The sequence below is a fragment of the Eleutherodactylus coqui genome, chromosome 12 (genome assembly GCF_035609145.1).
Source record: "Eleutherodactylus coqui strain aEleCoq1 chromosome 12, aEleCoq1.hap1, whole genome shotgun sequence".
NCBI classification, from domain to species: Eukaryota; Metazoa; Chordata; class Amphibia; order Anura; family Eleutherodactylidae; genus Eleutherodactylus; species Eleutherodactylus coqui.
Window position 1 is genome coordinate 88150247 of NC_089848.1, and position 265580 is coordinate 88415826.

The 265580-nt window shown below is 44.8% G+C and overlaps 1 protein-coding gene across 1 annotated transcript; it reads right to left on the reverse strand.

The window, feature by feature from the left end:
* Positions 1-14505: 14505 nt before the first annotated feature.
* Positions 14506-223265, reverse strand: PPP1R9A (protein phosphatase 1 regulatory subunit 9A). Its single transcript, XM_066584810.1, has 17 exons — positions 223045-223265; positions 218179-219706; positions 122397-122529; positions 109286-109406; positions 98013-98117; positions 88851-88986; positions 70000-70152; positions 63914-63967; positions 60662-60891; positions 59474-59570; positions 59197-59368; positions 33814-33852; positions 28222-28379; positions 23269-23388; positions 21502-21525; positions 18219-18401; positions 14506-17288 (listed from the first exon to the last, which is right to left on the reverse strand). The coding sequence occupies exons 2-17, from the start codon at positions 219556-219558 to the stop codon at positions 17082-17084; spliced, it is 3312 nt and encodes a 1103-aa protein (XP_066440907.1). The 5' UTR covers positions 219559-219706; positions 223045-223265; the 3' UTR covers positions 14506-17081.
* Between the last annotated feature and the right edge of the window lie 42315 nt (positions 223266-265580).

A 265580-nucleotide genomic window follows, 5' to 3' on the forward strand; every position in this document is an offset into this window, starting at 1 on the left:
CCTTGTGTCATACAAACATGAAATTTGCCTCAACCATTCTTTACATCTTAATAGAAAAAGTAAAGGAGTTGCAGCTTCAATATTCAATTCTAAGCGTGAAAAACTGTGAAAATACACGATACATGACATAGTTCTTTTCTCAGAAACCATAATAAAGCCTAGGTAAATGATTTGTATACTGAGAAGAATCTACTTCACCTCTATGTGTATATACTGAGGAGAATCTAATGCTCCTCTGTGTTTATATACTGAGGAGAATCTAACTGACCTCTGTATGCATACACTGAGGAGAATCTACCTCATCTCTATGTGCATATATTGAAAGGCTGTAAAGTACATAAGGAAGCGACAGGGATGGATCATGCCTTTAAGGTTAAGAAGGGGCTGCGATCTCCAGTCTGGGGGTACGTTTGAATAAAAAGGAGCATTACCTTTAAGGGTAAAAAGTGAGGAGAGAGGAAGGGGTGGCACATTCTACAGAGGGACATCGGTACATGCAGTCTGAGGAGAATCTAACACTCCTCTATGTGTCATATATTTCACTCCTCGGTTCCTCTGAAGTAATCACGACTTCATAAAATTTCCCATGCGAACAACACGTAAAAACCTGTACCACATTAACTCAGGCAAAGCCGGGTATTTCAGCTAGTGTTTCATATGTTTACTGGACATTACCTTTAAGACACCTTGAAAACTGAAGAACAAAAGATTCAGCTTGTTATATTCCAGAAGTGATCTCTCAGTTCTATGAATACACATTGCAGCCTAGAAGTGTCTGCAGTGCTGGATATTGTGCACAGCTCTGCTTGGTTTCCAGGAGACATTCGTGACAATGAATCCAGTCTGGAGATTATTTGCTGCACTTGCTTGTGTCTTAGACCCATGTTTCCTATATAAGAAGCGCCGAGTTGGAGATTGTCAGACACAGTTCTCTGAGGTGAAATAAACCCAAGTTCAATACCAAAAAAAACACAAACATGGAGGAAAATACAAAGTCCCATTGTAGAGCAGGACGTTTAAGAATTGTCTCATTACATTATATAGAATCAGATAATAGCGCTGTTCTTAGTGCTGTCAGCAGACTATGGAGATCGCTGAGGGTGTCCTGATGACTCGCACACATTGTTACAATCCCTCAGAATACAAGTTGAAAGAGAGAAGCCCGACATCCTTTACAACACTGGGAAGTGCGAGGCAATAGAAGTATATCATCACGTTGCCCCCCCCCCCCCCCCCTCTCTTACATGCATGTATGGATTTCTGGCACTTATTAAAGCGACTTTTTGGGCCTGGAGAAACAAAGATGGCTAAACCACTTTTCTGACTACTGGATGCACATTGTGCATTAGTATACATCGGTAGTCAAAGACTATCTGCTGCTCTGACTGGCCAGCACTGCTCATGTGATCAACACTAGTTGATCAAAGCAGGTGTAGTATCTTAATGCACAATGTGCAGCAGACAGTCAGAGAAGCTGGTGGGGCCATCTTCATTTCTCTAGGTCCGGAGGGTAGCTTTAATTTTGTCTTCAGTTGATGCTCAGGTGTCCTCGAGTTTGTAAGAAACCCTCCCCATCACTTTGGGCTTAAGCAATAAGGTCCATTCGGCTCCTGCAGTCTGCTAAGATGTTGGATTTCGATATTGTCATTTCTGACCCGGCTTGTATATTTGATTTTGTCTACTTATCTGCTGCCTGCCCACAGCTCTACTGATTATTGTTAATGACCAAACTCTGTCTGGCTCGACCCGTGTACCAACTATGATGCCTGCCTGCTACCTTAATACTACATCCTGCAGCCCGCTTCTCATCTGCCAGCCACTGCTAATAGAGACTAGGGATAGCAATCTAAGGATTCCCTGTGGGAATGGTAGTATTCCCCTGTGGGTATTAAGGGTGAAGAGCCCTCTAGACTCTGCTTCCTGGTTTGTCTATTTTATCTTTCACTTCTTTATCTGCACTTCCTCCTGGGTAAAGGCCCTTTTAGACACAACGATTTTCGCTCAAAAATCGCTCAAAGCCATCTTTTAAGCGCTAATCGTTGTGTCTAACTGCATTGACTTTGTGCAGTTTTTGTTAAGCCGTCGCGCATCGTTGTCTTTTAGCATGCTGAAAGATCAGCGATCAGTTATCAGGAATTCACAGCGGGATACAGCTGATACTATTGTTTCAGCTGTATCCCGCTCCCAGAAGACAGGGGGGGTATGAAGAACACAGCTGTCAAGCTGTGTTCTGCATACCCCGCTCGGAGCGCTTGGCTGTATAACAGCCGGGTGCTCTGAGCAGAGAACAGCTGGATGCAGAAGACAAGCGGGGCCACTTGTCTTCTGCATCCCCCACTCGGAGCGCTAGTTGATCGCTCAACATTTGAGTGATCACCTGGTGCTGTAAAAAAGCACACAACGATAACGCTCAAAAATCGCTCAAAGGATTTTTTGAGCGATATTCATTGTGTCTAAACCAGCCTTTAGACTGGTGACATTTAGTGGAGAGTTTACATTATCACTCTGCATCTCATCTGGCATTTCATTTTCCTCTGTGAATGCACTGGAGAAAAAACTGTGCATAAGATTTGCTTTCTCCTCATCGCCCTCTACAATTTCTCCTACATTATTTATTAAAGGGCCAACATTTTCAGTATTAATCTTTTTACTATTTATATAGTTGAAGAGCAGCTTAGGGTTAGTTTTACTCTCTTTGGAAATACGTTTTTCATCTTTGCTGCTTTTATCCGTTCTTTACATAATTTATTTTTTGTGTTTCTTCGCTGCCTTCTTGTTTTAGTAAATCACAGAGAAAAAGAACTCTAAAAACTAATCTTTATTTATTTGTATCAATTAAAATATTAATTTATTACTGGCGGAAAAATTCATACATAAAATGAGGACCAGTGAATGCACCTCAGACTTATAGATATTCATCCGATATCAGTGCACACAATCCAATATATGCTCTCCTTATATAGAATAGCAAGGGGGGTGTATAAATATATACACACGCACGCACTAAAAAACGCTGCCGTGTAGTCTGAAGATTTCAAGAGCTACACAGCAACATGGATGTGTTGTTTGCGCACAGAAACATACAGATACCCCTCTTTATTTGTCCAATTTATCCCATTAAGAGGACAGAGAGGTATATAGCAGCTGTATCTCTGTTTTAATAAACAAGAGACACATTTACATGGAATATATGCATATCGCTATATGTGTCTTTTAACTGTCAAGTGGGATTAGTTTTATTAATCATTCCACAATCATTGATCGTTATCAACGACCCTTTCCATATATAATTGAGTGGGGACCTTAGCGAAATGCATATCTAGGGTCCTATAGATGGAACCATATCAACGATCAGACATTTGTTGGATATGGTATCTGTTGCCCAGTGTATCTAATGCGTTATCCAACACAGGCGCTATTCCCAGAATATCAGCAAATAATCCCTCTCGGAAATACTGCTTGTGGATCTCTTGTTCCCACAGAAACACCAAATACAGTGATATCTTGGGTTAAGAGTGCCTCCACTTACAAGCTTTTTGACTTGAGAGCAGGCGCTCTCTCCCGAATTTTTGCTTTGACTTAAGAGCAAAAACTTGGGTTAAGAGCCTTGCTCTCAATGGGGCCGCCGCTGCTGCTGGTGGCCCCATTGAAAGCAATGGCCTGCCGGCATCACCTGCAGTGATTTTCGGAGAAGGGCTTTAAATATAAGCCCTTCCCTGAAAATCATCCCTAGCTGTAGTAAAAAATATATACTCACCTGTCCGCCGCTGCCGGAGCTCAGGTGTGTCTAGCCGCCGCGTGTTCTCCCTGCATTTTTAATCTCCGCCTGCTGAAAAGTTCCAGAGCAGTCCAGGGGGAACAAGCGTTGGCTAGATGCGCCTGAGCCCCAGCAGACAGGTGAGTATATATTTTATTTTTTTTTTTTTACTGCAGCTAGGGATGATTTCAGGGAAGGGCTTATATTTAAAGCCTTTCCCTGAAAATCACTACAGGAACGCCGGCGTACTATTGCTTTAAATGGGGTAGTGCCATCGCTATTGAAATCAGTGGGAGAGCTTCATGATCTGGAACGGATTAATGGCTTTTCCATTCATTTCAATGGGGAAACTGGTTTTGAGATGAGTGTTTTGGGTTAAGAGCTCCATCACGGAACGAATTAAATGCAACCTAAGGCACTGTATCTTTGTTGAGCCACATTGGTTTTCTCCTATTCCTAACCCTTTTATTCCTGTAAGGTATGAACCTCTCACAGTACGTTAATAGGATGTTTTTAAACATTTTCCATTTATTGTTTGCACTCTTATTTTTGAGGATATTGTCTGAGTCAACAAAGTTAAGGGCATCACTAAGCTGATCGAACTTGGCCTTTCTAAAATTTAGTACTTTTGTAGCTCCCCTATACACTCTCTCTATTGAAAGACAAGTCGACATGTACTATATTATGGTCACTATTTCCTAAGTGCCCCCCAACCTACACCCTCTTATTCTGTCAGGCCTACTCGTATAATGTCCAAAATGGCCTTCGCCCTAGTTGGGTCCTGTACAAGTTGAGTAAGGCAATAATCTTTAGTAATTAACATAAAGTTGTTACCTCTATGAGATCCACAGGATTTGGCTTCCCAGTTTATATCCAGATAGTTAAAGTCCCCCATAATAATGACCTCACTGTGATTTCCTGCTTCATTTATTTGCCTCAGTAATAGATTTTCAGTGGCTTCTGTTATATTTGGTGATCTATAGAAAACCAATATGAGGATTTTATTGTTATTTTTCCCTCCATGTATTTCCACCCATAGAGACTCCACGAGTTTAACTCCCTCCCATATATCTTCCCACAATGGGTCTCTGTGAATGATGTAGGCACAGATAGTACTGCCTCCCTCCTTCTCTCTCTTTATAAATTATGTAGGCACAGGTAATACTGCTTCCATAAATGATATACGCAGATAATACTGCCTCCATGCCTCGCTATAAACGATATAGGCACAGACAGTACTGTCTTCCTGTCTCTATAAATGATATAGGCACAGATAATACTGCCTCGCAATCTCTCTCTATAAATGATATAGGCACAGATGATACTGCCTCCCCCTCTCTGTCTATAAATGATGTAGACACAGATAATACTACCTCCCCCTCTCTGTTTATAAATGATGCAGGCACAGATAGTACTGCCTCTATGTCTCGCTCTATAAATGATATAGGCACAGATAGTACTACCTCCCTATCTCACTCTCTATAAATGAGGTAGGGACATATAGTACCGCCTCTCTCTCTATAAAAGATGTACGCAAAGATAATAATGCCTACATACGTCTCTCTCTATAATTAATGTAGTCACAGATAGTACTGCTTCCCTCTCTTAGTAAATAATGTACAAACAGATAGTACTGCCACCCTGTCTCTCTCTATAAATTATCTAGGTATAGACAATATTGCCTACATATCCCTCTCTAAATGATGTAGGCATAGATAGTACTGCCTCCCTGTCTCTGTAAATGATGTACATTCAGATAGTACTGCCTATCTCTCAACGATATAGCTAGCACTGACTTGCTGTCTCTCCCAGTACATGATGTAGACACATATAGTAGTAAGCACAGTTAGTTTTGCCTGTCTGTGGAGAGTTGTTTACCCCACTGGTACTAGCATTGGTGACAAAAACTGTATTTCTAACATCATGGGAGATCATTTTAAAACAAAGTGATGTTTTCTGTGCACTGTATGAACACGGCCTACGGGGTTAAAGTTTAACAAGGAGCAATTTAAAACTAAACCACTAATGTTGCTTCTTCGTTCTGTGACTACTTCAGAAGATGTAAGGCATAAGAAGATCCGAAAGCACACATGTCAATTACTATAGCACATGTTGTTATACAGTAGAGCATACATAGATTTTGCCATTTAGGGCATGAATAAAAAACAATTATTATTTTTTTCGGTATTTTTTATTATTGTATTTGTTTTCTAACAATAATTATATCCATTGACAAGAGGTTCGTTTACATTGACAAATGGCATTGTATCACAGGCTTTGGAAGGCCTAAGCCACACGGGCAACGTTTCTTAATGGTAATATGAGAAACCACTTTAGTAAGAAAATATAACTTATTGGTTATGGTACATGGTAATTGTAGAAGGTGGTGTTGATAGCGCATACTTGTAATTTTTTTTTTTGGGGGGGGGGGGGCGATTATTTAGAAGATTGGAATTGGTCTCATAGTCTACAGATGCCCTGTTAGTGAGTTCTGAGATAACAGAAAGGGTCCATCGTTTGGCCATTCCATCAATTACCCAGAATAGAGGAGGGCTATAAAGTGCAATTCTTTTCTCCAGAGGACCGAGCCTGTTCGTGGATTACATAGAAAGCCCACTGATTTTAATAAGTACTGTGTAATACTTCACTTGCCCTGTGGGGGCACTATAGGGAAATGCAACACTTGCTGTCAGATACCCCCAGAGGTTACAGCTGATCGCTTGAGCTCTCAGCAGCAATAGACCCTTTGATTAGTTTATTGTTGGGGAAGTCTTGTAATAAAACTGGGATCATCCAAAGCGGACAACACCTTGGATGTATTTGTACCCAGAATTCTTTTTGGTTTTCATATCGCACCATTAAATATCACCTGTGTAGCCTAGGCCAAAGAGTAGTCAGAGTACAGCAGATGAATGGTCATTGAAGGTTACCAAAAATGAGAACAAATCAAAGGATGAGTCTGGATAATGCACAAAAACACCAATAAAACAGCAGCGTAACTAGGCACAAATAAAAGAACACTAATCTGGACATGGACGGATTCATGTCATGCAAAATAATCGATAACCAGAAGCACCAGAACACTTCCACGTAGAACTGAAATTAAATATTTAATTTAAAAAAAAAAAAAAAAATACAAATAAATCTAAAAAGAGCATTTTTTTTTACTGATTACAACACTTGAATTTAGTATGGCAAATTTGTGAACATATCTGGGAGCGGCAACTTAATGCTTCACGGTTCAATGATCCCACTGCTATCAGAGTTATAGAAACAGCTGAGCATGGTTGCTCTATTCACTGCTTATATGGGTAGTGTGACCCCCATACTCCATACAGGTGCAGGTCCTATTGGTGGGACCTACATCTATCATATCCTGTGGATATGTCAGAAGTGTCTGCTGGGAATACTTTTTAACAACTTCACATGGAACCAAAGTTACAAAGTCTTTTGTAGGACATAATATAGATAATGGATGGTTGTTTAATTAAAGGGGTAGTATGAGACTAGAAAAAGGGGGTCTGTTTTCTTCTTTCCTGACCAGAAACAGTGGCACTTTGTTCATGTGCTGTGTCCTCCTAATCTCATACAACCCCATTAAATTAAGCGGGGGAGGGACTTAACAGAATAATGAGGAATGTGTTGCTCAATGAACAGTTAATACAACTCACTATTAATGACTTCAGCTCCCGTTTTTATGAGATTAACTTGATTTTTTTAGAACAATCCAGTATTAACAATCGCCTCCTTGCATTGAATAATTATTATTTGTTTGCCAGTGTAGGACTGCAGTTCTTAAGGCCCACTAGAAGGAATGCATTTCAGGGTTGACTCTGTAAACATATACAGGGTGGTCCAAAGGTATGGAGACACGTGAATAAATGGAAAACGGTGGTTCGGAATGCCATTCTATGTGTGGGATGTTGCTAAGGGGAAGGGACACATTTGTGAGGGGCAGTGTCCAACATGGGGGCTATTTTGCAAACTGCCATCTTGGAATCCAAGTCAATATTTTGAAATGGGAAGAGGTGCATGTGACATAAGTATCTGAATGATGATTTGATGAGGAACCCAAATTTGTGCTTAAATGTCATGTACCTTTTTTCCGGCAAAAGTTATTAGCAATTTTTTGGTGACATGGAACACAACATCATTCCACTAGGGAGTATTCTTGATGTGCTCCCGTTGTTTCAAAATATCAAGGCTATGCTTTTCTCACATTCACGATGCACTGGAAGCAACAGCTCAGCAGAAATGCTTGCACAGGTTCCAGGATCTGCTGTTGCATGTGCACCACACTCTGAATTTCCTTGTGTAAACCCTGGACTTGACATCACTGAACAGGTAAAGGTCCAAGGGGGTGAGATCCGTGAGTGTGGGGGCCACTCCATCGGGCCACAATGCCCGGTCCACCTCCCTGGAAACTGCTGATCCAAAAACTCACAGCCATCACGTCCATAATGTGGGGGGGACACAGTCTTGCTGGAAGAACATCAGGAACGTGCCATCTTCGTTGCAGTGACAGGAACACCTTGTCATGGAACGATTGCAGATACTTGACAGCAGTAAGGTTACCGTCGATGGAGAATGGGCCATCTGTTTTTGCACCCGGCACCACACCATGACTTTCTTTGCACCAACCATCTTGGAGGGATCTATCCAGTGTGGGTTTGCATTGGAGAAGTAGGGAAGGCTTTGTTTGTTCACACTCCGATTTACAAAGAAGCTTGCTTCATCACTAAACAACTCCATCTCTGTGAAATATAGTTTCTCTTGTAATTGATGTGACACCAATTCCGCCAATTCGACACAGCGACTGGGATCGTCCTGCCTGAGATGATGCGGCAACTAGATCTTGTACTGGTGCCATTTGTGCATAGCCAGTATCTGCCTGATGGTGGTTTCACTCACCCCACTCTTCTGTGACAGATGCTGGGTGCTACAATGTGGGTCTTGCCAAAGGATGTCAGAACAGCCATTGTTGTTGCTTCATCCACTTTTTGGCACGTCCAACACAAAACCTGTTTGGTGAAATTTGGCAAGCAATTTGCCAACTATGCTATGATGAAAAGGTGATCTGTTAAGGTGCCGACCAGTGAAATCTGCTTTAATGACTTGGGTAATGCGCTCCCCGGAGATCAGCACAACCCCTGTCCTCTTCTTACATATTAATCTTGCAACCATGTTTGCAACAAAGAGAAAATTGCCAATAATGTTGGAATGAATTAAGGTACATGACATTAAGGCCTTTTTCACACAAACGTTGTGATTTTCCACCACCCGCATCATGGCCGAAAATGACATGAATGAGAAAAAAAAACGCAGCCCAGTCACAGCTAAAGATCACATTTCGCCCATTTACACAGCTGGGTGCAGCATATATACACCACAGCCTGGAATTCCTTCGGCCAGGAGAAATGCTCAGCATGGCTTCTATTATTTAAATACAGTTAGCTGACATGGTTTAGCAGCGCTCGCTGCTGCTAAACTTCCTCCCCCTCACTTTTCCGACGGCTCTCATAGGCTCCCACAGGAGCCTATGGGAACTGCCAGTGTATTCCGGCCAAAAGATAGGGCAAGACTAGAGATGAGCGAGCACCAAAATGTTCAGGTCCTCGTTATTCGAGTCGAGCTTTTCATAAAATTCGAGAGCTCTATTCGAGTAATAAACCCCATTGACTTCAATGGGAAACTTGAGCATTTTTGTATTGGACACGCCGGTTGCCCAGCTTTTTTTTTTCTTCCTGTGTTCGTTCTCTCTCTCTCTTTCTCTCTATCTCCTAAGCCAGCTACAAACTACTGTTGACGTGCGCAGCGTCGCAGAGGGGAGGGGTCAAATCTGACACGTTAGCGGCGGGTAGGAGCTAAAACTGGGGTGGGGTCGATCACAGAGTGATACTCGCTCGAGTAGCGAGCACCATTGAGTACGCTAATACTCGAACGAACATCAAGGTCGGCAGAGTATGTTCGCTCAACTCTAGGCAAAACGTTTCTTTGCCCATCGCGTCAAAATTTGGCCGCCGCATTCAGCAGCATATGTGCTATCTTTTCTGGCCGGCCGATTTTACGTAGATAAATAGCCGCGATAAAACGCTTGTGTGAATAAGGCCTTAAGCACAGATTTGGATTCCTCATCAAATTCTCTACTAGATACATATGTCACATTCCCTTCCCATTTGAAAGTATCAACTTGGTTCCTAGTTGGTGACTTTCAAAGCGGCCACCGTGTTGAACACCACTTCTCACAGATTTCCTCCCTTCCTCTTAGAAACATGACACACACAAGATGACGTTCCCAACCCCCATTTTCCATTTATTCGGATGTCTCCATACCTTTGGACCGCCCTGCAGTATGATATATTGTTTACTTGCATAGTAAACAATACTCTCGCCAATGCACATGTAGGTCATCAGGATCAGCTAGATAACCTCCCTCTACAAAGTGATAAGCTTTGCTGTCATCTTTCCCTTGATTTGATTGGTTACATTTGTTACCACCCACTTCATAAATCATCTCCTCCTTCCACTGTGATATTTGTGTTCTGACTAGTCATAAAGTGGTCAATTTCAAGCCGTTCTAAGGCAAAAGGGTCAACAAAACCCAAATTGAACATAACTTACAGTAAAAGTGTTATCTATGGACATCACCTTTAAAGAGGAACTATAGCTGTACTTCCCCAATGAGATCTACAAAGTGCAGAAGAAGTCGTCTAGACAAACAATCTAGAATATTTTTATAAATCAGGGATTGAAAACTCTTGTTTGCATTGGAAATTATACTTGCAGTAGTGCCAAGCTGATAGAAGTCTCTCTCTGAGGACTTATTCACATGGGCAAGAATCTTGCGCAAGTTTTGTGCGTGGCGAGACACACAACTCACATGGAGTATGAACTCTATTCTTTTGAATGGATTTATTCACATGAGTGATGCTGCGAGGATAAAAATCGCAGCATGTTCTATCTTTGGGCATTCTCTCGCCCATTGTTCTTAATGGGACCTTAAACAACATGGCCCGATATCACGCTCACTCATGTAAATGTAGCCTACAGGTCACATGTAGCTTTCAAGCCAATCAGACAAAACACAGAGTGGGACGCCTCCGTAGTAGGAAATATTTTGGGGGAGAGTTTCTATGGCCAGGCTAAGCAGAAGTGTCTCTAAAAAGTTTTGAGAAACTCAACCTAATAAGCAGGATTAGTAAATCTGCTCTAAGAGTTAGACAATTTACACTTAGATGTGACGGTGTAATAATGTGCCACATTTATTACAGCAGCTAATGCTAAATAATAAATTTGGCGCATCTTTAGACACTTTTGGCAAACTTTATACCAACTATTGTTTGGCTAAGGGTACTTTTACACTGGAGGACTGTTGAGCGCAGAAGCGACTATCCTGTATCTCTCCTGATCTTTCACACAGGAGGGACAGCCATTCAGTGAATGATAGTGGAGTACAGCAGAAATCTTTCAGCCGCCCCCCTCCAATCACTGTGAGGATAGGCATGGGACAACTATCGCTTAAAATGGCCTTTTAGCGATTTTTCAGCCCATAGCATGCCCGTGTAAAAGTAACTTTAGCTTGTGCCAAAGGTTTGGTGCCCATTGTTATATTTTAACCAAACTGTTTTCTACTAAGAATGCCCCACTTTTGGTAGGCTCTGCCCTTTGTCAAGCAGACTGGGTTACTATTTTTGGAGCATTTTCTTCATAAACATGTCTAAAACTTGATGCGACCTTGTGCGCCAGAAATATGACCAGGTCTAGGTGCAATCACATTAGTAAATCTGCCTTTTACACAAGCACATCTCCTTCAATAATTTAATATTCTTTTTATGTCTGATCATTTATTAGGGGGTCCCATTATGTCAACTAATCTGTATTAACATGGAGCCATTTGGCAGTTTTGTCTGAAACTTCCTATTGTAACCATTCTTACGCAGTGCAATAGGTATACAACCTGTGGTCTAGGAGCCATAAGTGTTCTACAGGACTGGTTCTCTGGGAGATCAGCCTTTGGGACCCTGCTGATCATTATGAGAGTGCCAAGTCCTTTGCATTATGTATACAGATCTGTTACAGTGGTTCCTTCACTGTGCTGATCGGCGGTGGTACCAGAAGTTGGACCAATGAGATAGTGAAGGCATATTTTGTAATGTATTCTGCCTCCTATGCACTGTAGGTCACAGAATAATGCTACACAATGCTGGTCCAAGAGAATAGCTCATTGACACTAGTGGTTCCAAATAAGTTTGTATAGCACTAGTAATCCGTCTAGGGTTATAACTTCACAAAACTACCATCTTGTGTCGACCAATAGTAGTCATATCCGTGGCTTCACAGTAATAAGTAAACATCGGGATTTAAAGAAAAAATGACCTTATCCTTGGGTTTACATCTTATATTACAACCATAGCAATGAATATAAACAACTTAAACCAGACAAAAAAACTTTTGAGATGAGAAGATCCAATTATCAAAAACATTCACAAGTTTGTACAATCATCAAAAAATGCCAGTTTTCACACAGATGGGCAACATATCATATGACACAACAGGAATCACTACAAAAAAAATACTATAAACAGTAATAATGGTGATTATAACGGTTCAGCCAGATAACAATCAAGCAGTAATTGGGGTATGTAACTGGAGAAAACATATGGCAGTAGAATTGGGGGCACACTGGCTCAGAGCTGAGGACGGGGTAAATACATTTCAGTAAGATAAGGGTGTATGAGGCCCAAGTGAGATAGTTGAATTTATTGCCCCACGTATGGATTGGTGACCACTGGTGTTGGCCTCCATTCTTCTCTCTCCGTTTTCACCTCTACCTGTTTTTCTAAAGCTTCCGATGAGTTTCTACGAATAGTACATATCCTCCCAAACTTCACAGCCTTCACAGCCCCGCTTATGTAATAACCATATTTTGGGTGGCTCCACTAAACGGCTCAGAATAACAACTAGTGACCACATATATAGGCAGAGTAGTCACCAATACAGGAAGTTACTGACATATAGGCAAAAGGTGGCCATAAGGACATGCTGAGGGAAGTAGGGGAAAAGTCGCACCCGCAGGGTACAAAGTAAATTAAATTACAGAATAGGAGTAGAATTAGCCTTTAAGAGAAAAAAGTGGATGACTGTAAAGGAGTGAGGGACACCGTTGGCACAATGAGGCACTGTTTTGATGTTTTTAATTTTAGCACTATGGAGCGGTATACTACACTGATGTTGAAGTTATAATAAGCCATTGCAAGGCAGCCCCCTCACTCCCTTTAACATCCGTCTCCACTTTTCAGTCATCCGTGCCTGTTTTTAACTAAAAGGGAGATTTGCACTGTGACTATATGCCTGCATGCTATATATGCCGCCAGTGGTATTAACACTTTCTCGGTAGATATAGATTATTATGTTTGGTTGCAACTAAATAAGAGAAGGACATACACACGTGGCAATATACTTTCCAGTTTACCTGTATATACATCGGTAGTTTCAGAATACCGGAAAATGAGATTGTCGACAGACACTGGCAGATACTGAGAAATGAGGCAATATGAAGATACTCATACAATGACACGTTAAGGGGGTCTGTCAGTGAATACAGCGGAGGCTGGTATTTAGTTTAAAGCAACCCTCCTGTCTTGAACAAACAAACATAGCCGCGCTGCTTCTCAGACTCAGGCCTCCTTCCCACAAGCGATGCTCGCAGGTCGCATCACATTAAAAGATTGCGGCAACGCTGTATTGCCGCGATCTAATTTCAAAAGGAATTAGCGTTTTCTCGTCTGCATCTCGCGATTGGAGTCTGCAGCGAAGTAGGCAAAGTGGCTTTATTGAGCTTAAAAAGCTAAATAGAGCCAGCTGTCTTCTTCGACGAGTGCCGGCCCCAGGTAAACTCCCTCCTCCCTTTTTTTTCAGCTCCCATAGGAAACTATGGGAGCTCCCAAGCAATTTTCTTCAAAAGATGCTGGCAATTTTAGCGATTTTTCAGCCGTGATTTTTTTTCTCTTGGCTAAAAATTGCCCATGTAAAGGAATGCATTGGAATCCAATGCTTTGCATGATCGCGATTTTACGGTGACATTTTCGCACGGCTAATGACCGTGTGAAAGAGGCATTATGATGCATATTAATGCACAGCGTGCATCATTAGTCTAAAGGGTACTTTACATTAATTTACTTTAGCAAAGCTACAAACCAAGGGACTAATCGGCCAATGTATACAGGAGCCGCCCAATGGAGGCAGGCTCCTTCTCTATTCAATTACACGGTTATCGCCCTCTGTAAGAAAAGGAGAGATAGTCGGGCGGCGGTCCGTGGGATGCCCAACAGTTGTCCTGTGTAGAGGGAATTTAAAGGGGTTGTTCGAGTTAAAGAAACCCCTATCACCATGTCCCACATGCTTTAAAATAACACACTTCCCGACTCTGGTCTCTTCTGTCTTTGCTTACAGGCTGCTGTGATGCGCCGTAAACCTGCTGCAGCAGCCAATGACAGCACTCAACCACAAACCTGCTGCAGCAGCCAATGACAGCACTCAACCATAAACCTGCTGCAGCAGCCAATGACAGCACTCAACCATAAACCTGCTGCAGCAGCCAATGACAGCACTCAACCATAAACCTGCTGCAGCAGACAATGACAGCGCTCAGCAAGAATCGCTGAGTGCTGTCATGTAGGATCTTAGATTACTGACGCATACTAATACACAGTGAGCATCAGGTAGTCAGAGAAGCGGTTCGTCCATCTTTGTTTGTCCCAGACCAGTGGGTTGCCCTGATAGGAACAAACCGAACCCCTAAACCTGGCCACAGCTATTTTCACAGATTCTACAATTTGAACCCTGTAAGTGCAGGCAGGACCCACATTCTCAAGGAGTAAAAAGGCTATGTTGGATTTTTTTTAACCGTTTACTCTTCCCTAATTAAAAAAAACACGAAAACTTGAATTGGGAATTTAAATGGCGCTGACAGTCCACCTTCAGGGTTGTTAGTTATTTATAATTTTTTTCATTTTATTTATCTTTTGATTGCTTTGGCATTATCTGACAGCCTTTTTAACAGCCTAGTGAGCAGCTATCTTGCTGATGCTAGGATATTGAGTTTCTTTTTGGGAAAAGATCGTACTAGAAGCCCTTAAAGGAGAGCGTCAGCTTTTTCAGATGGAAGTTAGTCCACTTATTATTTAAGGAATGGGTTCTAATTGATACCATCTTTCCTGACCATGGGGAAGGATACCCATATATATCTGGTACATACCATAATCTGGGCATTACCCTAACACTTTATGAGGGTATTTAGGTCCCTGAAGATTATACCTCTATTGAAACGCGTTGGACCGTTAGTGTTAGCAGCCAATTTGGGACCTTTCAGCCCAAAATATAGTGGGCATGAATAGTAGATTTAATTGGCGCAAAGATTGCAGTAAACATTAGTGCCTGCGTCTTCTAGTCCAACACATTGTTGGCTGGAACCTGCAGACCCTACTAGCGCACCAAAATGTGTTTCGGTTATCAAACTGCAATATAAGTTATCCATTTCCTCTTTTCTCTTAGGCATATCGGCTTTATTGCTGAATTATGCATAGGGACCAGTATCCATAACACTGGCCCTTTTCTGGTTGTTTTTTGTGTTTGTTTGTCCATGGATGGGTGTTTTTTTTTACTATTTCCATTTTTTTAAGTAGCTTGTAATAAAATTCATTGTTTTAGGCGTCTAGTCAGTGAAATTGCTAATTTAATAATAGGCTGCTTCTGCCTCGGTGACAGAGAATTCAAATGTGCGCTAACTTTTCAAACAACATATGCTAATATGATAACTAATGCGACAGCTAGCAAAACTGCAAATTACTTTTTTTTTTTTTTTTTACCGAAATGGTTTTGCTATCTAGATTTTTTTTGTGCTGACAAATTCCTCTAAAGTGCTAGCCACTGAGATTCCCTCTAGTAACAGAGATAATGAGATTGAGAAGAGAAAGTGATGGAGGGTGAGGACTTATGCTGCCCACAAAAGTCAATAGAGAGCAGAGGGAAGGGTAAAGGAGCTGCTGGAGTGAGAGAGCCTGCTGTTGGAGCTAATTGGTGAGATATTTACTGTTCTACAGCTACGGAAATCACATTTCCACTGCTCAGTACTGCTCTAGTGTTTTTCCCGATGCATTTATTTACGTATGTTCGTTACAGAAAGCAGAACCTGCAGCTTTTTCTGCGCACAGTGTTTAGAAGTCTTAACAGCAGACTCCTCCCACCAGTTCAGAGACAACTGAAAACTGGATATACAGCCTGCAGAGGGTAAAACTAGTGTTTTCACATGCAGCATACAAGTCATATAATGGCCACAAATAGTGTTATATCTCATGTACACACAGAGCAACGTATTTTGAAAAGTTGGCCGAAAATTTAGATACGCTTTAAATAACCATCCTCCAGCAGTTATCACATGCGTGTGGCCAGTCTAAAGGGCTTTTCCGTGTCATGGAATGATGAACGCTTCTCAGTGTGACAACAACTGACCATGAGGGGTTGGGGCAGCTCATCATTTGAGAACATTTCCCACAGCAAGTGAAATCCCCCTTACTGTAGGTCGCTGGCACATGAGCGTATTACCGGTGCAGATTATGGATGAGTGTCCTGCCCAACCTGAACTCACAGTATCATAGAACCCTCTGATGCTGCAAGTTCAGGTAAGTAGACCTACAGTTGGTTTGGACACTCATCCGTAATACGCTCATGTGAAGGCGGTCTTAAAGTGTACGTTTCTTTTTAATCTAAATAGGTACAGTATTCGGTGCGGATTCATTTCTTACTACGTCTTTATAGTCGGACTTCTGTTTTTCTCAAATCAGCACAGGATTTTGGTCCTAAAAATGATGGTAATCGATGGAAAGCCACAAAATATACACCTGCGCTGTATACAAGGCCCTAAGAATATACAGGTTATCATCTAGGTAGCGGTACTTCTCTATCAGTGCTTACTGAGGCAATGACACAAAGTATATGAATTTGCTCCTTGCTGTAGCCATGAAAAGGAAATGGAAGGTCTTCGATGGCGGCAAAAGCGACATGACTTGGGTGTAATACTTCTAGGGCTCCATGAGTTGCGGTTGTGGAAGCTTTGACTGACGATGACTTTGCTGACTTCAAGTTGACCTATTTTTGGCAAACAAAACTGATATAATGCAACAAAGTAAAAGAGAAGATGTTCGGTGTTGTCCGCCTGCTCCACACCAGCATTGTAATTCGTCTGTTCAGTGCTTGGAGGCTTGGATACAGTAAAAATTGGTACTCTTGTCATAGAAATGTCCTATTCACACTCACAGTACAGGAGTTATGGCTCATAGGGGGTATGGGCAGCATTTTCTGATGCGTTCTCTTGTCTAACCCTTTGCAATTGCTGGTCCTGCTCCTTCTTACGGAGCCTTTCTTTTTGCTTCCCCATCTTTTCATTGGCTTTTCGGACTTTTTCGATCGTCACTTTCATGTCCTTGATTTTTTTTTTAATGAGTGATCTGTCCTGGGAATTTACCCCAAGGGCCTAAAGCAAAGCAAGGGAGACATGTTGGTTACTTGAAAGATGAACAGGGATGTATAGCATGCAACCTGGGGGATGAATGCGGCTCATAATAATGTGCTATTGGAGGGGCAATGTGTGGCTGGAGTTGTAGTTGAGGTATCTTAAAGGGGTTGTACTAAGATTATACGTTATCCACAAATCGGCAGGATAAGAGATATATTGCTGATCAGTAGTAGGAGTCTACCCGTTGAGACCCCTGTCGATCTTGAGAATGGGGGTCTCGTGTTCCCTGTCCCCCTTACTGCACCCCGTATTGAAGAGTCGACTGAATGGAGCGCTGATCATGTAAGTGTACTAGTGCTCCATTCACTTTCAATAGGATTGCAGAGATACCAAAGTGGAACCTATCTGGGTATTTAGGTCAGCCCCATTGAAATGAATGGCGTATGCTTGGCCGGCATTCCCTTCATGCTGATGGGGCGTAAGTGCATGGAGAGAAGTAACCACCCTAGTGACGGCAGAAGGGGACACAGGATGAGGGGGCACTATACAATCGGCATTCTCTCTATGGTGCTTTTGGAAGTCATGTGCTCTCTTTAAGACACCGCTCTCTTAGACCCTGAACCAAGCATACCACAATTGTGTCAGGTTCAACAGAGTGATTTTTCTTAACAGGATATTCCCAGTGGATAAACCATGAATATTTCAGGTGGAATTTCCATTTCTGGGACTCCAATAGATTAAGAAAATGGGGATCCTAGAGATGGACCCAAGAATCCAACCTCATCAGCATATTTAGTGTCTCTGATGGAAATCAAGTCCTGCTTTAGGTTTTAATGGGACTCTTAAGAAAGGTGCAATCTCACAATGTGACCCGGGACCAAAACCAGTTGTGCAAGGCCATGATAGAGTTTATATGTATAGGTCATATCAATGCAGTTCTCTGCTTACCTTAAGCCTAGTGCTGTCCAGCTGCAGAAGCTGCTCACCATTGATATTGTGGGCCGTGAATTCAGAGACACAGTGTTCTAAGTTAAGAGTCATTAACCAGTTGGTCACCTGCTGAGTCGTCCATTCTAATGGAGTACGGCTGTGCCATTGACTATGTTTGGGAGACTGACCTTCATCTAGAATCTGCAAGAAATTATTGAAGAAATGTCGGTCTTCTGGCTGGTCTAGAGGTCTACCTGCTGGACTGATGTTGTTTAATACATTACATACAATGTAGGCAAGAGGAGACATGAATGACAGTGGTCAATTATATGGTTAAAGGAGTAATGTAAGGAAGGACATATAGTAGAGGAGCATCACAAGGCATGGATAAGACAAATGTACAAGGTACAAGCAGGGGGTGGAACATCTCAGGATTACAAATGCCAGTCAATAGGTCATATGATGGGTCGGTACATCCTGATGGTGGCGCACGGTGGTTTAGTAGTATGAACGATAAAGAAGTGAGGGGTAGCACAATGGAAAATTGAACCAATGATGAAGCTCTGCATCAGAGTAGAAAGGATCATGGAGCACTGAAGGATGATAAAGCCATGAAGTAGCATGAAATGGGTCATGGCAAGATCGTAACAATAAGAGGTGCAGAGGTTGAATTCATATTTGGTTTCTGAGGGACCCAAATAGTCTCTCTGCCAAAAGCAAGGACCACAATACTGTGGCAGTTGAGGGGCACAGCTACAGGTTTGCATCAGGACCCAGTCGCTTCAAATGATGCCATTGGTTAATGGTGCCGACAAGAGGTGAATAATGAATGATCAAGCAGAAAAGAACTAAAGGGCCACACCTGTGAATGTTTTCATTCATTCATAATATAGCTATCCCCCCAACCATATATAAGTGAGCTAGTGCTACTTTGGTTAGTTATTCCTATCTATCCGAACCTCCTGGCCTCTTTTTCCTCAGATGGTCATGTGATCTCAGCTCTGACCAGCTCAGATCTGCTTGGGGTTATAGGTTCACTTTCTATTCAGTTTCTCGGTTTGTATGATGTTGTTACTTGGATCTACCACAGAAGCAGCCTAGAGGGGAACACATGAGGGTGCGGTGATACCAATTAAGTGTAGTTTTGTTTGTTCTTTATATTTCTTCAATATTTGAAGCTTTATGTAAGCAGAAAAAAAACTTTGTTTATTTTTTTTCTGTAAAAACACTCAGATGCATAGTCAGTAGAGATGAGCGAGCATACTCACTAAGGGCAATTACTCGATCGAGCATAGTCCTTAGCGAGTACCTGCTCGCTCGGAAGAAAAGATTCGGCTGCCGGCAGCGGGCAGGGAGCGGCGGGGGGAAGCGGGGAGGAACGGAGGGGAGATCTCTCCCTCTCCCTCCCGCTCTCCCCCGCTCACTGCCGCAACTCACCTCTCACCCGCGCCAGCAGCCGAACCTTTCCTTCTGAGAGGGCAGGTACTCGCTAAGGACAATGCTCGATCGAGTAATTGTCCTCAGCGAGTATGCTCGCTGATCTCTAGTAGTCAGCAATGACTGTGACATTTGGGGGTTGAGCGGCGTAGGGGAGCGATTAGATGAGCAAGTGCTCATCTTCTCTGTCCTTTGGTGGGAAAAAAGACCCCCTCCATGTGACAATCAGGGCCCCTTCACATGAACGTATGTGCAAAAAGGCTTGAAAAAGTGCAATGCGTTAGTGCCTTCAATGATGAGCTTTTGCACGTGTATTGGCGCATATTAATATACAGGGCCATTTCACCTGGATGTGCGACCCCCCCCTCCCGCTGTGATTTAAAAGGCTATATAGCCTAATAAGGTTCAGAGGTGTTCTTTTTCACTGAATTGCGCAGGATATTGCACATTTTGTGTGTGTATTGACTTCCATAGACTTTTATGCGGACTGATGCACAAAAATAAAGCATGCTGCATTTTTCTTTTTCTGTCTGCGGAATGCACACGCAAAAATCTGAACAAGCCCATTGAAATCAATGGGTTCTATTCTCTCAGTACTGCTTGTGCAAATACATTTGTGTGAAGGAGCCATCAAAGAGTTCAAATATGCTCTTCAATTGATAAAGGGGCTATAATATGTTACTCTTACCCATAGAATCAGAGAATGTTTTCTGCTGCTGACTCATCCCCTGCTACTCTGCACACAGACTGCCATGACAGCTGTAAATTCAATATTCCTGACCCACTTCAAATGGCTGTAGCTCCAGTTCTACTGGTACTACAGTAAAGCGTGGCATTAAAATGAGGCCAAAATCGTGTCAGCAGAGCTGATACAACTGGAGCTACAGCCATTGGAAGCCAAAAGAGCTTTGTTCATCCAAATCTGTACTGTACGTTTCTTTTTGAAAAAACACAGCTCAGGGTAATCAGTAGGGAGGTTAAGATGGAGCAATGGAGACTAAACAGAAGGATGGTGCTGTCAGTGGTAGTAGATGAGATGAAAGTCTCCAATGAATGACAGGCAACATGGGAAACCATAATGGGCTTGAAATAGAACTGATAAAGGAGCAGCGAGCAGAAATGTAATGGATGGAAGTAGTGAAAATTCTGTAGTAAAGCAACAATGGATGACTAAAGAGTAAAGTAAACTTTCCTGAGGGGCTGTAGAATGCATGTGGTATAACTTGAGAAAGAATGCACAATGTATTTTAGTGGAAAATCAGGTAGGCCAGAGGTCTTCAACCTGTAACTCTCCGGCTATTGCAAATCCACAGCTAGTTGCAGTCAGAGCATGCTGGGAGTTGTGGTTTCTCAATAGCAGTAAGGGTATAGGTTTAAGACTACTAATGCAGGTATAGCAGCAGTTCAAGAATGCAGAGTTGAACAGTCCAATTAACCCCTTCAGTGGCAGGTTTATTACTACCATGTCGTGCCTCACAGGGCAGGTTTTTTAAATGAGTCAACAATGCAATTAAAACCTGATTTTGGATGACAGCTCCGTGCTCTGCACATTTCAGCACTAGAGCTGTCCACGGAAATCTTCTGGGGTTTAACTGCATGGTCAGTGCAGCAAGCCTAGGACATTTTCTGGGCGTGCCACTAAATGGGTTAATGGAGAACAATTAGTGAATTATCTCGATAGAATAGGTGAAGGAGTAGTGAAGAATAGGGGAATGGGTGGTTGAGCAATATAAGAGATAAATGGAACATGCAAGCAAAGAAGAATAGATGATGGATACCAGGACAACACAATCAAGTAGTATACTTGGAAGAAAAGTGATAAGATCTAGAGAAACTATGGAAGAGTCAAACAGGAAGCACTTACCTCATCATCTATCATATCCAGGCTCTATATAAGTTATATCAGAGAAATGGGGTAAAAACACAAGACAAAGAGAAATATGAAAGATCATAGAAGACACAAAGAAACGTGATTTCTAGTCATTATATTAGATGGATTATACCCAAAACCCGAAGGAAAAGCAAATTTATCCTGCAATTACACATTACGATTAGTAGGTGAAGCTCTAGTAATAATAATAATCTTTATTTATATAGCGCCAACCTATTCCGCTGTGCTTACAAGACAGGGAGAACAGTAACAAAACTGGATACATGTAGTAATTAGTTGATGGAGACAGTAGAAGTGAGAGGCCTGCTCCAACGAGCTTACATACTACAAATAATGGGGGGATATAGAAGGTAAAGCTCTACCTCTGAAAGCAGCAGAAAAGCAGGTTTTGCTACAGGAATGTACTGGAAAATTCATATAACCTGCAGCTTCCCTCCACTTCTGACTACTGGATGGCCTAAATCATTACAGTCTGTGATCTGGATCTACCCACTGTTGTAAATAGAGTCTGTAGTAAGTGGAACGGAGGGGAGATCTCTTTCCCCCTTGCTCACTCCAGCAACTCACCGCTCACCAGCACCGGCACCCGAATCTTTTCTTCCGAGCGGGCAGGTACTCGCTAAGGACAATACTTGCTCGAGTAATTGTCCTTAGCGAGTATGCTCGCTCATCTCTAGTGCCTTTACACAAAGTGATTGCTTACTTTTTCAATGTTGCAACCCGACCCGCAGGGGGCGCATACCTGCCTGCAAAGTTACTGGCTAGTCGCTGAAAGACAAATGATTGGATGTTTACACCAGATGAGAATTCACCCCTTCATGGCAAACATACGGCCATATATGTCCTATCTGCATGTACCCCGTGCAGTTAGCATGTATATAGCCCATCCACTACATATGTTGCCTATGGAGTGGTCTCGAGAGCTGAACCCACCCCATACACGGCGGGTATCACTTGTCTCTCATAGCCAACACCCACCAGCAATAGCCTCGAGCAGAGAGGGCTCTGATCACGGCTGTTAACCTTTTAAATGCCGCTGTCAGTACTGAAAGCGGCATTTAAATGCCCTGATCAGATTTAGATATCCTGAAAGACCTCGCCACAATACGATCGCGGGGGTGTCATCTGGGTATCATGGCAGCCAGAGGAACTTCTGAAAGTCCCCCAGGCTGCCATGATCATTCACCTATTAAAGATGTGCCTGTTTAAAGCCACCCTAAATGTTGTGGTGTGCCAGCACTGCTCAATGAATGTATTGTGAACTCCATTAACTCTTTGCAATCCAATTTTAGATTCAGGGTTTCCTAGGGGTTTTTCTCTTTCTGCCAGTATACAATGGCACCATCTGCTGGCTAGAGCCAGTACTGCGGTATGGGACATGCTGGAGAGGCCCCCTAACAACAGAGCGGACAGTAATATACAGTAAGAATACCCTGCCGGACGTCTTCCGACATCGAAACTGCACAGCCTTCAATCAGAATGTCTTTAGACGTCAGACAGTGGATTGGAAAGGGTTAAAGAGGTTTTCCGGGAATTTTTATGGATTCCCCATGGTTAAAACTGGCCATCAATGTGTGATCAGTAGGGGTCTGTCTTTCAGGACACCCACGAATAGCAGAACGAACAGGTCATGGCGCTTACCATTGATCAGTGGGACCTCCATCACCTAAACACTGATGGAATATTCCCAATACTATGATAATAAAATATTCTGTACTACAGACCCATCATAGTAATTACCTCATCTGAGGATAGAGCTAAGGAGTGGGATCTCTCTGGAAACTTTGGTTCAACCACAAGACCGCTCAAGTCTGCTGAACTGGTGCTGCTGGGACTGAAGTCATCACTCAGCGTCACATGCTGTAATCACAAGACAAATATATGAGTTTCTATGAAATCTTCTCAAAGGTTATATAAGCCCAGGAACAACAACAAAAACTCCCAGAAATGCCCACCTTGGGTATATTTGCATTTCCAGGTCCTCATTAAGGCTGCAAGACCTGGACCTTTTGTGTTTCTAATAACCCACAGACCCCTTGGTCATCTAAGCTGGGTATGGTAGAACTGTGAAGGGTCTGGGTTTTGCAGCCATAATATGGACCCTAACATGCCGCCACATGACAGGAACTGGAAACAGTTTAGAAACTCTTATAGGGAGGTACAAAACTTTTTTAAAAAGTTGTATTTCAGAGTGACAACCAACATGGCCACCACCACTACTCCCACAGGAGTTACCAAGCTTTTCCAGACTCTGTTGTAAAGCAGGGACTTCTTCCATATTATTTGTATTGGAGCTAGCCATGACTTTAGAATACTTTTGGAAACTGTAATGGCAACCATATTGGCCTTTTCCCTTAGCTTTCCCAGAATCAGAGATAATAGAAACTGTTTTATAGAATGACTAAAAAAATAGTTCCAAATCTTGTATTTTCCTGGGCTATTTACCTGGGAGACTCCAGACAAATTCCCATAATTCATAAATTGGAGCTACTAGTGTCCTATAGCATACAAGGGCCACAAATGCTTTCACTCAGATAGCTTAAATTCAAGTCTGTTTTTTTCAAAAAACATTACCATTCATTTCAATGGTCTGGCTGTGTCTGGTATTGTAGCTTAGTCATATTCAAGTCAATGGGAATAAGCTGCACAGTAAACAAGAAAACAACTGCACCAAACAGACTTCCTGCTCTGCAGCTATTGGCTGAAGCTGCACCATACAGACCTCCTGCTCTGCAGCTATTGGCTGAAGCTGCACCATACAGACTTCCTGCTCTGCAGCTATTGGCTGAAGCTGCACCATACAGACTTCCTGCTCTGCAGCTGTTGGCTGAAGCTGCACCATACAGACTTCCTGCTCTGCAGCTATTGGCTAAAGCTGCACCATACAGACTTCCTGCCCTTCAGCTATTGGCTAAAGCTGCACCATACAGACTTCCTGCTCTGCCTGTCCTCTGCATGCATTCTCCACATAATACTGATAGCTTCCGGCACATTCCCAGATAATTCTCTTTGCCTTCATGCCCAGATGCAGAAAGAAGCTAAAATGTAGCAGAGAGCTCTCAGTATTAGGGTCTTTTTGCTCGGCTATGTGTTTCTGTCTTGAGGATTCCATCTCAAATGCCAAAAATGACATTCCGAGGGAACTCTGCACAGAACCGTAAACTGTCATGTATCTCTATACGACATCATTTTGTTTGCTTCTGGCATCTTAAGAGGGTAGAAAGGTGCAGTTGACCAGACTTTTTATGCTCCTAAAATACTGGAAACAGACAGAAACCCTGTGAAATGGAGACCAAATGTCATATGAGACAGAACTCCAAGATAGATACCCACGGCAGAGTGAAAAATGCTGTGTGAAAAGACCCTCGTGTGTAGAATGGATGAAGGGGGCGGGCAGAACAGGAAGTCTGTGAGAAGAAGCTTCAGCCAATAACTGCAGAGCAGGAAGTGATGTTACAGCAGAGGCGGGGGTTTTGACAACTTATTCTGTACTGCCCAATAATATGCAGTCACTTTGTTTTTCCCTGTAGTCTACAGAGCCCTTCGGAAACTTATATTTGGGGGGACAAAGTGAGAGAATTAAAGACCCTGGTAAGTTACATGACTCTAGTAACTGTCTTTTGAATTGAAGTATATTGCATACTTCCCAACAGGCGAATCTCCAATTGTGGGAAATTATTAAGCTCTGCCTGAGGATGCTAACAAAGCACCCGGAACTGCCCAGTTTGGGCATATTGGCATAACAAGCTCCACCCCTTTATAGATCAAGTTCAGAGACAATCGGGACTATCGGATATTGTGATAATGTTTGATAGGTGTTAATAGCAGTTTTAAAAGAGATTGGAAGAAAATATGAATTTACTGTACATTCAAGTAGGCTGAGATATGATTAATTCAGTTTACAGGTCCAATGACTGAGGCTGCACTACTGTGCTATGATGGTGATATATCACATTGCGATACCTGTCAGGTCAAGGGTCATGGTCCCAAATAAACGTACACAAGGCTCCATGACAACACTGCACCTCACATAGGAGAAAGGAAGAGGTTGTTCGAATCTCTCAGTAGTGCAGCCTCAGACTTTGGGCCTGTAACTTCAAATGTTCATATCTCAACCTAGACAGAAGATAGTAAAAAACAGTTTTCAGCTCTTTATTGCACATCAAAGGCTCTTAATATTTGCTTTTGTTACAGCATATCTCCTATTACTAGGGTTGTGCTATTGTTATGGATGCTTATTGATTATCACTATATGGGCCTTAAATACAGCATAGGTCATTATTATTCTGATCTATCACAGCATGCTGTACTGATACTGTATTCATTTCTAACTGTGACATAAGCATCTAGTCCTGTGATTATGGCTCTGAGATCCAGTAACTACAATGAACCAGGATGTTACATAATTACAGCCATAATTTCATGGTAACTGATAAGCCAAGCGCCTTCTTCATTGGTGTATATCTCAAGGGGATTTAGGATGAATGGCTTTATCATATACAGCATATCAATCAAGCACATCATAGAAGTCTCACTGATAGGGAACAGCCTCCTCTGCACTGAAATCAGTGAGTTACTGTATAAGTGAGACCACGTATACGTTTTTGGAACCCCCATTCATTTTAATGTGAGGGCCTGGGAGTAGAGATGAGCGAATGTTCTCTTTTCGGGTGTTTTTGCACTCGATCACCGCCTTTTCCGAATAACTGACTACTCGGACGAAAAGATTCGGGGGGCGCCGGGGGTGAGCGGGGGGTTGCAGAGGGGAGTGGTGAGAGAGAGAGCTCCCCCATGTTCCCTCCCACTCCACCACGCCGCCCCCCCGGATCTTTTTGTCCGAGTAGTCAGCTACTCGGAAAAAGCGGTGATCGAGTGCAAAAACACCCGAAACGAGTACGTTCGCTCATCTCTACCTGGGAGCTCCTGATTTTGATACATTGTATAATTTAAGTCTCTGTCTATGGAGATCTGTATCAGAAAAGAATAAACTATAAAAATATATTATGTAATGAATCACAACAGACTGGAATCTAGTTATATAAGTCGCTAAAGTAAGAATGAATATAGGAAGCCGAAATACTATACCAAGCGACACGTATTGCGAGCTACAGACGGCCAGAACGAGAAGCACTGCGAGAGAAACAGCAGACAGATGGGATGAGTTAGACATGGGATGAGTGCGAGACGGGAAGAAGGGGGGTTAGTACATACAGGAGAGGAAATATGTGATCAGAGCATGAGAAATGCCAACTATTCTCTTACTGATTGTCATATAGAGAAAATGTATATCCGGACTGCGCTGCTCATAGCTTCTATCTACACTGTGATGCACAGCTGATATCAGCTTTTCAAGTAAGGTTACATTGGGGCAACTTTTGCACTAGCCCAGAAGAATGAGCAATGCTGCCACAGGAGCGAGACAACCCAGCAGCGCCATTCTTAGTGACAGTCGCAGGTAGATAAGCTGAACACATAGAGAAGGGTGACAACCACACAGCATTACATGGCAAGAATCACAACACCGAAACACCTGGTCAAGAGCTGCAGAAGAAGCCGTCTCTATGATATACCGGTAGCACATACAGACTTTGTAAATCTGAAAGTGTAAGGCTGGGTTCTCACACGCCGGAATCCCAGCGGAAATCTCACGGTTTGGCCGCAGCGAAAAAACGCAAGATTTCCGCTGGGAAAGAGCTGCTTCAAACCCCGCGGCACGTAGCCGGGGGTTTTGAAGCGGTCTGGCCGCTCACTTTTCTACTGCGGCCAGCGCTCCCATAGAGAAGAGCGTGGCCGCAGCGGAATAGAAAAAAAGATGGACATGCTGCGGCCTGCGAATCCGTGCCGCAGCACCGGCTTCTGCCGGCTTTGCTGCGATGGATTAACCTCCCGTGTAGATGAGATTTCTGAAAAATCTCGTCCACATGGCTGGCTAATTCCGGGATTAGCGGTCGCAGGCGGATTTGCTGCGGCAAAATTCCAGACGGAATTTCCGCAGCAAATACGTCCTGTGTGAACCCAGCCTAAAAGAGGCCTCTCCCTTTTTTTATATTTACTTTTACCTAAATACGGTATAGGTTGTTGAAGAACCTGAAATAACAAACGCAAACTGATTGTCATAGTGTGTCAATTTCCTCTGCTAATTACTTTGCACTGATATTTACAAAAATGGCCACTAGAGGTCTCCACTGAAGCAGAAAAGGACACGAATCCTGGCTTTGGGCGTTCATTACCGAATCCTTTTCACAAATTTCTTTTACAGTCATGACAACCCTCTAATTTAAGGATGATTTATCATCAGAGATAACTCCCTTAAGATTGGAGCTGCCATGGTGGTCAGCTGAGAGCGGTGGGTCTGGCTCCTTTACCAAGAGGAGCCGCAGTCAGCCAGACACTTACCCGGAAGTGGCCTTGGCAGGGGAAATATATTATTACAAGGTGACCATTCAGATGAATGGCTGTCCGCGTTATAGAAGGACAGCTCAAGTTTACCAGGGTGGGGGGGCTGCCTCTGTGATGTCCATAGATCCTAGTAGGGGGATATGGACAGGGCTTATCCTTATGAGACAATGCCTTTAATGTGTTGACTGTTACAATGAAGTAAATATGGTCATGTTGTGATGGGACAGAATGGTATACATGGTCAAGCACACTAAACAATACAACAATGTACAAGACAAGAGTCCAGAGTCCCACCTTCCTCTCAATGCTGTCCTCTCCATCAGTAGAGCTAATGCTGTCTCCTAACCTTGCTCTGGAGGGTTTATGTCTTTTGCTCTTTACTATGAGATGTGCTCGAGTTTTCAGTACTTTGGAGTCCAGCCTTTCTGTTTCTGGGATAGCTTCATTAAAGCCTGCAATACAAAGATTTCAAAGTAACAGTAAAACTACAAAAAAGTATCTATCTATCTCATATCTATCTATCTATCTATCTCATATCTATCTATCTATCTATCTATCTATCTAATATTAATCAATCTATCTATCTCCTACCTATTTATCTCATATCTTTCTACCTATCTATCTCATATCTATCTCTCTAATATCAATCACTCAATCTATTTATCTCATATCTATCTATCTATCTATCTAATATCAATCAATCAATCAATCTAATATCTATCTCTCATATCTATCTATCTCATATCTATCTCTCTTCTACCTATCTCCTATCTATCTATCTATCTATCTATCTATCTATCTATCTATCTATCTATCTATCTATCTATCTATCTATCTATCTATCTATCTCATATCTATCTATCTATCTCATATCTATCTATCTATCTATCTATCTCATATCTACCTATCTCCTATCTATCTATCTATCTATCTATCTATCTATCTATCTATCTATCTATCTATCTATCTATCTAATATTAATCAATCTATCTATCTATCTATCTCATATCTAGCTCATATGTATCTATCTCATAACAACACTATCTCATATCTATCTATCTATCTCAAATGTATGCGCTATATAAATGAGTAAAATAAATATATCTGTCTGTATATCTGTTCATCCATCAAATCTATCTACAGAATCTGTCATATCTGGCATTACATTTGCATATGTCACCTATGGACTATAATGTAAAGAAAACCCTGTAACTTGTGCAGATTTTTCTTTAGAGGATTGACAAGTGAGGTAGACTTTTCTATTCTTGCCTCTTAAACAAAGATAAACTGATATAAAAAAGATCAAACAAAATCAACGGTAAACTTTTTGGACCACATTTAGTCCATTGAAATCAACGTATAAGCAGAGGATTATATAAGCCTGAAGCCCTTTTCTTGATATTGGAGCGTAAGCTGTACACAATGGAGATGTGATCATCGCCTCACTTGTCATTTTGTGAAAGAAAACAAATATGTAAAAACCCTCGCCCGGGTCACCAGGCGGAGATATTCTAATGAGAAGCACTTACTTGTGGGAGGGGTCTGATGGCATTTACAGACCGCCCAGTGATGATGCCAGAGGTGGTTGTTAAATTATTAAACTGGTCCTTCATTGTGATGAAAAGGCAAACAAACAAAAATGTAGCATGCAACGCGTTTCGGGTGTTACAACCCCCTTTGTCAAGCAGAACGTACCTGGTCAGGGGAAGCATATTTATAATAAGCGCCAGCGCGACAAGGACTCCAAAATGTGTGCAGAATTTCGGGCAACCGACGCTACGTGTCACAGCCCACCTCTTGGAATTCTTGTCGCGCTGATGCTTATTATAAATATGCTTCCCCTGACCAGGTACATTCTGCTTGACAAAGGGGGTTGTAACACCCGAAACGCGTTGCATGCTACCTTTTAGTTTGCTTGTCTGCTTCTTTATCACAATGAATGACCTGTTTATTAATTTAAGCACCACTTCTGGCATCGTCACTGGGGGGTCTGTAAATGCCATCAGACCCCCTCTGCCAAGTAAGTGCTCCTCATTTGAATATCTCCACCTGGTGACCCGAGCACTGGATTTTTTTTATACATTGGTTTTCTTTCACTTCTACTTCATTGAGCCCTCTTGTGGTGCTCGGTTACCTCTAGACGCTCTCCCTCATGTGGATCCCAAGGTCTCCGAGCGTGTACCCCAGGCCTATGGGGATTTCAGCCGTGACGGCTATTACCTATCTAGGTCCAGCAATTCACACCAGGCGAGTCCCCTCCTTTTTGCTTTATATTCCTAATTCACTTGTTTGTGACTTAAGGCCCATTTACCCGGAGCACTGACTCTCAAAAATCGCTAAAAAGCGATCGTTTGAGCGGTAATCGTTGCGTCTAAACGCGCAGCCATTGTGTGCTTTTCGTGCACTGCTAGCTGATCGTTAGATTCAGGCCAACCTAAAAATCGTTGTGCGGTCTTATCAGGACTGCACACTGATTTCTCCTCGGGTAGTGCTGATAGCATTGTTTCCCGTTGGAGAACAAAGGAACTGAAAGTAAATAAGAGCCCTCTGGCTATTAACTGCTTTCAGCTAAAGCTTCAATTGCACGCTAATAAGCTATTAAGTAGCTGTCGTTTGAGCAATCTTTGAGCGATCGACGCTCCGTGTAAATGGGTCTTTACACTAGACCAAAGCGCTGTCCTATTTATATTTTGCTTTTTCTTAGGCCTCCTGCACACTGGCCACGATTGATGGCTCGATATCGCTCTCAGAATCCTTTTGAAAAGTCCTGGATGCGAGGCGTTTTCGCAGGGAAACAGCCCCACATCCCAGCAGGGCTGAAGGAATCCCCTGCCGCAGCTGTCACAGAAGCGGCAGAGGATCGCGATCATCTCACATTGATTTCAATGGGACCGGTGCTGCTGCCGCCGGCCCCATTGGAGTCAATGGACGAGATCGCAAAAAGAATTGGCATGCTACGATTTTGTTTTCACGCTGCATTGCAAGCGTTAAAACATCGCACATGTGAATGGAGCCACTGGAAGCCATTGGCTTCATAGTTTTGCGACTTCTCTCAGCCTTGCGGCGCTGGGAAATCGTGCGATAAAGGCACCCTTACTTGTCATTTTACTTCTTAGTTACTCCCCTAATTAAAAGGCATTGAGGAATATTTTGGCAATTTTTTAAGCTTACTATTAGGATTTGTTCACACGTGGCATAATTTGATACAGACCTGCTCCAAAATCTGCAGTATATTATGCTCTTCAGATTTAGGTGAGCATCCACACCAAGATCCGCACTATATGCTTTGGATTTTGTTGCGGATCCACAGCATCCGTGGCAAAATCAGCATCAATGGTGCAGATGGATTTTGACAATGTTTTTGCTGCAGAATTTGCTGCATATTTTGGTGCAGATTTTCCACTCTAGGGTTCACACAGGATTGAAATCCCGCGGATTCCAATCTTGCGCAATGAACGCACAGAAATACTGCAAGATTTCCGCGGGAGAAGTGCAGCTTCACAACCCGCAGCCTTTTGCTGCGGGTTTCGGAGCGGCTTCACCGCCTTCATTCTTTTGGGGTCATCTCTCCTCATAGAGAGAAGAGAGGCCGCCACGGACACAGGGAAAGAATTGACATATCGCGTCTTTGAATTCCGCTCGGCATGTTAATTTCAGTGTGGCTTGGCTGCAGTGTGTGGACGACATTTTTGAAAATCTTGTTTACTTTGCTTATCCATGAATAAAAAGTCACAGGCGGAATTTCCGTGCAAAAAGTCTGTACAGAAATTCCGCCCCATGCGAACTTAGCCTAGTACATCTGTACCGATTCCACTACGTGTGAACAAACCCCTAATTATCTGTGTTAAATATGAAAGTATGAAATCATTTAATAAAGATATCCCTGGTAGTTTGGGCAGCTACCTTTTAAGAACTCTAGTAGCATCCTGCCTGATTGCCTAGTGGGCTGAGGGAAGTCAGACATGGGTACAGCTAAGCCATTTGGTGACATGTCTGAAACTCAGGTGGAGAAAAACTGCTGTTGGCAAGGGTAAGAGAAGAGTTTTGAAAGCCGCTTTGCTTCCAAATGAAAAAAAAACACAAAAAGTGACTTTAAAGCTTTACAAAAGCAGTAAAACAAAGTATGTATAAGTCCAGTGTATATATATATATATATATATATATATATATATATATCCTATCTAGAGTAATTGGACATTTTTTTTTAGCAAGAGTCAAAAGTAGTATTTATTTACATTTGCTAATACTTAGTGGGGCTCCTTTGGCCCCTAATGACATCAGACACTCTCTGTGGCATTCTTTCGACTAAGGCCTGATACACTCTAGCTGATATTTCCCTTCACTCATCCTGCAAACATCTGTCAGATTCTCTCATGGAAAACTGATGCTGTTCATATTTCCTGACCTGACGTTCCAGTTTATCCCAAAGAAGTTCAGTAGGGTTCAGGTTGGGACTCTGTGCAGCCAATCCTATAATGGAATATCTGCATCCTCAGACCAACATAACACAGCGCTGGATTTGTGACGAGGCACGTTGTCTTGTTGGAAGTATGGTCAACTATTCCCAGAGTATTGCCACATTGTCGGGAGCACATTATTGTCAGTAATATCAAGGTACACCCCTGTGTTCACGGTTCATGTCACTACAACCAATGGACCGAGACCATGCCACGTAAAACAAGCCCAGAACATAACAGAACCTCCGTTCTACTTAACTGTTGGCATAACGCACTCAGGTAAAAGGCGCCCCCAGGCATTGCCCACACCCAGGTACCTCCATCTGATTTGAAGATAGAGTAGTGTGATTTGTCACTCCACAGAATGTTCTTCCATTGCTCAACTGTCCAATGACGATGTGCCTTGCACCTTTGTAGACGGGGCAATGCATCTTCTGTGAGAAGACTCGCTAGACATTAGCAGGATGAATGGAGGGGAACACCAGCTGAACTGTATCAGACATTAGCAGAAAGTATACCATGCAGAGTATCTACTGTGATTAGGGCCAAAGGAGCCCCACTAAGTATTATCATATGTAGAGACTACTTCTGATTTTTGCTCAGGTGTCCAATTACTTTTGGTAGGATAGTGCCATGTAAGATGCTGTTAAAAGCAAAATAAAGGTGCATTTACACACACAGATATCTTTCAAAAAACTGAAAGATCAGCGATCGTTTTGGATAAAAGTACTAATAGGCACTGATTGCTATTAGTACTTATCAGCTTCATTAGCATGCAAATGAGCTTCTGGGAGCTGTTACAGAGCTCAGCAGGAGGTCTGCGCTCTGTGATTAGCTGTATTGTTCAGCCTCAGGCTTCCCTTGGAGAATTCAGCACCATGGACAGCAGACACAGCCTGCAGTCCTGCTAATCAGCTGTTCTGCCAGCAAGGGTGAGAACAGCTATAACAATTAGTGATGAGCGAGCATACTCGCTAAGGGCAATTGCTCGAGCCCCCCCCCCCCGCTCACTGCCACAACTCACCTGTTACTCACTCACGCCGGCAGACGAACCTTTTCTCTCGAGCGGGCAGGTACTCGCTAAGGGCAATGCTCGCTCGAGCAATTGCCCTTAGCGAGTATGCTCGCTCATCTCTAATAACAATGTTATCAGCTGTTATCAGATTTCCACTGGCAGAGCACAGCGTGCGATCCTGCTTATCCAAGGTTCTGCAGAATGACGGGTTTTAAAGCAGAAGTGAAAAACGTTGTTTGGCAGAAAACTCACAGATGGGCACATTTAGACGCAAAGATTATCGCCCCAAAGATGAGCGAATTTTGAGCGATAATCGTTGTGTCTAAATGGGGCTTTGCGCTTTAAGCCTCATGTCTCTTCAGGAACATTTTACATAAAGAGATAATAGTCACAGTATAATTTATAATAACTCACCAAACACATCATCGTGGTCTGCACTTTTGGCTGCGCCTTCTGAAATTGTGTACAGAGTTAGTAGTTAATGGTGTTAGCAAAGGCAACACTGTTAAAAGATCGGAACGATATGCAAGTGTTCTCTAAAGCCGCTGACAGACGACATCATAGTAAAACCAACAGAACTAGACATTGTTTACATCACTTAACATTAAAGGAAGACTCTAGGTAAGGCCCTCTGCACACGGGCGGAAATTCCGCGGCGGGATTTCCCGCTGAATTTCCGCCCGTGCCCGCTGCTGTAGGACTGCATGCATGCACGCAATCCTATACACACAGCCGCGATTTGTCCGCTTAAAAACACACACGGAACACAAATCGCGGCATGTTCTATTTATGTGCGGGTTTCGCAGAGGTCCACACAGAAATGTCAGTAGAGACCCTCAGTCTCCGCTCTGCGCATCCGCCGGTTGGGTGGCAGCCGGCACCTCACAGAGAAAAGGAGACGCCGGGAGCGTGTGAGCCGCAGGTCTGTGCAGGGGCGACGGTCCGCATCCCGCTGCGAGAATTCTGATACATTGTGATATGTTCAGTGCAGTGTCCAAGGGGATGGAGCAGGACACTTTGGTGGGGTTTGAGTCATGCTCCGCCCCCTGAGAACCTACACTAGAATTAACACAGCACATCTGTTTTTGGTGCATCCCTTTAACCTAATTAGCTATATATATTTATACAAATGTTTTGACTTAAAACCAGTGACAGCAAGATCAATGAAGTACGATTATCATTCCTGACTCCACAATACAAGTACAAATACACAATGACAACTATGGATTGTAACAGGTCAGCGCCACGGTTGGTATTGTTTCTGGTATTTTAGATGACTTGAAGGGGGCTAAACTGCAATAACAGACACAGCCTGGTAGACAAGAGCGTCGTTATTTCACATTCTGCACAACGCCTTTAGAAGATTGTGATTGACTTTTACCAAAAAATCTAGTAAAGTAATTTAAAGGGTGAGAACATTTTATAGTTCATTCATGTAAACTGACCTAAAAACTCAGGTAACGGTAAATACACTACATTACTTATCCTGTACTGATCCTGAGTTACATCCTGTATTATACTCCAGAGCTGCACTCACTATTCTGCTGGTGGAGTCACTGTGTACATACATTACTTATCCTGTACTGATCCTGAGTTACATCTTGTATTATACTCCAGAGCTGCACTCACTATTCTGCTGGTGGAGTCACTGTATACATTACATTACTTATCCTGTACTGATTCTGAGTTACATCATGTATTATACCCCAGAGCCGCACTCACTATTCAGCTGGCGGAGTCAGTGTGTACATACATTACATTACTTATCCTGTACTGATCCTGAGTTACAGCCTGTATTACACTCCAGAGCTGCACTCACTATTCTGCTGGTGGAGTCACTGTGTGCATACATTACATTACTTATCCAGTAATGATCCTGGGTTACATCCTGTATTACACTCCAGAGCTGCACTCACTATTCTGCTGGTGAAGTCACTGTGTACATACATTACATTACTTCTCCTGTACTGATCCTGAGTTACAGCCTGTATTATACTCTAGAGCTGCACTCCCTATTCTGCTGGTGGAGTCACAGTGTACATACGTTACATTACTTATCCTGTACGGATCTTGAGTTACAGTCTGTATTATACTCTAGAGCTGCACTCACTATTCTGCTGGTGGAGTCACTGTGTACATACGTTACATTACCTATCCTGTACTGATCCTGAGTTACATCCTGCATTATACTCCAGAGCTGCACTCACTATACTGCTGGTGGAGTCACTGTGTACATACGTTACATTACCTATCCTGTACTGATCCTGAGTTACATCCTGTATTATATTCCAGAGCTGCACTCACTATTCTGCTGCTGGAGTCACTGTGTACATACATTACATTACTTATCCTGTACTGATCCTGAGTTACATCCTGTATTATATTCCAGAGCTGCACTCGCTATTCTGCTGGTGGAGTCACTGTATACATACATTACATTACTTATCGTGTACTGATCCTGAGTTACATCCTGTGTTATACTGCAGAGCTGTACTCACTATTCTGCTGGTGGAGTCACTGTGTACATACATTACATTACTTATCGTGTACTGATCCTGAGTTACATCCTGTGTTATACTGCAGAGCTGTACTCACTATTCTGCTGGTGGAGTCACTGTGTACTTACATTACATTACTTATCCTGTACTGATCCTGAGTTACATACGTAATTTTTCTTTGAGCTCAGTGCAATGCCAATTTAGCCATGACCTAAGTAATCTGATGCTGACTGATTGCTATGGACTTGCTGCCTGACAACCCCATGGAAACTACTGTGGCTGTTCAGCAGTGTCTCCCAAGCAACCAGATTGTCAGACATGAAAGCTGGATATCTGCTGTGAGGGCAGCAGAGAGGCATTTCTATGCCATCCCTCATTTCTGGCTGTGGCAGTAATCAAAGATTGTCTATGAAAAACAGTTGTAGGTGGAGGAGCGCATTATACACCAAAGTCTTTGTGCAAAAAAGTCTACGCTGATCATCAGAAGGATATAGAATCCATGGAGGACGCGGTCTTGTAAGTTTATTAATGATGTTTTGTGACTGTTTTTTCGGACTCTCCTCACCACTTTCAAAAAATGATAAGTTTTATTATTTAAAAGTTGTTTTTTTTTTTCCACCAACATCGCCATCTAAGGCCGGCTGTCCACGGGCGTTGTGAAGTCCCGCGGCAGATCTCCACTGCGGGAGCCGCCGCCGAATCTCCGCCTGTGAGCCCTATCTGACAGATAGGCTGGCCGCGGAGAATCGGGGCAATGGGCAGCATGCTGCCAATTGCCCGCCGCGAGCAGAGAATCGCAATGATTTTCCGCTCGTGGACAGGGGCCGGGGCTTTCCATAGCAGTGCTATGGAAAACGTCGGCCGGCGTGATTCGCCGGCCGTGGATAGGGGGCCTCAGGGTTTGTTTTTTGCAGGATGAGTTGCATTTTTCAATAGTACTATTTATTGTACTAAAAAACTTTTAAAACTTTCTAAATGGAGTAAAATGGGAAAAATATGCAATTTTGCAATTTTTGCAAGCCAATTTTGCCTGCACACTGAACCAAAAATAACATGAAAACTCCTTAACAACAGAGAACATACAGTGCATTGAGTTTGTACAGAGAGGGATCAGGAGTACAGATGAGCGAGCGTACTCGGAAAAGCACTACTCGCTCGAGTAATTTGCTTTATCCGAGTATCGCTGTGCTCGTCCCTGAAGATTCGGGTGCCGCTGCGGCTGACAGGTGAGTCGCAGCGGGGAGCAGGGGAGAGCGGGCGGGAGAGAGGGAGAGAAAGATCTCCCCTCCGTTCCTCCCCGCTCTCCCCTGCAGCTCCCCGCTCCGTGCCGCCACCCGAATCTTCAGGGACGAGCACAGCGATACTCGGATAAAGCAAATTACTCGAGCGAGTAGTGCTTTTCCGAGTACGCTCGCTCATCTCTAATCAGGAGCTGATCCTACCCTATACGATGTTGGTACAGGCTGTTTCTTACAGCTCACACTCACCAGAAACAGGTGATTAATGTTAATGCTGATTGTGGCTGTTAAGGCTGGTTTAGACACAACTATAATTGCTCGAAAAATCTTTTGAGCAATAATAGTTGTGTTCTAAGCACAAGGTGATCGCTCAAACGTTGAGCGATCACCTCGAGCTCCGAGGATGCAGAAGTGTCCCTGCTTGTCTTCTGCATCCAGCTGTTCCCCGTTCGCAGTGCCCGGCTGTTATACAGCTGAGCGCTCCGACCAGGGTATGGAAAACATAGCTGGACAGTTGTGTTCTTCATAACCCGCCTGTCTTCAGGGAGCGGGATACAGCTGAAACAATAGTATCAGCTGTATCCCGCTGTGAATTCCTGATAACTGATCGCTGATCTTTCAGCATGCTGAAAGATCAGCGACGGCTTAACGAAAACTGCACATTGTCAGTGCAGTGAGACACAATGATTATCGCTGAATAGACGGCTTTGGGTGATTTTTGAGTGAAAATCGTTGTGTCTAAAAGGGCCTTTAACCCTTTAAATGCTGCTGTCAGTTCTGACAACGACATTTAAATTCCCCAATCACTTTAGTGGCGTGCCAACAGGTCCTTCCCTCCCAGAATGAGGTCACAGGGTGCTGCTCAGTTTTCAGCCCATGGCCTTTTTTTAATATGAATACGGAAAAGGATTTTAAAAAAAACTTTTAGTACTCTTTTTAAAATAAAAAAATATACTTCTCACCTAGTTTTACTTTTTATTTTAGCCCTGATAGGGGGACTTTCAATTGTTTGATCACTTATACCATATACTGCAATACTTCCATATTGCAATATATGGTATTTCTTCCGGCATTCCTTTAGGATGGACCACAGGCCCATCCTAATAGGCATGAGGGCCATGAAGGCCTTTGCTGCCATGACAACCGAATGGCACCTCGTGAAGTTATTGCATAAGTTGAAGGGGCGGGGGCACTGTTCGGGACCCCTGAACTCAGATCACAGCATTTAAATGCACTGTAAGGATTAACAGGAGCATTTAAAAGACTAACAATTGTTAAAGACAGCGGGTAGCTGCACTGTATGAAGTGGGATCGGCTTCCGATCCTGCTCCGTACAAACCGCAACACCGGAGGGTCTGCATCTCCACCCAAAAGCATCAAATGGTTAAAGAATATATCTTTGGCAATACATTGCATTACTTATTTTGTACTGACCCTGATTTACATTTTACAAATGTCTTAAGACCTTCTCATTGAGGCTGAGCTCTTTGTTTTTCACAGCATTGTATGTATGACAGGACGTTTGTGGGATATGTGATCATCGCATATGAAATCGATCCAAAGTAGTGTTCAAGTGTGTGAAAGCATTTTTTGAGTGAAGTAAAGTTGGTTAAGTGGCAAATATTTACAGGATGCAGAAAATAGATCAAAATTCCATCTTTTCTGGTGTTTGGCAGTAATATATCCCCACGTTTCCAATTTAACCATTTCGCTACTTGGGTAATTTTTCCACTTTTGACATACACAAAAAAAACCTTAATTACAAAATAAGAAAAATCACAGAAGAGAAGACCACAGAACACTTTACATTCAGACGCGTCTTCATGCAATTTTGCATCAAAACAAACATTTTTAGAAAAATGCATGAAAATCTAGGTTCCTGGGGAAAAGACTCAAGCAGAGCCTGAGGTATACAACACCTAAAAATAAAAGTTCAGATGTGTGGATTTCAGACACGCTTCTTATGTATATGTTTATATGCATATATCTTGTCATAATAATGGACACTGACGTGAGCACAAATCTCCACAAACCAGATACCGGTACTGATAAGCTGAAGCTTAGGGCTATTTTACACTGAACGGTTACAAAAAAAATGTTTTTTATTTTTTCTGGACACATTTTTTGTTTCTTATAGAGTTTTGGGTGCCGATTCCAAATCTGTGTTAAGATTTTTAATTTCAGAAACAGATGAACAGTAGAGATGAGCGAACGTACTCGTTTAGGGCGATTTCGCAATCGAGCACCGCTTTTTTCGAGTAACTGACTACTTAGGCGAAAAGATTTGGGGGGGCGGCGTGGTGGAGCGGGGGGTAGCAGTGGGGAACAGGGGGAGCTCTCTCTCTCTCCCCCCACTCCCCACCACAACCCCGATGCCCCCCGAATCTTTTCGCCCGAGTAGTCAGTTACTCAAAAAAAAGCGACGCTCGATTGCGAAATCGCCCTAAACGAGTACGTTCGCTCATCTCTAATTAACAGACAATAACCGTAACAGTAGAAGAAAGATGTGTAGATAAAATTGCAGTTGAAACAGGATTCTTTGTGACTCACTGTAAAATCCTTTTGTCATCTGTTCATTGGGGGACACAGTGAACACCTCGGGTATAGCTCCTGCCACTAGGAGGCAGGGACTAAGTAAAAGAAGAGTTAACTCCTCCTACCTGCTATACCCCACCTACAGCCACTAAGCTAAATCAGTTTGTACGCAAGCAGTAAGAGGATCATTGCGATGCCCTCTATTTTGGCCTTATTGAGGAGCCGTGGGATTAGAGGAGTTAGCGGGAAGACGTACAGGAAGGATAACCGATTCCACGATATCGCTAGGGCGTCCATAGCAATGGCTTGAGGATCATGAATCCGTGACAAAAACATCAGGAGCTGACGGTTGAGTCGGGATACCATCATATCCATATCTGGCAAGCCTCATTTGATGCAAATGTCCGTGAAGACTTCCTCGTGTAGCGCCCACTCTCCCTACTGAGAAAGTTCGACATTCAATTTTCCACACCTGAGATGTGGAGGGCCAAGATGGCTGGAACATGTACCTCTGCCCAGCATAGAATTCTGGCTGCCTCCCTCATCATTGTTGTGCTTCTTATGCCGCCCTGGTGGTTTATGTACACAACACTTGTCACATTGTTCGTTTGACTATGGATCAGACGACCGGACAGAATTTAATACTAATGAGTTAGGGATAGGTAGATTGCTCTCATTTCCAATATGATGATATGGAAGGAGGATTCTGAACTGGCCCATGTTTTTTTTTTTTTACTGTGAAGCTGCTGAGGACACCCCCTAGCCTAAGAGACTGGTGTCCAGGTTATGACTTTACTCCGAAATGAGAGAAAGGGCATTCCCTAGGAGAGGCTGGGTGACATCAGCCACCAAAGTAAGGATCGATGGATCAAATGCCGATCCAGGGACTCATGCAATCTGTTCCAACTGAATGGGATGGCACACTGTAGAGGGCGAGTGTGGAACTGCATGTACGGGACCACCTCAAAAACGCAGCTACCATGAGTCCCTGTCCCCACATGCTTTGGTGGATAGAGAGAGTGAGTGATCGACTTCAGGAAGTGGACTCATTGCTGTAAAAGTGCAAGTTTGTCCTTTGGAAGTTGTACCTTAACCTGCACCACGTCGAAGAATAGGCTGAGGAAGATGAGCTGATGTGATGGGACAACGTTGGACAATTGATAATCCACCAGAAATTAACAATAGTATCCAGTGCTATTGTTAGGCTTTCCACGTGGCGCTGAGGGATGGTGCCTTGATCAGTGTATCATCTAGAAAGGGGATCGCCCGAGAATGATGAAACGTCACAACAATCAACAGGACCTTCATGAATACTTGACAAGCTGTCACTAGGCTGAATGGCAAGGTGACAAATTGGAAATAGTTTGAATGGATTGCAAAGCGAAAAATCCGCTGGTGTGACTGGCAAATCGGAATGTGTCCTTAATGTCTATTGCTGATAGGCATTCGCCTTGATCCATTGAAGCAAATACAGAGACTCGATTAGAAAATGGTGTACCTTGACCAAGTGATTCAGGAGTTTCAGATTGAGAATGAGGCAAACCAATGCCTTGGTGCAATTGTTTCACCCATTTGGATCAGGCCCTGCTAACCCAGGATAAAGCAAAGAGAGGGCGAAGGGCTGATCTGGATGCCTCAAAGGATGATTTAGTGAAGCCGTTTATCATGCTGTTCCTTAGAAGATGATTTATCTGCCAGGGGCGAGGTAGCGCATTTGGAAAGGCGAGACATGGGAGGATCTAACAATGAAGAAGAAAACACATTTTTTATCGATTCTTTAGGGGATGTATACATAACATCAAAGCGTTTAGCAGTGAGGAAACATTTATCTGGAATGCATTATTCCTTGGACCTCAAAATCCGTGTGAGTGGGGAATGGAGAAGGAGTCTGCAGTGGCAGAGAAATCCTGATTTTTAACATGGAGTGACTCTCTAACCACCTTTATGAGAATGTCTACCATGGCGGAAAATGTGGATGACCATTCTTCATCTAAGGAAGAGTTAGATTCCAAGATTTTGCCCTTGAAGTGGGAGGTGTACCTGGAGGTGATCACAAAATGGGGCTCCATGAATAAAGGTGAGGCAGAGGAAGGAGGGAAAGAAGTATGATCATCCGACCAGGGAGACCGCTGTTATTTCTTGGTCCTGCCGCGTGACCGGTCCAGTAGGGACGATTTCTCAGCATCAGACAATTCAGCTGGGTTTAGGCGGGATGTCCTGCCCAGCATCTCCACAATGGTCCTGGAGGCTTTATAAGGTCCATAATCACCACAGGGAGTGAGTGTGCCCATTTGGATTCAGGACTCTGTAGGGGCATAGTGGTGGATATCCCCAGTACAGGTTCGCTGGCTGGTCTGGGAGGCAGGCAGTTTGCTCAAAGAGGCTACTGCTAACTGCATGGGAATTTGCTGCGACAATGGGAGCATACGAAGTGTCACAATGGCTGCACTTTGTTTACTGGATTTCTCCCTAGAACCCAACACTGTAGTTGTATGCGCAAAAAAGGAAAATGCCTTATTGCAACATGTGCATACAGTAGTGGAAACCAGCTGAGTAGCTACAAGTGGGCTAGGGTTAGTCAGAAGCTGCCCAGCGTAGGTCTTACCCAGGTCCAGGAGGTTCCACTAGCTATGTAACTGAGGAGCCTCAGAGAAAATAACGCCAAAGACGTAGGAGAGATGCGCGAAAGTGGAGGTGGACCTGTAAGTAACAAAATTTTCACCCCTGGAATAAGGGTCGTGGTAATAGCATGGCAACCAATATCTTATCAGCGGCAATTTGTATTCCCTGTGCAAATACAAAGGGACCCACCTCCCCGGAAACAAAGAGCAAGCAACTGAACAAGGGCAGGCACTGGATGTGGAACTGCTCACCGCACCACAAGATACTTCATGGCGTGGCTGGCACCAACTGGAAGAGAACACAACAGGCCGTGAGAGAAGAAATGACTGAAATGTGGTGCGATGTGTCCCAGAGGAGGCAATACATTCAAAAGGAAGGCAGTCCCCCTTGGAAGGGCAGCAGCATGTAGCCTATCACTCTGCTCAGAAAGCGAGAGGGTCAGTCCACACAGTGTGGCAGTGGAAGCGGTGTTGGCAATGAGGAAGGGAACACGAGATGAAGGGAAATGGAGGCCATGGAGAAGAGAACCGCTTGGCCATTACACTTATTTTTCCTGTAGGGATGATCATGGTAGTAGCCACAAGCCATGGCACTGTCCCTCATCATTTCTCACTACCCTTTGGTGGGAGAAAGGAGCCTAGAGGAGCCCTTTGGTTGAGCAAGAGGGTCTTCATCAGCAGGTCACAGGAAAGGAACTCCAGGAGCTGGAAGATCTGCAGTAGGAAGGTCTACTTCCTATGGACACTATGCAAAAACTGATTTATCTTAGTGGCAGCAGGAGGGGTATAGCTGTTAAGAGGAGGTAACTCTTTTGTTTAGCATCTATCACCTAGTGGGAGGAGCTATACACAAGGTCTTTGCTGTGAACACAGCTGAGAAATAGGTTTGAAAAATGTTAAACAGTAAAGCCTGAATAGAGTAACATACAGTTATAAGCATGACAAAAGATCAGCAGGTGGCAGAACTTCAATAAGTGACATGAAAATATAGAACATTAGATGCAATGTTTGCATAAGTCACTTATTTCTTTTATGTAAACCATTGTTCTCCCTTGGAATATTTCAGCAATAATCAGCCAGCATTGCAGGCATTCACTTTACTCCATACCATTTTTCAATTGCACGTATGTCTTGGCTAAATCTTTAACCATGCTTATTTGATAAGTCACTGCATCTCTCACGGAAAGTAATCAAGATGCAAGTTAGAGATGAGCGAGCATACTCGCTAAGGACAATTACTTGAGCGAGCATTGTCCTTAGCGAGTACCTGCCCGCTCGGAAAAAAAGATTCGGGTGCCAGCGGGGGGCGGGGAGCAGCGGGGGAGAGCAGGGGGGAACGGAGGGAAGATCTCACTCCTGCAACTCACCACTCACTCCTGCCGGCACCCGAATCTTTTCTTCCGAGCGGGCAGGTACTCACTAAGGACAATGCTCAATCAAGTAATTGTCCTTAGCGAGTATGCTCGCTCATCTCTAATGCAAGTGCATGAAATGTACTTTAAGGATATGTTTCATCCCAAATCGTTGTCTGATTTCAACATGTCAGTCACAATCTGTTCAAAGTCATTTAATCTAGTTTTCCCCAGAAATCTGTCTGTCACATTCTTGAATATCATCCAGGCAGATTTTTCTTTGCTTGTTAAGCATTCATTGAATTTATTGTCACGTTTAATTTCTCCGATCTGTGTATAAAAAAAAAACACACTCTCTTATCTTTGCTTCTGAGAGACGGGTAAATTTAGTCTTGAGATGGGTAAATTCTCTGCCATTTTTATTCGTTACCTTGACAAACTGTTTTATAAGGCCTAATTTAACCCTTTCCAATCCAATTTGTATCCTGGTTTTCCTAGGGGGCTTACTCTTTTTCTGCCGTTATACAATGGCGCTATCTGCTGGCTAAAGCCAGTACTGCATGAGGTCACCCATTGGATAGGCTCTGACAGCAGAGAGGCTGGCAATATACAGTAAGAAAACCCTGACAGATGTCTTCCAACATCGGAGCTGTACAGCCTTAAATCATAATGTCTTCAGACGTCAGACAGTGGATTGGAGAGGGTTAATACGTAATGGAGAAAGCAGAATGTCTTCAGATGACACAAGACTTCCCCATTGAACATTTTTGCTCCTAACTCTCCAAATTCTGGCTGGCCAGTCCTTCCTTATGTAGTGAAATTGCCTTAACAGCTATCCCACTCACATAGAAAACAGGAATACTTTGTGAACCCTGTCTGCCTTCCCAATATGACAGCAATGACCTTCAAGTCTCTAGAAGTCTTCCACTTAAGTTCAGAGTATGTAACAGAGTAAAGTATTTGCTGCAGCATTCCATTGGACTCATGAGCAAGAATGGCATAACCAATTGGAATAGAACGCAGCACATTGCCGTTATGAAGTAAAACTGTTCTCAAACTACTTTTTGGCTCTCCACTCTTAGGACATCATAAGAGTGACCCAGAGCTGACATCAAACCACTTATGTCATTACAGAAATGCAGTCCTAAGCTCTTGCTAACGACCTGCAGGTTGCAAGTTCAATCCCTGCATGGGCCAGGTAGGCAGCTCAAGCCTTCTATCCTTCTGAGGTCGTATAGAGATAAAGCAGTCTGGTTTGTTTCGGCATGTGAACGGTGCCATATTGCTTCACTAGGAAAATATGGGCATAAATTATCTAACAGTAAGAAATATGGATTCGCTTTTCCCCCATTGATTTCAATAGGGTTTTAAAAGAACAGAAAGGCTTCTGTTGGCTTCCATTCTGTCAGGTTGGTTTTTTAGGAAGGAAAAATAGCGTAGTCTGCAGTGTTCTTTTTCTGGAAAAAAAGCGGAAACCTGACGGAATGGAAAAGCTTCTATTTGTTCTCCATTATTTTGAAACCCAATTGAAATCAAGGGGGAAAATAATTGATGTTTTTTGACGTTTTATATCAGTTTTTTCTCCTCCAAAAACAGAGCAGAGTGACGGAAAGCCTGAACTTAGCTCTAACGCAGGTATGAAAGAAGCCTAACTTTGTTTCATCTAGATTTTTGACTATTCAAAGTCGCAACCTCTGGCTGATATAACCGCTTTACACAATCGAGGGGTTCTTTCTAGAGTCAAATTCAGATAGTGTTCACAAATTTCTTCACAACATTATCGCAGACGTTCCCACAATTGTGCGGCACTTGTAGGTGGCTTTGCTTTCACTCTTCTGTCCAGTGCATCCCTAGCAAGCTAAGTCATTGTTTTACTGTAATATGAGCCCCTGACCAACTAGGGGTACACCAGAGGGTATTACATGGTGTATCAAAATGCTGTTGTAGCCCTTTTTGTGCAAGGTCAGTCACCCTGTGCCAGTTGTCAACTCTGAATTCAGCAAAAGAGCTCAAGGTCTTACGCTTCCTCCTCCATATTTGACAATTGGTGTCACATTCTCAGGAACCATCCTTTTAACTTACGTGATATAGCAAAGATGTCAAATTTTGATTCATCAGTCCATTATACTTTTTCCCACTCTTTAGTGGTCCACTGGAGGTGCTGCTTGGCCCAGGCAAGTCTTTTTTTAAATTTTGCAATCTTAGCAGTGGCTTTCTTACTGATACTCTACCTGTTGAACCTGAAGTCTTCTATTTGCAGCTGAAATGGAAACATTATTTTTTAGCGCATTAAGCTGCGCTTGTAGATTTTGTGCTGAGGTGTCGATCATGCGAACTGTTAACTTTTAGAGATGAGCGAACGCGTTCGTCCGAGCTTGCTATTCGTGCGAATATTAGGGTGTTCGGGATGTTCGTTATTCGTAACGAACACCATGCGGTGTTCTGGTAAATTAAACTTTCTTCCCTGAGACGTTAGCGCTTTTTTTTGGCCAATATAAAGACAGGGAAGGCATTACAACTTCCCCCTGCAACGTTTAAGCCCTATACCACCCCCCTGCTGTGAGTGGCTGGGGAGATAAGGTGTCCGCCTGATATGAAAGTCTGCCCCTCCCGCTGCTCGCTATGGATGCATTCTATATGCGCTCAATGGGGCCAGCGGCAGCAGCGCTGACCCCATTGAGAACATATAGAAGACAAATCCTTCTTCTCTGGCACAGCTGTAACAGCTGTAGCAGAGAAGAACGATGTTTGCCCATTGAATTCAATGGAACCGGCAATACAGCCGACTCCACTGAATGCAATGGGCTGCCGGCGATCGCAGGATGAATGGTCGGAAAGGGGTTAAATATATAACCCCTTTCCTGCAATTCATCCAGAAATGTGTTACACTAAAAATATATACCGGCGTATAAGGCGACCGGGCGTATAAGACGACCCCCCAACTGTCACCTTATACGCCGGTAATACAGTGGAGAAAAGAATAAAAAGCATTACTTACGTTTTTAGATGATCTGCGGCGCTCCTGCAGGCTGTCGCTCCCTCCTAATCCACGGCAGAGTATTCCTTTCTCCACGAAAGACTTTAAATCCCTGCCTCCAGAAAGACACGTGCCTTCAGCCAATCACAGCCAATGACAATGATGTCATTGAATGGCTGTGATTGGCTGTGTTTCTGGAGGCGGGGATTTCAAGGCTTGAAATCCCCGCCTCCAGAAACACAGCCAATCACAGCCATTCAATGACATCATTGTCATTGGCTGTGATTGGCTGAAGGCACATGTGCTTCTGGAGGCAGGGATTTAAAGTCTTTCGTGGAGAAAGCTTGTCTGCCGTGGACCAGGAGGGAGTGACAGCCTGCAGGAGCGCCGCAGATCATCTAAAAACGTAAGTAATGCTTTTTATTCTTTGCTCCACTGTATTACCGGCGTATAAGGTGACAGTTGGGGGGTCGTCTTATACGCCCCGTCGCCTTATACGCCGGTATATATTTTTAGTGTAACACATTTCTGGATGAATTGCAGGAAAGGGGTTATATATTTAACCCCTTTCCGACCATTCATCCTGCGATCGCCGGCAGCCCATTGCATTCAGTGGAGTCGGCTGTATTGCCGGTTCCATTGAATTCAATGGGCAAACATCGTTCTTCTCTGCTACAGCTGTTACAGCTGTGCCAGAGGAGGACGATCTTTATGCTGACAGTGGGGGGGGGGGGGGGGGGGCACTCTTGCCGCTATTGTGGCTTAATAGTGGGACCTGTGAACTTGAGATGCAGCCCACCATGTAGCCCCTCGCCTGCCCTATCCGTCACTGTGTCATTCCCATCACTTTCCTGAATTGCCCAGATTTTCACACATGAAAACCTTAGCGAGCATCGGCGAAATACAAAAATGTTCCGGTCGCCCATTGACTTCAATGGGGTTCGTTGTTCGAAACGAACCCTCGAGCATCACGGGAAGTTCGTTACGAATAACGAACACCCGAACATTTTGGTGTTCGCTCATCTCTATTAACTTTCAAAAACTTGTCATCTGGTCTTGTAGTGCCCCTTGGTCTGCCAGACCTTTTGCTGTCAGTGTGTTCTCCAGTTTCCAGGTGCCTTTTGATGATATAGGAAACTGTACTGTTGGCCACCTTGACTTTCTTGGCAATTTCTCTGTAGAACAGACCTACACATTTAAGGGCTATAATTATCTGTCTGCTTTGATTAAGTGCCTTTTTCATGCCATTATAATAGCAATGTGCTCTGTCCCGAAGAGCAAAAGTATACAAATCCTATCCTGTGTTCCAACACTGGTTATATAGAATCAGAGGGTTTGAAAGTAATGTGCAAAAATCGAGACACCTGTAGGAATAGTTTGCATCCAATTTCAAACCATAATTTGTTTTCTGTGCTGCAGAGCAGCTGTCTTCGATGTGTTCTCTGAAAAACCATAAATTCCGACTATAGTTATATTTCAGGTTAAAACTTCACAATATTTTTATCTGTGAATGTCAATAAATAACTGGAAAAATTGGGGTGTCCTAAAAAGTTTGACTGATAGTGTACCTGGCCCCCATTCCTTTGCCGTCATCCCTGGAAGTCCGCAAGTGTGACTCTTTACTTCAGTCAGTCACACACACTGGGGGAGATTTATGAAGCTGTCAAAAAGGAAAACCATCATCACAGTTATCATTTTTGACAATTTCATAAGTCTGGCTGACGTTTCTTTATGGCAGTGCGCACTGACTGAAGAAAAGAGTCACGCTCAAATTCCAGGGTAACAGCGAAAGAACGGGGAGCCAGGTAAGTATACGAAATACACTTTATGATTAGAGATGAGCGAGTATACTCGGTAAAGGCAATTGCTCGAGCGAGCATTGCCTTTATCGAGTACCTGACCGCTCGAGATGAAACGTTCGGGTGCCGGCAGCGGGCGGGGAGCTGCGGGGGAGAGCGGGGCGGAACGGAGGAGAGATCTCTCCCTCCCTCTCTCCCCCCCGCTCCCTCCTGCTGACTGCCGCTACTCACCACTCCCCCGCGCCGGCACCCGAACGTTTCATCTCGAGCGGGCAGGTACTCGATAAAGGCAATGCTCGCTCAAGCAATTGCCTTTACCGAGTATACTCGCTCATCTCTATTTATGATGCATATTGGACGTGACAGCTTTCTTTTAAAGATGCTTTAAGCTCTAACCCTTACATTATAGTCGCAGCAGTGTCCAAAGTTATGAAATATAACAAACGTCCTTGACGTAGTGAATGAGTTTAAAGAAACCCTTATGTTATGCCTAGTGCAGGGTCTGAGGGGCAGACAATGAAACCCAGATTCTCTCTTTGGTGCTCTTTGAAGCCCTGTGACATGCACCAACCCCCCAGAGCCTGCACAAGGCATGAACCAGTTTTGCTTTGAATGTTCCTTTAAATAGAAGATACGAGGATAGCTTCCGGCCAAACACCAGACAAGACAAATATGCTATCACATTTTTTGCTTATAATGCTTTGCTCTGAGCATTTTTTAAAATTTCTCATTACATTAGTTTGCAAATGTGGACTAAGACATTGCCAAACTTACCTGTCATTCTTTAGGATACTGGAAGGCATCTGCATTCACTGTGCATTTCATTAGCCATTCACAATAAAACAGTGCAAGTAACTAGAGTTGTGGGAGACAGTTGGCTGGTAACCAGTCAAAGACTGTTCTTGTAATCGCACCATTTTATTGGTGACAGTTCTCTTCTGCTTAGAGCTTATATGAGGTAAGAAAATGGGTCTGCTTCTTGTCAAAGGGCTGTGTCTAGTATTGCATTGACTGGAATGAGGCACATATAATGCATTTGGAAAGTCTTCAGACCCTTTCACTTTTTTTTTACATTTTGTTAAGTTGTGGCCTTGTGTAAATGAAAAAAAGGAGTAACATTTTCCTCATCATTCTGCACTCAATGACCATAATGACTAAGTGAAAACACAATGTTAGAAATCTTCGTAAATTTTTTTTTTAATTGAAGAATTAACCCTTTGCAATTCAATTTTGGATTCGGGGTTTCCTAGGGGGCTTTCTCTTTCTGCCATTATACAATGGCGCCATCTGTTGGCTAGAGCCAGTACTGCCGTATGGGACATGCTTGAGAGGCCCCCAACAACAGAGCAGCCAGTAATCTACAGTAATAATATCCTGCTGGACGTCTTCCGACATCGGAGCTGTACAGCCTTCAATCGGAATGTCTTTAGACGTCAGACAGTGGATTGGAAAGGGTTAACATTTTACATTGACATAAGTATTCACACCCTGTACTTAGTACTTAGTTGAAGCACCTTTGGCATAATTACAGCTTTCGGTCTTCTTGGGTCTGCGGCCGCAAGGTTTGAACACCTGGATTTGGGGATTTCCTGCCAGCCTTCTAAAGCTCTGTCAAGTTGGATGGGGGCCATCTGTGGACAGCCATTTGTAGGTCTCTCCAGAGATGTTCTATTAGGTTCAAATCAGAGCTCTGGCTGGGCGACTCAAGGACATCCACTAGAGTTGTCCATCTGTCACTCCTGTGTTTTCTCGTCTGTGTGCTTAGGGTCATTGTCTTGTTGGAAGGTGAACCTTTTGCCCAGTCTGAGGTCCCTTGTGCTCTAGATCAGGTTTACATTAAAAATATCTCTGGACTTTGCTCCATTCAGCTTTCCATCAACCCTGTCCCAGCCGTTGAAAAACACCCCCAAGGCATGATGCTGTCGCTACCATGCTGCACTGTGGGGATGGTATCGGGCAGGTGATGAGCAGTTCCTGGTTTCCTCCAGACATAACGCTTAGAATTGAGGTAAAAAAGTCCAATCTTGGTTTCATCAAACCAGAAAATCTTGTTTCTTACAGTCTGACAGTCCTTTAGGTGCTTTTTGGCAAACTCCAGGCGGGCATTCATGTGTCTCTTACTAAAAAAAACGTCTTTTTTGGCCACTTTGCCATAAAGCTCAGATTGGCGGAGTCTGCAGTGATGGTTGACCTACGGGATGTTTCTCTCATCTGCACACAGGATCTTTGAAGTTTAACCAGTGATCACTGGGTTCTTGGTCACCTTTCTTACCAAGGCCCCTCTGCCCTGATTATTTAGTTTGGTGGGTCGGCAGCTCTAGGAAGAGTCTTGGTTGTTCTAAACATCTTCCATCTAAGAGTTATGGAGGCCGCTGGGCTCTTGGGAACTTTCAGTGTAGCAGAATTTTTTATAGCCTTCTCCAGATCCGTGCCTCCACACAATCCTGTCTCTGAGCTCGACAGGCCGTTCTTTTAACATGATGTCCAATCAACTGAATTTACCACAGGTGACTCCAATCAGGGTGTAGGAACATCTCATAAATAATCAAGAGAAATTGGAGGCCCCCAGAACTAGATTTCAAGTGTCATACTAAAGGGTCTGACTACTTATGTCAATGTCCGTTTTTCATTTTTAAAAAATGTACAAACATTTCTAACATTCTGTCATTATGGGGTATGGAATGATGGGGAAAAACCTGAACTATTTTTTAATTTACACAACACCACAACATATCAAAATGTCAAAAAAAGTAAAGGGGGCTGAACACTTTCCAAACGCTCTCTCTGTATTATAGTGTGATATATAACGCACAGCCCATATACAAAGGGAATGCTGTTTTGGGCTGTGCGTTATATCTTCCAATTTCTAATCCCATACAGCCCCTTTAAGTACAGACTAGGAATAGCTTGTGACCAACATAACATAACATAACATAACAAGTCGACTCTCCAACATTGAAGACTTATGTCCCATTTAGACGGGACGACAGTTGTCTACATGACTGCACAAGCGCTGACGTCACAGTTAAGGTCGTTCGCTCTCTGCAAAGTCTTTAGACAAGCAGAGTTCACCGCTGTATCGCGGTCTTCTTGCTCAGCGCGGAGCATTTATATTGAGCAAAGAATTTGTTTAAGAATCATCCATTATTTTTATGGGATCGCTCCAAAAACAGATGGCACTTACAGGAATTTCCTACTGGGACCACCTGTGATTTTTTTCACGCGCGTGAAAAATGGATGTAAATCTGATGTAAAATTGTGTCCTTTTATCACAAAAAGACATCATACACGCATGAAAATTGCAGGTAAAATAGTCAGTTTTTCACTGACCTACGTTGCACTGTGTGAATACACCCTTAAAGGGATATAGCCTGTGCAAAAGCAGAACAGTAGACTTGAAAATCACCAATACGAGGACCCGCCAAGTTGAATATGTGTAAGTAGCAGGATGTATCTATTATATAGTTTTCTGAAAAAATTTTCATTCTAAGTTGAAATTGATTTATTTAAACCCCTGATATCTCTGGCCTTCTGAGTTCAGTGGGCGGTCCCTGTGTGACTATGCATACACACAGTTGTGAATCATTAAGCAAAACTGCCCACTGGACTTCTAATAACAGACTTAGCAGAAATTTAAAGGGATTCTGTCACCAGGTTCATTAAGTTTGCCTCAGAGCTGATTCCCCTGTCATGGAGGCGGGCCGTGACATCTTTTCCCCTCCCACATCATGCAGATTGACAGCGCACTCCCCCTTTGTGTATAGGGAGAGAGCAATCTGCATGCTACGGGCAGGGAAAGGCTCCAAGTCAAAGTTGATGACAGAATCTCTTACACTAAATTCTATTGGAGTATTAAGGGCATGCTCTCTGACCTATGTAAATGTCACTGTGCAGGAGGGTTGGAGGTGAGCTGTGACTTATCACCTGTCAATGACGGATCCTATAATAGCGGTATTACTTTTCATTAAACTCTTGCCTGTGAGGAAAATACGATTACTGCTGAGCAGTGATCTCTACAGAACTAGAAGCGTCAGCCTATTAGGAGTGTCAGAAGAGTGCATTTTGACTTGCTATTCCACAAAACTGATTTGGCTTAGCGCTAGATCCAGGGAAGCACTGGGACCTCCTGGTCTTCACCCTTTCACCCCACCAATTGGGATCGGGTCGACACTGCAGGGAACCCTAGACCATTACCCCCAAAAGTAGTCTCCATTACATGGCAGCTGATGCAAAGTGGTCAGAGTTACTGTTACACAGTATCAGAGGAGCAAACAAAAGATGTGGTGGTAGAACAGAGCTGAGGTCAGGACAGGGGACAAGTGGAATTCTTTCGAAACGATGAATTGGGCCAAAGGTCGGGGCAGGCAGCAGACAGAGTAAGCATGATGAATAAACAAGCCAAGGTCAGGAGTGGAGAAGATGGGAAAGCTTAATGGAGCAGAGACAGATCAAAAACCAGGAAAGCAATCCGGGCAAATAACACCTTCACACACTAGAGGGACTAGCTGCTCAGGTACCCTCCAGTGGGAGAGGGGGCCTAAAATAGAGTAAAATTTGTCAAGATTGACCGAGCATGAGAAAGCTGGCCCATAAGGGGGCAAACCGTGCGTCACACAATCTTTGGCCAACAGTGAGAGATAGCCTGTGACAGAGGGGGATGCAATGCAGAAATGGGTTGATAACATGACATCCCAAACTAAAGAAATGCAGCAGACTGTCCTGGATGATTAGGACCAATTTCATCCATGAATCAAGTCCACAGAAATAAGCAATGTGGATTTCAGCATTCCTATGTGCAAACTTTATGTCAAACACACAGGGCAAAGTTTCAGTCCAGCAATTCAGCCTTTTTCAAGCCCATGAAGATGTTGCCCTTGGTTGAATTTGAATCCAGGACCCTAGTGCTGCAAGGCAACTGTGCTAGCCAATGACCCTTCATGCTGCACCTGCTTCAAAAAGGCTCAATCACTGTCCAAAAATGTTTCCTTGTGTATGTCTGAACTGAAATAAATGTTGCACCTTGGAATGCTGACATCCACGTTGCTTATTTCTGGAGGGGAAAGCAATGTCTGCCACCAGAGGAGGTGAGAGAAGTTGGCTCCAGCAGTCCCGATGTATGCATAACAATGAGACTCAGCGGTCAGTGTGAAAACTGCAGGATTTAAAGAAAAATATATAGATAGTGATCTGGAAAATTAGATAAAACACCAAAAACGTGTAAAATGTATGTGTAACATAAAGTCATTTAAACAAGAAGGTATTTTCTGACAACTTGCACACTAGCATTTATTTTTTGGATTTTGGGTAGGTTGGTGCAATATATAAATTCTTGCAAAAGTCTACATACCCTTTAAATAAAGAGAAAGTTTGCCTTCAATCCTTCCAATCCATCAACAGTTGGATTCTAGTGAATCTTGCATTTGGCCAACAGAATGGCTGCTTCCATTGTATGCAGGTAAAGTGAAAATGTGCTGAGTGACCGAATGACATTCTTTCAGATACTGTATCAATTGTAATAAAAGGTGAAACTGATAAAACTAAAATGTAAAAAAAAAAAAAAAAAAAAGTTGCGAAATGGCTCAAAAAAAATATGTCCATGATCTCAATGACTTAGCCCCGATGAATGAAAATGAATTCACTCATTCCTCTTTCATCTTCATTGTGGAATGGGCATGACTACTTGATTCAAAATGGAATCAAAGAGCCTTATCAACATATATATTTTTTAATATCTTTATTGCAAAAGTGAACGCCCCTCTGACTGACCACCTTAAGACATGATTTCAAAATATGGCAAACGAAACACGGAACAGGGTTTATGGCGTAACGGTCAAACATTTTTGTACATTTGGTATGACATCACAGTTTTTGTGGTTAAACAGGAAATGTAAAATTAAATTTTTTTTTTATTTTTTTTTACCACTTCCCACAGAAATATGAAAATCAAGGTATCCTAAGTGTCATTGGGATGGGAACTTTAGTTTTCTTGAATTTTGAGCTTAAGTCATTAAATCTCACTTTCAAGCAATAACAGAAATATTATTATTATTTTTTTTAACATAATAGGTTGAAACTGGTAAACCTTTTCTCATTTTTAGGTGAATGTGGCATGCCCGTCCCCCAAATGGGCCCATTTATTGCATATAACACCGGCTGTAGGGGAAATAAGAAGTCTTAATTCAGTACAACCTCCTGGCACTTTAGAAGCACTCTACTAAAGTCATTTTACTATATGCTATGTCATACAAGGCCGATGAATATTCATCGGCTCTGGCGCTATAAACTCCAGATTTGTATGATACATATGTGATAATTACAATAGTTAAAATGCTATGTTAGCTGGTGTCAGCTTCTTCAGTTTGCTTGAGTTGGTAAGGAACCTGAGGGTGCTGGGGTGTAGGCCTTAGCTGCTGCTTGGTGCTTCAGAGTGTGCTGAGATTTCCTGCTGTGAGTGAGATAGAAAGAGCTGCTTCATTCGGTGTTTGGACACAGAGTTGTTCATTTGACAATGAGTAAATTACTAGTAAAATTAAAAAAAAATTACAAGGGAAACTGTCACCAGATATGAACACCATAAACTAAGTTATGATGCTCATATTGCAGGTTCTCTGCAGTCTGGAGAGGTATTTCCTATACTTACCCGGCTCTCCGATTTAGCACAGTCACCCCCAAGAGTCAGCATGGACCATGCAGGTAGACCGCTGATGCGTGCACACTTCCATAGCAATCAATGGGAGTGTGTACTGCGCACACAACATGCAGCCAGTGTTTTGATTGCATGGCTCGCGATGACTTTCAAGGTTGATAGGGCTGGATAGGAGAGTCGGGTAAATATAAGAAATACCTCCCAGGACACCAGGGAACCTGTCGTATGACCACCATAACTTAGTTTATGGTGCTTGTACCTGGTTAGCTGTCACAGCACTGCTGCTCTCCTTCTCTAGCTCACAGTTGGTGACACCGAGGGACACTGGGGCACTGTGCACCACCTGCTGTTGTAAGTGGGACATTACATCTTGCGAATTGTTTTTCTCTATTGAGGAAAGCCAGTAAAGCGCTATCATGTCTCTATTAAGCACCCTATACCGATTTATCCTGTCGGGTTAACACGTTATGCCCCTCAAGTTAATGCAAGCCCCATCTGTAAGACACAGATCTACTGTTTTTTTTATAGAATGCAAAGAAATTTTTCCCTTATACAACTCGGTTAGGGCAGGACAAATCAACGGTGACATCAACTAAAGAACACAGCAAAAGACAAAAATTCTGTTCTCCATTTCCAATTTTTTGTAACCAAGTGCGGGACCAATTCTTATTTATTCTCTTAAAGGGGCCAAAGACAGCCGTGTATACCACTGATCACCTTCCAGATCCCAACAGATCAGCAGTTTGACTTCTCTGAAATCTACTGGAAGCACTTGTTGGCTGCTTCCTTACATGGCCAGATTTTAAAAGGGAAATCCAACTAAACTGGATCTTCTTCTTCTATCTCACAGAGACATCAGTAGACTAATGGAGTCCATGAGGTGGACCTTTACAGATTATAAGTTTGTAGACTTCCATACCTTCATAATCACTGGTAGTCAATGCCAACCCCAAACCAAAGAACAATCAGAATCTAGTTCACAGACATCAATGAAATTCTTCAACATCTATTATAGATCAGAAGAATATTTTGGCTCTACGTTCCCATTAAGGAAGTCAGGACTGCAACAGTATCCCAATGTACCCCCCAGGAGAAAACGCTAGGACGATGTACATTGGATGGGTTTATCATGGTAAAGGGCTTTAACTGAAAACTCTAGATATCTGTCCTAGAAGTACAGGGCGATCATAATTAAACTAGAGGTGGTCAGAGGTCTCTAGTAAAAAAAATACTATGGGGCAAAACCCTATAAAAGTTGGTGTGTATACTCAGTGGGGTATGGGGTTTAGATTTAAAATAGAAAAAAAATAGTTCCAAATGTTGCCACCAGGGTAATATATGGTGCTATTGAGGTGTAAGATATAAGGGTACTTTTACATGGGACAACTGTTAGGCAGAAACAGTCGTCCCAGTGACTAACGCTTCTGTGCTTTCACACAGGAGTGATAGTCATTCAGTAAATGGAGGCGGAGCGCGCCAAAGTTCACATAAGGCCGTCTACCTCCATTACCAATGAACAGGCAGTAGTTCAAAAATTAGTTTTGTTTCAGTGAGTTGAAATCAAATGCATACCAGCTAATGAGTGATTTCTCGCTCAGTACCCTGGCGGCTCACACTTTTTCATGGGATGACTATCGCTGGAAAGATCTTGTTTGATATATTTTTCGGCCAAAAGTTTGTCCGTGTAAAAGTATCCTAAGAGTACATTACAACTAATGGCTGAGAACCATCTACTGTGGTTTAGGACCAGATTATGTTTTCTGTATGATGGCTTAGTGATTTGTTATGTTGGTAAAACCTATAGATATAGATCATTGTCAATGTGCACTCCTTGTACATGTTCCTATAGAATTGTGGAATTAGTAGGGACGTCCAGGGTCATCGGGTCCAACCCCCTGCTCAGTACAGGATTCACTAAATCATCCCAGACAGATATCTGTCCAACCTCTGTTTGAACACTTCCATTGAAGGAGAACTCACCACCTCCCGTGGTAACCTGTTCCACTCATTGATCCCCCTCACTGTCAGAAGGTTTTTTCTAATATCTAATTTGTGTCTCCTCCCTTTCAGTTTCATCCCATTGCTTCTAATCTTTCCTTGTACAAATAAGAATAGGGCTGATCCCTCTGCACAGGGACAACCCTTCAGATATTTGTAGTCCGCTATTAAGTCTCCTCTCTGCCTTCTTTTTTGCAAGCTAAACATTCCCAGATCCTTTAACCATTCCTCATAGGACTTGATTTGCAGACCGCTTACCATCCTTGTAGCTCTTCTCTGAACTTGCTCCAGTTTGTCTATGTCTTTTTTAAAGTGGAGTGCTCAGAACTGGACACAGTATTCCAGATGAGGTCTGACTAAGGAAGAGTAGAGGGGGATAATGACCTTACGTGATCTAGACTCTATGCTTCTCTTAATACATCCCAGATTTGTGCTTGCCTCTTTTGCTGCTGCATCACATTGTTGACTCATGTTCAGTCATGTTGACTGTGAGCTATTACTATACCCAAGTCTTTTTCACATGTGCTGCTGTTTAGCCAGATTCGTCCCATTCTGTATGTACATTTTTCATTTTCCTTGCCCTAGATCTTTTTGAATACTCTCTCTCTCTCTCGTTAGCTACCTCTCTCTCTCTCTCTCTCTCTCTCTCGTTAGCTATCCCTCCTAGCTTTATGTCTTTGGCAGATTTGATCAGTTTCCCCTCAATTGCCTTCTCCAGATCATTTATAAAAATGTTAGACAACACTGGGCCTAAGACAGAGCCTTATAGTACCCCACAGGTGTACTCCTTGTACATGTTCCTATAGATATCCATGTGCTCCTTTCATATTTGTGATGAATTTGTTACAACCTCACTGATAATAAAGTTAAATCAGCAAGGCACCTTTAAGCAATGTGAGAGTCATAGCACTGCAGCCGTACTGCACCCATCTGAATAAATGATTGACATGACCCTTTCACCAGCTGCATTATATATGCCATACCATTCATGTACTGCAGCACATCTTCTCCTGGTGGCAACGTTTGGTACTATTTTTTTCTTACTTTGAGAAAACCCCATACCCCACTGAGTACACACAACAACTCTTATTGGGTTCTGCCCCATGTTTTTTTTTCGCTAAAGACTTCTGAACAGCTTAAGTTTAATTATGATCATGCTGTATACGGTCATCCTTACTCTTACCATTCCTAAAATGAGATTTCCCTACATAAACTGAATAGATGGTGTCCACCAGGAAACTTCTGGAGATGAAGGAAAACTCCACATTATATTCTAGGGGGTCACTCTATGGGTCAATGCACACATGCATGACATGTGCGGAACGTAGGAACTTCTGCCATGTCCTACTGTCAGGTCAGAGATGATAACTATGGTCACCAACTGGTCATACTACTGTGCACCGATATCTAAAACACTCCATAGCCTTCCGATTTTAATGCCAACCACATGTCTATGGCATCTGAGAAAAGTCATTTTCTATAATAATGGGCAAAGCTGAACTTTTGACATTTTTTTTTTATCCTTGCGTTTAATTGTCTCATTAGGGGTAATTATAAGCATTATCTGTCCAATATTCTATTTGCTTTCCTTAAGCATGATCTACCATCTTATTTCGCAACCTTATATGAATCATGTATTGCTTCAATCAATTCTGACTCCTTAGGTTTTCAAAAATGTCAAAATGAATCACACTTAGGTGGTCCAACCCTGAATCGCTCGTTGATATTTTCGGTTTATTGGATGTACAATCGAAGACAGAACACAAAACATATCTATATATATATATATATGTATATATTATTACCCTTCCCCCACTTCCGTTCCGTTGTTTTGTATGTTTTTTTAGTTTGCTTTTGTAATAAACGTTTAGACAACTCGATCTCGACAAAGAAAACATATAGAGAGAGATGGAGCCGGTGTAGAACCATACAAAGAAGCATCCAGCAATGACACTGATACATTGTAACACTGCATTCTGATTTCAGAGAAATGTTACGAGCGGCTGGCTGTAGCACAGTGCTCATTACATGCATTATGCATATTGCCAGGAGGGTCATTTTGTTTAGTTTTTTTGTTAGTTTTTTTTTAGTTTTTTTGTTTCTCAACTCAAGATTTTCAATGTTTCAACAAACCTTCCTTCAAGCCATCCAAGCTCGGCTCTTGCTTTTCACCCAAATCCTCGGCCGAAACCCCGCTTGAGTCATCGCCGAGACATGTCCTACTTTCAAAAATGTTGTTGTTATTGTTCACTTGGCTGCCGTTTTGCTTGAGAAGCCGAAACACCTCCGCTTCCAGGTCCCTGATCTAGAATGACAGGAGAGGAAGTGAGTGAAATGTATTGGAAAAACGTTCTTCGGAGTAACCCTCCCTTACTAACAAACCTGTCGGGGCATCAGTCATGTTACTCACACGTGACTGTAAGTTTTGAACTTCTGCAAGATGAACTTTTTCCATGTCTTCGATTTTCTTCTTCTCGACTTCTTGGCGTTTCATGAAGTCAACCTCCCTGGAATATAGAAAAAACAAAAAATGCTTCATTTCACTGAATGAAAACCATTAACCAGAATGTATCTGATATCACAGCCGCTAGACATGTGTAATTTGGCTCAACAGTCATAAGTGTAACTAGTATAGTTTTAGGTATCCTGTAATGATCTTAAAGGGGTTTTCCAGGGATAGGTCATCGATGATTTATTGGTTGGGGTCCGCCATTCGGGAACCCACTGTCACTGCTGATACACACAGGCGTGCGGAGTGGAAGCTGCTGTTCTGAGCCCTGTGTAGTGGCTAATGTAGCTCATTAAAATCAATGACAGCTGTACTTGCAGTTACAAGCGCCGTCCACTACACAGGGGTCGGAGCAGCAGCTGAGGATAGGACATCAATAGTACAGTATTTCTCTGGAAGATCCCTTAAAAGATACAAAATGTTTACACTCTATTCACATCCAAAGCAGCTTCCCAAACTCTGGTGGTACTGCAGCTACTTGCAATCAGTCAAATTATCGATAAAGGTCCTGTACAAAGCCTGGTGTCCATGCTCCATCTCTCAATGCATAACGCATCATGGCACAGCACCGGCTATACACACAATTATGTATTAAGAGTAGAGATGAGCAACCACGCTCGGATAAAGCAATTACTCGAGCGAGCATCGCTCTTCTTGAGTAACTGCTTACTGGTCCGAGCAGGCTCGGGGGTGAGTGGGGGGGAAGAGAGAGATCTTTATCCGAGAGTGCTCGCTCATCTCTAATTAAGAGGCTACAAAAATGTTGCAGCTTGCAGTCAATATGAGGAGTATAAAGTATCATGTACCTTACAGGATCTTCACTTTTGTAACTAGTTTTTTTAATACTCCAATTCATCTAATTTAAGCAAAAATAATGCAACTTTGCAAACCGGCTTAATTTTTTTCTCTTTCAACTGCCCCACTCACCTTCTTGCGAATACTGAACTCTACTGGCCAGTTTATGCAACTGCATGAACACTACAAAAATGATTTTAGTGAATGACCGCCGAACGTGTCTACTTAGACATCTCCACAGCATCAGGAGATTGTCGAGGAAGTTATATGGAAGAGGACTCTCACAAATCTTACTTTTGTTGGAAATCCTTGATTAACTTCTTGGCCTTATTGTACTTCTTCTCCAGGGCCTGGTACTGACTCTGAGTCTCCTTCAGGTGCTCGTTGACAGTATGACACAAGGTCTGAGCCTCGATCCAATAACTTTCCAGCTTCATCATCCTATCTTTGTTCTCCTCGATGTTTTGCTGCAGTTGAGTCTTCTCCAGTTCCCACCTCACTTTCTCATTTTCTGCAGATTTCAGCTGGATGGAGAGCAGAGAAAAATCATTATATTAAAGGTCTTCTGGCCTTAAGCATTATTAATCTACCCCCAGGGACACTCATGGATCACTAGAACAGGGAGTTCGTATGGAGCGGCAGACAAGCATATGTATTACTGCTCCATTCGTAATCTAGAGCACTGATGGAAACAGCTGAGAACAGCGCGTTTCAGGCCTGAATACCTTTAATAAGTATAGTTAAATTGTCCTCTCCTATCTGGGAGGGCCCAATAGTGTTACCCATCTGAGTTTCCTGGCTCACAGTATTACACATGCTACAGGACTCCCCCGGTTAAAATAGGAGAAGATTTACCCCTTTCCAATCCACTGTCTGACGTCTGAAGACATTCTATTTGAAGGCTGTACAGCTCTGATGTCAGAAGATGTCCGGCAGGGTATTCTTACTGTATATTACTGGCCGCTCTGTTGTCAGGGGGACCTCTCCAGCATGTCCGATACCACATTATTGGCTCTAGCCAGCAGATGGCACCATTGTATAATGGCAGAAAGAGAAAGTCCCCTAGGAAACCCTGAATCCAAAATTGGATTGCAAAGGGTTAATAGCGGGAGTAGATGAGTTTCTAAGTCAATGGACTACACCTATGGCTGCCATTAGTGGGTGTCACGTTAGGAAATCCTCTAGTATGGCACTCAATAATCCACACATTCTTAAGGACGCAGACCTTTTTTTTTTGCGATTTCTGTTTTCTCCTCCCAACTTTCAAAAATTCTTAACGCTTTTATTTGAAGATGGACGTAGCTGCATGAGGGCTTGTACTCTGCAGGACAAGTTGTATCTTTCAATGCTACTTTTTAATATACTATATAATGTACTGAAAACATTTCGAAGTGGAGTGAAATAGAAAAAAAAACAACACAATTTCCCCATCTTTGGGGGGTATTGTTTTTATGGTGTACAAACTGAAACAAAAATGACATCATATCTTCATTGTGTGGGTCAGTCCGATAAATAAATAAATCTTGTTATTTGTATAGCACCAACTTATTACGCAGCGCTTTCAGGTAATTTTTATTTTTTACGATCATGAAAATACCCAATTTTTTTTTTTTTTTTTTATGTATTACTTTTAAAAAACAAATCTCTTTAAAAATAAAACAACAACAAAAAAAATATAAATATATATACACATTCTATCGCAATGTTCTGACCACCATTACTGTTTTACTTTTGGTGCTGTGTGAAGCCTTTTTTTTTTTTTTTTTTTTACAGGACACCATTTTGGAGTATAAACGACTTTATCACTTTTTCTTAACTACAGGGTGACCAAAAATGCGCAGTTCTGGCGTTGTGTATTAATTTTTTTTCACCATTTGGGACACATAATGCGTTATTTTGATAGATCGGAATTTTATGGACGCGGTGATACCAAATGTTTTTGGAGTTTTTTTTATTTTTATTTTAAATATGGGAAAGGGTATTTTTTAACTTTTACTATTCTTCCTAATATTAAAAAAACTTTTTTTCACAGATTTTTTTTTTTTTTTAGTCCCCTAAGAGCTTTTAACCACTAGCAATATTTTTCTCTGCGATGCGAGAGCGATGATTACGAAACCAATGATTTTCAATGGTTTCATACTCATTTGCAATTTTTCACTTTAAAAATCATTTAAAAATCCCCGCCTCCTGAAAGGGCTGCGCTGATTGGCAGAGAGCTCAGCCAATCACAGGCAGCGCCCAGCCAATCACAGGCAGCTTCCCTGAAAATCATTGCTGCGGGGGTTGCCTGCAACCCACTGCTTTCAATGGAGCCACAGCAGCGCCGACCCCATTGAAAGAAATGGGATAGCATCCTGGACTTCTGCCACAGCTGTGCTTTCTTTGCGCCGCGAGGTGTGTGTTTTCACTCGCTCTCGCAGCGCAAGGAAAAAAAACGCTAGTAGGTAGGCACCCTAAGGGAACGTGAACTTTTAATTGTTTGATCTCCCATACAGTAGAATGCAATGCCATCGTATTGTAATATCCTGCATTCCAACGGGCAGCCTATCACGAAATGCTACGGGCACAACAGAATGCTCTAGGCTGCCACGACCATGGCACCTCGCGATCTTATCACAAAGGGGGCATTCGGGATCCCCAAACACCGATCGGGGGATTTAAATGCTACTGCTAGAATTAACTGTGGCATGTAAAAAAATAACAACCACGACCAGCAAGTTATCTCAGATTTTTTTATACTCCCCTTTCTTCACCAGGTGGACTCTTATGAATGTCAGGCTCCCGGCGCTATCAATGTGTCAAGCGGGCAGTCCCTACTGCTTACTATCAATCAAGTCCGGACCTAAGGAAAGCCCATGTGGGTGGTGGGAGATGCATTGAGCGGCTCACTAAGTAGTTTGTCCATTCTAAAAGCTCCGTTCAATGCATTGAGCGGCATCTTTCAGCGCTCACACCAGGGGATCCACGGTGAAGGGTAAGTATAACACTTTCAACCCCGGACTCAGCAGGTCACCTACTTTCAGCCCATGAGCTTAGCTTATAGAACTAAATGTAGTTGACAGAGTCTCTTTAAAAGGGGTTGTCCCAACTGGACACCTCCTTCTCTAAGGCACGGCCATGTCTGGACATCCCCTTTAGCTTCCCAATGCAGTCATGTCCGCATATCATCTTGAAAGACAACATCATGAATGCGATCTAAAAATTCCAAATGGAAGTATCTTAAGGACTTCTATTTGATTGATTTTATAATTTTAGATGTTGACAGATTCTTCAAGCCCACTCTGAAGAATAAATTACCAGTCCTAATTTAGCCTGCAACTGGTGTCTGCGGCGACTGGATGTGCTGTCTGCTTTCAGAGCCTTAAATAACCAGTAGCCATCAACATGTCAGTTCTGGCCGCTTATTCCTGCGGCTCCGAACCATTAAAATGTTCTCACAATTTACCCTTTTTTTTTCGCAGCTGACTGTATGTCATCAAACAAACAAGCCCCTGCCTCCGTGGTGCCGGCGCCGACAAGAAGGAGAATGAATAATTGCAGCCTTACCTTTGTTTTCAGCTTCTGAATTTCAGCTTCGGTGACTGCATGCTTAATCTGCAGCTGCAAGGAAATAAAGGGAGAAGAAGGAGTCAGAATGGGATCATCAAAGGGCGGCAGCGTGCGGGATACGGCTGGACTGTGGAGGCGAAACGCTGCAGTGCAGTACGTTGTAAATTAAAATGTCTCGCTGCAAGAAAAAAAAAACCCCTATCCTCTGTCAGTCTTCAGTTGTGGATCAGACAGCCGCCTTGTAACAGTAATCTCCAGCGTCAAGCATAAAAATATTGAGTGGCGTCCAACCTGCCGCCATGAGATAAAACCATCAACATAAACATCTCCGATGCAACAGTCTGCAGCAGCCGGCGTGAGTCATCCCATGATTACATAACAGCGGGCTCGCCGCTCCGCTCCGTCCCTGCCGCTGCCACAGAGCTACTTACAGTGCTAGGAATAGAGCAGAATGATAATCCGGAGGGGTACAATCACCGCTCTTATTATGCACAATGGGAGTTGGAGTAAACTAATGCTAGAGCTCAGATCCATTATGAAACATACCTGGAACAATGATGACTAAAGGGGCCCAGTGCGTCGCTTACCTACAAATGTCTACCGTGTAGGAGGATAGAGACTTGCGTAAAGTGCGAAAAACATCAAATTTACAGTACTGTGCAAAAGTTTAGGCAGACACGGAAAAAGTTTAGCAAAGGGAAGTCACACCAAATATAGATCTAGATTTCCCTTTGGTCTCTTTCAAACGGGCGACAGTGATATTGCTGCTACTAGAGATGAGCGAGCGTGCTCGTTTAGAGAAATTACTCGATCGAGCATCGCTTTTTTCGAGTAACTGCCTAATTGGGCGAAATGATTCGGGGGGGCGCCGGGGGTGAGCGGGGGTTGTGGTGGGGAGTGTGTGTGTGTGGGGGGGGGGGGGGGGGAGCTCCACCCTGTTCCCCCCTGCTATCCCCCGCTCCACCACGCCCCCCCCCCCCCCGGCGCCCCCCGAATCTTTTCGCCCGAGTAGTCAGTTACTTGAAAAAAGCGATGCCCGATCGAGTAATAATCCTAAACGAACACGTTCGCTCATCTCTAGCCGCTACACAATCGCGGTGATATCGCAGCTTTGTTCCCGCGATCTTATAGCGGCAGCGATGCGTTTTCTTGTGAAAAATTGCGCATCGCTGCTGCCAGCGATAAACTCATGAGAAGGTTAAGCCCTACCCCAAAAATAAGCCCTAGCTGCATTCCAAAAAAAAAAAGGAATGCTGCTTACCTAGCAGGCTCAGTCCAGGTCCTCCCGCTGCTCACCGGAGCTTTACTGCACATCCTGCAGTCCTCATTCGCCCACAGAACATCATTTCCTGGTTGCAGGATTCAGAAATCATGCCTCCAGGTAGCGATGGCTCTAAATGGTTCATCCGGTGCTGTTCAGGAGATCAATCCAGCGCTCAATGAACCAATGAGATGGCTGTGATGGCAGCCGAAGAACCAATCGCAGCCATCGCTTTGTGGAGACAAGATTTATTAATTGGCCAATCAATGCTGCGGCTCAGCCAATTCATAAATCCCACCTCCACAACACGCTGACTGTTGATTGGTTCAGACCACTAGTGCTGCGTTGTTTGGCTGAGCTGCAGCCGAAGAACCAATCACAGCCATCGTATTGTTTCATCGATTGTTGCATTGATTGGCTGAGTAGCGCTGGATGATCCATTCAGAGCCATCGTTTCCTGGAGGCGGGATTTATGAATCCCACAACCAGGAAATGATCTTCTGTGGGCGACCGAGGACTGCAGGATGTGTGATGGAGCTCTGGAGAGCAGCGGGAGGACCGGATCCAGAAGGCTAGGCAAGTATTCCTTTTTTTTTTCTTATGGAGTGCAGCTAAAAAAAAGGCTATTTAGTGCGTTGTGACGTGACAAAAACGAAGGCCCGATAGGGAAACATGGGCTATAAAAAAAAAATAAAAAAACGCAAATTGGGGCATTTTTTTGCTCGCAAGATAGCTTCCGACAAAACATCACTAATATGAGGAAACTCATTGGAAAGCCTGGGCCTCACATCCGTGTCTCTTCTCGTGGTATCGCATCGCGGCAAAATCACACGATTTTGTTGCCCATGTGAAAGCGGCCTTTTGCTCATTCATTTTACACTTTGTTAATTGACAACAATAAACTATATAGGCCGCCTGCACACGAGCGGAAATTCCGCAGCTGGAAGCCTGCATAGGATTGCGTTAACAAACGCAATCCTATGCAGACGACCGCGATTTGGCCGCGCGATATTTCACAGCATGTTCTATTTCTGTGCGGGGCTCTGCGAGCCCCGCAAAGAAACGTCGCTCACCCGCCACCGGCTCCGGTGTGCGCATGCATTGGATTCCAATGCATCAGATCACATAGCCGTATTCCCACGACGTAAAGGCGCTCGGCCGGCCAATATAGCAGAGGGTGTTTTTACGTCGGGCCCAAAAGATAGTCCCTGGAACTATCTTTTGGTCCGGAATACGTTGGCCGCTGCATGGGCTCCTATGGGAGCCAATGACAGCGGACAGAGAAGGCAATGACTACTAAACTCCCTCCCTCTGCTCTCCTCCCCTCCGGCTGATTGCAATGACAAGGGGCGGGATGGGGGTGGAGCTAAACACTTCCCCGTCCCGCCTCCTCCCATTGCTAGCTGTGGACAAGGGGCGGGATGGGGCGGAGCATATTGTACTTTATATAAGTGGTAGACCGATAGAAATTACATCTATTTATTTTTTAAAAAGCACGAAAATTGAGAAAAATTAAAACACAAATTGTCGGATATTCCTATTTTGAACAGCGGTAGGTCATAACTGTACATATATACTACACAAATATGTTATCAGAAATCTATCTGCATTTGTTTTTCTTTATTTTGAGCACTTTAGGAGACCATTTGTATAATTAGTATCAACGATTAATTAATTGATGTAATAACCAACTGATTAACTTTATTAATAACTTTAATTTATTTCTAGTAAATGAAAAAATATTAACCCTATAGTATACAGTCACCGACACTATCTAAATCCCACCTACAAAAAATATACGTACAGTATTACTGCAGCAGACTTTCCCGGCCAGCGCTACAACTGGCTGTAACTACGATTGCATCATCGGAACCTGAACCAATCGTGTCCTGAGGACTGCCCCCAAACCAGAGGCTGTGAGTAACAGCTTGTTCCGGGTGCTTCAGCAACTCCGGGGCATGCAAGCAGAATCTAAATTTCTGTTGCTGCTGCACAGAGCCCAGCAAGCAGCGAAGGAAATTTACCTTCGGGAGTCGTGAAGTAGTTAAAAGTGTCATCTTGTGTTTTAAATTGAAATTGAAATCTCTAAATTGAATTTAGAGAAACCCCTCGTTACATCAGTTGTGTTGAGCTATTTAAATTGTTCTTGTTTGATTGTTATTTTGCAAACAGCTGAAAGTTTGTAAAATTGGAAAGTAGACCTAATTTACAAAGGGGGGGGGGGGTGTGTGTGTGAATAAATTTGATTACAACTGTGGCTTCCAGCATTGGTCTCCACTACAAGTGTGGCTATCAGTCCTAGCTGTGATGCTTGGGGTGATCAGGCAGACAACGCAGTTGTGCTTGTCCATTCTCTAAGGTTTTATTCACATGTCATGGTTTCTGTTACGATTGGAAGCCACGAAGCAGTGCCGGATCTCTTGCACGACAGACGCCAACAGTGCCCAATGGACTCCATTGAATTTTAATGACGTTCATTAAGTTCTGCTGTGGTGTCCGACATTTTTAATTGAAAGGACAATGATGCCTGTTCCATTCTTCATGTCAACTATGATGGAATTTGCGAGAGCCTCCTGATGGTACCTCCGACACAGATGTGAAAAGAGCCTATGGCACCTACCGTAGGCGAACCCCTGTAAAAAGTGCTGTACTATGGTTTGGATATGTGTATTGCTTAGCAAGGCATCTTTAACCCTTTCCAGTCCACTGTCTGACATCTAAAGACATTCTGATTGGAGGCTGTAAAGCTCCGATGTCGGAAGACGTCCGGCAGGGTATTCTTACTGTATATTACTGGCCGCTCTGTTGTCGGGAGCCTCTCCAGCATGTACTATACCACAATACTGGCTCTAGCCAGCAGGTGGTGGCATTGTATAATGGCAGAAAGAGAAAACCCTCTATGAAACCCTGAATCCAAAATTGGATTGCAAAGGGTTAAGAAGGCTGAAATCGGTTTGCTCTCCCGATTGAAAATATGACCGGTCTGGTTATTGCTGTGTTCTAGGGATAAGGGTTCCAATGGGGTCGGTTTAGGATGTCCCCTGACCGAAGGGTGTTATGAGCCTGCATTGGGCTCCCATTACTCATAAACACTTTTTTTTTTTTGCAAAAGATTGGAAATCAAGAGGGCAAACCAGAGGCGAGGCTACAATGTACATGGACAGTGGATACATTAGTCAGCAACACGTTACAGCTGCATCAAGAAAAGGTCGTTGAACGTTAACTAACTGCGGCGCAGACCCAAGAGTCCCTAAATAAGATGTCTTTGTTGACTTGCTCTGGCTCTTCAGAACTATTCTTATTCCTCTGCTCTTCTGTCTCATTTTTTAAACAAGAAAACACAGCAATTTCTATGTGTGCTCTGCCTGAAAGAGCCGATAATTACAGTATTTATATGTACTCTTCAATTTAACAATACTTGTTAACCGCGCGGAAACGCTTTCACGGATAATCTAACAATATCTGAGAATTTTATTTGGATGGTTTTTTAGGATTGTGTATTCCTCTATGTACGATATCTTAATGGGAACGACATTGGTTCAGTGTTTCGCTGCTGTGAAGGTGGCATTTTTGCATTAGGGCTGGCTTAAAGGGGCAGACCCTTCCTGCAGGACTTATTAGGACAAAGGGGGGGGATGTCTCTGAATCAGGACCTACCATTGCAAAGACTCAATTGCTCAACTTTTTTCAACAACCTCCTGCAGCAGTAATAATATGTTTGTCTCATGTCTTCCATTGGCCTAATGGTAAACTGCTGGCCAAAACCTGCAGTTTCCATCTCCGATATTTCCCCTAATAATATATAGAGAACTAATTGGGGTAATCACTGCTAGACAACTCTAAAAAACTGAACATACCTGATTCATCCTCCCCCTATGTAACTCAGGATTAGTACAGGATAAGTAATGTAAAGTATGCACACAGTGACTCCACCAGCAGAATAGTGAGTGCAGCTCTGGAGTATAATACAGCATGTAACTCAGGATCATTACTGGATAAGTAATGTATGCACACAGTGACTCCACCAGCAGAATAGTGAGTGCAGCTCTGGAGTATAATACAGGATGTAACTCAGGATCAGTACAGGATAAGTAATGTAATGAATGTACACAGTGACTCCACCAGCAGAATAGGGAGTGCAGCTCTGGAGTATAATACAGGATGTAACTCAGGATCAGTACAGGATAAGTAATGTAATGTATGTACACAGTGACTCCACCAGCAGAATAGTGAGTGCAGCTCTGGAGTATATTACAGGATGTAACTCAGGATCAGTACAGGATAAGTAATGTAATGCATGTACACAGTGACTCAAGCAGCAGAATAGTGAGTACAGCTCTGGAGTATAATACAGGATGTAACTCAGGATCAGTACAGGATAAGTAATGTAATGCATGTACACAGTGACTCCAGCAGCAGAATAGTGAGTACAGCTCTGGAGTATAATACAGGATGTAACTCAGGTTCAGTATGGGATATGTAATGTATGTACACAGTGACTCCACCAGCAGAATAGTAAGTGCAGCTCTGGGGTATAATACAGGATGTAACTCAGGATTAGTACAGGACAAGTAATGTAATGTATGTACACAGTCACTCAACCAGCAGAATATTGAGTGCAGCTCTGGAGTATAATACAGGATAAGTAATATAATGTATATGTAGAAACTTAATCAGCCTTTTATATACACTATCTATATAAATACTGTAAAATGTTGGGTAGCTGTCTTGGGTAACTTAGATGAGACAAGAAGCTTTGATATCCATTACCAGCTATCAATAAGACAACATATGCGTATACGACATACACTGTTTGCGTTACCTCTTTAAATTTATGAGCTAGTTTTGTTGCGTCCAGGTCTGAAGAAAACACCTCATCACCTTCTGGAAGATCAAAGACTTCAATGGCCATTTCCCTTCCCGGAATGACTGGGCCCACATCTTCATCCTCCTCATCGGTGGCATATTCTCCTGTCTAAGAAAAAACATAGCATTATATGAATATGAGCTTTCCCAAGAAAGGATCACAAAACTGGGAAAGAACATACTGGGGCAGCTTAGCTAATGCTGTCCAACAGTTAGATGGTGTAAACTTAAACCAAGCAGCCAGAAAATGCCCCAAATTAATTCGAGTGGCTCATGCTGGATAAGAAATTGCCTACATCTTTAGAAACTTCGGTTTAACTTTATAATATCCATTGGCTGACTTCTTTAAAACGAAAATTTTTGCCAAAATTAAAGGGGTTGTCCCGAGGCAGCAAGTGGGTCTATACACTTCTGTATGGCCATATTAATGCACTTTGTAATGTACATTGTGCATTAATTATGAGCCATACAGAAGTTATAAAAAGTTTTATACTTACCTGCTCCGTTGCTGGCGTCCTCGTCTCCATGGTGCCGACTAATTTTCGCCCTCCGATGGCCAAATTAGCCGCGCTTGCGCAGTCCGGGTCTTCTCCTCTTCTCTATGGGGCTCCGTGTAGCTCCGTGTAGCTCCGCCCCGTCACGTGCCGATTCCAGCCAATCAGGAGGCTGGAATCGGCAATGGACCGCACAGAAGCCCTGCGGTCCATGGAGACAGAGGATCCCGGCGGCCATCTTCAGCAGGTGAGTATGAAGACGCCGGACCGCCGGGATTCAGGTAAGCGCTGTGGGGGTTGTTTTTTTAACCCCTGCATCGGGGTTGTCTCGCGCCGAACGGGGGGGGGGGGGTTTAAAAAAAAAAAAAACCCGTTTCGGCGCGGGACAACCCCTTTAAGGGTTGGTTCACATCTGCGTCGGAGGGTCTGGTGGAGGTTGCGGCATAGATATGTCCCAAAATCTTGCACAAAATAGTGCAGCATGATGTGATATTTCATCCAATAAAATACTGGAGGGCATGATAGAAGCCGGGCATAATCCATCATAGTCAATGCTGTCTGTTCGATGCTGTTCAGTTTCCTCATAGGATAGATCCATTCCGTTCTCCTGCTCCCATCAACAGGAAAATGGAAACCTGTGGCGCAGATGTAACAGAGCCTTAGGTGCATGCTTTCACATTTAATGCACATTTCTTTTCAGCTAAGTTGCACCAATTTTGGTAAGTCACACCTTCTCAAGTGAGACGTAGAAATTTTTTAAAGGTCCTTGACAATGTTGCTCCTTAGGTCCTTGACAATGTTGCTCCAATGTTGCTATTACCGGGTATTATTGTACCTTGTCACCACCGGAAGCTAGGTATTTGACAGGGCTTGCATGGAGGAATGCCCCTGTCACACCCCTAGCTCCATATTGGTGGAATTATTGAAGGTCCTAGCAGCATGTGTATAGATATTTTTTTGCCTGCCCTGGAGGGTTTGGGTTAGTTTTCGTGTTAGGCTTACAATGAAACTAACCCTACCTGTAACCCTCCATCTCAGGCAATCCAGGCTGCTAGAAGCTTGCTGGCTGTTTCACCTAATCTACCCTGCACCCTGTAATCCCCCGCCGTTAAGCTCTTCTGAGGCCCGCGGCACTCCATTCCTTCCAATGCCGACAGCGGCACCCACTGCAGCCGTGCATACCCTGGAAGCGGCTTCCCCACCGGCGCCCCAGAAGGCAGGTGGCCCCCCGATTTTTGTTTTACAGTACAACAGGGTCGGCAGCAGGGAGCCCACAGTGGAGGGCAACAGTGACTGACAGCCGCCACCCACAGAGGGAACTTACACAGAGGCTGGGGAGGACAGTCACGCGGCTGCCGAAACTACAGATAGGAGGAGGATAGCGACGGGGCACGCATTGCAGCTGCCCATACCCTCAGCTTAAAATGGCTTCCCCGCCGGCGACCAAGAAGGCAGGTGTCCCCCCCAAATCTGTGTTTTACCGCAGAGCCCGGTCGCCAGCAGGGAGCCGACAGCACCAGGGGACAGTGACTAACAGCCGCAGTCCGTCGAGGGAACTTACATAGAGGCCGGGGAGGGCAGTCACACGACAACGGCCGGGAACACAGAGGAAGCATACCTCCATCACATGGCATGGTGCTGGCCGACACAGGCCCTTTAATAATTACACCAATCGGGATCTAGGGGCATGACAGGAGCGTTCCTCCATGCAAGCCCTGTCAACCCCCTAGCTTCCGGAGGTGACAAGGTACAATAGTACCCTATTACGGTCAATTAGCAGTTGACTGACAGCTGTCCCGTGTAAAAGCGGAATGCGATAGGTTACTGATCAGGAAATCACTCATTAATTTCTCGTCACTTTGTTTCAGCTCACTGCAATAGAGTGACTAATGAGCAACTTTTTGCTCAGTGTAAACAGACAGTTGCTCATCCCCGTTCATACAAAGGGATGTGCTGCTGAGAACAATGCTTTTTTTTGGTCTGTGCAAAAGATGCAATTAGCCTATGAAGGGGCATATGCTAGTTTTTTTGGATGATCACTGGCATATTTACATGGTCTAGTGATGGGGCAAAAGAACGTTCGGGCAGATGTTCTAGCTCAATTATCTGGCTGTGTAAAAGGCCTTCTTGTGGCGAACGGCATGAACACCAGTGGGCAACTTTTTAAAGACAGAAAACTGTTGCAACGGCTCAGTTGGTAGAACTCGGCAAGGACAGGCATTTAGCCTGTGAATGTAAACAAGTCTCCAACCATTCACTGCATGCAGAGAACTTCAAATTAATTAGAAACTGAAACACAAAGCATATTAGAAAGTTGCAGAACTTTTCCTTATGTATAAGCTTCCCTCTAAAAAAATGATGAATATCCCAGAAATCTGTGCAAATGTATTACTACACAGCCTCAGCATGGAACAATTGGTTCCATTTACTATAAACGTTTCTGCCGAATTCGCCACGTCTGTAACCTAATCTCTTTAATATTTCAATAGAACAAGCGCATTGCGTTAATAAGTGCGCCCAGTGTCCTTTTATCTCAGAATTAAGTAGTTCTGTAACCCACACTCCCAAGCATGTCAACCCAATAATAACGAACACGTGGGTGATCAGAACACGGTGTTGCTTCAGAGCACCATTTATGTCCTAATTGTTCCCAAAGATGAAAAGAACAGATTTTCAAACCATCGAGATGCCGACAGCTATAATACAGCTTCAAGGGGAATGTGACAACCCTGACAAAACAGCAAACTGCGGTACAGTAGGAGGATAATATCCAATATTTGTTTTCTGCTGCTGCGGGTTTAGAATGCAAACTGTAAAAGTTTCTAAATATTAGTAATCTGATAAACTCTACTCTGAGTTATTTCAGTGATGTCAGTAGATTTTAATAATTTTGTAAAATCTCCTAAGAATTAAAGGGGTGTTCCCAACTCTGCCAAACATGGCAGTGATGGGAACAGCACTTTATACAATGTGGCTGGCCTACATTGTTTCTGTAACTCCCACAGAAGTCAAGAGGAGTTAAACAAGCGGCATAGCACAGCAAGCTATGCTGTTTTTATAACTCAAAGTTATGGTAACAGTGTATATTACTGTGCTACATTATTTGCATAACTCCCATTGACTTCTATAGGAGTTACAGAAACAGCGAAGCAAAGCTTATATAACTATTTCTGTAATTCCTACTACTGTCAACCATCTCATACAGTTTGGCCACGGGTGGTGGGCACCACAGCTAGAGATAGGTGAAGATCCCAGAAGTTGGACCGATACTTATCTGAGTTTTATGACCTTTGGATAGGCCATAAAAGTCTGAGGTGGGAATACCCCATTAATTCAGTGATGTCAGCTAGATATTAGCAGTTTTACAGGTGCTCCTCTATGTTCCTGCCATGATGTCACAGTCACTAGATCTTAGATGTCAGAGTGTGGCCTAGAGCGTGATGTGGGCAGTGGAGACACACCAGGAGAGGTCCTATTTCTTATGCTAGCTTGTTTTTCCCTTAGGCCTTAGTCAGACGGGCGTTTTTAGCCGCGATTTGCGCATGCGCATGCGTCTGGCGATTTTATAAAACCATTGCTTTGCAATGGTATCGGACACATGAGCGCTTTTTATGCGCTCGTCCGATAAATTATAGAACAGAAATCGCAGATCGCACCTATCTGCGATCTGCAATTCCTGTTCTCTTCTCTATATGCGCTCAATGGGGCCGGCGGCAGCAGCGCCGACCCCATTGAGAACATATAGAAGACAAATCATTCTTCTCTGCCACAGCTGTAACAGCTGTGACAGAGAAGAACGATGTTTGCCCATTGAATTCAATGGAGCCGGCAATACAGCCGCTCCATTGAAAGCAATGGGCTGCCGGCGTGCGCGGGGTGAATTGTCGGGAAGGGCTTAAATATATAAGCCCTTCCCTGCAATTCATTCTAAAATGTGTTAAAATAAAAAAAAAATTGTATACTCACCTTTCCGCTGCAGCCGGAGTCCAGCCGCGGCCGCTGTCAGGTCTCCTGAACTGCTTCTCGGCACTATTCAGCCGGCGGGGCTTTAAAATCCCCGCCTGCTGAATGATCTGCCTCTGATTGGTCACAGCCCTGACTAATCAGAGGCAGGTTTCACTCACACACCCATTCATCAATTTATGAATGGGTGAGTGACTGCTGCCTCTCAGCGCTGAGACAATCAGGGGCAGGTCTGACTCACATCCATTCAGGAATCCATGAATGGGTGTGAGTGAGACATGCCTCTGATTGGCTCAGCACTGAGCCAATCAGGGGGCAGGTTTGACTCACACCCCCTTCACACCCACTGCAGGACGGCCGCGCGGAGCTCCGGCTGCCGGGAGAAGGTGAGTATATATATATTTTTTATTTTTACACATTTTAGGATGAATTGCAGGGAAGGGCTTATATATTTAAGCCCTTCCCGACAATTCATCCCGGGCTCACCCTCAGCGCATTGCTTTAAATGGAGCCGGCTCTATTGCCGTCTCCATTGAATGCAATGCGCTGGACAGCTCCGGCCCGTTTCTAATGAAACGCAGCTAGGAGCAGATTTTCGGGCGATTTGCGGGCGACTTGCGCGCACCGGTCACGCGATTTGCGGATGCGCATCCGTCGTGCGATCCGCAAATCACGTGAAAAAACGCCCGTGTGACTAAGGCCTCAGGTTGTATTTTAAACTCTGCTGTGCTGGTTGCCTTGTTGGTCCCTGGGCCTTTAGTTGTGCTGCATCACAGTTCTGGTTGTGGGGGAGCAGAAGAGCTGGAGAAGCAGTGATAATTGAGGCTGGTTTGCTGTGAGGCCTGTCTGTCGTTTAACAGAGTTGCTATCACGAGAGGAAAGAAGCCGGCGTGCAACATTGGAGGCAATAGTGAATATTGAGCAGAGCAATGCACAAAATGCTTTGACCATTTTAAATCGCTTTAGTGAGAAATGCAGCAATGTGGTATACAGATTGGCAGAATTTACTCGTTCAGCTCCTCCTGCAACCCTGGTAAGAAATGCTCATGAAATATCTGCAGTTGTATTTGCCTCCTCTGATGGGACTTTTAATACGTTATTTCACTCAGTAATTGAGAAGGGTAAGCATGGCCCTGCTTTATATGCTTCATCTGCTTCTGAAAATACTATTATGCAGGCTGCTTAAAAGGGCTCTGTCATTAAAAAAAGAAAAATTCTATACTTTCCTATTCCTCATTGTCAGTCTATTTACCAGATCTTCACCTCCCCCATCCATTTAGGGGTTACTTCACCTTCAGCTGCCTGATTCTTCTCCTTCCTGTGATGTTACGTACATTGGGTGTCAGTCTTCTGCCTGCCCGGCAATGTATGTTACGTCACAGCTCACAGGCCAGCAGGGGGACTGCCTATCTGCTTCAGAGATTGCTCATGCGAGCTGGCTCTGGAATAAATTACAATTCCTTTCTAGGCAGAGAAAGCTACAGCACAGGGATGTGACCTTCACTGACCCGGCCGGAAGGAATATGAGGAATGCAGCCTTCATAAAAGACGGCCAGCATGCAGTGAGGTGCCCTGGGACACTGCAGAAGCTCAGCCAATAGAAGAGGTGGTAAAGAGACTAGGGGGAAAAGGGATAGGAGAGTATAGATTTTTTTTAATGACAAAATCCCTTTGATCACAAGCTATATGTGAAAAATGATATGCAAAATGAATCTACTCTGTTTTTCTAGCTGTGACTAAAAGCAATACTGTTTTGGCTTCCCTCAAGGATCAGGTTGGTAGCCTGAAAGAGGATGTTGACTTATAAGACACGATTTGCAGAAAGTTACTGAGAGATTGTCTGAAACAGAGACTCGTATTAATGAAATGGAAGAAAAAATTGTTCTTATGCAGGATACAATTAGTAAATGCGAACGGTCTATCTGTACTTTTCGATGATCTGGAAAATAGACTAAGAAGAAATAATTTGCGACTGTTGGGGGTTCCATAAAAGGTGGGAGGATTATATCCGAGAGGATTTTTTGACGGATGGCTAAAATCAACTATTGGAGACGATACTTTGTCATCTTTCTTTGCTGTGTAAGGTGGCTCTCAGAGTTCCTGCTAAACTTCCTCACCTGATCTGCTGCTTTTTCATCTATTCAACACTTTGAACCACCAATTGTTTGTCTATTAGAGAGAAAATTAACAACAGAGACTGCTCACGTCCTTCACTATTCTGTATAGGTATATTCTTTTCATTCTGTGCAGTCGAGTTGCTCTCATAGAGTAAGTGTACTGATGCATAAAAATATCTCTTTTACATGGGAGTCATGTTTTATGGATTTCATGCGGATATTGTGTGTCTTAAATATATCTTTGCACAAAAAAAAAATTCATGGCAATATATATCCCCCTCCGTTTTCCACCAAATCTGTTAGGAAGGTAATAGAATCTGTGGCTATGTCCCCTGCTGTCCGTATGTAATTGGGGGAGATTTTAATAATTGTCTGGATCCCTGTCTGGATAGCTTGATTAAAGGCGCTATAGTGGCTTCTCCTTTCCTTCACTCTTTGGAGACTGAGAAATCCAGAAGTTCAGCAGTACTCTTGTTATACCAGTTCACCGAACACACTTTCTAGAATAGATCTCCGGACAGGTACTCCATCTATGCTACCCCAAATTGTGTGTGATCACTCTCCACTTTATTTGTCTTTGATTATGAATGGTGGGGAATTTCGTTTGGATAGAGTTTGGAGGTTAAATCCCTTTTGGTTGAACCTTCTTGATGGTAATGCTAGAATGGAGGAGGCTCTGTAGGAATTTTTTTCAGATTACTATTGGCTTTTCTTCAGTGTCTGTAGTGTGGATTCTATGAAGACCTTCATATGGGGTCATTATATCCAGAAGATTAGTTCACATAAGTCTTAATCTTGGGATGTCATTAAGGCCCTTCATCGATGAGCTTTAGATGCAGAGCAAGCGCATATTCTTATGTTCTTCCATTAATCAGGCAGAGGACAATTGAAGACAAGCACAGTCCCAATTTGTGGATCATTGGAGAACTGTTGCAAAAAATAGGTGTCTTTTTATGAGGTGGAAGATCTTTGAGGAAGGGGAAGCAGAGGGTCATTTTTGGCTTTTATAATTAAGGCAAAGGAATCATCATCATCTTATGTTGCAACATTGATTAGGCTTGATAATTTTTTGGCTATATAGCGGCATGATGTTTTAGAGACATTTGTTCTCCATTTTAAAAACTTGAGTGCTTCTAAGATAAGCTAAGTGTGGATTGTGAAGATGGTTATTAATATTTGGCTCGGGTGCAATTGCCAATTGTGCTTGATGATATTAGGCGGCTCCTTTGACACTGAATAAGCTAAGTGATACAAGACTTCCTAATGAAAAATCACCTGGGTTGAATGGTTTTCTAAATGAAGTTTTTAAGCGCTACCAGGAGATGCTTCTGCCACATTTATTGACGGTGTTTAAAGAGGCGTTGCATGAAGGCATACTTTCACCAACAACCAGAGATGCAATGATTGTCTTAATTCCTATACTTGGAAAAGATTTGTCGGTTCCTGATTCTTATCGTCCAACATCTCTGTTGACTACTGATGTTAAAATCTTGGCGAAGGTACTTGCAAACAGATTACTTTTACTAATAAGTCATTTAATACATGAGGATCAGTATGGCTTTATGCCAAATAAATTAACTGCCATCAATTTAAAGGAGGTTATATCTGAATCTCTGAGTTAAAGGGGTTGTCCCGCGCCGAAACGGGTTTTTTTTTTCTTCAATAGCCCACCCGTTCGGCGCGAGACAAACCCGATGCATGTGTTGAAAAAAAAAAACGGATAGTACTTACCCGAATCCCCGCGCTCCGGTGACTTCTTACTTACCTTGCGAAGATGGCCGCCGGGATCTTCACCCTCGGTGGACCGCAGGTCTTCTGTGCGGTCCATTGCCGATTCCAGCCTCCTGATTGGCTGGAATCGGCACACGTGACGGGGCGGAGCTACGAGGAGCAGCTCTCCAGCACGAGCAGCCCCATTCAACACGGAGAAGACCGGACTGCACAAGCGCGTCTAATCGGGCGATTAGACGCTGAAAATTAGACGGCACCATGGAGACGGGGACGCTAGCAACAGAAGAGGTAAGTGAATAACTTCTGTATGGCTCATAATTAATGCACAATGTACATTACAAAGTGCATTAATATGGCCATACAGAAGTGTATAACCCCACTTTGTTTCGCGGGACAACCCCTTTAAAGTTATATCTGAGTTTGTGGGAGTTGGTCAGTTTTTTCACTGGATGCTGCCAAAACTTTTATTTCCGGCAATAATTTGTGGGCTGTTCTTCATAGGATGGCTTTCGGTGAGAAATTTTTGCCATGGGTTAAACTGCTGTATTCAATATAAGAGGCAAGAGCGAGGGTTAAATGGTCATATTTCGGGATGGATAGTGTTAGACAGGGGAACAAGGCAGGGGTGTCCTCTGTCCCTTCTTCTCTTTGCCTTGTCCCCTAGCTTGTTTTGATAATGCAATCACCTGATATAGTTGGATTGCAGAATGGAGAAATTGAGGAACGTATCTCATTATACAGATGATCTGTTGTTGTATATGTGGGGTGTGAGTAGATCAATGAGTCCTATTATATCCATTTTTTATATATTTGGTAAGATGTCGGGTCTCACTATTAACTGGGGGAAATCTGTGATTCTTCCTTCATATCCCTTGCCGGCGGACTATTAATTGTCATTGAACATACGCAATTTCAAATAGTGAAGGAATTCAAATATTTGGGAGTTGTGGTATCTTCTAAGCCTCAAGACTATATCTCAGTTTGCTTCCATTGCTATAAAATGGAATAGTTTCCCATTGTCAATAATTGGCAGGGGAAATCTTATTAAAATGGTTCTGATGCCACAACTCCTTTATATACTTCAAAACTCTCCATTTGGATTCCATCACAATATAGTTTTAGACTCCATGCAATATTTAGGAGTTTATTATGGAATAAGAAATCTGCTAGAATTAAATTGGAAACGCTTCGAAGGGATAAATGGTCTGGAGGGTTGGCAATTCCAAATGTTCGTATATTTTATTTACAGCAAGTCCCAATAAAGGTAAAAGAAAAATGGGAGAAAGATTTAGGCCTTATTAGTGAGGATAAATGGGCCGCAGTGTTGAGCATTATTCCAATGATATTTCTATCTGAGTTAAGAGTATTGCAATAGTATTTAGTGCATAGAGCTTATCGTACTCCATTAAAGTTGTTTAACATGGGTATTAGATTAAACTCACACTGTCCGAAATGTTATATGGATGGTGCAGATTTACTGCATATGGTCTGGGATTGTGTAAAATTGCATGAATTTTGGAGTGGAGTACTAGAGATAACTAAAATATATATATCTTGTCGATATTGATCTCAATCCCAGAATTTGTATATTAGGTATTGTTGATGGGCACACTCTTTTGGTAATTCAGAGAGCATTGTATCAGGCGAGGAAGCTGACTATTACCCAATGCATGCAGCCGTGCCTCCAACAGTAGGGGATTTTGTCGAAAATTTAACAGAGGTTATATCTTTGTAAAGGGGGTTATATAAAAAAGGCGCGGTTTAACTATGCTTGAGGATATTTGGGGAAGATGGTCTGGTATATATAACGGAAAGTTCATGTTGAGTGCTGGTTACATTGAGCTATTGTAGAAATGATGATGGGATTTAGAGAGGGGGAGGGAGGGCTCTACTCTGAGTTACTTAAAGGGAACATGTCACCAACTATAAGCACTAGAGATGAGCGAGTGTACTCGCTAAGGCAAACTACTCGAGCAAGTAGTGCCTTATGCGAGTACCTGCCCACTCGTCTCAAAAGATTCGGGTGCCGGCGGGGGAGAGCAGTGAGTTGCAGGAATGAGCAGGGGAGAGCGGGGGGGGGGGGGGGGGCACCCGAATCTTTAGAGACGAGCGGGCAGGTACTCACATAAGGCACTATTCGCTCGAGTGGTTTGCCTTAGCGAGTACGCTGGCTCATCTCTAATTAGCACCAAAAACTAAGTTATGGTGCTTATAATTTAGGTGATGTGGGGTCCAGGGAACTTCTTTTCATACTCACCCGATCCCTCATTCTTACTGAAAGCACGGAGCAAGCTTGATTAGTTTCAGAAGGCCGTAGCTCGCATTCCCATTCATCTCTATGGGGGGTGCATGCACACAGCATTCCGAAAAAGAAGCCACGCTGGCTCTGTGTCCGCCCACCTTACTAGGAGACACCCCAGGAACAAAGGACCAGGTGAGTATGAAAAGAGGCTCCTCAGATTCAACATCACCTAAGCTGTAGTGGATATCACATGTCTGCACACCACTGTTAAAATGCCATGTTTTGGTCATGTTAAAAACCCGACAAAGCTGATTTCAGATTTTTTTCCACCTTCAGGCCTTAGTCAGACGGGCGTTTTTTCGCGCGATTTGCGGATCGCTTGACGGATGCGCATCCGCAAATCGCGTGACCGGTGCGCGCAAGTCGCCCAAAAATCTGCTCCTAGCCACGTTTCATTAGAAACGGGCCGGAGCTGTCCAGCGCATTGCATTCAATGGAGACAGCAATAGAGCCGCCTCCATTTAAAGCGATGCGCTGCGGGCGAGCCCGGGATGAATTGTCGGGAAGGGCTTAAATATATAAGCCCTTCCCTGCAATTCATCCTAAAATGTGTTAAAATAAAAAAAAATTGTATACTCACCTTCTCCCGGCAGCCGGAGCACTGCGCGGCCGTCCTGCAGTGGGTGTGAAGGGGGTGTGAGTCAGACCTGCCCCCTGATTGGCTCAGCGCTGAGCCAATCAGAGGCATGCCTCACTCACACCCATTCATGAATTCATGAATGGATGTGAGTCAGACCTGCCCCTGATTGGCTCAGCGCTGAGAGGCAGCAGTCACTCACCCATTCATGAATTCATGAATGGGTGTGTGAGTGAAACCGGCCTCTGATTGGTCAGGGCTGTGACCAATCAGAGGCAGATCATTCAGCAGGCGGGGATTTTAAAGCCCCGCCAGCTGAATAGTGCCGAGAAGCAGTTCAGGAGAACTGACAGCGGCCGCGGCTGGACTCCGGCTGCAGCGGAAAGGTGAGTATACAATTTTTTTTATTTTAACACATTTTAGGATGAATTGCAGGGAAGGGCTTATATATTTAACCCCTTCCCGACAATTCACCCCGCGCACGCCGGCAGCCCATTGCTTTCAATGGAGTCGGCTGTATTGCCGGCTCCATTGAATTCAATGGGCAAACATCGTTCTTCTCTGCCACAGCTGTTACAGCTGTGGCAGAGAAGAATGATTTGTCTTCTATATGTTCTCAATGGGGTCGGCGCTGCTGCCGCCGGCCCCATTGAGCGCATATACAGAAGAGAACAGGAATCGCAGATATGTGCAATCTGCGATTTTTTGTTCTATAATTTATCGGACGAGTGCATAAAAAGCGCTCATGTGTCCGATACCATTGCAAAGCAATGGTTTTATAAAATCACCGGACGCATGCGCATGCGCAAATCGCGGCTAAAAACGCCCGTCTGACTAAGGCCTCAGTGTGACTTATTATCTGTATAATTTCATTGAAAAACAAACTGAAATCTTTTAGGGTGGAAAAAATAAATAACAAAAACTAAAATAATGTGTTTGCTCAAATATACACACCCTAAAACTAATACTTTGTTGATGTACCCTTTGACTTTATGACAGCATTCAGTCTTTTTGGGTAGGTGTTTATCAACATCGCACATCTTGACTTGGCAATCTTTGCCCACTCTTCCATGCACAAGTACTCCCAATATGTCAGATTGTGAGGAGATCTCGTGTGTGCCGCCTTTTTCGGGTCAACCCTCAGATTTTCAATGGAAATTTAGAAAAAAAGTTAGTACGTTATTTACCCGCACAAAATACAAAAAGCATGGCAAAAATAGCCAGTTTTTGACTATCTCGCCTTACAAAAAAATGGAATAGAAAGTGATCAAAATGCTACATGGATCAAAAAAAAAACACTTTTCTGTCCCCTATCTGCATACTTTTTACCCACGGAGCATTGCATGTCCTATATAAGACTCCCTGTGCCAACTTGGTGCTCTCCTCTGCATCAGAGTTTTTGTAAATCTCTCCATTATACTTATCTTGTTTTTATGTTCCATTCTTGGTTTTGGCTTCTGAATATTGATAAAAAAAATACGGACTAAAATACATTTGAGTGAAACCAGCCTTATGAATTATGACCTGATGCTTTGCTTTACCCTGGCTACAAGGTCTTCCAGCAAATTCCAAATGTACATATGGGAGTCATGGGTGAGTAGAGTAGTTTGGCTTGAACTTCCGCAGACGACTTCAACGGGATTGGTCAAACCGTCTACTCTATATGGGGGCCTCCCAACTCTCCTCTGACAGGAGGAAAACAAGATGCTTTTGCCTGATGTTTTTGTTTTGGGGAGATAAGCAGCTACCAGAGCAGACTAGCAACGGCTTAGGTACACAGGACGATTGGTTGGGCGCAGATGCCCAATAGCGGTAACGTTCCTGTACTTTTACACAGGGACAATTATCACTTGTGAGCAGAGGCAGCGCAGGACTGGGATCCTTCCAACCTGCCCACCTCCATTCACAGTAAACAGAAAGTCATTCACCGATGAATGCCTGCCTACTTACACCGGCTGATCTGTTGTTCAGTTTCATGCATGTGGAATCTAGTGTTGCATTGTCTATCTTTGATGATCTAGTGGTGCATTGGCCATCCCTGGTGGTCTAGTAGTGTGATCCATCCCTGGTATCCATGTGGTGCATTGGTCATTCCTGGTGATCCAGTGGTGCATTAGCCATCTCTGGTGATCTGTGGTGCATTGGCCATCCCTTATGATCCAGTGATGTATTGGCCACCCCTTATGATGTAGTGATGCATTGGCCATCCCTTATGATCTAGTGATGCATTGGCCATCCCTTATGATCTAGTGATGCATTGGCCATCCCTTATGATCTAGTGATGCATTGGCCATCCCTTATGATCTAGTGATGCATTAGCCATCCCATATGATTCATTATATTACTGTGGATTTACTTGTACATACGAGTCCACTGTGAATTTCTAGTGATCCAGACATTAAGAGCCCTTTTGCATGGGACGATCTGTTGGGCGCAGTTGTCCTACAGGCCGTCCTAGTGATAATTGTTTATGCGCCTTTACACAGGAAAGAGCATCGCTCAGTGAATGGGGGCTTACTCTTTTTCTGCTGTTATAAAACGGCGCTATATGCTGGCTAAAGCCAGTACTGCATGAGGTGACACGTTGGATAGGCTCCGACAGCAGAGAGGCTGGCAATATACAGTAAGAGAACCCGACAGATGTCTTCCAACATCGGAGCGGTACAGCCTTAAATCAAAATGTCTTCAGAGGTCAGACAGTGGATTGGAAAGGGTTAACTTCTCATTTGTTATTCATGCATTTAGATTGAATTATCATCGTTCAGATTCTCGCTGATCGCAGGATTCCAAATGGTTTCTCAGCCACTGTAAAAGGGCTCTTACTACCGTTTCCCCATAAAGAAAGTATCCATATCTAAGGAGAGGAGGGAGTCAGAAAAGCAGACCTCTATCTAAACCGTATGGCCAACGGTTATCATATAGACACCTGAAAAGAGTTCCTGTTAACCAGTCGTACGGTGTCAGCCAACGCCATCTACCGATCTTCAAGCTGGGTAGATGTCCCTATAAACCTATCATTGACCATTATACGGCAAGGGTCCTAAAGTCTTACCCGAAAGCATTTGCAGTCTATGCGCTGTCATTTGACTATAGCAATGAAAAAAAAAATAATAGAAAAAAAACAAGCCGTGCCACAAATCTCATCTCTTCTGATCTGCTGAAGGATGAAAGTTGAATAATGTAGCAGCTTTTCTCTTTTAATTGCGCGTTTAGATGATGAATCGAAAAGCAAAGCTTAGGAGACACCGAAGAATCAAACGCCTGTGAAACAACACATTGCTTAATGCCAGAATTCCGTCGTCTGCATAGCGCAGACCCGCGTACCTGTCTCATTAAGATTCCGTGCACCGCGGCTGTGTAATTTGATTATCTGCTGCAGGAAATATTTAATACCACTATTTATATTAGTGACGCACTCCAGAGATTTAATAGTCTGTTTTTATGGAAGCCGAGGTGGCTGATCCAAGTGAAATTAGAGTGGAGTCTTCAGAGCAGCTTAGGGAGTATTCCCCAGGGCAGTATTTGGAGATGCTACATCCAGGTCATGGAGTGTGCAGAAAAGCAATCGCTCAAGAGATCTGCAGAGGAGCCGAGCGACTGGGTGTGGATTATATACCTATAAAGTGACCCATCATAGCCGGAGAGCTATAAACTACAAGCCAGAGTAGAATTCAGCATCAGAACCACATTAAAAAAAGGCAAAGTGTGAGAAATGAAGGAAAGTTTAAAAAAAGAGCACACAGGTATGTACGAACACCAGAGACTTACCTGGGATTTTCTGCATTGCAATGACTGAAATCTCATACTGCGGTTGTAAAGCCCGCATAGAGCAGGTCAATTTACACCGCGGATTTTCTCATCAGTGTGTGGATTGGATTTCTTAAAAATCTCATCCACAATGCTGATACTGTAAATTCTGCGTATTTTTCATGCCCATGGCCGGGTCGGATTCCGCCTGCGAAATATTATTCTATGGTTCGGTACGAAAACAGAAACTTGTATAGTTTCTGTTTTCTGTACTACTTTTATTTATTTTTTTCAAAGATATTTAATTTTTTTAAATTATTTTATGCCGCCCTCTTCTGATCGAATTAACTTTTCAATTTTTCCATCAATATAATTGTGTGAGGACTTTTACGGACGCAGCGACGCTAAATATGTTATTTTTGTTTCATTAATTAGATTGTTTTTTTTTTATAAATATTGCAAAAGTTGTTTTTTAAAAAAAAAAACTTTTATTACTTTGCTTTTTAAACAATTAATAAAACTTTATTATTTTTTTTTGGTCCCAACAGGGGACAACAACCTGCAATACCTTGGTCGCTCCTGCAGTATAATGTAATGCAATAGCATTACATCATACAACGATTGGGCAGGCATTCTATCAAGCCACCCCATGGGCATTGCTTTATAGGCATCCTGCCAAGACAGCCTTGGGGCTTTCAGAAGACCCCCGGCTGCTATGACACCCGCACGGCTCCATGCAATCTCATCGCGGACTGGGCTGTATGTGACCCAAGAACAGCAGAATTGACAGCAGAATTTAAAGGGTTAGCAGCTCCGATGAGCCGTTCGACTCATCGGAGCTGTTGCCATCGGGTGTCGGCTGTAAGAAACAGCCAGCAGCTGTTATGTATGGAGGGAGATCGCCCCACAATCTCCGTTCATACATACATTGACACTGCAGGACGTAAATGTACGTCCTATAGCGTTAAGGGGTTAACCTTATATTTTTGGTGAATGAGAAGCAATCCAAGCAAACAAGGGGAGAACATACAAACTTCATGCAGATGTTGCAGCTAGTCAGATTTGAACCCAAGACAACAGTTCTAATCACCAAGCCACCAAAGTTGGTTGACCAATTTGGTTGGTTGGCAATTTATGATGGGAGCAAAGCTGTGTATAAACAATGCCCTCCCTTACTTTGTGCCTGTGACATGGCTGCAAGAGGGTTACCGCATCTGTACAATACACTGCAATACCAGACACACATCATGGACAGACATGGTGCTATTTTGTTCTAAACCTATAAAAATCCAACTTGGCTGATCCTTGTTTGGCCTGTCCCAATAGCCATAAAGTTGTTGATAGTGGGATCCACGAGCAGAAATCCTACGTGAGTACACCTCTATTTTCTAGATGCCGGAATCAGGAAACGCGGCAGATTATGGGAACGGCCAAATTTTTCAAACCCAAAAAAATCTTCAGCAGCAGAAAAGATAAGACATAAAGGCACAGACGATATTAATAGTGCAGGCGGCATCCCAGCTGGTGCCGGTTCATGTGCGGTTCATGCTGTTTCGAGTCTGGAAATAGGCCAGAACCGTACAAAAGTGAGAGGATGTAATAAATAAAATACATAAAATGTCAGAGTTCTGAACTCGCTCCAAACTCGCGGCATGGTGGAGTCTGCCCTGCATACATAGAGAGAACCTGAAGCACCACTTTTAAAGGGCCACTCTAGGGATTGTTTTTCATTCGTTATGTAACTAGTCTTGCAGTATATATATATATATAGTCCCTCCTATAAGTCAGCTATTTTCAGCTTGGTTAGTTATTTTATTCTATCTAAAACATCCTGGCCTCCTCCTCTTCAGCTGGGTCATGTGATCTCATTGTGACCACCTGAGATTTACTTGCCTTGTTTTTTCAAGAGGCCAGTTTCTCAGTCAGCACAATTCCTTTCTGATGATATTACATAGACCCTGCCACAGAAGCTCTCCATAGGGGGAACAGAAACTCCTATCACATTTACTGCTGATGATCCTCCTGACTGTAAAACGATGGTCTATAGCTTATTAAGGTGAATGCAGAAAGTAATGCCAGCAGCCTCCCAGCAGGCAGAGATGGTACATGTTCTATCTGGCCATATGATGTTGTGCTGATTTATCATGACAGTTTTAGCAAAGCATAGAGTGAGCAGGGAGAATTCTCGGAATCAAGATGGTGCCTGATAAATATCAGACAGGAAGCTGCATACATAGCAGATATCTAGAGTGTGACAGGCAATTAGGTGAGGGGGGGTAGGGGTGAAAAAATGTGTTTTCGCTACAGGTTCACGGAACACAAGATCCTACATCTTTGTAATATACCTTTATTACATGGGCCCGTATAAAAGGGCCAACAATCAAACGCTCATTAGTCAGCGGATCACGTCTTTTTGGCAAGCATGAAAATTTTGGATCAGCAGCTGTACATTTGCCCATGTAAAAAAGGCCTTCTACAAGCAGGGACTGTGCAGTTGGCGACTGACAGCCATATTAATGACTGTACATCCCCATATAGGCGATTCTCTGCCGTGTGTGAACAGAAGTGAAAAACTAAGGTTATTTGGATGAACATGTCATAAAAGAATATTCTCAAGTCAGACTATATGTGTTGGTCCCACCTCTGCATCTATGGGGAGAAGCAAAGTCCCCATCCCCATCTCCATCCCATAGGCTACGGTGGCAGCCAACTCTCTCCCTTCATTACTATGTAAGTTAATAGCCAATATGGGACCTGCATCTACCAGACATGAATGACCTATCCTTTGCATATGCTGTAAATGTTTGAGTTGTGATTGTCAAACTACTAACGACCACTTGTCTGTATGTATGTGTGTGAATGATTCTTATGCTCCGCCCCTGCTGATGTTATTGCTCCGCCCCATGGTGACGCCGTTGAAGGTCCTACGACATATATAAAACAGAGAGTCTGAGCGACAGAAGAACAACACAGATTTTTTGTCCTCCTCTTGAAAGAGGAGGACAAAAAATACACACACTTAGCATACAACTAAGCCATTATAATCTCAGAAGACACAACTCAGCGGTCCTGACAGAACACACTGACCTACCTCCACCACAGAGATCCAGTGGGCTAAAGGACCTGTGGTGATGTCACTGCTGTGGGAGGAGCCAAGCTGTGTGTGTGTTGTGTAGTAGAGCTGTGTGTGTGCATGTACCATGTAGCAGAGCCGTGTGGTGTATTGCGCTACCAGAAACCCTGTTACTATGGTTTCCTACACAACTCAGCAGTTCTTACAGAACACATTGACCTACCACAGAGATCCGGTGGGCTGAAGGACCTGTGGTGATGTCACTGCTGTGGGAGGAGCAATGCTATGTTTGTCTTGTGTGGTAATTAAGCTACTGTGTGTGTGATGTGCCACCAGGTACACTGGTACTAGAATGTCCTGATAATTACTAGTCCCTTTAATAAGCATCTTTATGTAAATATTATGTATTGACAAAAGTAACAAAGTTAGGCAGTTTGTTCATGGCTTTCATGTAAAAAAAGAAAATAATTGAAAACGACAATGTGTCTAGGGAAGAGAAACCACTGCTTCATCTGACTCTTATGGGTGTTGTAATACTTATTTGAACAACATCGATAAGTAATTTGGCCACATAGTACTACGATGCTTATATACCCAGCAGACAGCTGGTAGGAGAATGCTACAGAATACGCTTAGTTTCCCAACAATGCCTCCACTGGGGAAATTAGGCATTACACAGTATCCATTGAAATCAGTGAACCGTCAAAACTGAGGAAAATAATATTTTACTGCAAATGTAACTAACAGGCGGTGACTTAAGGAACAGTAACATAAAATACAGCAAAAACATTACTCAGTATTACCTCATCATCATCCGCGTCGTACTGAGCATAATGTTGTTCAAGCATCTCTCTTTGTCGACGCTCTTGCTCCAGGGTTTGGCTGATCAACTGGGCAACCTCACTTATCTGTCCTGGTTTCTCACGTCCAATAATAAACCTGACAGTGAAAAAAAAGATAAATATTCACAGAATAACAAGAACTCAAGTAAAAGTTATCTGAAATACAATCATAGGTTATATGGGATATAAAAAAACAAGAAACTCCATAACAAAGCCATAATTTCAAACTTACTGATGTTAATTTACTAGAATATTACTACTATAATACTACCTTCCTATGTATAAGAATATAACTACTATAATACTGCCCCCTATGTACAAGAATATAACTACTATAATACTGCCCCCTATGTACAAGAGTATAACTACTATAATACGGCCCCCTATGTACAAGAATATAAGTGCTATAATACCGCCCCCTATGTACAAGAATATAACTACTATAATGATGCCCCCTATGTACAAGAATATAACTACTATAATACTGCCCCCCATGTACAAGAATATAACTACCATAATACTGCCTCTATGTACAAAAATATAACTACTATAATACTGCCCCCTATGTTCAAGAATATAACTACTATAATACTGCCCATATGTACGAGAATATAACTACTATAATACTGCCCCTTTGTACAAGAATATAACTACTATAATACTGCCTTCTATGTACAAGAATATAACTACTATAATACTGCCCCCTATGTACAAGAATATAACTACTATAATACTGCCCCTATGTACAAGAATATAACTACTATAATACTGCTCCTATGTACAAGAATATAACTACTATAATACTGTCCCCTATGTACAAGAATATAACTACTATAATACTGCCCCCTATGTACAAGAAAAAACCTACTATAATACTGCCTCCTATGTACAAGAATATAACTACTATAATACTGCTCCCTATGTACAAGAATATAACTACTATAATACTGCCTCCTATGTACAACAATATACCTACTATAATACTGCTCCCTATGTACAGGAATATACCTACTATAATACTGCCCCCTATGTACAAGAATATAACTACGATAATACTGCCCCTATGTACAAGAATATAACTACTATAATACTGCCCCCTATGTACAAGAATATAACTACTATAATACTGCCCCCTATGTACGGGAATATAATACTATAATACTGCTCCCAATGTACAAGACTATAACTACTATAATACTACCTCCCTATGTACAAGAATATTACTACTATAATACTGCCCCCTATGTACAAGAATATAACTACTATAATACTACCTCCCTATGTACAAGAATATAACTACTATAATACTGCCCCCTATGTACAAGAATATAACTACTATAATACTGCCCCCTATGTACAAGAATATAACTACTATAATACTGCCCCCTATGTACAAGAATATAACTACTATAATACTGCCCCCTATGTACGGGAATATAACTACTATAATACTGCTCCCAATGTACAAGACTATAACAACTATAATACTGCCCCCTATGTACAAGAATATAACTACTATAATACTGCCTCCCTATGTATAAGTATATAACTACTATAATACTACCTCCCTATGTACAAGAATATAACTACTATAATACTACCTCCCTATGTACAAGAATATAACTACTATAATACTGCCCCCTATGTACAAGAATATAACTACTATAATACTGCCCTCTATTTACAAGAATATAACTACTGTAATACTGCCCCCTATGTACAAGTATATAACTACTATAATACTGCCTCCTATATACAAGAATATAACTACTATAATACTGCCCCATATGTACAAGAATATAACTACTATAATACTGCCCCTATGTACAAGAATATAACTACTATAATACTGCCCCCTATGTACAAGACTATAACTACTATAATACTACCTCCCTATGTACAAGAATATAACTACTATAATACTGCCCCCTATGTACAAGAATATAACTACTATAATACTGCCCTCTATTTACAAGAATATAACTACTATAATACTGCCCCCTATGTACAAGAATATAACTACTATAATACTGCTCCTATGTACAAGAATATAACTATGATAATACTGCCTCCTCTGTACAAGAATATAACTACTATAATACTGCCCTCTATGTACAAGAATATAACTACTATAATACTACCCCCTATGTACAAGAATATAACTACTATAATACTGCCCCCTATGTACAAGAATATAACTACTATAATACTGCCTCCTATGTACAAGAATATAACTACTATAATACTGCCCCCTATGTACAAGAATATAACTGCTATAATACTGCTCCGCTATGTACAAGTATATAACTACTATAATACTGCCTCCTATATACAAGAATATAACTACTATAATACTGCCTCCTATATACAAGAATATAACTACTATAATACTGCCTCCTATATACAAGAATATAACTACTATAATACTGCCCCCTATGTACAAGAATATAACTACTATAATACTGCCCCTATGTACAAGAATATAACTACTATAATACTACCCCCATGTACAAAAATGTAACTACTATAATACTGCCCCCTCTGTACAAGAATATAACTACAATTATATTGCCCCCTATATACAAGAAAAAAAAGTATTATAATACTGCCCCAATTTATAAGAATATACTTATACAGCCCTTGGTACTCTGAAAAGTGAGCTGGAACACTATGTGATTAACAAGCGATGTGAAATTGCAGGTCTAAAATTGCAAAATGTAATCGGCGCTTGAAGGACGGACACAGATGTAGCTCATCTATAGGCAGTAAGTCATTTATCTGCATTATACATAGCAAGAAGGAAAAGCACTTAGACAGGAATGTGCCACTAAATCACATTACACCCATGGGTCATAAAACTCTCACCGCCTGTGTTGCTAATTAAGACAATTGGCATTCAGCTGGAATACTCCCTAATTGGAAAAAATCACCTTACTTAAAAAAATCGATTCCCCAGTCGGATCTGTGACAAATATAGCAGGTGCCCCGCCATTCCATTAAGATATGAATGGATGCATTCCATTACAGTATATCATAATACAGAACTCTAGACTGTAACTCATCCAACTCATTTCCAAACGCAGCCCTGAAATGCATCCAGTGTATGTGCAGCCTGTGCCAGGACACAATTATCATATCTCCCTTGGCTGGAAGCAGGCTGACTTGTAGGAAGGATGTGCCCTAATATCCCTACCACATTACTAGGCACTAATTTGTGTTCTTGTGGGAACAGATCCCGGGAAAGTAAGAAAACCTGATTCCTCACCAATCATGTATAAGATAATGATATCGATACTGTCTGTAAAAGGCAGTGTTACAATGGTTAACCCAAACTACATTGTCAAATCATTCCTTCCGGTCTCCAAACCGACCCTTCTGAAATAATCAGTGACTATAATGTAACATTGTAACACTCAAGAAAGACGTCCAGGCTGTTCTAGTGAGTTCGCCATCACCAAGTCCTCAGGCAGAGAGTACCATACTCTCACTGCTCTTACAGTAAAGAACCCTTTGCTATGTCGGTGCAGAAACCTTCTTTCCTCTAGATGTAGAGGGCGCCCCCTTGTTACAGTCACAGTCCTGGGTATAAATAGATACTTTGCTATAAAAAGCTATTCAACTTTGAAGATCGTTCACCTTATGGCCTAAGAAACGAAGGTAACAACCAATTTGAAGCCAGAATTGTGTTTAGCACTGTTACACTGCGGTCAAATTCCACCAAGGACAACATCTGCATGGAGAACATGAGGGCCGCATACAGCACCCAGGACACCAGCTGCTCACCCATTAAAAAACTGCAGTGCTTTCCAACCTTTTTTTGGCTTGTGGCACTCCTTGTCAAAAACATTTTATCTTACAGGACGTCTGCAAAAAAAACCTCCAAAAAAACTGTCTCTCTCCTTCCCACAGCACCCTTATCAGCATCTCACAACACACTAGGGTGGCGTATCGCCTTGGTTGGGAATCACTGATACACCAAATAGCACGCTCTATATGATCTCCTTCTGAGTAGGACATGTTTTTATATCTTCTCATGAGTTGGTAACATTTCTCAACTAAAGCTCTACCATATGTATCGGTCCCTGCATGAAATAAATATGAGCGGTGACTCCTCCAGGGTGTGACAGGTGGCACCCGGTAGGTATGGGTACGTGGTAAAGTGAAGACCAGCTTTGATTAGCAAATAATGAAAGTAGAATAGGTTTCTTCACTTCAGAGGAAGGCATCCCTTGTTGTGGTTATTAGCCATTTAGCCGTTCACGACCCCTAAAGGCTCCTTCCTTCCATGTTTTTCGGTATTGCACTTCCTCTTTCAGCTGTGTGATATCCATCCCAGTATCAGCCATCATGTCCTTTGGTGGCCGGGTCTTCTTTTGCCACTGATCTGTCCAAGTATTATAGATTTTTCTAGCGACTCTGCTCGCATTACATGGCCAAAATACGTGAGTCTGAGTCTGGCCATCTTCCCCTCCAGTGATATATCGGGTCTTATACGATTCAGGACTTCTCTGTTTGTTACTCTCGCCCTCCATAGCATATGCAGAAGCTTTCGCCAGCACCACAGCTCGAACGCATCAATCCTCCTATCAGCTTTTTTTGCAGTCCAGCTTTCACATCCATACATGGCTATGGGGAAAACGATGGTTGGCACTATCCTGAGTTTCGTTGCTATACCGATATCCCTACTTTTCCAAATTATGTCCATGTTTAGCATTACTCTTCGCCCCAATGCTATCCTACGTTTTATGTCTGGCATAATGATATCCATGGTCCATCGCAGGTTTGCAATATGGTGGCGGGTGCCGCGTCCTTGACGGAATCCTGCCTGCACATCAGGGAGCGCCGCTTCAACTATTGATCTCAGTCTTTCCTGTATAATTTTGAGAAGGATCTTGCTTACATGCTGAATGAGGGCTATTGTTTGGTAGTTGGAGCAATTCTGGAGGTTGCCTTTCTTTGGTAGAGGAATGAAGACAGATCTTTTCCAGTCCTTTAGCCATTATGCGGATGCCTGGCACAGTGCCATGATGGCTTTCACTGGTACTGGCAGCAATAGCTCTGCCAGTAAGTTATCTATGTCAAGTGCTTTATTTTTGGCTAGTTGTTTCATTACCATAACCACTTCTGACTCCATAATGGAGGGCTCCAAGTCCACAGGCTCCACCTCATGCAATGGTCCAGGTATGTGGTTGCAGGCATATAGCTCCTCTGGGTATTCCCTCCACCTATCCTTGATACTCTGTTGGTCATTCAGTTCCTTCCCATTTTTGCCTTTGATTGTGCTGTTGTGTGCCAAGAAAGGTTTTCAGGGCATCTTGACCTGTGAGAATAGGCCTCTCATATAGCCTTTTATGGCTTCTACTTCGAGTTGTTTGCAATGCTCATTCCAATCCATTTCCTTATCTTTCCTTGTCGCTCACTGAAAATCGGCATTTAGTTGCCAAAGTTCGTCTTTGTTGCCGGCCACCATAGCTGCTCTTCTTTTCTCGCTATTCTGAGGGTTTGCTTGGTCACCCAATACCGTCATTTATTCCTGCTTCTTATAGGTGAGATGCTTACTGGCTGTTTCCATAACTGTGGACTATATATCGTGCCATAGTTCCTCTGGATGCTTTTCTGATGTGTCAAACAGTTCAAATCGATTTGCTACCTCAACAGTGTATGAGTCAGCCATGTAGTAGTCATCCATGTACGCCGGTCCCAAGCTGGGATAAATTGGGAGGGTTAGGGAAAGAGCTGGCAACCTACCCTGTAAAAACTTTGTCTTGGAAACCCTATGAAAGAGCTCTCAAATGATTCAGATATGGTATCCGATGGAAGGTCCCTCAGGTCAAAGGATTCTCTAAATGCTAGTGGGGAAGAGCAAGGCATCCCTTAGCGATCTCTAAATGACAGGTACAAGAACCATCTACATCTCCAACTGAGATAGGTGCTTCCTGGTCTTAGCGATATCCTCTAAGAGGACCAATATCTGATGTCTTCTCTACTATGGAATAGGCTACTGTCGGGCAATCAGTGATACCTGAGTTTGGTGTGACGTCTCTACATAGTAAACTCATCTGGTTTTATAGTATCGATGATGCACTGTGTAAATAGCAAGTCGTGTGGAGAATCTCTGGAGAATGCACTGGATATGCAACTAATTTCCTTCTATAATTTCCTGTTTCTTGTACTAGAAATTGACAACATGATGTTCCAGCTTTTTTTGATTGAAGATTTGTACCGCAATGTACTTTACTCAGCAAAATTCTGCCTGTGCAAAACAACATTTGTGTGCAGTCAGCAATAAACTAGAAAGCCTCCCTCATCACTGCCGAAATGAGCTCAATTGTCTTATTTAGTGATGATGGAGCCAGCTCAGTAGGGGTCTCATACCAGTCCTCTCTCTTAGATCTTTACCTCTTCATACACATACCTAACTGACAAGGCTAATTTAGTGTCAATAGGTGGGCACTAAGCCCCCAGCTTCTGTGTAGTGTCCTCGTGAACTCTTATACAGGTCAACAAGCTGAGAATGCAAACACTGGGGTTATCTTGACACCATAAGCCTCCATGAATCTACCAATCCATACCCTGAGCTTCTACAAAACTATTCCTCAAGTTCTCCATAGCAGCAAGGTCCTAACATGGTTATCTGCTTATTTCGGAGCGCAGGCTACGACATGGAGATGGGTCCGGGATGACATCACGACGTCAGTCAGGCCCATGTGACCATGCTGTCAAAATAGTTGACCGGTATTTATTACATCCGTCAATACACAAATACCCAGTCACTGCAGTTCTGATCCTCATAAGTATAGCTATCCAGCGTGTTTATTCTCTATACCAAGGGAATAACATCACCCATGTTGGAGGCTTACATCCGTTACCACTGAAGAAAACAATGGAGAAGGGGGTCTAAAGAAAGACCTTTCATCCCACTGTCATGGATATCAGGGATACACTATTACAGTGTCATGGTGGCTTAGCACTGTTTCTAATAGATTGATATTCTTCCTAGGTTCAAATCTAGATTAGATTACAGTTTTAGAGTTCTAGGTACTAGGTTTGTTTCCATGTTCAATATAGACTCCAGGTTTTTGACTCTAGGTCTTCCCAGGTTCTCAGTACTATACTCAGTTTTAGATTAAATCCAGGTTCTAGGCTCTAGGTGTTTCAAGATTCTAGGTACTCAGTCCTGTTCTAGATCTAGGTTTCAGATTTCTATATCTAGTTTCTTCTTCTAGGTTCTAGATACTCAGTTCAATTCTAGATCTAGGTTTCAGGTTCCAAGATCTAGGTTTTGGTTCCAGTTCTAGGTTCGATGAGTTGCCATTGATCGCTCAACTCTTCAGGAACCCTATAGATATTTAACTTGCTAGAGTGTATCTTTCCATATAATCAGTTGTTAGATAGTATATGCTGCATTTCTAGAATAGAAGTTCCAGGACTGGTCTATTTGTCTGGATAAATAACCGCAACCAGATTTCCAAACAGACCTGTCTAGATAACGGAGTCCTAAACAACGTCCTATCAGTACTCCTACTAGAGAGCAATCCCTCCAGCTAGATCTCCTACTGGTCTGGTTAAATAACCTAGGCCAAGCAAGAATTCGATATCTGGAAGCGATATCACAGCATACTGAATATACTGAAATATAAGCTTTACCCCGAAAATAAGCCCTAGCTATACTATGTGGGGGAAAAAAAGCAATACTTACCTAGCAGGCGCTGTCTCGGTCCCTGCTGCTGGTATCGGCGTTTCCGGGCTGGTTTCCATGCAGTTCTCAGCACTGACAGAACATTGCTCGCTGGTAACGGGGTTTGTAAACCCTGCCTCCAGCTAGTGACTGCTCTGATTGGTTCTCCAGCGCTGCAGCTCAGCCAATCACAGCAAGCCTGTCCTTAACCAGAAATGAGCAATGAGCCTTATCAGCGCCGCCCACTGATATCTCAGCGGGTGGTGCTGATAACATTTTTTCCAGCTGGTATCCCACTGGCAGTTCTCAGGGGGACACCAGCTGAGTGCGACAAGAACAAAGCAGCTGTTTGCATATACAAAACAGCTGCATTGTTCTTGGAGCTATCTTGGCGATATCCCACTCCACCTGCATTAACTCTTAAGTAGCTAATTAGTTATACAAAGCTGATCGCTCAAAACTGTCACTCGAACTGTCATTTTGAGCGATCATCGTTCCTTGTAAATGGACCTTAAGAATTCATTGAACAGGAACAACCGCGTAAGTTCACATTTTCAGCATGGGGTGCATCATGTGACCAACCGAGAGATACAGGGACCCATACGTATTTTTGAACACAGATATACTGAAAAGTCTCCTGGCTTTCCATGTTAGTATATGTGACTAGAAGTTGATTTGTTTCAGAAAACCCCTCTAAATCACAGTCTGAAATGCTGACATCTGTAGACGGTGTGCTGATAATTCCTATAGGGGGCAGTCTAACAACATGCAATTTGGGAATGCAAATTGGAAGATGGAACAATGCCTCTGCAGCGCCACCTTTTACAAAGAAGCATTTCTTCAAGTCAATGTTTGACCTCTTAATAGGCCAGATAACAATGGCTGGGGATGTCAGCCAAAGCCAGAGTCTTCTACAGTAGGGAACGATAACCATGCACAGGGTTTTTGACCCTCACTATTGTGCAGTAGGTTGCTGGTTTGGTTGGTTGAGGGGACTAAGATGCAAGTAAGGAGGGGTAAAGTTTCTCCTTAGGAAAAAGCACCTAGTAGTTGTAAGAAGACTTATAAGGCATGCATGCTCCTCTGGGAAATTTACACAAATAGGAAGATGGAATGGACAATGCCTCTACAGCGCCACCTATAGAATGCAGCATTCCTGCAAGTCAATGTCTGACTTTTTAATAGGCCTTGTAATAATGACTGGGAATACTATCAATTGAAACTTTTTACGTTGACGCTTCATTACGAGTAATAGTATACCGATAAAGTTGAAGTGAATTGGATCACGTACAAAACTGTAACCTGCGAACCCCCCTCCCCCCTCCCCTTAATTTTTCACATCCAATTCTAATTTATGGGAAAAATACCTCCTGAACGTCTCACATGTACATGGCTGCATCTGTATTCAGGGGCACAAGCGATGTGTAACAAGGCAATACGATTACCTGACTTTTCCTTTCGTGTTTCGGAGAACGGTAGCTGCAAAATTTTGGGTGACGCCAACCAGACTAATCCCATCTACTTCTAAGATCTGATCGTTGACAAGGATCCTGGAAATATACAAATATACATATAAAAACACATTAAAAACAAACCATTAAGGGCAGCGAATGTCCAAACATTTAAATATATAAAGTTTTTTCTACAAAGCTTTAAAGCGACCCTTCAGTCCTGGGATGACCAGAGAATAGGTTCCTGGAGCCCCGATTGGGTGATACAAGATGACCACCCCACTTCTCAGACTACCCAATGCAGAGTACTTCTAAGGTCACCTAAGACATTGCATGTTGCTCTGATTGGCCAGTGCTGCTCACATGAACAGTATTGGCCAATCAGACAGCAGAAAGCGGTGGCTGATTATAGAAGCACAGCAGGGCTTGGGTCGTCTAAGATGCAACACAGTCATCTTGGATCATGGGATCAAAGGTTCCAGGAGCAGCTGTGCAGGAATACAGGAGGACATCAGGTAACCCTCTCCTCCAGTCTGTCCCAGAACCAAAGGGTTGCTTTAAATACCCTGCACCAACAGAGTTACATAATGAAATTGTCTTTGCAGCAGCTGCCACAAGGGGGAGCTGAATGAATAATGTTTATACATGGAACGCAATAATAAATCAGTATGCAGTAAGCTACTGAGCTCCCTCTAGTGGTGGCTATGGGTAACCCTAATTGTATCATTTAGCACTATGGATTTGCAGAGGATTTTTGCTGTGTATAACAAGATTTGAAGCCCTGCGGGTTGGAGCTCTATAAAACAAAGCTCCAAACTTTGAATGATATATTACAAAATAAATTAGCAAAGGAAGTTGAACAATATGGTGTTCAAATGTGCAAATTCATTTCCCCATATTACAAATGATGCCAAATGGAAACTAATAGCGTATTTAATGAAAAAGCACACAGTGTAAAAATACTGCCAAAAAGACAGGATATCAAAAGTGACAGTGCCACCTAGAGGCTCAGGGAGACGCGTCAGCACACCCCTTGTGCTACTTAATCTACATTATGCCTGGTATATTGAAGAGAGGACTAAACATGAAGAATATTACTCTCTCCCAATGCAGAGACCCACCAGAAATCAACAGCCTATGATTCAGTATTACCATTAGGCTACATGCAAACCAAACGAGCGCCAATCTCATGCGAGTTTTCTACATTCCGAGACGCACAACACTCGCAGGTATATGGACTCCATTCTTTTAAATTGAGTTATTCGAATGAATTATTTTTTCCCTCACAGCGATGCTGTGAGGTTAATAATTGCTGCATGACCTATTTTTTGGCGTTCTCTCGGAATGCCTCACCCATTGTTTTCAATGGGACATCTAAGAACATTGCATGCCGTGTGATTTGCATGTAAGTATGATCTAATGTTTCCCATTGAAAACAATGGAAAACACTTGCAAACCACAAGCGAGGTGGCCCCACTTCTCTTCTGTATCCAGCTGTTCCCCGTTCCGAGCTCTCGGCTGTTATACAGCTGAGCGCTCTGAGTGGAGGATGCAGAAGACAAGCGGGGTGGCCCCAGTTATCTTCTGCATCCAGCTGTTCCCCGCTCAGAGAACCCGCCTGTTATACAGACGAGTGTTCTGAGCAGAGGATGCAGAAGACAAGCGGGGTGGCTCCGCTTGTCTTCGGCATCCAGCTGTTCCCCGATCCGAGCCCTCGGCTGTTATACAGCTGAGCGCTCTGAGTGGAGGATGCAGAAGACAAGCGGGGTGGCCCCACTTCTCTTCGGCATCCAGCTGTTCCCCGCTCTGAGCCCTCGGCTGTTATACAGCTGAACGCTCTGAGCAGAGGATGCAGAAGACAAGCGGGGTGGCCCCAGTTCTCTTCTGCATCCAGCTGTTCCCTGCTCAGCGCACCCGGTTGTTATACAGACGAGCGTTCAGAGCAGTGGATGCTGAAGACAAGCGGGGTGGCTCCGCTTGTCTTCGGCATCCAGCTGTTCCCCGCTCGGAGCGCACGGCTGTTATACAGCTGATCGCTCTGAGTGGAGGATGCAGAAGACAAGCGGGATGGCTCCGCTTGTCTTCGGCATCCAGCTGTTCCCCGCTCCGAGCCCTCGGCTGTTATACAGCTGAGCGCTCTGAGTGGAGGATGCAGAAGACAAGCGGGGTGGCCCCACTTCTCTTCTGCATCCAGCTGTACCCTGCTGAGAGCGCCCAGCTGTTATACAGCTGAGCGCTCTGAGAAGAGGATGCGGAAGACAAGCGGGGTGGCCCCGCTTGTCTTCGGCATCCAGCTGTTCCCCGCTCGGAGCGCACGGCTGTTATACAGCTGTGTGGCTCACACTTCTCTGTTTTCCATTTGGCCATTATACTTGCCATATAACCTTCCATTAGTAATGCTGAGACTTGTGGCATGTAAGCACCTGTGGATTGTGTTCTAATGATGTATTATATACTGCTTTATTGGCACTCATTAAGTGTGAGAATCTGTGACCCGAAGGCAATCAGACTATTAGAATGTTCACAGAGTTCTTCATGAGCAGAGAGCACCGATCGTGGGGGCGGCAGAGACTGCTCAGCCCTTGTGATCAGGAAGACGAAGACAATATTGTACGTGGCAGCCTTAAGGATGAAAGCTTTGCCATCTGACCTGAAGTATAGACATCCCAGTCATTTGGCTGCTGCTCGGTTCTCACTACAAACAGGAAAATGGACTAAATGGAATCAGTTGTAACAGAGGAGAATCACAGCTGCTGCGAGACACTCTAAAACAGACAGATAGATGTATCACTACATCATAAGGGAATACATAGTAAGCCACTCGCACACAAGGTGTGAACCGTGGAGCATTGGATCACCAGTGGGCCTGAACTGAAGGACGGACCGAATTCGTTCAGATTCTCACATCCAGCGGGAATCTGATTAATACTGCACAGTGTAAATGCCCCGACTGAACGACAAACGAGAGTTCGTTTGCTTCTTGTTCCTTATTCAGTTTCTGCAGATGCTAATGCACCACTTGATCACTAGGAGTAGACAATGCACCATGCACCACTGGATCACCAGTTCCAGCCAATGCACCACCAGATCACCAGGGATGGATAATGCACCATTAGACCACCATAGGTGGATAGTGTACCATTAGACCACCGGGAATAGGCAATGCACCACTGCATCACCAGTTATGGCCAATGCACCACTAGACCATCAGGGATGGTCAACGAACCACTAGACCATCAGGGATGGCCAACGAACCTCTAGACCATCAGGGATGGCCAATGAACCACTAGACCATCAGGGATGGCCAATGAACCACTAGACCATCAGGGATGGCCAATGAACCACTAGACCATCAGGGATGGCCAATGAACCACTAGACCATCAGGGATGGCCAATGAACCACTAGACCATCAGGGATGGCCAATGAACCACTAGACCATCAGGGATGGCCAATGAACCACTAGACCATCAGGGATGGCCAATGAACCACTAGACCATCAGGGATGGCCAATGAACCACTAGACCATCAGGGATGGCCAATGAACCACTAGACCATCAGGGATGGCCAATGAACCACTAGACCATCAGGGATGGCCAATGAACCACTAGACCATCAGGGATGGCCAATGAACCACTAGACCATCAGGGATGGCCAATGAACCACTAGACCATCAGGGATGGCCAATGAACCACTAGACCATCAGGGATGGCCAATGAACCACTAGACCATCAGGGATGGCCAATGAACCACTAGACCATCAGGGATGGCCAATGAACCACTAGACCATCAGGGATGGCCAATGAACCACTAGACCATCAGGGATGGCCAATGAACCACTAGACCATCAGGGATGGCCAATGAACCTCTAGACCATCAGGGATGGCCAATGAACCTCTAGACCATCAGGGATGGCCAATGAACCACTAGAACTCTCGCATTCATATGAACCCCATTCTTTTGAAAGGGGTCATATACATGAGCGATATTTTTCCCCCATCGCGGTGCGGGAAAAAAAATCGCGGTGCGTTTTAGCTTTGGGCGTTCCATTAGAATGCCTCGCCCATTGTTTTCAATGGGTTCACAAAACACAGCGGGCAAGTTGTACGCGAGTGCAATCCGAGGTTTTCTATTGAAAACAATGGAAAACACTTGCTTAACCCTCCGTTGCAGCTGAAAGCCATGCGGGAGGATCGCAACTTTCTTGAAGTGACCGGAGTTGTTTTTGACACAAAAACACCTCCCATCCGCGGGGACATTGCCCGTTTTCCAAGTTTCACGGCCTGATATCACGCTCGCCCGTGTGAAATTAGCCTTAGGCCTCTTTCTCATGGGCGTAATTTAAATGCGAAATAGGCACGTCACAGAATCGTGTCTAATGGAAGCCATGCTTTCCTATGGGTTCCTTCAAATGAACGATTTTCTTGTCGTGTCTGAAAAAACATGCATCAAAAGATAGGACACGGACGCGCTATTCTAACGACTATGTTCCTATCGCGCTAAAAGACAGGTATTGTTCTATCTCTTGACGGCAAAACCCCAGGGGCTCCATAGACTCCTATGGGAGTCTATGCGTGCCGGGCGAAAAAGGGAGAAAGAAGGGAGTTTAACAGTGGCTAGCGCTGCTAAACAATGTCGGGTGCCTCCAGGGAGGCATTTCAAGTCATTTACCGTGGGCGTTCACTGCAAGATGCCGCAGCCAGGCTTGAAAAATTGTGAAGAATAGCCGTGACTTGGTTACCAGTAAGCACTCAATGCCAAGCCGCAGCTCCAAAAGCAAACAACAACCTAGGGGGTAAAACTGTCAGATATGTAAAAACAACATTTAGAAGTTCACGGTCACTGGGGAGGATTTGGTGTGGATTTTCCGTGCGGACCCTCCGCAACATTTACAGTAGCATAATGATATTTTCAAGATCCCGTCCGCAGGCTGCGGAAAAGATCCGCAGAAAAGCCGTTCAGAAATTGACATGCCTGCGTGGAATTTAAATCCGCAGCATGTCTATTTTTTTCGCAATTAAAGCTGCGGAATCCACGACTTCCCAACGAGGGGCTGAATTCTGCACCAAAATACGTGTTAAGAAGAACATCCAAATCTGCACTGAATAGTGCGGGTTATGATGCAGACGGTATGTGAACATGCCCGAAAAGCGTCACAACTTTCTTTCAATCACATGATGCACTTTTTAAAGCTACCGTGAGATGCCTCCCATCCCCGAGCTCCATTGTATGACGTGGCAGCCCGTGGCTTCTGACAATTATTGGGCTCCGTCCTCGCAGATAACTTCTGGTTCTGTCCCGGGTATCACAAAGACTCATCAGGCAGATCCATGACTAATGCAGTATAAATAACTACCCCAAGACCACCAATTATCTAGTGAAACAGCTGTAGGGGCACTAATTATGGTACTTGCTGAAGCCTTCCCTCCTATGCTTTGTAATTACTACTAGAAGGATCTTTTGGGCTAATTTTTCCATGACGGCGATAAATATCTGGCAGCATTATATGCAATGTACAATGATCCTTGATCAGGAGCCTAGGCTTAAAGGAAATAGTCTGCGTAAAGTAGTATAAAGTATAGAGAGGTAACAGACGGTAATCAGATCACTTCCTTATTTCTTCCAGCACTAATAGGTCTTATATATTAATACTCCTTACCTCCAAGTGCTCTACAGCCTAAGGGCTTATTCAGACGACCGTATATCGGCTGGGTATTCACGCCGTCCCTCTCTGCAGGGGGAGGAGGCTGGAAGAGCCGGGAGCAGTGCTCTGAGCTCCCACCCCCTCTCTGCCTCCTCTGCACTATTTGCAATGAGAGGGGCGCGGAGCGGGGTGGGGCTAACTGCTGGGAATTATCTCCGCCCCATCCCGCCCGCCCCCCCTCATTGCAAATAGTGCAGAGGGGCGGAGAGGGGGTGGAGAGTTGGCAGAGAGAGGGCGGGAGCTCAGAGCACTGCTCCCAGATCTTCCAGCCTCCTCCCCCTGCAGAGAGGGACGCCGTATATCGGCCGGCATGAATACCCGGCCGATATACGGTCGTCTGAATAAGCCCTCAAACCTACCATCCATCTGACAGGAAGCTTGTGCTCTCCACCCCTGCCTTAGGCGTCGTTCACACATGCGACGCGATTTTACACCACCCGAAAATCGCATCGATGAAGAATAGCCGCGATCGAGTTCCGGGATTAATTAACGTTTTCTCATCCATTCTCACAGGCGTAACGTGGGGAAAATACGCAGCAGCGCGGAATTCCGTCGGTCTGCAGAAATCCGCTGAAATGACTTCTAATGCTTAAATAGAACCAGCTGTCTTTTTCTCAGCTCCCATAGGAATCTATAGGAGCTTCCAGCAATTTTCGCCAAAAGATAGGTCAAGATCTGTAGTTTGACGCAGCATGAAAATCGGCGACCGAAAAGGTCAGCGATTTGACTTTTAGTGGTGCGATTTTCTTTCACGCAGCCAAAAATGGCCCATGTGAATAAGTACATTGGAGTCCAATGCTTCACACGGTCGCGATTTTCAACCGACGTTGTATTGCGGCTAAATAGCCGCGTAAAAACGCTTGTGTGAATACGGCCTCACGCTGAAGCCCTGTTCCTGGCCGCAGAGCATAAGCACAACCTCACAAAAGAGTCAGTGCACAGAGGACTAGTTTCCATGATGGTGATGGCGGATTCAGACGAGCGTAGGTGCAATTATGGTCGCCGATTCGCAGCATGGTTGAACGAGGTGAGTTTCTTCCCTTTCACTGGCTTTTCAAACTCCGCGCCATGACTTACTGCTTACCGGTATGCACTAGGTGCACGAAGGATGGGGTAAGTCCTATCTCTACCCGGCTACCATTAATGGACGAGAAAAGAGCTGGTGAAAACAAAATCACTGACATCGGTGGTTTCGTTCTGTCCTATGATGTGGCTGCGATTATCACAACACACAAATCCTGCGCTATTTTCTCGGCTGCGTGAAAACGGCCCAAGTATAAAAATGACTGCAAACCGTACATGCCTAATTTCCCGAATAATCAGAAGTCTACAGAAATAAAGGAGACCTCCGATGCTCCGGACACACAAAAGGCTGCAGGCTGCGGCCGCCGGGGCTCGCTGTAGAAAGGTGCATTCGCCGCAGCAAAAGCCGAACCGCAAAAAATACACGCGTTTTCAATGCCTTTACAAGGTTTTTTTTTCTACAGTAAAGGAGGCAACAACATGTTTTTTTTGTGATGCACCCAAACCGCCCTTTGTAAATGCACCCTAGGTATTTACATTGGGACATCAAGGGGAGCTGTAGATATATGTATACAGTGAATTCCCCTTTGCACTGGTTATGTGGGATCCGGTGCTGGCAGTATTGTGTATTTGGCGCACCGCACTGGCACATCTTGATGCACATGTACATCATGGAATGCCTTACCCTAAAGCCCTATGCAAGATCACACAGCTGTGTCCCTAAGAACACCAGGGAAGCCTGGCAGTGACTGACAGCAACAGCCAAGATGAGAGAAACCACTGCCCCTTAGATGCCAACGTTGATAGCGACCAAGGCATATAAGGTATTTGACAAAGGGATGGAGTTACATCACAGCAGAGTAAGGGCGGTGTCACATGAGTAATCAAGAGATAGAAAATACATATGTATACAGTGAGCTCCCCCTACTGGTGGCAGCAGGCAGCCAAACTTTTATCACTGAATTTAGAGGTACTGTGCTGGACAAGTATGTGCCAGTATTGTTTATCGGGGCACACAGGTAAGTGCCCCACATATGCTGAATGAATTCAGCCTTAATAATGGGGAGGTTTGAGACCTGCTATATAATATAAACGTGTATTACACGAACCAAAATAAATCTACATTGTAAAAAAGTTATTAAAAGCAACCCGGAATAACATAAAACACCATTAAATATATAAAAATACCCTAGAAAAATCTGATACTGTATGTGAAAACCAGGAATGGAGAATGTGGGCGATGCCACTGACACAGTATAGACCATTTACCTACTGTGCAGCATCACTTGGTCCCTGAAGCAGCGCCACACACCACAAGTCCCAGCATGTCAAGACACACAAAATACTGATAAACACTAATTCAAGGATCCTTTCCACCGGTGATACTAGATGTGACCTAGAACAGGAAGAGAACAAGTCTTCTCCCAAGGAATCGGATGGGTCGGAGGGTCATTGATTTTGATCTTCAAAGGTTTTCCTGGCGCAGAATATTGAACCCTTTCCATCTATAAATACAGTTTGATGTTTCCATTATCCAGTCATCGGGTGGGAAGGAAGATCAATGATGGACAACTTTTTTAAAATGTAGACTTATTTGCAAGAAGTGTATACAATGGAATAAGACTGTAGAGAGGGATCCGTCCAGCGTGCGCCCCCCAACCACCCCGCTGCGGGGATTTCTTCTACTTCATGTCAGTTCGATAACTATCATTTTTTGTTACAATATTTCAAACTGCTTTTTTTGCCTTAATTCATTGGCTTTATTTTGTACATTTTCCTTTTTTTCTACCTATTTTCAACCCTTACCTATCATTAGGAAAAATAAGGGTATTTCATATAAGGTGATTTTTGTGTGTTTTTAATTCCACGTGGTTCATCGGGGATTTGAGGTGTGTGCATCAGTAACCACACAAGTGGGCACAGTGCCATGGCTACTTGTGGATTACTGATACACACACCTTAAAAACCCTGATGAATCCCATATGCAATGGGGAAACGAGTTGGGTTGATGAAACGGTGATGTAATCATCTTTACATTTTTGGGCTTTACGGCGACTGTATAGCAGCCTGGCGTTTTCACAGCCGGCCGATATGCGCTTCCATCCGAGGAGTCCCCCCTTCCCTTCCCCTCACTAGCTCTCTGCCTCCCTCCTCCCCTCCGAGCGGTTTGCAATGGGAGTGGGTGGGGTGGGGGTGGAGCTAAACTCCTGCCCATCCCCTTGTCCATAGCCAGCAATGGGAGTGGGCAGGACAGAGTGGAGCTTAGCCCTGCCCCCGTCCTGCCCTCTCCCATTGCAAACGGCGGACTGGAGGAGAGAGACAGAGAGCTGGTGAGGGGAAGGGAACTGCTTAGATGGAAGCATATATCGGCTGGGCGTGAAATGCTAGCCGATATACGCACGTGTAAATAAGCCCTTACAGTGGACATTATAGGTGGGGTCATCCTTTTCAGGGCGGGTGCTCTACCTGTAGGCAGATACTAGTAGGTTTTTTACAGTGAGAGTAGATCTTCGTTTCTTATCTCCACTATGTTTTTGCATACACTGAGGTGGCCATTGGGTCTTATTGCTTGGCATTTGGTAAAATTTTATATATGAAATGTACAGTACAATATAAGTGAATGAAGTTCTAACAAACCCCAATGACATATGGTATAATCACACGCTGCAAAGTAAATCCATTTTGGTGCAGAATTTCATTGTAAGATTCCCTCATTGCTTTGCAATATATGAATTCTGCAGTTGAAATCTGCGACATTTCCTCAACAAATAGTGCGTGCCGCAGGTTTGAAAATCCGAAGCAAAGCCATTTTCCACTGCAGATCTTTTCTGCAGTAAGTGAATGGGATTTGATAAATCCCCATTCACTGACATTGTACATAGATGCAGAATTGTAGCTCGGATTTCGCAGCCAAAACCCCGCAGCAATTCCGCTGTGTGTGAACTCATTAGGCCGGTTTCAGGTCAGCGTATGATAGCTGCAGAATTGGTCCATATTCTGGGAACCGCGATACGGAGCTAATAGAAACCTAGGTATCTATTCACATGGCCGCATCTTTCACAGCCATTGTTTAGAAGCACGGTGTGACTTACCTTTTGCATTTCTGCCTCCGTTTTGCTATTCTTTTCTATTGGGTAAATGCAAATCAAGATATGCCCAGCAGAAAATAAAACAATACAGCGGCCAATAACGATGACACACTGATGACATACAGCTGTACAGTGATCTGTCACATCTCTGTAATATGGATAATATATTGTGAGGGATTAGCGTTTAGGATCGGTAGCAACCTGGGCATAAGCAGTCAGAGACAGTGACACATAGGATAAAGTCTTTAGTCCAGGCTTTGCCTGGGTTTATTTCCAAGCAAACAAAAGCAAAATACAGGCCTTAACATCAGGCAAACATAAAGTAAATCCTGCTCGTCTGAGCACTTACTATACATGGAGCGTCCCTGGTAACACAAAATGGCTCCTGCACACAGCCAGCCAGGACTCTCAGACCTGCAGAGGTCTCAGCTCTCCTCCTGGCCCTGTAGGCCCAGGCTTTATAAGGCCTGGTACCAGCCCCACCTGGTACGTGGGAGTGACCATCCCACCCTTCGCTTTGGTCACTCCAGGAAAAGCCGGCCCGGATTATGTGGCTTGGAGCCACTTACACACTACAACGTGTTAGTGGCTTAATGCTACTAACACTATACTGCCGGCTTCCTCCACCGAGCCCAGGCTGCTCGGTGGCACGTATCTGCCCAAGCGCTCCCCAAAGCCTCATAGGAGAGCATCCTAGGTGACACATACCTGCCCTCCAGCACCTTGCCGGTCACCATCTCACAATATATATATATATACACACAAACTATATGGACAAATGGATTTGGACACTGCAGAAAATCAGCAATTGTGCAAATACTCCCCTCTCTCCTCCTGTCTCCTCCCCTCCAGGTTGTTTGTATGGGGAGGGGGCGGCGCTAAGCTTCGCTCCCTTCAATTGCTGGCTGTGGACAAGAGGCGGGGAGGGGGTGGTAGCTTAGCTCAGCCCCTGCCCCCTCTCATTGCAAAAAGCAAGAGGGGAGGGGAGAGGAGGTGAGCTGGCGAGGGGTAGGGAAGGAGGAGACAACTTAGCAGAGTTAAACTGTCTCCCCACGCCCAGCGGCATTGCGGCCTCAGTGCATATGCACCAGGCCTGTGCTGTCTGAATGGGTGCACATTCACATGCTTTTATGGTGCCGGCGGGCGAGTGTAAAAACGTATACAGCCATGTGAATCCAGCCTTAGGCCACCTGCACACGAGCGGAAATTCCTCTATTTTTTGGCAAATGTTGCGGATTTTCACAGCAGAATTCATTAATTAAAATGCAATGACTGAATTCCACAGTGAAAATCCGCAACAAAGTCTGCCTGTCTACGTTTCTAATATCCAACTCTACATCCATTACAGTCATTTTCTGCTGCAGTTTTTGCAAAACTATCCCAAACCAGTGCAATTTCCAGAAATCTTAGTTTCGGCTGCAATTATACAAAATTTGCAACTTCCGTCACAAACCTTCCGTCTCTTTGGGCTGCTCCTCCTTCTGTGACAGTTTTAACAAATATTCCAAGTTTCTCCAGACCTGTGTCCGCTCCGACCCCCATTCCAATGATACTGACGCCCAGGCCTTCATCATCTGTAAGAGAATATCATATGGTTAAGAAAAGGTGGAAATACAGAACGCAGATCCACAATCACTCCAAATGCTAACCACTTACTGGAAACTTCTAAGAGTTTTGTTGATCCAGAGAAAGGCAAAAAGAAACCCCCAAAGACCCTCAAGCTTAACTTCATGACACTAAAACGAATCCCGGCATTTCCCAACATGGAGAACATCCGGCCACTGGCCACCAGTTTAATGTAGCATAATGTCATATGGCGGCTGCGAACAGCGTTGTGGTGTCACAGATAACACACATCCATCTCTGAATCTAGCGCTTTAAGCAAAAATAAACCAGAAACAGGCAGTTCCGGACAAAAATAGCAGATAGTGTGGAGCGAACCAAAACAGAAGAGCTTTGTTTTGTGTTGAACTTTGCTAAATGTTTGATTCATCGTGAGCCCGAACCTCAGGCAGATCATCCCACCGAACCTTCTCCTAAGTTGGAGGAGGAGGAGTAAGAAGGATGAGGGAGAAGGAAAAGAAGAGTGTTATATACCAGTATTAAGGGTATTGGTAAAGTTCAGGTTCTGTTTGAACTAATTTATAACAAATCCAACTTTTTACCCAAATTCAGCGAAGGGGCCAAAGCGAACTTCTGAAAAGTTTGCTGATCACTGACATCAAACTGCAAAAGATTTAGAGATATGGTGGATCTCCCCCGATGGAATAATCCTACTGGATTGCCAATATTGGATCTCATTAGGTATTTCTGAATTGGAGGATGTATATGACAATAATGTAAACGTCACATTCACCCAATTGTGTGAAAAACTGCAGGTACCTCGACTTCCATGGTTTCGATACTTCCAGCTACGACATGCTCTAAATACCCAGTTTTCTTCGGTTATCATCCAAATATCAAAATACCCTATAATAGGTATACTCAGGTTCCAAGGGCCGAAAGGCCTAATATCAGCGCTCTATACCCATTTACTCTCTACTAAGATCAGCTATGACCAACTGTCCAGCCAGGATAAATGGCAGTCTTGTATCCCCTCATTAACGAATGAAGAATGGTCAGATATAATGGAATCCCATCTGATCGTACCCCCAGCTGGTAATAATAAATTAATCCAACTCTACATCATCCATCAGTCTTATATGACCCCAGTACATCTCCACAAAATGGGTAAACTCCAAGATCAGGCTGTCATAGATGCCATCAACTCAATGCTGATTTCTGGCATTTGATTGGGGACTGCCCTTTCTTTACGAGTTTTTGGTCAATCCTATATCCCCACTCTTATCTCCACCTTTAAGTATACATTTAGACCCGAAGATTGTGCTGTTTGGCCTATTTGATGGAGAACGCTGGCCACGTCATACGCGAATATTTCTTAGAGAAATAGTATTTTTAGCTCGGAAAACCGTTTCCGTGAAGGGGATGGCGGTGGAATTAGCCGCCTTGTCAAGGTGGAAAAGGCTGGTTAATACAATTATCCCTTAGGAAAAAAATCATATACCAACACAGGGGCTGTTCGAGCAAGTTCCAAAAAATATGGAGCTCTAGGTTGGATGCACTTTCCACACTACACACCAACTAACCCGGCCGCACACCAACTAACCCCACTACACACCAACTAACCCCATTACACACCAACTATCCCCACTACACACCAACTAACCCCACTGCACACCAACTAACCCCACAGCACACCAACTAACCCCACTACACACCAACTTAACCCACTACACACCAACTAACCCCACTACACACCAACTAACCCCACTACACACCAACTAACCCGGCCGCACACCAACTAACCCCACTACACACCAACTAACCCCATTACACACCAACTATCCCCACTACACACCAACTAACCCCACTGCACACCAACTATCCACACTACACACCAACTAACCCCACTACACACCAACTAACCCCACTACACACCAACTATCCCCACTGCACACCAACTATCCCCACTGCACACCAACTATCCCCACTGCACACCAACTATCCCCACTGCACACCAACTAACCCCACTGCACACCAGCTAACCCCACTGCACACCAGCTAACCCCACTGCACACCAGCTAACCCCACTGCACACCAGCTAACCCCACTGCACACCCGCTAACCCCACTGCACACCCGCTAACCCCACTGCACACCCGCTAACCCCACTGCACACCCGCTAACCCCACTGCACACCCGCTAACCCCACTGCACACCCGCTAACCCCACTGCACACCAACTAACCCCACTACACACCAGCTAACCCCACTACACACCAGCTAACCCCACTACACACCAGCTAACCCCACTACACACCAGCTAACCCCACTACACACCAGCTAACCCCACTACACACCAACTAACCCCACTACACACCAACTAACCCCACTACACACCAACTAACCCCACTACACACCAACTAACCGCACTGCACACCAGCTAACCCCACTGCACACCAGCTAACCCCACTGCACATCAGCTAACCCCACTGCACATCAGCTAACCCCACTGCACACCAACTAACCCCACTGCACACCAACTAACCCCACTGCACACCAACTAACCCCACTACACACCAACTAACCCCACTACACACCAACTAACCCCACTACACACCAGCTAACCCCACTACACACCAACTAACCCCACTACACACCAGCTAACCCCACTACACACCAACTAACCCCACTACACACCAACTAACCCCACTACACACCAACTAACCCCACTACACACCAACTAACCCCACTACACACCAACTATCCACACTACACACCAACTAACCCCACTACACACCAGCTAACCCCACTACACACCAGCTAACCCCACTACACACCAACTATCCACACTACACACCAACTATCCACGCTACACACCAGCTAACCCCACTACACACCAACTATCCACACTATACACCAACTAACCCCACTACACACCAACTAACCCCACTGCACACCAACTATCCACACTACACACCAACTAACCCCACTACACACCAGCTAACCCCACTACACACCAGCTAACCCCACTACACACCAGCTAACCCCACTACACACCAGCTAACCCCACTACACACCAACTAACCCCACTACACACCAGCTAACCCCACTACACACCAGCTAACCCCACTACACACCAACTATCCACACTACACACCAACTATCCACGCTACACACCAGCTATCCCCACTACACACCAACTATCCACACTATACACCAACTAACCCCACTACACACCAACTAACCCCACTACACACCAACTAACTTCCCCCTTGGGTGACTCTTTTTCTTGTCTTTTATATGCAAGTAACTTTAAATTTGAATTTGAGTTCAGGTGTGAATGTTTATTAGGAGGCCTTCCCACTTGGGGTCGTGATCTCGCTGCGTTTTTTTTAAACGCGAATGTCAATAGGATTTTCTAATGTTAAAAACGCATCACACAAAAATCGGAAAAGCAAAAACGTGCGATTTTTGTGCGATGCGTTTTTAACATCAGAAAGTCCTATTGACATTTGTGTTAAAAAAACAAAAAACACAGCGAGATCGCGATCGCAAGTGTGAAGGCCCCCCGAGTTTACTGACCTATTAATAATAAATAATGTATTGCGCAGTAACAGCGTATCATTCGCAGCCTATACAAATATATGACCGTAAGCGTTTTTATGTTCACCTGTATACACTGTATAATCGCGTGAATTAATATTTGTCACGATAGAGTCCCGGTCTTCATTTGCGTATTTCATGCCGTTCACATGGGCGGCTGCTGCGTATCGGCAAAAAGATACGATGAAGCGATGAAAACCAAAAGATCAGCAGAAATCCTTGCAATGACTAATAATTAGAGATGAGCGAGCGTACTCGGATAAGCACTACTCGCTCGAGTAATTGGCTTTATCCGAGTATCGCTGTGCTCGGGGCTAAAGATTCGGGTGCCGGCACGGAGCGGGGAGCTGCAGGGGAGAGTGGGGAGGAACGGAGGTAAGATCTTTCTCTCCCTCTCTCCCGCCCGCTCTCCCCTGCTCCCCGCTGCGACTGACCTGTCAGCCGCAGCGGCACCCGAATCTTCAGGGACGAGCACAGCGATACTTGGATAAAGCACATTACTCGAGCGAGTAGTGCTTATCCGAGTACGCTCGCTCATCTCTACTAATAATGCTTAATTAGGGCCAGCTGTCTTCTTTGCCCATCTTTGTACGCCGGGCAATTCCCTCCCGTGCCTTTTTTCCTGCTGCCCTAGAAGTCTATGGGAGCTTACTGCATATTTCGGCAAAGGATAGGGCAATACCTATCTTTTGACGCGACGTATAAAACTGGCGACCGAAAACGGCGTGATTATTTTACATGTCAAAAAATCATTCATCGGAATGAACTCATCGGAATCCAACGCTTCTCATGGTCACATTATTTGGGCGCCTTTTTTGTCTACGTGGTTAAATACCGGCGTGAATACGGTCATCTGAATAAGCCCTCAGTCTTACAGGAACACAAATCAAATCTGCACATGGTCACTGCACAATCTCTCCGACTTGCAGGGACTCGGTGAGATGTTCACACTTACTTCTGGTTAGTCTTAGTTGCACAATCAAGCTGCTTGTCGGGTTAATAGGAAGTCCGCCGGCAGAATCTCATTGGCCGTGGGAATGCCACAACGTCTCCTCCGTCCAATCAGCAGCCTGCAAGCTCTTAATTCTAAACGGCTTTTAAAAAACTGAACTGACAGTGTGCTTACTAATTCATTAAAACAGATTACGGCACGTGCCGGCTCCAAGCCAATTTACGCTATTAACCCTTGAGCAGACAGAGGAGAGATAGCTTCTTCTGTATACAAGATCTTGGGGATTTTATGGCCACTGCCTGGAATATACTTGCCAAGGAATTCCTTCCTGCCCTTCGGTTCAGGGTTTACGGTAGATGCTCATGGGGAAATCTTGCTAAAATTGCTCCCGTGGAAAAATCAATTTTGTAAAAAAGAACGTAAGAACTGCAATTTTTCCAGGCGCTGTTTTCCATCATTTCTGAAGGGGTCTGCTTGCTATGAATACAAATATTCTCATTTCTGTTCCGAGTCCTGCTCAAGGCTAAGGATTCCTTAGTCATCCGAGGTCCAGAGAAAGGGACGAGGTGGCAGAATACGTTCTTTTTGATTAGCAGAATACGTTCTTCCACCCCCATTCTATGATCTTGAAGTTTAGCATCGCAGCTATTGTATAGCAATCATTCCTCTAATTGCCGCCATGCCCCATCCCAGCATTCTCATGTATATAGCCATATATAGTATATACATACTGCTTACTTCCATCAACCCTACAAGGCATCTTCCACAACTTCATCCCTTACCACCCAAGTGCTAATGTGTTCAGTCATTCTTTCACCCCGCTACTACCGTGTTTCCCCAATAATAAGACCTACCACGATTTCTTTTTTTTTTTTTTTTGGGGGGGGGGGGGGGGGTTTGAGGGCTTGAAATATAAGCCCTCTCCAGAAAATAAGCCCTAGCTAGACTACATGGGAGAAAAAAAAACCAATACTCACCTAGTAGCCAGCGTTTGAATCCTTTGCGCTGCTGGCTGCCGTGTTCTCCTGGACACCGACACAGAATTTCTTCCTGGTAGAGGGGTATGAATACCCTGCTTCCAGCAAACTAATGCTCTGATTGGTTAATCAAGCGACGAATCAGCCACTCAGAGCGGCACTCGATTAACCAATCACAGCCATTCGTTGAATGACATCATTGAATGGCTGTGATTGGAGTTTTGTCTTTGATTCTTGACATCCTCCTCTGATCTCTTTTTTTGATTAGTTGTTTCTGTCCACAGGTTCCGCTTTCATTGGATGCTTTTCTCAATTCCGCCATTCCTAATATACTCTCGGGGGTCAGAAACGCTCTTTTCTCCTTAGGGAGAGCAACTATATACTATAAACTAAGTGAGGAGACTCAAATGGCCACGCACGCTCCTCTGGGTAATATGCAAATAAGGGAGATGGAATAACTCCTCCACAGTGCCACCTATTGAAAGGCAGCCCAGTCATTGTAACAAGGCTTGTATAAAAAGTCTGACTTGAAGGAATGCTGCCTTTCAATAGGTGGCACTGTGGAGGATTTAGTCCATCTCCCTTATTTACATATTACCCAGAGGAGCGTGCGTGGCCATTTGAGTATCCTCACGTAGTTTATAGTTGCTCTCCCTAAGGAGAAAAGAGCGTTTCTGACCCCTGTCCCAGGCCTCTCACTAGCAAAGCCAGACTCCTACTGTACACTGATGAAGGGCAATAACCCTGAAACAGCTGTATGTACATGGAGCCTGGCTTTGCTTTTAAATTCCCAGTCATTGTAACAAGGCTTGTATAAAAAGTCTGACTTTGACTTGAAGGAATGCTGCCTTTCACTAGGTGGCACTGTGGAGGATTTATTCCATCTCCCTTATTTGTATATACTCTCCACACGTTGCACAGGAAAACCCCACAAGGTAGACAGTGAGGTTTTGCCCCGGCCTCGTTGGATCCCGATGTGGGTTCATGCTGTAGCCGACTAATAGAAAGCTTGCTCACCTGAATTTATGCTGCACTTCTGGGTCACGGGTCTAATTTCCATACAGGGAAGCGCCAATTACGAAAGTGTCGTTGTTTCTAAAGGCCCTTTTACACTGAACTATTTTCGTTGAAACGAGTGAAAATGAACAATAATCGTTTAGTCTAAAATCAGTCAACGAAAACCGTTCACTTTTCATCCGTCGTTCATTCTATGCCGGCGTAAAAATCATGGTTGGCTCGTTCACTTATCGTTTGGTGTAAATACCGGTCGTTCTCATTCACTATACAGTGATCGACTAAACAATTTCTCGTTCGAACTAGCCAACGATGTATCTGCCTGTATAAACAGACCGCACGGAACTCTGACATCATTCATTCCTTCCATTCCGTGTATTCCGACATGATGCACTTGCAGTTCTCAAATTTAAAGCCCAAAGAAAGTACGTCCCATCCATGTTCCTACAAGAACCCTGTTGACCCTACTCATTCCGGATTCTCAAGGTCATAGAGAAATTCAAGTCATGCACACAGGCCAGCAGAGGGCGCTGCGATGCTTCCGTTAATTACAGGTAATTTGCAGTAGTCAGCCTTTCTATTAGCTTACATGTACTAGAGCTGTAGGGAAGAACACTAGTCTGGTACAATCCTTGACTTGATGAAGCGTACAATCCATTTATTCACACCTGAGGCCGGGCAGACAAGCAGAAAAAGCTAAAGGTCACAGAAGAACTGACTGCGGGATCGGGTCCTCTACTGTGAGGTGACATTATCACCTGCTGTAGGACGTTCTGGCCTAGAGCCTACGTACTGAGGCGTTCAGAATCTACCGCCGGAAGCGATGAACTGAGACTCATATAGCTAATATAGGTGACAGCAGGGCTTGGATAGTCTAAACAAGATGGAGAAAATACAACTTATTCCTTCACCACATCTAAACAAGGATCATGATGCCTTAAGGTTCAAGCTGAGATGACGCGTTTTGGGGCAGATCAGGTTATGAAATATATAGAAATGAGGATACTATTAAAGAGTAATGCAAACCTGTCTGAAGTGATAAAAAGGAAACGCCTTGTTGAAGGCTATTCCCCTTACTAGATCCCATCACCTACCCCGTTTCCTTGAAAATAAGACATACCCTGAAAATAAGGCATAGCATGAAAATAAGACATAGCATGATTTTCCAGAATTTTTGAGGATGCAAAATGATTTTTCAGGCTTTTTGAGGATGCTTGAAATATAAGCCCTACTGCAAAATTAAGCCCTGCTAACAGTTAATTTAAAAAGTCAATTTAAATAGTGTCCAGGCAGCTATACATGTAAAAAAGTTAAACCTTTTTGAACAAAAATTAATATAAGACACTGTCTTATTTTCGGGGAAACACGCTAGCTCTGACCTTTCATTTCTACAGAGGTTGGGATCAACCTGAAGCCATCATGCCCCAAAGCGTAGACAGATGATTCTTCCATTATTAGTAATTACAATAGATACAGCTTTTAAAGGGGTATTCCCATCTTGGCTTTTCATGGCCGAGTTGGGAAAACCCAGCCGCTCTGTTCTGACCACCTGTCGGAAACAGCCAAACACTTAGCAGAGCACATTGAACTGAATGGAAGGTCTACGCTGTTTCTGTAACTAGAGGGGTTACAGAAACGGGGTAGGGTGCTGTGCTACACTGTTTCCAGCTGGTTGACTGGCAGCCATGGTAGCAGTTTCCCATCTCAGCTATGAAAAGTTGAAATTGGATCACCTCTTTAATACCTAAATGTTGCCATCAAACCCCCAGAGCCGGAGGTTGAAGCTGTCTGAAATGTATAAGTTTCCTGTATCTAGATAGGTTTAATCTAGAAAGCTGTACCAATAACAAGACCACTTTTTACAATATCCTCTTTTGAGTCCAGGAGTAATGTTTTTCCTTGTGGAGAGCACCACAGGGGTGTATGAAGTCCTATACAGATCATGCAATGCTCCCTGGGAAAGACTATGTAAATGAATGGTAGAACGATCCTCTACAGCCCCACCTATTGGAAGGTAGCAACCCTTCCAATAGGTGGTGCTGTGAAGGCATTATTCCATCACTGATTTGCATAACCTGTGTCTTTCCTACACTTCTTAATTTAAAGCTCAGTGCTTTCCATGTCTTAATAACGAGCTTTCATTAGATACAATACCTGCTTCCTGTCTCCACCTCTGAGCCACAGTTCATTAAAGGTCTATTCACACTGACCAATTATTATATGTCGGAGATAGAATATACGTCGGGAGGATTTCCCAGCATATACCTCCAACAAATACCTCTGATGAAAACTGTCATGCTATACAGTAATATACACTACTAGTAAAAAAAAACTAGCCTCAAGAAGAAGTTGTTGTTTTGTGGCAAAACTCGGCATGCAGTTCCATCTCAGGCAGATATACAAATGATTCAAGTTGTGGGGTGACTAGGTGAACGGTCTTGCCACCTGAGGCCCGTAAAGTGGTTCCATCATTGGCTTATTAAAAGGCTCTCAGAGGCTCCCTGTGTGTAGTGACCTCTTCTTCCGCTTGTGTGGAGCTTGTTGACCGCTAGACGCCTCTACAACATAGAGAAGAGATGTCACCCCGTTACCAGAGTCTGAGAGGGGCGCAGTATTGGGATGTGAGAAGCTGGATGGTCGTATCAACGAATTGTTCACCACCGGCCGTTCTGACCAGACTGTTAGAAGGTGTTGGGACCGGTGGATGCATGAGGGCACACAAGGCCACCAGGCTCAGGACCCCCAAAAGATCAGCAGTTGAGAAGATTGTCTGATCGTCTGACAAGCACAAGCAGCTCCAACTATTTTGTTGTCTGCCATCCAGGTGACACCATTACAGGCCCCTGTAGCTATCAGAACCATTTCCAGGCACTTGGCTGAAGGACATTTGGTCTCACTGCGTCCATTACGTCTACGGCCTTCAACACCCAATGCTGTCTCTGTTTGCAGTGGTGTGAACGATGAAACTGGACTGATAAGGAGAGGAACCGGATTGTCTTCAGCAACAAATCCAGGTTTAGTTTGGGCACTGATAACAACCATGTTGGTGTCTGGAGACCTCGGGGTGAGCGTCTTAATCCTGCCTTTGCTGTGAAGCTGCACACTGCCCCCTGCTGGTGTGATGGTCTGGGGGAACATGATATACAGCAGTTAGTCCCCCCCAGTATTGGTAAGAGGGACAATGACAGCTCAGTGATATGTTCAGGACATCCTGCAGCCACATGTGTTCCTCTCATGGCGGCTTCCAAGAGGCAGCAGGATAATGTTGGGCCGCACATACAAGGGGGTCACAGGAGCCCCCACAACATTGTCACACATCCGTGGCTACCCGGTTGCCAGATTTATCGCTAATAGAACATGTATGGGACGCGAACATCAATAGTCTGCGAGTTTGAACGATCTAGAGGCTCAGTTACAGCAAATGTGGAGCGATATGCTGCTGGATACCATAAGAAACCTGTATGCCTCCATGTCTGCCTGTATCACATCTTGTATCCAAGTTAGAGGTGGTACAACAGGGTACTAGAATCTCCATGTCCACTCGTATCTCATCTTGTATCCAAGCTAGAGGTTTACAACAATGTACTAGAGCCTCCATGCCCGCCCATATCACATCATGCATCCAAGCTAGAGGCGGTACAACAGGGTACTAGAGCCTCTATGCCTGCTCGTTCCCATCTTGTATCCAAGTTAGAGTTGGTACAACAGGGTACTAGAGTCTCCATGCCCACCTGTATCACATCTTGCATCCAAGCTAGAGCCAGTACAATAGAGTTCTAGAGCCTCTATGCCCCCCCGTATCACATCTTGTATCCAAGCTAGAGGAGCTCCAACATAGTACCAAAGCCTCCATGCCAACCCATATCACATCAAGTATCCAAGCTAGAGGCAGTACAACAGGGTACTAGTACCACCATTTCTGTCCGTATCACATCTTGTATCCAAGCTAGAGTGGTACAACAGGCTACTAGAGCCTCCATGCCCACACATATCTCATCTTGTATCCAAGTTAGAGGCGGTACAACAGAGTACTAGAGCCTCCATGCATGCTCGGATCCCATCTTGCATCCAAGCTAGAGGCGGTGCAATAGGGTACTAGAGCCTATATGTACCCCGTATAACATGTTCTATCCAAGCTAGATGTGGTACAATAGGGTACTAGAGCCTCAATGCAACCCGTATCACATCTTCCATCCAAGCAAGAGGAGCTCCAACAGGGTACTAGAGCCTCCATGACTACCCATATCACATCATATATCCAAGCTAGAGGCGGTGCAATAGGGTACTAGAGCCTATATGTACCCCGTATAACATGTTGTATCCAAGCTAGATGTGGTACAATAGGGTACTAGAGCCTCAATGCAACCCGTATCACATCTTGTATCCAAGCTAGAGGAGCTCCAACAGGGTACTAGAGCCTCCATGCCCACCCATATCACATCATGTATCCAAGCTAGAAGCGGTACAGCAGGGGTACTAGAGCCACCATGTCTGTCCGTATCACATCTTGCATCCAAGTTAGAGTTGGTACAACAGGGTACTAGAGTCTCCATGCCCGCCTGTATAACATCTTGCATCCAAGCTAGAGGCAGTACAATAGAGTTCTAGAGCCTCCATGCCCACCGGTATCACATCTTGTATCCAAGCTAGAGGAGCTCCAACAGAGTACCAAAGCCTCCATGCCAACCCATATCACATCAAGTATCCAAGCTAGAGGCGGTACAACAGGGTACTAGAGCCACCATGTCTGTCCGTATCACATCTTGTATCCAAGCTAGAGGTGGTACAACAGGGTACTAGAGCCTCCATGCCCACACATATCACATCATGTATCCAAGCTAGAGGTGGTACAACAGGGTACTAGAGCTTCTATGCCCGCCCATATCACATCATGTATCCAAGCGAGAGGCAGTACAAAAGGGTACTAGAGCCTCCTTTCAAGGGGTCAGCTTTCTGCAATAAATTCTCCTGTTGCTCTGATATTTAATCACTTACTTATCACACACAGAAAGTTTCATTTAATTCTGACGACTTCTAGGGGAGGGATGATTTTTGACCATGAGTGTACACAATCTATAAGCTCAATGTTCAAAACATCTATCATCTATATTTTGCAATAGACCTAAAGGGACTTTTACTATTGATGATGACTTATTCTCAGGATAGTTCATCAATAGTTTATTAGTGGGGGTCCGCCGCTTGGGATCCCCACCAATAAGCTCATCACCTGGCCCGCTATCAATGGGGACAGCTTTGGAACCAAGCTGCGCTCACGGTACTGCAGTGGCCCCGCTCCCATGGAATACAATCCTGATGACAGGTCATCAATAGTAAAAGTCCCAGAAACCCCTTTAAGCTGGCCATAGACATGGGAGAAAAGCTGTTCGAAATGACTGATTTGGGCCATTTTGGGTGATCATTGGTTGCAAAATTAACATGAAGGCCAATGCAGAGTTATGTCTGCTGAAAAACTGATCTGCTGTGTTGGAAAAGTTTGACCGATGCATGTACAAGTCACGATGGGGCAAATCAGGCCGATCCTTTGCCAGTTTGTGTGTCCCCGGGGTTTTTGTTCTTAACCCTTTCCAATCCACTGTCTGACGTCTAAAGACATTATGATTTAAGGCTGTACAGCTCTGATGTTGGAAGACGTCCGTCGGGGTTCTCTTACTGTATATTGCCAGCCTCTCTGCTGTCGGAGCCTATCCAACGTGTCACCTCATGCAGTACTGGCTTTAGCCAGCAGATAGCGCTGTTTTATAACGGCAGAAAAAGAGTAAGCCCCCTAGGAAAACCAGGATACAAATTGGATTGGAAAGGGTTAAAACTAGCTCCTGATCATCCAATTTAGTCGTTAGTGTTGTTTCTGGGATTGTTTATATGAACGATGCCACAGCCGATTGGTCAGCCACATTGTAGCCAATCATTGTCTTAAATGTATGACTAGCTTTATCTATCCTACACAGCTAAAAAATAACACTATACTGACATATGCCAACCTGTTGGAGGCCAATAGGTGAATAGGGCCGGTTGGATACATTTTGGCACAAGTCACCTCCATTTCCTGTATGTCATTATCACCCATATAGTTACTGTTGTAACTGCTCAATTAAAGCAAAATGTCAGGATCAACCACCCATTTTTGCTTCTTTTGATACATTCCATCATTGTACTTGCTTTATCAGCAGCTGCCTGGCACTGGTTGCTTAAGTTAGGTCTACTAGCCTTCAACAGGTTGCATTGTGGGTTATCCAGCCTTACTGTAAATAATCATTTTATCCTAATATTCTGGGTTAATATCCAGCTTTTTACTTGTTCCTACTGCTGGGGGTTAATGAGAGTATCTGTGATACCTGGCGAAGTGTATTGTCATGACACCTCTCTCATTAGAACAAGCCGCTGCTATTTCCCCACGGAAACCTCCTATTAATTTTCAATTAGCGTGACGAAAACACACCTTTCTCGAGATCCACTGGGAATAGATCCAGCTTTTCCACTCGCTTCTCCAGCTCGTATTCTGCGGAAGCGGCGACTGGGTCGACTTCATCGTTTCTCCTGTCGTAGTCTTCGTTTGAATATGTGTTGAACACCTGTAAGAAGAAGGGAAGAAGTACGATAAAATACAAGAGTTTGTAGGAGTTTTTCTAGCTGCTATGAAACTACAAGTCCCAGCATGTATGACCGATGGTGGGCACGCCACTGCAGAAATTCTGCGGCAATTCCCCTCCCTGTGAACCAGGCCTGTGGGGTTTGTTGTGATAAGATAACAATAGCTTCTGAATGGCTTAATCCCTTAGTGACCGCCCATATGCGTTTTTACATCCTGGGCGTCTGGGCTTTAATCCCCAGGGCCGTAAAAACACGCTCGCCCTGGGGATTAAAGCCGCAGGAGTTGTTGACGTGACAGCTTCCTGCTGTCAGCTGCCGGAGATAGCCAAGAGCCTGGAGCTGTCGTGGGGGTCCGCGATATGCAAACCCCAGTCACACGGTTGCCGTTAGCCAATGGATAAAGGCAATCACATAAAAGTAAATCAAAAGTGAAATAAAGTTAAAGTTTCAGCCCCTCACGGGTTGGATCCTTTTTTACGGATGTAAAAATCTCCCCTTTTACGGATGGAAAAGCAAAAAAAGTTACAGTTTTACCTCTCGTCACGGATTTGATTCATGAGGGGAGGCGAAATTACTTACCTAAGGTCTCAGGCGCTGTCCTCTGACAGGTTCCTTACCTGCAGACCCTTCCTTAGCTTCGGCGCATGCGCCCGTCAGCAGAATAGCGGACACGAGCACAGAAGCTGGGGGAAATTTAAAATCTCCTTGCTCCTGGCTACTAAAGCCGAGAGCCTGGAGCAGTGACCGAGGGCCGCGGTGAGCGGTCCATGATCCAATGGATAAAGGAGATTACCTAAAAATTAAAAAACAGTTGAAGTGTAATGCTCCTTTCAGTCTGGGCCCCGTTGTGCATACAGACATAAGATAAGGGCCATAATGGGTATGTCTCTGAACAGAGGACAAACAGGGTGATCCATTTTGGGGTGAAAGTCTTCATTCCTATGTGTGCTGTACAAAAAAATGTTTTTAAAATTACACAATTGCCTAAAAAATGAAAATTGTAATTTTTTTCCTTCTGCTTTGCTAAGATTCAGACAAAAACTGTGGGGTCAAAATACGCAGTACACCCCTAGATGAATTAGTTAAGGGGTCTAGTATTCAAATGGGGTCATTTTGGGGGGATTCTCCAACGCTTTGGCCGCTCAAGGGCTATACAAGTGAGCAATGAGGCCTAAAACGTCTTCAAGCAAAAGTTCTGTTCTGAAAGCCACCGGCTGCTCCTTTCGGTTTGGGCCCCGTTGTGCATACGGACGTAAGATTAAGGCCACAATGGGTATGTTTCTGAACTCAGGACAAACAAGGGGATCCATTTTGGGGCGTAAATCCTCATTTTCATGTGCATTATAAAAAAAAAAATTGCCTTTAAAAGAAAGACATCTCCTGCACTGCCCCGCCCCCTGCTGACAGCTCCGTGAGCGAGACAGCTCTGCTAGCTCCCATGCAGGAGACACAGGGACGAGTGTCGGGCATCATTTGCCTGACATTCGTCCCGTGTAAATGGACCTTATCTCTCATATCTATCTATCCATTATCCATCTTTCTCTCATATCTCTTTCTCATGCTTCTCTCTCTCTCTCATATCTATCTTTCTCTGTCATGCTTCTCTCTCTCATATCTCTCTATCTCTCCCATATCTCTTTCTCTCATATATCTCTCTCTCTCTCTCATATCCATCTCTCTCTCTATTTCTCTCTCTCTCTCTCTCTCTCTCTCTCTCTCTCATGTATCTCTCTCTCAAATTTCTCTCTCACATCTCTCTCTCTCTCACATCCATCCTGGCTGACATGTTACGCTTCCCCCATTCTGTCCTTGTATTGTCCTATATGAAGCCTTTAGGTAGAGGTTAAATCTTGCCAAGTTTCTTTTCTGGGATTTGGCCAACGTGTCAGATGGCTTCTTATAAAAAGCACAGAAAAAAGCTTCCTGCCAAATATTAATATTCATTTATAGCAACCCAGCGCCGGGGGAAGATCTCATTAAGGAGAAGACTTTAAAATACTATTGTCCCAAAAAATGATAAAATGCCAGCGTAATGGCCTGCTACTACAACTAATGCCGGGGCTCCTGCCCGCCAGCGGTAATGGTGCTGCGCCGTGTGTAATGTTACTGTACTAGCTGTTAGACTATGTGATGGCCATGGTCACCGTCCCCCCAGGAGCCGCCTCTGATCGCGGCAGGAGATCTCACACAAGGAGCCTTTAGTCTACATTACACATGTGAAAACAGTTGTTGTTTCATATCTTGGTCCTCTGCAGAGATGGGATGATATGATGGTGCAGGCCCAAGCCTGAGGCGGCAGTGATTCATGACAGGTCAGGTGCGGGGTTGTCAGGGAGACCTTGAGGGGTCAGCTCCCCAAATAGCTTCATGTCCTCACATGTACACTACCCTACCAGACGCCATTGGACACCTAAGCAGGGATCAACAATAGTATTTATTTTCATATGTTCATGCTTATGGCTCCTGCACACTGGCGAGAGCGACATGGGGGTGTGATTCACGGCCCGATATCACCCTCACAATGCTTCTAAAAAGCCCTGGATGCGTTTTTGCAGGGAAGTAGCCTCAAATCCCAGCAGGGCTGAAGGAATCTCCTGCTATGGCTGTCACAGCAGCGGCAGGATATGGTGATCTTCTCTCACTGATTTCAATGGGGCAGGCACTGCTGCTGCCGGCCCCACTGAAAGCAATGGGAGAAGATCACTAAAGGAATCCCCTGCTGCAGCTGTCACAGCTTCAGCAGGGGATTATTATGTTCTCCCATTGATTTCAATGTGGGTGGGATTTGAAATATAAGCCCTACCCCGAAAATAATCCATTACTGTAGAAAAAAAAATGATACATCACCTTAGAAGTGCTGTCATCTCTGGCGCATCTTCTAGCAGGTCCCGACACTCTTCTTCAGCTTCTTTTCTGGCCGGGGATTGAAAAATCCCTGCCTCCTGAAAGCGCTGCCTCTGATTGGTCACAGCACTCAGCCATTCACTGAATTCAATGAATGGCTGAGCACTGATCTCTGACTGGTCACAGCACTCAGCAAATCAGAGGGAGCACTTTCAGGAGGCGGGGATTTTCAATCCCCGGTCAGATGAGAAGCTGAAGAAGAGTGTCGGAACCTGTTAGAAGATGCGCCGAGATGACAGCACTTCTAAGGTGATGTATAATTTTTTTCATCTCCCATGTTTCCCTATGCAGCCTCCTTGTTTATCACATCTCAAAGCACGAAGTTGAGATTTTCATGCGATACATTTTTAACATTAGAAACTCCTATTGACTTTTGCGGTAAAGAATTGCGCGATTTTATCATGGGTGGTACCGATGCAATTTTTGCCAGAAAATCACATAACCACAGCAACAAGATTGGACGTACAAAGCTGTGATATTGCCGCGGTTTTTTTCATGGCTATATCGCCCTCGCCCATGTGAAAAAGGTCTTAGTGGGGCTCCTTTGGCCCTAATGACATCAGATACTCTCTAGGACATACTTTCTATTACCATCTGATACAGTTCAGCTGGTATTTCCCTCCATTCATCCTGCAAACGTCTGGAGAATTCTCTCAAAGAAAATGGACACTTTTTACATTTCCTGACAAGATCGTTCCAGTTCATCCCAAAGATGTTCAGTAGGGTGTTCACGTAAGGCCACTCACACGGGCATTTTTTTCTGCGTTTTTATTGGGCTTCCATTGATTTCCATTGGGCTTCTCACACAAGCGTTAAAATGCAGCGTTTTTCAAGCGCTGTCTGTTCCATTTTCATGCGTTTTTGTGTTTTAAAACTCAACGCCTTTCCCATTGAAATGAATGGGGTTCATTTTCAGCGCTGCTGGAAACGGGGTAGAATGTGGTTACCGTGTTTTTAACTGCGTTTTCAGTTCTGCCATTATCAGCTTGCCTGGCTGGAGTTTATAACTCTGCTGAAAACGCAGTCAAGCGCTGTCAAAAACGCATATCAACACATCTGAGAATGCAGTTTTTACAAGCGCATGGGAGAGGATGGACAGATCTTTTTTCCATTTTCTGCTGCTAAGTCTCGTTAGAACGCTGTTTGCCATTTTATCTACAGCCCCAATTGGCATTTAAAGATCTCCGACGGGGCACGTTGGGAGTCACAGATTCACACTCTGTTACAGAACCAGAGAAATGCAACGCTAAAAACACTTAAAAATAAGAATCTAATAATGATAGTTAAAAAAAAAAAGAAAAAAAACTATTTTTGAAAATTTGGGGGGTTTGAAGGAGAATCGGCACCACTGATCACAGCGTTCCTTCCATATCACATCAGCACAGAGACAGCGAACGCAGTCTATAAAGTGAGTATTCCACCAAGTAACTAAGAGCGTAGGCCCACATCAGAGGCCTCTCACCCAGCCAACCACAGGCATTCATCTGTGAAGGACGGCCTGTTTGCTGTGAATGGAGGTGGGTGGCCGGAGTGATCTTCAGCCTGCTACACCTCCATTGAGTGATCCTCGCTGCTATGTGAAAGCAAAGGAGAGTCATTGCCGGGACGGCCATCAGGCACTTCTGCGCTTGACAGTCATCTCATGTAAGAAGGCCCCTAGTCGTTTTTCAAGGCTTATCGGAAGGTCGGACAACATTGACTGATATGGAAGCTGCCTTTCAATAGGTTGCAGTTATACCGTCTAACATTTGCAATCCAAGTTTCCCAGTGGAGCATTGCAAGACCTATAAGTCTCCTTAGGCTTGCCGGGTTTCTCCACAAGGAGAATCAGTAGCCTAAAATGAGAGGCATCCGGGATGTTCCCTTACGCAGAAGCAGGTGGCAGCATCTTACAGAGAGAACAATCCCCCTTAGTAATGTTGCTCACAGCTTAGTGATGGTGGAAGTAATAGGAGTGTGACTGAGACTGTGACGGACAACTGTATAGGCAAGAACCATGGAAGACTATGGCAATACCTGTCCTTCTTACCACCATTTGAAAGTCTGTAACATGAGAGGGGTGTTATATAAATATGGCGGTTAACCGCAGGTTTTCAATGGCTATGCTCTGCTCAGTTTATTGGTATGGCTTCCCTCCTTGACAGCAAAAGTCTGTGTCGTAGTTGAGCTGATGGTCGTCTAAAGCTAAAACAGCTGATATACAAGCTGAATCACTCCGGAGGCCACTTCTGCATATGAATAGAATTCTTTGGCGCGGCGAGCTGCCAGTCACTGGTATCTTTCCTTGACACGGCTTGAAACGACATCCGAAATGTATAATGAAATGAAGCTCAGGCATTTAAAGGATTATCTGACTGATAAAACCTTCCAAGCAATAGAACAAGTTCTCCGAAGGGAACTGCCAACAAAACGGCCGTACACAGGAACACAAAAGGCAAAAAGCAAACCTTCCGATAATGAGCTTGTAAGCAGAGTATTCTGGTCATACCGTCGTCGTGAGTCGTCCGTTGCCTAACCTTCTCCAAGGTACGTAGGTAAAACTATCCAGAGATCCATTTAATCAAATGGGTTTACAAATATGAAAACAAACATAAATAACCAATAGTGATAAAAAGGGGTGAAAGGGTCAAATCCTGAGGCAACACCTGATGTACCTGGTTTTCACCCTTTAACCCTTCCAATGGGGATTTGGGCTTTGCTGCGCAGTCCATGATGAGGAAATCAGCCAGTGATCTGTAGTCAGATTCACGAGCCTGGGTCAGGAGCGGAGACAGCAACGAAATCAGGGAATAGACATATGTCAGGAAAGCAGGGACTCAGGCCAAAACGTGAAAGCGCACCTAGAGCGGACAATCAAAAAGGACTTTGATACTCAGGCGTCCTCCACAGAGCAAGGATGCCTTCCATACCCAAAGGTGACAGACTATTGGCAAGGGGCACTTTTGGAAGTTGTGTGCGGGCCCTTTAAGAGCATGGCCAAACGTGCGCCCTACGGGAGGCTGCATGCGTGCCGCTTGGACGAGCAAGACGGCAGCCTCATACTTGAGTCCACTTGATACGGCTCTGATGCTGTACCTTTAACAGGGAGCCCAGTTCTCCTGCTACACAACACATATGTAAAAAGTATAGCTCCCCACTGCCGCCATAAGGGGGCAGGTGTATGCGGTTCTGACTACCATGCATAGGAGGTCTACAAAAGTTAGTGCTCAGTGGCAACATTATTTCATCGTCTCATCCTCCGGCTGGCCTTGCTACTCTGCTGATGACTTATGACTAAATCCCTGACTCCGCTGCAGCGCCTTGCCGCCATTGCCAATCAGTGGCTGCGAATCTGATCAGGAAAGTCCATATCTCCTTGCAAGGGTTAAATGGGTTATCCAAGGACAAATTTTTTTCAAAAGCCGCCCATTATACTATATTAACATAGAATAAAACCATACTTTTCTTCCCCGCAGCTCCCACTCCTCCGATCCGCGTCCCCACTGGTCTTCACTTACGGCTGCAGAGAGAGGACGTCCCAACAGAAGGCCACATGACCGCTGAAGTTAGCAGCTAGTGTTTGGCTGCAGCGGTCACATGACCCTGCTGTTAGTACTGGCCTTGATGGCTTCCTGCATGCAGAAGTGAAGACCAAGGATGACAAAGGGAGCAGCTGGGAATCGCGGGAGGCGGGTACAACGGCATGGTGGGCAGAAAAAAATGTCCACTTTAGAGTACGGAGGAAAAAAGTAATGTATCTGCCCTCCAAGGAGGAATCTATGTGGGTAATGATGAGAGTAGTAATAAAATGAATTGGACTCACCTGGTGTGGGGAACCCGTCTGGGTGACAGGTCTCCACACCAAAGGTCCAAGTAGCATGAAGAAAGCATGACAATGGTCCCGAGGTGGAGGAACCAAACTGCACAGAACCTTGAAATGCTGGACTTCTGAGCCACCACCACTAATGATCCTGTGCGGCAGTCTCCGGGCTATCGCTGGCGGCTGTAGTAGCCACAAGTTGGAGACTACTATCCTAATGGCTCCATACTAATGGCCATGACGTTGGCTAAAGCTGCGGTACGAGACAGTATGGAGGTGATCTCCACATGCTGCACTCCGCGTACTGGAAGGAAGAATGTTAAGACAATGGGAAGTCAGAAACAACGGCCAAGTTCTGTAATAGTTGATGACACGATGTGACGACACCCCAGCATGCGGCCTTCGCTGAGGTTTGCACAATTCCGCCACATGTAAACAAGATAGTAGACACGTTCACTGACATGCGGTGACAAGACTCGGCCCCTCGCCAGCTCCCGGGAAGACGAGGGAGTGATTGTGACATAATTAATCTGACATGAGTATCACCGCCGTGAACTTTTCACTTGGCTTTGTCATGACCTAAATACCACGTACGCTCGCCCGTACCGCGCTGCTACGTACACGGACAGCAGGTCAGCAGTCAGCTTCTCCCTCCGTTGCAGAGATTGGGGCTCATTGGGTTGGAAAATCCAAAATGTGAAAGGAGGAATTGCAGAAAAATAATCCGTGACGGACGTTGGAGGTAATTTATCAGACGGTGATCTCAGGCTGTATTTACACGGGCGGGCGCGATATCGTGCTTATAAACCTGCGATTTCCCTGCGACTGATGACCATTTTGCGAGAAAAACCCATTGCATGTTATTTCAATAGGAAAAATAAAAATCGCATCGTACTCACGTGAAAATCACATCTGCGTGTAAGTTTTTTTTTCTCTACTCCTATAGCAAATAATGGGCCATATTGTGCAAAAAAATAGGACATGCTGCCATTTTTCTACCTCGCAGGATCGTTGTGAGAGAGAAAAAAAATCACCCATGTAAATTAACCCATTGTAAATAACGGATTATATTTTCATGCGAGTTTTGCGCATACGAAACTCACACAATACTCCCTCGTGAAGCTAACTTTACATGGGCGAGGGCGATATTGAGCCGTGGAACACAGCGCAGTATGGCCCTCGCCAACATGCATCTTCCCTGCGTATTTTTATACAAAAACCGCCTTGCATTCACTCCGGGTAAGAAGCGATCCCTGGAGTTTCTCTCATTGTTTTCAATGGGTAAACCTCACATCGCACCGTGTGATCCTGCTGCCGCCGGCTCCATTGGGAACAATGGGAGAGGAGATGCGAGAGCACGCTTCAAGATATCGCGTCGCATTGCGGTACGTCCTAACAAATCGCTCATGTGCAAACCCCATTCAAAAGAACGGTGTTCATATTCGTGTGAGATCTGTGCACATCGCAACGCACAAATCTCGAGCGATTTTCACATGAGTTCCTAAAGTAGAAGCTCGAGGCAGGTTTATGGGATGTCTGGCTGCTATTGGCTGCAGCGATCACATGGGTAAACAATCCATATGACTGCTGCTGCCAATGTAAACAGCAGCAAGTGATGGCGGGCTAGCAGCAGGTAGCGGAAGATGAGAGTGTGTGGTTTTTATTTTATAGCGCACCTCGTCCCCCACTACGACCAATGTTTAAAAAAATCTGAAAACCCCTTTAAATGCATTAGCAGTAGCTGCACAAATCTCTCTGGTAGTTTGCTACAATGTATCGCTGTGGAGTCCGGGCTGTTTGGCTCACAGAGCATTGTCCAGACTGGATAGGATTGTATCCTCTTCTCAGCTGGGAGCAAGACTAGCCGTGTACAGGGTTACTGTCTCTGTATGTAAACAGGAGTGTTCTCATTCACTGACAGCAAACTAAGGCCTCTTTTACATGGGTGTCTTTTTGGCACTTAGCCACGATTAAAAATAAATCACAGTTAAGGGCGCCCACCCACTGGCGATTTTTTTTCCTTTGCATTTTGCGTTTTTTCTCAAGAGCAATTAGTTTTGAATGTACTCCTGTCCACTGGCGTTTTTTTTTGCAATTTTTAACATAGGAACTGTCAGTTGCATATGTGTCCTTATTTTTCTCTTAATGCACCCATGAATGTCAATGTAAATTAACGGAAAAAGCCGTGAAAATGCCGCGAAAAAGCCGCGAAAAAGGCGCGGAAAACGCGCCGAAAACGCTGCGTTTTTCACGCACGAAAATCGCAAACGCCAGTGGGTGGGCGCCCTAAAGGAGCACAAAAATCACATGAACGAAGAATAACCGCAACAATTATTCGCGACATTGCAGTGAACTGACAACGCAGCCCCGAAATCCCTCGGTTGGCAGAACTACTTGAATCCCTTTAAATGCCTCACTAGAGTCACACGTCATTGTTTAACCCTTTTCAATCCAATTTGTATCCTGGTTTTCCTAGGGGGCTTACTCTTTTTCTGAAGTTATACAACGGCGCTATCTGCTGGCTAAAGCCAGTACTGCATGAGGTGACACATTGGATAGGCTCCGACAGCAGATAGGCTGGCAATATACAGTAAGAGAACCCCGACGGATGTCTTCCAACATCGGAGCTGTACAGCCTTCAATCATAATCGGAGGTCAGACAGTGGATTGGAAAGGGTTAACAGCGCTAAACTCACTCCCCCTTTTTCGGCCGGCTCCCTATGGAGCGTCCACCATTTTGTGGTCAAAAGATAGGACAAGACCTATGTGGTATCTTTTGCAGCGCAATTTTTTTTGGCGCGTCAAAAAATTGTTCATTTGAAGGAATCCATAGCAAACCATTGGTTCTAGTGGACGTGATTTTTGATGCGTCAACTGAGCGTCCAAAAAACGCCCGTGTGAATGAGGCATGAGGTTGGGTTCACATCTGCGTAGGACGACGCTCAAAATACTGCACTTCTTTTTCTGGATAAAAGTTGGACAGCTGAGCAGAGACAGAAGGGGTCTGTCCTGCACTGCTCAGTACCGCCCTGAGAAGGGGTCTGTCCTGCACTACTCAGTACCGCCCTGAGAAGGGGTCTGTCCTGCACTGCTCAGTACCGCCCTGAGAAGGGGTCTGTCCTGCACTGCTCAGTACCGCCCTGAGAAGGGGTCTGTCCTGCACTGCTCAGTACCGCCCTGAGAAAGGGTCTGTCCTGCGCTGCTCAGTACCGCCCTGAGAAGGGGTCTGTCCTGCACTGCTCAGTACCGCCCTGAGAAGGGGTCTGTCCTGCACTGCTCAGTACCGCCCTGAGAAGGGGTCTGTCCTGCGCTGCTCAGTACCGCCCTAAACCGTTCCGCCACAGGGATTCCTCTTTCCTGCTTCCTGAATATTGCACCAACTTATTCCACTGCGCTTTAAGGTAATTTGTTTAATATCCCCCCAGCAAGCTGGGTACTCATAGAAGGCTGAGTCAACTTTGAGCCGGCTACCTGAACCTTCAGGTTATGAGCGAGAGCTGATGACTGCATTCTGCTGCCTTAACACTCTGCGCCACACAAGGCACATAGTGAGGAAATTATACAGAAAGTATATTGGAAAGTTGTAGAACTCAGTGATCATATTCCATGTAATGCCCAATGTATAGTTCTCCATCTTTGTCATGTCCTTCCTCTTTATATAATGCCCTGCTCTTGTATCATCCTATGGGCAGAATCCACGTTGTAAAATCCCCATGTGCTGCCCAGAACAATTATTTCTTCAGCTGCATAAAAGATGCAATTGCTCGGTCATCGGCCAGTTGAGTGCGTGTTCACATGAGCCAATGATTGGGCAAATGAACATTCCTATGATCGTTTCTGCACCCCCATAGACTTCTGCATACAAATGCAAGTCTATGGGGGATGCACATGCACACACAATAGAGAATGTTCTACTTGTTGTGCGTGCAAAATATGGTAAAGGAGAATGAACCTACTGACGTCAATGGGCCGTATTCTCTGAGTATTGCGCATGCGATTTTTGCGTGCGCAAATATGTCCGTGTGCAGGAGCCCTTAGTGAAAGGGGTTTGTTCAAACCTCATTCACTTCCATTGTACTGCGCACTGCAGCCAAGATCCCACGAAGTGGGAAAGCACTCCTAGGCTTGTTTCGTATTGCGTTTATGCCGTCCAGCACCGGTTTTGGCCCCAGAAAACCATATGAGGATGAAAGGCGGACGGCAGCATGGCGCAGAATGTTTTTGGTCTTACATACTTCCATCCATCTGTCGTTTACACTGGACAGATAAGTGGCGCACTCGGTGAGCGTCCGTCTATCTGCATGCAGTTTTCTCCATTCAGGGTGGAACGCAGGATGGATTCAGCGCCGCATCCCAAAAACACGAAGTGAGAAGAACCTTATCTTTAAATTTTCCGCATTACTTCCAGATTGCAGGTTGAGGGATTAGAACTAGAGATGAGCGAGCGTACTCGTTTAGGGCGATTTTGCAATCGAGCACCGCTTTTTTCAAGTAACTGACTACTCAGGGGAAAAGATTCGGGGGGTGGGGGGCGGCGTGGAGGAGCGGGGGGTAGCAGTGTGGAACAGGGGGGAAGCCCCCCCCCACTCCCCTCTGCAACCCCCCGCTCCACCACGCCGCCCCCCGAATCTTTTCGTCCGAGTAGTCAGTTACTCGAAAAAAGCGGTGCTCGATTGCGAAATCGCCCTAAACGAGTACGTTCGCTCAACGCTAATGAGAACCCAATAATGATCAGACAACGGAATTGATGCAACAACCTAAATAGTAAACCCAACATGTATACATTACAGCACAAGGTGTACCATAATAACGGCCCCTATTACTGTGGTCCCTGCAGGACGCCTTCAGCCTCTCAAGCGTATAATAGAACGCTCACATTACTGCTGGTCACATGCACAGCCCGTCCCCAAAGACCCTAATAAGCTCAGTCTGCTTCCAGCAAACACAGTTGTCATTCTATCAGCATAACCAGATTAATGTCAGCGCAGCGTAATCTCCTCTACATTTCCGGAATTTGCTAGATTAAGGCTCCTTCCTCATACAAAGTGATGAAAGTAATAGCGGAGCGCCACCGACAGGTTCCTCGCAAGCGATTACGACCCACAGTTTTGCTTCTCATATCTTTCTAAAGTGTATATTTCCATATAATTTGCTTCATTTACTCTCATTTGCATCCTATTTCACTCCGGTCACATCCAGAGCTGCACTCCAAAGTCCTGCCAGTTTCATGCTGGATCCACTGCTTGCGGTGTGTGATGGGGGTCAGTATCTACACAGTGCAAACTGCGCTGTCCGGCGGGCCAGATGTAGGGTGACCAAGTGACAGCACCTTTAATGATGCCATATTGTGTAACACAAACACCTACATGGTAAGCAAAGCAACAACATGCAGTTAAGAACAAGGTTTTAAACTGGTTTTCTGGTCCTTCCCGAGCGAGGGCAACAAGACACTATTGATGTATTGTGAGGAGCCGAGGCGACAGCGAAGCCACAGATTGAAAACCAGCTCATGCTATAAGCCGGGTATTTAAAGGGGTTGTCCCGGTTATATAAAAGCCTCTTGCCGGGTCCCCCATGCTGTAAAATAAAGCAGCGGATACTCACCTCTCTCCGCTCCCTGGTCGTCCGCCACCGCAGGCTCTGGTCTCCCTGCTGACGTCATCTTTACAGGCTGCACCGTCTACAGGGAAGCTGCTGCAGCCAATGACAGAGCTCTGTGATGATTGCGGAGTCTTGTCATTGGCTGCTGCAGCAGGTTTATGGGACGCCACAGGCTGACTGTAAACAAACACTGTGGAGACCAGAGCCGGCGACAAGGAACAAGTGGGGAGCGGAGAGAGGCGAGTATCTGCTGCTTTACAGTATGGGGGACCCGGTGAGAGGCCTTCACATAACTTGAAGACACCCTTTAACAGTACATAATATAATGAAAGACAGGCGGAGTCCCCCCCCTGAGAAGAGTGCACCCCACTAAACTCTATTAGGATCTCTTCCGGCCGCCTCCGTTCACTGTGAACAGGCAGTTGTACATAGATGAACCACTGCCTGTTTACACTAACCAAGACGTGAGCGGAAACAAAGGAACTGGTCACTAATGAGCGATCTCTGGCCCAGTACCCTGTCAGGTCCACATCTACATGGGACATCCATTGGTCAAAACCTTTACCAGCAGATAGCTCGTGTAAAAGTACCCCTACTATCCCATGTCCACCTATCAATCTGTTATAGATGTTCATGGCGCATCACGCTCCGCTCAGTCTACGGCCGGCACTAACATATTGTGCCGCTGTGGTTTCTACTTCCCTCAGCAGGATGTAGAGTTTCTCTTCCTCCTCCATAAAGTAGAAGTCAAGGGGAGATCAGAGTCTCCTGAAGTAAGTGCCCCTCATGGAGGAGTATCTGGGGCAGGAAGTGGTCCTCATCCTCCTAGATGCAATTTCATCTATCATACATCTGTATTATGGACAACTACAAATAAGCTTGTATGAAACTGGCCTGATTCAATGGCCAGGTTGTGGGCAGTTAGTGGGGGTCCTGATCAGTGGACTCCCAGGGATCAGGCACTGATGGCCTATCCCTGGGAGAGGTCATACATTTTTGAAGACTGGATAACACCTTAAATTCAATGAGGCGTTAAAGGGGTTTTCTCACAACAGATTTTCCCTGTCATGCAGAAACCCCTCATGAAGTCAATGCCAGGGGCACCACTCTAGTCACTGCAACGGGTCCGCCGGACATAGTCAACCTGCCAATCTCTGGGGGTCCCACTGAAGTAACTGACAAAGTGGTGCGCATGAGCAGCCACCCACTGCCACTCATTTCAGGACTGAGCCATGGCTGGGGTGCCTGCAACTCTTTTAATGCCTCATGTCTTGCCAATCAAATTGTACGGTCTATAACATTCAATGCAGGAATATGGCTTACTATTGGCAAAGGTTCAGCCCTCCTCTGACCTTGTTCCATGGGTGGAGGTGAGGGTCCATCTCTGCAGCAACATACCTGAAACTCTTATTGATCACTATTGATGAAAGTGCTGGAGACTCTTTTTCTGCCCCTATAACAGCAACAGGTTGGACTATATTCCATTTATAATCAGTCAATTGGGGAATGTTTGCACAGATTATCTCCTTAAATGGGGTTTCCCACATCTTGAAACTGCTTTACAACCACTCTGTCCTTTCATGTTGCTGCTGACCAGGTCATGTGACTACTGCAGCCAATCACTGGCCACAGCAATGACCTTCTATAGCCAGTGATTGGTTGCAGCAATCACATGACCTGGTCAGCAGCAACCAGGAGAAACGCAAGTGATTGTGCAGCTATTTTAATTTGTGTAAAAAACCCTTTAAGTAACCTTGTACTTAAAGGACTCGTCCAGTTCTATATTAATAAATCTGAATTCTATGATAAACTTCTGTAGCTTTCTAACACACGATGGGTCACATTTATTAAGCCTTTTTGTTGAGATCCTCAGCGGCGAGAGGCACTCGCTTCAGGAGACCATAAACTCATCTTTACGGAGGAGGAAGAGAAACTCTACATCTAGCTGGGGTATAGGAAAACACAGCAGCACAATGTGTTAGTGCCCCCCCATAGACAGAGAGGAGTAGACTTCTATAGTAGATATAGTTCTGGCCAAAAGTTTTGAGACTGACAAAAATTTGGGTTTTCACAAAGTTTTCTGCTTCAGTTTTTTTATAGTGGCAACTTGCATTAACTCTAGATTGTTATTGCAAAGTCATTTCTTATCATGAAAATTACCTTAAAGGGGTTGTCTCGCGAAACCAAGTGGGGTTATACACTTCCGTATGGCCATATTAATGCACTTTGTAATGTACATCGTGCATTAAATATGAGCCATACAGAAGTTATTCACTTACCTGCTCCGTTGCTAGCGTCCTCGTCTCCATGGTTCCGTCTAAATTCGCCGGCAGCTTGCTTTTTTAGACGCGCTTGCGCAGTCCGGTCTTCTCCATTCAGCACGAGCCGCTTCAGTGTGCTCCCCGCTACAGCTCTTCTGCGCATGCGCAGACGAGCTGTCACTGCTCGGGAGCGCGCTGGAGCGGCCATTCTGTACCTTCCTCTGTTAGAGGAAGGTGCAGAAACTGGAGCTGCCGTCCCGAGAAGCCGCCCAGGTGTCCAGCTGTCCCGAGAAGCCGCCCAGGTAAGTGATGGGTCGGGGGTGATGTTCACTGACAGGTGAAGGCCCCGGAGCCCAGCGCTGGGCTCCGGGGCCTTCACCTAGGCTCCGGGAACCTAGCGCTAGGCTCCGGAACCTAGTGCTGGGCTCCGGGGCCTTCACCTGGGCTCCGGGGCATAGCGTTGGGCTCCGGGGCCTTCACCTGGGCTCCGGAACCTAGCGCTAGGCTCCAGAACCTAGCGCTGGGCTCCGGGGCCTTCACCTGGGCTCCGGAACCTAGCGCTAGGCTCCGGAACCTAGCGCTGGGCTCCGGGGCCTTCACCTGGGCTCCGGGGCCTAGCGCTGGGCTCCAGGGCCTTCACCAGGGCTCCGGGGCCTAGCGCTGGGCTCCGGAACCTAGCGCTGGGCTCCGGGGCCTTCACCTGGGCTCCGGGGCCTAGCGCTGGGCTCCGGGGCCTTCACCTGGGCTCCGGGGCCTAGCGCTGGGCTCCAGGGCCTTCACCAGGGCTCCGGGGCCTAGCGCTGGGCTCCGGAACCTAGCGCTGGGCTCCGGGGCCTTCACCTGGGCTCCGGGGCCTAGCGCTGGGCTCCGGGGCCTTCACCTGGGCTCCGGAACCTAGCGCTAGGCTCCGGAACCTAGCGCTGGGCTCCGGGGCCTTCACCTGGGCTCCGGAACCTAGCGCTAGGCTCCGGAACCTAGCGCTGGGCTCCGGGGCCTTCACCTGGGCTCCGGAACCTAGCGCTAGGCTCCGGAACCTAGCGCTGGGCTCCGGGGCCTTCACCTGGGCTCCGGAACCTAGCGCTAGGCTCCGGAACCTAGCGCTGGGCTCCGGGGCCTAGCGCTGGGCTCCGGGGCCTTCACCAGGGCTCCGGGGCCTAGCGCTGGGCTCCGGGGCCTTCACCTGGGCTGAGGGTCTAGCGCTGGGGAGCCGGGAGCGTAGCGCTGGGGAGCCGGGGGCTAGCGCCGGTTACCTGCTGCCTGGCGGTGGGTGACTGGTCGGCGGCTGCGGTGGGTCCGGTTGGCGGCTGCGGGGCGTCTGGTTGCCATGGAGACACAGCTGGTAGCGTCTCGGGAGCGCGCACGTCGGGCTGCAGCGAGCGACGGGAAAAGAGCCGGCGGCCATCTTGGGGAAACTTTTATAAGTTGCTGAAACGCTGGAACGGTAAGTACAAACCAGCTAGAAAAGTCATTTACAGGGGGGCTTAGTAATGTATGCTTAATGGGGGGGACTGGGCAAAAAAAAAAATTCACTGCTTCCTCGAGACATCTCCTTTAATCACAAAAACCACATTTCCAGTTTGGTTCTGAAGAAGGATTCAGCTACCGGATGGGTTCAGCGCCAGTATAGATCTCGCCCAGGAGTGGTGGCAGGCAGGTGTCAGGGCATCGACACGCACAGTGAAGCGAAGGCTTTCAGAGGCCTGGTGTCAAGAAGGCAGCAAAGAAGCCACTTCTCTCCAAGAAAAGATCAAGGACAGAGTGACGTTCTCCAAGAAGTGCTGGGATTGGACTGCAGAGGACTGGGGGAAAGTGATTTCCTCTGATGAAGCTCCTTCCTTCGGAGTGTTTTGGACATCTGGAAGAATGATTGTCCTGAGAAGAGTAGTGGAGCGCTACCATGGGCCTTGTGTCATGCCAACGGTAAAGCCTCCCCGAGACCATTCATGTGAGGGGTTGCTTTTCATCCAAGGCAGTGGTGCGCTCACAATTGTGCCCAAGGACATTGCCATGAATAAAGACTGATATCTAACCGTCCTCCAAGAGCAACTTCTCCCAACGAGCCAGTAGCAATTTGGTGATGAACAAGGATTTTACCAGCATGATGGAGCTCCATGTCAAAAGGATAAAGTGGTAACCACGTGGCTCGGTGAAAAAAACTGATATTTTGGGTCCATGGTCAGGAAAGTCCCCAGATCTCTATCCTATTGAGCACCTATGGTCAATCCTTAAAAAGCGGGTGGACAAACAATAATCCAAAAATTGTGATAAACTCCAAGCACTAATTAGGAAGAATGGGTTACCGTCAGTCAGAAGCTGATACCTAGGATGCCAGGGGGAAGTGCAGAAGTCTTGAAAAAAAGGGTCAACACTATAAATATTGAATCTTTGCCTAAACTTCATGTATATGCCAATAAAAGTCTAAAAACTTATGAAATGCTTATAATTGTACTTCAGTATCATAAAAACATCTAAAAACACTAAAGCAGCCAACTTTGTGAAAAGCGAAATTTCTGTTAGCCTCCAAACGTTTGGCCCCGGCTATAGATACAGATTGCGTAGCTTCAGGAGAACCACTTCCAAGCAGCAGGTGACATTGTGCCTCTCTATTTCTGGCGACAATGATGCAACGCGGAGAACGGCGCCTCCACTCTGCCGTGAACATCCCGCCTTTATGACAGGCCGTTGTCGCTCCATGAATATAATGTGGGCTTTTCTTTCCAGCTGAGGAAAAACATCACTACTGATATAAATAGAAGAAGCACCATGTCAGGAGCCCCGGGCCGTGCCCAATAAGAACGATGAGCTCTCTGTTCGCTGCAGCGCGGCTCGCGCTCCGTGCTGTGCCGATAACAGCCATGATTTAATTTTGCAGATATAAAGAAAATGAACAATAAATGTCCCGAGAACATTCCTCACAAGACGCCACTGCTCCGTCGTCATAAAGTCACATGAAGAGAACCCGGATCCCAGCCTGCTCCGGCATCCGTCCGCCCAGAACAGTACAGAGAGAACCGCAGATAAATTGCAGCTTATACTAATCCATCATAACCCAGAGAACAGGATGACCAAGTGCAGAGCGGCGCGTACCAGCTCCTCCGTCCTGACATTTCAGCTATAATCTATGTATTGTCTGATGATTAAACATTATATTTCTCTGATAAATCCAGCAAAACAGAACAGTTTTCAGTTGAACTAATTTTTTTTAAAATGCACCAGATATTGCTGTTACATGATGCTTTATATTCCCCCTCAGAAAATCCACCTAATGTGGCAAGTGATAGTGGATCTGATATGGACTAGAATAAGTAATGTAATACTGCTGCTTACAGATGTGACTACAACTACTATAATACTGCCCTCTATGTGCAGAATATAACTACTATAATACTGCCCCTATGTACAAGAATATAACTACTAGAATACTGTCCTCTATGTGCAGAATATAATTACTATGATACTGCCCCCTGTGTACAAGCATATAAGTACTATAATACTGGTCCCTATGTACAATAATAGAACTTCTATAATACTGCCTCCTATATACAAGACTATAACTACTGTAATACTGCCCCCTATGTACAAGAATATAACTACTATAACACTGCCCCCTATGTACAAGAATATAACTACTATAATACTGCCTCCTATGTACAAGACTATAACTAGTATAATACTGTCCCTTATGTACAAGAATATAACTACTATAATACTGTCCCCTATGTAGAAGAATATAACTACTATAATACTGCCCACTATGTACAAGAATATAACTACTATAATACTGCCGTCTATGTACAAGAATATAACTACTATAATACAGTCCCCTATGTACAGGAATATAACTACTATAATACTACCCCCTCTGTACAAGAATATAACTACTATAATACTGCCTCCTATGTACAAGACTATAACTAGTATAATACTGCCCCCTATGTACAAAAATAGAACTACTATAATACTGTCCCCTATGTACAAGAATATAACTACTATAATACTGCCCCCTCTGTACAAGAATATAACTACTATAATACTGCTCCTATGTACAAGAATATAACTACTATAATACTGCTCCTATGTACAAAAATATAACTACTATAATACTGCCACCTATGTACAAGAATAGAACTACTATAATACTGCCCTCTATGTACAAGAATAGAACTACTATAATACTGCCCTCTATGTACAAGAATAGAACTACTATAATACTGCCCTCTATGTACAAGAATATAACTACTATAATACTGCCCCTTATGTACAAGAATATAACTACTATAATACTGCCCCCTATGTACAAGAATATAACTACTATAATACTGCCCTCTATGTACAAGAATATAACTACTATAATACTGCCTCCTATGTACAAGTATATAACTACTATAATACTGCCCCCTGTGTAGAAGAATATAACTACTATAATACTGCCCCCTGTCTACAAGAATATAACTACTATAATACTGCCCCTTATGTACAAGAATATAACTACTATAATACTGCCCCTTATCTACAAGAATATAACTACTATAATACTGCCCTCTGTCTACAAGTATATAACTACTATAATACTGCCCCCTATGTACAAGAATATAACTACTATAAAACTGCCCCCTGTCTACAAGAATATAACTACTATAATACTGCCCCTTATGTACAAGAATATAACTACTATAATACTGCCCCTTATCTACAAGAATATAACTACTATAATACTGCCCCCTATGTACAAGAATATAACTGCTATAATACTGCCCCCTATGTACAAGAATATAACTACTATAATACTGCCCTCTATGTACAAGAATATAACTACTATAATACTGCCCCCTATCTACAAGAATATAACTACTATAATACTGCCCCTTATGTACAAGAATATAACTGCTATAATACTGCCCCCATGTACAAGAATATAACTACTATAATACTGCCCTCTATGTACAAAAATATAACTACTATAATACTGCCCTCTATGTACAAGAATATAACTACTATAATACTGCCCTCTATGTACAAGAATATAACTACTATAATACTGCCCTCTATGTACAAGAATATAACTACTATAATACTGTCCCCTATATACAAGAATATAACTACTATAATACTGCTCCTATGTACAAGAATATAACTACTATAATATTGCTCCTATGTACAGGAATATAACTACTATAACACTGCCCTCTATGTACAAGAATATAACTACTATAATACTGCCCTCTATGTACAAGAATATAACTACTATAATACTGTCCGCTATGTACAAGAATATAACTACTATAATACTGTCCCCTATGTACAAGAATATAACTACTATAATACTGCCCCTATGTACAAGAATATAACTACTATAATACTGCCCCTATGTACAAGAATATAACTACTATAATACTGCCCCTATGTACAAGAATATAACTACTATAATACTGCTCCTATGTACAAGAATATAACTACTATAATACTGCTCCTATGTACAAGAATATAACTACTATAATACTGCCCCCTATGTACAAGAATATAACTACTATAATACTGCCCCCTATGTACAAGAATAGAACTACTATAATACTGCCTCCTATGTACAAGAATATAACTACTATAATACTGCTCCTATGTACAAGAATATAACTACTATAATACTGCTCCTATGTACAAGAATATAACTACTATAATACTGCCCCCTATGTACAAGAATATAACTACTATAATACTGATTTCTATGTACAAGAATATAACTACTATAATACTGCTCCTATGTACAAGAATATAACTACTATAATACTGCCCCCTATGTACAAGAATATAAATACTATAATACTGCCCCCTATGTACAAGAATATAACTACTATAATACTGCCCCCTATGTACAAGAATATAACTACTATAATACTGCCCCCTATGTACAAGAATATAACTACTATAATACTGCCCCCTATGTACAGGAATATAACTATTATAATACTGCTCCCTATGTAAAAATATATAACTACTATAATACTGCCTCTCATGTACAAGAATATAACTACTATAATACAGTCCCCTATGTACAGGAATATAACTACTATAATACTACCCCCTCTGTACAAGAATATAACTACTATAATACTGCCTCCTATGTACAAGACTATAACTAGTATAATACTGCCCCCTATGTACAAAAATAGAACTACTATAATACTGTCCCCTATGTACAAGAATATAACTACTATAATACTGCCCCCTGTCTACAAGAATATAACTACTATAATACTGCTCCTATGTACAAGAATATAACTACTATAATACTGCTCCTATGTACAAAAATATAACTACTATAATACTGCCACCTATGTACAAGAATAGAACTACTATAATACTGCCCTCTATGTACAAGAATAGAACTACTATAATACTGCCCTCTATGTACAAGAATATAACTACTATAATACTGCCCTCTATGTACAAGAATATAACTACTATAATACTGCCCCTTATGTACAAGAATATAACTACTATAATACTGCCTCCTATGTACAAGAATATAACTACTATAATACTGCCCTCTATGTACAAGAATATAACTACTATAATACTGCCTCCTATGTACAAGTATATAACTACTATAATACTGCCCCCTGTGTAGAAGAATATAACTACTATAATACTGCCCCCTGTCTACAAGAATATAACTACTATAATACTGCCCCTTATGTACAAGAATATAACTACTATAATACTGCCCCTTATCTACAAGAATATAACTACTATAATACTGCCCTCTGTCTACAAGTATATAACTACTATAATACTGCCCCCTATGTACAAGAATATAACTACTATAATACTGCCCCCTGTCTACAAGAATATAACTACTATAATACTGCCCCTTATGTACAAGAATATAACTACTATAATACTGCCCCCTATGTACAAGAATATAACTGCTATAATACTGCCCCCTATGTACAAGAATATAACTACTATAATACTGCCCTCTATGTACAAGAATATAACTGCTATAATACTGCCCCCTATCTACAAGAATATAACTACTATAATACTGCCCCTTATGTACAAGAATATAACTGCTATAATACTGCCCCCATGTACAAGAATATAACTACTATAATACTGCCCTCTATGTACAAGAATATAACTACTATAATACTGCCCCCTATGTACAAGAATATAACTACTATAATACTGCCCTCTATGTACAAGAATATAACTACTATAATACTGCCCTCTATGTACAAGAATATAACTACTATAATACTGTCCCCTATATACAAGAATATAACTACTATAATACTGCTCCTATGTACAAGAATATAACTACTATAATATTGCTCCTATGTACAGGAATATAACTACTATAACACTGCCCTCTATGTACAAGAATATAACTACTATAATACTGCCCTCTATGTACAAGAATATAACTACTATAATACTGTCCGCTATGTACAAGAATATAACTACTATAATACTGTCCCCTATGTACAAGAATATAACTACTATAATACTGCCCCTATGTACAAGAATATAACTACTATAATACTGCCCCTATGTACAAGAATATAACTACTATAATACTGCCCCTATGTACAAGAATATAACTACTATAATACTGCTCCTATGTACAAGAATATAACTACTATAATACTGCTCCTATGTACAAGAATATAACTACTATAATACTGCCCCCTATGTACAAGAATATAACTACTATAATACTGATTTCTATGTACAAGAATATAACTACTATAATACTGCCCCCTATGTACAAGAATAGAACTACTATAATACTGCCTCCTATGTACAAGAATATAACTACTATAATACTGCTCCTATGTACAAGAATATAACTACTATAATACTGCTCCTATGTACAAGAATATAACTACTATAATACTGCCCCCTATGTACAAGAATATAACTACTATAATACTGATTTCTATGTACAAGAATATAACTACTATAATACTGCCCCCTATGTACAAGAATATAACTACTATAATACTGCCTCCTATGTACAAGAATATAACTACTATAATACTGCTCGTATGTACAAGAATATAACTACTATAATACTGCTCCTATGTACAAGAATATAACTACTATAATACTGCCCCCTATGTACAAGAATATAACTACTATAATACTACCCCTATGTACAAGAATATAACTACTATAATACTGCTCCTATGTACAAGAATATAACTACTATAATACTGCCCCCTATGTACAAGAATATAACTACTATAATACTACCCCTATGTACAAGAATATAACTACTATAATACTGCCTCCTATGTACAAGAATATAACTACTATAATACTGCCCCCTATGTACAAGAATATAACTGCTATAATACTGCCCCCTATGTACAAGAATATAACTACTATAATACTGCCCCCTATGTACAAGAATATAACTGCTATAATACTGCTCCTATGTACAAGAATATAACTACTATAATACTGTCCCCTCTATACAAGAATATAACTACTATAATACTACCCCTATGTACAAGAGTATAACTACTATAATACTGCCTCCTATGTACAAGAATATAACTACTATAATACTGCCCCCTATGTACAAGAATATAAATACTATAATACTGCCCCCTATGTACAAGAATATAACTACTATAATACTGCCCCCTATGTACAAGAATATAACTACTATAATACTGCCCCCTATGTACAAGAATATAACTACTATAATACTGCCCCCTATGTACAAGAATATAACTACTATAATACTGCCCCCTATGTACAAGAATATAACTACTATAATACTGCCCCCTATGTACAAGAATATAACTACTATAATACTGCCTCCTATGTACAGGAATATAACAGAGGCTTGAAGTCAACAAAAGGCAATATGCAGCTGGAAAGAATGAAAAATGCCCACATAGAAGGTAAGGATACAGAGGCGGAAGACATCGTGGGAGCGCAGGACAATAAAAGATTAATGGTCCCTGAAGGTAAATGAGGAGGTGAATGAATCTGAGATGAGAGTCCCGTTATATTGTGAGAATGGAGTCATTATAAATGGAGGAGAATCATTTATAACCAAAACAAAACACTTGACTGTAATTGCAGAATTGAGCTCCACATCTGATTCCCATTTTCGGATGAGATTCGTCCTTTATGGCCAGAGCTGCTGTTTGTAGAGGCAAATTGGAGACGGGCGTACAATCATATCCAGTGTAGACAATGCTATGTGATGTAAGCATATGATCAGCAGGTACAGAATATCTCGACTAGTTTGGTACTGTCATGCAGCGGAGGTAGACCCCCTGTTGCACTGACTGATTGCACTACTGAGGGCAACATCTAGGGGTCCCCTGGTTTTCACTCTTTAACCCCTCCAAGTGGGATGTAGTCTTAACTGCAAGGGCCTCCAGCCATTTCCCCAAGAGTAGTCAAGGTGCTGCTGACAAGGACTGCTAAGAGGCAACATAAGGTGATACCAGAGGGGCAGAGATGCAGTCAATATATCTCAGGCTGAGGTCAAAGCAGGTGGACTACAAGCATAAATGGAGAGACAGGCAGAGAGTCAGTGCAGGCAGAAATCAGACAAAACCTGGTTAAAAACTAGCTGAGGTCAGGACAGGAGAAGTTAGGAAAGCTGGATGAACAGGCAGGGATCTGAACCAGGCAGAAGTCAATAACACCGTTGCAGAACTAAATAGAACCTATTGCTCAGGCAAGCCCCCATTTATATTCCATATATAACCAGGGAAGTGTCCAGATTGGATGGTGTTGGGAAAGCTGGGTGTGTTGTGCTGGCCCTCAAAAGGAAACAGAGCACATGCGCCCTATGGGAGGCACTGCCATCGGAGAGGTTGGTGTGACGTCTTGTGTACAGACGGCATCAGGAATGCCGATTGCCATGACTGGTGGGAGGAGGAGGTGAAGAAAAGTGCTGGTCCTGGCCGCTGCAGTTACAATGTATCACTATACGGTTATGAAAAGGGTTACAATGTGGCAAATCAACATCATTCTCAAATGATAGTTGTGGTAAAAGCGCGTGTCGGCTTGATGTTTGTCCACATTGTGAAAAAAAAAATACACCAAAATGAGGGAAGATGGCACAGAGTGAATTGTGTGCAAGCCACTTAATACACAGGTCTCCTCTAGAGGCGCCTCCCGCGTGCCATATGGAAGCCTCCGTCAGCTCCGGGCCGGTGTAGCTTTCATCTATAATGTAATGTACACCAACTTCTGGCGTACATCAAAGCAAATGTGATGGGCTTTATGAAAAAGCGATAAGGCCTGACATAAAAAGACCCAAAAGTTGCAATTTTGGTGCATACACAAAAGTTGCGTCTTCTGTATGCCAATAAAATTGGCGTGAGCGGCACAATATCGAGACACCGCTGTTCTAGCGCACTTCATAACTGCCCAGCTACTTACAGAGGACCTTTGACGGTGACTGTTTTAGGGAAAAAAGTGGCAAAAACTAAAAGCAAAGTTGCAGCAAAAAAAAAAAAAAGGCTAAATTTTATGTTTTTCCTCAAAACGATATGCATGAAATCAACCACAAAGCAAATGCAGATGAAGCAGTCATTACTGATTGGTGCACTTATATCTGTAGGATATCCGCAGCGCGGATCTCTGTTACGGACGGATACAAATACACTCTGGCGAAACTGGTCTTAAAGTGATAGGACTATATCTCGCTGTGTTCACGTGATGTTACATTAATGTCAGGACTTTTAGGCCCGCTTCACACGGACATATCTGCGTGCGTAATACGCAGAGAATAGAACCCGTTGATTTCAATAGCTCTGTTCACATTTCCGTATTTTGTAATCGTATTTCGATGGCGCACAACAATAGATTCTATTTTTTTTTTTTGCATATTTGCGCCCCACTGTTCCTTATAGAAGTCAATGGGGGAGTGCGCAAATACGTGCGTAATATGCACACGATGCGTGACATACGGTATAACTGCGTAGGAAAAAACACATCTGGAACTCATTAGCCATTTCAATCTGCGTGTCTTTGTTTACCTGCGCAAAAAGTACTGTAAAATACGCCAATGTGTGCAAAAATTGTTCGTTCTGCAAAAACACTACGCTCATGTACGCGCAAATACACTTACGCCTGTGTGAAGCTGGCCTCAGGCTGGTTTCAAATGGCCATAGGCGTAACTACGCTCGCCGAAATGGAGGTTAGTTGCGCCTGAATGAGGGAAATTTCTTCCCCTTTGCCGGCCGCACTAACTCTGCGCCATAGCGCAGCAGTTTGTAAAAAAAAACGCAGGAAGATAAGTCCTGCCGTATCTTTCCCATATGTTATATTCACTACATGCAGTAAGGATGGGGCAAGTCCTATCTTTTTTCAGCTGTACAATTAATGAGTGAGAAAGTTAGTAAAAACATACGGCGGAGGGCTTCCTATAGGAGCCGCCATATGTCCCTGCATATTTCATGAGTCACAGCTGCCATGTTATATAATACCTCGTCCAGAATAAAGTAGCGCCGCCCACTGTTCGCCGGCTGCACCCTTCTGTAGATTGGAGGGGGGGATACAGTAAAACAGAAGTTTTAGTAAATTAGGTGCATTTCCGGATTCCGTGCGCCAGACGATAGAGCCCGTAGTTCTCTATGGGTGCGTATAAAACTCTGTACATGCGCAATTAAATTGTGTACCTGCGGCGTTTATACGCAATGTTGCTTAGCGACATTGTGGGAAATGTTTAAAAAAAGAAGAAACCAGGAAGACTGCGCAGGACAGCGTGCGTGAGATATGCCGTCATGCATCAGTCCAAAATTGCAGCTGTACGCCGGATCAAACGGCGGTAAAACATTGTGCGCATGAGCCTTTGGACAGACAGAGGGTGGTCTCACATCTGCGCTGGAAACCAAGCCGGAGGTCCCGTCACAGATCCGACACAGAAGAAAAAGCGCTGCATGCAGCTGAGCGGTAAGCGAACGGACCCCATTATAGTCAAAGGGGTCCTTTGATGCGGTCTTAAGAAACCGGACCCCCAAGCGCAGGTGAGAACCCCCCTAAACAGACCGGTTACAGAGCAATCAGAACAGGCAGCAGCGCCTGATGATGCGGTTCGTCCTCGTACACACTGCGAAATTGGGCACAGATTTACCGCCAAAATCGGCGTCATTTTAGCATACCATTACATGCGATGAAACTCAGATCCGCAGTTCGTGCGGCGCAGATTCTCCGCAGGCAGATCCTGAAATCCTCGTTGCGGGAAAAAAAGGACGGATGTCAATTCTTCGTACCGTTCCCAGGCAAAATCCGCATAGAAAAACGTCCCGCTGCCGCACGTGGATTGCCTCCACCGACGCAGGCTAAATCCGCACGTGGATCTACTTTCATCTTTTATACTGCTGAGCTACAATGAAAGCGGATTGGTTACTATGGGTTCAAAAAAATGTTGCGTCCTTTTTTTTTTACACGCGTCATATGCATAATATATATAAAAGGAACAATGAAAATCAATGTACTTCCGTTGCCGCCATTCACCGCGTATTATGTGCGTGTACATTGCATTGCATACGCTGGTGTGAGCCCGGCCGTAGACAGCTTTGTAAAAGCGCGGCGCTGGGATATTTTCCGTGACCCGTCCTGTATATGATGATAGAATAAGTGAGTCTTTTCTTCGCCCATCAGTACCAAAGCGACATTTTAGCTCCTGCTCTTACGAACAGTCCTATAGCCCAGCCGGCGAGTTCTTGGCTGCCCTTCGTCCGGGATGACTTATGGGTGAAGTGACGTTTTCGGTCCCTGAGGGGCTTCAGCTCACACAGAAGGCCCCCTATACAATGACTGCAGACACATGGCCACTTATAATGTCATCGCGTCTCGATTCCAATTGTCCCCTGTAATCTGCAATGCAGATGGCCGTCACTTCTGCCCCCATCCACATGGCCTGGTGGTGCCAGCATATATCATGCACAAGAGGGGGGTCAGCTCCGATTGTTCTCCGTCTTCATAGTCGCCCTCACCAGCAAATCAAATCCGGCGTTTTACAGACTCCTGGCCATTGTCGCTGGCGCCCGGTGCTGACATTAATGCATATTTAAACATTTGTATAATCAATACGCACAATAAGACCGTCCCTCTCCAGCCCTCCATATGGTACTAGGGGGGCCGACACAATACCCCTGTGTGTGTCGCTTCATCTGGCAGCTGCGTGGGGACAGATCACTTTGCTCATGTTATAGCATTCTCTAAACTCCAAGGTAGCGAGGCGTCACAGCGCGGAGTGTGAATAATGGCCGAGGATGGTGGGGGTTGGCATCTTGAGACGAATTGATTAAATCACATTATAAAGGTCATTGCACAAGGAAATACGGGACCACAAACAGCTATTTATAGGCATTGGAAGCCGAAGGTTGCACGCGGGAACCTTACGTGACTGCGGCTTATAAGGAAGGAGCGACAGATGTTGGGAAAGATCCACAGGGGTATTTTAAAGGGACCGCATGAGACTGGAGTGGAAGCGGTACCGCACACAGCCCACCAGCGGAAATCTCGAAAACAGCAAAAAAAAATTGTACTACGAAGTATCCTACAAAGTTGTAGAACTTTTCAACATACAGTTAAGTTCTTCAACTTTCTGAGAAATGTCTAGGCGCACAATATAACCCTCTTTGTTATACCCCATGGAGCTGAGGAAGTGCCAATCCTTGATTACTACTCTGTTTCCCCGAAAATAAGACGCGTCTTATATTAATTTTTGCTCCCAAATATGCGCTACGTCTTATTTTCAGGGGGTGTCTTATTTTGCCGCAGCCACAGAAACTGAAAAGCGTGCGGCCAGGTCGCTTCAAAACAAGCGGCTGAGTGCCGTGGGTTTTGAAGCAGCGCTTTCCCAGCGGAAATCTCGCTGTTTATCGTTGTGGCCAAACTGCGAGATTTCCGCTGGAAATACGCTCTGTGAGGACCCAGCCATAAGAATCACACACAGGTTGCCTGACTCACAGAGCCATAAAAAATAAGGGCTGTAAAGTAACGTACCTGTCTGCAGACAGAAGTTCCTGTACCACTTGTAAGCAGGGATAGTATTGCAGCTTCCGGCCACCAGGGGGAGCTCATCACAGCAGACATGTACAGCAGGAACAGAACGTACAGTATGGACTTTTCCAGCCAGCAAGGGGAGCTCACAACAGCACACTCTTACAGCACAGCAGGGATGGATAACAGCAGACTGTCTGCAGATCTACCTATACATCTGGAGGTAGGAGACAACGGGGATGGCAGCAGGGGACAGGCCTCTTGACTTGCCTGCACACTTTAGTATGCCTTACTATCAGGGGGTGCCTTATATTTGGGACTTCTGCAAATTTCTTACTATGTCTTACTTTCAGGGGATGCCTTATTTTCGGGGAAACACGGTATCGTGCTTCCCTGATAATAAGCCCTACCCTGATTTTCAGGTTGAGGGGGCTTGAACTATAAGCTCCCCACAAAAAATAAGCCCTAGCTACCTTACATGTAAAAAAAAAAAAAAGAAACAATACTCACCTAGCAGCCGGAATTCGGGTCCCTCAGGCTGGGCTGCGGTGGTGCTGCAGGCTTCCGTGTCCTCCTGAACACCAACAGAGCAGTCTGTCCTGGTGGTGGGGCTTGAACACCCTGCTTCCAGCAAGGTAATGCTCTGATTGGTTAACTGAGCACCGGCTCTCATTGGCTGATGTAGCACTCGATTAACCAATCAGAGCCTTAGCTTGCTGGAGGTGGGGTATTCAAAACCAACTACCAGGAATTACTACTCTGTCGGCGTGCGGGAGGACACGGATGTTTACAGCAGTGATGGACACCAGCGCGAGGGACCTGAACGCAGTCTGCTAGGCACGTATAAGCCCCCCCCCTAAAAAAAAAATAGGACACTGTGCCTCTTTTGAGGCAAAAAATTGATATAAAACAGTGTCTTATTTTAGGGAAAACACGGTATATATACAGAGGTCCTAGCTCTGAAAAGTTTGGCTATGAGATTAAGAACACCTGCCTGATAATAGAGTAGGTCCCCAAAGCAGCTCTGACCCGTTGAACCGTGGGCGTTGAGCCTCCGAATGTGTCCCCTGGCGTCAAGACGATATCAGCCGATCCTGTAAGCTGTGATGTGCGATCTCCGTGGATCGGGCATGTTTTTGCAGCTCATCCTAGGAGTTGTCCGATCGGCTGGTGATCCCGACAGCCATGGCCATAAGATAACCAGCGTTCTTCACTTGACCTGTCGGCATTTAAAGCCTCCCCAGTGGCCATTGAACATTTTGCACACCCTCAAGATATTATTAAATAGATTGAGACATCCTTAATACAATGAACTATGTAATAGGCTGGAGAGGAGGTCCTGCTGTTCCTTCCCTCCTGGCTTTTGTCCTGTGAGTAGCCTCTGATGAACGGCGTATGTCCTGCATGACAAGTAGGACTCTGTGCTGTAACAGTATTGTACGGTGTGATTGCAGGGAGCAAAGCACCCCAATAAACGGCCAAGAATATCCTTCATCAGCGGAGGTTTTCCAATCAGCAAAGGATTTGTAATCAGGAGACAATCTGCATTTAAATGTCCTGTCCATAAAACCCTGGAACATTTGGTTAAAATTAACTACAGAACCGATGAGGCGTTTTAAGGCTTAGCTCTGGCAGGACTCATTGAACTGTGCACAATGTGGCGGCTGCCGGCGGAGCAAAGACCCCCTAGAAAAATACAGTATTATTTTTGTAAAAATCTTGCAATTCATCGGAATCTTTTAAGAAAAATCACAAAAGAGATTTACTCTACTGGAGTCCATAGATATGCAAACATGTGTGTCCTAATCCCCCCTCGCCAGAGAGCATATAGGCGCAGAACACTAATCATGGCTGAAAAAGTGCTGCACAAAACATTGTTACAACTTTTACAGAATTCATCAGTTTCTGACTTAAGAGTAAAAACTAATAACATAGGAAATATATGGATGCTAAAAGTTATATCCTTGTACATAGAGGGCAGTATTATAGTAGTTATATTCCTGTACATAGGAGCAGTATTATAGTAGTTATATTCTTGTACATAGAGGGCAGTATTATAGTAGTTATATTCTTGTACATAGGGAGCAGTATTATAGTAGTTATATTCTTGTACATAGGGGGCAGTATTATAGTAGTTATATTCTTGCACATAGAGGGCAGTATTATAGTAGTTATATTCTTGTACATAGGGGGCAGTATTATAGTAGTTATATTCTTGTACATCGGGGACAGTATTATAGTAGTTATATTCTTGTATATAGAGGGCAGTATTATAGTAGTTATATTCTTGTACATAGGGGGCAGTATTATAGTAGTTATATTCTTGCACATAGAGGGCAGTATTATAGTAGTTATATTCTTGTACATAGGGGGCAGTATTATAGTAGTTATATTCTTGTACATAGGGGACAGTATTATAGTAGTTATATTCTTGTATATAGGGGACAGTATTATAGTAGTTATATTCTTGTACATAGGGGACAGTATTATAGTAGTTATATTCTTGTATATAGGGGACAGTATTATAGTAGTTATATTCTTGTACATAGGGGACAGTATTATAGTAGTTATATTCTTGTACATAGGGGACAGTATTATAGTAGTTATAGTCTTGTATATAGAGGGCAGTATTATAGTATTTATATTCTTGTACATAGGAGGCAGTATTATAGTAGTTATATTCTTGTACCTAGGAGCAGTATTATAGTAGTTATATTCTTGTACATAGGAGGCAGTATTACAGTAGTTATATTCTTGTACCTAGGAGCAGTATTATAGTAGTTATATTCTTGTACATAGGAGGCAGTATTATAGTAGTTATATTCTTGTACATAGGAGGCAGTATTATAGTAGTTATATTCTTGTACACAGGAGGCAGTATTATAGTAGTTATATTCTTGTACATAGGAGACAGTATTATAGTAGTTATATTCTTGTACATAGGAGGCAGTATTATAGTAGTTATATTCTTGTTCATAGTGGGCAGTATTATAGTAGTTATATTCTTGTACATAGGGGACAGTATTATAGTAGTTATATTCTTGTATATAGAGGGCAGTATTATAGTAGTTATATTCTTGTATATAGGGGTCAGTATTATAGTAGTTATATTCTTGTACATAGAGAGCTGTATTATAGTAGTTATGGTCTTGTACATAGAGGACAGTAATATAGTAGGTATATTCTTGTACATGGGAGGCAGTATTATAGTAGTTATATTCTCTTACATAGGAGGCAGTATTATAGTAGTTATATTCTTGTACATAGGGAGCAGTATTATAGTAGTTATACTCTTGTACATAGGGGGCAGTATTATAGTAGTTATATTCTTGTACATAGGGAGCAGTAGTATAGTAGTTATATTCTGGTACATAAGAGCAGTATTATAGTAGTTATATTCTTGTACATAGGAGGCAGTATTATAGTAGTTATATTCTTGTACATAGGGGGCAGTATTATAGTAGTTATATTTTTGTACATAGGGGGCAGTATTATAGTAGTTATATTCTTGTACAGAGGGAAAGTATTATATTAGTTATATTCTTGTACATAGGGGACAGTATTATAGTAGTTATATTCTTGTACATAGGGGACAGTATTATAGTAGTTATATTCTTGTACAGAGGGACAGTATTATAGTAGTTATATTCTTGTACATAGGGAGCAGTATTATAGTAGTTCTATTCTTGTACATAGGGCAGTATTATAGTAGTTATATTCTTGTACATAGGGAGCACTATTATAGTAGTTATATTCTTGTACATAGGAGGCAATATTATAGTAGTTATATTCTTGTACATAGGAGCAGTATTATAGTAGTTATATTCTTGTGCATAGGAGGCAGTATTATAGTAGTTATATTCTTGTACATAGGAGGCAGTATTATAGTAGTTATATTCTTGTACATAGGAGGCAGTATTATAGTAGTTATATTCTTGTACATAGGAGCAGTATTATAGTAGTTATATTCTTGTACATAGGGGCAGTATTATAGTAGTTATATTCTTGTACATAGGGGGCAGTATTATAGTAGTTATATTCTTGTACATAGGAGGCAATATTACAGTAGTTATATTCTTGTACATAGGGGTCAGTATTCTAGTAGTTATATTCTTGTATATAGGGGGCAGTATTCTAGTAGTTATATTCTTGTACATAGGAGGCAGTATTCTAGTAGTTATATTCTTGTACATAGGTGGCAGTATTACAGTAGTTATATCCTTGTACATAGAGGGCAGTATTATAGTAGTTATATTGTTGTACATAGGGTGCAGTATTATAGTAGTTATACTCTTGTACATAGGGGGCAGTATTATAGTAGTTATATCCTTTCTACATAGGAGGCAGTAGTATAGTAGTTATAGTCCTGTACATAGAGAGGAGTATTATATATTATTTATATTCACCTAGGCCTCCCTCATATAGCTGCGCTGCAAAGAGACGCGATTTCAATTGCGGTGCTTTGCTGTGATTTTACTTTGTTTCATTACAGATGAGGTGCACTAAATGTCAAATATAGAACAGGCTCCGCTCGAAAATCGCAGCAATAGAAAGCGCTACGATTGAGCGGTTGTCTGAGAAGCTCCACTGAAAACAATGGGAGCGTTATACCGCGTTTAGCGTGGCACTAAAACGCTGTGCTAACCACGGTAAAAAGCGTCAGGAAGGCCTAAGGGTCTCTTTTACTTTGGACTATAGCTAAAGCTGAAATATATACACCAATCAGGCATAATACTAAAACAGCTAACAAAGAATTGATCATCTTGTGATCCCTCTCGTTGGGGTATATTAGGCAGCAAGTAGTCAGTTAGCTGTTAAAGTTAATGTGAAGGAATCTGGAAAAATTCACACGGGACGGCTGTTGGGCAGTAAAGCGCCTGCCAGCTGTCTCAGCAATGATCGCTCCTGTGCTTTCTTACAAGAATGGATGCGGAGGAGCTTGGGAACTGTTGCGGCCCGCCAGCCTCCATTTATAGTAAACAGGCGGTCAGTCATAGATGAATAATGGCCTGTTTAGATGGAACGATGCAACGGTGTCACATCACACAGGACATGGCAACTTGCTGTGTAGCTGCAGACCAGTCAGCTGAGCCCTCTGTACTGCACCTACAATGGGCACATGGGCATCAGAAGTGGACCGTGGAGCAATAGAAGGCGTATAGATCATGTTTTTTTTTTTGCGTCATGTGGATGGAGGGGGGATATCCAACACAAACCTGGGCCACGAGGATGGGAAGACGACAAGCCAGCAGAGTGTGATGCTCTGTGTAATGTCCTACTGCGTACTTGGGTCCTAGCATTCACATGGATGTGATACGTAGCACCTACCTAATCATTGTACAGATAAGTACCCCCCTTTCATGGCAGCAGTTATCCCTAATGGCCCCAGCCACACTGCCAGGAATGGATGAGGAACATAAGGTGATGACTTGGCCTACAAATTCTCCAGATCTCAATCTGATGGAACATCTGTGGGATGTGCTGAAACAACAAGTCCGAACCATGGAGGCCGCACCTCACAACTTACAGGACTGAAAGAGTAACTGCACAGTTGTGAAACTTTTGACATGTCAAAAGTTTCGATTAGTGGGCATCCCCATGATGAGACCCCCGAGATCACTGGAACGAGAGGGCTGCACTGCTCACCCATGAACTGTGTCCCTTCGGTGGTCTTTGCTGCTCTTCGGCTCCAGCTGAAGTTGGCCTTATAGCGATGTATAGACCTTCTATACATACGGTGACTGCCAGACATACAGGAGAGGAATGAACCTCAATGAGATAGGAGAACTGCAGGTCAGAAGATTCAGTAATGCCATCATTAATAGTTCCATACTGAACATCTGCTTGTCCCAGTTGTAGAATGGAGTCTCTATGTAAAGTCAAGGAGCCTCGCTGTGCAGAGCAGCTGGAAGTCAAGCATGCTGTGCCATATGGCCTGGACCCCCATCCTTCCGGGACAATGGCTAGCAAATGAAGACTTAAAAAGAGCTTTTGAAGAATGCAATAAAGCATCTCCCAGCTGAATGACTCAGGAGAAACACAGTCCAAGAAGAAGAGCCAGAAATGGAGGCTAAATATATATACTATTGTCTTATGGCTTCATTTATCTTTCTGTAATAACCTGTGGATTTGGGCGAGGGGGTGCAAGCAATCCATTAATTTGACAGAAACCCATTGCCAATTAAATTAGCGAAACCTCAGGATGACTTTCCGTATTTTTCGCTCTATAAGACGCACTTTTCTTCCCCCAAAGTAGGGGAAAAGAGTCGGTGTGACTTATAGAGCGAACATATGGAACTTCAAGGTTTCCAGTACGATTGTGAGTTTAACGCGTGATCGCTCAAACTAAATTGCAGTCGCGCAAACAAACTCGTGATCGTGCGAACATATGGCGATCATTTACTCGTACCGCTGATTGGTGGTGAGCGCCGGCGGGAACTGCTGCTGCTCCTCTGCTTTCACCAATTGACTTCTTACTTCCTTGGCCCGTACAGAGTGCCGCTGCCACGGAGCTCCGGTGTTTAAGAGCTCTGCGGCTCCTTCTGCTCCGTCGCCCGGTACTACCCCCTGCTCTGTCCCTGGGAGAGTCCAAAATATTTTTTCCCTATTTTCTGCCTTTAAAACGTGGGTGCGTCTTATAAAGCGAAAAATACGTATATTGTATAAAGACTGATATATGGGCAGGGGTGTAGCAGGGCTCTTATCTGTGTTAATGGGGTCTCCATTTACATGCTAGCAAGCCCTGACCAGCAATCACTCATTAATAATGCCCTCATAGGCAGACGATCGGCTGTATGTCCCCATACAGAATGCACTGGCCGACAACACATCGCGCCATTTACACCGCCGCCGGTGGGCAAGCATGTAGAAACACTGGCAAAATTTCGGGTGAAGGCAGAGAAGAGGAGAAAAAAAGAGAGAAAGGATCAGCTTCTAGAAGTGCTGAACCTCAGAGCTAACTCATGATTGGCTGCTGTGGGACATAAAGTTCCTGAAGTAAGGGTCCCTTTGGACAAGTCGCTTATTGTTTGAACAAGCGAATGCCGTCACCGCTGGCTCGTTTGCTCTCATGCAGCTCGTTTATACAGGCAGATACATTGTTGGCTTGTTCAAATGAGAATCGGTCAATATTTCACATTCTCCGTATAAGGCCGGCGCCATGACTGCTGCACGCTGGCGAGAGCGGCCTGTGATTTACGATCTCCCAATCCTTCTGAGAACCCCTGGATGCGAGGCGTTTTTACATGGAAGCAGCCTGCAATCACTGCGAAGGTTCCCTTCATCTGTGCTGCGGCTGTCACAGGCGCAGTAGGGGATCGCAAGGTTCTCCCACTGCTTTCAATGGGGCCAGCGCTGCTGTGTGAAGATGGCCTAAGTGAACGAGAATGACTGAACGAGCCAACAATTACTTTTGTGCCTCCATAAGATGAATGACGAGCATAAAGTGAACGATTATCGTTCGTCATTCTGTCATTGGCGCACGTTTAGACTGAACGATTATCGCTCACTTCTGCGCATTTCAACGATTTTTCTGAACGATAAAAGCACTTTAACCCTGAGCTGCTGTTGTAAAGGAACAGGAAGTGTTATCATGGGGGCACTTAAACCTCTGAAAGATATTGGCACTTTTAATGGGTCACTATAGGGCTATTCCGTTAATATGAATTAGCCCCATCCACAGGATAGGGCATAACTATCTAATTCTGAACGTTTGACTGCTGACTCCCACAATCCTGATAAGGGCGGCCCTACACTCCCTGGAATGAGTGGAGAGACGGCTGCATAGACGTGTCACCACTCCATTCATTTTAATGGCACTGCAAGTGATTGGATCAATTGGCCATTGAAGTGAATGGAGTGGCAGCGTGCGTGCACGGCCACTGCTCCACTCACTAGGGGGTGAACCAGACCCCTGCTTTTGGGATTCCCAGCAGTCAGACCTCCACGATCAGAAAGTTCTGCCCCAGCAGCCATTATCTATGGACCACATGTGTTTGGTCTGAAACGCGCAACTTCCTGTCTATTTCTTCCTTCCTGGTGTTCTTGTCGTTAAGATGCAAAATATTAAACAATAGGGGTCTTATTTATTAAGAAGGTCTAAAAGAAAGCCAGTCCTTTTTGCCCCGAGCAACCAATCACAGCTCAGCTTTCGTTTTACCAGTTTCAGAAATGAAAGCTGAGCTGTGATTGGTTGCTCTGGGTGACAAGGACTGGTCTTCTTTTAGACAGGTTTGATAAATCGGGCCTCAAGCTTTCAGAAAGCAGCAGGTGCTGGATGTTCCTTCCATTACCTATAAGGATAGCGTTGGCGCCGTCCCCGGCCGTTCCATTGCTGGAGCCGCTCTGTATATTAATAGAAACATTCATCTTGGTTTTGTCTATCCGTAAATAATTAATGGATTGCTGGCGATTGTAGAACGTTCGGTATCGCAGACGTCTTATAGTCTTACTATATTTCCTGGCCGCACAGGAGAAAAAAAAATCCCCTTTGTGCGTATAAACCCAGCGGGGGTGCGAGCGCCGTCACCGCCGGGAGCCATTATATTAATACGTGTCACAAGTTACTATTCCACTCCCACAAGTCAGCAGCTCGTGTCCTCAGTCTCCACCCAGAACAGTGGATTCTGCGTATTTAGTAGAATGTCTACCATACATGAGCGCAATAGTGAGATAGGGAGGGTCTACCAGCGCGAGGGGCTTTATGTTTCTAATAAGGCTATTGTGGCCAATTGATGACTCCCATAAAGTGGCATCCAAACCAGTTTTTATTGTTTGACCTTTCCAACTCTTATTTTTGTTTTTTAATGTAGGTGTATTAATACATCCTGTATTATACTCTAGAGCTGCACTCACTATTCTGCTGGTGGAGTCACTGTGTACATACATTACATTACTTATCCTGTACTGATCCTGAGTTACATCCTGTATTATACTCCAGAGCTGCACTCACTATTCTGCTGGTGGAGTCACTGTATACATTACATTACTTATCCTGTAGTGCTCCTGAGTTACATGCTGTATTATACTCCAGAGCTGCACTCACTATTCTGCTGGTGGAGTCACTGTGTACGTACATTACATTACTTATCCTGTACTGATCCTGAGTTATATCTTGTATTATACTCCACAGCTGCACTCACTATTCTGCTGGTGGAGTCACTGTGTACATACATTACTTATCCTATACTGATCCAGAGTTACATCCTGTATTATACTCCAGAGCTGCACTCACTATTCTGCTGATGGAGTCACTGTGTACATACATTACATTACTTATCCTGTACTAATCCTGACTTACATCCTGTATTATACCCCAGAGCTGCACTCACTATTCTGCTGGTGGAGTCACTGTGTACATGCATTACATTACTTATCCTGTACTGACCCTGAGTTACATCCTGTATTATACTGCAGAGCTGCACTCACTATTCTGCTGGTGGAGTCACTGTGTACATGCATTACATTACTTATCCTTTACTGACCCTGAGTTACATCCAGCATTATACTGAGCTGAATTCATAATTCTGCTGGTTCTTCCTAAAACCGGTTAGCAAGCACACAACTCTAACAGCTTGCTTTGTTCTAGTACTAGAGGACAGTCGTTTTTTTCTTTCAGACGACTGTACAGCGTCTGATACAAAGATGCCACTTCTTAGAATGCAAGTTGATACAGCAAGCTCCATGCAGACACTGAACAAGCAGGAGCTGCCTGGGAACGTCAGCTCTGAAGCCTGTAGGATTATGGATTCAGCTCTAAACTATAACACACTGTACAATGGTAGATGAATAATACAGCCTGTAGTCTAGTATTTGCATAAGAGATAAACAGATCAAGAAACTGCAAAAACGAAAGTGCACGTAAATGATCACTAAGAGCCTCCAGAGTCACAAGCTCTAATCTAAATACCAAATCTCTCTGCAGAGGCTTTACTCTCTGATCAGACATTTACAGTTGGTTTCCTGTTAGAGAGCAGTGCATTGTGGGAGCCCAGCTGTCGGGTCACATGTGTATAGGCAGACAAGACCATGTAACTCTTACGGAATACAATCTAAGTAGTTAAAAAGTTACTCAACTGTCCCTGAAGACGTCGCCTGCGGAAAGTGGAGTGAAAAGAATGATTTGGGCGTAATCCTGCGAAGTAGCGGGTCCCCTTTAAGCCCATCAAAGGAGACCCCCTCTGCGACAGCTAATTTTAAAAGCGAGCAGAGGAGACTGGAAGGGGCGCACTTTTCTCTAGACTGATGTGTGTGGGCTCCTAATCACAGCTCAGCATTAGACTTCACTCAGACTTCACGCCAACTTAAAGTAAATGCTTCAACATGAAGGGGGCTCCGGTATAATAAAAAGGTGGCCGTGGTTGGAACTGCAGCGATTCAGTCTGTATAGCTGGAGCCTATGCTTGTGCAATCGCTGCAGAGGTAACCTGAGTACTGACTTATCCGATAAAGAGTTTAGAAGATGCGCCGATCACCGAACGAAGTATGAATGATATGCTAATTCAGGGCAGGAAGATAGAGCAGGTCCCATCCTTTACCGTGTGGACTTATGAGAACCACCCCATTGAAATCAATGGGTTTTATTCTCTGTGTTTAGCGTGAAGATTGTGCAATACCTGCGCAACCACGGTCGTGTGACGAAGCGCTAAGTGCAGATGAGTGCCATAAACCAACTACGGCAAATAGCCACTTATAGGTACACCCAGAGGCACACAGTGTGTACATTAGGTTTTAGGGGGCCTTCACGCTGGCATCGAAATCGTGCGAGATTTGCGCGTTGCAAGAAGCGCAAATATAAAACCCATTCTTTTGAATGGGTTCGTTCACATTTGCGATGTTTTCTTGCATGGCACCACATTGCGATGCTATGTAGGAAAAAACAAAAAAAAGTCACACCATGTCCTTTCAAAGGGTCCGGCGAGCTCCGCGATCCTCTGCTGCAGCTGTCACAGCCGTCCCAGGCGATTCCTTCAGCTCCGCATAATGCGAGACTGCTTTCACGTGAAAACGCCTCGCATCCAGGGGTTCCACATGGATGGTGAGGGTGATATCCGACCGCGATTCACAGCCAGATATGAAGGAGCCCTTAAAGGGATATTCCGATCTCTAATATTTATGACATATCCACAGCAGCTCTGGTAGAGATTGACAGAACCTTCCAAATTTGGATTGGGATGCTGCAGACATAAAGCCCAGGAGAGGCTGCGGACTGCGCTCTGTGCAGCAGCATGCATGTCACAGGCATTGTGCCAACTCCAGCTCACTGTAGGAAGCAGCAGCGACGATTGGCTGGGCAATAGCCGTATATCATCTAGAGTAACCACAGCAGAATACAGCGGCCATGCGGATGTATGGTTGTCACTCCCTACTGCCTGATATTTAACTATTCGGCAAGCTACAGGAGATGACAGTGACATCGGATATCAGGATCAGGCTGCGTCCGCATGGGCTACACAATTTCCATGGTTTCCAATGGGTTCTTTGAGATTTTGTAGCCCGTGTGGATGCAGCCTCATAGTGAGAGCTTGTATGCAAAATAATGCTTTTCATTGGCGTTTCCCTTCTCTCCTCTTAGAGGCCATCAGGCCCTCCGCCCCGTAACCGGCTTCGGCTACAATGTTATGTCAATGACGCTACGTAAATTTACACCTTCGAAGAACAAAAGCCTTTGATGCACAAAGAATAGTTTTTGCGATGTGAAGAGGTGCATGAAGAGGCCTCCTTGTGTGGCTCGCCCCTACCGTCACGGTAAAACGGATTCTTCCTGAATGGCCTTTCTGCTGGAGCACGTACAAGATGGTCAGAAGAAGATCCGTGGTCGTGCCGAGACCTAATTTTAGAAGCTAGAAAGAGTCGCGTGTCGTACCGCCATCAGGGGGCCATCCTCGAAGAACTGACAGCAAGGAACCGGTGACCTTCTCAGGCTTGGTTACTTGAAGACACAGCAGGAGAATCCCTCCACCGCATGCAAATGGTCATTTTCAACAAGAGTCGCATCCATTTTTCTCCCTGATGCGACATTCGCTTGTTAAGGCTCCATTCACACTGTGAAGTTCGGTTGCAATAAAAACCGCACCAAAAACCGTATTGGTGAAAGCATGTGTGTTTTTACTATGTATGTGGCAAAAAAAACGCATGCAGTTTTGCAAATGCACTTTTTGGTGAGGTTTTTATTGTAACCGAACTGCCCCGTGTGTAAATGGCCTAAAAACAGAAAAAGTCCTCAAAAAACTGGTGTGAAATGCACATGCCATGTTTCCCTGAAAATTAGGCCCTGTCTTATATTAACTTTTGCTCCTAAAGAGGCACAGGGTCTTATTTTCTGAAGGTGTCTTATACTCACCTAGCAGTTGCCGTTCGGATCCCTCCTGCTGGGCTGCGGCGCTCTGGCAGGCTTACGTGTAGTCCTCAATGCTGATGGAGCATCTCTTGCTTGTGACGGGGCTCGAATACCCCACCTCCAGCAAGTGATTGGTCTGATTGGTTCAGGAGCACCGCCTCAGCGAATCATAGCCATTCGATGATGTTATTTAATTAATGGCTGTGATTGGTTCATTGAGCACCAGCTCTGATTGGCTCAAGCGGCGCTCCTGAATCAATCAAAGCAATCGCTTGCTGGAGGCGGGGTATTCAAGCCCCTTTACCAACAAGAGACGCTCCATTGTCATTGAGGACTGCACGGAAGCCTGTAGTAGCGCTGCAGACCAGCGGGAGGGACCCAACCGGCAACTGCTAAGAAAGTATTGTTTGTTTTTTTTTCATGTAGTGCAGCCAGTGCTTATATTTCAAACTCCCCCTGAAAATCAGGGTAGGGCTTATTATCGGGGTAGGTCTTATTTTTGGGGAAACACGATATCACTCGCAGTGAAATCAATCAGCCTTTCACTGACCGCAATCGCACTAACATATGTGAATAAGGCCTTATTACACGTGTATTGAGTTCGTGTGCATGTGGCCTTACAAGGGAAAAAATCTGCAGCGGAAGATAGTCATGTTACGGATTTTAAAATCTGTACCGCGCTCGATGTGCTGCGGAAAATCCAAATTCATTGCAATGCAGTGAGCGAATTCCACGGTGAAAATCCGTACCAAAATCTGCATCAAAAGCCACACACGGATTTGGGCTGCTGAATTTAGTACGGATTTACTCCGCAATCTGTGAACATAACCTTAAAGGGGTATTCCAGGCTTTTATTAATTGAAGACCTATTCCCTGGATAGGCCATCTGTAGATGATGGACTCGGAACTCCAACCCATCCACTGATCGTCCGGCTCTCTGCCAGTGCATGAGTAGTTAGAGAAGGAAGTCGGAGTGTCTTCACTTTCATTGAAATCAGTGGGAGTGCTGCGCTGCTCTAACACCTCCCGCTCAGGACCATGCTCGGGATATCATGTCCTGAGCAGGCAGTGTAAGGGCGGCGCGGCGCTCCCACTGATTTCAATGGGCGTGAGGCCACCAATAAATAGGAAATAGTAAGACCTTGAGGTTTCTTTCTCTGCTCAAGTGAGAAAAAATATAATCAACTACAGTGTAATAATAATAATAGGGAGATTTACCCCCGCAGGAGTAGGAAATAGTTGGATGACTGGTGTAGTGGCTGCCATATTGGTTGCTAGGCAGTTTTCCAAGAAACAAATATAACTAAGAAACAGCTGAAGTATCATTTCACAAGCCGCCAGAGGAAAAGAATTCCGGAGCTTGTACGTACTTGTACGTATTTCTGTGCGGCTCGGAGGGTGCGATCGCCATATACCTATACCTCACTTCAGACAGCCTTATTTTTCGAACCTGCTGTTCTGGTTTCTCTTGTCACTGGTCCCATTATCCTCATCACTGGCCTGGATAAATACATATTCTGGAAGTCTACGTAATACTAATTACAGTCTTTTTAAAGTATTCACACCCCCTCCTGCTGAAATGTCTCATATTCTATTAAATAACAAACCAATGAAGTGTGAATTAAGATCGATGGACTTATTAACCCCTTCAGTGGCAGGTTTATTATTACCATGTCAGCGCAGCAAGCCCCAGAGATTTTGCTGAGGTAATTTAAAGTGGCAAACGTGTACAGTGGAACAATAACTGTGTGTCCTGGCCAGCACTTCAGCACTAGAGCTGTCCACAGAAATCTTCCAGGGTTTAACTGCATGGTCAGTGCAGCAAGACCCGGAGATTTTCCGGGTGTGCCACTAAAGGGGTTAAATGGGTATTCTGGGCACTTACTATTGATAGCTTTCTTCAAAATAAGTCATCAATAGTTGATCGCTGGTAATTCCGCCATTCGGGATCCCTACCGATCCTACGCCCTAATGTCAGTGCAGCGGAGCCGGATGTCCGCACCGGTGGTCAGAACCAGAAGTGTAATAGAGAGGCTTCACTTCCACTGAAATCAAAGGGAGGGAAGCCTTCTATTACACTTCCAGCCCTCACCACCGATGCGGACGTCCGTCACTAACAGCGGGCCACAGGATTAGATTATCAGTAGGGATGCCCAACTGTTTACTTGAAGAGCTTTTGACAGGGGGTGCAGTCAGAGACTCCACGCTGTAATTGCCTCCATAGTAGTTTCTACTGTAGGGTGTTGATTATTATGCATTCATTTATTCCTGATTCTACCCTACAGAATACAGAGGGGGTGAATACTTTTATATACACTGTATACGTATGTAGTTACTGCAGCAGATTACGGCTTTGGGAAAACTTTGGTATAAAACAAACTTTCTGGCCTCCATTCTAGACGGCTCTGGTATTGTCTGACTGACGGGATCGGTTTGATTACATCACAATGGCTTCATTAAGAATGAAACAGAACAAATAGTTTTCTCCACTCAGCCGGTTTGGACTGGAGACCCCCTCTTAAATCCTGTGCATGCCATGGAATAACCCCACAGGTACATGAAGTCATACACCCGCACACATTTCCACATTCACTACTGCAGGCACGGTAAAAGTACAGCCTGTACAATACACAACATACATCTAGTTATAAATGGCCATGCACACCCTGCAGTCATATACTCACATATAGAGTTATACTCATGCAGATATGGGATCTCTAATTGTACACACAAACACTCCCATACATACATGATACTTATACACACACGTATACATGTACTATACTTATACATACTGTAGGAATCTAAACATACATGTATACTAGGCTTAAACATGCCCTCTAACTCTACTTATACACACCTCTGTATGCATACAGTATTCCTCCATACACGCAAGTATACACGTTCTATACTTACAAACATAGTAATACATACAGTATGCTGCAGTTATAAATGCACTTACACACACTCACACTGTGGCTATACATACACATGTACACAGACTCACACTAGAGCTATACATAGACACGTACACACACACTCATACTGCGGCTATACGTACACATATACATACACTCATACTGGAGCTATACATACACATGTACATGCACTCACACTAGAGCTATACATACACACGTGCATACACTCATACTACGGCTATACGTACACACACACATACACTCATACTCGAGCTATACATAGACACGTACACACACTCATACTGCAGGTATACATACACTCCTACTGGAGCTATACATACACATATACATATACTCACACTAGAGCTATACATAGACACGTACACACATTTATACTACGGCTATACATACATACACACATACACTCATACTCGAGCTATACATACACATGTACATACACTCATACTTCGGCTATACATACACTCATACTGGAGCTGTACAAACACTCATACTACGGATATACGTACACATATACATACAGTCATACTGGAGCTATACATACACACGTGCATACACTCATACTGCAACTATACATACACATATACTCATACTGGAGCTATACATACACACGTGCATACACTCATACTGCAACTATACATACACATATACTCATACTGGAGCTATACATACACATGTATATACACTTATACTAGAGCCATAGATACACACGTACATACAATCATACTGGAGGTATACATTCACTCATACTGTGGCTATACATACACACGTTCATACAATCATACTGGAGCTATACATACACATGTAGAATGGCTTAAAGGGGTATGGCCAAGATGGGAAAACCTAGCACACAGTTTATGAAAGTTTGTCCGAAACAGCTGTCTCCATAGCTTGCATTGATGTAAAGCCCTGTGCTACGCTGTTTCCATAGCTCTCTATCACTCTTATTCAGCGCTATGAAGACAGCTCAGGGCTGAAGAACTTGGCTATTTCTACAGCCTCCGGTTCGGTGGCCGATGCTTCTAGCAGCAGTTTCCCATCTCTGCTAGGAAAAGCCAACCTGGAGATACCCCTTCAAGAGACCTTGTCACAAAAAGTTATCACAGTTCAGGTAAACTCTTCTGCATCTACATCCACCTACTGGAGCTATACATACACACATACGGTACTCATACACACACACAGCAGTTCTACAAACACACGCACACTTGAACGCGCAAAACTTCTATCTCCCACCCCCCTCCATCTCCCAGAAGAAAGGCTCCTGTGTAGGCTGCTCTGTACTTCTGGCTCAGAACATTTTTCAAATCCTTTCAGTTTTATCCCCTTATAAATTCTGCCAAGTTTTCTGCCTACAAGTCAACCCACATGAAGTGAAGAGAAGAAAGGCGAACGCTGCGCTGCTCCAACCTCGCTGCTGAGCGTACAGCTCGCTGACAGCGCCCCCGACTCCAGAGACGCAACTAATGACAGTGGTGGCAGGACAGGTGTGGAGTCCTGGAAGGAGGAGGGAGAAGCGCCGCTGTTACAATGTATCAGACCGTTCCCTAGATATAGTCCAGATCATGGATGTGGTGCGGCGTTCCCTTTTAGTGTGTAGCATTTCCCAGCATTCCCGGGGAGTATTTTTGTTACTTTGTGATCCAGATCTTTGAGGTTTCTTGTGTCTGCTTTACATTATTTTGTATCTGATTGAGTTTTATGGGTTGACAAGGCTTGTATGGGCTTTGTACATGATATTTCCAGATTTATGGCAGCTGTAAACTGCAATCTCATTACTGCGGCCTATAAAAGCTTCAGACTGCGACACTATCTGTGGTTAAACCTTCTCATACTTCCCTTTTTTAGCCCCAGTTCACACAGCGTAGTGTAATATTTCGACACAATAGTATCAGCTCTACAATCCGCCCCCAATGTCAAGAATGCTAAAAGGCTTTCCACGCTTATGTAAGTAAAAGTTAATTACGGTATAAAGTTGTTTTCTTTAATATACTTTATGGGAAATTTAGTAAGACTGGCTAAACAGATTGTAGTGAAATGCATGCCTTAAAATCGGTCGCTGCATGTTTTATTGTAATAGGATTTATAATCCCATGTAATTTAAGTAGAGGTAATATGACGTAAATGCCACCAGGCAGAAGTGAACGGTACTATTGTATTATGTCTCCACCACAAGTGAGGGTGGAGACGTGGTGATGGGCTGTATCCGCCTAGTGTATGCCCACCACTGCCAACCTATTACTGGAGCCGCAGCCCTCTGTCCTGCCATGCAGACAGCGCCTCCCCTTTCAGCGGCGCTGGAGGAGCAGCTCCGGCTGCGTAGAGTCACAGTGGAACGGGTGAGTAGGAGGGCAAGGAGTAGGAGGTGAGTAGGAGGGCAAACACGCTGGCGTCACAGATGGGAGCCGGGAGCACAGGGAAGCCGCACCTCACTGGAGCCGTGAGGGGAGAGGGGATGACCCGAAGCCAGTTGACAGCAGTGGCTTCGTTCACTGCAGCCACCGGGGACTACTTCCAGCAGCCCAGCAGAAGGCACAGCGGCGGAGGGGTGACTGCAGGCAATCAGCGGCAGAAGGGTGAGTTTACCCAATCACGAACTGGGGGAGTCACCTAGGTGTCAAGCAGCTTAACACTTGTTAACACCCACCACATTCGGTGTCGATAAGATATAACAGTACTGAAGTGAATATCTGCCGAGCAACAAAGTTCCATTGGTCAGGGGTTTGAGCTACTCAAGTGTTGTTACCAGCTGCCTCTCAAAACCACCCAGAGCAGGGCAAGAGGTGAAGTAAACAGAAATTTGGAAAAGCTCTCAGCCAAACAGAAGTCAAAAGGGCAGCTCAGTGCTAATGTTTGAAACCCCATGCATTTCGTACAGTGTTTCCATATTTTTGTCCACCACTGTACAAACCGGAGCCATTAAGTTTTTTCCTGGGACGCTAAAAAGAGGTGAGTCTTGTCTCTTTATTTATTTTTTTACAGTGAGAGCACCCCTATAAGTTGTAGGAACCCCCCTTTAAAGAACATTTCTGTATGTCTGTGCATCAAAAACTGAATTCTAGCTCATAGCAGGGATAGATTTGCACTATAATTTATGCCAAACTTTGGCACAAATTGTAGTAAATCGGATGGACTAACGATGGCCCCGCCCCTACCACCTAAACATGCCCGCTTAATGCCCAAAGGGATGAAAATAATGCAGAATAGCCAATTCTGGTGAGCTGAACATATACGATATAACCACGCTATAGAGCATGGCAGGGCGTCATCCTGAATGATGTACGGCTGAAGGAGCGGCCGGCAGCTCTGTGATTTACATGTTATCACCGGTAATTGTGGCGTTCTTACACGTTGTTCTGCTCACTGTACAGGCTCAGAAACATCGTGTTTGAGCAACAAAGAAATCGCATAGAGGAATTTAATTATTAATGAAGTGTTCATAATCTGTTCCCTAAATGTACGAGAACCAGACTGTGAATTATCATCACGGGGGACTCGCCGCAAGGGGAGAGGTAGAGCAATTTCTAATGAGGCCGCAGTAATAAGCTGGCATACAGTAAGTCATCCGTCACCAGGCCTGGTAGCTTTCTATTACAGAGGGTAGGCAATATGGTAATGTTATAAAAGGGGGCAGCAAAGCATTGTGGGACACTGCGTTGTCCTCTCCTCAAATCTAAGAGGCTTTTCTACAAATAGAAGTATCAGGATATGCAATCCCTTCCACATTGGTGGGGATTCAACTGCTGAGACCCTCACTATGAAAGTAGACTACTACAGCACCAATTAAAGGGGTTGTACCAAAATAGACTGTGAGGCAATGTCTGCATGGGGATGTTGGGGTCGGCGATGACACTGCTGCTCACTCGATCCATGCAAAAGTCCAAATAACTTTATTTTCTTGAAAATTGAGCAATAACACAGAAATCCGGTGGAAACACAGCAGCCACTGACAGCAAATATACTTTGTGCTATAAACATAGCAAACACTTGCCTGTCCAGGCGCTAGGTAAACAGTAGTTTCCTCACTCACTACAGCACAGTGGCCTAGCGCCACTATATGTACCCAATGGGGTGTCAATCTGGGGGCCTCCTTCCCTGTCAGACTCGTGGCATTACCACAGCCTGGTCTCTCACATACGTCAGGCTTTCAGCCTCCTCTTAGCCGCCCTCTCAAGGAGTAGCTCCAGCTTTCTCTCTCTCTTAGAGCCTGGCTTTCCACCGCAGCTCTGCTCAAACAGTAGCTCTGCCCCAGCTTTCAACTAAGGACTGGATGTATCTGGAGTTTTTAGCTCCTCCAGACACACCCGCACAGCTGTCCCTGCTGATTAGCACACCTTCCAGTACCCAGAAAGCCTGTTTACTGCCCCCTGCAGGCCATTCTGTGTACTGCCTTGCGCAAAGGTGCTAAAAGTCTGATTGCTAGGGGTCCCACTGCTACCGATGCTAAGAATGGGGGTTCCCGTGTCCCCCTCTTCTCGTCACTGTGGTGCTGCTTCTCCTAGTGATATCAGATGGGATGAAGCATTGGCCACCACTCAATTCATTTCAATGGGGTTAACTGAAATAGCCAAACGCTTGTACTCAGCAATCTCTGCCAGTCCCACTAAAAATGAATGGAGTGGCACCATGCATGTGCCATTGCACCTCCTTCCAATCTCCTCCTCAATGTGGTGGTATGCAGTAAGCCCACAAAGAGGAGGAGGTCACAGAACCCCGTTCATGAGAGGCGAGACCCCCACTGATGACTAGGGATATAGTAGGTGATAAAAGTTGATTCTGGTATAACCCCTTTAAGCACTGCTGCCCCTTCACAGCGCCGCTCCTGCCAATGTGCATGAAATAAACTGAATGGAAGGGTCTTCTGTTTAGGTGACTGATGGGATCCCAGAGGCGAGACCGCCACCAGCCATAATCCAGCGGTACGTCACCACATCTTATACTGAGAATACTCCTTCAAACGTATTTTTTGAGCCGTTTCTGGGTGGCAATCAATATGGATTCCATTATGGCTATGGTTTTGGATGTCACAATGCTTCCCCTGATTTTTCAATAGAAATCGACCTAATTATGCAGCAATATGGGCACATGGGATGTGTCACCGCACAAATAACCAGGTGTGCCATATGGGAATTGGGGAGAGGAGGGTGATAGCCCTTATGGCATCTCTTAGGGTGCTATTACACGACCGCTAGCATTTTTCAGACAATCAGGCGATTGTTGGTTGCAATTATGCTGCTGCTTTAGGCCCAATGTCCATGGGAAAATAGATCTATTAAATTTGCGCCCATAGGGAATCATTGGGTGCCCGCAGGTAATTAAATATCTGCGGATGTCATCTTCCCCCGGCGTGCGGATCGCATGCGCGGGAAAACACCGGCGCATGCTCCATTTTCTGCAGTTTTCACGCACGGACGGCTTCTGCAGCTGACACCGCGGACTGCAGGAAACCAGGGGTTGAAAAAAATAAAATAAGGTCACGGCACATGCGTGCGGCACGTCGCCGGCGTCCTGAGCGCATCCGCCGTGCAGAAGAAAGTAGGAGAGCCCCGCAGCATCCGGACAGGTGAGTATAATGCATTTTTTGGCCTTATTTCTGCGGGCCGTGTGGAATCCGCTGCAGGATTCTGCACGGGGAAACCATGCACGCCCGTGGACATGAGGCCTTAGGGGCAATGTCCACTTGCACGAACAGATTCCACTACTGAATCCCGCAGTAGTATCTGTGCATGGCCGCAAACATGCAGAGAAAAAGACATTTTCTTACCTCTCCAGATCCAGCGCAGGTATTCTCTGTGGCGGCCGGGTCTTCTTTCTCCAGCATGGCGAATGAATCCGGGCACGCCAGCTGATGCACCCGACGCATGCGCAGTGCTCTTTTTTTAAAAATCTTCTGCTTTCCCGCGGATCCGCAGCACGTCCACATTGACAGCTGCGGGCGGTCGGCGAATCAGACGGCTTCCATTGACTCCAATCCGCACGCTAGGAAAAAAAAAAATCACATCCGCATGCTTTTAACTGTCCTGCGGACGCTAATGCATCCCTATGGGCGGCTTGATTTGCGGATCTCCCGCGCGGGCTCGCGTCCGCCAGTAGACATTGGGCCTTAGAGTTCCTCTGTGCAATATATTATGGAATTGCTTAAACAGACCTGGTTTTGGCTGAATTGGATATCCGGCTATCAGGGAGGTTGCGTGGTGGAGGCCTCCGGGGTCCACATGGCGGTGGAGGAGCCCCATGTGTTCTCCCTGTCTGTCCTGATTATTATTGCTATTCTGGAGAGTGAAAAGGTACAGCAGGCCATTCTGGGGCTCGTAGCCCACTATCCCCCCGCCCTCCTACAATCCCTGCTTACATTGTATTATACAAAGGCCCACAGTGTCCCTGTCTGTAATTACAGCCAACTAGAAACCTGCAGCAGCCTTCTCCTGCCCCGTAATACCTGATAATTACTTACAGATCACATTTAGGAATATCTGGATACTTTTCCCATCCAACCTGCAGACAGAAGCGCACGCTCTACTGCCGCCAGACTAGCCAAACCGCCATCGGAACGGGGAAAGCAAGAGACGTATGATCTAACTAATAGACAAATTGGAGCAAGAATTTGATTTCCACACAACCTGTTCATTACCAGATTCAGAGGAGCCACAAGGGATTCTGCATACTTTTAAATTCATTAAAACATGTGTATAATCTTAATACACGGCATCACTAATATTCTGTTGATCCTGTAGATCTTTTTATTATAAAAGTGAAAAACACAACAATAAACAGAACATAAATATCGCTCACTTGGCATAAAAGACATAAACATAAAACAGAAACAAATCATCACTTATACTAACTGTACTTTGCCTTACTTCAGGACAAAGGGGACAAAAGCAAAAGGTCCATCTGGTCCAAATAATACACACCGCACACTACACCAACCTGCACTCCAAACTACACTCACTCATCCTCACCAATACATATACACTACATACTACATATAACAATATACACACGTGAGAAAACATCCCTAACTCACAGGATCCAGCCTGAAATCCCAAAAAAAGAAGAAAGAAAACGACTAATAACCAAAGCAATTATATAATAACAATAATGCAAATAACAAAAGTAGTAACAATAAGAACAACCCAATACCTTTTTTTTTTTTTTTTAATATGTTTTGCAAGTTTTTTTTTTTTTTTTTTTTTTTTTTAAATTTTTGAATTTTTTTTTTTTTTTTTTTTTTTTTTAATGCCCACCACCTAAAAAAATAAAACCTTACATAATCCTAAACTAACCCTACATCCAGACCAAACCACCACACACCCCAAACAACCCCCTACGGTGCAGCCTGGGAGCCACGCCTGCATCCCAAGTCCGTGCTCAATGTCTATGTCCAGGACGAGCCGAGCTGCACCGCATACACACACCCTGCCCGCCGCAGCCTGAGGGCCACGCCCGCACCAACAGTCCGTGCCCAGTGTTCATTGTCCGGGACGTGTCAAGCTACGGCTGAGGCATAAATCCCCCCCCTCCCCCCAATAAACCCCCACCCAACCTATCTATAACCCCTAACCCTATATACAAAACAAAACATAACATAACATAACATATAACATATCTTATACTACACAACTACAAACCAACACTACATATTAATACCCGAAAGCCTAAGGTTCAGTTACCTGCAGCCGTACATACTTTATCTTTGACCGAAAACAAAAACTCTACTAGTGTCACACTCAGCCCTCCACCAGGACTGGATATGATAAGCCGGGCACCGACCAAATAGAGAAAAACTATCCCTATAGTTAATCTGTCCCTACAATGTCCCTACTCCTTCCCTAAAACTTACTCCAGAGAAACTGTCCCTACCTCTCCCTATTCTGTCCCTACAAAGACCCTAACAATAAGAAGACTGTCCCTAACGAAATACAAACCCTCTCCATAGGAGAGAGGCCTTAGTCGTGCCCGACCTCTCATGATCCAGAGAGCGCACCTTCACCAGGTCACCCAGGATGTTCCTATTCACCTCATCCACGGGGAGGATTTTCTCTTCCGTCGAAACTAGACACCGTGCGTTCCAAATGTGAAACCTGACCACTAGGCTGACTAAGAATAAAGTGCACCGGTCCCTGCCACCAAGGTCCCCGAATGCCCCATAGACCCATTCCGCATACGAGAGGCGTGCCAACCTGGGCCAACCAATGGAGGCTCCCACCCGTTTGTACACCTCTGTATTAAAGGGACACTGAAGCAGGAAATGCTCCATGCTTTCCAGTACGTTGCTGCACTCCTGGCGGGGGCAACCCCTATCCACCAGTGGCCTGCTCTTCAAGTTGCCCCTTACATACAGTCTCCCGTGGAAACAGCGCCAAGTCAAGTCCCAAAACTTCAAGGGGATCCTGTCAGAATTCAATAAACGTAACCCTCCCTCCAGGTCCCGACTTGGGCAGTCCTTGAGCGCCAGGGGCTTCTGGAAATGGGTCAACAGAACCCTCTTATCGAGGAGTTTCCTCGACAGAGTTCTGATCTCCCACATCCCCAGACCCCACCGACGTATCATCTTCAGAACCACGGTAGCGTAAGCCGGAAGATGCCCGTGCGGCGTGCGAAGATCCTTCACTCGCCCTCCTGTCTCCCATTCCTGGAAGAAAGGCCGAAGCCATCCCCAACAGGAGAATACCCACGGAGGAGCCCTCTCTTGCCAGAGGTTGCCTATATTGATCTTAACAAAGGTGTTTACGAGAAACACCACGGGGTTGACCATAGATAACCCCCCTAGTCTCCTCGTGCGATATGTGACATCTCTCCTAATTAGGTTCAACCTGTTCCCCCACAACATTAGGAAGAACAGGTTGTAGACCCGGGTCCAGAGAGGTTCTGGCAAAATGCATACGCTGCCCAGGTAGATGAATAAAGGGAGCAGGTATGTTTTGATCAGGTTAACCCTTTCCCGAAGGGTCAAAGACCAACCCTTCCACTGGGCCACCTTCTGAGTGGCACCATCGAGCCTGACCACCCAATTTTGCATGGGGTAATCTCCCCGGCCAAATTTGATGCCGAGAACTTTAGCCGAGTCCTGGGGCACTGGAAGGGTGTCCGGGAGACCAAATGTAGGATCTCCCCTTCCTAACCAGAGACTTTCGCACTTATCCCAGTTGATGCCGGACCCGGATGCTTCCGAGTAGCGATCCACCTCTGCCATCACGTACTCTGCCTCCCCCCTCGAGGACACAAAGACGGTGACGTCATCAGCGTACGCTGCCACCCTGAGGGCGGCTTCCGGCACCGCCCGATCCATCCCGACCCCCGCCATAGGCCCACCATCAATCATCCTAAGGAAAGGATCAATGGCAAACACGTACAGCAAGGGGCTCAGAGGACAACCCTGACGGACGCCAGACCCAACCTCAAATGGGTGGCCGACCCAACCGTTCACTAGCGGGAAAGTCTCAGCCCCCGCGTACAATGTCCTGAGCCAATTGACAAACCCCACTGGCAGGCCATATCTCAGAAGAACAGACCAGAGGTACTCGTGATTAACCCGATCAAACGCTTTGGCCTGATCCAAGGACAGCAGGTACCCCTCCCAGTGACCAGCCCTACCCTGCTCCACTGCCTCCCGGACACCTAGAACAGCACTAAAGGTGCTACGGCCTGGAACAGAGCAATGCTGGGCGCCCGAGAGGAGCCGGGGTGCAAACTTGACCAGCCGATTAAACAGCACTTTTGCCAGAACCTTCCTGTCCGTATTGAGAAGCGCTATGGGACGCCAGTTCTCAATACGGCTCGAGTCTTTACCCTTTGACAGAAGGATCAACGCCGACCTCCTCATTGACTTTGGGAGAGTGTCCGAGGAAAGACACTCATTGAAAACCTCAGTCAAGAGGGGACTCAAGAGGTCCTTAAAGGTCTTATAGTACTCAGATGTTAAGCCATCCGGTCCTGGCGATTTTTTGAGCGCAAGCCCATCAATCGCCAGTTTAACTTCCTCTATGTTGATCTCCTCTGTCAAAACATTAAGGGAGATGTCATCCCCTGGCTCAGGAACAGCTTCAGCCAGGAAAGCCGACATCACATCTCGATCTAGATCCCTCTTTCTCAAAAGGTGCGAGTAGAAGGATCTGATGACTTCCAGAATCCCTGATCTGGACCTGTTCAGAGATCCCGTACCGTCGATCAGTCCAGTGACAACTTTACGATTCACTGACATCTTGCAGTTTCTGTAAGGGTCAGGTGAGTGGTACTTCCCGAAGTCCCTCTCAAAAACCAAAGATGCGTGCCTATTATACTGGCACCCTTTGAGCAAAGACTTCACTCTGGAGATCTCCTCGCGGCTACCTCCAGTCGAGACGAGATGTTCGAGTTTCCTCCTCAGGCCCTGGTAAAGACGGTACTTACTCAGGCTCCTGAGGCTAGAGAGCTGGCGGAAGAACCTCGCCGCCCTGATCTTGAGCATCTCCCACCACTCTGACTTACTGCTACAAAGATCCAGTAATGGTACCTGGCTCTGCAGAAAATCCTCAAAGGACTGTCTTATCTCTGCTTCCTCCAGGAGTGATGAATTCAGCCTCCATAAGCCTCTACCCATCCGGGGGGTCTCTGCAACATTCAGGGAAAACAAAATCAGACAGTGGTCGGAGAATTCCACCTCAACAACAGAAACTGGTGAAGAGATGGCTTCCTCCTTCAAATAAAACCTGTCTATTCTAGACCTGCACTCGCCTCTATAATAGGTGAAACCCGCGTGGCCTGGGGTGTGCCGGATGTGGACATCCACCAGGCGAGCTTCGCTAGCTATGCTATTAAGCGCGACGCTATCATAAGTCAGCTTGCCTAGGGAGCCTCCCCTGTCACGGGTCCTCGTGACTGCGTTAAAGTCACCCCCAAAGATCACCTGCCGACTGGTAAAAAGGTACGGCTTGATCCTCATAAAGAGATCCTTGCGGTCCCGCTTGGTTTGGGGACCGTAGATGTTGATTAGCCGAAGCTCTTGTCCCTTCATGAGAACATCCAGGATCAGGCACCTCCCTATTTCTAACTCGATAACCCGTCGGCATTCAACCGCTGCAGTAAAAAGTACCGCCACTCCGCTATATGGCTCGGCCGCAAGAGACCAGTAAGATGGACCAGACCTCCATTCCCTCCTTGCCTTATGCACAGCTGCCAAATTTGGCAGCCTGGTCTCTTGCAAAAACAAAATGTCGGCTTCAACGCGGCCGAGAAAATCGAAGGCCGCAAATCTAGCCATATCAGATTTAATGCTGGCAACATTAATGGATGCCAGCGTCAACGGAGTGGGTGCCGCCATCATTGGTGATCGAGTTAGATGGCTTTCTTCTTCCCACCCCCCTTCTCATCAGGGTCTGAGGATGACCCCTTGCCACGTTTCTTGGACACTGAAAGGTCCATGGCAAGGGGCTCCTCAACCTCGTCCTCCTTGCCACTGGGCTCTGGGCCAGCCCTCCCCCTGGAGGTCACCAAACCCCCACAAGAGGAAGGCTCAGCACCCCCTGTAGGCCCCACGCTTGTCCTGGCCACCTCTGCCTCCTCCGAGGACGAGAGAGCTTGGTACCTGTTGGAGAGCCCAACAAGAGGAGAGTTTGGATTGCCTTCCTGCACCTGGCCCGTTGCAGGGGAAGATTTCCCTTCCCTTTTTTTCATTTTCTTGGAGCCCTGCTTGCGCTTTTTCTTTTGCCACTCATCCTTGCCCTCACCCACACTTTCATAGTGGGAAGAATCTGAATAAGTGGCAGCCTCCTCCCTTTGGATCCTCCTGACCTCCTCATCCAGCTCCCTGTCCCCTGGAGCCTCAGCCACATGATTTGCGTCCGGAGCAGGGGCCAGCATTGACCCACCTGCCACCTGGGTTTCCACCAGCTCCCTGCCCCTTCCGCGCTTCTCTTGGCGCCTTAGCTTGGCTGCCCCAGCATGTTTGTTCTTCCTTGGCTCCTGGGCTCCCTCGCCTCTGCTGGTCCCCTCCCCTGCAGAAGCAACCTCACGGCTCTCCTCCGCTGGGGCCATGACCGCATTGGCGAAAGAGCGCGGACAGCGACTGAATGGGTGACCGAGGTCACCACACAGGTGACACCTAATCTCTGTACAAGATGCCGCAAGATGACCTACCTCGCCACACAGAGCGCACTTGATGACGTTACAGGCTGCACTCAAATGTGTGGGGTCGCCGCACTTGTGACAGAGCTTCGGCTGCCCCTGGTAGAAGGCCAAGATACGATCCCTGCCAAGGAAGGCTGCGGATGGTATGTGGGCCACCGAATTCCCTGAACGCTTAAGTTTTACCATAAACGTCCAGGCTCCGGACCAGATGCCGTGCTCGTCCCGGTTCTTATTGGGCATATCCACCACCTCTCCGTACCGACTTATCCAAGTCATGATATCGTAACAAGAGAGGGACTCGTTACGAGTCAAAACGGTCACTCTCTTGACTCCAGTCTGGCGGGTTACCACTTGTGCAGCGAAACCGCGCCAGCCGGGCTCATCCTTCATCAGCTCATAATTCCCCCAGAAGAGCTCCAGGCCCTCCGGGCGAGCAAAGCTGATGTCGAACTCAGACGTGCCATAAGGATGGATCAGGGCATAGATGTCATTTGCCCTGAAACCCATCTTCAGCAGAAGCTCCACCACCTTACTCCTGGATGGGCATGCGTCATTGCCTCTCCACTGAAGACGGGCCACATTCCTACGGCCAATGTCCTGCCCGGTTGTCGGCAGGGACCAGACGGTCTCCCCCCTTTGTTCTCGGAAGGCACCAAGACCATGTCTCTCCACCCAGAGAGACAAATCCACAACTCTGCCCCCTACATTCATCGAGCTCTCCCCCCTCCTCAAGGCCTCCAGGAGGCGCTGTTGCAAAACGCCGTCCCCAGAGCCCAAAGACGAGGAGGACGCATCCCCCCTCCCTCCAGCGGCGACACTGGCATAACTTCTACCAGCTGTTGTCGCCGCCGGAGGGGTGACTGGATCCTGGCCCATCCCCTGACTACTACCCGAAGCCCCACCCTCCTGTACAGCCGATGTCATACCTCCCGGGGGATTGGGGGCATCCTGAGCTCCCAAAGCCTCTGCGGGAGCGGAAGCGGGAGCAGGGGCAGCGGTAGCACTAACGGTTGTCCCATTCACATCATTCATACATTTTCCTTTTGTTGGACCAGGACCTGCTTCATCTTTTTTCTTAATGTTACACTTTCCAGCTGGATGAGGCTGGAGACCAGCACTGAAAGAGTTAGCCTTAAGTCCAGCATTATGCTCTGTAGGAGCTGTCTCTGCAGCTCTAGCTCCGCCCATTTTTCCGGCCATTCTGGGACTTGCAGTTCTTTTTACCTGCTTATTTGCTATTACGTTACCATCATGATGGGTGGGAGGATCGGCAGACTTGGCCACCACCCACTGCGCCCCCTCTACACCTGACAGGCGTTTTAGGGACACAGGAGGGACAGCCAAGCCGCCACTGGTGGAACCTGATGCCAGACTGCCCCCCCCTCCCACTGGAGGGCAACCATCAGCACCAGCACCTCCGGATTGGCCGCGACCCCTCATTCCATCTTTCCCACGGACCTTCTCTGCCTCCTTATGGCCTCCATTCCCACTACTGGCACAAGCAGAAATGGAGTTTTGGGCCGCATTAACCCTCTCTTCCCCAGTCCCCTGCACCGGACCCACTGCAGAGCCCGGGACTAGGGGTATACCAGGGCTAGCACCCCGATCTGACTTTGCAGCCGGACCGGAGTGCTTGGTGACGTACACAAACCTCTCCTGCACGGTGGTCTTCATCTTTTTTTTCTGTTTCTTTTTGCCCGTAGATGTTGTTTCAGGCATGTCGTCACCAAAGTACATATTGTGCATTCTTTCTGGGGACTCCTGCAGCATGATTTGCTGCATGATGAGCGCCCCCTCACCGCTGCTGCTGTCGCTGTCGTCGTCCGCGTCCTCAGCACTGGACTCCTCCGATGTGGGGGGCAGGCTAACCTGCTCAGCGGGAATGCTGCTCCCTGCAGTTCCCCCCTGCTGTAGGGATGGCTGCTCCCCAGAGCATATCGCCATCCCCTCCTGTGGATCCTCCGACTCGTCTGAGCTGCTGTCGCTGCTCACGTGCGCCATTCCAGCAAATCGCTCATCATTTAGGAGCTTCTCTTTAAATGGGCCGCTGGCTTGGAGTATTCTATATCTCTCCTCCTTGTAGAAGTCCACAGCCTCCTTGCAGGCTTTAACTTTTTCTGCTGCAGCGATCTTTTTTCTTCCCTGTGGGGCTTTGTCTAGATCGCTCAGGGCAGTCTGCAGTTCCCTGCGATACTTCTGCAGCTGCCTACCAACCTCCTTATAGTCCTTTATGTTGGCAGCTATCCGAGATGCCATAGCAGTAACAGATTCACCTTTGCTGCGCTCTCCCCAGCTGACACTTGTAGGTGCCTTTGCAGCACTCACCTTGGCTTTAGTTTGGCTTCGGGTTTTCCTATAATCCACATCCTCCCGGGGAGTCTGGGTGACGCTGCGTGGACCCCGACTGGATCCTCTCCCCTCCTGGGGTTCATTCCTCCCCCCTCCCGACCGAAGCCGGAGGGGGGAAGCACGGCACTCCATGGCAAATGTAGCCCAGAAACGTGCACTTGTTCCTGGGCTCTCAGCAAGGTCTCCACCCTAGAAGCAGACCACACCCTGGAACCAGCAGAGCTCTCAGACACACAACCTTCCTCCAGAGATGCACTCACTATTCTGCTGGTGGAGTCACTGTGTACATACATTACATTACTTATCCTGTACTGATCCTGAGTTACATCCTGTATTATACTCCAGAGCTGTACTCACTATTCTGCTGGTGGAGTCACTATGTACATACATTACATTACTTATCCTGTACTGATCCTGAGTTACATCCTGTATTATACTCCAGAGCTGCACTCACTATTCTGCTGGTGGAGTCACTGTGTACATACATTACATTACTTATCCTGTACTGATTCTGAGTTACATCCTGTATTATACTCCAGAGCTGCACTCACTATTCTGCTGGTGGAGTCACTGTGTACATACACTACATTACTTATCCCATCTTATACTACAGATAAGTCATATGATGTATATATGTATATATATATATATATATATATATACACACAGAAGAATAATGATTGCACCTCTGGAGTATAATACATGATGTAACTCAGGATAAGTACAGGATATGTAATATATGTGCACATGGGCTCCGCAGCAGAATAATAAATGCAGCTCTGGAGTATAATGCAGGATGTAACTCAGGATCAGTACAGGATTAGTAATGTATATACACAGTGACTCCACCAGCAGAATAGTGAGTGCAGCTCTGGAGTATAATGCAGGATGTAACTCAGGATCAGTACAGGATAAGTAATGTAATGTATGTACACAGTGACTCCACCAGCAGAATAGTGAATGTAGCTCTGGAGTATAATGCAGGATGTAACTCAGGATCAGTACAGGATAAGTAATGTAATGTATGTACACAGTGACTCCACTAGCAGAATAGTGAGTGCAGCTCTGCAGTATAATACAGGATGTAACTCAGGATCAGTACAGGATAAGTAATGTAATGTATGTACACAGTGACTCCACCAGCAGAATAGTGAGTGCAGCTCTGCAGTATAATACAGGATGTAACTCATGATCAGTACAGGATTAGTAATGTATCTACACAGTGACTCCACCAGCAGAATAGTGAGTGCAGCTCTGGAGTATAATACAGGATGTAACTCAGGATCAGTACAGGATAAGTAATGTAATGTATGTACACAGTGACTCCACCAGCAGAATAGCGAGTACAGCTCTGGAGTATAATACAGGATGTAACTCAGGATCAGTGGAGGATAAGTAATGTAATATATGTACACAGTGACTCCCCCAGCAGAATAGTGAGTGCAGCTCTGGAGTATAACACAGGATGTAACTCAGGATAGGTACATGATAAGTAATGTAATATATGTACACCGTGACTCCACCAGCAGAATGGAGTCACTGTGCACTGATGGAAATATTGAAAATGATTGAAACTTAAGACTTCCACTTCAATACATTTCTATGGGCCTAAAAACAGAAAGGTTTAAGTCTTTCCAATTTGTTGTTCCCATGACGGATCAGTGAGAAAAGGCTAAATGTAATGTAATATATCTACACAGTGACTGAACTGTTTATGCACTGTAATACATCACATCTATATGGAAACAGTAAAGTGACATTCAGGGATGAAGGGGTTCAATTTTAGTGCCAAGCGCTGTGCAAAGAAGTGAAGTGTAATAGATATAACCTCTTGTAGGTAGGTAAAGTGCAAGCACCCCTGCCTACTCCTGGTGCAAGCACCAACTCATGACTGCCTTCTTAGCAGACTGTGTTTGCCATTGCCTTTCCCAGTCATCTCCCCCCACCTCCAGCAAACTGGTTACACAGGGATTCAACCTGCAACCTTCAGGTCGTGAGCGAGAGCTTAGGACTGCATTTCTGCTGCCTTAACACTCTGCACCACACGAGGCTCTTATAACCTCCTGTACCCGCTTGTTATCTCCCCCTTTAATTTTCTGTTGCCTTTCCCATCGACGCTTTGCTTGTGTGGCTATTCCTCCTTCATCGCTGGATGGACCGCCGTGTTCGGACCACTTCATTCGAATGCAAATGGCTTAATTCACAGAATTCCTGATGTGAAAATATCAAGCCAACCTCAGAAATTGGCTGAAACTTCACATGTAAAGACACAGCCGAGAAAAAACACTAGTAATGTAATCAAACGGAAGTAACACTTCAGTGAAATGGAAATCATAAGACGGAAGAAAGGAGAAGTGCGCCCGTTACTGCGGCACGGAGAGGAGGTCTTGGAGCGCGGCTCCACTGGTGAGCAATTAGGCATAATCCAGGTAATCACAACTAATATAATGAAGCCCATCGGCTTTTTCCTGCACCTACCTTTGACCCCTTTGTGGGACCTCTGGTGGCTGATTTTGCTGTCAGTGGATTTGTACCTTCCTCACCACCGCTGTAAAACCCTAAAATTAGAGTTTAATGCAGCAAGCCCCCTGTTAGAGTCGGTCAAAGTTCCCAATGTTAAGTCTATGGGCGCGCGGCTCAGTGCAGCGGCGCGCAGTTAGGGACAGTGAGGTGTTGCTCAGCGAACTTCATATAAGGAGAACAGCCGTTAGCTCCGCTAGGACCTCACTAACTACTTCACGCGGATACCTCACGCCCGGAACAGGGCCATAGAGCGCCCACATAACAGGGCCATAGAGCGCCTACATAACAGGACCATAGGGCGCCCGCATAACAGGACCATAGAGCGCCAACATAACAGGGCCATAGAGCGCCTACATAACAGGGCCATAGAGCGCCTACATAACAGGGCCAGAGAGCGCCTACATAACAGGGCCATAGAGCGCCTACATAACAGGGCCATAGAGCGCCTACATAACAGGGCCATAGAGCGCCTACATAACAGGGCCATAGAGCGCCCGCATAACAGGACCATAGAGCGCCCGCATAACAGGACCATAGGGCGCCCGCATAACAGAGCCATAGAGTGCCCGCATAACAGGACCATAGGGCGCCCGCATAACAGGGCCATAGAGCGCCTACATAACAGGGCCATAGAGCGCCTACATAATAGGGCCATAGAGCGCCTACATAATAGGGCCATAGAGCGCCTACATAACAGGGCCATAGAGCGCCCACATAACAGGGCCATAGAGCGCCTACATAACAGGGCCATAGAGCGCCTACATAACAGGGCCATAGAGCGCCTACATAACAGGGCCATAGAGCGCCCGCATAACAGGACCATAGGGCGCTTGCATAACAGAGCCATAGAGTGCCTACATAACAGGGCCATAGAGCGCCCGCATAACAGGGCCATAGAGCGCCTACATAACAGGACCATAGAGCGCCCGCATAACAGGGCCATAGAGCGCCTACATAACAGGACCATAGGGCGCCCGCATAACAGGGCCATAGAGCGCCCGCATAACAGGGCCATAGAGTGCCCGCATAACAGGACCATAGGGCGCCCGCATAACAGGACCATAGGGCGCCCGCATAACAGCGTTGTACACTGCTTATATAAGGCCGATCTCACACGACTGGATTTGCGCTGATTCCACAAGCGTATAGTCTGCGGTAATACACGGAACAATAAAATGCATTGAATTACACAGTCCCGCTCACATTAGCAGGAACAATTACGTAACCTGCTTACAGAAAATAGAACACAGCATGTTCTATTTTACTGCAGATATCGGTGACAGAGAGCTCATTGTTCTCTATGGTCGCAGATATACCTGCAGCCTATTGAGTATGGGCAGGGGGTATCTGCATCATCGGTAAGCGACGGCGCGGGAAATATAAACAAAACGGAAAAAAAAGGTGTACTGCGTATGACCGCCTGTGTGTGTACGTGGTCATGTGAGACACACGGGACAGCAGGAAGTAGTGGAGCTGAATTATCATTTCAATGTTCTTTTCTGAACTATAATAACTTTAAGAAGAAAGCAAAGTGGAAAACCAGATTTATGAAGAGTTAATTGGCAAACTCATCTCTTCAGCCTTGCATTCCCTGCAGGTCGGAGGGACATGGTGGGAGACAATCCTGCTATATACATTATAATGTACATTCCCTGCAGGCGGGAGATAATCCTGCTATATACATTATAATGTACAGTCCCTGCAGGCGGGAGATAATCCTGCTGCATACATTATAATGTACATTCCCTGCAGGCTGGAGGGACGTGGCGGGAGACAATCCTGCTATACACATTATAATGTACATTCCCTGCAGGCTGGAGGGACTTGGCGGGAGACAATTCTGCTATACACATTATAATGTACATTCCCTGCAGGCTAGAGGGTCGTGGTGGGAGACAATGCTGCTATACACATTATAATGTACATTCCCTGCAGGCTGGAGGGACGTGGCGGGAGACAATCCTGCTATATACATTATAATGTACATTCCCTGCAGGCTGGAGGGACATGGTGGGAGACAATCCTGCTATATACATTATAATGTACATTCCCTGCAGGCGGGAGATAATCCTGCTATATACATTATAATGTACAGTCCCTGCAGGTGGGAGATAATCCTGCTGCATACATTATAATGTACATTCCCTGCAGGCTGGAGGGACGTGGCGGGAGACAATCCTGCTATACACATTATAATGTACATTCCCTGCAGGCTAGAGGGACGTGGTGGGAGACAATCCTGCTATATACATTATAATGTACAGTCCCTGCAGGCTGGAGGGATGTGGCGGGAGATAATCCTACTATACACATTATAATGTACATTCCCTGCAGGGTGGAGGGACATGGTGTGAGACAATCCTGCTATATACATTATAGTGTACCCGTCGGGTCACAAGTGTCCCACAGACCTCCTTGTACACCTGCACTCACACACATACGGACACATAATGGTAAATCCATCGGATCGTGTCAACATTATAAGGAAAGAGGGAAAAAGCCATTTTTTTGTGCTACATCTTCTATTCCCAGCTATAATGACAGCCCTCTGTGACCTAATGAAAGCGCGGGAAGAACGGACTACAGCCAATCTGTTGTCACCAGACGTGACGCTACTCACCATTGTGATGTTAGTGGACTTTCACAAGAAGAGCAAAACGGACAAACTCTGCAGGCAAGTAATGGGTCACATAATGCCACACTCGGGTTACACACTCTTCATCAAAAAATATTGCGCCCTTAGAAGAAGCTGTTGCTTTGCTGCAGAAGTCGGCATGCAGTTCCATCTCAGGCAGATATACAGATGATGAGACTTGTGGGGATTAGATGAACGGTCTTGTCACCTGAGGCCCTAAAAGTGGTTCCTCCTTGACCTATATAGAGGCTCTCAGAGGCTCCTTGTGTCTAGTGACCTCTTCTTCTGCTTGTGTAGAGCTTGTTGGCCACTAGACGCCTCTACAACATAGAGAAGAGATGTCACCCCGTTACCAGAGTCTGAGAGGGGCGCATTATTGGGATGTGAGAAGCTGGATGGTTGTATTGATGAATTGTCCTCCACCGGCCGTTCTGGCCAGACTGTTAGGAGGTGTTGGGATCAGTTATTCAGTGATAAATCCAGCTTTAGTTTGGGCATGGACAATGGCCATGTTCGTGTCTGGAGACCTCGGGGTGAGCGCCTCAGTCCTGCCTTTGCTGTGAAGCGGCACACTGCCCCATGCTGGTGTGATGGTCTGGGGGGCATCACATACAACAGTCGTCACCCCTAGTAGTGGTACGAGGGACAATGACAGCTCAGCGATATGTTCAGGACATCCTGCAGCCACATGTGTTCCTCTCATGGCGGCTTCCAAGAGGCAGCAGGATAATGCCCGGCCGCACACACAAGGGGGTCACAGGAGCCCTGACTACATTGTCACACTTCTGTGGCTGCGCGGTCACCAGATTTATCACCAATAGAAGATATATGGGATCATCTGGGACGCCAACTGCAACAGCCTACAAATTTGCACGCTCTAGAGGCTCAGTTACAGCATGTGTGGAGCGATATGCTGCAGGATACCATAAGGAACATGTATGCCTACATACAAACCAGTATTATATTTTGTATCTAAGCTAGAGGCAGTACAACAAGGTACTAGAGCCTCCATGCTGGCCCATATGACATTTTGTATCCAAGCAAGAGGTGGTACAACAGGGTACTAGAGCCTCCATGCCTGCCCGTATCACATCATGTATCCAAGCAAGAGGCGGTACAACAGGGTACTAGAGCCTCCATGCCCACCTGCATTACATTTTGTATCCAAGCTAGAGGTTGTACAACAGGGTAGTAGAGCTACCATGCCTGCCATATCACATCTTGTATCCACGCTAGAGGCGGTGCAACAGGGTACTAGAGTCTCCATGCCTGCCTGCATCACATCTTATATCCATGCTAGAGGTGGTGCAACAGGGTACTAGAGCCTCCATGCCCGCCTGTATCACATCTTGTATCTAAGCTAGAGGCGGTACAACAGGGTACTAGAGCCGCCATGCCTGTCCGAATCACATCTTGTATCTAAGCTAGAGGTGGTACAACAGGGTACTAGAGCCTCCATGCCCACCCGTATCACAACTTGTATCCAAGCTACAGGTAGTACAACAGGGTACTAGAGCGTCCATGCCTGCTAGTATCACATCTTGTATCCAAGCTAGAGGTGGTACACCAGGGTGGTAGAGCCTCCCTTCAAAGGGTCAGTTTTCCACAATAAATTCTCCTTTTGTTACAATCACACTTGTTGTTTACTTCGCCTCTGACAACTCCTTGTAGGGAAGGGATTACTTTTTTCACAATGCGTGTATATTATTGTATATAGATGTAGCAGAGTTGAGTGTATAACTGAATCTGCTCAGACATGATATTGTGCTCAGACATGGTTTTTCCACTGGACTGCAGGTAAACCTACTGAGGCAATAAAGTGCAATAAAACTTCAAGAATGCCTCTCATTGGCTGCAGCAGTCACGATTCCCTGTGATGTCATCTGTCACAATAAACCCAGCGGCCGCAGAGCGGTAAGTATATTTGTTTGTTATTTTCACACAGGAGGTCTTACTGAAGAGGGGTGTGCCGGTAACTGGACAACACCTTTAACTCTTCAGGACCAGAGATTTTTCGTTTTTTTGGTCCCCTCCTTCCAAGAGCCGTAATTTTGTACATTTTTCCATTGACATAGCCATATGAGGGCTTAACTGATGGCATGATGACACCAGGAGGTCACGGACCGGACCACAACTCCACCATGCAGAAGAATAACCGGCACCCTGAGAGGAGGGACTAGAAGAGATGTACAGCAGTTGATTGGCTGCCTGGGGCAACCCCCTCCTCGCTGTCCAATCAAGCCCCACACCAATTAGTGATATGTGTATGTTGGGGCTCAGCAACGAAGTGCATCGGCCAGGACTGATAATGTGACGTCACCCTGGACCAAGTTCCTGGTTGCAGCCAGCACGCCGCAACACTGTCGCCCTGTAGTGGGACCTGAGCTCACAGTCCAGCACCGTGCACCCTGATCGGCACTCACCAAGGAACACCAGAACTGGAAGGCCGATCACGGGCGCCCCGTTCTCTTCACAAATGAGAGCAGGTTCCCACCGAGTATGTGTTTTTTGTTCATGCGGATCCGATGTGCGATTTAAGTGCTTACTTCATTTTTTGAGCATTTTTTTGGCATCACAGGGCTTTTCAAGTTGTAAACTACTGATGGCTTATCCTCAAGATAAGTCACCAGCAGTAGATTAGTGGATGGCCATTGCCCAGGTCTCCTCACTAATTGGCTGTTTACAAGGCTGTTGTGCTCATGCACTGAGCTGATTTCTGCAAGAAGCAAACAGCTCTGTTCCCACTGCAGTGGTCAGGCTTCGTACTACAGGTAAAGTTCCCAATGAAGTGAATGGCCTGCAATACCAAGCTTGGCCACTGTAGTGGGAACGGAGCTGTCTGCTTCCTACAGAAATCAGCACTGTGTATAACACAATGGCCAAAAGAACAGCCGATTAGCCAGCGCCCTTGGCAGCAGACTCCCACTGATCTATTATGGATAGCCTTTCCTGAAGATAGGCCGTCAATAATTTACAACTGGACTGCCTCTTTAACCAGCAACGGGCCATATCTTAATATATACTATGTGCCCCCCCCCCCCTTCCTCTATGTATCACCGTAAGACTGACTAATAGAAAGTGGATAAGTAAATCATTGACCTTGGCAAAAAATTCAGACTTCAGGCAGAGATCTCATCTGGGGTCATGGCAAATGCTAGAATTTCAAAAAGTTTCCAACTAATGCCCAAACTCTAACATGCAGAATCCCACCATTTTCAGCTCACGTTATAGTCTCAACTGTGTAAATGACCTTCACAGCGCGCCTGTCTGAAGCTTTCAATAAATTCCCCTAGAAAACCTAAAAATCTATTTTTCACCATAGAAACTTGTGATAACGAATCAGACGGATCTGATGGAGTGAAAGCGGAGGAAACAATATTTTGATGCTGCCGACGGACAGATGGCCGTGAATCTCAGACTGATACTGTTTCAATAACTGTCAACTCTGAAAATCCAAATTCCGAATAGAAAAGGCGTAAAAAAAAACCCCATAAAACCGCAAAAAACACCTGCAAGTAGTCGGCTCAGATGGGGACTGAAAAAAGATAGGAAAATCCCCAAAAAATGGAAAGGAGATTTGATCCAAGAATGCAGCTCTTGGCTTTATCTAATCGGGGGGCACCATGTGTGAGATCAACATGCCCTGATGGGAAATAACAGGCTGCATTCCCAAACCACAAAACACTGCTTGCTGCTGAAACTCGTCCAGCCGCAGCCGTCAGCAGCTGCACCATCTTGCCGACGATTGTGCAGACATTGGCTACCGTGGATGAGCAAAGGCTTCAACAGCAAGTAGCTTCAAATGGCCCGGTAGGTCCAGCTGATCTCGCAGTTTCTATGTTCTTCTTGTTCCTCTTCTTCTCGGAAGTAGGAAGGAAGAAGAAGCAGCATGGTGGTTGAATGGTATCTGCAGCGTTGGAGTCCTAGGTTCAAATACGAAGTTTGTATGCTCTCTTTTTGTTTCTTCTTATTGTTCTCCCTCTCCGGAGAAGGAAGAAGCATGGTGGCTCAGTGGTGAGCACTGTCACCTTGCAGTGCTGAAGTCCTAGATTCAGATCTGACCAAGGACAACATCTGCATGGAGTTTGTATGTTCTATTTGCATTTCTTCTTCTTGTTCTCCTTCTCCAGAGAAGGAAAAAGCATGTTGGCTCAGTGGTTAGCACTGTTGCCTGGCAGTGCTGGAGTTATAGGTTTCAGATCTGACCAATGACAATTGTATGAAGTTTTACAAAGGACTCCAGCACTGTTAAGCAACAGTGCTAACCACTGAGCCACCGCCACTGTCCAATACTACTTTTAGTGTTTTTTTTTTTATTTTTGGTCGGTTCAAACTAATTCGGGCTGAACTGAACTTTTTGACGAAATTCAAGAAAACTTTCAAAAGTTTTACTCATCTCTACATGCTACATTATGAAAATTTCACCCAACATATTACGCTCATTGGCATCTTCATTCTTAATTGCGGATCTGCTGTGGGATTTAACCCTTTCCAATCCACCGTCTGACATCTGAAGACATTATGATTTAAGACTGCACAGCTCCGCTGTTGGAAGACGTCCGTCGGGGTTCTCTTACTGTATATTGCCAGCCTCTCTGCTGTCAGAGCCTATCCAATGTGTCACCTCATGCAGTACTGGCTTTAGCCAGCATATAGCACCATTGTATAACGGCAGAAAAAGAGTAAGCCCCCCTAGGAAAACCAGGATACAAATTGGATGGGAAAGGGTTAATTCTTGTATTTCAAGGGTTAAAGTCTGCAGCATAAATAGACACGCTGCGGATGTAGAATCCGCGGCGCTTTTCAAAAAAACGCTGCAGATTTGTTGCAGACATTATTTGCACTGCGTAAAGGAGATTGTTTAACCCTTTCCAATCCACTGTCTGACGTCTAAAGACATTCTGATTGACGGCTGTACAGTTTCTGATGTCGGAAGACGTCTGGCAGGGAATTCTTACTGTATATAACTGGCAACTCTGTTGTCGGGGGGGACGTCTCCAGCATGTTCAATACCACAATACTGGCTCTAGCCAGCAGGTGGCGCCATTGTATAATGGCAGAAAGAGAAAACCCCCTAGGAAACCCTGAATCCAAAATTGGATTGCAAAGGGTTAAATCCCCTCCACATGGCTATACTGTAAATGCTGAGGCATTTCCGAAGGCAGCATAGGCTGCTATTGTATGAGCTCTAGCGACAGCCACCAGCTCTCGCGTTTTCCCAATAGTTGCCAGGCTGTACCTGATATAACGGCGTTCGTGTAATAGCACTCTACTGGAAATCTATGGGTAACATTATGGGTTTGTTGAAATGGTTTATTAGATACAAGCAGGCCTGTTATATGTTCTCATTGGGTGATTTCCTGGCCCCAATTGTTACATGCAGAACGTCAGTATTTTGATGCCATAATACAATATAATCCCCATAAAAATGGATTAATGGGTGATTTACTCACGTGTTTGCGGCATACCTGTCATTAGAATCTGGTTTTGCAAAACACAGTAGTATACATGAATATAAAATCCTAATATACCTCCAGGATAGGGGAGCATCTTCCTCGCCTTCGCAAAGCCTATAATTAGTCTTTCCACACCTGCAAATACTCTGCAGTTCTTCTGCACCCTCCTCACATACTGACAGGCTTCTCTTCAGTTTACACAACTTGGCCGGGCTCACATACGTCTGGTGATCCAGTGTAGTTTCCCTCTGGCGTGGTTGCACCGGATCAAAAGACGTTGACTGTAGTATTTTATGATCTGACTAGTTGACAGATCTGGCGTCGTATTCTTTTGAGTCTATGGAGCCCTGGAGGGGACGCTGGATGTAATGTATCCGTACGGCATTCCCATCCGGGGAGGGGATACACTGTACGGATCACCGCATATATGTGAATCCAGCCTGACTAAAGAAACTGAGGATAGGAGAGGTAGGGGATGGAGGGGAGATGATGCTGCAGTCTATCAGCTAGTGTGTGTGAAACTCATGCTGTGAGAGGGGAGGAAGAGCAGCTCTGAAACTTCATACAGTCCACTCAGCCCAACTAGACTAGGGCTGATATAAAGTCTCAGAAAAGTCTTCATAGGCACTGTTGTAGCGGTTCTGGGATCTCTTCCTGTGTAGTAATCTGGTACAGGTTTTGTATTTGTTTCTCTATTTTCTGGCTATTGTGGGGAATGGTATTAGATGAGACTTACTTGGTCTCACCTGTGGGTTATTTGAGAGGATTATTTAACCTGCCTGGTGGTTAGCTCAGTGCTGTTTAATTTCAGTCTTCCTCTAAATGTGGTGGAAGTCAGAACTTGGTGCTGGATCTCCTGTCTGCCTGAGTCTTCTCAAAGCTAGTCAGGAACACTATGTTTTCTTCTAAGGAAGAGCACCTAGAAGGTGAGTGAGTAAAGAGACTTATAAGGCCATTCATGCTCCTCTGGAGACTTAAAAGGCATTTATCTCCCTTATTTGCATATTACCCAGAGGAACAGGCATGGCCTTATAAGTCTCCTCACCCACCTTCTAGGTGCTCTCCCTAAGGAAAAAAATATAGCGTTTCTGACCCATGTCACAGGCCTCTTTCTAGCCAAGCCAGAAACCTACTGCACACTGATGAGGGGCGAAAATTGGCTTGACTTTCAATTCCCAGTCATTGTTACAAGGCTTGTATAAAGAGTATAACATTGACTTCCAATAGGTGATACTGTATAGGTATTGTTTCATCTCCCTTATTCTCAAAGCCAAGTACTGCGGTTATTATCATTTACACCTTTTTTTCTGTGGTATTCTATCTCACGTAGGGTCAGCTAGTGACCCAGGTACGGGGTCAGGTTCGCCCTTCTCAGGGCGGGTTATCTGCACATAGGCAGGTCTCTTCCCTGGGTAAAGGGTCTTTAGCACTGTTCGGTACCGTCATAAGTTGGAGCCGTTCGGTCGCGGGATTCCCCTTTCATGTCCCCCGAGCAGAACAGGAAAGTGGACCACCCGAGCGCAGGTGTCAAAGCAGCCTTACACATATCATTTCTGGTTGCGTTACTTTACACTTCTACAGGTGGCTAAATGCCATTGTAAATGTTTTATGAAAGATATTAAGTAACAATTCTAAACATAAACAATAATCTAAACAGGGAGAATAAGTATAATATATGATAGTAACGCACATTCATATAATACATTGGACTTGTGAGAAAAATATCTCCGCCTGCCTTAAAGCAACAGAGTAAGAAAACTTGGTCTGTCATTATGTATTCCTCGCTGCGCTGCCCGCAGCGTCTTCTAAAATGCCCTCGTTATTGTTTCCTGGAAAGTAATCAGATTTGTCTGTGAGATTCATTGCTCTTTCATGCACGACACATTGTCTTCCCTGCCCCGTAATTCCCTAAAGTGCTTCCCAATCACAGGTAGCGCTCAGCCGGGCAAACCTATTATATGGTGAATGTTTAGTCAGATGGTTCAGAATGAAAAGTTCCAGGAGAAGAACAAGAAGAGTGACTACTTGTTAGGAATACATAGGTCATATCTATAGGTCAGCACATACAAGACGGGAGTTTCCAAGTGGGTGCTATTCCTACAGTCTATATAGAGCCTCATGTGGCACAGAGTGTAAGTTGAAGGTTGCAAGTTCAATCCCCGCATGATTCAGGTAGCCGGCTCGAGGTTGACTCAGCCTTCCATCCTTCCGAGGTCGGTACAATGAGAACCCAGCTTGGTGGGGGGTAATAAGTAATAATTACCTGAAAGCGCTGCGGAATAAGTTGGCGCTATACAAATACCAAGATTTATTTTATATATGGCCTCCATGATGAGAGCAAAACAAGAAAACCACAGAAGCGCCGATTCTAACACATCACCGTCACACCTTATTGACTATCATTGGATCCGCTTCGGTCATGCTTACCGGTAATTTAGTGGACAAAAGTAGCACAGATGCCTTGTGTGGCGCAGAGTGTTACGGCAGCAGAAATGCAGTCCCAAGCTCTCGCTCACGACCTGAAGGTTGTGAGTTCAATCCTCATGTGGTTAAGTTAGCAGGCTCAAGAATGACTCAGCCTTCCATCCTTCTGAGGTCCCGTAAAATGAGTACCCAGCTTGGTGGGGGGGTAAGAATTAAATTACCTGAAAGCGCTGCGGAATAAGTTGGCGCTACACAAATAACAAGATTTATTTATTTTGATGCACTAATTTGTCCAGCATTTGAAACCAGATCTGCAACAACGGAGACTCAGACACGGATGTGAATGGAGCGGCATTGATCGCTTGGGGTCTAAGCAACGTGACACCCTATAATGATAAGTGTATCATCAGGGGAGCCTTCTAACAAAACAAAACTCTAAGAACTTCCTTGTGCACCTTCATTTTCATGTAAGCTCAGATCTTTGTGCTCCAGACTTGGGCTTTCTCTGGGACAGCAAGTAGCTATCTGCTAGCTATCATCAGCCATATTTGCCTTCATGGGGCTTCTTTTTGGTCATCCGGCCACCTACAAGTTCCTCTCCTTCCCTCTCTTTAGCAAGGCATAGACATCTAAAATATATTGGCCGAACACACCGATTTCAGCAGGACCCGACGCTCATCTAATGCGTATGGAGGTCCCCCAACTCTCCTCTGATGGCAGAGGTTGGGTGTTAATAAAGATAAGCCAGTTGGATTTCAATATGCCCGATCCTTTTGCTGTCGGGAGGATAAGCTGCCACTAGAGGTGTCTGACATTGGCTATCTTCACATCTGATTTAGGGCTCCTGTCCACAGGCGAATTTTCACTGCGTTCCCCGTGGCGATAATCCGGCTGCGGGGAATGCAGTGAACGCTTTCCATAGCCTTGCTATGGAAAGCGCAGCCCCCCTGTCTACGAGTGGAGAATCACAGCGATTCTCCGCTCGCGGCCGGCAAATTGCAGCATGCTGCGAATTGCCGCGATTCTCCACGGTGAGCCTATCTGTCAGAGATCCATCCTCTGGCTGCTGCTCCCCGGCGACGGATCTCCGCTGTGGGATACCGCAACGCCCGTGGACAGGCAGCTATACGGAATTATATATTTTCCTGCTCTCTTATGGCAGAATCCCCTGGCCAAACTGACCCATTCTATGATGGAACCGGACAGCGACAAACAGACCCCATTGACTTTAATCGGGTTCGTTTGGCGTCCACTCAGCCTTCTGGCATGCCAGATCTGCGATGGAGCCTCCGAAGGCGATGTGAATACAACCGTACTCCTCTCACCACATGCACGACGAGCCGAGCGTACATGATGTGTATGGGAGGTCGGGAGAGATTGCTATCCGCTATCAGCCACCCTTAGCTCTTCCTTAAAAGGCCCTCTTCATGCAGGCATACTTCAGTACACAAAATTTGCGCGTGCAACACGCAGAGAATAGTAGCCATTGGTTTCAATAGGTTCGTTCACATGCCTGTATATTTCCCGTGCATTTTGTTGCACAGCAAAAAACACAGCCTGTTTAAAGGCACATTTGCCCACTAAACGTCCCCATAGAAGTCAATGGGGATGCGCAAAGTACCTTAGGAGATGTGTGAAACACTGCGTAATTGCGCAAGAAAAGGAACACATCTGGCACTCATTAGACTTAGGCCTCCTGTCCACGGCTATAGCGATATCCCGCGGTGGTGGCCCCCGGGGAGCAGTGGAGAGCTGACACTGAGCCTATCTGACAGTTGGCTCACCGCAGAGAATCATGGCAAATCGCAGCATGCTGCGATTTAAATCCCACGAGCGGAGAATTACTATGATCCTCTGCTTGCGGACAGTGTTCACTGCGCTTCCAGGAGCCGGATTATCACCGCGGGAAATGTAGTGAAAAATCTCCTGTGGACAGGAGGCCTAATTAGCCACTTCAATCGGTGCAGGTTTTTGTTTTTTTTTCCTGCGTTCAAATGAACATGCATCGCAGGCCGTAAAATATGCCGATGCACGCGCAAAAAAGCGTTGTTCATTCCACAAATATACAGCGCTCAGGCGTGCATAAATACACATACGCTCGTGTGAAGGCGGCACAAGAATGACAGAACCCTCTTACAATTCTCAGCTTCGGGTGCCATAGTCGTCACAGCAGGTGGGGCGCCTTTTTTGACGCTGCATGTCCATTGGCTGAATGCAAATTTTGGCAGCAGAAGCAGCTAAGAGATAGCGCCAATGTGACAAGAAAATGAAAGGGGGAACGCTGCCACCATGTTTCTTCTTTGCAGTCATCAAGAGGAGAGGAAGCGCACGGATCCTCACGTGTCAGAAACCTCGAGATGCGTGAAGTGATGTAAGACGATAGTAAAGAAACCATTTCCCCGGGTGATTTTCTGTTTTCTCATGCAACATTCACACATTTGCAAGAAAAAACGAAGATTCTGGCACTTTTATAGAGAAAAGCGAACGTTTAGAAACAACTGCGGAGACAGACGCTACTGAGCCAACAATGAAGGCGCTCCTGCTTCTTGGGAAATCAGACTAAAATTGGAAAAACCCTCCTGAAAATGTCACTTTTTTGTTGTACATTTTGGGTTTATGCCTCATGTTAATGTATGTGATGCAGAGCTCGGCCGTCACTTTTAACCCCTTAGTCACATAATTTTAGCCCTAACCGCCAGTATATCTCTATCCCCTTTTGTGTTCCAGCGATCATAACTTTTTTTTCGTCAGTGTAGCTGTGGGATGCCTTGTATTTTGCAGGACGAGTTCTAGTTTTTATAGAAACCCAATCGGGTTACATATAATGCATAGAATAACTTTTATTAACTTTTTTGTTGGGGGCAATGCAAAAAAAAGCTATTTCACCATTGTTTTTGCGATTTACAGTATTTTCATGGCTTTCATAGAATGGTATAAATATTATGTTGACTTTTTTCTATTAGTCATTACGATTATAACAACATCAAATTTAGAAAGGTTGTATTATTTTTATCACTTTCGCGGACTTTTTAAAAAAAATATATACTTTTTGCGTGGCGCAACATTCCAGGACCAAAGCCTATTTTATTTTTCAGTTCACATCAGGTTTTTTTGTGGTACAACTTCTAGTTTTTATTGACACAACTTTAAGGTATGTACGATTTTTACAATTATGCTTTATTGCTGTTTAGGGGAAGCAAGATGATCAGAAAAACGCTGTTTTAGATTTTTTTTTTTTAATGGAATTTTCCATGCTGGATTAATAATGTAATATTGTATAGCACAAGTTGCTATGGATGTGGCGGTACCAATTTTGTGTAGGGTTTTTTGTTCATTTTTTTAAATATTTAAAGCCTTGTGTAAGGGGAAGAAAAATTTTAATTTTTTTTCTGCAAAAATCTTTAGATGCTACGGTCAGCAATGAGTGCAGCATCTGCAGGTTAAACAGTGTAAAGAGGTAATGAGATGAGCTAATCATTTTCACTTTTCTGGAAGAAAACCCATAAATGACAATCAGTGAGTAAATATGCTCTCTGAATGATGGGGGGGGAGAGAGGGGTGATAACATGAACAAAAATTTATGTAATCTCTTCCCTGTGACAGGGAGATATACAGGAGAGTCACACATCTTCTCCACTGCTTGCTTGTCCCCTCCCGCTCCCTCTATCCTCAACACACTCACTAAAAAATGACAGCTGTAAATTCAGTATTCCCAACCACAATTCAAACAGCAGTAAAAATATATTCTACCAAAAGCACATCGGTAGCCCTGATAGAACTGGAGCTACAGCCCTCATTTTCCTGCAAAACGAACAGAGCTCGTCTAAAACTGTTGGGGAGTTTAACTAATCCAGAATCCAAATATTTCAAATCATTGTCTGTTTTAGAAAATCTATTTTCAGATACCCTATAATGAAAATCACTAAAAAGAGCGAGCCTGTCTTCGGAGGACCCAATATTGCATTTAATACAAAATGTGTAATACCTCATTAGACCTGCGGTCATGCTGTGGGCGAATTGAGCAATTATTGTAAATTACAGATTTCAGCAGATTACTTTGGGGTTCTAGAAGCAGGGCATCCTGAAATCAACTTATTGAGGGGAAACCCTTCTAATAAAAAGAGATGATCCAAGCTGATTAGATGATATAGCCTTTAAGTAAACCTCTTGTCTGCATGACAAATATCCACTGCTTCATAGAGAAAGTGCCAGACCATGAAGAAATGCTCAAAATGAGACGCAATTCAACATACAGAGAGGGAATTACGTTTCGAACAATGGATTTAAATTTCAGACAATACCACGTCTCCTGTGGCCCAATAATTAGGATGACCAGTAAGTAATCCTCATCAATCATCATACAATACAATTAGGTTCAAGTATAACTAAACTTTTTCAAAAACTTTCTGGAATCCCACCAATCGCTAAAATGAATGGGCAGAAGCGTTCATCTGAGCGCTGTGTCCTTTTCACTTTCATTGCACGTGGTTTATAAGCTCCATAGACTACCTATGGAGCCCGTACACTGCTTCAAGCATTGACAGAAATAGTCAAATAGCTCTAGATGAGAACTTCTGGCTGAACGGTGATCACTATGACATATCAAAAGTTTTCAAGAAGTTTGGTTACTCCTTAAAGTGTTAAAATCAAGACTTTCTTTAAAGTTATTCTTTACCGTGATGCCACCTAAATGGGATGTTTGCATCATATAATGCCATGACACATCACTAAGATATGCCAAAACATTATAATCAATGGGGGTCTAACATCTAGGGCTCCCACCAATCAGAAGCATAGGGCAGAAGTAGAAGTGAGTTCCGTGCACAATGGGTGATCCTGAGCGGAATAGTGAAAATCAATGAAAGAGCTGCTGTCTACCTTGAGGATTGTGGGGTCCCATTGGCCCCTGAGAATCGGCAATCAATTACACATCCTAGCGAATCTCTGTAGCAGCGCATAACATCAATGGGAAACCCAAATTCCCCACAGCTCAGTCCATTTGCAGAATGCAGGCTGTTATAATCAGAGTGTGCATTCTGTTCATGGTTCCTATATATCAACTATAGGGGATATATAGGGAATCCATAAATAAATGGAAGAGCTGTATTTGTTCTCCTCCTGTATCAGTCTACTCCGGGGCGAATACGCCAAACCAGCTCCCAACATACTAATGTCATCAATTACCCGTGTGGATCCCCGCGCTCATCCGCCGCGGTTCTGTGCCGGACACTTATATCAGGAACAAGTGTAACATCGCTCTCACCTCCTCGGCTGCTGTGGAGACTGATAATGGAAAAATAAATTGCCCAATTTTGCAGAAAGCTGCGTCTGTAGAGCTGGAAGGATGAGGCGATTACATAGGAGACCGCGGCCGCTTCACACCGGAGGAGCTAAAGATACAAACAGGCTAAACACATACACAAAGACAGCTGATCGTTACACTGGGGGCCACATAGGCTATATGTGCAGGGGTGCAATGGGTAAAGGGGTCCGCTACCACCTTACAGGGGATTCCCTAATGATTCCAAAGGCTTACCATAACCACCTAGTTCTCCCTACCCCAAAAATAAGCCCTAGCTGCATTACATAAAAAAGCGCGCTGTATTGACTGACTGAGCAGTGGTCGAAAAAAAAAAATTCACAGCCCTTGCATTGTGGAGGCGGGATTTATGAATTGGCTGAGCCGCGGCACTGATTGGCCAGTTCATAAATCCCACCTCCACAACGTAACGACTGTGATTGGTTCATCGCAGTTTTCAAAAGCCATGAGTTTTTTATTTTTCTCTTTGACGTGGCCATAAGTTTTGTTTTCTGTGAGACGAGCCGTAGTTTTTATTGGCACCAGTTAAATAAGTTAAATAAAATTAACTGACAGTGCTGCAGAATAAGTTGGCGCTGTACAAAAAATAAGATTTATTTATTCAACAACGTGCAGGAAGGGGTTAAAGAACGTGATTCCACTGCTTCTTAGTCTTCTCCATTTTTTGATACCAATATAGTGACTATTACACCTCTCGGCTTGTGTCTACTGACTTCTGGATGGCAAATCTGCCCCGTTACTAGTCCGCTGCTTCAGATTTACCCTCGAGAAGTCTAGGAATACTAGAAATCAGAAATGCCGCCATCAATCAGAGAGGTTTTCCGTCTCATCACTGAATCCTCGGAGTCCCCGATCATCACCTCTTCCAACTCACTGTAGCTGGCAGGTTCTTAGAAAGACCAACATGGTTGGACTACGAATCTGACAAACCAAAAACGATGGTTCATTTCCCACAAATGCCTGGAAATGAGTAATGCCGGTGGCTGAATACGAGCAGATGGGCCGTAACAAGAAGTGATGGGTCATCCCAAGGTTATTGCTTCTACTAGACAGACGGATGCGGAGATAGAAATAATTTAGAGCCGAGTGTGTGCTGGAAGAGGAGCGAGGATCATACTAATAAGGTCCATCTCACTCGGGTGTATCACATGGGCGATGCTCCCGTGCGAGTCCTGTCCGATTCCATCGCAGAAATCGCAGGGAAAAGACTCCATTCGGTGAATGGGTTAATACAGAGGAGCGATTTTTTTTCTCGCGCACCGATAGTCCCAAGTTAGAAAAAAAAAAAAATCACTGCATGTCCTATTTTTGTGATCTAGTCTTCTTCAAAGATTAACCATTATTTTCTATGGGGAAAAAAAACCGATGTACATGCGATTTTCATGCGAGTGCGGTACGTTTTTAACGCAGGTTTCAATGAGAACCATATTTAAAAGGGAAGAGCAGAAAAAAACGAGTAATAACAACGCATGAGAATCGCATTAAAGCAGTCAGTTTTTCGCACTCGTCCGTGTGACTACAGCCTAAGGGTATGTTCAGATGGAGCGGGAATGCTGCGGGTTTTCTGCAGTGGAAAATTCCGTTTCGAAAACCGGGTCAAAGCCCATGCCATTGGTGCAGATTTTTACAGGAAATCAGCTGCGGATCCTAATGTTCGTCCACGTATTTTGTGTAAATCGTCTCTATTCAACCTTCGTGGATTTGGACTCTAAAAATACAGTTACAAAACTTAGATTGGTGTACCTGGATTTAGGGGGGGTTTCCTTTTCAGTGAAACCCCCTACTACATAGGTCTTCTCTATATTGATTAATCAAAAATTGATCCTTATTTTGACTCCTCTGTCTGACCCCTGGAGTGCTGGAATTTATTCTTAGGACTCATGCCCACGGCCGTATACGTAAAACACTGCAGGTCTCCCGCAGGTTTTACACATACACAGCCCATACGCTCTGCTCGCATATGGGCTGTGTATGGCACTGCTCATGCCTGGCAATCTTATATCACAGACATGTGCAGTGTGATTTTTATTTTTTTTAAATTCCCTACTCTGAACAGAGCGGCAGTGGGGTAGGAAGGAGGGTGCGGCAGGTGCGGCAGGTGCGGGCCGCCACCGGGTGCTATCACTGAGGAAAGTGACATCTGCATCCTCACCGTCCTTACATGTCAGCCGTCTAGCTCCAGCACCGCAGTCCGCAGACGGGATCCCTGCTTACCCCCCAAAAGCCGCTGGCGCTAGCTGATTACATGCTCATGATGACATGACAGGTCCTTTCTCCAGTTAGGAGGCGGCGGTGTCTGCAGACTCTAGTGCTGGAGTCAGACAGTGCAGGTCGGAGAGCCACACCGCCGTCCTCCTGTTCTGGGAGAAGTCCCCCTCGTCGTCGGAGTGTAGGAGGGGAGAGGAGTCTGGGGAGGGTTCCGCTGCAGGCTGCTTGCACAGACTCCAGGGTGCCATGCTGGTGAGTGCGGGGAGGACAGTGCAGGTCAGTGCTCTGCTTCAGTGCAACTCTAGGGCACCATGACTGTGGGGTTGCCAGGCTGCACAGGACACTACTCCAGGAAAGCGAGAGGAGGCGCAGCACACAAGAGACAGCGCCGTCTTCAGCCTGTAGCCAAACATCCTGGAGCTATCGCCGCGAAACCAGCCCCCCGCCCGGGTAACTCACCGGGTACTACCTGACCTTGCTACACCACCACAGTGTGGGTATGCCAATGGGAACACTGCCCATACTCAATGTATTGCGCATGTGCAGCGTATCAATACGCTGCTCATACATGGGCTGCGTATGATATGCAGAGAAATAGAGCATGCTGCAATTTATTTCTCTTGTGTATCGATACGCTGTGTCCACACGCCGGTGTGCATGGAAACATGAAAGTCCATTGACTGTCATTGATTCCATTCACCACATATCACGTCAGCCTTTATAGCCAATCCATGCTAAGGAACAACAAGTTTTGTGTTCGGACTTGTGAGTTGAAGCACCAGCGTTGTATCTGGCTGCAATCTGTTTGGCTGTGCACCACCTTTTCATCAGGACGATTCTTGACATCCTCTGCTGACCACTTTTGTTGATAACCTGTTTATATCCACAGGATCCTCTTTCGTTGGATGTTTTTCCTCGATCATACTACTTTCGGTATACTCCAAACATCGCTACAAGAGAAAACCCCACAAGTTTGACAATGTATGAAATCCTGTCCCCACTAGTCAAGCACCGATGACCGGGCCTCGTTGGAAGTTGCTCAGGTCGCTGCATTTTCCCATCTAATGTGGATTAACACTGAAACTGATCCAACTTGCGCCGCACTCTGGGGTCACGGGTCTAATTTTCATATAGGTAAGCTCCAATCATGAAAGGGTCGGGGTCTCTAATAAAATGACCATTCAGTGTATGAGTGCCTACTTGTAAGCAGGTGGGTAACTAAATAACCAAAAACCTTGAGCACCGTCGCTTTAAAAATGGCTAGCCGTGGTTTAAATTTCTGCAGGTATATAGTGAAATAAGAGAATTGCGGTATACTATTGTGCAGATTAAAAAGAGTTGAGCAATCGGGATTACTCGGTTGGATGCTTTATTTTCAGGTCCTGTCTCACACGGCGGATGGTTTCTACTCCCGTCATATCATCCTGGAAGAGCTGACAGCCTTACTCTTTCTAAGTGATCTTGAGCAAGTGCCGAACATCTTCCAGGAGCTCTCTGGGAAACCAACATGGCAGCTCTTCTGCTAGTAAATAGGTCCCCGTGTCGTCCGCGCTCTCGTTCTTCGCCTCATGGGAAATTTACACAGGATATTGATTCCGAGTAGCAAAAATAGAGCAATTTTAGCAGCTGCGATCCTCCAACCCCGGAGACGGCCGAGGAGAAGGCTTCTATTTTTACGGGTAAATATTAAGCTGTTTCATGTGAATGTAACAACCGAGAACGCTGTATCTAATGAGGAGCAACAAAGCCCCATCTGTTGGTTTTCGACAAAGGAGGTTAATAACTGCAGCCCAATTCTCCTTGCGAGCTCATTTACTAAGTGAAAACAAGAGGGGGGGCGCTGTTCTGGGTCTACTTTATTTATCCGTAATTCATAGATTAGTAAGGCGAGGGGTCACGGATGGGATTTTACAGCATGGGAAGGAAAGGAGAAATCTATTGATTGTTCGTATGGGATAAAAATAGGGAGATTTCTAATCCCAGACAATAAATATTAAGTAAAATTCCTTAACTCGGGCAACAATGTGAGCGGTTCGCCGCCGCCGGCATCTCCGGAGCTCTGAGTTATCAGACAGGCATGAAAAACATGCTAGATTCCGGATGCCGGATTCCCATTGGCGTATGCATTTTTGCGCATGCATTGGCGTATCTTACTGCACTTTTTGCACACACAATTGCAAGAAAATGCTCACCGCTGCTCCCGGCCATAATTAGTCTAATGAGATCCAGATGTGTTCTTTTTCCTGCACATCACAAAGTGTTTCACGTATCACCTGGTGTATTGCATGCGCATTTGTGTACCTTTATTGGCTTCTACGGGGTCTTTTGGTGCACAAATGCGCATGAAAATTCAGCATGCTGCATTTTTTTTTGGAGCGACCAAAATGTGTAGGAAAAATAAAAATAAAGCCACGGGTTCTATTTTCTGCGTATTTCGAACCCGCGAATTCTGCATACGCAAATACGCCTGCCACCAGGTTTTCACCTTTTGAACCATTAGTAGCAATGTATCAGTTAGTCATAGAAAGACCCTGTCAGCTGCTTTGAGCCCTATAATCCATGCTTATGGGCTCAAAGTAGATGTCCCACTGAGTCCGGGGATGGAAGGTTTATACTTACCCAACCCGCAATTCCCTCGGTGTGAGCTGTCAAACCCGCCGCTGAACACTTCTGGTGTAATACATAGACACATGCACAGAATGAGAGGACTATATAGCGCACACCTATGTAGTCCACAGAATGCATTTCAGCGGAGGGTTTGAGCGGGGGAACAGTGGGGAAGGTAAGTATAAAATTCACATCCCCGGACTCAGCAGGTCAGCTACTTTGAGCCCATAAGCTTGGATTACAGGGCTCAAAATAGCTGACAGAGTCTCTTTATTAAAGCTTTTTAAACATATTTTTTTAGATAAACCGAACTTGCACAGTGGGCGACGACTAACAGAATGGTATTTAACATGGAGAAATGAAAAGTTCTACATCTTGGCAAGAAAAAAGAAAAAAAAAGCACATACAGAATAGGAAGAATTGGGTTAAGCAGCAGCACATGTGAAAAAGACTTGGGTATACTAATAGATCAGAGACTGAACATGAGTCAACAATGTGATGCAGCAGCAAAAAAGGCAAGCACAATTCTGGGATTTATTAAGAGAAGCATAGAGTCTAGATCATGGGAGGTAATTATTCTCCCTACTCTTCCTTAGGCCAGGCTCACACGAACGGGTTGGATGCTTCAATGGGGGCCGTCCGCGCAGAATCTGGTTAAAATAGAGCATGCTGCGATTTTTCTTCAGCTCGCAAAATGCATAATTCCTAACCGCATGTCTGAGCGAACCTACCTGCAAAACTGCATGCCTTTCAATGGCCGTGTATTACCGAGTATCATCCAGAGGTTGGACCTGATGACCTTGGAGGTCCCTTCCAACTCTACAATTCTGTTACTCTATGAAAATTCCCATGCTGTATGGTAATAAAGTCTGAACAGTCCAGAGGGCATTCCTAAGGTTTCCCATGTAAAGACACTTCCTCTATGTTTGATCGATGTGGATAGCGCCTCTACGTCATCCACAAGCCACCTCAGATCTTGAGCTTGGGCCGTTCGTCCTTCGAGCGGCACATGCACAGTGAAAGTTGACGTGCCTGCCCACAGTAGGGCAAAACCAACTGCGCCTGCACTGCTCCCAAGTGCGAGATCTGGAGCTACTACATCAATCAAACGGAGAGGGGACGGGTTTACAGAAGAGACCACGGGTGGCTCAAACAGCTTGGGGTAACCCCTTTAAAGATCTTGTAGAGCTCAGAGAATACGTTGATGTACTGTAATCGCAAAGATATGTAGGCCGAGAAAAAGACTTCAGACATTTTTGGTTTTGGAGGTACATTTGCTTAAACTTTTGGTTTTGAGTAGATGCGTATCAGTCCATCAAAAGCAGTGGTCAACCCAACGCTGTAAAGTATGGCACTGATAACCTATCTTATCTACACATTCCTGAATTGCTGCACTGGAGCTCCATAACGCAGCTCCGGACAGCCGCACCACCGTGGAGCTTCCCTGTAACAAAAGAAGCAAAGTGGTAAGGTAATTCCGTAGGAAGAGAGTAAACAGCATTGCCCTATAATAAGCTGTATACATGTGTCATTATCTCTCCCTCTCGGCCTTGACCTTCCTACATTGGGGCTGTTGCCGCTGTCGGCCGTCCTGGTGGCTGAGACATCTTCTGCGACAACCAGGAGTCTATATGTGTGTGTGATTTGTCAATGTCACATAAAGCCTCACAGAAACACAAATTAGCATGCTTCTGCATTTTACACTCTCATTAGCGCTCATGAATATGTAAGTGTAATGCCGGAGAAGATGGTCCGGTTCCATACAGACGTGTGAGTAGATGGTGAGCGGAGGCATAAACTGACAAATAAAACTAAAATATATACTCGTATATCTCAATATGTCTGTGTTAACGATGCGCCCGTGAGCCGACAGTCCCCCATCACCTGGCATCACACCAATTCTCTAATCCAGAATCGCCTCATAGTCAAGAAATCTGGCACAGAAATCCTGACATCAAAGTCACAAATAGAAAAACTGAACAGCACAAAACTTCCAGATGCTGTAACCGTAGAGAATGCAAACGCCTGACAAATGAGACGCGACACCCAACATTTAGACTTAAAGGAAACATATCAACCTACTTTTTTTTTACTCCTTAAAGCCAGATATTGGGACATATTCTTTTTTTTTTTGCTTTTACGTTATGATTATAGAATGTTTTATTCTATTTTACTCTAATTTCTATACATGGCTACCAAGGCGGCCATCTTGCCTGAGCTGCTGTTAAACAACATTCACAGATTTGCTTTACAGCAGACACATGGACCATAGGAACCCTATAGAATGGCGATGACTCATTGACTTCTATGGGGGAAGGCATGCTCTGTGATTTATGCAGGGAGAAGGAGGAGGTGAGTTGTGACATCATCTATTGTGAATGGTGGGTCGGTGTTATCTATATGTAGGCGTTATGAGATGACTGCTGAGAAGGGGTCTCTACTGAACGAGAACTGTTAGCACTCAGTCACACGGGCGTATGGGCTGCTGCGTAGCATGTTCGTACTTTTTACGTTCGAAATACACAGTTAAATGCTCACAGCCTATAATGGGCGTATTACGCACCAAATAAGACATACTGCTTTTTTTCACATGCGTAATATGTTCGTGCAATAAAGCATGTCTGAATCGCCGAATGAAAATCAATGAGTTTTTAGGACTGCGTATTAAGTGCGTGAAAAATACGGACGTAATACGTAGTTTGCATATGCTCATGTGAGTGAGCCCTTAAGTCTATAGGAGGCTCAGTAGTCAGAGAGAAAACTACAAGATTTCAGGATTTGGAATGGGAACAGTGTAATGCCTTATTTTCCCTGTGGTGGCGCTGCAAAGAGATTGAAACACTTTCCGACAGATTTCTTCACAAATTACAGCTGATTGTTGGGGGTCCCAATAGAGGGACGCTTTTTGATCAGCTTGTTGTCAAGGGACCCTTCTAGCAGATTATCCAAAACAGAGAACTTTAAACAGTATATCATTCATTTCAAAGTTAAAGGGGCTTTCCACGCAAACTTTACTGATAATTTATGGTGGTAGTGCCTTTCAAAGCATGTAGCTCAGTAGTTAGCACAGCTGCCTTGCAGTAGGGGAGCCTAGGTTCAAATCTGATCAAGGATAACATCTGCATGGACTTTGAAAAACTCCATACAGATGTTGCCCTTTGTCAGGTTTGAACCTAGATATCCAGCACTGCAAGGCAGCAGTACTAACAAGTGAGCCACCATGCTTGTTCTCTCTTCTCCAGAGGAGAAGAACAAAGAGAATAAACACAAAGAAGACATAAAAACTCCACACAGATGTTGTCCTTGAACAGATTTGAACTTAGAACTCCAACACTGCGAGCCAACAGTGCTAATTAAACTATAGTCATTCAAGAGGCGGCACCACCACCAATTACTATGCGAAAACCAGGGTTTTTTTTGTAATTTTCGCTAAAAATCAGGTTGGGCTGACCCAATGTGATTTTGTGAAAATGGTTGTGATTTTACCCGCAGGCCGCGCACACGGATATAAAAACTTGATGGATATTTTGCTTTCCACTCTTTGGGGTAAATTTACTAAGTCCAGCATTTCTGCCGCGGGCTTAGCATATGTTCCCCCAGCACGTGGTGCACTTAATACATGAAGGGGCGCATCCTCAGTTATGTATTAAGTGCTTCCGCGGCAGCTCCGTGCAGCTCCACAGAAATGTACGCCTAGTCTCGACCAAGCATACATTTTTGGCATAATTTAAGCCAGTTTCTGGTGTAAATTATACATAAATCTATCGTCTGAGGTGGCCACATCCCTTCTAGATGCTAGCCTACTTGTTCTGAAAGTGGTGAGGCTGACTCAGAAGGCTGAAAAGTTGCAAAACTTTTACGCACGCGGCCACCAATTGTATGTTTTTCTGGATCTCCAGTAATGATTCCACTTGCCATTGCTTCTCCACTAAGTGCACCTCACCTCTGAGAGAAGACAGGCTCTGTTATATGTGATATATATGCGATATGTGTTATAAAGTTATGCCCATAATGGGGGTCATAGGCCAAATGCACATGGGCGTAATTGCACATGGGCGTCCGCCTCCAGATTCCGCAGCAGATACTGCCCCTGAACAAGCTATTGAAAATCACTTTTCCCTGTCCACTAGCAGAAATCAATTGCGATTTTTTTTCAGCTCGCGGAGGGAAAATAGCAGCATGTTCTATTCCAGCACGGATGGCTTCCATTGAAGTCCACGGAAGCCGTCCAATCCGCGGCCAGTCTGTAATGGCATTGTGGAAAGGCTGCGGAATCCGTGACATCGCCTAGCGCGGCATTATCTGTACTGCGCATGTGCGCCAGCATATCTGCAACACAGATAACAAGAATCCAGACAGATACGGGGGGGGGGGGGGGGGGGCACTGGCCAGGTCAGATTATCCATCGGAATCCGACCCGGCCGTGTGCATTCGGGCTTACTGCTGAAACGCGGTACAATTCTAATGAAAAGGTTCTGCGGAGAAGACTAAGCACATTACTCCTGTTATCCTTCAATGTGTAAGTTGTGGTTCCAGATGTCGAAAGCAATTTTGGCAAATTGGTGGATCTGCTCTTGAATAGTGCTACCTGCAAGCAGTTACTACGTAATTCTGGATCAACATTGGGGGGGGGGGGTAACAGGCGGAACATGTCTTTTTTCAGTCTTACATATTATGTTACTATGTAATTGATACTGTACTACTCTGTAGGCTTTAATTTGTGCAAATTATATGAGTGAACAAGGCAACTACGTCTTACTTTACAAGAACCTCCAAGTCTAAGTCATCTACAGAACGGAAGAAATGTAAATGTTGGCAGCCAACTAGGATCGATAGAGCATATGCAGCCTCGGGGAAGGTCTTTCATTTGCTTTTGAAGACCTGTAGAGTACTCTACATCCTCAACCTGCAGAAATAAGCAGCAGTGTGGGGAAAAAAAAAAACTAAAAAATACTCAAATACAGTGACTGCCCTTAAAAGATTTTGCTCTGCAGTGCGGACGTCAGCTCTGCAGATAGAGACAAGCTGGACTCGGAAACCATTGAGGAGGAACGTTACAGCCCAAAGAGACGCTTCCATTGTCTCCGGCCATTCCTTCCCTCTATGGTAAATAAGTATAAGTCCTTGAAGACATCATTGACAATGGAGCTTTGGCGTTGCATCACCATGGAAATGCGTAGCACTCGCTATCACCTTGTCATTGAAATAAGACTTGAGTACTTTGAAGGCTTCGATGAAACAAGCTTTTAACTTTTTAATGACGGCACTTTACACTTCTTCTTGCTGCACCTGCTTCAGATCTCATGTCATTGTCAACATTTAAGCAGAAATTTTATGGACGCGGAGTTGCGGAGCAGGTGCGCACCAGCAGGTTGTGAGCTATTCCGTCTAGACAGTCGTTGGCGCTTACGGGGAAGTCGGAATGGATTATGGTTGTTAACGTGTTGCATATAAGAATACGGTACAAGAAACTATGGATCAGCGTTATCCAACCAGGATCCTTTATGAAAATAGCAATGGCTGTAGAGACGTGGAATTCATGATGATGTCAAATCCAGTTGCCTGTTCTTCTTTTCTATGCGTCCTAGATTATCGGCCCTCCTGGAAAACCTCTTTAAGTTGAAGAACCTAGTGATATTGCCACCCAGAAGTATCAAAACCATTGTTGCAGGTCAATGTGCTCATGAATTTGTAGGGTACTGAGTCAAGGACGTAGCATAGCTCCGAACAAAGGCAGAGTGCACAGCTCTACTCCAACAGCCATCAGAAACACCATCGGCAGTCCCGTTATATCAAAACGACAGAAATGGACCAACCCCACTGTAAGTCATTGATGCCCATTGGGCAACGGGTACAACAACGAGAAGGAATATGGTGTGCCCAATATCAGATGTGATCCAGCTATAAAAGAAGGATGCACTAAATGATGTCCACCAAGGACTGCAAAAGATTCAGGACAAGCAACTAATAGTTCCCGGCTGGACAAATCCGAGGAGCTAGGCAGCCAACACATTAAGAAATGTGTTCTTGGTGCCTATATTTTCGGATGGTTTCCATTGAGGTCTATAAAGTCTTGGTAAGTCTACCTTCTACAGTGTTCATCCTTGGTCTACCAGTCTACCTTCTACAGTGTTCATCCTTGGTCTACCAGTCTACCTTCTACAGTGTTCATCCTTGGTCTACCAGTCTACCTTCTATAGTGTTCATCCTTGGTCTACCAGTCTACCTTTTACAGTGTTCATCCTTGGTCTTCAATCTACAGATAATTCCAGATTGCCTTCAATTGCTGTCGACCAAACGCCCATTCGGTTGCTCGGTTTGGCCTAGTGTTCATGCGTTTTCCATCGGCAAGGGGGTCCAAGCTGTCACACAGCTCTGGTAGCGGCTTATCAGCAGGAAGAACAAGAGGATGGCGTGTTCTTATTATCTTTGGTATACAGGCTATTGAATGTTCTCTCTACAGTTGACCCCTCTTTGATATGTGATGCCCAAGCTCACGGGCAGCTAAGCCCTTCTCCAATCCTACTTAGAGCCATCGTATGGAAAATGCTTCTTTCTTTATGCATTTTGGTCCGTGAAAATCTTGCTGTTTGGACTATTTTAAAAGAATAAACTTATTGCTGCAACCAAATGTGACGATTACAGAATAATATTAAAAATTGCACAAACATTATAAAAGAGACAACGGGAAATAAATGTTCTACATAGACTGTACTGGAATAAAAAAAGATTTCTCGGGACATTAATTGTTAGAGACAATACATTGGAACCTCCGGCTATGTGTATGGGAGCCTGAGACAAGCGTAACCTGCAAACTGCACTTTAACATACAGACAACTATTTAGTTTATGGTGGAAATTGTGTAACAGGCCTTAAGGCAAGTAAATAGTCGGATAAAATTGCTTTCTTCATTGTCAACACTGTTCTTTCTTCTGTATTATAATCCTGGGTTTACCGATGCTTACAGCCTGGGACTGTGATGAGGATTTCCATAGAAGTTAGGCTAAACAGATTTATCGGTATTGCTTCTTGTCCACTTTGGACAATCCCTACTTAGAAGTAGTTAGAAAGAGCTTTTGACAATAAGCAGATCACAAATTCTTCCCATGCTGGACCTCCAACGATTGGCAACGATGTGTGGGAAAACCTAGCTGTAAGTGTTCAACTTCCGTGCAGCGCCATCACAGGGCAAATGAAGCATTACACAGTGCCCATTCGAATCAATGGATGGTCTATGTAATAGAGGACAGGTCAGGTCCTCCGAGAGAGAGACGCTCTTTCCAACCGCTCTCCACTCTGGCAAAGAAATCCTGAACAGAGGACCCCCCTCTATTAACTTAGAATTCGATGAAAATGGGTTTTCTAGACTAAGAAGTACCTATAAGACAGAAAATGCTACAAATATACGTATATATTTTTGCTGTAGTTTTTCGCTGCAGTAGGGGTACAACATTCCCCAATATATGAACCCTTCCTATGTCTACTAAAGTTAGGCAGAATTGTAATGCTATAGTAGTTTGCAATAGCCATAAGCTTTAACCCTTTCCAATCCACTGTCTGACGTCTAAAGACATTCTGATTGAAGGCTGTACAGCTCCAATGTCGAAAGACATCCGGCAGGGTATTCTTACTGTATATTACTGGCCGCTCTGTTGACGAGGGGCCTCTCCAGGATGTCCCATACCGCAGTACTGGCTCTAGCCAGCAGATGGCGCTATTGTACAATGGTAAAAAGAAGGAGCCCCCTAGTAAACCCTGAATCCAAAACTGGATTGCAAAGGGTTAAAATATGTGATTGTTACGTCCCTGAAAAGCTTTCGTGTCATCTAATGCTTGGCACTGTTCTGTTACCATCTAGGGAAAGCCAGGGTCAACCTAGGTTCCTGACGTGGGACCGGCCTCATCAGGGCGATCACTCCGCTTATAGGTAGGGTCTCTTCACATTAGCAGATTACGGTCTGTTTGCCTTGAGGAGGCCGGTCCCACGTCAAGAACCTAGGCTGACCCTTGCTTTCCCTAGATGGTAACCGGTAACAGTGACAAGCATCAGATGACACAATAATGCATAAGCATTAGTGCAGGGAACAAGACGTAACAACACTCCAGTTTATAAGTAAAACAGCCAAACTTATCTTAACAGAGAAGCAGGACAACACCAGGTGCCGCCGCCGAGCCAAGATCATCATTCAGTATGACCAAACAAGGAGCCAGACTAATGTGAAGCAGGAGAATAACCGGCAGCCTCTGAGAGGAGGAGTCACAATAAATTTACATAGACTAATGGCGATTGGCTGGCTGGGCTGTCTCACCTCCCAACCAACCACTAAGTCCATACACAGCAGGAGATTTGTCGCTGTCAGCATCCAGGGAAGAAATGACAGTGAGCATGCATCAGCGTGAGGACATCGCAGGCTGGTGCTGACAGTAAGATGCCATCCCGCACCCAATCCTCACACTGTGGCTAGCGATCAGTGATCAGTTAGGGTGTAGAGAGTATACTATCACCTTACAGGGCATTCGTTTAGTGTGCTGGGAGCTCATACTGCACACTGGTTTAACCCTCGAAGGACCCTAATGTTCCTAAGGAAGTGATCTGCAATCTGTGGCTCTCCAGCCATTAGGAAACAGCAAGTATACCTGTATCCATCCACTGTTTCATAACAAGTGAGGAGTATAATTAGTGGACTGGTGGCCCGAGGAAATTTTACAAATTTCTATATTTAAAGGGGTGTTTTACCAACAGACAGGGTCCAAACTTGAGCCAGTGAGAATGGCTGATGGTCTCCAGAAGTAAGCAGAGCAGTCTAAGCCAGTTCACTAAGAGGTTACTGCAAGTCTTGGGGTTCCCAGGGGTAGGATCCCCACCTGCTGGACATGTATGGTCCACTCTATCAGTACCAACATGATTAAAGCCGGCAGGAGCCCATAGCGGAATCCCGCTCTGACCACGGCCAGCAACCCTCTGCAGGCCCTAACCTTAATCCTGTTACAGCAGTTATGATGCCGTCCATACACTACAAACATAGAAGAGAATGATCCCTTATTCTCCATCTCTCGGTAGCACACCCACATAAGCATCATCACAGAGGACATTATACAGCAGTACTGAGCAGTGCAGATATGATTTCAGTAGCTGTTAGACAATAAATCACTTACTTTTATCTGCAGCAGTTGCTGTGCGAGTCTCTCTTTTCTTTTTTCATGCTGGCCAGAGACTTCTATGGGCAGCACGAGAAAAGCAGCAAGCAAAAACACCTCCACATACTAAAGCTAGCTTCACATGAAAACAAGCAGTGGACAGCAAATTTACAGACAGGAGACCCTTAGTGGCCATCACTTCAGACAGATTTTTCAGCACAAAAACGTTATTTTAGGTAAACACAGTCATTTGCACTTCTTATAGTTCTTATCACAGAAGAGCAAGGCTGTTCGCAGTGCAGTGCCTATTTACGATAACGGTCAGCTAGATTCTCATGCGACTGACGGTTATTCCACCAAGTATCAAGTGGGTACCAAGCAAGGTGAAAACGCGAAGTTCTTTTGTGTATATTGACTTTCTCAGAAAATGAGCCGACATGAGAGCTGCGACAGGAGAAGCAACATTGCAGAATGACTCACATGGAAGTGCGATACCGCGGATGAGCCTTCAACTATCTATTCCGTCTTCAATTTCATATTTAAGATTGTAAATTCCTACTTTAAGTGATCCTTGAAGATATAGAAGAAACATATAAAACAACCACTAAGAAATGTTTATTGCATTCTTCTGACTAGAATGCTGGGTTTTCACAGGACTGTTTCACCGCGGAAATCTCACGGTTTTGCCGCAGCGAAAAACCATGAGATTTCCGCGGGATAAGCGCAGCTTCCAAACCCGCTGCACTTAGCCGCAGGTCTTGGAGCGGCTTCGCCACATGCTTTTCTGTTGCGGCCGGCTCTCCCATAGGGAGGAGCGAGGCCGCAACGTAAAAAAAAGGAGAATTGACATGCTGCATCCTGGGAATCCACGCCGCAGCACCAGCTTTGCCGCAACGGATTGTCCGTCCCGTGTGGACGAGATTTTTGACAAATCTCAACCACATGGCTGGCTAATCCGGGGATTAGCGTCTGCAGGCGGATTTGCTGCAGGGAAATCCACCCTGTGTAAACCCAGCCTTAGGGCTTCTTCACACGGCGTATATGCAATTTCTTGCGACTCAGGGCACCGTGACGTAGACTTTTTTGCAAGCATATCGGCGCATCTCACGACACTTATTGCACCCGCAGGCCAGGGTTTTTTTGCGCTATTTAGCCTAATTAGTTCCAGATGTGTTCTTTTTCCAGCGGAATTGTGCAGCGTATTGTGCGTCTCCTTGCATATTGTGTGAGCATTTGACACCTACCATAGACTTTTATGGGGACATGTGGTGCACAAATGTAGAGCATACTGTGTTTTGTTAATGCACCCAAATGCACCCCCCCCCCCCCCCCAAAAAAAAGGCTGTAAACGAACCTATTAAAATCAATGGGTTCTATTCTCTGAATATTGTGCACGCAAAAACGCACACAAATATGCTTGTGACTTAAAACAACAAGCACCTAGGCCTTATCATCCAGAGTCAGGGGGGTCTGGTAAATCCAGAGACCCCTCACCACAGCCTTAATGATCCGGAAGTGGTCTGATCGATCATCAGAACTCTGCAGCCGTACATACTGTAACTGCACAGTCCTCTTTCTCCCTGCCTGATCTTCTCCTCCAGCAGATTACTCACATATCTCCTCCGGGGTGCAGGTACTGCTCTGCAAACACATGGGCAAACAATAGCAAAAATCATAGGTCTTGCAGTAGGCAGCAGGACCGTAGATGATGTTATAATCATGTGATCAGGAAGCTGTAGAAGGGGTAATGAATGACGACATTCCTATGTGGAGGTTTAGTGTTAATAAAATTAATGTTTAACATGCCAACTGCAGATGTGTATGTATGTAGCAGAGATGCATGAGCTGTGTGTGTGTAAGCGCATGTGGTATAGTTGTATAAGCTGTGTGTGTATGCAAGTATTAGAGCTTTGTATATAAGCCCTATCCTGAAAATAAGCCCTAGTTACACTACATTTAAAAAAGAATACATTACTTAAAGGGGTTGTCCCGAGGCAGCAAGTGGGTCTATACACTTCTGTATGGCCATATTAATGCACTTTGTAATGTACATTGTGCATTAATTATGAGCCATACAGAAGTTATAAAAAGTTTTATACTTACCTGCTCCGTTGCTGGCGTCCTCGTCTCCATGGTGCCGACTAATTTTCGCCCTCCGATGGCCAAATTAGCCGCGCTTGCGCAGTCCGGGTCTTCTCCTCTTCTCTATGGGGCTCCGTGTAGCTCCGTGTAGCTCCGCCCCGTCACGTGCCGATTCCAGCCAATCAGGAGGCTGGAATCGGCAATGGACCGCACAGAAGCCCTGCGGTCCATGGAGACAGAGGATCCCGGCGGCCATCTTCAGCAGGTGAGTATGAAGACGCCGGACCGCCGGGATTCAGGTAAGCGCTGTGGGGGTTGTTTTTTTAACCCCTGCATCGGGGTTGTCTCGCGCCGAACGGGGGGGGGGTTTAAAAAAAAAAAAAAACCGTTTCGGCGCGGGACAACCCCTTTAACATTACTTACCTCCCTCCCGCCGCTCTCTAGAGGTTCGGCATGGTTCCTGCAGTCCTTGGCCGCTTGTACAACATCACTTCCTGGTTACAGGATTCATAAATCCCACCTCCAGGCAGCGACGGCTGTGATTAGTTCTTCGACTGCTGCTCAGCCAATCAATGCAGCGCTGGATGAACCAATGCGATTGCTGTGATTGGTCGCGGTTCAGCCAATTCACAAATCCCGTCTCTACACCGCGATTAGTTTATCCAGCACTGCATTGATTGGCTAAGCAGCAGTGGAAGAAACAATCTCTGCCATAACATTAGTTCATCCAGCGCTGCATTGATTGGCTGAGCAGCGGTCGAAAAAATTAATCACAGCCATCGCTTCCTGGAGGCGGGATTTATGAATTCCGTAACCAGGAAGTGATACTGTATGAGCGGCTGTGGACTGCGAGAAGCGCGTCAGTGCTGTGGAGAGCAGCATGAGGGAGCTGGACTGAGCCTGCTAAGTATAATAAGACCTCTCCTGAAAATAAGACATAGCACCTCTTTTGGGGGAAAATTAATATAAGACAGGGTCTTATTTTGGGGGGAAACACGGTATGTTGCAGAGCTCTGTGTGTGCATGTACAATGTGCATAGTGTAAACTCATGTGCTTGCGCTATTGTTTGAATGGGCACCTTAGGTTTAATAGGAGCCAACGGTTACCTATTAACCCTCTTTTCTATACTAGAACACCAAAGTTAATGACGGTAGCCCCTCCACTTTGTTAGACCCCCAGGGACGTTTAAATTAGTATGAAACGTTTTTTCCTGTTCTCTGTTGTCTAAACTTGGGATACATCTTTTAGTCCAAAAAAATATGATATAGAGCAACTAAAATACGAAGATATAAACTCTACAGCCTTCCTATAGTCAAAACCTCATGAAGAATCAACCAGAGCTTCCAACCCCGGACTCGAGAGTCAAGGATCTTCCACTTTCATTTCTAAAGACTTTAGTAAGACTTTAGTAAGCATCCCGGATTATCGGCTGGAGAATTAATGAGCGTTTACACCTACAATAAAAATATCCTTGGTTTTCTTCCTTCCTGTAAAGTCACTAAAATTTCTATTGGACAGCTGGTTAAAGATGGACAGATGTCTCGCTGATACTGACTGGTGAGGAGACATCTGGCCGCTCTCGAAAAAGGACAAAAAAAAAGTTTAAATCACTGTAAGAGTCAAGTGTCGTAAATCTCCTTTGAGTGACGATGAGCTCCTGATTACCCACAGAAATGGTCAGACTTTCAGTCCCATCATCAGATCAAGCAGAACAATCGAGCAACCTGCCGCTAATTTTAGATATATCTGACATTTCTTTCGCGATTTCCAAAAGTAGCAACCACTAATGGTGGCAATCCCAGCTCCTGCAAGAGTTCTCATGTAGATTTGTATAGTAACATAGTATATTAGGCCAAAAACAGACACATGTCCATCCACTTCAGCCTATTACTCCCCAATGTTGATCCAGAGGAAGGCAAAAAAACTATGAGGTAAAGCCAATTTTCCTCATTTAAGGGGAAAAAAAAACTCCTTATTGACTCCAATCTGGCAATCGGAATAATCCCAGGATCACGGAACCTTCTGAAGTCGTAAGTGATTATCACATATAAGCGACTATTTCCAAAGTCCACACTTCCTAATATTGTAGGGATATCAGATTGGGGGCACGATCACAAAGCTTCTCCAAATATAGGTATGGCAATGAGAAAGCAGCATAAGATTTTCAAATACCCACCAGAACGGGGGTCCAGAAGCGCAGTTTTGATCACCGCTTCACTGATTTAAAGAACTTCAGGAACTCTGTTCTGTTGATTGGTGGGGGTCCAACAGTCAGACCCGCTATCAATCAGTTTTCACTTTTTCACTTATCCAAACGATAGGTGAAAAGTTAAAAATACAACACCTAACCAGAATAACCCTTTAAGATTAGTTAGAATCTCTCCTTTTTTCCACAAAACAGTGCCACTCTTATCTGTAGGCTGTGCTTGGTATTGCCATACATGCCTGAGCGGTCATACTAGACACAACCCAAAAACAAGTTGGTAATTTTTTTTGTAAAATACAATTAACCCCCTTAAAGGCGTTGTACCAGGATCACAAGTTCTAGTTAAGTTAGCGGATAACTTGCTGATCAGTAGGGATCTCACCATTTCGACCCCTACTAATCTCAAGAACTGGGTCCCGAGTCTCCTGTCCTCCCAAATGAGGGCATTCGCTCAGGTATTTTGATCAGCCCCATTAAAATGAATGGAGTGGTGGCTGCACATGCTTGGCCAGTCTACCCTTGTCACTGCGGGAGGTGAAGCGACCCCTCAGTGACAGACATGGAGGACACGGGATTAATGAGGGTTTCAGCAGTAAGACTCCCACCAAACAGCAGATTTTCCCCTATCTGGTACAACCCTTTAAAAGCCATAAAGTAGTTATTGATATAATAAGAACCAGGAGAAGTGTAACAAATTAATGTGATTGCCAAGAAATTAACAAATATATAAAAAGAACCAGTCTTACCTTGATAGGTGATTTACTAAATTTTATTTTCCTCTGAGCCGGAACTTCGTCTTCTTCTGCCAATCCCGGTACCTCATAATATTCCATGTCAGGTTCATAAGACTTATTTTCATCGCTGTCATCATCATCCCCAGGTTCTGTCTCCTCCCAGTCCGTGTTAAACCGTGAACGCACTCTGTAAACGTTGTAATCAGAGTGCTCATAGGACTGAAGGGTAGACAGACAATTCAGATCACCAGTCATACTTGTCCCAACATCGAGCGAAGTAGGAGCTCCGTGGTTGCGACCGGTCGAACAGCCGTCATTGTTTTCCACGGCTGTTGGAGATTCCCCTGATATAGTCCTATCAAAAGCATTCACTGAATCTTCAGACAGGTTATTGTGTTGTGTTATGTGCTCGGGTTTTTTCACTATGTGCCTCGCATCGTTGGCACCATCCATGAGATTGTTCTGGGCCAATATGTTGTCACTGGAGGTACTACAACCAACGCTCTTTTCTCTTTTGACCTCTTTTACATGACCATCTTCTCGTGAGGTTGACACGTTCCTTTGATGTGTGTTCTCCACACAAGTATCTTTGTCACTTTCATTTGTTGGAGACCAAGAATTTGAGTCATTATTTTGCCCAAAACCTTCAAAATCTGTAACTGAAGAAGGTGTGATGTTGAGTGGATAATGTCCCGTTACCGAATAACCTTCGTTATTTTCATTTTTCTCCAGAGCATTTGGGCTTGGAGAATCGCTGTTCTCAAACACAGCGCTGAGTTGGCTGACAGTTGGCGACAAAGCTTCTGCCCTGGAACTCAAGCTATCCAAAGAATCACTGCTCCCCCTATTTGACTTAATTCCACGCCCCTCGTCTGGAAGTTCACCAGATCCACGTCTTTCCTTCCTGGAAATATAGCGTCCACTAGCGTCTTGTGTACTGTGTTCAAACAACTTTCTGGTTTCTGTAAACTTAGAGTAAGAAGGTCCATCCAAAGTGTCGAAACGACTGATCCTTTCCGAAACTGTAGTCTTGAGTTTTAGGTCTGTTACTTCTTTCTTTTCCACAAGCTCTCTGGGCTTCGATCTCCTTGGAGGAGAAGATGCCGCCGCTTTGGGCTTCCTTGTTGGAACACCATTATTTTCATTGGGTTCCATACCCATCTGCATGAACAGGTTTTTGATTCTATTGACGTTTGACCCATACCTGCGCCCCCTTGTCTGCTGTGTCTGAGGTACCTCATTTTCACTCTTTGCTTTGTCTTCCCCATCGGATTTTGGTTTATCGAAGGTACTTTTGAGAGCCTGAAACTCCGTCCTGTAGGCATTCCTGTGGGGTGAGGCGCTCCTCAGGTTCGAACGCTCTCCTGTGGCTTCTGTCTTCATCATGTTCATTTCAGCAGAGCGGCACAATGTGCATGATGACTAAGACGCGTTCCTCAGAGTTCTCCTCTCATCTGGGTTTTGTGGGGTTACGACTGAAATATCACTGCTATTACATGACTCTCTTCGCATCAAACCTCATGTAAATCTTCAAGGCAAGCTGCGACAAAGACAAGAAATTTTATGAGAGATGCTTATCAAGATAAATATAGTGTTCTTCTGCTTATTTGGGTAATTATAGCATATTTGTGGTTTTCCGTGAAGGGAAACGGTGACGAACTTGATAAATCACATATTACCTTGTTAAAGGAGGCTGAAGGGCATTCGCTGCTCCAGCAGTAGCAGATCTCTATGGCCCAACCATAAAATACATAACAGAGCTCAAAGTGCCCATGCATTGATCTCAGCCACTTCCTTCACTCAGAAACAGATGATCATGACATCATGTATAATTGGACCAAATTACAAGCTCAGCCCAGCTGCATCTTCCAAGCCCGTTGCATTGCAGCAAATGCGCAATGCAAAATCCGCACCGTTTGATGTGGATTCTGATGTGGATTTTGGTGCAGAATTCAACCCCTCGTTTGAAGAGGTGGAACCCGTACCACAAATCCACTGCTGTAATTGTCGCGCTTTGCATCCAAAATCCGCACCGCACGCGGATTTTGTGCAGATTTTTTTCCGCAGCATGTGGACAAGAGTTTGCAAATCTCACCTACTTTGCTGCTACTGTAAATACCAAGATTCTTGCAAGCGGATTGAAAATCCATGGCAAATTCGCCCCGTGTGAACGTAGCCTCCAACTTATATTCGCTCCGTTTTCTTCCATCTAACCTGTTCTGCTCTACTGTATCCGACAAACTCTGCCCCATTCGATCCAACACAGTCAGCTCTGCTGCATCAGAACACTTAAACTAGCTCCTACTACGCACAGACTGACCTATTGAGCTTCTATGTTGACCCGTATGTTGCTGAATGATTTCATTTACTCTCTATGCCAGTTTTATTGACATGGGCGTAGAAGGAGGGGGAGAGGGTCTATGGCTTTTAAAAGGCTTCAATGGCTTCCAATAAGTCTGAGTTCAGATGGGAGGGGGGTGCGGAATTCCTTTTTTACGAGTATATACGTCTCCTCTATACAGGTAGCATTATTATGGTAGAGGTACATAGTTTTGTATTGACATACCCCTTTTCGGTTACATAGGGGTGCTTACACTTTTTGTACAACTCAAAAAATGGGTTCAGTGTTTCAGCCTCTGCTTACCAATGTGACCTGTAACACGGTGGACATAGCCGCGCCGGACAGACGCTAGTGTCATATAATGGGGTCCATCGGGTTCTGATGAGATGTCCTGTCCTTTGAGCTAGTGTAATGCAACATACTAGTAGATGCAAGTTTTGGAGCTCCGCAAAGGTTGGGGAGACTTTAAGGCCACCTTCACACATGGGGTATTCCCTGCAGCGGAAACCCTCACCAAATCTGCAGTGGCCAAATTTGCACCTAAATGCTGTGGATTTGGCCACATGTTAATTTGCGGATCTGCTGCGGAATTTCACCCTTGTATTTCAAGGGTTGAATTTCACAGCGTGATTCCGCAGCATAAGCAGACATGTTGCAGAATCATAATCCACAGCGTCTTACAAAAATTCTGCAGATTTGTCATGGAAAATATCCGCACGACGTGAAGGCGATTTCTTACATCCCATACACGCGACTTGTACTGTAAGCGCTTCGGAATGTTGGCTGTGATTTTGCAAGCCAGCGGATCTTGCCCGCGTGTAAGCAGCCTAAATGGGCAACGCTGTTTTTCTATACCCCCTTTAAGTGCATGTATTATAAAAGGATTTGCTTTTCCCAAATGACTAGCTTATCATGCGAGGAGTCCTAATAATGAAATGGGGAACCCTTTCATAAATATTGAGGGAACTAATAATGATGAATTAAAAGGGTAAACTACTGACGTCAATGGGCCGATTCCGAATGGAATTTCATTATGCCTTCCCTTTAAGACAGCCATTTTGAAAAATCTACTTGTGACATTACTGCCATTCTTCAGTCTTCAGTTATGCCAGCTCTGCTATGTGGTTAATGATTTCCCGTACCTACTGGGTATTTCTCTTTTTTTTTTTGCGGGTGTGATACCGCTTTAAACTACGTTGAGCGGCTCTTCTGCGGCGGCTAGAAAGGGCCTGGAAGCGTCACTACGAGTTACTGTCTCTTTGAAGAGTAAAGGTTTTAATGAAGTCGCACTGAGCTGAAGGACTGCATTTGCCTTAAAGGCTAAATATGGCCCAGCCTAACAATACAGCCTCAGTAGAGCTCTGCATATGCGATGCCCATGGAGTGACGCACACGAACGGATCGCATATACCCTCTGATGTGCCCTCCTGGGTAGTCCTGTCTTGCTAACAAAAAAGCAAACTTATTTTGCCATTCCTGTAACTTAATGGCTCCTATTGTCTGTGTTCAGTCACTATGGAATTCTAGAACTCACAATCAATAATTCGATAACAGGGGGGGGAATCCAGGTTTAATATTAAAATCCAATGGAGCCGAGATTCCTAATCCCTGTCAGTCCCAATCATGGACTGAGCGCAGGCAGAGCAGCGCAAATCCCGCTCTACCTGGAGCAACAGAAGTAACGGCAATGATGAGGATGAAGGAAGGACTTACTGCTGCCAGTAAAGGGTTAACGTCTGTCTCTATGCCGTGCTATGATGGAAGATGGCTCACTCCAAGTAATAGTACCGCATGGTATATAGAGAGCATGGGGGGGGGGATGTGTACGGAGGGGATACCAAATATGTGATGACAGGGAATACAATACAAATACACATACAATTGGATGGATGGAGATAGAGAGATGATAGATAGATAGATAGATAGATAGATAGGAGATAGATAGATAGATAGATAGATAGATAGATAGATAGATAGATAGATAGATAGATAGATAGATAGATAGACAGATAGATAGATATGAGATAGATAGATAATAGCCATTTGTATTTGTTGCATCTCACATTGATCTATTTGAATATTGATACAATGTATCTATTTGTGTGTTCTGTATGTACATATTATATATACTATATGTATGCTTCCATAATCCCACATGGATATACAGGTATACATATATGCAGTTTGCACACCGCTATACAGTATGGAAGCAGTCATACATACAGATCATGCTGCATATATGTATCTATCCATGTGTGCATATATGTTGGCATGCACTGTATCTGTGTATACCTGTGTGCACATGCTGTATATACATTGGCTATGTATATATCTCTGTCTTCAGCATTAGCCCATACAGATCCATGATGTCTGCACATACCTCCATGCACACAGCAGTCCACATGTATGATACATACACTGCATGCAGCCTGACATATGAACAAAGCCTATTGTAAGGAAAAGGGGTGCAGAGCCCTAATTCCTGCAGGTGCCCAGTGAGTGCCCGCTGTGACTGATGGGTGGCATTGCCCCCTTACCTTGCGGAGCTGCTGCTGCTGTGGCGCCGGGCTCTGCACCAGGCTGCTCGGTGCGGGATGTGGGCACAGCTCCCTCCTCCTCATGACTCAGTGCCGCAGCTGCCCCATCTCTCCAGCCGCCCTCATGGGTGTCAGGCACAGCTGGGCAATGCGGGAGGACCAGTCACGGTGCCATCAGTGTCAGTAATGCCAGTTATTGCGCTGCCCTTGTGCACGGCTTTCTGCTCGGGAGAAACCATTCTCGCCAGCTGCAGGGGGTGTGGAGTCTACCATTCTAGTGCTTGTTGTGACTGTACGGCTGCTGCAGCTACACACATGTCTTGAATAAAAATGAACAGTGTGAACAGTGTGGAGCTCAACCACCATGTGGTATGGGGGGCTGCAGGAGCAGGCTGAGGGGATGGGGTACAGGGGGGAGGAAGATAATGGGGTACAGGGAGAGGGAAGTGATGGGGTACAGGAGGGAGGGAAGTGATGGGGTACAGGGGGGAGAGAGGTGATGAGGTACAGGGGGGAGGGAAGTGATGGGGTACAGGGGAGAGGGAAGTGATGGGGTACAGGGGGGGAGGGAAGTGATGGGGTACAGGGGGTGGAGGGAAGTGATGGGGTACAGGGGAGAGGGAAGTGATGGGGTACAGTGGAGAGGGAAGTGATGGGGTACAGGTGAGAGGGAAGTGATGGGGTACAGGGGGTGGAGGGAAGTGATGGGGTATAGGGAGAGGGAGGTGATAGGTACGGGGAGAGGGAAGTGATGGGTTACAGGAGGGAGGGAAGTGATGGGTTACAGGGGGTGGAGGGAAGTGATGGGGGAAAGGATGTGATAGGGTACAGGGGGGAGGGAAGTGATGTGATACAGTGGAGAGGGAAGTGATGGGGTACAGGGGAGAGGGAAGGGATGGGGTACAGGGGGGAGGGAAGGGATGGGGTACAAGGGAGAGGGAACTGATGCGGTACATGACTGAGAAGTGGTGGGGTACAGGGGGGAGGAAGTGATGGAGTACATGACTGAGGAGTGGTGAGGTGCTGGGGTACAGGGGAGAGGGAAGTGGTGATGTGATGGGGTACAGGGGAGAGGGAAGTGGTAGGTGATGGGGTACAGGGGGAGGGAAGTGGTAGGTGATGAGGTACGGGGGGGAAGTGATGGGGTACAGGGGAGAGGGAAGTGGTAGGTGATGGTGTACGGGGAGAGGGAAGTGGTAGATGATGGGGTAAAGGAGGGGGTGAAGTGATGGGGTACAGGGGAGAGGGAAGTGAGGGGGTACATGACTGAGGAGTGGTGAGGTGATGGGGTACAGGGCAGAGGAAAGTGATGGGGGTACATGACTGAAGAGTGGTGAGGTGATACGGGAGAGGGAAGTTGTGAGGTGATGGGGTACAGGGGAGAGAAAAGTGGTAATAGGATACATGGGAGAGGGAAGTGATGGGGTACATGACTGAGGAGTGTGAGGTGGGAAGTAGTGAGATGATGGGGTACAGGGGAGAGAGCAGTGAGATGATGGGGTACAGGGGAGAGGGAAATGGTGAGGTGATAGGGAAGAGTGGAGTGATGGGTTACATGACTGAGAAATGGTAAGGTGATGGCATACAGGGGAGAGAGCAGTGGTGAGGTGATGGGGAGAGGGGAGTGATGGGTTACATGACTGAGAAGTGCTGAGGTGATGGCATACAGGGAAGAGCTGTGGTGAGGTGATGGGGAGAGGGGAGTGATGGGTTACATAACTGAGAAGTGGTGAGGTGATGGCATACAGGGGAGAGCTGTGGTGAGGTGATGGGGAGAGGGGAGTGATGGGTTACATAACTGAGAAGTGGTGAGGTGATGGCATACAGGGGAGAGAGCAGTGGTGAGGTGATGGCATACAGGGGAGAGCTGTGGTGAGGTGATGGGGAGAGGAATGTGGTAAAGGTGTTGGGGTACAGTTGAGAAAGTAGTGCTGAGGTGATGGCATACAGGGGAGAGGAAAATTGTGAGGTGATGGAGTACAGGGAAGAAGGATGTGGTGAGGTGATGGGGTACAGGTAAGAGGGAAGTGGTGAGGTGATGGGGTACAGGGGAGAGGGAAGTGTTGAGGTGATGAGGTACAGGGGAGAGGGAAATGGTGAGGTGATGGGGTACAGGAGATTGCGAAATGGTGAGGTGATAGGGTACAGGGGAGAGGGAAGTGGTGAGGTACAGGAGAGAGGGAACTGGTGAGGTGATGCGGTACAGGGGAGTGGGAAGTAGGGAGGTGATGGGGTACAGGGGAGAGGAAAGTGACGGGGTACATGTGAAAGAGGAATGGTGAGTTGTTGGTGCATCGCCTGAGAAGCGGGCCCACAGCCGAGGAGATAGTGGGGTAGTTTGGGGCCCTGTCACAAGGCTCCAGCATCTCCTCCCCTGGGGGTAGCATGGGACCCTTCCAAGTTACTGCTGGGGGAGTTTCACAGGGTATCCCAGATTCTGTAATATGGTGGCTCTGGCGTATGAGAAAGATGTTGACAATGAGACAAACGACATGCTACAAAGTGAGTGCTGAGGTGACAGCGGAGGTGAAGCTATAGGGGGTGTAGAAGTACTGTAGTGGTCACACCAGGTTCATAAAAGCCCATCTAACACATAGAAGAATCGGTGTTATAAATGAGCAGTGCTTTTGGGGCCTGCTACAGATTTTCTAGGTTAGATTTTCTAAAAGCTTCAAGGAATGCCTCAGGATGATGGCATTCAGAGAATTGGTGGGTGGTGTGGCATTGTGGTACAGGGGTGAGGCGGAGGAGGTGGTAATAAAAATTGGGGAAAGATATGAGGGAGTGTGATGAAAAGTGAATGGTGAGCTGGAATTTATGAGGTAAAGATCGTGTATATGGGAATGAGTGATAAGTGATGAGATGATAGGGTACAGGGGAGTGATGAGATAATGGGCTACAGGTGAATAATGAGATAATTGGGTACAGGGGAGTGATAAGATAATGTTCTGCAGGGAGGGATGAGATAATGGGGTACAGGGTAATGATGAGATAATGTGGTACAGGGGAGTGATGAGATAATGGGGTATAGGGGAGTGAAGAGATAATGGGGTACAGGGGAGCGATGAGATAATGGGCTACAGGTGAATAATGAGATAATTGGGTACAGGGGAGTGATAAGATAATGTTCTGCAGGGAGGGATGAGATAATGGGGTACAGGGTAATGATGAGATAATGTGGTACAGGGGAGTGATGAGATAATGGGGTATAGGGGAGTGAAGAGATAATGGGGTACAGGGGAGTGATGAGATAATGGGGTACAGGGGAGAGGGTGTGTAGCAATAGGGTAAAAGAAAGAGTGTGATAAAGTCTCTGCCTCAGACAGAAGGAGATTAGAGACCACTAGATAAAATAAAGCAGCAATGTCGCTCTACCATGCTGTAAAATGTGGCGCTTTAGCCGTAATCTATGAACACCGCACTATGTGGTCATTATTCGCCCTTACTCGTACAGATACATACAAAACCAATTATAGCCCCAAACTATTGAATATATGAACTGCCCGACATGGGACATTCTTGGCCTTATGCACAATATGTTAGAGCTCCAAACAACCTGTAGCGTTGTAAGACGTGTACGGGTAGGGACCCCTTCCTAACAAAATAAAAAATAAAAAAAGTGGAGAACTAAAAAAAAAAAGTGCATATACCCTCTTTTTCCCTGGAGCGTGCAGCGTGGTTTCAGTGCACATGTTGTAGATGGAATAGGTGGTGGGAAGGGACACCTTGTAAAGTAAACTATGAATGATTTTATTTTCCAACAGGCAAAGGAGGTTTCACATTGACTTGCTTTCCACAGGTAACAGTTACATTTTGCAGGGATTGATCACTTCTGCAGGTTTGCTCAGTGAATATGTACAAGACATTGCATTTGTGCACTTTGCTTTTCTTTCCAGTTTTCCTCTCTGGCTGTGTCTATGTCTGACTGACTTAGTTTCCTTTCTTTCCTCTCTTACTTCTTCCTTTGCTTGGATCTAATTCTTCTCTCCTCTCTCCTATTCTGACTTCACTAAATAGTCTTTGGTCTTTAGTACTCACACTTTTGATATTCTCCTTCCCACTGCACTGGCTTTCTCCTCGTTACTCTCTGGTCTTTCTCAAGCTCAGACTCAGCTCTAGACTAACTTAACTCCGCCCAATACCTCCTATTATACTGTCACCCAAACCCAGCCTTTTGAGGGTATCTACAAAGTACAGGTCCTCTAAACCTGGCTAAACACTCCCCTGACTGTTCCTAGGTGACCAGTACTCACCAAGGGGCTGGAAAAAAACCTTGTTAGTAAACCTTACACAGTGCATTATAGTGAACATCATGACAACACAACACTTAATATTTGACACACATATTCAACACTGACATCATCACAGAATTAATGGAGTACCCAACTCTGGATGGTACTACAGTATGGCTATCACTCAATATGAATGCAAGCCATAGCTGTCCCATGTAAACATGGCCCCCAGCCAAGTGACAAGTGAGAATTTGTTCACTAGTAGGTAGTCTCTTCATATCAGTGCACCTAAAGATAGTCGCTGGTTGATTAACCCCTTCACACCCCAGAGCGTACATTTACGTCATGGTCCACTGGGTTTGTATGAGCCAATCTTGCTCAATATATTGCGGATGCCATCTGTCTTTGACAGCTAAGACCCGCCCACAACAGCCATGATCCGTGTGAACGCTGATGACAGCTGTTATCGCTTTAAATGCTCCAACTGGTGTTCACTGGTCCCGAATAGCCTCCAGATGGGATCACAAGGTACCATTTGGGTCCTTCTGAATGCCCACAAGACCACTATGACTGATTGCCTTTCTGCCTGCCTGTCACAACATGGTATGAGCGATGAAACGTGCATGAGTTCAAGTCCCCTACGGGGACTAAAAAAAGTGGTATATGCTTCCATCTAAGCAGTTTCCCCCTTCCCTTCCCCTCACCGGCTCTCTACCTCTCTCCTCCACGCCAGCGTTTGCAATGCAAGGGGTAGGGGTGAAGCTAAGCTCCGCTCTGTCCCGCCCACTCCCATTGCTGGCTGTGGACAAGGGGCGGGAGCTTAGCCCTGCCCCATCCCGCCTACTCCCATTGAAAACAGCCAGAGGGGGAGGAGAGAGGCAGAGAGCAGGTGAGAGGGAGGGGGGAACTGCTCAGATGGAAGCGTATATCGGCCAGCTGTGAAAATGTCGGCCGATATACGCTCATGTAAATAAGCCCTAAGGGTGTGATATATTAAAGTAATGCATTATTTATTCCGCATGATGAACATTATCAGAGGAAAAAATACACAACAACAGAATTGTGCTGTTTTAGTCGCCCCATCTACAAGAAAACTATTTTATAAAAAGCAATCAAAAAGTCCAAAATTGTACGAATGAAAACTACAGGCAAACTGCATAAAAAAAGCCCCTCACACAACTATATCAACTGAAAGAAAAAGTTATGGCTGTCAGAATGAGTTTTATTATTATTTTTTTTTTTGCTGGACTACCTTGAAAAAAATAAAATTTCTATGGAAAAAAATAAACGATATAAATTTGGTATTATCGTAATCATACCGACCCATAGAATAAAGCTATCATGTCATTCTTGCCGCAGTGTGTATGCCATAGAAACAAGACCCCGCCAAAGATGGCGGAATTGCGGGTTATTAGCATTTCACTCCACTTAGACATTTTTTTAAAGTTTTTCAGTATATTATCTGGTACATCAAATAGCACCATTGCAAAATAGAACTCGTCCTGCAAAAAAGCCCCCAAACATCTATGTTGATGGATCAACAGTTGTGATTTTTTGAAAGCAGGGAGGAAGAATATTTTTTTTAAAAAGGCCATGTCATTAAGAGGTTAATTATCATCTGGAGTAAACAGGTAATCATTGTTGTTAAACAACCAGCCAACACCTTTGCAGGCAGGTATGCACTTGTTCGGGTGCGCCTCCCTCTGACAGCTGATTGGCTCTCACCCTTTTTTTGGACATTTGCCCTCCTACTTAACAATCAGTGCATAGAAATTAAAATGAATAACTCAAACCTGACTCTCCAGGGATTACAGCCATTAACATAGAAAGCCAATGAACTTACTTCACAGGGGGTCTCTGTTGAGAACACCCCCTTTATCTGGGTCTGCAGAATACCACAACAATACTCTCTGAAAGGTCCGGATCGACAGTCCTCAGTAGAGGGGTATAGGGGACTTACATTTATTAATAAGGTTATATTAATACATAATGAAATAACACAAAAAAGTAGGTTGGCAGCTGTGGAGGTACAAGGCGTTTTAGAGGGGGCTACGCCTCCTTTATCAATAAGGTTTAGACCCCTTCGAAGGGCGTCTAAAGCATTGAAAAAGGGGGTGTAGACCCCTCGGAAGCACCTCAACCAATGAGTGTGTGTTGGAAAGGGTTGAAATTTCAAATACGTGTCTATCAAAGTACCTCAAGCCCCTAACTAGTCAACAAATGATATTTCGGCCCGTGTAAACGCTCTCAACAATTGTTTCTACGATTCTGAAACTGAACCAGTGAACAGTGATCGCTCTGCATAAAAGGACGCGAACAATAGTCGTTCGCGCGCTTTAGTGACTATTGCCAGTTGATAGTTGTCCCGTTTAAAGCAATTGCGCATGCTTCAGCGCAACATATTTCCAGATTGAACGAGGTTGTTGAGGTAGATTTGCGCGAGTATCTGCGTATAGTAATGTACTTTTTGTGCCTCTGGTTGGTCACAGCGCTCAGCCAATCAGAGGCATCGGTTTCTGGAGGCAGGGATTTTTCAACCCCCGTCTACCAGAAGACAGATGAAGACTGCCAGGGATGGAGAGAAGAGCCGGACAGCTCTTCTAGGTGAGTATGTATATATTTTTTTTATGATTTTCGGGGTAGGGCTTATATTTCAAGTCGCTCCCTTGAAAATCATTGCTGCAGGGGATGCCTTCATCCCATTGCTTTCAATAGGGCAGCAGCAGCACTGGTCCCATTAAAAACAATGGGATAGTATTGCAGGTCTCTGCCACAGCTGTGGCAGGGGAGCGCGATGTACTCCCGATGTTTTCAATGGTGCTGCTTCCGCCGGCCCCATTGCAGACAATGGGTGATGAGAAGGAAACCATTGAAAATCATTGGTTTCATAATCATGCGTTTTCACTTACTCTCGCATCGCAGGAATGTCTATCGCCAGTGGGTACGAGCCCTTACACTTCTATTTTTGAAAGCATTCTTAGTTTGCAGCAGTTTTTCCACACCCGCCTAAAACTTTTGCATAGTTCTATATATATTCACTGAAACTCTACCAAAATAACTAATTGTTTCTGAAACAGATAGGTCCTCAGTCGTACAGCCATCGTCACATGGTATGCTTGAAAAAAAGACGTACGGTGTATCCATCAAGGTCAACCAACGGATAGTAGAGTATGTGGATGTAGAGAAGGGAAAGGGGTACATTTTAGAACTTTGTTTCTCCCTATTAATGCAGAAGAAAGTTTAAAAAAAGAGCATGAGCCAAACTGTCCTAAAAGGGAAACTTTTTCTTCCTCGTCCAAGTGGTGATAAGTCTTAACCCTTTCCAATCCAATTTGTATCCTGGTTTTCCTATGGGTCTAACTCTTTTTCTGCTGTTATACAACGGCGCTATATGCTGGCTAAAGCCAGTACTGCATGAAGTGACACATTGGATAGAGTCTGACAGCAGAGAGGCTGGCAATATACAGTAAAAGAGGCCTGATGGTCATCTTCCAACATCGGAGCTGTACTGCCTTAAATCATAATGTCTTCAGAGGTCAGACAGTGGATTGGAAAGGGTTAAAGTTTAAAAAAATTTATAGCTGATGGAATATGGGGAGGTAAAAGCTAAAAAAAAAATCACTCGGTCCTTAAAGCCAAAATTGGTTTGAACCTTTGTGTGTGTGTGGGGGGGGGGGGGGGGGTGTTAAAATGTTTGCATAATAAAGACAGCCCCTTCCCATATGCCCTATTAGAGTTCACACGTCATAGAAGGGGTTCATTGACTTGGACAACCACTCACAAAGAGTTTCTATCGCTATGGCAGACACAGTCCGTCTAGCACTACATGGATAGCCATTGATTCGAATGTCTGGCATGCAATGCAATGATTTCCTTTCTTATGACCTCTTATTTTCTGCTTCCAAGACACTCTTTAAGGGGGCAAACGATTGAAGGGGTTTTCCAGGCATTTTTTATTGATAATCTAACCTCATTAAAATGAAGAAGGGCCGAGCCTTCGATTACCGGTGCCGGCTACTACACAGCCAATCGGCTATTGATGACCTATCCTGAAGATACGTCATGGATAAAAAAAAGGATGAACAAAAAATGATCAAACCCTATACAATATATCCAATGTAAATAAGGAAGTCAGACAGGTTCCCACATCTGATCGGCCTTTTTGGATCTGCCTGTTTAAGAAGGGAGAGAAAACTATAAGAAGGCTTCTGGTATTCTGCTTACAGAGGGGAAGATATTGTTAGTGCCTATTACCTCTTATAATAAAAAGGCCAGTATCAAAGGCAAGAGAGAGCAGACCGAAGCTGCTTATAAAGCAGCCTCACCCTGGGCAGCAGGCATCTCAAGGGCGGCAGGTCATCCCTGTACCACGCAGCAATATGATACATCTGCAGACACAAGCTGGAAGGGAGCTCTGTCACGACTTTTACCGCTTTCTAGAGATAAGGCATTGAATATTTATGTTGTTTCAAGATCACAATAGTTCCTTCTACGCCCTTATATACTTACGTCCTTCTATAGAAACATGAGCTTTCTCTTATATCCCTGACTGCAACTTTTTATGCCCAGCATGCCAGCAATTTCAGTAGTCTTTTCACTGATGTCATCGGGCATTTGGGCAAAAGATGAAATTACAACAAAAACAGTTCCTCTAATTACAGCTGCATCTAGAGACAAGATTTCCATATTTGTACAGTGAAATTCCTTTAGGGTGGATTCACACGAGCGGGTTTATGTGCGTGCAATTGTGCGCACAAAAACGTGCACCTATTAGAAACATTGGTTCCCTATGGTGTGTTCACATGTCCGTGTTTTACAGGTGTGCAAACACACGTACCTGCAAAACATAGGACATGCGTGCACCATAGGTCCGTGGTGCGTGTCAATATTCCCCAGCGAGGAGTCCCCTTGTCAATGAACACTGTGACAGCACTGTCACAGTGTTCATTGACAAGGGGACTCCCCGCAGAGAGTTAAGAATCCCCTGTCACAGCTGTGACAGCTGTGGCAGAGGATCGCGATGTTCTCCTATTGCTTTCAATGGGATCGGCGCTTCTACAGTCCCATTGAAAGCAATGGGCTGCCGGCAAGCCCTGCAGGGATTTTCGGGGAACGGCTTTAAATATAAGCCCTTCCCTAAAAATCATCCATAGAATGTGTTAAAAGTAAAAAATATATATACTCGCCTCTCTGCAGCTGCCAGGGCTCAGGCGCGTCCACTTGTGTCTTCTTCCTGCACTGCTCTGAGTCTGTTTCAGCAGGCAGGGATTTAAAATCCCCACCTGCTGAAAGGGCTGTATCTGATTGGCTGAGCACTCAGCCAATCACAGGCAGCACTCAGACATTCATTGAATGACAGCTGAGTGCTGCCTGTGATTGGTCACAGCACTCAGCCAATCACAGGAAGTGCTTGGCCATTCATTGAATTCATTCAATGTGATTTATTTATTTATTTATTTATTTTTTACACAAACCAGGGATGATTTTCAGGGGAGGGTTTATATTTCACGCCCTTCTTCGAAAATCACTGCAGGGGTTGCCGACAGCCCATTGTTTTCAATGGGGCCGCCGGCAGCAGCCACAGACCCATTAAAGGCAATGGGCACGGACCTGCTGTTTTGTGCGTACCTATGTACAGCACACACTCGTGTGAATGCACCCTTCATCTGGAATCTGATAATCCAGAAGGTTTGATCATCTGGCACTGGTTTCCATTATAGAATAGAAATACCTAGATTTTATTTTTTTATAGTAATTGTATCATTTTAGGTATATTGGTAGCAACTTTTCTTTTTTTTTACCTTTACGAGAGGCTCGTATTCGGGAAGACTCAAGACGTTTTGTAATACTACATTTCCCAAGAAAGGGGCACTGCTTGGCATCCCTGCCAATATCTGCTGTTTGCTGGAGGTGAGGGTAGTGGACCCTAAGCAATAAGCTGAACATTCAAGGAGGCGCATTCTGAAAGGGTTATTTTTGATAAGAAAGCCCTATAAAGACTCACTTATTTGGGGCTTTAAAGGGAATCTGTCACTGATTCATGCTGCCCGAAGGCCTGGGAGTTTGTTAGGCCATGACTCTGGGGTCACACGGGACCGAAATCCCACGGAAATTTCACGGAATGACTGTATGGAAATACCGCGAACTTACAGCGAGAGAAATGCAGTTTCAATACCCACGGCCTTTCTCTGCTGATTTTGGAGCGACTTCGCCGCCTGCATTCTGCTGCGACCATCTCTCCCCATAGTGAGGTGTAAACAGGGAAAGAATTGACATGCCGCGTCTCAATGATGTGATGTCGCACTCATTGGTTCCATGACCTGAGAGCAGCTCAGTCCTATTCCAGTGGTTAAATTCGAGTTGCTAGACTAGGCACAGCCACTATACAAAGTTCTGTGCTATGTAGTAACCTGTTTCCATGAAATTAAGACATACCCTGAAAATAAGACATAGCATGATTTTCCAGAATTTTTCCATGAATTTCCAGGATGCAAAATGATTTTTCAGGCTTTTTGAGGATGCTTGAAATATAACCTACTCCAAAATTAAGCCCTGCTAACAGTTAATTAAAAAAGTCAACTTAAATAGTGTCCAGGCAGCTATACATGTAAAAAAGTTAAACCTTTTTGAACAAAAATTAATATAAGACACTGTCTTATTTTCGGGGAAACACGGTATGTACTGTAAGTGGACGCAGCACCCACCTGAGCAGTACTGTCACTTCAGTCAGCTGATCAAGGTGTATCCAGAGTGGCAACTATTGATAAGCTAGTCTGATGATTGGTCATCAATAGTTAAATCCCGGAAAATCCCTTTAACTCCTAACGACAAAGGATGTACAGTTACGTCCTCTGTGTTTGGAATTTGTATGGGGGGGCATCGGGAGCCGATCTCACTCCATACGATACGGGTGACGGCTGTTTCTCACAGCTAACACCTGCCGGCAAAAGCCACATTAATGTGAATGCTGACTGCGGCTGTTAACCCTGTAAATGCTGCTGTCAGTTCTGATAGCATCATTCAAATCCTCTGATCGCTTTGCTGTATTATGTAATACTATGGTATTACATTATACTGCACATAGGTTCACACAATCACAAGTTCAAGTCTCCTATGGGGACAAAAAAAATGTTCATTTTTTTAAATTAAATATTAGAAAAAATTAAAGGTATTAAAAGTTTCAAAAACTCTTTCCTCATATTTATAATAAAATCAAAACAAAAAAAACAACACATATTTGGTATTAACGTGTCCATAAAAGTCTGGTCTATCAAAATAGCGCATTATTTACACGGCACTGTTAACGTTGTCCGGAAATAGACATAATGCCAGAATTTTTTGGTCACCCTGTCTTCAAGAAAAAAAAGGGAAAAAAAAGCGATCAAAAAGTCATATTTACTCCAAAATGGTAACAAGATAAATTACAGGACGTCCCAGCAAAAACAAGCCCCCCACACAACTATGTCAACAGAAAAATCTAAAAAATTTATGTCTGTCAGAAGATGGCGGCAGAAAGTAATTTTATAGTTTTACAAAGAAATCCTATTTTTTAAAAGTACCACAGCAAAAATAAAACTATGTAAACTTGGTATCAGCGTTAGCCTGGATTCAGACGTGCGTATATCGGCTTGGTTTTCACGCCAAGCCGATATACGTCGTCTCTCTCTACAGGAGGGGGGGGGGGATGGAAGAGCCAGGAGCAGTGCTTTGAGATCCCACCCCCTCTCTGCCTCCTCTCCGCCCCTCTGCACTATTTGCAATGGGGTGGGGCTAATTCTCAGAACTTAGCCCCACCTCCTTTCATTGCAAATAGTGCAGAGGGGCGGAGAGGAGGCAGAGAGGGGGCGGGAGCTCAGTTCCTGCTCCTGGCTCTTCCATCCCCCCTCCCCCCCCGCCCTGCAGATGAGGACACCGTATATCGGCTCAGCGTGAAAACCGAGCCGATATACGGTCGTCTGAATCCACCCTTATCGTACTGAACCACAAAATATGATTATCATGTACTTTTTGCAGCAGTCTGTACACCATAAAAGCAAGAATTCCCCCCCAAGGATGGCTGGATTTTCCATTTCCCTCAACTTAAAGATTTTTTAAAGTTTTTCAGCACATTATATGGTACATTAAATAGTACCATTGAAAACTACAACTCACCCCACTAAAAAAGTAAGCCCTCAGACAGCTACGTTGATGGATAAATAAAAGAGTTATGATTTTTTGAAAGTAGGGAGGAAAAACTAACTGAGGGTGCATTCAGACGAGCGTATGTGTATGTGTATATAGGTGCACACAAAACCGTGCACCCACGTACATGCACAAACAGGTGTGAATGCAGGGCGGTGCAGCATTGCTTTCAATGCAGCCGCAGCTGCTGGCGGCGGCCCCATTAAAGCCAATAGGATGTCGGCAACCGCTGCAGTGATTTTTAGGGAAAGGCTTAAAATATATAAGTCCTTCCCTGAAAATCATCCCTAAAATGTGTTAAAAATAAAATGAATGACAGCTGAGCACTGCCTGTGATTGGTCACAGCACTCAGCCAATCACAGGCAGCGCTTGGCCATTCGTTGACTTCCTCCCGCAAGGATGAAGAAATCCTCTGCCAGCTGTGACAGCTGTGGCAGCGAATTCTTTACTCCCCGCAGGGACCCCCTTGTCACTGAACACTGTGACAGTGCTGTGACGGTGTTCAGTGACAAGGGGACTCTCCGCGGGGGAATATTGACATGCACCACAGACCTATGGTGCACACATGTCCTATCTTTTACAGGTGCGAGCGTTTGCACGCCTGTAAAACACGGATACGTGAACACATCATAGAACCAATGGTTCTAATAGACGCACGGTTCTGTGCGTACCTAAACAAGCTCGTCTGAATCCACCCCGATGGCGCATTTAGGCAGATGACTGGCAGCCGGGTGCTGTATCTTTCATACTCACCCACTTCCTGATTCCAGCAGCACCCACCTGTTCAGTCTGCACGCTGGACGACAATCTGAGTCTTTTCAGTGTTCCGTGTGCGCGCAAGTCTGATGGAGAGCGTGAAAAGAGTCAAAATTTCGGCCAATGTGCAGACTTCACAGTCTGACACCGCGGGAATCGGGGAGTGGGTGAGTATGAAAAATACAGCACCCGTCTCCCTGTCACCTGCCCTCATGGCACCATAAGTTAGTTTATGCTGCTCAGGCAGGGGATAGGTTCCCTTTAATAAGGATATTTGGAGGCTCTTTTCTGACCCGGAAATGGACCCACTTACCTTGGCTCCACCTTTTGCACTGAGTGTTGCAGTGGCTGAGCTATCCAGCCTGGGAGTGAAGTACTGCTGAATCACATGAAATGTAGAGAATGACAGCAGTACCAGGAGATCTGCTTTAATCTTGTTAGGGTGTAATGATTAACACACAGTATAGACAATGGGTAGTTGTGAACTCAGTAAAGATATGTGATGACTGATGAAGTCACTTGGGATGTGCCTAGGACACAGGTGTGATAATACAGTGTGATTTACAGTACAAGTGCTCATACACCTTCACTAGCTGTTGGCCGAATGCTCATGAGGCTGCCAGCTATTCTTCTTGTCTCCCATATACAAATGCAGACTCGGCTTGGCCCGTACTCCGATGCAATGTCCATTGCATGGCTCAGTGGTTACAACTATTGACTGGGGCCCTGGGTTTAAATCCAAGGACAACATCCTCATGCAGTTTGTACGTTCTTCCTCTGCTTGCCTAGGTTGCTCTGGTTTTAGAGTCTGAGCCCCAGTGTAGACAGTGAATATTGTCCATGTTTGTACGGTGCTGTGGAATAGGTTGGTGCTATATAAAATAATACAGAGTTCTCTCAATATGCAATAATAATTTATTCTGGGATGACCACTCTTGGGTATTATAAAATATTGTATGTTGAAATAATAGCTTATGGAAAACTGATACTGCAAATGGTTCAAAAGCCCCAAATGTCAACCAAGAGATAAACAAAGTGAAGATTAGAGAGGTTTTGTCAAAACAAACAAAAATTTCTATACTCACCTATTCCTTCCCCGTCAGTCTCCTTAGCATATCTTCTCCTCGCTGATCTTCTCCAGTCCCCCAGGTCAGCTCGCCGCACACTGGCCGGCTTGTTATGCAGCTGGCATTCCTCACATTCCTTCCAGCCGGATCAGTGAAGGTTACATTCCTGTGCTGTAGCGTTCACTGCCTAGGTAGGGATTCTGATCTGTTGCCGAGACAGCTCGCATGAGCAGTCTCTGAAGTAGATCGGCACTCCCTCTGCTGGCCTGTGAACTGTGACGTAATGTACATTGACTGGCAGGAAGAAGACTGCCTGTGAATGTACGTAACATCACAGGAAGCAGAGAAATCAGTCAGCTGGAGGTGAGTCGACTGCAGGAGACAGGAGTTCAGTGAGGTGAAGATCTGGTAAGTAGACTGACGGGGAAGGAATAGGTAAGTAAAGATTTTTTTTTTAAGACAGAACCCCTTTAAAGGACAGCTCTCGTGAAAACACATTTTTACATCCCTGCCAACACCCCCAGCCCCCCTCACCTAAATGTCTGTCACACTCTGGACATCTCCTATGTACATTGCAGCCACTTTCATGTAGTGCGGCCTCCTGTCTAAAACTTATGAAGCATCATCTTGATGCAGAGATTTCTTACAGCTCACTTTCTCTATGCTTTACCAATAGTCCCATGATGCATCACTTGACCATCTAGAGCCAGTACCATCTCTGCCTGCAGGAAGGATACTGCCATTACCTACTGTATTCTATGTTTACTTGAATAAACTACAGACCATAATTATACAGTCAGAAGTATGAGTTGTGATCTCCTTCATTATAAATGTGTGACAGGAGTCTCTAATCATCTGCAGTAACTGTGAAATGAGTTTCTTCCCAATCCTCATAAAGAGCTTATATGGTAGAATTCATGTAATATCACCATACAGGTGGTCAGACTAATATCTGGGGTAAGGGTGGGGCTAGCTACATAATAAATGAAGAAAAATGTCCCAGAAGTGGTCATTTTAATAAAATTAAGCAGGTAATAAAACAGATATAGCAAGTACTTACATATAACAGTCTGAAAAAACTACTGGAGGCTGTAAATCACTTTCAGTGTCAGGGACTGTATCTTCTATAGGATTGTACGTGGAGTACCTAAATCATACAATGCTGGCACAGGTAAAGAGCAATACAGAAGGTGCACTCCCATATAGTGACAGGTTGCTTCTGATGGTCTAGTCATTGGGGTCTGCTAAGAGACTGATGCCTTTTCAATTGCCCAGTTTGTTGCATCTATGGGTCTAACTGGCTGTCTATGGGTCAATTACACGTTTGGTATGACCAGTTTGCACAATCAGACATGACAAGTCCAGGACCAGAAGAAGAAATTAAACTGATAGCTGGTTATATGGACCTGTTTGGATAGACAAATAATACAAGAAGAGGAGATAAGGAGAAACAGAGGACTTCACAGATAAACCAACCAGAATCTTCTAAATCAGACTGGTCCCTCAACTACTGATCTCCCTAAATACTGAGAACCAGACTAAAGGCAATTTTTAGCACAGTGTGACATAGAAACATAGTATGTTAGACTGAAAGAAGACAATGTCCATCCAGTTCAGCCTGTTTCCATGTTAATCCAGAGAAAGGGAAAAAAATCCCCATGAGGCAGAAGCCAATTTAGCCCTTTTTGGGAGAAAATAATTCCTTCTCGTCGCCATAATTGCAGTCAGAATACTCCCTGGATCAACATTTGAAATGTTCCTACCTAACTCCAAGACCCAGATCAACAACCTGCACCCCCATGATTCTGTCCAGTCTGTTTGTTAATAGTAAGTCCAGAATGGCCCTTTCTCTAGTTGGCTCCCATACAAGTTGGGCTATCACTCCAGGGGGATGTGAAGGACAGGAGGCCTGTCTCCCAAGTAAGTTATACATACGGATTATTCCTACTTCTATACCTCACTCCCTAGAGAGCACAGGACCTATTTTTACCTTGTGTTTACTATTGTTATCCCCGGACCTCTACATGTGGTGTCTGGTGCAAGGTCCAGCAGCTCTCCAATTTTCTGGTGGATGTACGATGTATGTAAGGACGAGGCACCGTTGATTGGTCTTTGGGACGCTGTCTAGGTGTAGCGGTCTACCAAAAAACTTTGGGTTAGGCCGTCTACACCAGGTAAGTCCCTCTTTTTTTCACTAAATATTTGTATATCTAACTTTAAGGTCTACCTAAAGCGCTGTCCTTTTATTGTACGACTACTAAACAGTTGGATTGGCCGTGCTGGTGGTGACAATAGTGAACTTCTTCCTTGGCCTCCACGTTCCCCAGACCTTATGCCTTGTGATGTTTTTCTATGTGGGAGTGTTAGAGTCTACAGGCCCTCTTTACCAGCCACCATGTATGATTTGCGGCATGTGCTGACTATAGGCTCCATGTGTGTCCAGTGACAAAAGGGGGCTCACAGTGACACCTCTGATGTTGAAAACATTTTTGATACTCTGCAACAAAACTTTTTGAGTTTCTATTTTCATAGATATCCCATTTATGTATCTGAGAGTCGTTAAACGTGAGTTATGGGGGTTTCAAATCGGGAAGATCATTTGTAATAACCCTGTATATACTCCAACAACAATTGATAGGCTGACTGGGTTAACAGAAAGCCAAGCCAGTCTATCAACATCGGCACTAGAGGGAAAGGTTACTTCCTTGGCATCCAGTGCTGCATGAAACAGCGCTGACGTCACCGCGGATACAATGTGAACCCGGAAGTCAAGATGCAGCCGGCGCCGTGACAAATTCCCAAAATAAAGACATTTCTTAGTGCTATACCATTATAGCTATACCATGTTAGCAGATGCAGTTTCATTACATAATATAAAGAACCAGGTAGAGGTAAGAGAGGCATTTGTCGGTGCACAAGATGTTCACTACTCAAGATCCATATAAAAACAATAAGAAATGTGGACAATTATATGAGCACAAGTGGAGATGCTGCAACAAATCAAATTCTGTACCATTTTTATTTTCAAAACAATTAATGTCTCAACTCCAGTTCTTCAGTATAGGTTAAAAGTCAAATTTCACAGTTGCTTTGGAGGGTTGGTTCCCCTTAGTGGTCATAGGTGGTACTGCACTAACATTTAAAGGGTAACTCCACCTAAAACAATTCAAATTTAGATAGTTACTTGTGATCGTTCTGTCCCATCATTTCCAAGTTTTGTTGATTAAGGTGATGTCCTGAGCTTTGCTACATCAGTATTTTGCTCCCCAAACACATGAGTGGATCCCATCAAAGGCAAGTAATGTATTGTCTCTACTTCCTTGATGTGATGCACTGTTGTCTTTGGAAAGAAAGATGAAGATGTTACCAAGAACTGAAAATAGGACTGCAACTCTTTGAGCTGCATTGTTTGGGAATCATGACAAGTTAACTACTTCAAGACCAGAAGCTTTACCCCTCTTCCTTACCAAAGATGTACCATCTGGACATTTATAGTCTATGGGCTGTCAGGAACAGGTTAAAGCTAGAGATGAGCGAGCACCCAAATGCTCGGGTCTGCGTTATTCGACTCGAGCTTTTTGTAAAAATTGAGAGCTCTACTCGAGTAACGAACCCCATTGAGTACAATGGGAGACTCGAGCATTTTTGTATGTGGGACGCCGGGTGCCGAGCTTTTTTTTTTTTTATGTGGTTCGTGTGTTTTCTCTCTCTCTCCAGCATCTGAAATAAGTAAGTCTAAAATTGTTAATATCAGACTATTTACTTAGAAAAACTCTCAGTAAAAAATTCCTAGTAAGACCAGCCTTGGTGGCGTCCAGGTCCCTCTCTTCTCTTCTGCATATACAGCAATGTGGTGCCGTGTCATCAGTGCAGGTGATGAGGTATTGTCACTATGGACAGCATTATACCACCATGTTCCTCTGTTGTGCCTAGGGTTGCCAGCCAAATTAATGGAACTAATGGCCAGTATAAAATAATTACCTGGTGTGAGCACCTGTGGCCAGGCAGCAGCCCTGTCATCAAGCGCTGTAGCTCACTGTGAAACTCAAGTTGGGACGGGACACTGCTGCAGTTCATGGAAGATTCTCACTTCACCTCCTGGTATTTGCGTTCCTGCATGTATTGTAGGCACCGCCGATGCCAGGGATAGGATCCTTTGGGAATGCTGCAGCGTCCCATCTCAACCGGAGTTTCGCAGTGAGTCACAACATTTGATGTCAGGGTTGCCACTCACCCGGAAGAGAGGGCACCAAGAGGGGGTACTATTATTACTGGGGCCATTAAAGGAAGCACTGTTACTACTGGGGTTACTAAAGGGGGCACTTTTATTACTTGTGTGACTACAGGGGACACTATTACTACTGGGCCTACTGAGTGGGACATTATTATTACTGGGGCCAATAAAGGGGGCACTATTATTATTAGGGCCACTAAAGAGGGCACTATCACTATTGGGGCCACTAAAAATGGCAATATTACTATTTGGGCCACTGAAAAGGGGCTCTATTAGTATTGGGACCACTGGAATAACGGAGGTAAAAACATGTCGTGATAAGCCATGCTCCTAACTACACCCCAAAACCATGTCCCGCTTTACCTTGGCCAGTATTTTTGGTAACAAAGGTTTCAAAAAAAGCTGTGCCTCTTTGGCTTTGGAAGTGACCATTTTATTATAAAGGGGGAGTAACTCTGGCTGTAAATGGGGTACTATAGGTGTAATTTTGGCAAAGGGGGGTCATGACTGGGGCACTGTGGCTTTGATAAGGGTACTGTTGCTGTGATGAGGTAACATGGATGTGATGGGTTATACCGTTACTGTAATACCAATATTGTGGCTGTGATACGGTCACAGCATTTTACTGTGCCTATAATAGGAATAATGAGGTCACTGTGACTGTGATAGGGCATTGTGGTTGTGATGGGGGTACTGTGGTGAAGATGAGAGTACCAAGGTCACTACGGTCGTGATGAGGTTAATCTGGTTGCAATAGGGGTACTGTAACTGTGAAGCAGTGAAAATCCCCAAATTGTGTAACTGTACATAGAGCCATATAGTTGTACCTCCCAAATGTTTTGGAGTTAAAGAGACACACTTATGGTTCTTTGTGTAGAAGATCAACTTCCCATCCAAATATTAGCACAAAAATCATCAGCATATAGAAATGTTTTAAATCCAAATTGCACCATATGATGGCTTAATGTACAAATGTGCGTCTAATACACAGTAAGAACCCAAATACATAATTTTTGGAGGAATATAAGTATGTTTATCAAACAGTTGTACTGGAGTTACAAGTTACCCCATATCTAAAGAACAGTGGATAACTTGGTAATCGATAGGGATCTCACTGCTGAGACACCTGCTGATCTCAAGAATGGGGTTCCCATGTTCCCCTTCTTCCTCGCGGCAGGGTTACTGCGCCCCCACAATGAGGAAGAGACTGAATGAAGTGCTGGTTGTGCAAGCTTACCAGCGCTCCACCCATTTTTAATGGGACTGCCGAGATACCTGAGCAGCATATGTTCTGGTATTTCTGTCAGCCCCATTGAAATGAATGTATTCTAGTGATTCTGCTCTCATTACATGGCCAAAATACGTGAGCCTGAGTCTGGCAATCTTGGCCTCCAGTGATATATCGGGTCTTATACAATTCAGGACCTTATACTCCCCTTACCCCACAAGTACCCCTTACAGCTTTACATCTCCTCACTGATGTATTGTTTACAGGCTGTAGCAGCCTATGTATGGGACATCACAGGCTGCTGCAGCCAATGACAGCTCAGCGATCAATTGGCTCTGTCATTGGCTGCTGTAGCGTTTTACAGGACATTACAGGCTGCTGTAACCTGTAAACAATACATTAGCAAGGAGACCTGAAGCTGCAGTGGTGAGAGGTGAGTATAAGCTCTTTATTATTTTTTTCCCACAGGGTGCCTAAAACTTTTATCTTGGACAACTTTAAAGTTTTTGTTGGGGGCGGAGTCAAGGTTATTTCACAAGAAACTTATACTCTAGCTCTATATTGAATCACGTTGGGACCTCAGAATCATTTCCTCTGGTGGCTCAAAGATTCCATAGTTTGACAAGGTAAGTAGGACTTGGTGTGAGTTGTGGTCAGACTACAGCTGGACAGTCATAGGTTGGAGATCTCTGCTGTTGAGTGGAATAGATGTCTCACAAGTGGCAACATGTGCCTGAAAGCTTCATCACTCCTAATGGGAGATTATAGGTAATGACATATTCTGCCATTTACAAGGAACAGACCGGTAGCTGCTCCGGGTAAAGATGAGATTCCTGCCTCACATATTGTTTTAGAAAGCAGATAATCCCCAGAAATCCCTCCGTAATGGTAGTTAATCCTCATGTCAGATCCAAAAATGCATTTATCTTCCGCCATCAAAGTCTTTGTTCCATAATTACGAAAGCAATATTAGTGAAATAAACATCCGGCCAGCTGACATCCTCGGATCAGGAGAATTTAGGTGGAGAAACGGATTTTCTTTTAAATCTTGGGTCCGAGGCTGAAGATGTCAATGTTATGAAATGGACATGTGAATTATTCATGGCATATCCATTTGTCTTTACTTCTTAATGAATTGCAAGAACTTAACCGGGAATTCTTGAGGTTAACAATGGTTTTCATACAGTGTGGGCAATTTATTGACCAGTGACAGCTCCGCTAGGAATCTTATGAAATATTACATTATTATGTCATCAAAAATGAGAGAAGTTATATAATGGGGGTATAAAGGGCCTTCTGGTTTAAAGATAAATGATACGGTTCCCTCATTCAGTACCTCCATCAGTTAGCAGGAGTGTAGAATAACTACAAAGACCACTTTTTTTTGTAAAGTTGAGTATGTCCATTGTGGCAGAAGAGCTACTGTAGTGGCATGTTTGAGCCACTAGGGGGAAAGATTTCAGAAGAATGGTTGGCAGAGAAAAGGTTTTCTCCAATGTGCAACTGGCTTATTATGTTTCACTTGATAGAGTTAGTAAAAAGAGGTGTGAGACCCCTCAGTTGTGACTTTCATTCTGGAAGAGAAACAGGCTTCTAGCTGAAAAGGCAGGCTGTGCAAAAAAGCCAGTGGGAGCTGCAGTGCATGGCAGGCTAAGGGACACACCCTGTACACATCATTGGAGCCACAGTGCAGGACAGAGTAAGAGACGCACCCTGTGCAGATTATGGGAGCTGCAGTGCACGACAGGCTAAGGGACGCACCCTATACACATCATGGGAGCCGTAGTGCAGGACAGGGTAAGGGATGCACCCTGTTCAGCTCATTAAAGGCGTAGTGCAAGACAGGGTAAGGGACACACCCTGTGCAGATCATGGGAGCTGCAGTGGACTACAGGGTAGGGGACGCGGTACTGATGTATCTTGTCTCCACCAGAAATATGGGTGGAGAGCTGCAAAGTGACTGATAACACCTTTGTTCTGCCCTGTTAACGCCCCTCTAAGCTTCCAACTTTCTGTAGCGGTGCTTAGCGCAGCTTCTCCCCGCTCATCGCATAAGTGAAGAAGAAGCCAACCCCCAATATCTGCATCCCCCTGATTGCCGGTGTTCACGCTGTGTGACAGTGTCCGGGCAACAAGGGACAGATGTCTATGGCTGTTGGATTCCCAGGGGGCAGCGGTGATTTACAGGCTGCGGCCAGCAGAGGTGAGATGTGTACTCTTGTGAAGTGTGCTGTGTCGCCGGGTAACAGTGAGATGTTAGGGGGAAGGTTACTGAAAATCCCTGCCCTTACCACAGGTAAGCCTTCCTCCATGGCTGAAGCTGCCTCTTGTGCTCTCTCAGGTCCTGCCATCCCGGCTTGCCGCCGGCTTCTTGCTTTCCTACATGCCGGCAAAACACTGCAGGTGGCTGTGCCTGTGGCCTGAAGGTGTGTTTCTGGCAGCCAATGAGAAGTGTTGTGAGTGTTAGCTTTAGCTCAGGCAGCCCAAGCCATACTTCCGGTGTTGACAAGATACACCAGTACCGGAGATGCACCCTATACACATCATGGGAGCCGCAGTGCAGGACAGGGTAAGGGACGCACCCTGTGCAGATCATAGGAGCTGCAGTGCATGACAGCATAAGAGGACAGGTCAACGGCTTGTGAAGTTTTTGGGACTATGCCCATAAGTTACGGAGGAACATTATATGTTTAGTTAGAGGCCAGACTGCCAGGTGTTGATTTATGGTTTATGCACTCTGTTGATGTGAAATGCTGTGGAGAAATATTTGCTGTGAGGCACAATAAAGCCAATCAAAGCAGATGTAGTGAGTAAGACTAACGATGCATGCTAATGCACAGCATGCTTCACATAGTCATTTATCCAGGCCTTGAGGGTCACTTTAAACACCTTTTTATAAATGCACATAGAAGAATGGAGGCCCTATAGCAAACACCAAACAAGGCCTACATTATTATACTGGTTTTTGCCACTGAGGATACAAGGGTTTATATTTGTTTTCCCTCCACACCCCCAACACCCAATATCAAAAAGTATGGGACCGACCAGGACTAAGATCCCTATCTCTAAGGGCACCGGACCAGCCACATGGTCTGCAACTAATATATGTCAGCCCTTCATCAGCCTCATGTGATTATATGAGTAGGGCAGGTCTATTTCATGTGACATCTGCATTTTTATATAGTGGGTACAGAAAGAACAGCCTGCACCCAATGATATTGTAGAATATTCACAGCAGCACAGAGGAGATTTGTGCTTGCTGATCGTGTAGAAGGATGCTGCGGGGATGGATGATGAAAACATGACACATTCACCCGCTAATGATATTAGCATTCTGAACAAATCCCGTTCTATTAGGTTTCATAGTTAAAAGCACAAGGCTTCGGCGTCCATAACTGTGTGTCTTACATAAGCCCAAAGCGATCCTGCATAACATCTTAAGAACATTTTCTAAAAGGAAATTACTTGGTCATGCAGCTTTCCTTCAGCCCGCCGCAGCCAATAAGACGAGGCAGACAGTAATATAAGGAGCATACAGTAACGCTGAGCAACAAGGCGGACTTGTTATATAGCATGGGCCGTACTGATGGTCACCCAGGAGCGAAAAGAACTGAAAAAAGTGCTAAAAAGTATTGACTAACTTGAGAGAAAAGAACAATATATTCCTTCCAGGGGGACTTTCTAGCCATAAATGCTCTCTTAGGCTCCCTTCACACAAGCGTATTTGGACATGCAAAATGTGCATGCGCAATACACAAAGAATAGAATCCATTGACTTTAACGGACTCATTCACATACGTGTTTTTCCTGTGCACTTCGACCGCGCAAAAAAAACCACAGCATGCTCTATTTTCCTTTGCATTTGCGCTCCCGAGGCCCTCATTTGAAGTCAATGGGTATGCGCAGATATGCGAGGAAATGCGTGAAACACTACATAATTGCACATCTGGAACTCATTAGACTAATTAGCCATTTCAATCGGTACATCTTTGTTTGCCATGCGCGCATGTACATACCTTGCGGACGCGAACAGTACATTGAAATATACCGATGCGCGAGCAAAAAGTATTCTTCATTCCGCAAATATGCAGCACTCACGCGTGTGCAAATACGCATACACTCATGAGAAGGGGGCCTTAGGCCTCATGTCCACTGGCTAATTCTATTTACCAAATCCATGCGGGTGTTCCGCGCCCATAGGGATGCATTGGACAATCGCAGGCAAGTAAGTACTTACCTGCGGCCGGGCCGAAGTGCCAAGCACATCCACCGGGCTGAAGAAGGAAGATCTGGCCATGAGGGAGGTCAGATCCGCAGCGTCCGGACAGGTAAGTAAATTCTTATTTTCAGGCCACATGTCTGCGGGAAAGGAGGGACCCGCTGCGGCATTCTGCATGGAGAATCCGCGCGGGCCTGAATTTCCTAGTGGACATGAGGCCTTAGGCCTCATGTCCACGGGGAAAATAATAATTAAAATCCGCAGCGGATCACCCGCGCGCGGATCCGCGCCCCATAGGAATGCATTGACCACCCGCGGGTAGCTAAATACCCGCGGATGGTCAATAAATGTGAATTAGAAAAATCATGGAGCATGAAAAAAAATGGACATGCTCCATTTAGGTGCGGATCACGCTCCGGATGGCCCCATTGATCTCTATGGGGTGCGGGAAATCCGCTGCGGGTGTTAAATGCCATTTATTTGGGTGCGTGAAATCTGCATGCGGATTACAAGTTTGGCTTCTTTTTCAGTGGCCTTGCATTTTTTTTCACGCGCAGATGCAAAAATGCCATCCGCGTGCATACACGCGTGAAAAAAAACGCATCCGCGTGTCATCCGCATGCAATAAAATACTATTTTAAGCTCATCCGCACTGCATCCGCGGCCCAAATCCGCGTTACAAATCCGGAGCAGATTTGATTTTCCCCGTGGACATGAGGCCTTAAGCTACCTCCACATAGGACATCTAAGCTGCTGAAATACTGCAATTTCTGTTGCTTTTCTGCAGATGGCCAGAGTTAAGGAACTTTTCAGGATTTACTGCAGTTTCTGCTGTGGACTTTGTATATGTACTCTGTGCGGATTTACTACTGCAGAATATGTTGCGGTTTTGTGATCGGGTGACGGTAGTTCCTGCTGGCGAATTTTATTTTCAAACACCAACAAATGTAGATTTCGAAGCAGATTCAGTGCATTTCTGCAGTGGAAACACCTAAAAATCCACAACAAATGTGTATTTGTAGATTATGGTGCGGTTTTTTTGTTCTCCTCTGATCTCTATGGCAAAAATCCACTGCATTTCTGCAACATAAATAGACAAGCTGCAGATTCATAACCCGCAGGGTTTTTCAAATTTCTTGCAAATCCGCAGCAGAAGCATTCATTCATTCACTCGGCTTGTACTGTAAACACTATGAAATATCCGCAGTATTTCCACAGTGGATCCTGCATGTGTGAAGGTAGCCTTAGGCCTCGTGTCTACAGCAAAAATGGAATTTCAAAAAATGCGCAGGTCTCATGCTGTGCGATCCAAGCCCTTAGGAAATCATTAGACACCCACAGGTATTTAAATACCTGCGGATGTCATTTTCCTCCGGATTGCACACGCGGGAAAAGAACTGCAGCATGTTCCATTTTTGTGCGGTTTTCCTGCATGGACAGTTTACGCGGCTTCTATTGAAGCCAATGGAAGCCATCGGGATCCGTGGTACAGATGCAGCCGTCAATGCGTCCGTGTCACGGGAAAGCACGAGTTGAAAAGAAAAAAAAGACAGCCCGGCATGCTTGCGGCGTCCAAGGACACCCACTGTGCAGAAGAAAGAAGATCCAGCCTGCAAGGAGTAGAGCCCCGCATTGTCCGGACAGGTGAGTATACTGTATTTTCTGGCCTCATGCCTGCGGGCAGGTGGAAACCACTGGAGGATTCTGCACGGGGAAACCATGCGGGCCCACGGATATGAGGCCATAGGGTATACTGATGAACTGACCATCTGAGCATTTGGACAGTGTCAAAGGGCATTTGCCTAGAGAGGGCTTATAGTCCTTTGGTCAATTAGAGTTTCCTTAAAGGAAACCTATCAAGCTTACCCAGCCTTTCCATGGGAGGACTGCAACAGACAGCTGCCAGCAATCAGCTTGGAAGTTACATGCAGCAAGGAAAAAGAGAGTCCAGCACTTCCATAAAAACAGAATTTTCTTTGTTATGCCATCATAGGATAAAAGTCCACCATGCAGTACAGGTCTTACGCGTTTCGAGCTACACACTAGGTCTTAAATAAGCAAATCAAGTTGCCTTAGGGAAACAAAAAGCCTATCGGTTATGGCCCCCACCAATATTAATACGTAGCCTTCATTGTGAACATTAAAATAAGAACACCTAGGAGGATACTTTAGATTACAGGACGAATGCAGCTCATATGAACTAAATATTAATGGATCGGTGATCAAACCATCCAATTGTAGAGTTGTGTCTACTCAAAACTCACACCTGTGATGCACTCATATATAGGGATTCAAGCCGGCCACCATCCCACACCTCCTAATGTGTTTCGCCTTCTTAAATAGCACATAGCCGGGACAAGTGATCCAAAATCCAATGAAATCGCATTTACTGTGTCCAACACATAAAAAGGTGGTATTAGTGCTTACCACTCATAATGGGCAGCACAACCCACTGGGTATGATTGTTCCTTCATGTCCTGCCGGCGCATGCCCAGTAGCTATGGGACATATCGAGAGTTAGTGTCACCCTGCGTGCCAAACCAATGTATCAATAAGTGCAGTAGAGAAAAAGCTATACTTAAAGATTAATCTAAGAAAGGAAGGATTCTCTACATCCACCGGGGCAGGTAGGGTAACTTTCAGCCAACCAAATATATTAAGGAAAAATAAAGCCAAAGTTACATCAATAAAAGTGGTTATGCAGCAACCAGAAACTGGATCCTTGGACTTTTATCCCATGGGGACATAATAAGGAAGATTATGTTTCTAAGGAAGTGCTGGACTCTCTTTTTCTTTGTTGCAAGCTAGTGTACTGCACAAATCTATGTTAACCATAGGCTGGGGAAGGGCCATAGATAAAGGCTCAGGGGTCCCAGTATATAAGTTTGGGTTGGGGCCCCCAACTACTCTTCATGGCACCAGCTGCATCACGCCTGGACCTTCCTGTTGCATCGTTGGGGCTTTTAAGTTACCCATCAGTGTAGGACTAGCAGCCAGAGACATTGCTAGAATATTAAAAGATGAGGCGACAAGACACAACACATGTACGTTAACAGATGTACTGTCTGTAATATATAGATTTTTTAAGGGGGAAGAAGTAGACAAGTTTGCTAACATGGCAGGCTCAAATAGAGCAGATCAGCTCTAGCAGGCCTCTAAATAATGCAGTTATCATACAATAGTCGGATATCAGTTCTACACAATAAGGGCTCTGTAGTGACCCGGAGGGTACTACAGGGTAGTCAAATAGTCAGAAGTCCTTAATACCTGTCTATGAGCTCCTGCAGAGAGGTAGAGGGTATTGTACGGGAGAGAGACCTTGTCTCTTCCCTAATTTTTGGGCTTAAAGCTATTCTGCCCAGCAACGGCTTGCTTCTGATTGGCTGCTTGCTCATAATTTCTTGATTGGTTGAGGGGAAGAAGTTTAAGCAAGCCCAGAAAATGGGTAGAGTGAGGCAGGAGATGAGGGAAGAAAGTGCGGGAAGACAACAGGAAGTGAAGGTGGAGTTTTGAGAGGAGAGTAGGTTGTCAGGAGGTGAATGAGTGAGGATCTGCGGGGCACTGCTGCAGTCTTTAGCAATACCGCCAGAGTGCGAAATGGGAGGAGAAAGCAACCGGAATCGGCATAGAGTGCAGGAAAAGACCAGATTTCAATCTTCACAACAGTGAAGCCAGTGAAGGTACAGGCAGTCGGGTCTTAGTCGCTCCCTAGTTTCACAACGCAACCTTTTGGAGAAACCCCAGATAACTGTGACTGGCGGGTTCATCTTTGATAACTTTAAAAGAAAGGGAGAGAGCGGTGAAGGCAATAAAATGTAACATTCTTCCTCCTGGAATAACTGTGAAAGTAAATGGTATCCCAAGTCTGCAAACCGTTAACTGTAACTACTCATTTATTTTCCTAAGTGTGGAGTAAACTGGGTACCTTCAGTTTACCGCAAACCTACATTGACTCACCTCAATTATTTCTTCATTGTTAATCCGAGTCTACCCCTCAAAAGGTACTGGCATCACGTGACAGTTTATCAACGAACAAACTCACTATTAATTTAATCTTGCCACTGTGTGCGACCGAGCTAGGCCTCATTCAGCCATGATGAGGTGGGACCATGGAGCCACCGTTGACATTCATCTTGTTTCCCCAGGGGTCTTTCCTTGTAACAGCCGATGCCCCACTCGGACGCTGTTGCTCTTTCATACGGGCTTGGTTTTAGCACAGTACAGGCGTGAAAATAACACATTCCCTAGAGCAGCCTGTTGCTTTACAAAAAGCGCAGCTGATCCAGGAAGAAAGAGAGATGAAGCCCCGCAGGGCTTCATAATTTCCCCATAGCAGGGAGAGAGTGAGGGCGGGGCTATGGGGGGATTAACCCATAGCCCCGCTCTCTCTCTCCCTGCTAGGGGTTTATCCCCATAGCCCCACTCTCTCTCTCTCTCTCTCCCTGCTATGGGTTAATCCCCCAAAGCCCCGCTCTCTCTCCTTGTTATGGATTAATCCCCCATAGCCTCTCTCTCTCTCTCTCCCTGCTATGGGTTAATTCCCCATAGTCCCGCTCTCTCTCTCCTTGCTATAGGTTAATCTCCCATAGCCCCACTTTCTCTTCCTGCTATGGGTTAATCCCTCATAGCCTTGCTCTCTCTCTCTCCCTGCTATGGCTTAATCCCCCATAGCCCCGCTCTCTCTCCCTGCTATGGGTTAATCCCCCATAGCCCTGTGCTCTCTCTCTCCCTGCTATGGGTAATCACCCATAGCCTCGCTGTCTCTGTCCCTGCTCTGGGAATCCCGATAGTGCAGAGATAGGGGATGGGGCTAGAGGGCTTCTCCCAGGGATTTCCCCATAGCAAGTTGAGAGCCCCACCCCCACTCTCGGGGAAGCCCTCTAACCATCCCCTCTCTCCCTGCTATGAGGAAATCCCTTGGGGAACCCGATGCTGGGGAGAGAGGTGGAGGGAGTCCCCTACTGCCCCCCCCACTGCTGGGAAATTTCCCAGCAGCGGGGTTGGAAGAATTCCCTGCTGCTTACAGCGGGACATTTAAAACTTGCTACCCAGAAGCACATTTTAAATGTCCCACTGTAAACTTCTGTTAGTCTCTGCGAGGATGAGTCATTGCATCACAGTGTGCTGAACGGAAGTGACGTCAGACGCCAGGAGTAGCGGCACGAGACGGAGGCACGGAGGCACGAGCGAGCGGGGAGCTGAAGGGGACAGCGGAGCAGCTCAGCAGCCGAAGCAGGTGCGGGGGCAGCGGCAGCTGAAGCCGAAGCAGGTGCGGGGACAGGAGTGACCAGTGGGACCGGAGCGCAGCAGCCGGCGCCAAGCGGTCACCAGGAGTTCAGCGGAGCAGCTGAGACAGGAGGGCAGAGTGAGCGGCCGCCGGGACATCGGGTGACGTCACCAGGAGGAGCGGAGGAGCTGAGTATCTACCTCTGTGTGTGTTTGTGAGTTGTGTGTCTTCTGTGTATCTGGTTAGTTGTGTCTTCTGTGTGTGTGTGTGTCTGGGGGTCTAAGTGTTTGTGAGGAGGGGGGAAAAAAAAAAAAAAAAAAAAAAAAAAAATTTTTGACTGCTTGCGCATAGGTGTCAGCGGGTAAGAGGTTGCGTGAGAGAGGCAGCGGGTGAGGGGTTGCAGCAGCGGGAGAGGGGTTGCGGCAGCGGGTGAGGGGTTGCGGCAGCGGGTCAGCAGTTGCGGCAGCGGTTGCGGCAGCGGGTCAGCGGTTGCAGCAGCGGGTCAGCGGTTGCGGCAGCGGGTCAGCGGTTGCGGCAGCGGGTCAGCGGTTGCGGCAGCGGGTCAGCGGTTGCGGCAGCGAGTCAGCGGTTGCGGCAGCGGGTCAGCGGAGTGTGAGCAAGTCTATCTTCACTACTTCCACAAGTAAATTGTAGATCCCCATTAGGATGAGCTCCATGCCTGGCAATGTCATCCAGTGTGCTACTTGTGCAATGTATGCGGTCCTTGATCAGCCGATCGAGGGTGCATACTGTTGCGCAAGATGCATGCACGTTGCAAATTTAGAAGCCCAAATTCTGGATCTAAATGGGCAACTGGCAACACTGAGAGCCATTGACATCATGGAAAGGAGTTTGGTGCTCACTGAGCAGGCACTCGCTGGGGTAGAGGCGGGGGCGAATGGTAGTACGGAAGTGCAGGGGGAGCAGGCAGTCAGCTGGGTGACAGAAAGAAGGAGGGTTAGAGGGAAGAGAACCAGGGAGGCTGGTCCTGAACTGGCACAACCCAACAAGTTTGCACGATTGGCAGATGAGGGGGATGCCATTACAGAGCCAGCACCGCTGCAGCACGACACGCCCTCTGAACGCCAGGGGGATGACTGCTCCAGTGAGACGGGGACGGGGAGCGCAGGGCAGGCTAGACAGGTTCTAGTGGTGGGGGACTCAATTATTAGGGGGACAGAGAGGGCAATCTGCCATAAAGACCGGGATCGTCGAACGGTGTGTTGTCTTCCTGGCGCTCGAGTTCGACACATCGCGGATCGGATTGACAGATTACTGGGAGGGGCTGGTGAGGATCCAGCGGTCATGGTGCACGTTGGCACCAATGAACAAATTAGAGGTCAATGGAGGGCCCTCAAAAATGATTTCAGGGACTTAGGGTCCAAGCTCAGGGCACGGACCTCCAGGGTAGTTTTCTCGGAAATACTACCTGTACCTAATGCCACACTAGAAAGGCAGCAGGATCTTAGGGAGGTAAACAAGTGGCTCCGGAGTTGGTGCAAGAAGGAGGGATTTGGGTTCCTGGAGAACTGGGCTGACTTTGCGGTCGGCTACAGGCTCTACCGTAGGGACGGGCTGCATCTAAATGGGGAGGGTGCAGCTGTGCTGGGGGAAAAGATGGCTAGAAGGCTGGAGGATTGTTTAAACTAGGGACTGGGGGGGAGGGTAAAATGAGAAATAGTGGGGTAGCCAGTGTAATTAGCGATCTGGGTCCAAGCAAAGGGAATGGGGGACGAGCAGGGGGTGGGGTTAGTACAGTTAGAACTGATAGATCAGCCAATAGTACGAATAGCAACAAAACAAATTTAAAAAACAAAAAAAATGAAATAAATTGTATGATCACGAATGCACGAAGTCTGATCGGTAAAGTGGGTGAGCTTGAAGCAAGAATGACTGATGAAAGTTATGATATAGTCGGAATTACGGAAACATGGCTTGATGATAAGTGCGATTGGGCGGTGAATTTGCAGGGGTACAATCTCTTCAGAAGAGACCGAAGGAACCAGAAAGGGGGAGGGGTATGTCTGTACGTCAAATCGAACTTGAAGCCGAGGCTACGGGAGGATATAGGGGAAGGAGACGAACAGGTGGAATCTCTGTGGGTAGAAATACAGGGAGGAAAAAATAACAAAATCCTGATAGGGGTCTTCTATAGACCACCAAAAGCAACAGAAGAAACTGAAGACTTACTACTAAGGCAGATAGAAGAGGTGTCAAAACGAAACGAAGTAATTATCATGGGGGACTTTAATTACCCAGATATAACATGGGAGAACGAAACCTGCAAATCTCACAGGGGTGATAAGTTCTTGAGAGTAATTAAAGACAATTACCTGAACCAACTTGTGCAGGAACCAACAAGAGGGAGGGCCATTCTGGACCTAGTACTAACCAACAAACCGGAACGTATAAAGGGGGTGCAGGTTGAGGGGCACTTGGGGAACAGTGACCACAATATAATCAACTTCCAGCTGTCAATCAATAGGAAGCCTTATCAGGGAGTGACAAAGAAACTAAACTTTAGTAAAGCAAAATTTGATGAGCTTAGAACTACTATCGGTAACATTAATTGGGACAACATCCTCAAAAATATCAGTACGGAGGACAAATGGGAAAAGTTCAAAAGGATCCTAATCGCCTCATGTGAGCAGTTCATTCCCTTTAAAAATAAAAGAAACTCAACTAAAAGGAAACCAATGTGGCTCGACAAGACGGTAAGAGGGGCAATAAACGAAAAAAAGAAAGCGTTCAAACTACTAAAGCAACAAGGCAGCGAAGAAGCGCTAAAATCATACAGGGAAAAAAACAAAATATGCAAAGATACGATCAAAACTGCCAAGGAGGAAGCAGAAAGACGGATCGCAAAAGAGAGCAGAAACAACCCGAAGCTATTTTTCAACTACATAAACAGCAAAAGGATTTGCAGGGAGAGCGCTGGCCCTTTAAAAAACAATGCAGGAGAAATCATTGATGATGACGAAGGGAAAGCAAATCTACTAAACAGTTTCTTCTCAAGTGTGTTCACCAAAGAAAAGGAAATGCCATACGAGATGCAGGGGAATAAAACGAACCCCTCACAAAATATCTCATACCTAACGCAGGAGGAGGTGCGGAAGCGTCTAAAGAAAACTAAAATTGATAAATCACCGGGCCCAGATGGATTACACCCAAGGATACTAAAGGAACTAAGTGACGAGATAGCTAGGCCGCTATACCTAATATTTCTAGACACTATTAAGACCGGAGTAGTACCATTGGACTGGCGCATTGCCAACGTGGTCCCAATTTACAAAAAAGGGAGCAAAAGTGAGCCTGGTAACTACAGGCCAGTAAGTCTCACTTCAGTAACGGGAAAAATTTTCGAGGGGATTCTGAGAGACGCAATCGATGAGTACCTCAAGGAGATTAAGGGAATAACTCCTCACCAACATGGATTCATGAAGGGTCGCTCATGTCAGACAAATCTGATCAGTTTCTACGATGAAGTAAGCTCTAAGCTGGACCAGGGAGAATCTATTGATCTTGTATATCTGGACTTCTCTAAAGCCTTTGACACCGTGCCTCATAATAGGCTAATATACAAAATGAGGCAGCTCGGATTGGGCGAAAACGTGTGTAAGTGGGTAAAAAATTGGCTCAACGATAGAAAGCAGAGGGTGGTAATAAATGGTTCGTACTCTGATTGGACCACAGTCGCTAGCGGGGTGCCACAGGGTTCAGTAATAGGCCCCATTCTGTTCAATATATTTATCAATGACCTGATAGAGGGGCTGCACAGCAAAATATCAATATTTGCAGATGACACAAAATTATACAATATAATTAATGCAACGGAGGACAATGTGTGGCTACAAACGGACCTGGACAAGCTGGGGGCTTGGGCAGAAAAATGGCAAATGAAGTTCAATGTTGAAAAATGTAAGACTATGCACATGGGCAGGAGGAACGGATGTCACCAATATTCACTTAATGGGGTACCACTAGGGAAAAGTGATATGGAAAAGGATCTGGGGGTACTAGTGGATAATAGACTAAACTGGAGTAACCAATGCAAGTCAGCCGCTGCAAAGGCAAATAAAGTCTTGGGGTGCATTAAAAGAGGTATAGGGGCGAAGGACGAGAACATTATCCTTCCATTATATAAGGCACTTGTCAGGCCTCACATGGAGTACTGCGTACAATTCTGGACACCGGTGCTCAGGAAAGATGTCACAGTGCTTGAGGGGGTTCAAAGAAGAGCGACTAAACTAATACATGGAATGACGGGACTGGAATACCCAGAGAGGCTGTCCAAATTGGGACTATTTACTCTAGAAAAAAGAAGGTTAAGAGGCGACCAAATAACCATGTATAAGTACATGAGGGGACAACACATGGATCTCTCCCACGATCTGTTTACACCCAGGACCACGACGGTAACAAGAGGACATCCGCTACGATTAGAGGAAAGTAGGTTTCATCACCAACACAGAAAGGGGTTCTTTACTGTAAGAGCAGTTAGACTGTGGAACTCTCTACCGGAGGAAGTGGTGATGGCAAAATCCATAGAGGAGTTTAAAAGGGGACTTGATGTCTTTCTGGAGAAGGATATTACAGGATATAAATTTTAGTTTAAGTGTCAATCCTGGTATATAGGCAGGTAGGAACTATTAGGGGTTGATCCAGGGAACAGTCTGATTGCCATTAGGGAGTCGGGAAGGAATTTTTTCCCCAAAAGAGCCAATTGACTTCTGGCCTTGGGGTTTTTTGCCTTCCTCTGGATCAACACAGTAGGATAGACAGGCTGGACTAGATGGACAATGTCTTCATTCGGCCTTACATACTATGTTACTATGTTACTATGTTACTATGTTACTATGATGAGGGGAAGCCCCAGGGAAATGAACTGAACCCTCAGGGCTTCCCCTCATCCCCGCGGGGACTAACAGGAGTTCACAGCAGGACATTTAAAATGTTCTTCTGGGTGAAGCGACGCCGCTGCTGTTTGGCAGAAATCCTCGTAATGACTTCTAATCTTCTTTTCCAAGAGTCGGACACAGCTAAACTCCTGCTCCCATAGGAGTCTGTGGAGACTCCTACGTATCAGGTCCTATCTTTTCACGCAGCACGGACCTTAGATGTGAGCATTGTAGCCACGCATGTACTATCTTTTGAAGGTCTAAAATTCCTTTATCTGAACGTTTCTATAGGAAACCATTGGTTCTAATAGACACGATTTTTTCACGTGCCTATTATGCGTGAAAACAATGCCCATGCGAATGAAGCCTAATAGTGATCTCCAATTCCACAAATTCAATACGGCGATCAGGATTGTCCTCATTGAGATGATGCAGCAAATGGACCTTGTATGGGTGCCATTTGTGCATAATAAATATCCCCCGATGGTGGTTCAACTTGCCCCGCTGTGACAGACGCCAGGTGCTATGATGTGGGGTCCTGCAGAAGGACACCAGGACGGCCATTGTTGTTGCTTTGTCTGTTGCAGTTTTCCTACATCCACTTTTTGGCACGTCCAATACAGAACCTGTTTCATGAAATTTGGCAAGCAACATGCCAACTGCACCATGGCGGATGATTGGTCTGTTAGGGTGCCAACCATTGAAATCCACAGCAATGAGTCAGGTACTGCGCTCCCCGGAGATCAGCACAATCTCTGCCCTTTCCTTGTACATTTTTAAACTTAAAGCCATATCTGTGTCTGTAACAAAATGAAAGGTCCGTGACATTTGGATTCCTCATCAATTTCTCTATCACATAGATATGTCACATGCATCCCGTCCCATTGGAAAATAGCAACTTGATTCCAAGATGGCAGCTTTCAAAATGTTGGACATCGCCCCTCACTGATCTGCCCCCTTCCCTTTTCAACATGTCACACACAGGCCATGATTAGCCATTTAAATCAGGGTGGCGTGAACGAGCGATGCGTGAGCAAGTACATACAGTTTGTGCGCAGGAACAGGGGCATAACTATAGAGGGTGCAGGGGATGCGGTTGCACCCGGGCCCAGGAGCCTTAGGGGGCCCATAAGGCCTCTCTTCTCCATATAGGGAGCCCACTACTATGAATAAAGCATTATAGTTGGGGGCCCTGTTACAGGTTTTGCGTTGGGGACCAGAAACTTCAAGTTATACCTCTGTGCAGCATGGTTTAGGTATGGGTACGGGTACAGATACAGAAAGAGGGGGGGCCCCAGCTCACCTTTTGCATCAGGGCCCCTGAGCCTTTAGTTACGCCCCTGCGCAGGAACATGCGCAATCTCCACTCCTTCTCTACGCATGAGTGATCATATTTTGATATACGCTCATCTGTCTCCACCCTCATAAGTAGAAGATCCTGTTACAGATTTTGCGCTTGGCCCCAGCAGATTGAAGTTGCTCCTGTAGTAATATGGACGCTACAATGCAGCTGTATTACAGCCACGTGAACCCCAACGAGGCGCCCCCTCCGCTGCGTGCGCCACTTCTTCAGCTACATGACAAAAACACATCTGGTTCAATGAACTGAACTCTATTATTTCTGAAACATTAATAACGATGTTCCTCGATGTGTCCTGACAGACTGGAGATGTAATTGCTGCATTCCCTAATTATACTGAACGCCCGTGAATGGTGCGCCATCTGTTTACTGTACATTCGTGATCACTGCATTTTTGGGGGATTCTTAAAGGTCCAGAAAAGTCATCTATTATGGTATGTAAGGAAAGAAAACAGCCCTGGGGTATACCTGGCTAAACAATCACCAAGAAAAAATGTCAGGGGCAAGAGAATAACCTAATAGTTATATCCTCCCAAACAGAATAATAAATTGTATACTTTATTGAAAGACACATTAAAATAAAGGAGTAGGTGGCTGAACTAGATCTGGAGTATGTCCATAGAGGAACGAAGTGTATGTTGGCTAGGCAAGCTGAAAGGGTATGATACAAGTGTGAGTTAATAGAGGTACAATGCAAGCAGCCTGATTAAAGGTTTCCTAGGTAAGCTGAAAGAGCAGTCATATATAGTCATTATTATATTCAGGGTGGATTCAGACGACTGTATATCGGCTCGGTTTTCACGCTGAGCCGATATACGGTGTCCTCATCTGCAGGGGGGGGGATGGAAGAGCCAGGAGCAGGAACTGAGCTCCTGCCCACTCTCTGCCTTCTCTCCACCCCCTCTCTGCCCCTCTGCACTATTTGCAATGAAAGGAGGTGGGAAAGGGGCGGGGCTAAGTGGGAAGACTTAGCCCCGCCCCTGCCCCGCCTCTCCCCATTGCAAATAGTGCAGACGGGCGGAGAGGAGGCAGAGAGGGGGCGGGAGCTCAGAGCACTGCTCCTGGCTCTTCCAGCCTCCCCCCCTGCAGAGAGAGACAATGTATATCGGCTGGGTGTGAAAACCCAGCCGATATACGTTCGTCTTGTCTGAATCCAGCCTCACACAGCATGTGGTCCTCAGAGAAACTATATAACTGCAGGCTGCCAATACTGGGACACACAGGGTGTTAGTTTATAGAGGTGCTATAAGAGGCAGCCAAAATATAAGATTTAGTACATTGCTATGCTAATTATGTCTTAATCACAGTTGTAGCATAGGCTGGAGAGATCTCTATATATTCATATAGCGTATAAGCTGCTGTGCTAGTATGTTGTGCTGCTGTGTTATCCACATGCTGTGCATTGAACACAGTTGTGATAGAGATTAGCAATGACAGAGTGGTCTCTAGTATACATACAGCATGCAGTGTTTGGGGAAATGGTGTGACTTTTGGCAGTTCTTGAAGTTTCTATTAACCCACAAAGGGACTGCCTAGATGCCTAGCTATCTATAAACATGTATTGTATAGTGGAGACATCCCTAAACCCAATCTAAAAACCTAACACATGTCATCCTAACATGTTTCGCCTACCTGAGCTCCCTTGATAAAGCCTTGTGGCAAAACATGTTGGGAGGGCATGTATGGCCGCATCTCCTATTGGAGGGGGTGCAGCAAAGGCCCCAGCAGAGACCTAGAAGCCATGGAGACTTGTGCAAGAAGCCTGCATCTGTGCAGCAACTGTTGCATGCATGTAGATATGAATGTCAATGTCGGACTGAAAAGCATTGTATGGGGCCTAATGGTAAATGGCGGTAATGACTGCTGAAATGACGTGTGTGGTACAAATCATGGAAGAGCTGCTGACCGCTCCTGCAAGTGACATTGTTTGCTGAGGGCCGAATGAGTGAAAATGTAACGTTCAAGTAATGAAGTCGTCTCCGACTGTAAGTAAGTGTTTAGTAAAAGTTTTGGTTTTGTTGCTCAAACTGTGTCTCACTACCGCCTGCCACGCCATCATTAATACTTCACCTGCTTCTTAGGCCTTATTCACACCAGCATTTTTATGCGGCTAATTTAGCCGTGATAAAAAATCGCGACCCCGTGAAGCATTGGAATCCAATGCATTCATTCACATGGCCGATTATTAACCGCGAAGATAGGACATCGCCGGTGAGATACGCCGGTGATGTTTTGACGCGGCCGGAAAAGATGCACAGCCTGATATCGCGCTCGCCATTCATGTGAAAGCCCCAGGGATGTGAGGCATTATCATGTGAATACAGCCTCGCATCCCTTCGGGGGGTGAGAGATCCTCCAGCGCGGCTGTCACAGCTGCGGCAGAGGATCGCAGAGTTTCTCCCATTGCTTTTAATAGGGCCAGGGTTGCTGCTGCTGGCCGCATTGAAAGCAATGGGAATGCGATGCAAGATCTCGCAGCTAGATAGAATTTCTTTCCAGCATCACATCACATTTTGGTCCCATGCGGGAAAACATTGCTTATGTGTATGACCCCATTCAAAAGAATTCACATTTGTGCGAGATTTGCCGTGTGACGCCGGCCTTACCGTGTACTGCAAAAAAAGCTGAAGAGCGAAGCTGTGAAACGTCGGCAGACAATAAGTTTGTCTTAAACGCAGTGTGAACGCTCCCATGGGGCTTATTCACATGCAGTGAATAACCCCATTGGTTTTGATGCATTCAGTCACATGTTCATTTATTGCGTGTGCATTTTTGTCACGCCAAGAAATCCGCAGTATGTCTTATTTTGGTGCAGATTACGCACCAGTTAGCCCACAATAAACGTAATTGACCATTGGAATCAATAGGAGTCTGCTTGGGTGCAAATATGCAGGGCATGCACTAAAAATACAGTAAAACACACACAGACGTGCACAAAAACACAGCGCCAATAGTGCAAGTACGCAGTGCAAATGTGCACATAAATACGCTTACACCCACGTGACGCCGGCATAAGGGCTCCTTCACACAGGCGATTTTGCATCTGCAATCCGCTGACAATAGAGCCCATTGGGCTCCCTCACATTCAGCGTTTTTGAGCTATATTTTCATGAGCATGAAAATATACACGACATGTTCTATTTTTGTGCGCATTTGCGCACACAAGTTACCATAGGAGTCTATGGGGTGCACAAATGGGCACTCCGTCTGCACAAAACTATGCGATTTTGTAGTGTTAACCCTCTGCAAGCCAATTTTGGATTCAGGGTTTCCTAGGAGGTTTTCTCTTTCTGCAATTATACAATGACACCACCTGCTGGCTAGAGGCAGTACTGCAGTATTGGATATGCTGGAGAGGCCCCCGACAACGGAGCGACCAGTAATATACAGTAAGAATACCCTGCCGGACGTCTTCTGACATCGAAAGCTGTACAACCTTCAATTAGAAGGTCTGAAGACGTCAGACAGTGGATTGGAAAGGGTTAATTGATAATACTGGGGACTAATTAGGCTGCTCAGCTGGTTCAATAATGGACCCAGCAGCGCAAAAAAGTACAGTAGAATGTGCGGATACGCTGCGCAAATCTGCAGTGAATGAGCAGTTAGTTGCGCTGGACCATTCACGTAAATGGCCTATTACGCACCAAAATAGGGCATGCTGCGTATTTTTTTCCGAATATTGGTTGAAAAAATATGTATGCGAACAAACCTATAGGAATCAATCAATGGCGGCATTAATTGCGTATTATACGCGAATAAGATGGTCTGAAGAAGCTCTTACATCTCAAGCCAACAAGCGATGTAGAATACGCCCATGGATTTACGCCGCGGGAGTACCGTGAATCAAAACAAAAAAGTGCCAGCGAGTGATCGCGTTTTCCAGTGGTTTTGCTTCCTCGGGGGGCTCCATATCAATGGAGCCCTCCCGTGGCGTAAATCTCCGGTAAAATAGAACATGCCACGATTTTTTTCCCGCTTGCAGAAATCCACAGTACAAATCCGCATGTGTGCGTTAGCAGGCAGAAAGCTACTAGCTTCAATAGAACCTTGCTACTGCGGAATTCACGCACGGATTTACGCCGCGGGAAACGCAGTGCAAATCTGTCCGTGGGCATTCACCCTTAGGCTGCGTTCACACAGGGCGGATTTGCCGCGGAAATTCCGGCTGGAATTTCGCCACGGCAATTCCGCCTGCAGTCGCTAATTCTGGAATTAGCCAGCCATGTGGACGAGATTTCTCAGAAATCTTGTTCACATGGGATGGCGAATCCGTTGCGGCAAAGCCGGTGTGACCGCGCAGATTCGCCAGCCGCAGCATGTCCATTCTTTATTTTCCGCTGCAGCCGGTCGCAACGAAAAAGCGTGCGGCCAAGCCGCTAAGTGCCGCGGGTTTTGAAGCAGCGCTTTCCGAGCGGAAGTCTTGCAGTCTTTCGCTGCGGCCAAACCGCGAGCTTTCCGCTGGGAATACGCCGTGTGGGCACCCAGCATTAGGTGTTTTGCCGTTGCTTTGTATGAGAGATTGTTTTGTTCTTTCCTCATTGCATTTGTTGTGGTTGCAGTGCCGACATGATGCTGGAATATAATGTGCTGCATACACTGCAACATCACCAGTGACATCTGGAGGCCAAGTTCAGTACTGCATGCCCTAAAAAATCTAGATTATCTTGCCTATTCCTTAGGGCTCAGTCACACGGGTGTTTTTGCGCGATAAGACGGCTGCACTGCAGGTGCGGATGACTCTCCGCACCGGCCGGTGAAAGAACACATGGCCGGCAATGGAGCTGGTCATGCAGAGAGTCGTCCGCACGCGGTGCGGCCATCTTATTGTGCAGAAACATGGTGAAAAATGGTAACTGGGACCATATAACAAAGACAGTAACAAGGTCCAACAGCAGCAACCTCCCCTGTGACCGGACAAGATCTGGCACAGGCAGTGTAGAGGGAAAATAGCAGGTATGCAGTGCACTCGGATAAGGTAGGATGGCGCTGAAAAGCGTTGATGATGTACCGCTGACTCTCCGGGTCACCGCATACCCGCTATTTTCGGGGTAGCTTTATGTGCTGCAGTTGCTTTGCACTTTAACCCTTTCCAATCCAATTTGTATCCCGGTTTTCCTTAGGGGCTTACTCTTTTTCTGCAGTTACATGAGTTGACATGTTGGATAGGCTCCGACAGCAGAGAGGCTGGCAATATATAGTAAGAGAACCCTGACGGACGTTGGAGCTATACAGCTTTAAATCATAATGTCTTCAGACGTCAGAGAGTGGATTGGAAAGGGTTAATGCTTTGCAAAATGGGTGCAATTGTGATAAGAGAAGAATGGTTTTTAATGGGTGGAAATAAGAAAAGTCACAGAAAGTTATCACAATCAAGTTAAACTTTGCTGCATCTATACGACTCCTTGAGAGGTGCAGCCTTGGGGGGTGATGGGGGTGACACTCAGCCCTTCCATGTGTAAGTAGGAGACTCACACAGAAAAGATAACTTGAGGACTTATGTTTCCTCTTTTGGTGTGTGTGTGTGTGTGTGTGTGGGGGGGGGGGCAGTCCTCTTTACGGCGGTGCTTGGTAACACAATGACAAATTTCAGCCCCCAGTTCTGGCTTTCAATGGAGTCTCGCTGGATTTGTGCATCTTCCTGATTCATTTTAATGGTTCACTAATGAGTCCCTGATGATTTGTGGAATGGAGAATCCAGCGGCGCGTTATTAGGCTCCGGTTTAAATATCTTATATTGATGTTGCAGAAGACGAGTTAGACGTATGTAAATATGTAACCAGCGGTTCTGCTAAAATACAACCATAAATCATGGCGCCTAAAATAGCGGAACGGAAACTGCAGAAGAAATGGGATTCCGAGCGAGATGCAGCAGAGCTGAGTGTGTTGGTTAAGAACTCCTTAGGTTGTTTTTACACGGGTAAAAAAAATTGCACAACATTTGTGTGTTGTGAGACACAAATCTCACAAGAATATGAACCCCATTTTTTTGAATAGGGTCATATACATGAGAGCTTTTTTTTATTGTTTGTTTTCCCCACATCGCTGCCTGACCCATCTTTGGGCATTCCCTTTGGAACGCTTCGCACATTGTTTTCAATGGGGCCGGGAAAAACATTGCATGGCGTGCGAGGTGCATGCGATGTGAGGTTTCCCATTGAAATTCTTTCAGCCGCGTCGTAAACCCCACTATATAAATAAAACTAATAAGAACAACTTGTGGGTGGCCTCACAACAGCACAACTTTTTGCACTGTGAAGGTTGCACTATTGCGCACGTATCTGTGTTTCTAAGTGTACGTTCTGCGTTGCCAGGCACAGTTCACATTGGCGCTAGACACGCCCGCTGTAGCAGGGGTGTAACTAAAGGCTCAGGGGCCCTGATGCAAAACGTGAGCTGGGGCCCCCTGTCTATCTGTATCTGTACCCGTACCCATACCTAAACCATGCTGCACAGAGACATAACTTGAAGCTTCTAGGCCCCAATGCAAAACCTGTTACGGGGCCCCCAACTATAATGCTTTATTTATAGTACTGGGCTCCCTATATAGAGAAGAGAGGCCTTATGGGCCCCCTAAGGCTCCTGGGCCCGGGTGCAACCGCATCCCCTGCACCCTCTATAGTTACGCCCCTGCGCTGTAGTATCCCAGAGTTGGGGTCCCACAGCACTTTATTAGCTGCCTCTTGTAGACTGTCTATGCGAATATGTGTGTGTCTGTGTATTGATGTTGTCTGTGTATTAGCCTTGTCTCGGTCACTAAGAGGTCATGTCTGGTGTCTTCACCAACTACCCTGTGCATGACTATGCAGAATGCAGCCTAACCCACTCTGTTACCTGTCAGTCACCCGGTCTAGGCTGGGAGGCCAGCTGCTGGGGAACCCTAGCTGTGGAGTCAGCAGGAGGGGAGTCTTCTTCAGCCTTGCCCTGATAGATCATTTGCCAGGGAAGGTCTGCTTGTCAGCGGGAACTAACTCAGCCACCGCAATCGTGAGTTACACTTGTCCCTGCATAGACAGAAGTCAAGGTGTCTTCTCACCTCCAGTAAGAGATTGTATCGTTCTTTATGTCTACTGAATTATTATGGAAGTTATTGACTGTTGCAAAGAAAGTGTGAACCTTGTTCCAAGTCTTCAAGA

What these genes read in the sequence shown, in the direction of transcription:
- PPP1R9A (XM_066584810.1), bottom strand. Translation starts at nt 219,558, where the DNA reads ATGAACATGATGAAGACAGAAGCCACAGGAGAGCGTTCGAACCTGAGG. An exon ending in TAGCTCTATCCTCAGATGAG is followed by an intron (nt 21,526 to 23,268) that starts GTAATTACTATG and finishes TAACTTATATAG; the next exon opens with AGCCTGGATATGATAGATGA. An exon ending in TGGACAGCACTAGGCTTAAG is followed by an intron (nt 17,289 to 18,218) that starts GTAAGCAGAGAA and finishes GCTTTGCTTTAG; the next exon opens with GCCCTTGGGGTAAATTCCCA.